General features: G+C 43.0%; 2 protein-coding genes and 1 long non-coding RNA gene across 8 annotated transcripts; 1 reads left to right on the plus strand and 2 right to left on the minus strand.

Moving 5' to 3' along the window:
- Positions 1-25,514: 25,514 nt before the first annotated feature.
- LOC144680539 (grainyhead-like protein 1 homolog) lies at positions 25,515-130,004 on the minus strand. Of its 4 annotated transcripts, none has more exons than XM_078541623.1 (17): positions 129,579-130,002; positions 111,530-111,716; positions 109,883-109,950; positions 107,608-107,730; positions 95,793-96,171; positions 88,809-88,888; positions 87,090-87,246; positions 86,530-86,641; positions 84,022-84,116; positions 50,353-50,511; positions 48,759-48,846; positions 46,229-46,356; positions 44,748-44,785; positions 39,237-39,322; positions 35,745-35,830; positions 32,131-32,195; positions 25,515-29,299 (listed from the first exon to the last, which is right to left on the minus strand). In XM_078541623.1, the coding sequence occupies exons 1-17, from the start codon at positions 129,596-129,598 to the stop codon at positions 29,185-29,187; spliced, it is 1,986 nt and encodes a 661-aa protein (XP_078397749.1). In that variant the 5' UTR covers positions 129,599-130,002; the 3' UTR covers positions 25,515-29,184. The 4 variants fall into 4 exon arrangements, with proteins under 4 accessions (XP_078397749.1, XP_078397750.1, XP_078397752.1 ...); XM_078541624.1 differs by having other exon boundaries at positions 88,809-88,885; positions 129,579-130,001; XM_078541626.1 differs by lacking the exon at positions 50,353-50,511 and having other exon boundaries at positions 129,579-130,004.
- Positions 130,005-157,004: 27,000 nt separating this feature from the next.
- Positions 157,005-254,161, minus strand: taf1b (TATA box binding protein (Tbp)-associated factor, RNA polymerase I, B). 3 transcript variants are annotated; one of them, XM_078541627.1, is made up of 15 exons: positions 254,078-254,161; positions 253,012-253,110; positions 246,587-246,674; positions 234,002-234,099; positions 213,851-213,946; positions 206,189-206,330; positions 204,947-205,109; positions 193,810-193,909; positions 184,398-184,545; positions 180,579-180,756; positions 180,442-180,488; positions 180,186-180,276; positions 179,095-179,165; positions 174,254-174,479; positions 157,005-157,392 (listed from the first exon to the last, which is right to left on the minus strand). In XM_078541627.1, exons 1-15 carry the CDS (start codon positions 254,093-254,095, stop codon positions 157,200-157,202), a joined length of 1,758 nt encoding a protein of 585 aa, XP_078397753.1. In that variant the 5' UTR covers positions 254,096-254,161; the 3' UTR covers positions 157,005-157,199. The 3 variants fall into 3 exon arrangements, with proteins under 3 accessions (XP_078397753.1, XP_078397754.1, XP_078397756.1); XM_078541630.1 differs by lacking the exon at positions 174,254-174,479 and having other exon boundaries at positions 157,008-157,392; XM_078541628.1 differs by lacking the exons at positions 234,002-234,099; positions 246,587-246,674; positions 253,012-253,110; positions 254,078-254,161 and adding an exon at positions 216,454-216,562.
- On the plus strand, positions 254,096-254,670 carry LOC144680542 (uncharacterized). The gene is made up of 2 exons (XR_013576578.1): positions 254,096-254,176; positions 254,475-254,670. It is a non-coding gene; the product is annotated as an uncharacterized LOC144680542 (long non-coding RNA).
- Positions 254,671-288,358: the final 33,688 nt, after the last annotated feature.

Raw genomic sequence — 288,358 nt, forward strand, 5'->3', positions numbered from 1 at the left:
ATTACCCGCGCTTAGGCCTGATTCGTCTGTACAGTCATATGATTCACAAAACAATATGAAAGGTTTTACTTACAATCACTACAGAGCCCTAGCAAAATTAAAGTAAATGGGAATGAGGGGATTAACTCTCCACTGGTTGGAGACATACCCAGCACAAAGGAACATGGCTGTGGTTGTTGGAGGCCAATCATCTCAGTCCCAGGACATCACTGCAGGAGTTCCTCAGGGCAGTATCCTTCTCCCAACCATCTTCGGCTGCTTCATCAATGACCTTCCTTCCATCATAAGGTCAGAAGCGGGGATGTTCGCTGATGTTTGTACAATGACTCGCGACTCCTTAGATATTGAAGCAGTCCATGTCCAAATGCAGCAAGACCTGAACGATATCCAGGCTTGGGCTGACAAGTGACAAGTAACATTTGCTTCACACAAGTGTCAGACAATGACCATCTCCAACAAGAGAGAATCTAACCATCTTCCCTTGACATTCAGTGGCATTACCATAGCTGAATCCCCCACTATCAACATCCTGGGGCTTACCATTGACTAGAAACTGAACTGGACCAGCTATATAAATACTCTGACTACACGAGCAGGTCAGAGGCTAGGAATCTGGTGGCGAGTAACTCACCTCCTGACTCCCCAAAAGCCTGTCCACCATCTACAAGGCGCAAGTCAGTACTCACCACTTGTCTGGATGAGTGCAGCTCCAACTACACTCAAGAAGCTTAATATCATCCAGGACAAAGCAGTCCCACCACCATCTTAAACATTCATTCCCTCCACCACCAATGCACTGGCAGAAATGTGTAGCATCTACAAAATGCATTGCAGCAACTCACCAAGGATCCTTCAACAGCACCTTCCAAACTTGTGACCCCTACCACCTCGAAGGACAAGAGCAGCAGACACATGGGAACACCACCACCTGGAAGTTCCCCTCCAAGTCACTCAGCATCCTGACTTGGAAATATATCGCCGTTCCTTCACTGTCGCTGGATCAAAATCCTGAAACTCCCTCCCTAACAGCACTGTGGGTGTACCTAGAGCACATGGACTGTAGTGATTCAAGAAGGCAGCTCACCACCACCTGCTCAAGGGCAACTAGGAATGGTCAATCGATGCTGACCATGTCAGCAACGCTCACATTCCATGAAAGAAAGAAAACGATGATTGGGGAATCAAACATGTTAACAGTTCTGGGTCTGAATTATCAGCCACCCCCGCCGAAGTCAGGAACAGAGTAGGGTGGGAGGGGGTCAAAAATATCAGCGCTGGGCAGTGTGTTAGTTAGTTTCAAGACGCTGTTCCCAGTGCCGGCAATAATCACCGAGACATGTGGAGGAAGGCACAGGAATTCCATCCTCCTCCCAACTGAGGCCAATTAAAGATATTTAAAAGCTCTTTATGAGCATGTCAAGGTTTGAGTTTGAATTTTTAAGGGGACAGACAAATTACTCTTACCTTTAGAGTGGCGTGTTCCTATGCGAAAATCTAAACTTTAATCAGTTTCCCTCCAAAGGCGGTCTCTGACTCGAGAACAAACCCGAGTCCTATTTCACATCTCCGTGTCAAAAATTCAGCCCCCTGACCTCAGTCTCCGGATTAGTTAATCCTCCCAAACCCCATTCCAATACCTACTTGATATACCTAAATTGCTTCAGAGTTTCTTATCAAAATGTTCTCATATGTCATACTCAGCATGACCTGACCGCATCAACTTTACGTTTCTGAGCTACAGTAGAATGATGAGTTTCTGGTTTACAATGATCACATTGAGATAAATGGAAATGATGCAACCTTGATTTCAGATTCCTCAATATGACGAAAGCACAAGGTTTTCCTTATCTTTCCTTTTGAAGTCACCAGACCATTCTCCGATTAAGTTTTAACAAGGTTAGTAACAGGAAGAATGAATGCCAGGTAGGAATCTGCTGTCCTCAGAATCGTCATAAGTGAGATTTAGCAGAGACCGAAGTCCTCTGTTTGCTGGTTTTTACTGAAGTCAGCATTCTGAATTTTAACCCTCTTTATTCATGTCTCCTTACACAGGGTAAAGAGAAAGCCAGCGCTGGTGCAGTGGGCAGGGCTGGAGGAAGCATGCTGCTAGGCGCTTGACCCGACCACCATCCATTTCTTTTATCATTAACTATCCTCTTCACTCAGCTGACATCAGCTTGCACCTTCACTGAGAATCCACTGTTTGCAATGATATACCATTGCCTCTAGCTGCTGACCATTTTGTCCACCCCCTCTTTCTAGGTCCCGATGAAACCACAGGCCCATTGGCAATAGAAAAGGAGGAAAAATCTGTATCTAAAGGTGAACCATCACCCTCTCTTATATTTGTATGCCTCTGCTGAGAAATTGCATCGTTCCCCCTGCCCTCATTCACCCCCCCTACCCCAGCTTTTAGAAAGTGACTGGGAGGAGTCAGCCCTGGAGGATGCAGTGCATGTACCTTGCAATACATTGGAGGAGTCTAGTTTCAACTTATGTATGGTAGTCACCTAAGAACAAATGAAACATTAGAGGTAGGGGCAGGACTAGACCATGGGACCCTTTCAAACCTGCTCCAGCCTTCAGTATGATCATGGCAGATTTTGTACTTCAGCTCCACTTCCCCAACTGCTTCCCAAAAGCCTTGATTCCTTGAGAGCCAAGGCTAGGATTGGAAGCAAGGCGCGCACGCTAAAAATTGTGCCACCAGCCAGCATTCCAATTTCCCGGCTTCATCCTGCCCTGTAGCTATTTTTCACGGAGACAGCTTGAGGGGCAGCAGGACTTCCTGCCTGCATGTGATTGATAGCCAACCTGGCTGGTTAAGGGCTTACTAAGGCCAATTAAAGCAGGCCAACTTGCATTTTCCAGTTGGCCTCCAGATCCCCACAGGTGGTGGAGGCCAGTTTAACTGTTTGGAGGTGGCCTCCGAGCAGCAGATCAGGGGACCAGTGCTCCAAGTGGGCCTAGAGGCCCTCCCTGTCTGCCTGGGTGCTGCAGCAGGTGCAGGCTCTCATGTATAGGGGCTCATTCCCCTCCCTCATAGTAGTGGCTTGGCTGCAAAAAACATTAATTAAATTTAGTTGCAGAGAGTGCCTCCTATGTGAAGCACCCTCTCCCTTTCTTACCTTGCATTACAGCCTGCTACTGCTTTCAAGTTGGAAGACCTCTGATTGGCCTTCCAGCTTCGAAAGCATGCCCACAGCAAGCCCACATTAATTGACTGGCCCGGGGAAAATCACAGTGAGTGACTGTTTCCTACACAGTCCAGGTTTCTGACCTAGATTTCAACCTGACGGCTGGGCTCAGAAACCTACAGGGAAAATACAGCTGCAAAAATCTGTCCATCCCAGCGCTGAATATATTCAATGATGGAGCATTCACAACCCACTGTGGTAGAATGTTCCAAAGATTCACAATGCTCTAAATGATGAAATTTCTCATCATCTCGGTCCTAAATGATTGACACCTTATACTGAAACTGTGCTCCTTATTTTAGATTCCCCAACCAAGGGAAACACCTTCTATTCTCAGTTCTACCCCGTCAAGCCCTTTTAGATTATTTCATGTTTCAATGAGATCACCTCTCATTCTTCTAAACTCCAGACAGTTTAGGCCCAGTTTACTCAGCCTCTCATCGTCGGACAACACTCTCACCCCAGGAACCAATCGAATTAATCCTTGCTGTACTGCCTCCAAGTCAAGTCTATCTTTCCTTAGATTTGGAGACCAGAACTGTACACAGTACTGCAGCTGTGGTCTCAACAAAGCCCAGTAGAATTGTAGCAAGACTTCCTTATTCTTGTACTCCAATCCACTTGCAATAAAGGCCAACATACCATTTGCCTTCTTAATTGTTTGGTGTACTGGTGTGCTAACTATCTGTACTCCTTGTAACGAGTACACCCAAGTCTCTCTGAACATCAACATTTACAAGTCATACTTTTAAAAACATATTCTAATTTTCAATTCTTACTACCAAAGTGAATAATCTCACATGTCCCTCATTATATTCCATCTGCTACCCCTTTTCCCACTCACTTAACCTGTCTATATTTCTTTACAGCCTCTTGGTATCCTCCCCACATGATGTTGAGTCACTGTAATCTGCCATGGAGCATATGGTAATCTCTCATTGCTGACTACAGTTGGGCTGTTATCCCAGAGTCTCTGGCAGCAGTGGTAATGTTTCTCAGGGACGCACATAATGAGCCCTGCAGGCTCTCAGCCTCCACCTTTTCCTCCAGCTCACCAAGCTTGAAACAAAGCCAAGGTGTCAACTCGCTCCTCCAGTCTTCTCTTCCACGGAAAGTGCAGGTGCTGAGGTACCACCCCATATGGCTGGTAGTGGCACCATAGAAACCGTATGTAGACCTCTCTCAGGGTGGCAGCGTATCTGCTCTCCCATCAATGTCATAGTCTTGGTGCTGTAAAACCAGCTGGATCAGGCTGTTGCAACAGCAGCCAAGCAGCCTGAGGCCGCTGGCCATGGTGATCTCAGGTTCCTTCATTGGAACCCTGGCAGCTTTCCACATGGCTAGCATAAGAGCATGAGAGTAAATGGAAGAGCCCTTAAGACAGGCATTAGAAGTTTCCACTAAGAGTGAAGAGTCATTAATGACGAGTGTAAAGATCACTTAAAATTGCTTCATATTTTTCAAATTCTTGTTGTGGAGACTGTGTTTGGTGATTATTTGGTGACAGCTCAAAATGTGTTTTCTGAAAACCCAGGCTTACACGTATGTTCACTGCTGTCCTAAGGATGGTGGAAGCACTGTGACCAAGATTGGGAGGGGTGGCTGCTGGAGGAGAATTGTAATTTTTCAGCCAAAGCTAGAAAAACCCTTGCAGCTGGCAGGATAGGTAGCCCTTTCTCTTTCTCATCATCTTCAGTATCAACAACAGCAACAATAATTTATATTTACATGGCACCTTTAACATCATGAATCATTCCAAAGTGTCTCACCGGAGTATTATAAAACAAAATATGACACAGGGCCACATAAGGAGATATTAGGTCAGATGATCAAAAGCTTGATCAAAAAAGGCGGGATTTAAGGAGTGTCTTAAAGGAGGAAAGCGAGGTAGAAAGGCAGGGAAGTTTAGGGAAGGAATTCCAGAGCTTAGGGGCAGCGCTTTCCCTCTGTCAGGGGGGTTGTGCAGGAGCGGGCGTGAGCGCACGAGTTCCCGATTGGCGCCCCCATTTGGGGGCGTGGCACCATTTTACATGGGCCGGCCAATTAAGGCCCGTCCAGTGTGACATTCACTAGGAAGTGCTACGCGTTCCCTGTGCGGGCGGAGGGGTGGGGGGGATTCCCTAAGCTGGGAGTGCACTCTTTCACGCACGCGCACGAAAGAGTGCACAGATCTCCCTGAGGCAAAGTGCCACCTCAGGGAGATCGGCTCAACATTCAAACTTTCATTAAAGACGTAAAAAATATTCCTGACATGTCCCCTTATGTGCCATTGTCACATGAGCTGGGACATATCAATTTCTTTTATTTAAACATTTTTTACAAATTTCAATACCCTCATGAAACCTCATCCCGCCCGTGGATGAGGTTTCATGTTTTTTCAGAAGCCCGCCAGGGCTCTTCGCCTGCCCACCAACCTTAAGGTTGGATGGGCAGGTCCATTAGTCATATTAATTACTTTTTCAATGGCCTCAATGGGCCTTTGACAGTTCGGCGGGCGCACAGCTGAATTGGCTGCACGCCCACCGAACTGAAGATCTAAATGACACAGGGTGACATTAGGACGCTGACTGGAAGATGCAACCCTAGGGCCCAGGCAGCTGAAGGCACGGCCAATGGTGGAGTGATTAAAATCGGGGATGCACAAGAGACCAGGGTTAGGTAAGTGCAGACATCTTGGAGGATTTGTGGAGGCTGGAGGAGATTACAGAGTTAGGGACAGGTGAGGCCATGGAAGAATTTGAAAACAAGGATGAGAATTTAAAGTCAAGATGTTGCTTGACCGGAAGCCACTTTAGGTCAGGGAGCACAGGGGTGATGGGTGAACAGGATTTGGTGCGAGTTAGGACTTGGGCAGCAGAGTTTTGGATGACCTCCAGTTTAAGAGGGATAGAGTGTGGGAGGCCAGTCGGGAGTGTGTTGGAATAGTCAAGTCTAGCAGTAACAAAGACACAAGTGAGGGTTTCAGCAGCAGATCAGCTGAATCAGCCGCAGAGTATTGCGGCGTTACAAAAGTCAAAATAGACAGACTTAGTGATGCTACAGATACATGATCAGGCGCCGTCATCTCCGAGTCAAACATGACACCAAGGTTGCAAACAATCTGGCTCGGTTGCCAGCTGGGTGGGATGGAGCTGATTGTTAGGGAACAAAGTTTTTAGTGGGGATCAAAGGCTTCGCTCTTTGCAATATTTAATTGGAGAAAATTTCTGCTCATCCTGTATCTTCCTGTGGCTCATGCACCTTCAGCTCCACAGCTTCCTTTGCTGTTGGCTTGAAGATTTGGCACCTCCAGGTGGCAAAAGTTGCACAGCATACAGCAAGCAATGACAATCCTGGAGTCACTCAGGTGGCTATCCTGCAGGGACCTCCAGATCTATCTAGGCAGCTTTAGGAGGCCCATGGTCTGCTCTTTCAGGGCTTGAACAGAGGCCTGGTATTGATTGTATCTCATCTCTGCGTCTGTGCTCGGGTTCCTGAGAGGTGCCATCAGCCAGACCTGGACAGAGTAGCCTTTGCCCTCAATCAGGATCTGTCTCAATTCTTGGGGTCCAGGTGGGGGGAGAGGGGGGGGAGGCTTTGAGGGCTGGCACAGGATTGAGGCATCATTGTGGCTACGAGGGAACCTAGCACGGACCTGAACAATGTACTGCATGTTATTGCAGACCAGCTAGGTTTTCAGTGAGACTCCAGGCTCTCCTAATGCAATACATAAGATATATGTGTGCGGCTAATTTTGCCCTGCAGCTAGAAAAATGTATGTGATCCTGTCAAAGGCTGATCTCCTGCTTTGTGGGATACACTGGGGAGGATTTGGCAAAGAGTGCACTCATCACCCAGAGAATGCAGAGCTGTCCAACTGATTAGCTGATGTCGCAAATGTCACCTGAATGATCCTGAGGCATAAAAGTTCAGAATCATGGTGAGTTTGACAGCTACTGGTAAGGATATACAGAATTTTGTGCTGGGATCCGGGGTGACACAGTTCCGTAATAACCCCTCTGGTAAAGTGAAGCCTTCTCACACACTGCTCCTTGGTGAACTGTGGGTAAGATGTAGTGAGCCTATCCTCTTGTAAGTGTCAAAGCTTCTTACGAGCTCCCCTCTTTCTATCTCCTCTCTCTGCTGCTGCAGTTCCCCAGATTCTAGCCTGCTCTTCCTCCTCCTTCATGGCAATGCAAGCGCTAAAACCCATCAGAAATTTCCCAGAAGTCTTTAGTACCTGGTAGCTGGTAAAGTTTCCCTCCATAGTCTTCCTCCAGGGAACTTTCACAGGAGGTGCACAATGAGTGCAGTCAATGGTCACATTAATTTAAAATGTTAAACAGATTTTCCTTAAGCGAATCCTTGGAAGGTACGAAGATTAAGGTTTCACAGAATCATAACGGCACAGAAGGAGGCCATTCAGTCCATCATGTTTCCTTACCCTTGCACATTGTTTCTATTCAAATAATCATCTAATGTCCTCTTGAATGCCTCAATTGAGCCTGCCTCCACCACACTTCCGGGCAGTGCATTCCAGACCTGAACCACTCGCTGTGTGAAAAAGTTTGCAGAAGGTTGTTCCAGTCCTTTGGTGAGAAATATTCTTATCAATTGCTTAGTTTTTCTTCAGACTCCACAATGATCCAGTTTGTCCAGTGGCTTTGCATGTGGTACATGGTTGGAAACCTTGGAAAAATTTAAAATAGCTAGATCCGTAATGATGCGATTATCAAGGTTATAGGTCACTCATTGTGGATAAGTTGTGATTCTGTTGATCTGGCTTTACGAATGAGGGTGTTCTGCCCTTCAAGATGTCTCATTAGCTAATGATGTGTTCTAGTAACTTAAAGCAAACATTAATAAACAAAATAGGCCGATAGTTTGCTGGATCAGTTGGGAGTCCTTTCTTGTAAATTGGAGCGATGTTAGCTCGTAGCCAGTCAATGGGTAGTTCTCCTGTGTTTACGGATTGTTGAATGATATATTATAACATTGCTGCAAACTCACTTGCTGCAGTTTTAAGTGCATGGTTTGGGCTGTCATCAGGACCACAAACTTTAGATGGATCAATGTTACGGAGGAGGTTCTCAACAACATTTGTTGTAATTATAACATCAGGCATGTTCTGGCAAGGTTGCCCTTGTACTCAAGATTCGTACTCAGGTTGATTCCTTCGTGAAGACATGCTGAAACTGCAAGATCTGAGCTTCAGCTTTTTCCTTGTCACCCAGTAGTAACTTATCCCCTTCATGTGAAATTGGCATTCCAACATTATCCTTTCTTCTTGACTTAATATACCTCCAAAATTTCCTGGGGTTTTCTGTCCTGGCCAATTCCATTTTGTATTTACATTTGGCAGGCTGAATCTCCCTGTTGCCCACAGTGCCACTTTCTTTGAAGGTTCGTCATTACACCAAGATTGTTTAGCGCGGGTATGTCATTTCTCCTTCTTGCAGACATCTGAAAACAATCATTCACCACTACTCTCTGCTTACTGCCCCTTAGCCAATTTTGTATCCATGCTACTGCTGTCCCTTTGATTGCATGCGGCCTTTCATTTTGCAAATCTATTGTGTGATACTTTGTCAAATGCCTTTTTCAAGACCATATGTGCAATTTCAATCACACTACCTCTTCTATTACTTACTCAAAGTGCTCGAGCGAGTTAATCAAGTAGAATTTACCTTTAACAACTCCATGGTAAATTTCATTTATGGTTGTATATTTTCAGTTAGCAAACAATCTTACAGAGAAACAGTTGTAATTAAAAGCCATTTACTCCACTCAGATCCACTTTGTTTCCAATTCTTAAATAAAATAATAAACACACCACACTATTCCCCGTTATTGCACTCCCATTTTCATATTCTCAGAACCATATTACTTTCTGTAGAACTGCTGGCTATAAAAAATGGAACCACTAAATCTGGCCATCAGCCCAGAGCAGAGCTCTCTTTCGATGCTCAGTGACCTACGTTGGCACCGAATCTGCCACTGCCTCAATCTTTAAATGAGCATCCTTGTTTTCAAATTCCTCTATGGCCTCATCCCACTCTATCTCTATAACCTTCTCCATTCCGACAGTCCTCTGAGATCTCTCCACTCCCCCAATTCTGGTCTCTTGTGCACCTCCAATTTTCCTTGCTCCACCAAGGCTGTGCTTTCAGCAGCTAACGATGTTTTTCATACATTAAATGCAAGTTATGTTGTTGATGCAGTTTCTTGTCTTCTCCTTTCATGATCAGCCTGACTACCCTTACCCCTAAGAATGGGATCAACCTGGTTCGTAACTTGGCAAAGTTACCTGCCCGAGTTTATTTTTCCCTTTTACTTCTGTGTGTAATGTTGTGGGTGCCATTAATCTTACCAAGCTAGGCAACAGATTTTCATAATCAACTAAGTAAACCCCAGTTTGTGATTACCTCCTCGACTTTGTACTTGGTACAAAAAACAGCAATTTTAGCAGCTGGTACCCTAACTTTAGAACTCAGTATCATTCAGAGAAACAGGAAGAAAACTAGGGTGAAAACATGTGAAAAATGTAAAAAGTGTATCATTTACATGAATCCTTTTGGTGGGATTAAAACATTACAGGAGGAATGAAAAAGAAAGGAGATTAAATGAACCGAAACTTTCCTGACTGGAGGGTTTGTAGCAATTAATTTTAAATGCACTATTAATGGCACCACACAGGGCCTAACCAATTGATTGCAGGTCAATTAAACAGTTTTGCAGATCTATGTTGCAGACATGAGGGGCAGTCACAGTCCACTACACTCCACATTTGTTTCATGTCAGCAAATATATTGTTTGTGGATCCTGCACTTAGATAGGCAACAGTCCAAGTATTAATTTGTTCTCGGGCCTCCTGACTAATTGGCTTGCCTTCATGCAGATTGAAGGCATTACTCCAGATCAGCAGGAATGCAGAAGTGGCTTTGGCTGTGTTCAATTCACTGAAAATTGTGTGACCTTGAAAGTTAGGCTGCCCCTGAGCCAAAGAAAAGTTCAGTTAACACCAGCACTTACATACTACAGATTTAAGGTTGGATTTTGAAGCTCCCTTCCTTTATATGGACCTGACCCATCCTAAAACTGGCAGAAAGATCCCCTCTGCTACTGTCAGTGAATTTTCTCAAAGTAAGACACGAGCAGTGCACCATGCAATCTATTCCTTTGACAAATAATGTAAGATGCTTTTATTTTTCTCCCTTGACTCCCATTAAGAGGACTTGTTTGTTCTGGATAATAATTTTCTAGTATGCTTATCTGCAGTAGCCTATTGCCAGTTAAAGTTATTGTCAAGTTAACAGGGAGAAGTGAAACAGGTAAATTGCAGTGAGTTAGAACTCTCCAGGATAGGCTTTTTTAGTTAGTGTTAATAATGGTTTTTGTGATGCTGGGTGAAGTCAGAAAACTCCATAGCTTTTGTGTACTACTTTTTGCTTAAGAAGAAAAATTAAAAATAAACACTTTATGGGTTGCATTTATACTGCAAATGTAAAATCGGGGTGAAGCAGCTTTGATTCACACCAATGCTGCAGTTTAGTGTAAATGTAGCAGGAATCCTGAGTTACTAGAGCATAACTGAGTGAAACTCCCTGGATGAGATGGACTTACTCTGCTTCACTTCACACTTAGTTCGGGCCTTAATGCTCAATTTGCACTATATAAGTTTAACACCACACCACTTCATACTAACGTTAAAGATATGATGTAAATGCATCCAAAGGTGATTCCACAATAAATGTCATTCTCGATAAATGCACCTGTTCCATTTTTATTTCCCTACTTAAATAAAAAAGGGCTTCAAAAATCACCAACCAATCACCAACCATATTAGAATTTTTGTGGCATATTCTTACCACTAAGTGACAAAGGGCTAGAAACTGGTTGATGGCTTGTCTATTTTACAGGCGTAAAATGGGCATACTCGCATACCACATGGCTAGTGGCATGTGCACATTCTATATCAGAAGTACGCTGCCCACAAAATCAGTAAAGGCAGGAAAAGAGACATCCAGTGCCTGCACCTAAAACAGGCATACGTCCTATGTGTATTGTCACGACGACGGTAAATTTTGACTGAGTGCAATCTACCTATAACTTCACCAGCTAACCAAAACATATTGAAATGTTTAAAGAGGACCAGTTTCTTTCAAAAAATACAAGGCACTGACCAAAGATAGCTTCCACCAATCACCTGATGTGTGGTATCCTAAGTTGACCACTTTTCTGCAAAGTTCCTGTATGGATTGCACTGCAGACCTGCCCTGACATGTTGCATGGAATTTCACACCACATGGGTGTCAAGGTCCAATTCAAAAAAGGGACTCTTGAAAGGAAGGCATTAAAAATGCAAAGTGCTGGAGTTTAGTCAACAGTAATTCTGTCAATACAATGGGAATAGTTCACCAGCCAGATACACCCAACAGACACTCAAACCCCCCTATGGAGAAGAGAATGAAATAACCCCATTCCTGTTGGTTTCTATTGTCTTTCAATGTGTCAAAGGTTTCTGAGATAAAAGATCAAAAATGTGATTTCTTGTTCTACAACAATGACTGCAAGATATGTTAATTGAATTACTTTCTTGGAAAAAACAGACAGGAGGTTTAAGGACTAGTTTTGCCAAGCCAGACACAAAGGGAAGTTATCAAAGTCATCAGGAAAACTGCTGAAGGAATCAGTAAGGAATCGCTCTTTCTCTTTGAAGCTAAGATTGTCTCCAGCAAAGTGCAGCTACCTGAATTTCAATTCAACTCAAACCAGCTAACTTCAAACAGCTGCAATGTTCAACAATCTACACCTCAAGGACAAGCAAAGGACTTAATTGTATATTCTTTTAACTTTTATTTAGAATCTAACTCTTCTGCCTTACGAGATGTGTGTGTGTGTTTTGTTGTGTCTTTTATTATTTTTTTCTTGGGCTTAGTAACTAATAAACTTGCTCTTTCATTGACTCAAGAAAACCAGGTTTGATTGGCTCCTTATTAAAAAGTAAATACATTGCGATTGGAAAAGTCATTTACGGGGAAAATAAATTTTTTAAAAATCCTTTGTTGCGACTAACCGAGGGGGGAGTCTGTCTAAGTGATCCATACTGGTTATAGGATCCCAATCATGGTTTTCAGGTACATATAGTTTTCTATTTTTTAACTTTGTGGGCCCACAAAAAATCTTCATCTTGCAGCTGCCCCATAAGCCCTACCCCCAGGGTTGTCTCTTCGCTGCCATCCCCCACCAGGCACAACCTACCAGTCAGTTCAGAGTAGGGTCATGGGCAGAGTTCATGTGTTTTATTGTTGTACATGATCAAAGTGTTTAATGTGTGAGGTTAACTGTGAGAACTGTGTTTTCTTACCCTCAGAGTGATTTGTCCCAATTCAAATGATTTCCAGCAGCCAGCCTTTGTGAATTTAAAAATAAAGAAGATTATTTGTTATCACACACTTGCCCTGGAGGTTTGAAATGCGGCAACACACACACTACCTTAAACACAAAGATTAAATACAGATGAAGGAAAAAAGCAACACTATTACAATCTGATTATTTCAGTCTCTTTTGTAGCAGGTCTGTGGTTTCTTGGATGAATTGATGCTTTAACTGGAGTGGAGGCCTTGTAAGGAAGAGGATTCTCAGTAAGCTTCTGGGTTTCTTATCGTTGAATTCCCAGGAGGTTGGCATTCAGGTGAACTTGAAGGTGGAACAGATTGAGAGAGAATCTTTTCTCCGGTTTCAAGTTTTAGTTGTTTACCTTGGCTGCGTAGTTGTCTTGCAGCTGGTTCAATAGTTTTTCAGAGGGTGTTTCAGATGGTATCTATCATGGTGCTTCTGATCAGAAAGGCTTCTGCCGTAACATGGCTGTCTTAACCATGTGACCTGTGACAAATCCAAAGCCCTTCTGCCAAAAAAAGGCGGTGGGTTGGGCTGATTCTCATCTTGTATTGTAGCCTTTCACACTTTGAAAATTTTGAAACAGCCAGGGTTTTTGTAATTGAATGACCCATTCCACTTAAATTACCAAATTGAATGCCTTTCGGGAAAGGACATTGGCTGGAATTTTCTGGCCCTGTTGGTGTTGGGCGTCATGGCGGGTGAGAGGTGTGGGGGGGAAATGACAATATGGCGAGAAGGCCAAGAATCGGTTTCATGCCATCATGGAACCGGTTTGCAATCGTCCACTCCACCCATCAATGGTGGGCCGTGTTTCCCGCCGCCTCACATCGAGAACCTAATTTCAATACTTTAGCATCTCATTATCTGTCCTGCTCACTGGAATCATCCCCCCATGTCAAATTTACCACCCATGTCGGTGTGACTTCAGAACAGCGTACCCATAGGGTGGGGGTAGGGGGCGGTGAAGGGAGTGGCCAGGCACTTAGACAAGCTTGTGAAAAGTGAGCTTTCTTCCACAGCTGAGACCATGCAGCTGCAGCTCCATTGACATGCTTGGAGTCGGGCCTCTGAAGCTTTTCTGCCCACTCAAGTAACACAAAAACATGAAAGTGCCACCAAATGCTCTGGGGAGTCCCGGACGTCCCCCCCTGGACGCAAACTACAAATTAATGTGTGTTTTAGGGGGCAGCAGGGCAATTGGCCGATTGGGCAAGTTGTAGAATCCCCTTGGGAAACGTGGCCATGGCGCAGTCACTAGTGGAGGTGCTCACAGCCCCTTGCAATGTCTTTATTCAGGTTTAGATCAGTATCCATCATGGTTCAAGCTAACAGTGCAGCTTTGCAGTGCAGGTTAGGAGAATGCCTGTACCTGAGCTGAGAGCACAGCATGTAGTCCAGTGGGCAAAGCTGCCACTAATCGGTCAGGTGGAGTGGGGCAGAGGTGGGCGGGGTTTCAGACAGCCGTGCAGCACACTAAACTCTGGCCATCCAAGTGGTGGCCAGCACTCTCCGGGATGTGTGAAAGGGCCTTCAGACTTAACCAAGAGAGGTTCTTAGGACACATATGCTAACTCATGTGTCTCTCTCTTTGATCTGGCAGAAGGAGAACATCAGGATCATGGAGCCTGGTGATTTAGCGGTATGCCTCATGGCTTACAGTGAGCAGAGAAGAAGAAGAAGAGAGTGGCAGAGGCATCTGGCTCGGCAAAGGGAGGAGTACCTCCCGCAAGATGAAGGAGTGGCAGGGCCTAATGCACATGCAGCTGAAGATCCACAGAGAGCCATCACTGGTAGGCGCCTTGCTAGACCCAGGGTCTATAGATGACACTTGTCATTCCTGCAGATGATCGAGAACCAGTGTCGCTGAAGTCTGCACATGTCTAGGAAACTGGTCAGTGACATATGCCACCTGCTGCAGGATTTGGTGCCATGGGGACCTGCAGGGCATCCACTGCCAGTGGCTGTGAAAGTGACCGTGGCTCAATTTTTACGACAGTGGCTCCTTTCAGGGCTCCACAGGTGGCTTGTACAGGATCTCGCAAGCCTCCACACACAAGTGTATCCAGGAGGTCACGGACATCATTTTCGCAAAGGCACAGAACTTCATGAGTTTCACCCAAGATCAGGAAAACCAGGAAGCGAGAGCGCTGGGATTTGTGCAGATCTCAGGTTTGCCCCAGGTGCAGGTTGCCAGTGACTACACTTTCTTGGCGCTTAGATCTCCGTGGCAACAAGCAGTCAACTACGTCAACCACAAGGGCTTCCACTCACTGAATGTTCAGCTGGTGTGCAACCTCCGCAAATGCTTCCTGCAGATCTGTGCATGATTCCCAGGGAGTGCCCATGACTCCTACATCCTTAACAGGTCTCAGATCCCTAACATCTTCCAGGGTCGAGAGAGGCTACATTGTTGGCTCCTCGGGGACAAGGGCCACTCACTGAGGATGTGGCTGATGATGTCCGTTTGGCAGCCTCAGACTGAAGCAGAGCGACGGTACAACAAGGGTCATGCCGTGACCCAAACTTTGGTGGAATAAACGATAGGCATTTTGAAAATGAGGTTCCGGTACCTCAACAGGCCTGGTGGAGCACTGCAATACTGAGGGAGTCGTGCCTCATCGTCACTTGCTGCAGGCGCTGCAACGGGGGGAGGACCTAGCTGAGGAGGAGCTGCACATTTCCTCTGATGAGGAGGACGTCGAAGGGGATGATGGTGATGAGGTCCTCAAAGGTGAGGACACTGGTGATGAGGCCTTCACACTGGCCAGACAAGGCCGGTGCACTCATTGAGGTAAGTGATGAGATGCAGTGAGGACAGTCCAGACATCCTCACCTTGTATCTATGAACATTTAACTCCTGTGTGGCTGATGGCAGCGCACATACCCTCAGTGCTCAGGCCCATGTCATAGAGACGCAGCGGATGCCATAATAGTCGCTAGATTCCAGGAGGATGATGATGACATGCAGTGAGGACACTCCATAGATCTTCACATAGTCTCTGTGAATGTCTGACTCCTGCCTGGTTAAGGGCAGCTCACTGCGCTGTGTGATCAGGGTCATAACATAGAGATGCAGCTGTGAAACTTGAAATGCACCTGATCTTTTGTCAGCCTTCAGCACCTGACCCCTTCAGGAGCAGAGACACTGGTCACAGATGCTGAAGAGATGGCGGGGGGGGGGGGGGGGGGGCATCAGCCCCACCCCAAAGGTATTGGGAGCACACATAGAGAATGACTGAACCCTGTGATGTCTGCCCACTACATCCTGGCAGCAATGACCAGCACCAGCGAGCTGCAGGTATCACTAGTGTGTCCAGGGAGTGTGAGGCTGGACCATCACTTTGGTCTGAAGGTTACACACTGCACAAGGCATAGGCCCTGGACTGAGGCAACTGCCTTTATCTTGTAAAGGAAACAAGGTATCACATCTGAGTGACACGAACACTGCTCATCAGAACAAGGAGCCAAAGGCAGGGAGACATTCTTGGGAGTTTATTTACAATAGTGAATAGTATATACAAGTGATTAACACCCGTGCCCAGGCTGTGCAACTTTTTGTGACTCAGTTCATAGCACCCTCGCCTTTGAATCAGAAGGTTGTGGGTTCATGTCCCACTCCCGGAAACCAAGAACTGTGAATGTACTCGAGTTACAATCTGTGACTGTTGATAACTCAAAAGAGTTACATCTTCTTAACCTTCCTAACCCTGCCACTACGTTTTGGTGTTCCCCCCCGACTTCCACAGTGGAGGTGGAGGCAGCCTGCTGACTGCTGCGCCCTGTCTGTGATGACCTTGGCTGACGTCCTTTGGAGGGCTGAGACCTGTAGGGCCCCGGCCTGCTTTCAGGATCCTGCTGTGTGGCAGTGGCACCCTCCTTGGCCTGCACAGCTGGAGCTGTTGGAGTCACAGGAAGAGGGGATTCAGATGAGTCAGGCACTCCCGGAGTCACCTGGGTGGATGGCCCCGGGGTGTGCACCTGTGTGTCCTCTTTTCTGTGGATGCCCGAGGGGCCCTGGCTGACTCCTCTAGGAGCAAGGGAGGCTGGAGTGAGATCGAGCTGCTCTGTGCCCCTCTTGTGTTGACACTGCTGGAGGTCAACTATGGCGTTAGCGTTAGCGATGGATTTCAGCCCGCGCAGCTGTGCAGGGCCGATGTCCTGGACCAAGGTCTCTATGGCGGCCACCATCCTACCAATGTTGATCTTGGTGCATTGGCATGCCGCCGCCATCGCTTCAGATTGAAGGCAGACAGACTCCTCCATCGTGACTTTGCAATCTGAGGAGTGCAGTGGACATCCCTTCCTGATGTTCCTGAGCTTGCTTTTGCTGAGACATGACCGAGTCCAGAATCTCATCATCTGATTCGGACTCAACAAGTTTCCAGCCTCCAGGCCTCCGAATGCCAGACTCCTGGGAAGTCCTGCCTGCGTCTGCTGTGGATCAGACAGTGTGATGTGCTTATCAGATTGTGACCCCGAACTAGATCCCACCGAAATGTGTATCTCTGCGCTGGTGGAGGATGTGGGTAAGCGCTGTGACAGGTCTTCAATTAGGTTGTCATCAGATTCCTGAGTGAGATCCCTGTGGATGTGTGATGGGTTTGTGAGTATGTGAGTTGAGAGTGATGAGAAGAGTGACTTAGCCTGGCGGAACAGAGATCATTCATCCTCTTTCAGCACTGGGTGACTGTCCTCTTTTGCTGTGTGTTGGTGCTGGACACCGCTGCAACTGCCTCCCATGCTGGATTAGTGACCATGCCTGCTGGTCTTCACCCCAAGCGGGGGGTAGAGGACTTCACTTGGGCCTCCACTGCATCCAGTAGGTGCCCGAGGGAGGCGTCGCTAAATTTGGGCAACCTGTTTCCTCCCTTTGGCAGCCATGACTTTCCAGCAGCTTCCGATCCCTTAGAGAGTGCTCGCTCTGTGCAGGGGCACCCTTTAAATATGGCACCCGGATTACTATAGGCCTGATGTGATGGCGGAGCAGGCGAATCAAAGGCCACCCCGCCAGCGATCAGGCGTGTTTGCCAGGAAATGCAGTATTAATGAGGTGGGACGCACCGGGAATGGGACAATCTGGCACAAAAACCCACCATTGCGGCTGGTGGGTAAATGACTTTTTTCATGCCCATTACCGCACTTAGTGCAAATCTGGGATGATTCCACCCACTGAGTTTCAATGTCTCTTATGGCCCAGGATAAAGTAAAAAGGTGAATCAGCTGATATGTGATAGTCCTGTTCTGATGACAGTCATCCTAAACCTAGGGACTTGTGAATTTCACAAGTGGCTGTGATTGTCCATATATTAATTAGGTATTTGCTTGATTTTCAGATCCGCTGGAACCTATATTGCCAAAGTCATATGATATGTTGCCAGTCATCTTAGAAGCTGCTGAGTCCATTTTAAAATGTGTCATATCTTCATGCCTATACTGGCATGACAGTAGGAATTGACCACTTGCCTGCCCTTTCCTGAGTAAAGTCAACTTGGGAGACATTCCTCCTGTGTACCTGCTGTGGATATGGCCTCCAACAGAGTTCCTTCCTCCATCTTCTGGCAACTGCTCCTGTTCTGTGTGGTCTCCCTTGCCTGTTTACCTGAGCCTTTGAGACCCCTATTGGCGAATTTGAGACCCGTATTGACAGTCAAACTATCTCTGAGGCAGATAACAGTAAATACCAACAAGGACTTGCTCCGTTTAGACAAAGTGAACATTTCAGAGTGCTCAAACATAGCAAAAAAGTTCAGGTGTCAACAAACAGCCTGAAATGTAAAACCAGTGATTAACCTGCAGGTGTCACATGATCCCTTTAAACGCCACCATGAGGGGGCCTTCCTAATAATTAGCAGCATGTTATGCTGTATGAGGTCAGTATGTGGCCAAAGCATTCTAAAATGGAAAATGATCACTGCAAGAAGAGCAGGACTCCAAATTGAATAATTTCCCTTTAAATGTTCCTGCCATGAACTCCTAAATTCAATGCAAACACACTCACCATCATAATGGGAGGTGCTCATCCATTTTGTCATGAAGCTGTTAATGTATATAATGTATTGGAAAATATTTTTATTTTAAAATAGAGGTTTAGTCTGTGGGTGTGTCTTAATTGGATTAAAGCCAGCTAGTCTGGGTGCTTTGATATGTAAGAGAGATAGCGTGCTTTTGCATTTTTTGAATAGAACATTCAAGAATTGGGGTGAAAACTGACACCTATGTAGCAGATACCAAGCCAAATGTTTATATTACTGACAAAATTGGTACTATGAAAGGGGTTTTATTGTTAGAAGAGATTGATGATACAATGAGAATTTACATTCAATGAGCAGTGCTAGTTAACTTCAGCAGTTTTTGTGTCTGTAGGGCAGAGGCAATGTGAGATCAAAAGCAGCTGTAAGCCTCCAACTGTCTCCACAGGAATCAAAGTGAAAAGAACCTCATTTTAATTCATAAGGTGAAAATGCTTTGCCTGGTGTTTGGTTAAGTCTATGGGTTGTTGTTGCCTTAATGGAGATTAGTTTGGGAATTTGTTAAAAGTTATGATAGTCGTAATTTGTAGCCATGTGTATATATATTTTAACCTCTGTAAATTAATAAAATGTTTCATTTAGTTTAATAAAGAACCTTGAGAACTGGTGGTCTGATTCCTGAACTTAGAGTCGCATCTCAAACATACCACTTAAAATTATAGGTTTGAAGCTTTGCTCTGGGATTTTTAAATAACTCAGCTTTATCAACTGCATCGGTCATAACAATATTGAGACACTATCAACATCCTGGGGTTTACCATTGACTAGAAACTGAACTGGACTACCCATATAAATACTGTGGCTACAAGAGCAGGTCAGGGGCTAGGAATCCTATGACGAGTAACTCACCTCCTGACTCCCCAAAGCTTGTCCACCATCCACAAGGCTCAAGTCAGGAGTGTGATGGAATACTCCCCACTTGCCTGGATGAGTGCAGCTTCAACAACCCTCAAGAAGCTCAACACCATCCAGGACAAAGCAGCCCGCTTGATTTGGCAACACATCCACAAACATTCACTCCCTCCACCACCGGCGCACAGTAGCAGCAGTGTACACTATCTATAAGATGCACTAAAGGAATTTTTCAAGGCTCTTTAGACAGCACTTTCCAGACCCACGGCCACTACCATCTAGAAGGACAAGGGCAGCAGACACATGGGAACACCATCACCTGGAAGTTCTCCTACAAGCCACTCACTATCCTGGCTTGAAAATATATCGCTGTTCCTTCACTGGCTCTGGGTCAAAATCCTGGAACTCCCTCTCTAGCACACAGTAGGTGTGCCTACAACATATGAACTGCAGTAGTTCAAGAAGACAGCTCACCACCATCTTCTCAAAGGCATTTAGGGATGGGCAATAAATGCTGGCCTAGCTAGTGACACCCACATCCTGTAAATTAATTTTTTTATAAGGCTATTTTGTGCCCAATATGCACTGCATGGCTAAATCTCTAGGCCCTTGTTTTCTCACTACCTGGTTTAAAGGCCGTCAGCTACTGGCACAGACAATTTTAGATAGCTAAACACACTTCAGAAAATTATGGACTCCAAGGCAATCTGAATGAGGTCTGAAAGGATTTCGTATGATTGAAATGGATAAGCTATTTGACCAAAGTAGCGTGAGGAGGACAAGCAGTCTGCATTATAAGTTACAGAAGTCTAGAACTAGGTTAGATGTTAGGAGGCACTTCTCTGCAGAGAATTATTAAACTTAGGAACAATTTTCTGGTGTGGCTGTGGATTTAAGAATTCAAAAAGAATTGGGATCAGTTCCTGAGAGTGACATGCAAGCCGACATAAGGTAGCCACTGGCGATTGTTTCACCAATTAACCATGGGCCTCTGGAGCTTGGTTAATTGCTTTTGTGAGTTGGTGAGGAATTTCCCAGTCTTTCTATTCTAAATTGTTTTTCTTTCTCTCCTAGGAGATTGTGTGGCTGTGCGAAAGTAGAGCTGGGGGGGATGGATCATGGTGTGTGGAATTTATACCATTGTCAGGGGCAGGGTCAATAGGCCAGCTAATCTATATATTTGTACATTTGAGGCAGATAACTTTGGGGAAAATTGTTTGCTGTCAATCACTTATCAGATATCACAAAGAAGATGTCATGCCTGGAAGGATGGGTTTCACCCGTAGTACAAAAAGTGGCATAAAGCCCCACATAAATGAAAGCTTTATGTTGCATCTCAGACAGCCACTATGGCACAACGGGCCAAATAGTCTCCTCCTATTCTGTATCATTCTATGGTTCTCACTTCACATTAAGAAGTGCAAGCATTCTTTAAACAGGCTCTAGACCTACCTGAAATTTTCCTTTCCAATTTGGTGAGTTACCCAGCATCATGGGAAAATGCTTGGGTAACTCGCCAATAAGATTCAGATGCAGTCTGACTATAAAAATGGATTCATGTCTCACACTAACGACATAACACTAACTTATCAGTTAACTTAGTTTCTCTCTCCAAAGATGCTGCAGGACCTGCTGAGGAGTTCCAGCATCCAGTGTTTTGCTTTTGTGATAGGTGAACATTTTGGCTCTATCAAGAACTGCATATTATATGAATGATATATTGATAATATGTGCTCAGCATTTTTATTGCATCAGATACACAATGACTTAGAAGTAACATTAATCAATGTAGCTTATGTTGTAAGTTTGCTGCATCATTACAGTAACAGCTTTGAAAGCACCATAGTGTCAATAGATAAAAGAAATTCATAGGCTAGAGTTAATGTAATATCAAGAGGTGGTTCATTAGTTGACTCCATTTTTACTAGATCGTTTTGACAAATTGCTGCTAGTATTGTAGACAGGTCACGCTGTCTTTGATAGACACCGACCTTTGACTATCGTTAAAAACACATAGAACAGCCAGCACTGACTCATCAAATGGAAAAATTGCCAGGAAAACACAAACACGAGATTCAAATTTGGGGATTTGTAAACAGAATGATTCAACAGTTCCAGTAAAGGCACAAAACTTATCTCGGAAGGAGGACAAACATGGCCCACGTTTTTAAACTGAAGTATCGAGGTGAGGGTCAAAACCCACAGTGCTGGTAACCATCATAAATGGGACAGAAGCTAGGGTGATAACCATAATTCTCTTAGAACCAAAGGTTTACAGCACAGGTCATTCAGCCCATCATATCTGTAACCTCTTTGGTCAAACAATCCAAATTTAACCCCATTACCTCATGCTCTCTTTACAGCCCTCTATCTTCCTCTGCTTCAAATATTTATCCAATTTCCCCTAAAACCTCAGCCTCAAGTATTCCCCTTGGCAATGTAGTCCAGTCTATAACAGCCCTCTGCATGAAGAAATTTTTCCTATTTTCCCTCCCCAAGTGACTTTTTTTATTGACTCCCCAATCAGTGGTGGCTCGATGGCACCACTACTGACCGAACTGACCGAGTCCTAAAGGACATAGCAGCTAGACTGCATCTGCAGCAGGTGGCGAGGGAACCAACAAGAGGGAAAAACATACTTGTCCTAATCCTCACCAACCTGCCTGCTGCAGATGCACTTGTCCACGACAGTATTGGTAGTAGTGAACACCGCACAGAGACGAAGTCCCACCTTCACATTGAAGATATCCTCCATCATGTTGTGTGGCACTACCACTATGCTAAATGGGATAGATTTCGAACAGATCAAACAACTCAAGACCGGGCAACCATGAGGCACTGTGGGCCATCAGCAGCAGCAGAATTGAATTCGAACACAATCTGTGACCTCATAGCCCAGCATATCCCCCACTCTACCATTAACATCAAGCCAGGGGATTAGCCTTGGTTCAATGAAGAGTGCAGGAGAGCATGCCAGGAGCAGCACCAGGCATATCTAAAAATTATATATTAACCTAGTGAAACAATAACACAGGACTACTTGCGTGCCAAACAGCATAAGCAGCAAGTGATAGACAGAGCTAAGCGATCCCACAACCAACAGATCGGATCTAAGCTCTGCAGTCCCGCCACATCCAGTTGTGAATGGTGGTGGACAATTAAACAACTCACTGAAAGAGGAGGCTTCACAAATATCCCCATCCTCAATGATGGGGGAGCCCAGCACATCAGTGCAAAAAATAAGGCTGAAGCATTTGCTACAATCTTCAGCCAGAAGTGCTGAGCGGATGATCCATCTTGGTCTCCTCCAGAGGTCCCCAGCATCACAGATGCCAGCCTCCAGCCAATTTGATTCACTCCACGTGATATCAAGAAATGGCTGAAGGCACTGGATACTGCAAAGGCTTTGGGCCCTGATAATATTCCGGCAATAGTACTGAAGACTTGTGCTTCAGAACATACCATGCCCCTAGCCAACCTGTTTTAGTACAACTACAACACCGGCATCTACCTGGCAACTATGTGTAAAATTGCCCAGGTGTGTCCTGCACACAAAAAGCAGGACAAACCCAACCCGGTCAATTACTGCCCCATCAGTCTCCTCTCGAACATCAGTAAAGTAACGGAAGGGGTCATCAACAGAGCTATCAAGCGGCACTTGCTTAGCAATAACCTGTTCACTGATGCCCAGTTTGGCTTCCGCCAGGGCCACTCTGCTCCTGATTTCATTACAGCCTTGGTTCAAACATGGATAAAAGAGCTGAACTCCCGGGGTGAGGCGAGAGTGACTGCCCTTGATATCAAGGCTGCATTTGACCGAGTGTAGCATCAAGGAGCTCTAGCAAACTGGAGTCAATGGGAAACAGGGGGAAAACTCTCCATTGGCTAGTCATACCTAGCACAAAGGAAAATGGTTGTGGTTGTTGGAGGTCAGTCATCTCAGCTCCAGGACATCACTGCAGGAATTCCTCAGGGTAGTGTTCTAGGCCCAAGCATCTTCAGCTGCTTTATCAATGACCTTCTATCATAAGGTCAGAGTGGGGATGTTCACTGATGATTGCACAATGTTCAGCATCATTCATGACTCCTCAGATACTGAAGCAGTCCACATCCAAATGCAGCAAGACCTGGACAATATTCAGGCTTGGGCTGACAAGTGGCAAATAACATTCAGGCCACACAAATGCCAAGCAATGACAAGCTCCAACAAGAGAGAATCCAACCATTGCCCTTTGATGTTCAATGGCATTACCATCACTGAATCCCCACAATCATCATCCTGGGAGTTACCATTGACCAGAAACTGAACTGGACTAGCCATATAAACACTGTGGCTACAAGAGTAGGTCAGAGGCTAGGAATCCTGTGACAAGTAACTCACCTCCTGACTCCCCAAAGCCTGTCCACTGTCTACAAGGCACTGGTCAGGAGTGTGATGTAATACTCCCCACTTGCCTGGATTAGTGCAGCTCCTGCAACACTCAAGAAATTTGACACCATCCAGGACAAAGCAGCCCACTTGATTAGCGCCCCCTCCACAAACATTCACTCCCTCCACCACCGACGTACAGTAGCAGCAGTGTACACCATCTACAAGATGCACTAAAGGAATTTTCCAAGGCTCCTCAGGCAGCACTTTCCAAACCCACGACCACTACCATCTGGAAGGACAAGGGCAGCAGATAGATGGGCACACTAACACCTGGAAGTTCCCCTCCAAGTCACTCACCATCCTGACTTGGAAATATATCACTGCTCCTTCACTATTGCTGGATCAAAATCCTGGAACTCCCTCCCTAACAGCACGGTGGGTGTACCTAAACCACATGGACTCCAGTGGTTCAACAAGGCAGCTTGTTACCATTAACCTTCTCAAGGGCAACTAGGGATGGGCAATATATGCTGGCCCAGCCAGTGAAGCCCACATCCCGTAAATGAATGGAAAAAAAATCAGGGGATATAATCTTTCCCTATTCACCCCATCAGAATCCCAAATAATTTTTAAAACCTAAAAGATTTCCTTTTAACCTTCTCTAGTGGAATTAGTCCCAATGTCTCAAATTTCTCCTCGTAACTATAATTAGCATTATCCTGATGAAGCTACACTTTACACTTCCTATGATTTCAATGTCTTTTCTATAATGGAGTTCCCCAAACTGCACACTGTACTCAAGCTAGGGCCTGGCTATTAATGCGTATAAATTTATCACTTCTTTGCTCTTGTATTCTATGATCCTCTCTTATAAAGCCCAAAGTATTATAAACCTTAATTTACTGGCATTTTCAGGGCATTTCGCATTTGAAACGCTATGGCCAGGCATTTCTTCAGAGTTGCTTGTGCTTTGCTGCTATGACTTCACCAAAGTGTGTTGTGAACTCTATATCAGAAATAAAGATTTAAATTTATATAGTGCCTTTGACAACCTCAGGTCATCCAAAGAACTTTAATGTCAATGAGGCACTTTTGAAGTGGAGTCACTTGATAAAATGTAGGAAGCACAGCAGCCAATTTGCACCCAGCAAGATCTCTCAGGCATAGAACCATAGAAAAGTTACAGCACAGGAGGCCATTTGGCCCATCTTGTGCATGCCAGCCCAAGGACACCTAGGTGCCCTTTCTAATCCCACTTTAATTAGCAATTAAAAACAGCGATGTGATAATGACCAGATCATCTGTTCTGATAAGTTTGCTTATTTATCTACCGTGGGTGCTATTACGTTGTGGGATCCTTCCTAGTACACATTCTTCACAGGATTACTTATGGTCAAAAGAGGAAAAGCTGCCCCAAAATGTCTTATGGCTTTAGGTCTCTTTGAAGACAATGTTTTAAGGATGGATTGTAAATGGTTTCCATTTCATTTCCTGTAGGTTGCTCCCAAGATGTTATGTGCAAGGATGATACAAAGGTGATTTGCAGTATGTCAGCACAAAACTGGCATAATTATGTTGATGATCAGGGACCTATTTCGTTTGACATCACAGAATCATCCACTGTTCACTAGTTTGTATTTAAACCATGTAAAAATCTATCATTAACTGCGTGACTCAGTGTAGAAATGTCCATATAAAATTTATTCCCTTTGGTATACAATAAAGTTTGAATACATATTTTCAAATTCATATCACAAAAAATCAAAAACACTTCAATAATATAATAAAAAGTTGTGAATAAGCCCATTTCCATTTTCTTCTTAAAAAAATTTGGAAAACTATAGGATATTCAGGTGTTAATGATATTCAATTGTAACATGACCTCTTACCAAAAATATACATATAGAGAAGTGTCATTCTTTTTTACATAATTGAATAAAACTGCAATAATTCTTTTCCTTAGCAATTAAAGGCCAGGCCCTTATTTGCCAGACATTGCTCTTCAGTTTTAATTTACTTGTTTCCTTTCGTTTGATTCACACTTTGATGAATGTCAAAGAATGTCTTTTTTGTTAATTCTCTACAACAGAGTGCTAACAAAAACATTTGGTAGTAGGGGAATTCTTTTGCCAAAATATTTCAGTATCCTTCTGCTGTGATCACCAAGATGAGGTTTGATTAGGAATAAATTGTTGCTATAATAATAGTATAGTTTTAAAATAAATCATTTTTATAGGCAGCACAATCATATCTCTACCCATCCAAATTTGTTTTGCCAAAGGGTTTGTCAAAATGTTACGCAATCATAAAAAGAAAAAGCTAAAAGCTACCGCGGATGCTGGAAATCCAAAACAAAAACAGAATTACCTGGAAAAACTCAGCAGGTCTGGCAGCATCGGTGGAGAAGAAATCAGTTAACGTTTCGAGTCTTCATGACCCTTCGGCAGAACTGAGTATAGTTAGGAGAAAGGTGAAATATAAGCTGGTATATAGCTTATATTTCACCTTTCTCCTAACTATACTCAGTTCTGCCGAAGGGTCATGAAGACTCGAAACGTTAACTGATTTCTTCTCCACCGATGTTGCCAGACCTGCAGAGTTTTTCCAGGTAATTCTGTTTTTGTTACGCAATCATGCCTGGCATAGCAATTATTTTTTTCCGTCCAATGTTTTCCTCTTCTAAAAATCAAATATTGGATCTAGGCCAATGAGTAAAGATTGCTACTTTAGCCACGTGGTCACTCTTCCAGGCAATGGAATATCAGCATGACATTTGACCATGGGGACAGTCACAGTTGAACCCATCTCCCCCTACCTAATGCCCATACATGTCCAGCAGGCAGTGCTTTAGCACAATTTCAAATGACAGCTCTGGCTGATTTCTTTCCCTTCTTGAACTATGGGGGCTGCATCCATGTGTCATATCCCTCAATTGTGACTGAAATCAGCTAACTTGGCCCAGACCAGGGATAAAACTTGGGACCATAAGCTGCACCCATTTTTACTATGACTATAACAAGAGTGTGTTGAAAGGGCCACAAATTGGGCCAGGACCTAGAGCCGCTGGAACCTGGTTTTACATCAGGGATTTTCTGTCCAGCCTTTGCAAGATCAGTGAGTGCAGGAATGGAAAAGCCAAGGACCCCCAGTGACGGGAGTTCCGGCATGCCTATCTTTTCAGTCAGCATGAGTATCATCAATGGCAGTGTCAGCCACCAAATATCAGTTGCGGATTCCTTTGGGCGTTTCTGGATGCGTGAAAATACAAGATAATTTGGCCCCAATCCACTAGGGCCAATAGGAGTAATTCTTCTGCTTATTCATGGGGCAGGTGAGATGCAGTAACCAGTGTGACCCTGCCACAGTATGTGGTTTCTTCAGTAAGCAGTCACCCAAAACGTGCCCCTAGGGGCACTGAAATTTTAAAAGCACTAATTATTTATTTAAAATGCGGATTGAGATAAAAGCCATTCAGCGGTGTCCTATAAACAGACTGCGGCAGATGTTTGGATATCTCAGCCATCATGTACAGTTGTGCAACTCTGCCTGTAACATGAGCACAACAAATTTACAATGTGGCGAGAAAAAGATGTGCCATAAAACTGTATTAGCAAGTTTTGAAATTGTTGATAGTTATTGAAATCTTTGGTTCTAGGATTCCAAATCAAATCATCTGCCACAGGCTATTGACATACTGTAACCCTTCAATGCATGCATGCTTCAATTTAGAAGAACAATACAGTTCTTCATATGGCAAGGATGCCGTAAAATATAGTTTATACTTAACTTCTAGTATATTGTGCAAAACTAGTGTTAACAAATTAATGTTAACAGTTCTATAATTACTCCATTATGGGCTAACTTAATTTATGATAAAAGCAAAATGCTGCGGATGCTGGAAATCTGAAATAAAAACAGAAAATGCTGGAAAAACTCATCAGGTCTGGCAACAACTGTAGAGTGAGAAACAGAGTTAACGTTTTGAGTCTGAAGTAGTCATTCAGACTTGAAACGTTAACTCCGTTTCTCTCTCTACACAGGGGCTGCTAGACCTGCTTAGTTTTTCCAGCATTTTCTGTCTTTATTATATTATAACTTTATTTATGATAGCAGTGACCTATTATATTGCTAATCGCTGTCAGAGGGTGAATAGTCAGAGCAGACTACTCGTTTGAAACAAACACTAACCTGACCTCAAATTGGAAGATTACTGGAAAAGAAAACTGCAGGCTTAATGACGATTTACATTTGCCCAGGAAACCCAAAAAAATTAAAATTGGCCTTAACTGTTTTTCTAAAAAAAAATTCCATCGTAAACATTTAGAAACACAGTTGAGGTTTTTCATTAAATAAAATTAAACAATACAGTTTATTTGTAAAACTTAAAGACCCAGACCCTCATCCTTAGTAAACCTTTTTTTTTTGTAAATGACAATGATAAAAGGTAGTACAAAGTTATATATTTCTGTGATAATATATTGCACTTAATATACACAAAAACATGGCTTGAATTCTATGGCTTTTTTTTTTAAGCCATTCACTGCATTTTCCTGTAGTCAAGGCAGTCCAACACCTATGGAAAGGAGTCTTACCACCATTTGTGTGAAAGTGAAACAAAGAACATTCTTCAAGTGCTCTGTCTCAAATGTTAACTCCTGCAGCTGATTAAGTTATAAAATGTAACATTTAAATTTCTAAAATCTGAACTTAAGACATGAATTGAGACAAAACAGTATTTACCTTCCATAATAAAAATATAAGATACTCAATTACTGAGGCATCTTTTACAAGGCGGTAACACACCAAGGCGTTCAATTGTCATCATCTGAACCGCAAGATGCGCTCCATCTTTGAAAGACACTGCTATGCACTTTTTATTCTATATATAATATATACAAATCTAACAAGGGCACTGGTTTTTATTGCAAATGTTCTTTGGTTAACATATATCGAGATACTTTATGCATTTTGTTTTAGGTTTTGTTTACATCAATGTATCATTCACCACATCAGTGGTGAAGAATTTAATTGAGGAATAGAGAATGAATAGAAAAAGGACTGGAGGAAATATGGTGGAAGCCCAAGGGTCATTGTACGGGGGCAATTAGCTGTTACTTTATTGTGATGGCTTACCTTAAGGTGATTATGATTACAAATAACGCTTGCTGGGGTATTACACACTTTCACTTTGGAGGTTGGTATCGACTTACATGGTATGTCTGGTATATATCACATTTTCACGTTGCACATTTTCCCTCTATTCCTCTGTTCTCACATTGTACATGTGGCATTAGCCTGACCAATAAATGCATAAGACAGAATGAGCTATAAAATAACTACTAGTCAATTCTCTTCATATTTCAGCAAGAGTGAGCTTGTAGGATCCTGCAATTTCGTCGATGCTTAGTTGGAATGTGTCTTCATTAGAATAGTGCTTCACTATATTATCGTCCATATTCACCAAGATGCTAGCAACAGAATGAGAGCATGTCAATATATGCCTTTTCATGTTTAAAAAAGCTGATACATTCTTATGCTACTTTAACACTTTCAGATTTTAAATGGCAATATGATCAGAAAGGTCCCAGATGCTTTACTGCAGGACCACTAAGGTGGAAAAGAGAGCTAGATGAATTCATTTGTATCAAGTGACACCAAGCATGGGCTTTGAAAGCTAGAAGAATGTTAGAAGGAGGAAGGACTAAAAGGAGGCAAAACATTCCACACTTGAGGAAGAATGAATTACTATGTGATGAATCTTCATTTAAACACAGCAGGTATGCATAAAGGAGGAAGTAGGGTCAGACAGTGTAATCACAAAAATTTGTAGAGGCAACTTAAGAAGTGCATTGACCAAAGTGACATCAACAAAATATGCAGAGGATGCACCAAGTATACAAAATAGATTTTTAAAGAACCAGATTCGATCCCTGGGGAGGTTAAAAGCAGATTGACATTGTTGGTCTAGGACTGCGGAAATAAAGCAAAGCAGTTTTATTGATAAGGCAGAAAACATCTTAAAATCCTCCATGCACATTAAAGGGAAGGCAAGCGAAAAGTAATGGAACAATAAAAACTAAACAATTAAAGTTTTCAAGACTGAGATCAGCAAATTTTTGTTAGGTGAGGGTATTAAAGGACCCTTCATCAAAGGCGAGGAGGTGTCAGCTGTGGCTCAGTTCATAGCACCCTCGCCTTTGAATCAGAGGGTTGTGGGTTCATGGCCCACTCCTGAAACCTAGAACTGTGATTGTACTCGAAAGAGTTGCAATCTGTTACTGTTGATAACTCGAAAGAGTTTCATCAAAGGCGAGTAAATGGAGTTGAGGCACAAATCAACCTAATTAAATGGGTGAAGAAGTTTGAGGGGCTGAATGACCTACACCTGTGCCTAAATTGGATGTAAATAAAAGTCATCACCAATAACTTGCATTCAGAACATCTTTAAAGCAGAAAACCCCCAAAGGTCCATTAGAAGAGGTGGAAAAAAAGAATGGCTGTTAAGCTATGGTGGGTCAGAGTAGGAAGTGACTGAAAGCTTTAAAGACATAATTTAAGATTTAAAGACATAGATTTTAGGCTATTAAAGGTGGGAAAAAAAGGCTGGCGGGATTATGGGTGTGAATTTGGGACAGAACAGCCCTGGTAGCTGAAGCCTTTGGCCTTGATGGCATGAAGGGAAGAGGGCAGTATAAAATAGGATTCAACTGGAGGACTGAAGGATGCAAATATTTTAAAGGCAATGCTTTAAGCCATTGTGACACATCAGCAAAGTCAGGGAGGATGGATGAGTGGAATTTAAAGCAGGACAGGTGAGTTTTTAAGAGCTTATGTAAAGTGAAGGATGAGGGGACAGCAAGAACGGTATTTCAGAAATTGAGTTTATAGATGAAAAAAATGTGGTTAAGAGTTTCAGTGTGGTGAGGGTGAAGCCAGGTAGTGTTGCAGAGATGGAAGTCAGTAGTCATGATCATGAATTAGGGCTTGTAACTCAAGTGTGATTGAAACAGGATGTTAAGGTTTCATACAGCATGAGTGAGTGACTGGGGAGGGGAATGGAGTCAATGGAATGGAATTAATGGAAGAAGTGCAGAGTTGATGGTGGGGGCTAAAAACAATGGTTTTGCTCTTGGTGTTCAGTTGGAAGAAGTTTTGACTCATCAGACAACACAGATATGTTTTGAGGTGAAGGAAATCAGTGGTGAGGAAGAGCTGAGCGTCAACAACATAATCTCTGTTCACGGATATCACCAAGAACCACCACATGGATGAAAAAAAGGGTCAGATACTTGGGGGGATCTTCAAAAGGTGGCTATGCAGAGGCTGAAATAAATTCCATTACTGGAGATTCCCCAGCTTCATTGAGACAGGAGGAGCAAAACTACATGGGAAACCTCATGGACCAGGATAACAGGAGAAGTAATGGAATAGAACATTGTGGGCATCCACAACACATACAGCGGATTCCAGTTGTAACTTCGACCAGAGTTGTCCTAGGGCTATGAGCACAGGCAAAAACTGAATTAGAAGAATTTGTACAAGAATTTGAGAGAGAGGTGGGGATGGAACTGGAAAGTGTTGAAATGTTCAAGGACCTTATGGATGTGAGGGAAGTTAGGGATTGAACTGTTGTTGAGGAGCACAGATGATTCACAGAGGGCTTCTAAAGAGAGGGAAGGGACAGAGTTAACACCTGAGAAAAAGGGTGCTATTAATAATGTCAGCAGAGATGGGAGCCATTAAAGCTAAATTGATTGATCAGGAGTTGGGGTGAGGAGAGAATCCAGGAAAGAAGCATGCATTTCATAGAAGAGGTGACTTGGAGAACATAGACAGAGGGAGATTGGCTCAACAACAGGGCAGGAACAAGAGAAGCTAAGCAATGTTAGGAGTGGTGAGGCAGGAGGATAGAAGAATTTGAGACAATCTGCAGTGTTGCCTTTATGTTAGAAAGATCCACAAGCATTTCATATTTGGAGGTGAAGGTAAAAGTAGTGGGGTTTGGTGAGGCAGTTCATCATGGAGAAAAGGAGCACTAGGTTGTCTCCTCCCCTCCAGGACAACCCTGGAGTAACAGCATTTGGTGATAAGGGAGGAATTGTAGTTTTTAACATGGTCAAGCCTAAGAATGAAGGTCTAGGCAAACTTGTATTAGGTGCAATCAAGTGTGCAGCTCTCTGATTCAACAGATTGAGAATGGAAGCTGTAATAGGGAAAAGCAGATATATTTGTTATTAACTTATTACAGGATGACTTTCGCCATATCATCAATGCCAACTGCAAGTTAGTATTTACTCACCCCTTCTTGCATTTCTTGTAGACTTTTACAATTTTCTCAAGGGGTACTTCATATTTTTCTGAAATCTAGAATAACAGACCAAAAAATCAAGGCGTTCGTTCTTTTTAAAACAAATTGTGATTTCATAGAATTATATCTATCCAATCCAATGTGTCTGTACTCACTCTCTGAAAGAACTAATTAGTTTGACTCCAGTGTTCCGTCTAAGCTGCGTGCCTGCGCAGAATTCCGTCAAGTCCACGCACCTAATTATTACAACCGTGCACATCCTGATGGTTAAATGAGGTTTACTACCACCCTAGCCCATGAGCAAAGAACTGGTAGACTCCCCCGACAGGAAATTAACAGACGAGAGCCAAGCCTAACATGATTAATCAGGTGGAATTAACAGCTGAAATTCACTTGTGTCAGCTTCGGGCTTCACTCACCACTTGTCTTTCCTGTGGCCCCTTCCGCTCACGGTCTCTCCTGCTCACTGCTTCTCTCCCCGACCCCACCTCTTGCATCCTCATTCACTTACTCCATCTCTCCATCACTCTCCTGAGCCCTCGCTTACAGCAAGGGTTCAGGCGAGGGAGGGGTGGTGGTGAGCGGGTGGGGCAGCAGGAGGACTGGCGAGCAGTAGCGTTGAGGAGGGTGACAGCGAGCATGAGAGTCGGCAGCAAGTGTAAGGATCGGGGAGGGCAGCGGCAGAGGCAAGCAGGAAGATCAGGAAGGGAAGCGGCGAGCAGGAGGGTCAGGGACGGAAGTAACGAGTGGGAGGAAGGTGGCGAACGGGAGATCGGGGAAAGAAGTGGCGAGTGGCGGCTAGCCGGGAGAGGCAGGAAACAGCGAGCAGCAAGTAAGCTGAAAGAGTTATTAAGAGATAGTAAGAGGATTTTTGGGCCAGGTGATACCACTGATCTGGTCATTCTGCTGCAGCTGCTTTGATAGAATCATTAAAGATAAATTCCAAAGACATTTGACATTTTAAAACCACAAGGGCATTTCTAGGGAGCGTGTGAAAAGTTTTGGATTCCCAGCCCAGATACCCAAATAATAATGCAAAGGTTCTTGTGACATTATCTCATGGGACATGTTAAATTGTGTATACTTCCAAATGCCACCTCTCCCCAGTTCAATTCACTTCTGTATACATTGAGAGAGACAATTTACTTTAAAAATGGTGAATCAGTTTATTACTCCACAATTCACAGATTTTTAAATCTAAAAAATTCTGTTGGTGGAATAAATGGTACCACTTCCCCAAAGACTCTCTCAACAATCATTCTCCCTCCTGAAATTCCATTCTCTCTTCAGCACAACACTCTATTCCCCAGTTCCCAGCTGTAGTTTCCCCCTTTCAATTTACAGGGACACCGTCTCTCTGACCTTCACCTTCCAGTTCATAAGAGCCGACCTCCCTCCAAATTCAGGCAAACACTTTACCTCTGCCCAATTATGTTTGTTGACGTGAAGAAATCACCGAGCTATTTTCCTTACTATTCATAGCAGTTTTAAGTAAAGAAAACACTCAATAAGCTGAAAAAATAAAAGTTGCATTATCCACATTTTCTATCAATTCAAAAGGCACACCCTCCTCAGCTCTCCCCATTTTGGGCTTGCCAAATTGAAACAAAAGATCCATGTCTTGAGCCATCGCTACCAAATTCAACTTTTTGTCTGTTAAATGACTAAAATGCAAGTTACAATATAAAACTCATGTATGGTGGTGGTATTATGGTACCGAAACTAAAACTGAGAGGCCTTGAGTTCAAATGCCACCGTGGTATCTTTAAAATTGAATTCAGTAAATCTGGTCATTTGTGGACTAGCATGTAACTATGTCAACGGCTGGGGTGGCTTTCTTTCTTCTTCCATACCTATGGTAACTTCTTAAAAATATATATTAGATATGGGTTTTTTCGTTTCTACTGGTGGCACACATCACCTTGATACTGGTGCACATAATAAAATTCATTCCATGTATGGATGGAAAAAAAAATTAGAGGGAACATTGCTCACTCCCCTGCTCTTTCCTCATAGCCCTGCAAAATTTTCCTTTCCAAGTATCTATACAACTGCGTTATACTACAGATTGCTCCCCTTTTATGCAGCACATCCTGGGTCATAACAACCCACTATGTAAAGATTATGCTCATCATCTCCACCTGGCTCTTTTGCCAATTATCTTAAATTCGTGCACTCTGGTTACTGACCCTCCTGCAAGTAGAAACTGTTTCTCCTTCTCTACTCTATCAAAATTCCTCATAATTTTGAACACCTTTATTAAATCTCTCAATTTTCTCTGCGCTAAGCAGAATAATCTCAATTGCTCCAGTCTTTCCATATAACCGAAGTCCCTCATCCCTGGCGCCATCATCTCTTGCACTCTCTTCAAGATCCTTCCTGCCACCTTACAAGATTTCTGTCTGTGAACTCCCAGATAACTGCACTTGCACCCTTTTAAAACTGTACCGTTTAACTTCGCCTCCCTCCATTCTTCCTACAAAATGTATCAGTTCATACTTCTCTGCATTAAATTTCATCTGCCATGCATCTGCCCATTTCTCCAATCTGTTCTCCTAAAGTCTGCTACTTTCATTTTCACTGTTTACTACATTTCCAAGGTTTGTTCATTGGCAAATGTTGAAATAATGCTCCCTGTACTCATGCCTCGGTCTTTAGTATATACACAGATAAATATTTATAGTCATGTGGTAGTACAGAACTTGAGTATTGCTGTAAAGAGAGACATGGTGAAGCTTTTCATCTTGCACTCATCAGGACACTTCGCAAATCTACCAATATAAGGGGGGGGAAACAATAATTTATGCTATATGTGAAGAGTGCCGATTAGTTGGCAAGTGGACTCTGATGGGTAGCGGCGTCGCCATGGAGAATGCACCAATGTTGGTGACTGACAGTTAACTGCCAAACATTGTTTGAAATTTAAACCAGGCAGCTTGATCCTGATTGATGAAGGCATTACACTGAGAAATGCGTCAGCGAATGGCTGTCACTTATTTCATTTAGCTGAAATAGGCACAATGTGTGTACTTGTTCCTTCTGTGTCCAAAGGGCAGGGCCCTTTGTATTAATAGATGTAGCATCCAGTACACGGAACTGCGAACACGACTGACAATCTTAAATTGGTTGTCAGCATAATTCTTAGCACACTGAGGATTATTTAGCAAATATTGTCCAATCGCAGAATCACATCTAACGTTAGACGCTGTGTTTTGAGTTTTGCAAGCATGGGCTGGTTGGGTACGGTCTGAACCTTCCCTGTTGTGAACAGCAGCTGGGACATGCTGTTTGCTATGAATCGCCAGTCTTTGGGACCTAAATATTTAGAGAGAGGAATTCCCATAGCATTCCCCCGCCCACCCCCAACATCTCCATGTGGTTAGTTCAGAAGTAGAAGGAGGACCTGAACTTAGCCAGGATGGGAATAAGTGCGTTGTACTATTTATGTTTTTAAAAAACTTTTCTGTGGACACTGCAAGCAATGCAGCATCACCTGGTACCAAAGAGCTGCAAAGCATTCCTCTAGGAGAAACATTCACATTCAGACCTGTATTTACTGTAAGTGAAGTAAATCAGGAGAAATAAGAGGAAGTTCCTTTACTTACCGCCTCCATTAGGCCTTTCAGAGAAGGAGCTTTCAACATTAGTGCATCAAAGACTTCTTCACATTCCTTCCTGACGTAAAGCAAAACTGAAAACAGACAGTAAGAGTATGAATATAAAATTAAAACATATAGAACTTCCAGACATTTGTGATGCCTTCTCTGGCACTGTTAACTAAAGCTCGATAGCTAGATGCAACATAGTCTTTATTTTATTTTTTTTTGAAGAGTTTGGGATTGAAGAGGGCTCACGCTTGCTAAAAGTACCAGGATTTTATGATATCCTTAACGTAAGATGCAAGCAGCGAGTAACTTGTTACCACTGATGTCACAGGTGGGACTTTGACAGAGCCCGAGTAGATGTTCTACATCAATAGGAAACTAGTGTTAACCTGACTGACTAAATATTTGAAAATCAGCATTCAAACTGAAGGAAGGTCACACAGTTTGGAACTTGCCGCTATCCAATTTTCTGGGCCAGTGCTGGATCTAGTCTGCATACCAGTGGTTGTAAATATAATGCTTGTGAACAAAGTTTGGGTTTAGATACATAGTTAGAAAAGTACGCCGCACCCAGTGCCAAATGCTCTTTGCTTACCATTGTGCTGCCAGCTAATATCCAACAAATAACAGTCATTATATGGAGGGAGCTTGGTTCTACTTCCACATGGTGCATGAACTTTTTCAAGTCCAGAACTGCTCCATGTGACAGGCTGGAAAGCACTTATGGGATAATGTGTCATTTAAACACTCATCACTCATCTGTGGTATAATACTGAACAAACTACCCTGTACAAAATGTACAACCTCCCAGGTAAAAGCAAAGTTGCTCCCAAAATATTTTACAAAATCTGGGCCCAGCTTTCTGACAGATTCTCTTAAATTTTTCTGAACATCTACTTCAAAGTAATTTAAAAAAATAAAATAAAATAAAATGAAAAGGTGGATCATTTTTCAAGGTTAAATAGAAAATCCAATAATAATGTCGCTTGATCTAGTCTTCCATTTCTCAAATTTTTGTATGCTTTATATTTTAGATAGGTAGCCTGGCTGGACATGGTACTCATGGGGTGACCTCTTATTTCACATCATTATCACTTCGGCAACACTGGACACCATGAATAGAAACTTTCTGAACAGGTGCCCAACTTTGGAAGGTGGGACATGTTGTAAAGGTTGTTTGACGTTTCACAGAGAGGTTTGGAGGCTTGTATGGTTAAAACGTAAACAGTTTGTTAACCCATAACTATATACATATCCAAGTTTTTGCCATGCATGAGTGCTGCCTCCACGCAAACTCCTTCCAGACTCTCCTCTGCAGTCTATTATATTATCATGTGACTCTCTACATCATTGTGTAGGTGGTACTGTTCTTCAGTCCCATATTAACCCTTACTCTGCCGAACACCCTTATATTACAGGACAGCGCAGAGATTTAATTGAGCCAACACAATGACATTAATCAATATCAACACCATGGAATGGTTGTTTCACCATGGAATTACAGGTTTTGCCATTTTCTTAACTTCCGGAATATCTAAAAATAATCTTCAAGATTGCTTACTGTTTCAAGCATTTGTCTCTTGCAGCAGAAAGCATTCCATTCTCACCACCCCCTACCCAAACAACACCTTCCCCCACTCACCTGAAACAGCAAGCTCTCAAGTGCAGGTGTGAATACCTCCAGGAGCCTGCAAATGGATCTGGCCCAGGAAATTCACCAGTCTATCTCATCAGACTTCCAGCACTGAGCCTCCATAAAGTAATTGTCTAGCCATCAAGTTTTAGGTGCCTAAAAGTTGCTGTTAGTGTCCAGATATTTTAATTTAACGGTGCAAGGAATTCAGGAGTGCCACATTTCCCCAAGGATTTAAGCTGCGTACAAAATGTGTACAAACATGTATAACTTTAACCAAATTCTTGCTTAGGCAGAGTTGATATTAACTGCATTGTTCTGACCACCCATATTTAAGCTCCTAGGATAAAAAGGGGGGGGGGGGGGCTCAAAAAGCCAAATAAAATGAAGAGAACTAAGCTGAAATAAAAGGGAGATTGGACTATATGAAAGTAATGCAAGCAAATAAAACTTAAATGTGAGGAAAAGCTGTAGAGGTTTTGCAAAATGAAGTGAAGGATTAAGGGATATCTTAATCGCCAGTGCTAGTCACTCATTAATGTGTTAATGGGATTGTCCATACTCAGATCAAGTTGTACTGCCACGGGTGGTACTGCCATTAGACAATAGCCATTATGGATGATATTCACAAAATTACTTTTGTTCTTTATCTGGGAATCCAAGAACAAGCAACAATCATCTACTCAATAGAACAAATAGTATTTTAAGTAATTAAGACAGTAAGAAATCCTGACTGAATACGACCACATGCATTCCTACACAGAAGAGACTCTTTGATGTTACTACTTTTTCCTCTTATCTAAATCTTCTCCCCCTTCACCACATTGGATCTGAATCCTCTCCCTGTCACTAAACTGGGCTTCTTGTAGCATAATAATGTAACAGCCATTCTGCATGCAATTTATTTCAATCAAATGATCTATCTCCTTCATTGAAGGAAATTTAATGTAAGTGCTGCTTACTTCAGCCAATTGAATTTCCTCACCCATGGGAAATTATCTAATAGATTTCAACTCTTTCACTTCACAAATCAATTAAATCATATTCTATCCACCTATTTGTGGCACCCTTGAATAATTTATTAATATGAATAGAAAGCTTCTGGAAAGAGATATCAGAAAAGGATTGGTGCTATAAGCCTTGTGGCAATGGTTAGAGTGCCAGTGAGGAAACACTCAACCCCCCCTCCCCCACCCCCCCCACCCCACCCTCAACCTGGATTGCAACCCCAGGAATCTCAGCAAGGCTCTCGTAGCAGCTTGATTGCGTCATTATCCCTTGTTTCTACTGCATTTGGAGTTAAAAGTGTGTCTAGACTTTGCCCGCCTACAATAGGTGAGAAAGGTGTACAACGTGTTCCAACAAGACAAATCCTCCCGTTGCATTTCAAAGTAAACAACATAATAAAATGTGAAACATGCAGCTGCCGATTTTGGCGTGAAGAGAAAGGGGGATTTCGCAAAAGGTAAAAATCAGAAGAATGGTGTGTTTAGGAAGTGGGTGTCAGGCAGGAGGGAGTTACAGTCATAAGTAGTAGTAATGTTATGAAGGGATTTCAACATGTGGATAATGATTTTAAATCTGAAGCACTAGGGGACCAGGAGACACTGCTATCACACAGTATCACGTCAAGCCTATACAAGGTTTTCTTTAAAAAGCATGAAATAGAACAACTTACATCCCTAACCAAAATAGATCACTTATTGGTGGAAGCCACTCTCATCTTCCCAAAAACCATTTTTAGTTCACAAAGTTGGTATAGTTTTCACTTCCACTACATCCCAATAATATTTTTGATGGAATAATGGAGCTAGTCTCTCAATAGTGCTCCATATCTCCAGGCTACCAGAAATATTTACCTTTATTTGGTTCTTCTATCCTGAGGATCTTATTGGGCGAACCAAAATCTTCATCAGGCAGGTATGGCACCCTTTTCAGCCCTGACCTGAAACATTAATTGCATGTACTGTTCAGAAGTCCAGTGGTAAATTGTTACTCATCAGGAATTCAATTTTCCAAAAATGGTTTTTCCTACATTTTTCCCGTATGGGTAGTCCAAGTTGCAATTTTCATAGTTCACAATGTATAAAAAGATTGTTGAAATAAGTGAAATTTGCAGATTTGCTGAAAATTGATTACAAACAGGATATGTATATGCACAGGCATAAGGGGCACTCAAAAAGATTGAGACCGATATTACTTGGTACAGTAAACAGTAACGTATGGCGATAGCTCAAGGGGATACATGTTTGGTAGACTAGCCTTTCAAATGCTAACAAAAGTCCAAGTTGGCCTGGACCAACCTGAGACTTTAATTCAAAATGCATGTCTTTTTGATGCTCTGACTCATCTTGTACCCTCAGTTCAGCTTTACTTCTGAATTGAGGACTTAAAATACAATCAAAACTACCTTGCTCCTTCATAAACTGTTCTTTCCTGTTCACCTTTAGCCATTACATGAGGACCCAGCTAACAATGAGAAGCAAAAAGAGGATAAACTGCTCGGCAGAGGTAGGTGTTGGCAACATTGGTGGAGAAGACATGACAAACTATGAGGTGCTAGGTACACCTAGTGGGTAGAAAACTACCATTACTCCAAGAATAACAGCTGCTTTCGTCTGGCCACCTCTGGTCACCAGTAATAGTACCGTATAGAGAGACAATGGGTTTGGGCAGATAGGATAGCCCCTCCTGTCTAAGTGATAACTCCTTATTTATAGAGCTAGAAAGTGGTGAAAAGTTATAAACTTGGCAATTTTAATGTTAAAGCCTAGTGGAAAAATGTTTGTGCCAGTTACTATCAGCAGCTATATCTAGCCCATTGTATAGTGAAGTAAGTGTGTATCTACTGCAGAGTGAGCGCATGTCCACTAAAGACTGAGGTTAGTCCTCATGATGGTAGGGAAATATTAATGAGAAACATGTTATGTGCTTTATCTTTTCAAATGGTATCCTATAAAAGCAACTCGAATTTAAAATGACAGCATCACAAAGTATTTGAGATAAAGGCTGAAAGAAGGAAACAAGAGACTATAGTTTAAATATTCGAATCAACGAGGATTATAGTCAATGTAAGGTTTCTGTACAACTACATTTATGGAAATACCTATTGAATATTTTGTTTTAACAAGGTTCCTTCTCCCAACTAGTCTTCCCCAATCTACTGTCTCTATCATTCAGAGCAAGAAAAAGTCAAACAAATAATTAATCTTCCTTTCCTGTTTCTCAATTCTTTTCTCTTCTCAGTTTATCAGTGAATAAAAAAGTTTTAAGAGGAGTTTACAGCCCTACAGATCTGCTGTATTGCATACTTTGTTGGTAACTTTCAAAAATAAAGTCTAACCAGTTTCTCTAGCTCCAGATGCATGATCAGAGTGAAACATGCAGAAGATCTTAGGATAAATGTTTAACTCATTGCAATGCATATTTATAGGTAAAATATTCCTACATCTTTAAATCAGCATCAAGAAAAATATACCTATATAAATAAGCAAATATATAACAAAAGGGTTACATATATAATTGTTACTAAAATTTGTGCAGGAAGAAATCATTAAAGGGATACAGTACTTATAAAACTGTTTGGCAAATCTGGTCCAGGTGCTTGTACACTGCTCCTGTTCCATCTGAGCTGCAATATAACTACAGACAGTGCTCATTCTATTTTAATTTTGTCCTCTCAACTTTCCTCATTATTATTTCTCTTCTCCACTGCTGGAAGTACTAACTTGTGCTGGACAAGTGCCTGTTGTAGCCCCTTTGGTACCATGGCCAAAAGTGACCAATCCACAAGCATGATCCAAGACACTGAATATTGACAGGCTTCATACCTAGGTGGCATTGCAGCCATGCCCAGTCTATCCTCATCTAACGTTCACACAAATATGCTTTCCAATAGGGGATCATTGACCAACAAACAAGATCTGGCATCTTAGTTGTTTTTGCTTTCTAGCTCAGGGGCTTCAGGGCCAATTAACGTACTCCCACTGCTACCCTGGCTAAGATCAGTTAAACAAGGACAGACTGACCATGGGACCTACCTGATTTGTCTGACCCAGAACTGCAATAGAAGATTAAAAACAACACTGGTGGATTGTGCACTATCATTCAACATCACCGGCTTTCTTCAAATTAATGGAAAGTTCACTGCCAATCAGAAGTTGGGAGTCAGTGTACTACATATGTATCAGACATGCTTGTACAGGCTCCTTTCTATCTCCCGCTCTCCCCACCTCACTGTGGCCCAGCAAGCATAGACAACACCAACCATATTATGAGGGAATTGGGGGTAAATAATCAGCCTCTACCTCCCCTGATGGCTACCTAACCAATGACACTGGGTGAGTACAGGACCAGCCTTGTGATGCACACCGAAGCTAAATTGCCTGCTGACACACATTGCATGGGGAAACTCTACAAAGTGATCGCTTTGAGCTAGAACCGTTCTCTATTTAATACAGTCATCACTTCTAGAGAAGGAGGAAAACTGGTTTTAAAGAAACCTCTGCTTTCCCTCACTCAGAGCTGCTGTATAGCACACAGCATCAAACATGCTGTTGGTACTGGCAACTTTATTGTATTGCAGTCTACCTAGGACAAAAAACACATTCAAAGACAAAAGTGAACAAAGCAAACCAAGAGTGAACTATATGTTACAATTCAAGACTTTATAAGATAGTTATGTTTTAAAACTGTATTCTTTCATTTGAAGTGAAATAGAGTATCCTGAATAGCTGGATGGTGATCATATTAAACTCAGCCTGGAGGCAGGCCCCTGTGACTTGTAAACAAAACCTACTGAAAATCAAGTGACAGTTCGCAGACCCTTATCATGAAGAGGAGCAGCTGTTTTTCTGGAGGTGGGGGGAGGAGGAGGAGGGAGAGAGACGGGGGGGAGGAGGAGGAGGAGGGAGAGAGAGACGGGGGAGGAGGAGGAGGAGGAGGGGGGGAGGAGGAGGAGGCAGAGAGACGGGGGGAGGTGGAGGATGGGGGAGAGAGACGGGGGGGGGAGGAGGAGGATGGGGAGAGACGGTGGGGAGGAGGAGGAGGAGGGAGAGAGACGGGGGGGAGGAGGAGGAGGAGGGAGAGAGACAGGGGGAGGAGGAGGGAGAGAGACGGGGGGGAGGAGGAGGAGGGAGGGGCGGGGGGGAGGAGGAGGAGGGAGAGAGACGGGGGGAGGAGGAGGAGGGAGAGAGACGGGGGGGAGGAGGAGGAGGGAGAGAGACGGGGGGGAGGAGGAGGGAGAGAGACGGGGGGTGGAGGAGGAGAGAGACGGGGGGGGAGGAGGAGGATGGGGAGAGACGGGGGGAGGAGGAGGAGGAGGGAGAGAGGCGGGGGGGAGGAGGAGGAGGAGGGAGAGCGACGGGGGAGGAGGAGGGAGAGAGACGGGGGGAGGAGGAGGAGGAGGAGGGAGAGGCGCGGGGGAGGAGGAGGAGGGAGAGAGACGGGGGGGGAGGAGGAGGAGGGCGAGAGACGGGGGGGAGGAGGAGGAGGGAGAGAGACGGGGGGGAGGAGGAGGGAGAGAGATGGGGGGAGGAGGAGGAGGGGGGAGAGAGACAGGGGGAGGAGGAGGAGGGAGAGAGATGGGGGGGAGGAGGAGGAGGGAGAGAGACGGGGGGGAGGAGGGAGAGAGACGAGGGGGGAGGAGGGAGAGAGACGGGGGAGGAGGGAGAGAGACGGGGGGGGAGGAGGGAGAGACGGGCGGGAGGAGGAGGAGGGAGAGAGACGGGGGGAGGAGGAGGAGGGAGAGAGACGGGGAGGAGGAGGAGGGAGAGAGACGGGGAGGAGGAGGGAGAGAGACGGGGGGAGGAGGAGGGAGCGAGACGGGGGAGGTGGAGGAGGGAGAGAGACGGGGGGGAGGAGGAGGAGGGAGAGAGACGGGGTGGGGGGGAGGAGGTGGGGGGGAGAGACGGGGGGGAGGAGGAGGGAGAGAGACAGGGAGGAGGAGGAGGGAGAGAGACGGGGGGAGGAGGAGGGAGAGAGACGGGGGGGAGGAGGAGGGAGAGAGACTGGGGGGGAGGAGGAGGGGGGAGAGAGACTGGGGGGGGGAGGAGTAGGAGGGAGAGAGACGGGGGGAGGAGGAGGAGGGAGAGAGACGGTGGGGAGGAGGAGGGAGAGAGCCGGGGGGGAGGAGGACGGAGAGAGACGGGGGGGAGGAAGAGGGAGAGAGACTGGGGGGGAGGAGGAGGGGGGAGAGAGACTGGGGGGGGAGGAGGAGGAGAGAGAGAGACGGGGAGGAGGAGGAGGGAGAGAGACGGGGGGAGGAGGAGGGAGAGAGACGGGGGGGAGGAAGAGGGAGAGAGACTGGGGGGGGAGGAGGAGGGGGGAGAGAGACTGGGGGGGGAGGAGGAGGAGGGAGAGAGACTGGGGGGGGAGGAGGAGGAGGGAGAGAGACGGGGGAGGAGGAGGAGGAAGAGAGACGGGGGAGGAGGAGGAGGAGGAAGAGAGACGGGGGGAGGAGGAGGAGGGAGAGAGACGGGGGGAGGAGGAGGAGGGAGAGAGACGGGGGGAGGAGGAGGAGGGGAGAGACATGGGGGGAGAGGAGGGGGAGAGACAGGGGGGAGAGGAGGGAGAGAGACAGGGGGGAGAGGAGGGAGAGAGACAGGGGGAGAGGAGGGAGACAGACCGGTGGGGGGGCGGGGGGAGGGGAGGAGAGAGAGATAGAGAGAGGAGACTGGGAGAGAAAGACAAACAAAGAGAGATGGGGGCAAAGAGAGAGAGAGGGAGGGAGAGAGAGAAAGAAAGAAAGACAAAGAAAGAAAGGGGGAAATAGAGAGGGGAAGAGAGATAGAGAGGGAGAGAGAACTCAAAGTTGTGTGGAGCAAGGAGCAGACTGCTGTGAAGAGCCATGCAGAAGTCAATTTTTCTGTTACCCACCAAGTAGGATGCTGGTGAGAACTGTTTCGCTATTTGAAGAGATGGGACTTGTGGAAATTTAAGGGACAAGGAGTCACCAGAGGGGGCCCTATAGATGGAAGTTGGTTCAGAGATACTCAGTGACTGAATGGAACAATTTTCAAAGAACATTAGAAGACTTGTCCTGGCATGGCAGGGTGAAGAGAGCTTGCTGCAAAGCCAGGAGGAGCATGGAACCTAATTTTTAAGGCTCCATGTCTGCTGGTAGCTTGGCATAAAGTAAAAACATCTCAAAGAATATTTTGGTTATGTTAGTTAATAGGGAAGTACCTTCCCTTAAGTAATGTTTGATTTTAATTTAGTTTACTGTAAAGATCTTAAAAATGTTAAATCTGGTCATTCAATCATTTCCATTGGTCGCTGGAGAATTCATCTCTTCTTAAAATTTGTTGGTCCCTTCGGGGATCATAACAATATTGGCACGAACTTTGAAATTAATTGAAGAACAAACTTACCCTTCACCTTCTAGATCGTCTGATCCAACAGGGAATCCCTGTGAAAAGGCACAGGATACCATTACTAAAATTACCATCATCATAAAGTTTATTAACTTCAATATCCCTGCTTCTACCAACCAATCCACAAGTTTGGAATTAACTAACCAAAAGTCTTGATGAGCTTGCAACAACAGCTTACATTTATATGACACCTTTAATGCAATAAAATGTCCCAAGGCATTTCACAGCAGCATTATAAATTTAACACCAAGTCACATAAAAAGATATTAGGGCAGACGACCAAAAACTTGGTCAAATCGAAGGTTTTAAGAAGCGTAATAGAGAAAAGAGAGAAGGAGAGGTTTAGAGGGGGAATTTGAGAGCTTAGGCTAGGCAGCTGAAGGTACAACCATCAATGGTGCAGCAATTAAAATCAGGGATGCTCATGAGGTTGGAATTAGAGGAGCAAGGAGGTCTCAGAGGGCTGGAGAAAATAACAGAGATAGGGAGGACTAACGCCATGGAGGGATTTGGACACAAAACTGTGAATTCTAAAATTGAGGCATTACTTAACTGGGACCCAAAGTAGGTCAGCAATCACTGGATTGATGGGTGAATTTGAGGTGACCTCAAAGTTATAGAGGTTAGAATGTGGGAGGCTGGCCCAGAGAGTGTTGGAATGGTCAAGTTTAGAGGGAACAAAGGTATGAATGAGGGTGTAAGCAGCAGAAGAGTGGAGGCAAAGACAGAGTAGGGCGGAGTCACGTAGGTGAAAATTAGCAGTTTTCGTGATGGCACGATGTGTGGTTGAAACTCATCTCAGGGTCAAATGTGACACCAAGGCTTTAAACAATGTGATTCAACTTCTAACGGTTGTCAGAGAGATGGATGGAATTGATGGCTAGAGAACGGAGTTTGTGGCGGGGATCAAAGATAGCGACTTCAGTCTTCCCAATATTTAGGTGGAGGACATTTCTACTCATCCAGTACTGGATACCTGTTAAGCAATGTGACAATTGGGAGACAGAAAGGGTCGAGAAAGATGGTGGTGAGGCAGAGCCAGGCATTGTCAGTGTACATGTGGAAACTGATGCTCTGTTTTCAGATGATATTGCTGAGGGGCAGCATTTAGATGATTGATGTAGATGAGCTTAAGTTGATTTGAGAAGCAAAACTCATCTGCTTATAAGCTCCTATAATAAAGTATAAATAATTTCTGTAATCCTAGAGGAGGCAGATTTTTTAATGCGTTTGATAAAATAGAATGCATAATCTATTAAAATCACAAATCCAACAATAGCAATTAAGTATTAATTGTAAACAATTTTTAAATACAAAATATACAATGTCACGGGCCACTCATGTTCAACTCTTATTTCATCAGAAAAACATTGTTTATACTGCAACTAAAGAGGGAAATGTCAGACGCCTATCTAGAAAATGCAGCAGTGTTGTCAGGTAATGCATTATGCTACTGTCAAACAAAAGGAGAGACATACATGCACAGTGCGTTGCTGCACATCAGGAATGAAAAGAACTGGCTGAGTGACAAAGTCAGGAATGGATTTGAAGATAGTGGCCTCCGTCTGCTTGAAGTTGGGGATCAGCTGCAACTTTTGGTCCTGGACTGAAAACAGAAATCACAAGAAGAGAGTAATAAAAAAGGATTATGCAACGACCAGTGATGAATTGCAGTGGTTGGGATTTGAACCATTACAATTTGAAGTGACATGGTTGAGGATTTCTTCTAAATTACATATTTTTGAAAGAAAAATCAACCAGAAAACTTGAAATCCGTGGATGATTAAATGTTAAGATGCCTTCCATTCAATGATCATAACTGGTCACTGTTCAGAAGTTGGTTGGTATAAGATTGTGTCTGTAACAGTACTTGTTAAAAATAATAGAGCAATGTCCATATGCTTGGACCATCACACTTCTGAAATCTACAGTATAACTACTCCTCACTATTTATACAATCCAATAACTTCCACAAGTGAAATACTAATATTACCAATTATTCCATTAGTCCACATGGCAGAGAAACCAAAAGTATCGGGGAAATTTTGACAGGCAAAGGGAGGTGGGTTTGGGTGTGTGTAGGGAGTTAACTCCTCTAAAAATGATCTTGGGTCGGGATCCTGACATTATCCTGCCCACTTCCAGATTTCATCCAAATGGGTTTGAAGGTGAGTGGGGAACGTCTGTGCAATTTTTGGGTCAGTCAGTTAAATATTTTAATAATTAATTAAGTGCTATTTTAACCACAACCTGTGGACCTGTTCCTCAAGCTGTCAGCAACTTGCCAGGGTCACCAAGACAACTGCACAGAGGGAAGAGTTTCCTGTAGTGAAACTGACAAGCTGGGAAGCCTCTGATCAGTGAAACTGAAGAGCTCCAGCCATGGCCAGGTGAGAGGCTGCTGTTCACAGCACCCACTCCTCAGAGTGCTTTCAGTGCTCGACTAGCAATTGCCAACTTCTTGGAAGGTTCTTCGCCTCTCCAGTACTTCGCTCACCTTCAGCTGCGTTTCCCTACTGCCAGCCTTCACTACGGCATGGGAGCAATTTATGCAGCTCTAACTTGCACTTCTGTTGGAAGAGCAAGAGGAGCAGCAAAAGCAGCAGCAATGGGGGACCAGCACCAGCATGCACAGCCTCAGCCACATGCTGCTCTACAGGACAGAGGGAATAGATATAGAGATCCAACTGAAAGGAGGTGAAACTCCCAACACAGGGTCTACAGGCAGAGGATCAGTTTTCATGACCTGTCATAAAGCACCAATGCCTCAGGAGGGTCAGGTTTTCACAGCAGCTGCTGACATCTGCAGCCTCCTGGAACAAGATCTGCTTCCCCAGTTGTCAAGTAGACACGTACTGCCTGAGGCTGTCAAGGTGCTTATCACAGCAGGGCAACCACCAGCCCAAAACCATCCTCCAACACCACCCCTATCCCTAAAGTCTCTGCCTTTCGCCAAATTGGAGTCCTTCCTTCTCCTGCAAGGAAAGCAGGGAGGTACAAGTGCTTGTAATGGCTTGTGTGGATTGGAGGGAAGAACAACATTTGTGCAGGGTATCTGCGAGGCCTGGGTGCGAGTGGACAATAGGATGAGAGTAAGTACGAGCGTTGGCTGCTCAGATAGGGATGGGAAATGTCTGGAGAGAGGGGAATGAATGCAACTGCAAGTGTGTTGTACTGAGGTCTGCTGTGCAGGAGAATGTGGAGCAAGTCAATGTTGGGGGGCTTGGCATCTGAACATCTTATGCTACTCACCTTTCCTGCCCCCCTGAGGTTTTGGTTCCTCTTGGTGCACCATCTCCTGGCTGGAGGGACAACAGTCTTGCTGCCGACTTCTGTGGTCACTTCCACACGTGCCAGCTTAGTTGGAGAGGTTAGCCTCTTCCATCCACCCTTGTGGAAGATCACCTTGTTGTATTCCCTCGGATCTTACAGCAGAACCTCCAGGTATGAATGAGATCTTCAGTGGAGGTAGTGGTGAGGTGGTGGGGGGCGGGGGGACAGCTTTCCCAGGTCTCCTCTCCACTCTCGTAGCCCTTATAACCCATACGGGTCCCTATAATTAGAAACCTCTCCTTTTGACAAATCTGGCATGTTATCATGCCCACCCTCTTAGATTGACCGGGAACTTGGAGACATGATGCTTATGCCTCGGTTCAGCTAAAAAGCCTTGGCAAAGCCCGCTGAAGCTGTAATGGGTTCCCAACCCACTACAGTTCCCACCATTTTGGCAGGGACCATCTTTTGAAAATTTTACCCTAAGTTTCAATGATTTGAAAAATGCAGCAAATCTCGTGTATAGGTCAATTTGAAAAAATAAGATATTTGCAAAATTCATAGGTTGTTCTGATTTGAAAAACTGATTGTCACTTCTTTACAAAAAATCAAAATTAATCAAGATTAATCTGGAACCCAAAAAGTCTGTGCACAAACCAACAGGGAGCTTTTACTCTTTACAATGTCCACATGTATTCGTCTGGTTTTGTAACCTTTATATCCTTCAGTACTCACAGGTGTTTAGATGGGAACTGCCATCATTGGGTTTGGTCTTTTTACGAGATTGTTTACGCTCCTCGTCCCGTATCTTTCGTTCAGCACCCTGTAAAGTCAATGTCAGGTGGAAAAAAAAACATGTATTAACTTACTACAGTTTCGAAGATTATTTACACTGTGTTAAAGCAAAAGGTATTTTCAGCAGATCATCTCAATAACATGGCCACCAACATAACTCCTCGCACATAGTTATATCGCAGCACATGCCCCTGCATACGTGAGTTCAGTCTGCAACACCAGTTACTTAGCACTAAGAAATGGCTTTCCTTCCTCCACCTGAATTATTTGTAACTAAGTATTGGTCAGGTGTTCACTGGAAAGAATCCCTGGTATTGTATTGGTTTGTAAAATAGTAAGCAAATAAAAGACAATATACCCATAGCATACACTGTAAATAGCATCCAATTTTTGCATTGCGATATCTATCTCTGGCCTATTGAAATTGTGCAAAGAACCACAAGGAGAAGAATGTGACCTATTTTTGTGGTATGTCTCAAAAACAAAACAGAGGAACTAGTTGGTGAATAGGTAGTTTGGGGGTAAGTTTAACTTTGGTAAACAGTATTAAATGGGCACACATTTTACACTTCTCCCAATTTTTATTTCTATTGACCTTAATTGATGTATAACAGATGGCCAGTCTGATATAATCATTTTACACTATCAAACGTCAAAATTACCTGCATTATCTTTTAAATAATTCTAAATTTGCCTTTGAGGCTGCTACCCAAACAAGGCTGGCATTTAGAAAGTGGTGCTGTTATTTTCTTCACATTCGTGTGCATTTATCATCTATTTTGCAATTGTATAGGAATGTAAATATCGCAAAAGGCCACTTTGATCATCACACCTCTTCTCTTTGTAGACAATGTACTATTTGCTCTGTTACACATTGTGGGTAATGTGCACAACAAAGTTGTAACTTTATATAAGCTTGCAATAAGATGTCAATCCTTATACTGTTGCTCAGCTGCCATGATATTTTGCAATCTACCAAACTTATTTTGTGCTAAACATTATTTAATGTAAAGAAAGACTTGCATTTATATCGCACTTTTGACAATCTCAGGTCATCCCAGATTGCTTTACAGCCAATGAAGCACTTTTTAGAAGTGTAGTCACAGTTGTACATATACTTGTGATGATTCAGCCACCATAAGGGAGGAATTTGCAAGGTGCCACTCCTGATGGGACAAGTTGTTCCATTAAAAGCTACGGAAGAGTAAATGCTCCTTCATTGGCCCATGCAATCCCAGGTGCAAGGAGGGCTGGGAACTAAAACTCTTGGCTGAACATCACAGCCAATACTTCCAATCACAAAGTATAAAATGGTGGAGGAAGTAATGCTGCTGCTGCTCAATAAACAAGGTACTCAATCATTTCCTTATTGCTTATATATAAGGAAACATCACAAATGTATGCCTCCAGCATTTGGTTTTACAGCAATTTAGTACTTGGTGCAAACTCGCCACATTGTCAGAATTGGTGATCTTTGTTTGTCAAAAATAGCACCATAAAGGATAAAATTAGGCCCCTTAGTCCACCAGCATACCTTGTCACAGAAGACTTTAATCTGACAATAGGCCCTGTGGATGGGTTTGTTGCTTCGGGTGTTGTAACTGTACGTGTCGATCTGGATGTTCAATGGTAGCCCTTTGACTCCTTTTTGAGATGAGAAGTCTGTGCTGAGACAGTTGACCGAGATGAAAATCTGTGATAGGAAGCAGTCAGGAACCTCACTAAGTTAGTGATAAAGTAGTAAAGCAGAAAAATACTTTTAGCTTGTCATGTGACCCCAGTAAATTATGGCACTTATTATAGTTTCAATACTATACTGTGAAAGTGGGAAATGGAGTGGTTAATTTTGCAAGGTTCCATTTCCAACATAGAGCTTCACTGGAAGAGATTGCACTGATGAAGTTTATAGCTCTAATTTTGCAGTCCATGCTCATCGCCAGTGTGGCCCTTGATCACGAGCTGTGTGCTGCATAATTAGCCCTCAATCTCTAGATCAGATGTGCAAATCACTTTTCAGCAGACTTTAACTTATGAACTGTGTCTCCTTTGGAATTTTAAAAATGTATTATTTTATGGGATGTGGGCATCACTTGCAAGGCCAGCATTTGTTGCCCATCCCTAATTGACCTTGAACTGAGTGGCTTGCCAGGCCATTGCAGAGAGCAGTTAAAAGTCAACCACAATGCTGTGGACCTGGAGTCACATGTAGGCCATATGATGGCATATTTCCTTCCCTAAAGGACATTAGTGAACCAGATGGGTTTTTACAACAATCGATGATAGTTGTCATGGTCACCATTACTGAGACTAGCTTTCAATTCCAAATATTGATTTTAAATTCCAGCTGCCATGGTGGTATTTGAACCCTTATGCCCATAGTGTTAGCCTGGGCCTCTGGATTACTAGCCCAGTGACATTACCACTACCCCACCATCTTCCCCTTAATTAATGATGATGAATTAATCTCATTCGGCATTTACACCATTTACACATTTAGAGCCATGCCACCCACATAATTGAGGAATATAGCGTATGAATTTCAGTGCTGGTGTGTTACCAGGTATGTAGGCCATACGTCCCAACGATTGGTTGATCAAATTAAACAGCATGATCTTTTGGTTGCTCGTAATAGACAGAGTACAGATTATACTCAACCAGTCTGCACTTGCAAAACCCAACAAAACATCTACTATTAGATATAATTCTGTGATTGGGCAGCACCTGCTGAACAATCCTGAGTGCGCTCACACCCAATTTAATATAATCAGTTGATCTTGTAACGTAGCTCATCTACGCTTGTTAGAAGTGATATACTTCATACACAGGGATCAGTTTTCTGCAAACAAAAGGGATATGTTCAAGCCTTGAGCCTTCTTTGAATGAGGAGGGAACCTGTTGCTTTTGCTGCGACAATACCTCGGACAATCAGAGTTGACTTGCCAACCAATCAGCACCCTGTTCTCCTGCAGTATAAATTGTTGTGATCTTTTGAAATAGCATTCTTACATTTGTCCTGATAATTGCATGACAAAAAAGCCTTGGCAACAGGTCTCTCTTTTCAGCAATAACTAAATGCATCCACATAGCTTCTTCTCCTATTCTTAGGATGAACCAAGGCAAGTCACATTCAAGGAATTACTTTTGAAATGCAGTCACCGTGATTAGTTAAGCAGACAGATCAATTTGTACACAAGGTCTCTCAAATAGTAAATAAAATAAATGACCAGTTAAGAGTTGGTTGAGGGAGGAATGTTGGCCAAGACACAGGATGACCTCCTTACTCTTCTTCCAATTGTGTCATAAAATCTTTTATCTCAGCTTCAATAGATAGAGTTTCTATTTAGACTTTTTCTCCCCACTGACCCCCCGTTTAGCATTTCAAATGAAGAGATCACGTCCAAGAATGCAGCGCTTCCTCAATGCGCTGCAATGACAGGCCCCATCCCGTTCTCAAAACCTAAATTGGGGCTTGAACCTGCAATCTTCTGACCATGAAAATAACAAAATAGGGCACCTTTAGAAAGTTGCAACAACTTATTTTCTCCTTACATGACAGCATAATAGCAGTCTCCCAAAATTGATGCTGGGACTTCAGGGATCCTCAGAGAAATTGTACCTACCCAATTTAGTAACTGTAGGGTTGGGCCAGCCTCTATTCGGTCCCATGTCCTCTGGTACACCCTGGCTCACATGGGGCTGCCTAGCTTCTCCTGCTCTGCCATGTGGCTCTTTGACTGTAAACGTACTCCAACCCACAGACTTGCATTTCTTCTCGGAGTCCCTTTCTGCTCTACCCTCTCATAGCCACTGTGGCACTTGCTGCTGATCTGCTCAAAAGAATCAACTCAATTGCCTCATTCCCCTCTTTCCAGTGACCATTCTAACCAGCACATTCAGAGCTTCACTTCTTCTCATCATCAATCCTTTCACCTGATCCCCCACCCCGAGCAACTAGCTGACAATGTGGAAGGTTACCCAGATATACCTGAGCTACAAAAAGGTAGGATAAATCTAACTTGGCCAATTAGTGAATCATTGCCGAGAAGTTAATGAGACGTCAACAAATGCAAGAGCTGAATGTCGCAGTGAGAGTAGCTTCCTGCAACATCTAGACAGCAATTAAGCTAGTATGGCACAAAAGAGCCCTAGCAAAGTTGGTATCAATGGAAATTAAAGGTTAAAACCAGTGGCTACAATCATATCTGGTGCAAAGAAAAGTGGTTTTGTGTGTAAGCCAGCCAATCCAGTCCAAGGTCATCACTGTAGGAGTTCCACAGGAAACCATCCAGAGTCCTAATATTTTAAAGGTGCTCACCTACCTAACATCATTGAGGGACCACCATCAAAACAAAGGCTCCAGCAGTTCAAGGAGAAGGCCCAGTAACATCACCTCAGAGCAACCCAGGCTATAAATGGGGACTTGCCAGTAATACCAACATCCCAAGAACCAATAATAATTTAAAAATTCCAAGGGTGGAGAGCCCAAATAATCCTGATGTGGCAGCTGCGATCACAGCCTGCAGGTTTTTCAATGCCCGTATCCCCAACTTAATGAGAGACGTGGTACAAAATGGGCTATAAAGTAACATAAATCTTAAAGGACGAACATTCAAACCAACTCCTTCAAACAATTATTGCTGTCAGAGTTACTGACAGACAAACTGAATGCAAATAGTATAAGGTAGAAAAAATCCTTAGATATAAAGAGATGACACCCATAGATAAAATTAGCACAACTGTCATTTCACAACTTTGCACTCCTAACTGCTCCCATTATGCATGGAATACTGCTTCAGATAGTTAAAACCATTAAGTATGTTTGAACATATCTTTCAAAGAATGGAAATCTCCAGCTTGTATTTTCTCTTGCAGTATGTAGTGCCCTCTGCTGAATGCTGTGCAGCAATAACTTCTTTTCTCCTTATCTGCCAGCATAATAGCAGTCTCCCAAAATTGATGCTGGGACCTCAGGGATCCTCAGAGAAATTGTACTTCCCCAGTGTAGTTACTGTAGGGGTGGGCCAATCCCTGTCTGGTCCCATGTCCTCTGGGACACCCTGGCTCACATGGGACTGCCTAGCTTCTACTGCTCTGCCACGTGGCTCTTTCTGACTGTGTGAGGCAGCTCCCTCACTATCAGTTTTGCTGCCTGGGAATGACCCCGTTCCCTGTTAAATTTAGCAAAGGTGGCGTTGGCCAATTCCACATCTGGCTCACTCCCTTCATCCCTTTTGAAATCCATTTTCCCCAACCCTTTTGAATTTTACTGGCCTAATCTCAGCCTTTTTAAATCCAGGTAGTGAGCCACCTTATCCCTAATGGGTTCTTTCGCATCCCATGCAGGGCCTCTGAACTTTTATCAGCCTCCTGCCTCTCAGCACAGCTTTGCTGAAATCAGTTTGCCCAGTCTCTCTGGACTGTTCTGGCTTCTCGGGGCACAGCGCTTGGGACCTCACCAAGTCATTTCCCTGTAATATAGCTAATTCCCTCGGTCTCCTTTCCAACTCCTTCTGGAATTCCCTCTGTTTCTTGAGCTTTTGTTATCTCCAGCATCTTTTGCTGGTGAGCCCACTCTCTCACTTGTTCCATCTCCTGGAACTCCTCTTTTAGTCGTCTCCTTTCCAGCTCCATTTTGTGGCTAGGCATTTTGTGCCTAGGGCAATTATCCTGAATAGAGGTCTCCAAGCAGTTGTTGGTTTTGATTCTTCTATCTGTTCTGGATAGGGACTGGGGTCTAAATTCTCTAAAAGAATCTGGAGTACCTTGGGCTTCTTGACCTTAGGAGAAACTTTTACCTGCATTTTCCAGGCTACAATTCTCAATAGTCTGCGTCTTAGGGAGGCTAAGGTTTCACTAGTTAGTGCTCCCTTGTCCATGCCCGTCTTTGTAGTATAATTTACCATGTTACTCTAATGTGAGATTTGTTGCACTATGCTGATAGCGCTGATATCCCACCGCTGCCAACCATATTATATTATGGTGCACGATGGTGTCTCAAGCTACTATGTTATAATATTGGTTCTTTAGATATCTCAAAGATGAGATCTTGAGACTTGTACATTTAAATATGAACCCTTTATTGTTAACCTTTAACTATTTGCAGATCCTAAGGTACAGTCATGAATGGTGCTGTTACCTCCATACAGGCTAGCTGCAAAGTGCATAGGAGAGCATGCAGAAGATCTCAGAGATGCCGTAACCACGACCATCTTCAAAAAAGGTAACAAGTTTGACTGCAATAACTATGGGGGAACCTTCCTGCTGTCGGCCACAGGGAAGGTCATCGCAAGAATCCTCCTTAATCGCCTTCTTTGTGACTGAAGAGCTCCTCCCAGAGTCGCAATGTGGATTTCGCACACTAAGGGGCGCAACAGACATGATCTTCACCATGCAGCAACAGCAAGAGAAATGCAGGGAACAGCACCAACTCTTATACACGGCCTCCCTTGACCTCACAAAAGCCTTAGTCAACCGCGAAGGATTATGGAGCATCCTCCTCCATTTCGGCTGCCCCCAAAAGTTTGTCACCATCTTTCGCCTGCTCCATGATGACATGCAAGCCGTGATCCTGACTAATGGATCCAATCCACGGTCGGACTGCTATCAAGTAAGGTTGTGTCTTCACACCGACACTCTTCTCGATCTCCCATGCCACAATGCTCCATCTTTGTGTGCTTTTTTCACTAATTGATGGGATGTGGGCTTCACTGGCTGCACCAGCATTTATTGCCTAGCCCTTTTCCTATTGTCTTTGAGAAGGTGGTGGTGAGCTGCCTTCTTGAAGCGCTATAGTCTATCTGGTGTAGGTACACCCACAGTGCTGTTAGGGAAGGAGTTCCAGGATTTTGACCCAGCGACAGTGAAGGAATGGCAATATATTTCCTAGCCAAGATGGTGAGTGACTTGGAGGGGAAATTCCAGGTGGTGGCGTTCCCCTCTATCTGCCACCCTTCTAGATGGTAGTGGTCGTGGGTTTGGAAGGTGCTATCGAAGGAGCCTTGGTGAATTTCTGCAGTGCATCTTGTAGATGGTACACACTGCTGCAACTGTGCGTTGGTGGTGGAGGGAGTGAATGTTTGTGGATGTGGTGCTAATCAAGCGAGATACTTTGTTCTGGACAGTGTCAAGCTTCTTGAGTGTTGTTGGAGCTGCACTCATCCAGGCAAGTGGGGAGTATTCCATCACACTCCTAACTTGTGCCTTGTTGATGGTGGACAGGCTTTGGGGAGTCAGGAGGTGGGTTACTCGTCGCAGGATTCCTAGACTATGACCTGCTCTTGTAGCCACAGTATTTATATAGCTAGTCCAGTTCAGTTTCTGGTCAATGGTAACCCCCAGGATGTTGATAGTGGGGGATTCAGTGATGGTAATGTCATTGAACATCAAGGGGTGATGATTGGATTCTCTCTTGTTGGAGATGGTCATTGCCTGACACTTGTGTGGCACAAATGTTACTTGCCACTTGTCAGCCCAAACCTGGATATTGTCCAGGTCTTGCCACATTTGGACATGGACTGCTTCAGCATCTGAGGAGCCGCAAAAGATGCTGAGCATTCTGCAATCATCAGTGAACATCCCCACTTCTGACCTTATGATGGGAGGAAGGTCATTGATGAAGCAGCTGAAGGTGGTGGGGCCTAGGGTACTACCCTGAGGAACTCGTGCGGTGAAGTCCTGGAAATGAAATGACTGACCTCCAACAACCACAACTGCCTTCCTTTGTGCTAGATATGACTCCAAACAGCAGAGAGTTTTCCCCGATTCCCATTGGCTCCAGTTTTGCTAGGGCTCCTTGATGCCACACTGCCAAATGCAGCCTTGATGTCAAGGGCAGTCACTCTCACCTCACCTCAGGAGTTCAGCTCTTTTGTCCATGTTTGAACCAAGTCTGTAATGAGGTCAGGAGCTGAGTGGCCCTAGCAAAACCCAAACTGGGTGTCAGTGAGCGGGTTATTGCTAAGCAAGTGTCGCTTGATAGCACTGTTGATGACTCCTTCCATTACTTCACTGATGGAGAGTAGACTGATGGGGTGGAAATTGGCCAGGTTGGATTTGTCCTTTTTGTTTACAGGACATACTTGGGCAATTTTACACATAGTCAGGTAGATGCCAGTGTTGTCGCTGTACTGGAACAGCTTGGCTATGGGCGCAGCAAGTTCTGGAGCACAAGTTTTCAGTACTATTGCTGGAATATTGTCAGGGCCCATAGCCTTTACAGTATCCAACGCCTTCAGCCGTTTCTTGATATCATGTGAAGTGAATCGAATTGGCTGAAGTCTGGCATCTGTGATGCTGGGGACCTCTGGAGGAGGCCGAGATGGGTCACTTACTCGGCACTTCTGGCTGAAGATTGTAACAAATGTTTCAGCCTTATCTTTTGCACTGATGTGCTGGGCTCCACCATCATTGAGGTTGGGGATATTTGTGAAGCCTCCTCCTCTAGTGAGTTGTTTAATTGTCCACCACCATTCAAAACTATATGTGGCAGGACAGCAGAGCTTAGATCTGATCTGTTGGTTATGGGATCACTTAGCTCTGACTATCACTTGCTGCTTATGCTGTTTGGCATGTAAGTAGTCCTGTGTTATAGCTTCACCAGGTTGACACCTCATTTTTAGGTATACCTGGTGCTGCTCCTGGCATGGCCGTCTGCACTCTTCATTGAACCAGGGTTGATCCCCTGGCTTGATGGCAATAGTAGAGTGGGGGATATGCCGGACCATGAGGTTACAGATTGTGTTCGAGTACACATCTGTTGCTGATGGCCCACAGCGCCTCAGGGATGCCCAGTCTTGAGTTGCTAGATATGTTCGAATCTATCCCATTTAGCATGGTGGTAGTGCCACACAACACGATGAGGGTATCTTCAATGTGAAGGCGGGACTTCGTCTCCACAGTGATTGTGCAGTGGTCACTCCTACCAATACTGTCATGGATAAGTGCATCTGCGGCAGGCAGGTTGGTGAGGGTGAGGTCAAGTATGTTTTTCCCTCTTGTTGGGTTCCCTCATCACCCTGTCTAGCAGCCATGTCATTTTAGGGCTCGGCGAGCTCGGTCAGTAGTAGTGCTACTGAGCCACTCTTGGTGATGGACATTGAAGTCCGCCACCCAGAGTACATTCTGTGCCCTTGCCATTCCACAACATGGAGGAGCACTGATTCATCAGCTGAGGGTGGGCGGTACATGGTAATCAGCCGATGTTTGGCCTGATGCCGTGAGACTTCATGGGTTCGGGGTCGATGTTGAGGACTCACAGGGCACCTCCCTCTCGACTGTATACCACTGTGCTGCCACCTGTCTGGGACTTTATCTGTAAGGTATGATTCCATGAGGATAACAATGTCTGACTGTTGCTCGACTAGTCTGCGAGACAGTTCCCAGTACCACACTAGCCCCAACATGTTAGTAAGGAGGACTTTTCAGGATCGACAGGGCTGCGATGTCCATTGTCATTTCTGGTGCCTAGGTCGATGCTCGATGGTCTGTCCAGTTTCATTGTAACAGTTTTTTTTACAACTGGCCATTTCAGAGGGCATTAAAAAACCAGATTTTTATTACAATCGATAATGGTTCTATGGTCATCGTCAGACTTTTAATTCCAGATTTTTATTGAATTCAAATTCCACCATCTGCTGTGGTGGGATTCGAACCCCAGTCCCCTGAGCATTACCTTGGGTCTCTGGGTTACTAGTCCAGCAACAATACCACTATGCCATAGCCACACCCTCAGCAAGCTCCCCGCTGGAGTCGAGCTAAACTACAGAACAAACGGGAACCTGTTCAACCTCCACTGCCTGCAGGCCAGATCCAAGGTCATCCCATCCTCTGTCATTGGACTAAGTATGCCTTCACCAAGGTGTACAAGAGCATGGGCCTTACACTAAACATCTGTAAGGCAAAGGTCCTCTGCCAACTTTTCCCCTTCACACAGCACTACCCCCCGGTTATCCAAGTCCACGACAAGGCCTTGAGCAATGTGGACCACTTTCCACACCTAGGAAGCCTACTGTCATCGATTATGAGGTTCAACGCTGCCTTTATTGTGCCAGCGTAGCTCTCGGCCGCTTGATAAAGAGTGTGTTTGAAGGCCAGACCTCAAACCCGGAACCAAGCTCATGGTCTACAGAGCAGTTGTGATACCCGCCTCTTATATGGCTCAGAGACATGGACTATGTACAGCAGGCACCTCAAAACTCTGGAGAAGTGCCACCAGCATTCCCTCTGCAAGATCCTGTGAATCCATTGGCAGGATAGGTGCACCAACATCAGTACTCTCGCTCAGGCCAACACCCCAGCATTGAAGCACTGACCATGCTCGATCAGCTCTGCTGGGCGGGCCACATCATCCGTACGCCTGACATTAGACTCCAGAAACAAGCGTTCTACTCGGAGCTTCGACACGGCAAGCAAGCCCCAGGATGACAGAGGAAATGCTTCAAAGATACCCTCATAGCTTCCTTGAAAAAATGCAATATCCCCACCTACATCTGGGAATCCCTGGCCCAAGACCACGCAAAGTGGAGTGAACGCATCAGGCAACGAGTTGAACACCTTGAGTCTCATCGCCAAGGGCTAGCTGAAGCCAAGCATCAACTGCCAAAGGGGCGCGTGGTAACCAGGGCACCCCACCCACCCCTTCCCCTTACCACCGTCTGCCCCACCTGTGACAGAGACTGTAGGTCGTGCATTGGACTCTTCAGTCATCTGAGAGCTCATTTTTAGTATGGAAGCAAGTCACCCTCGACCCCAAGGGATAGCCTAAGAAGAGAGAAGAAATTCTTTCTAGTCTGTTTCTAGACTGTTCTCTCAGTCTACTACCATGTGACTCTATACATACCATGGGAGGGGCTAATCTCCAGTCCCACGTTAACCCTTATCTGCTGAGCACCTTTACATTACAGTGGCATGCAGGCACATACAACACCATACAACAAGATTAAAAGAATTTGTTGCGGTTAAGTTACTTGCATTTTAAAATTTGTTCCAGTCACCGACTTTTTCCTCTTTGGTTTCCAATTGGTTTCTTTCAGTAACCAATTCAGGCATGTTTTAAATCGGATTTGGCTCATCTCTTAACTTGGACTCTGGTCAAATTCAAATTGGGTTCCTCCAGGACTTAAGCTCCCAATTTCTGTTACTGGCAGAAGTGGGGGGTTTAATTTAAAACAGCTCGATTTTTCCTCTCACCACCTATCCATAAACAGAAAGGTGTTTTTCATTTTCCCCAACCCCACAGCAAATTCAAGATTTAGGGTAAAATCAGGGGGTTAGTTTATTTTACACACTCAAAAATGAGTGGAAGGGGATGTCGGTATGTAACCCTGGTACATCACACAATTAAAAACAGGTAAGGAAAGAAAGAAGTGCAGGGCAAAGACCACAGACAAAATGAGAATTAATGTTTCACCTGAGTCCAGAGTCCAGAATCAAAAGTCCAATGGTGTATTCCTTCAAAGAGGTTAGCCAACTGAAACTGGTGTGGGGTAATCCATATAAATACTCTGGCTACGAGAGGTCAGAGATTAGAAATCCTGCAGCAAGTAACTCATCTCCTGACTCCCCAAAGGCTGTCCACCATCTACAAGGCACAAGTCAGGAGTGTAATGGATACTCTCCACTTGCCTGGATGAGTGCAGCCTCAACAACACTCAAGAAGCTTGACACCATCCAGGACAAGGCAGCCCATTTGATTGGTACCTCACCCTCAAACATTCACCCCATCCACCACCAAAGCACAGTGGGAGCAGTGTATACCATCTACAAGATTCACTGCAGGAACTCACTGATGCTCCTTGGATAGCACCTTCCAAACTCATGACCACAACCATCTAGAAGGACAAGGGTAGCAGACAGATGAGAACACCACCACCTAGAAGTTCCCCTCCAAGCCACTCACCATCCTGGCTAGGAAATATATCACCGTTCCTTCAATGTCGCTGGGTCAAATCCTGGAACTCCCTCCCTGACAGCACTGTGGGTGCACCTACACACATGAACTGCAGAGGTTCCAGGAGGCAGCTTACCACCACCTTCTCAAGGGCAATTAGGGATGGGCAATAAATGCTGGCCTAGCCAGTAAGACCCACATCCCATGAACGGATAAAAAAAAAAAAATCCACTTTTCCAGTGGCGCTGACTTCCACAATGGGATGAGCACGTAGAGATGAAGTAGTCTTGTAGTAGGCACAGTAGCTGGCTTGTAGTGTAGTAGCTGGCTGGGCTAGTAGATGAGACGTCTGCGCCTTTGGCTGGAATGTTCATACAATAAAAGTCACATTCCAGGTAGGTTGATGGGTTTGCCTTTGTCCTTTTGAACAGTTTAGAATCATCCACAATTATCAACATGCGACTAGCTGTGCTCATTTTATCAGCCCAGCAATTGTCCATTTAAAAAAAAAGAATTTAAACAAGAGAATATGGGAGAGTAACAAATTTCTTTTAGATTTTCTTTTCTTCATGTCTTCTTGGCATGACAACCCACTCTTCTCACATTTTGATGACAATGTTGAACAAACCATCTTCTGCTATTAATCAAACCTCAGCCATAAAGCCCAGCAAATTTGTCACCAACATACAACTAAACTGTGTGAATAGGATCATTGTTGCTACCTAGAACAAGATAACATCAGGACTTTGTCATGGATATTGTGCTGTGTCCATATTTCCATCAATAGCTTCATTATCATAAGGTTGGAAATGTCCCAAAAACAAACAATTCCTGTGGAATTTTTATTCTCTAGTGTTATAAAGTCGTGCATTGTACAATTTGGTACCTTAAGAGTTCTGTTCTGGTTTTTATGCCAACTGGCTGACTAGCAAAAAAAAAAAAATTGTGCAAACATATATGTTGAACTCAATATCTTTCAGTCCATTAATGCCTACTTTTTAAGGGCATGATTCAATATTAACATTACTTGGTCAACAGGCAAATCACAAATATTGTTTTTGCGCTCTCTAAATGTTTAAGTGCTTAAAGCAGAAATCTCATAGGAAACCAGAAGCAGGTTATGTAGACTTTCACCAAACCCAAAATAATATGCATAATCAACATCTAAATGGCAAGTTTTTTTTTAATAGAAACAATGTGTTATATTCCAGAAAGCCACTTGGTGAAGGATGATACTGGAGCCAATGTTTACTCGGTCTTACATTTATTTAACAGAGCCTCCTAATTCCATTATTACTTCCTAACTCAACCACGCCACAGTTTAAGTTAGTGTTTATGTGTCCTCAAGTAAACCCCAGTTGATGCCCTCTACCTACCTATAATTAAATAGAATTGATATACAATTAACAGAATGCAGTGAATATTTTACATTACCCTTTTAATATTTGTCTTTGTCAGAGGACATACCTATTTGTGTAATTTTTAAAAAAAATCCACAGCAACAGTTTACTTGTATATAGCCCCTTCAACACAATATGACACAAGGTGCTTCACAGAGACAAGGATGGGCAAATAATGATAGTAAGAGGACAGCTAGAGGAGGAGAATGATAGCATGGACACCTGGTCAAAAGGTAGGTTTTGAGGAAGCATTTGAAAATAAGAAAGAGGTACCAAGGAGAATGATTTAAGGAAACAGTTGCAGGTGTGAGGCCAAGGTGGTTGAAGGATCTGCCACTGAAATTGGAGTTTAGTGAGCATAGAGGCTAGAGAAGGTTGCTGAGGTAGTAAGGGTGATTTTATGAAGGGAGCTGTAAATAAGGACAAGCGTTTGGAATTCATGTTTGGAGGTGCGAAGCAAATGGAAGTTGCCAGAGAGAAGGGGAGCAGGGCATTATGTGGGCTCCACAGGACAGAAGTGGAGAAGTGAAGTCCAGAAATGACAAATGGATGAAGACTGCAGTGGTACTAGTGAGAAGAAGAACAGAGAATGGCAATAGTGTGAAGGAGAAAATAAGTGCCTTGATAATGGAGAAGATGTGTGATGGGGGTTTTTTTTAGGGGGAATCTCCTGATTGGCTATTGTATCTTCAGCAGAAGACCAATGGAAACCTGGATGCACTGTGGAATGAGGCTACCACTGATCTTCCAAAGTTGCAGTGACCAAGAACTCACTGAATTTTTAGTTGGGCTAACCCACTCCCTCTGATATGCAGCAAAAATTGAAAAGCTAGGACATGTGCTGGAAACTGGCCTGGACAACTGGATCTTATTTTCCCAAAATATTTCCTTTAATGGGAAAAAATAAAATACAGACAAAAGTATGTATTGCAGCATTACAATTGTGGTATTACTTTGCTAAATAACAAGTTAATAAAAGAAAACTCTGTTCTCTAGTTCCAAGAAAACAACATCCTCTGGATCATGCATAGCCCATTATTAACTAATTGGAAACTCACAACCACTGAACTATAACTGGCCTGGGTCAGCAAAACAAAGTAAAGGGAGTTAATCACCAAGTGGAACTGCTTTTCAGTGCAGTTTCACATTGGGCACAGGCTAAGACCCCTGGTACCAAGAACCAAAGTGCAACTTCCTTGGGTTGCTGCCCATCTGCGAAAGCATAAAGTACTTGCAAAAAAGTGCCCGGATCATGTTATGTAGGCGATAACACCTCTCTTGCCTCCTGTATGCAACATCTGGGCGAGAATATTACTAGATGCTTAAGCCACTTATCCTCTGAAGATCTACAACTTAGGACTGATATTTTACTGAACAGCTGCATTACATCAACTAGAATTATTATTTTGAGTATTGTATTTCCATAACATTTCAAAGTACACAACAAAGTAGGACATGAATGGAATTTAGTGACAAGTGAATAAAGAACAGACACCAGGAAAAAAAACACTAATCAGTTTTGGAATTATCTAACAAAAAACATTAAAGGCAAAAACATTAGGTTCATTCAAAATATGGTTACATGCAATAGAAGAAACTATAAAGAGGTGAAATTCATTCAAACCAAATGTCCTTCCTCTTATTGCATATAATTGGCCAGTAGAGGGCACTCACGAACTATTACAGAGGAATAAGTCAGATTGCCATCGGCACAAACTCAGAGACAGTGTCATTGGGCAACCTGGCAATTAGTTCAGTGTTACTTACGCAACCAGGAGACTAATTCACTGCATTTTGAAGGAGGAAAAAAACACTTGGAAAGACCGGCTTGTCTGCTAGTTGGAAGGAAATAAAATACTACAAATGTTGCCTCAGTTTCTCCCTCCTTTAAAGTTATTCCTTTAGTGACTCATTGAATATTAAATTAGATGTCACATTTATTAGATAAATCAGACACTGGTGTTGATTTACAATTGGATCAGTTTTGTAAGCCACCAGAAAGTAACACTCCTGCACCTAACTCTTCCCACTCTTCCATAACCAGTTTGCCTTCCATGCTGTCAATTCCCCCTAATTATTTTGACCACAGCACAGGGCTAACTTAAAAAACAAGAAATACGATTTGATTTCTGAAACAGATAGACGAATCGGACAAGTTAACCCTACAAATACAAATTTATTTTCTATGTAAGCAGGATGTATTTTGCTGCTCCTCACGGAATTTTTTTTAAAAAAACACATTCTTTGGATGTGGGTGACACAGACCAGACCAGCATTTATTGATCATCCTTCATTCCCCTGAGAAGGTGGGCCACCTTCTGAAAATGCTGCAGTCTGTGAGATTAAGGTACTCCTCCACACCCAAAGTTGTTATTCTTGGTAGCAATTTGAAAGAATGGAGTGGTTTGCTAGGTCACTTCAGAGGGCAATTCAAAGTCAATCGCAGGACACCCTACACACTGGGCTGTAACTTTGACCCATCTGTTGCCACAGGAGCATAAACTGAACGGCTCTTCAGTACTGCACAGAGTCTCAGTTGCCCGTCACAGCTTGGCCCAGATTCTTCGAACCTCTGGGCATATTTGCTTTTTGGGAAGAACTGTATGCAAATGACTCCAATTTGCATCAAAATGAACTCCAATGTGATTTTATCAGCGGGCCCGGAGAACCCAGAACTGAATATCATGGTTTACTTCAAATTAGGATAGAACGAAATTATGGACTCACAAAGGTTATTTTAAATTACACATTGTGACAAACCCCGGTTATTATTATTATTAGTGTGTTCCAAGCAGGTTTTGCTTGTCCATTGTGATGAACCCCAGGAAACTTACCTTAACTAGAAGTTCGAGTTCGGGAGTTCGGAGGCCAGGAATGACAGTTCCTGACTGCCTTCGAGACTTTCATGCACGCACCAACTTGGAAATAGCAGCACATGCGCAGTTGGTGTCTTTCACGTCTTCAGGCCGGGAACCAGCCCTTGCGTGCCTGCAAAGAAGTGAAAAAGCAGGTCAGGTGACCTGAAGAGGAGTGCCATTGCAGAGGTGGTGTCCCCCAGGGAGCAGGGCACAGGGAGGAGGTCCCAAACAAAGCAAAAGATCCCAAACCAGGGAGTGTGGCAGAAACAGGTCCCAGAAGGTGGTCCCACATAAGGGACAAGGACAGAAATCAGAAACAGGTCTTGTTAAGTAAAATTGAGAGAAAGGAGCAGAGCAGCTGCCTCTGAATTAAAGGAAGCGCACTGCAGGGAGCAGACTTGAAGCAAAGTAGGCTCGAGAGAAGCCCTGAAGATCCGAGAGGGCAGCCAAAGGTCGGTGACTCTATTGCTGTGTGCCGTTGGGGCAAAGGTACCCTTTTGGAGCAGTGGTATCCTGCTTGACACAGCTGAAGATCTGAAAGCTTGCTTAGGAGGTGAAGCTTGTATGTACATGGAGATTCAGGGGAAAAGAATCTCAGACAGTGAGATGGAAACCTGGAGGTAGTAGATCCTGTCTGAGTGGGAGCAACTTTTGGAGAGAATTCCAAGGGGAGTTCTTCAAAAGTGGAGACTGAAAACCCTCATGAGAAAGACAGGGTTTCAGTGAGATCAGTTGGATCACGGTGTGACAAGCATCTGGGTGGGTTGCTGAGAAATCCACAGAATCTGCTTTGGTCGCACCTGTCACTTACTTTGGAGTGCGGTGCATCTGTCCACAGTTTACCAATTGGTTCACATGTACAGCACACTCATCCTGAATATTAGAATATAAAATAGATATGGTAAACTGTTTTATCTTTCTGAATTTGTGTGTGTCTGTAAAGTTATAGCTGGGGTGAAGGAAGTGCGAATATTTGAATCATTTTCTTGTGTTTGTATTGAGATCATTCCAACCTTTTTGTCTGGTATAATTTAGTTTATTTTTCTTGTTTAAATAAATGTTTTATACTGTGTGCTAAAATTTCATCAGCAGGCTCCTGTGAATTTCTTCAGTAACTTACCTCCGTGGTTTCTTAAAAACAAACCAGGAGTTAAGAACTATCGAGTCAGGTTTCACGCTGGGATCTGACTTGTCCAGTATTATCAGCTGGAATCGTGACAATATAGGAAAACAAAACAAAGGGTTTTCCACCATTCCGCCCTCACTGAATCATGATAGTTTTCTTCTTACATTTAAAATGCCTCCCATATTTTCTGGAATCCAGTTTTACCATTTTTAGAACTGATTGCTATATGCAGCAGGGATACATAAAAACATGGCATTGAGATACATGTTAGCAACAGAGGGTGGAAAGAACTGCCTGCCTTTGAATGTTAAAAATGTTGCCAGTAGACGGAAACCACCTTTCATAACCTCAGGTCATCCCAAAGCACTTTGCAGCCAAAGAAGCATTTTGGAAGTGTAGCCAATGTTGTAATGGAGGAAATGCAGCAGTTAAATTTAAACACAGCATGCTCCTATACACATTGTGGTAATGGCCAGACAATCTATTTTAGTGATGTTGATTGAAGGATAAATATTGACCTAGAAATTAAGGAGATCTAAAAGCAGAATACTGCGGATTCTGGAAATCGGAAATAAAAACAGAAAATGCTGTAAAAACTCAGCTGTTCTGGCATCATCTGTGGAGAGAGAAAGAGAGTTAGCATTTCCAGTCCAATATAACTTCTTCAGAACCCAGGTCAAGGTGAACTCCCCTGCTTTTCTTTTTATAGAGCCATGGGATCTTTTGCATCTGAATGGGAAGACGGGGCACGGTTTAATATCCCATTTGAACGGTGGCATCTCCTACAGTACAGCGCTTCCTTAGTACTGCACTAAGGTGTCAGCTGGCTGATCAACTGCTAATGACAGAGCTTTTAGACAGATGATGTCCAAGATGAAGTTAGAACTGCAGCACAGTCTGAGTACAGGATGTGAAAGACTAGTGTAACATAATATAACCATCAACTTTGAAATCCTGGGTGTGAAGCAGAGGGTTTTATATAGGAAAGTCACGTTGCTTGCGATTTATATTCATGTCATGGATTATTAGATACTTCTGATTAAAGGAATTGGTGCATGTGAGAAGGAATATTTTAGTTGTTGAACTTAAATAAAGCAGGACGGACATAACAAATATTTCCTTAGATGATGTCATGCTTTCAGAACAGAAGAACACAAGTAGTAGGAGCAGGAGAAGACCATATGGCCTGTTAACTCTGCTCCACTATTCAATCTGATCACAGCTGATCTTGGGCTTCAACTCCACTTTCCTGCCTGCTCCCCATATCCCTTGATTCACCGGGAAACCAAAAACCTGCCCATCTCAGCTTTAAATATGTTCAACGAAGGCACAGCCACTGGGGGAGAGAATTCCAATCTTCCACAATCGTTTGAGCAAAGAAATTTCCCATCTCAGTCCTAAATGATCGGCCCCTTATCCTGAAACTGTGCTCTCTCGCTCTAGATTCTTCAGCCGGAGAAACAACATTTCAGTACCTACCTCATTTAAACCTCATCACAATCTTGAACGTTTCAATGAGGTCACCTCTCGTTCTTCTAAATTCCAGAGAACATAGACCCAATTTACTCAGCCTTTTATCATAGCAGAACCTCCTCATCCCAGGGAGCCTTCACTGTACTGCCTCCAATGCAAGTATATCATGGAATCACAGAATTGTTACAGCACAAGAGGCTGCCATTCGGTCCTTCACATCTGTACTGGCTCTCCGTTGGAGCAATTTACCCAGTACCTCGCTTTCTCCCTGTAACCCTGCACATTCTTCCTTTTTAGATAACAATCCAATTCCTTCATGAATGCCTCAATTGATCCTGCCTCCACCACACTCAGGCAGTGCATTCCAGGTCCTAACCGCTCTCTCATGTCACCTTCGCTTCCTTTGCCAATTACTTTAATCTGTGCCCTTTCATTTTCAACCCTCCCACCAGTGGGAACAGTTTTTCCCTAGCTGCTCTGTTTGGACACCTCGTTTTTGAATACATTGATCAAATATCCTCTCATCCTTCTCTTCTCCAAGAGAAACAGTTCCAACTTCACCAATCTATCAATGTAACTGTAGTTCCTCACCCCTGGGACCATTCGAGTGAATCATATTTAGCCCCCTAACTTTACTGTCCCCTTCTACAACAATGTCCCTTTTTACTTCCTCCACTTTAATGGTTTACTGCACCACGGTGCCATAGTCAGTCTGCTCATCCTCTCTGCAGTCCCTGCTCTCGTCCACACAAGCTGTAAGAACCGTGAACCTGTTGGACAACTGCAGGGGCTGAGGCTCCTCCACTGCTCACTTCGGGGTCCCCATATGTACTTCACTTACACTCTCCTGTCCCTGACCAAGAATTAAATCAGATGTACCTAATTTAAGGGGTGTGACTGCCTCCTGGATCAAAGTGTCCGGGTAACGTTTCCCCCTCCGATGCATCATATTGCAGTGTCCAAAGCTCAGACTCTAGCTCATCAACTCTGAGCTGAAGTTCCTCGAGCTGCAGACACTTACTGCAGATGTGATCGCCATGGATCACACTAGTGTTCACCAGCCCCCACATGCTACAGCTGCAACACCATCATTATTGTGTCTTATTTAACTAATTAGGTTTCAAGTTTAAAAATATCACTCAATTGTTATATGTATTATATCAAGTAGTTTAACTAGTTAAGCTATAAATTTAATGCAATATTATATCTTCCCAGAACCAGTTTAAACTACAGCTGCCATTTAGAGGGGTAAAATCTTAAAACTCACCAACCAATCACCTCCCTGCTCACCTAATTAATACCTTTGAATGCTCACTGGAGGCTGAAAAAAAGGTACAAAAAACAGCACCTCCTGTCCCCTTGCACTCAGTCCTCATTGTTGCCATTCTGTATTCCATTCAGTTATCAGTTATATGCTACTGCACCAAGTAGGCAAGGGTACTATTTGAGTTTTCAAGTTTAATATAAAAACACCATTCAATAGGATCACATACCTTAAAATTACAAGTTCTGTACTTAAAAAAAAATTAGAATTCAAGGTTATTGTGGGCTTCATAAATTAAGCTTGCTTTCCCCTCACATGCTATTAGTTAATAGCCTGACTAAAATTGCATAATGTTAGACTAATTTGCAGAAATGGACCATAGGCAGCTCTGCACGTTTAATCCTGTTATTAATTTTACTTCACTGCATCAATATCCTTACTAAACACTTCCCATTAAAATTAATTGCCTGGAATTTCCACAGGGATTTTCTGATGGACGACAGGTGGAAACCTTAGAGAAAGTGTGGCGAAAAGGGATAAAACAACTGCTTGCCATCTCCCCAGGGTTTATGCTGATCCTCTGTTGAAGTTACAGCAGGTGATCAGGAAAATTCCAGGGAAATTTTCATCTGATAGAAGCAAACTATGCTTCGTACAACAGCTGCGTATGATATAAAAGTAAATGTGCCAATATCCAAGCCGAATGTTCAGTTCTCATGTGCACCCCACTGAGTAGAACACTAAACACTTCATCAGTGAATAGTGACTAGCAAGTGCAATAGAAGCAAGCCAAAACGTTGATTGGAAAAATAATAAAATAGCTTTGATATAAATCTTGTTTCATTACCCATAAATGAATCTAGTTGTGGAACAGCTCCATAATGCAAGCGTGCATCCATACTAAAAGGCTCTATGCATTTAGCAAACCTGTACAAGAGGTGCTAATCAATGCTACAAAATGACCCTTTTGCACCTCAAAGTGAATGGAATAAAATGACGTGCCACCCAACGCAAAGAACTACTGCCTGTCTCAGGGTTTAAATTGCGCCCATGGTTTAAGGGTATAAACAATGGAGTTATGGTGCCATTGGCAATGCACTTACTCTAACTGAAATTAAACAATAGGATGGGCCAACTACTGTGCAGAACTCTAATTTATCAAAACAATCACAAAACTGAAATAGTTTCTGTTACAGTGAAATAAAAATGTAGGTGTTTAGCAGAGGCCAGAAGAAATGTTAGCATTTCAAGTATGACTTTTCATTAGAAATGGCTACTTTCCATTTTTTATTTTAGAATGTTACTATCTCTGTAAAATCTCTCCAATAAAGTGAAAAGCAGGGCTGGATTCGCCACCGCTACATTGCCCACAATGGGATGATGAAAAATGAAGGAAAATCAAACTACAACTACTGCATACTACGTGCCCCGAATTCAAAGTCCCTCTTTCCCCCTCTACAGGAAGGTTAGGCTTTCCTGATCCCAAACCACTACACAGCATGGGCAATGCCTAGCCAGCAACGTCCACATACCATGAATAAGAAAAATACTGTAAATAGCAACAGGAAATAAGGCCTAGTAACTCAACTGATCTCCCTCCATTCTACTTCTCCTGCTAACCACAGTGACCAGAGAGGGTGGTGGTGCACCCTCGGTTAATGGGGAAAGGCCTACCATTTCATTGCTTGGAAGAAATGGGCCTGATAGGGGAGGAACCATGATCATAAAGGTGGTTCTCCAAGACGAGTGCAAGTTTGTGAATTTTTGGGTTTCATTTATTACTGAGATGGATGGGGTGGTTTCAGCCTTTTGCCCTTTGGTTTTGGAAGTTCAACTGCAGTTGTTTGTTTTCCTTCTAGTGGGATTTTAGTGTCTACCCAGGGAAACTTAAGAGGTGATGGCTGCAACCAGCACCCGAGCCCTAAGCCAGGGAATTCCTAACACTGTTAGGGTAGCGGTGAAAGAAAGTGAAGGAAGTACATCCAGCAACTGTGCCTTCTTCATTAAGAGAATCCTTTTGGAACGCTGCAGACATCTATTCCCCCAGCATTGGATAGTTCAACGTGACCTTCAAGAACATCGCTGCATAATGAAATTCCTCGAGGTGTTTGAGGAGAAAGGAAACCTCACACAGCTGAGAATCCTCATGACCGAGCCTCTGTTTACTTTGCCGTTGCAACGGAACCAGGCTGTGAATGTGCATCTTTACAACCTCCATGTTCCTGTTGTGGATGTGCTTACCTTCCTCGCCAAGTACATCGGCGTGGTTGGCAACAGCACAGAAATCAAGGACCCCTTCGGGATTTGGACCAGCAAATGGCAGGTTAAGAACTTTGAAGGTGGACTGCTCCAATGTCAACTTTGAATGGTCATGTAATGTACTTTTATAAACTTAATATTTTTGGGGAAAAAAAATCTCTTCCACCTAAATGGTCCCAAAACATTTCAGTAGCCTTCACGAGAAGTCATCAAGCTAACCACCTTAAACAACAATTTCTTTTGCTGCAGAGGTAGGTTCTGTATTAGTGGTGGGGTTCCTACCAGAATTCTGCTCTGCATAACTAATACCACCCAGCCCAGGAAATGGGTCAGGGTCACAGCGGGATCAAGAGACAAGTCATATGCACTGTGACACCTTGAACTGGTGGCAAATCCACCCCAGAGCACAATCTGGCCCAGTATCTCCCAGAGTTAAAGGGATTGTTGTTTGAAATTAGGGGGCTGAATCCCCACAGTTTCTCCCACTCTACCTCTAACTTCAGTGGCAGTTTGTCAGAAACCCATTTACGTGCACAAACAGAGATGCTATGAAATTTACGGCACTGGAGCAGGAGCAGCTCTGTGCAAATTTACCTCCTAGGAGTTAAAAGTATTTCTTATTCTGACTGAATAACTTGGGTGTGGCTTGTCTATAATAGACATTCAATCAGGTTGCACAAGTTTTTGCATCCAGCCAGCATAAATTAGTTGTAGAACAGGTCAGTCATCAGCCAAGCATCCATCGGTACTTTATCCTCCAAGTTTCTGGTATTTTCATTGTTTAGGAAATTATTATCCTCCGATTGGCAACAGGTAACACTAGGGTGAGGTATAGATGAACTGGATTCATAACTTGGGACAAGCTCAAAAGTAGCTTTGAAACACAACAGAAAATAATTACAATGATACAGATTACAGATTATCCCAATTTCATCCAGCTAGGGATATGGATGCCACCAGCCCCTGTCTGAAGAGAGTGGTTTCAATTCAAAACTCCACAAAATTCACCAATGAAACTATAATGGAGTCAATTTTTCTCACTTGAGATCCAATGTCAGATTCAAAGTCGCCTATAATTTAAAGCCTGAATCACTCAAGATGAACAGTTAATCCCAAAATATTTTTCTGCTTGCTAGCTGAGTGGAAGTATCTGCAAGCCAAGTATAGTATGCAGTTTGCTGCTAATCTTTTTCAGGTTTTTGTTTTATTCACTTTGCAGAATGCATTGGGTAGATACTGTAATCTGAAAATGGCATGAATATCCTTGGTTTTACTAACAAGCTGTCCAACTAGTAAGGTTTGTGCCTGGGATTCTCTGCAAATTAACTAAAAACTGATGATTGACGGCATGAGGTCCTAGTCTACCTGGGTGGAGGGCTCAGCCGGTTTTCCCAGCTGGGGAGTGGTGCACTTGGGGAGAGAGAGAAAATAAAACACAAAAATAGTTGACATTTCCTGATCCAACAAAATGTCCATCATGTCTTTGTTTCACAAATCTCACTTGTGTAGCAAGATTCCTTTTCAGATAAGAAACCTGTCTTTGTGCACGGTTCCTCATACCTTGCAAATGATGGAGTCAACATTAATCATGTGGCAATGTTCTTTTTTATTCTAAAAATCTAAGTAGGAAAGGGTCTTCTAATTTTAACTGATGCCCTTTAAATTAGGAGGGCAGATCACAGAATTGCTCAAATAAAGCACGATTAGATGTCTTCCACTACACCTCAGGGGTGTTCTGTTGCCAGGCAACACTCAGGTCTTTCACAACCATGGCTAAAGCCTAAAGAAATAAAACTTTGCTCTTCAGAATAGAGATTCTTCCTGCATTCACTGGCTAGAGATAGCATTAAAGCAAGAGCCATTGCAGTTCTCACTTAACTCAGAAGTTGTGGAACGAGTTCTTAAGTGAGATACTATCTCAGAGCAGCACCAGTTCAGGGCCGGACATAACAGAGGAGGGAAACACAAGAGGGCATCACAGTTCAAAGCATCCCACCCTTCCACGCAAAAAAAAATGTGGAGAGGAGGAGGAAGAGAGAAAGGTGCATCGCTGAAACAAAAATAGAAAATGCTGGAAATACTCAGGTCAGTCAGCATCTATGAAAAGGAGTTAGTGTCTCAGGTATGGATCCTTCATCAGAATTCACTTACTCTGATGACCAAGCCACATCTGCAATGTTAACTTTTCTGTATGCTCCACAGATGCTACCTGACCTACTGAGCGTTTCTCAACATTTTCTGTTTTTGTTTCAGGTTTCCTGCCTCTGCAGTGGTTTTTTTCTGCATTTTGTTTGAAGATGAACCTCTGCTTGCTGAGAGCTGGATGAATAAATGTTTAGTGATGTGGTTGAAATTTGTAAAGGACCAGTGGAGACAGAAACAATCAAATAGCCCATAAAATACAGTAATTGGCAAACTGCAATGGCCATATAAAGGTCATCTCATGTAAAGCAACCAGAAAAGAATCACGTAAATTGTAAAGCAGATAAATATCTTTGAGTTTCACTCAAGACATTGGGTAAGGAATGAGGAGAAACTGCACAGAACATTAGGGTACAGTCCATGGAGGCCCTGGAGAGGACAGGCTTGATGGGATCCTTGACTTTTGCTTGTCACTTTATTTTCTATCTCCTTCTGCAAGATGAAGAAGTGTGGAGAGAGAATATAAATGAACTGCATCCGTGATATTTGAACCAGCTCTCCACTTTTCTACTGTAGTCAATAGGGTATGTCAAGTCATGCAAAGTTCATCTGCATCATGACTACAATAGGTCTTCTGAAAAAAACCCACAAAGTTGCTTAACATTCTGTTTCTCTAATTTATTCTGATGTATCAGCATTCGCTGCTGTTTTCTCAAAATAATGATGACTTGTATTAGAAGGAAACTCACTTATTAATTAATTTTAGGAAGTACTGTAAATACTAACATGGGTATTATGCAGGTTTGATTTTTATTGGAGTTTTTTCAAACCATGACAAACCATACAAAAACGCACAAGCTGAGAAACGGGGTTTGTCTACCAATGCCATTAGGGCTCCGAAATGCATCTGTGGCACAAACACACAAGGGGCAAATTTAATCAGACACTGTATGGATAAGAGCATTAGCCTGCTCCCAGTGAACATTTGCCAGATGTAGAGCAGGCAAATCATGTCAATCAGCATGCAATACTAAACTGATGCTAGCAGTGCTATTTGAGAGTTAAACGCTCCAGCTAACACACACACACACACACACACACACAATCTCACAAAGGTGAACACGTGTTCAACAGCAGGATGGGCCCCCATTAGCACTACGAAAAGGGATCATCAACTACTTACAGGTTAGTTGCTGGTTGATTTCTTCTGGCTGTTATTTTGATTATACAACTATAGAAAACAACAAACACTTGTACAAAGTTGCTAAAGTCAACAGGGGCATTTGGCTTTTTTAAATACTTCTGCACCAACCAAGACATGAGTGCCTTAATAGGCATTTACCTTAGAATACAGCATTACTTGCTGAATGAGCAGAGGTCTTGCAGACCAGGACAAGCTGCTGGAAGATGGAGAAGCAGGGAGGAGTACAGTAAGGAGGAAGCGATATCCATTCAGGGAGCAGCTCTCCTACCTGAACCTTAACAAGGAAAAGTATAACAGACATCTGCACTTCAATCCTCACTGAAATCTTCCATCTACTGCAGTCACAACTACAACCTCAGGGTCAACCACATGTCAATGATTGTGGTCATGAACATTTTTGCATCTGGTTCCTTCCAGGCTTAAGCTGGAAATATTTGCAACATTGTGCAGTTCGTCATCCACTGTTGCATTGGGCAAGTCACTGAGACTCTATTCAAAGAGAGCTGACTGCATTTCATTCTCTGGCCAAAGCCAAGCATATGACTTTGCTTGGATTGCTGGTTTCTCCATGGTAACACTGACTACACACACATCACTTTGCAGGCACCACGTCAACTTTACCCTATACTAGGACCAAAAAGGATCCCATACTCTCAACATCAAATTGGTGTGTGACCATAGGCAGTGAATCATGCAGATTAGTACAATGTATCCTAGCAGCAGTCAAGATGCCTTCTCTCTATAGCAATCCAGTGTGCCATCTGCATTTGAATCAGCATGGCAAACCAAGAAGTGGCTGCTGGGCGACAAGATTTATTTGCAGTCAAAATGGCTGATGACTCCGGGGTACAAGCAATGCATATGTACGCAGCGCACACCCAGTGAAAGCCACACTGCCACACAAAATGTGATACAGTAGATCATTGGCACGTTGAAAGGATGCTTCCGCTACCTTAATTGCTCCAGAGGATCCCTACAATATTAGGCAGAGTGGTTGTCAAAATTCGTGGCAGTCTGCTGCATAACTTCACCATGAGACGACAGGCCTTCCTGCCAGCTATACAGTAAGCAGCTGTGCAGCAGGAAGAAGAGGAGCAAGAAGAGGAAAGAAAGAAGAGGTTTACATATACATAGCACTTTTCACAACCTCAGTATATCCATAGTACTTTACAGTCAATTAAGCACTTTAAGTGTAGCCACAATGCACCTCCCCTTTAAGAGGTGCAGGCCAGCTTTAACTGTTCCTAACATGTTATTATTTTGGGCTGCTGCTGAGGCTTTCAGCCATGGAACAGCACAGTTAATGCTGGCTGCATGCAACAAATATTCAAATGAATAAGCAACACTAAGTTGACATGCTGCCTGCATTACATTGAACAGGAGTGGGTTCATCACACATTGTGATGCCTGCACCTGTTTTTTGGGGACTATCCAATTTAGTCCTCATTTAATTAATTTGAAAGTCACTGCAACTGCCTCCTTTGAGTGGGAAGAAAACATCATTGTGCAGTCAAACATAAAACATAATGTCCAATTAAGTTTCTGATCAATGGTGACCTTCCTCCCACCGCCCCCGAGGTGTCAGCTGTGGCTCAGTTCATAGCACCCTCGCCTTTGAATCAGAAGGTTGTGGGTTCATGTCCCACTCCCGGAAACCAAGAACTGTGAATGTACTCAAAAGAGTTGAAAAAGACCCTCCCACCACCCCCCTCCACCCCAGAATGTTGATGGGGGGGTTGGGGGGTTTGGGGGGGGCACAGATTCAGCAATGGTAGTGAAGTTGAATGTCATGTGCAGCCGGATAGATTCTCCTTTGATGCAGATGGCCATTGCCTGGCACTTGTGTGGTGCGAAAGTTACTTGCACATATATTGTAAAGTAGCCTGCTTTGGAGTGAATTTTGGCAAGAATATTTAAACAATCTAGTGTGTGGTCACTGCATTCATTATTATAGGGGTATCTTGTCCTCTTGTTATTAATATGAGAAAAAATGTTGGTCCTAAATAAAACTAGATGACCCATTTTATACTCATATTGGGATGTCAAGAAATTGTGTTATTTATTGCATTCATGGCTTTAATTTTTTTAAACTTTCAACATGATACAATTGCCACTGAAAAGCTGCATCCAGGCTTTCTCACTAAGTTGTAAATCAGCAAAAATTATTTTTAAAAATCATACTCTAATAGTATGAATTTCATAGTACTATATTCTGTGATGCTCTCCTGACAACTGTCTGTACATCTCAAATGTGTGTGTGTATCTCCTGTTTAAAGCTGGGAAGATGTCTCCAGAAATTCAGGTAAATCACAATTTCAGAGTCATTCAATAAGATCATAGCTGATCTGATTGTGGCCTCAATTTCACTTTCCTGCCTGCCCCCATAACCCTCGACTCCCTTGTCTATCAAAAGTCTGTCTAACTCTGCCTTGAATAAATTCAATGACCCAGCCTCCACTGCTTTCTGGGGAAGGGAAGTCCTCAGACGAACCAGACTAACAACCCGGAGAAAAAAAATTCTCATCTCCGTCTTAAACAGATGACGCCTTATTCTTAACCTGTGCCCTAGCTCCAGTCTCCCCAAGAGGAAACATCCTCCTAGTATCCACCCTATCAAGTCTCCTCAGGATCTGATGTTCACCTCTCATTCTTCTAAACTCCAATGGGTATGGGCCCAACCTATTCAACAGTTCTTCACAGGATAGGCCCTTCATCCCAGGAATGAGTTGAGTAAACCTGCTCTGAACTGCTTCTAACACAATTATATATTTTTTCAAATAAGGAGACCAAAACTGTACACTAAGATAAAAGCAAAATACTGCAGATGCTGGAAATCTAGAACAAAAACAAAAATACCTGGAAAAACTCAGCAGGTCTGACAGCATCTGTGGAGAGGGATACAGTTAACGTTTCAAATCCGAATGACTCTTCATCAGAACTGATGAGTCATTCGGACTCGAAACGTTAACTGTATCCCTCTCACAGGTGCTGTCAGACCTGCTGAGTTTTTCCAGGTATTTTTGTTTTTGTCCAAAACTGTACACAGTGCTTCAGATGTGGTCTCACCAAGGCCCTGTACAGCTGCAGCCACTTCCCTACTTTTAAATTGCATTTCCCTTGCAATAAATGACAACATTCCATTGCCTTCCTAATCATTTGTTGTACCTGCATATTAACTTTGTGCGATTCAGGTACCAGGGCACCCAGATCATTCTGTACCACCAAGTTCTGCAATCTCTCTCTCTTTAAATAGTATGCTGCTTTTCTAACCCCCTTTTTAAAACCAATTTTAATTTCTTTATTTTTTTATTATTATTTTATTCTTTTATTTAGTTGTTCATTTTTTAAATCCTTTTTCCCTAACACTGCCACCCAAATCCCCCCCCCCCCCCCCCCCCCCCCGCAAAACAGGGCCATCTGTCACTTCTTTCTATATTGTGTTTTCACAGAGCACTGCCCCTTGTTCTGCTATTAACACCTTCTGCTACCTTTATGCCACTACCAGCACCTTCTTTACCACAACCATTAACACTCCCTTTGTCTTGTGTCCATGACATCTTTGTCAATCTCTCCTTAGCTGTCACCTACCACCCCCCCCCACCTTATATCTTGCTTCACCCCCTCTTAACCAGTGTAAAATCCAACACATTTCCACCTCCCTTCAGCTCTGAAGAGTGATTTGGACTCGAAACTTTAACTCTGTTTCTCTCTCCACAGATGCTGCCAGACCTGCTGAGTTTTGCCAGCATTTTCTATTTTTATTTGTTATATATGATACTGCTTTTCTATTCTTCCTGACAAGTTCACACTTTCCTATATTACATTCTGCCATTTTTTTTCCTCACTCACTTAACCTATCTATATCCTTTTGCAGGCTCTTTACCTCCTCTTGACAACTTACTTTCCTACCTATCATTGACAAATTTAGTAACCATACATTCAGTCCCTCCACCCAAGTCATTGATGTAGATTGTAAATAGTTGAGGCCCCAACACTACAGGTTCCCCTTTATCCACCTTGCTTGTTACTTCCTCAAAAAACTTCAATAAATTCAGTAAACACGATTTCCCTTTCACAAAGTCATGCTGAATCTGATAATGTGTGATAACATTATGATTTTCTAAGTAGCCTGCTATAATCCCCTTAATAATGGATTCTAGAAATTTCCCTATCAAAGATGTTAGCCTAACTGGCCTCTAGTTAACTGGCCTCTAGTTTCCTGCTTTCTGTCTAACTCCTTTCTTGAATAAAAGTGCTACATTAGCTATTTTATAATCCTCTGGGGCCCTTCTAGAATCTAAGGAATCTTGGAAGATTACAACCAATACATCTACTATCACTGCAATGATAATACCATAATAATCAACAATGACAGTCTTTAAAAATAGTATAGATTATTCTCAAGTTACACAGATAAAATGATAAAAAGAATTACAAATAATTTGTAACTCTCATTTTCTTCTAATATATTTTCCTCACCCACTGCCCCCCACGCTCATTCATTAAAACAGGGACCCTAACAGTGAAGAATGTTGGCCATGGACAACTCCCTGACCTTGATGGCTGGCTCCCAAATAGTGATATTCAATATTTCTTTTATTCCCCTTCCAAATGCTGCAGCCTCCATTACGACTTCTGCTGTTCAAACTTTTCCACCCCTCTCTTTGACAGTTATAGCTAGCTTACGCTGTTATTTTAATAGATCTCTTGGCTCAGAGATGTGATGGTCTATTTGCACATTTACATCACGTACACCCATGTTTGCAGATAGAGCGTTTTTTTGCAAGGCATTAGACTCCCTTTAAATACCACAATCCTCATTTTATTATTTACTGTTCTCCAATTACCTTCCAATGTACCAAAGTGTCCTTCATTTCTTTAAAACCACAAACACACACCCACTTTAATTTGGTAATTTCTAACTAGTTCGAGTAACAAGAGACTTTGAGACCTCTTTTTAAAAATAGAGTTTTAATTGCACTTATTTCGGTAAAAACTGCGAACCAAAATCAAAGGTGCTCACAATTATGTTGCAGGTGACTTTGTGCAATGTGAATCTGCTATGGGAATGGCAAAACAAAGGCTAGTCAAGCAGAGCATACTATGACAGCATTCCTTTCACCACCTTCAAGCAGCTAAACAGCAATTTAACCAGCCACGGAGTACACAGGAGTTTTGAAAAAGGGCAAAATGAGAACGAAGGAAAGTGCAGTTCACGGATTAGGTTGTGGCGGTATTTTCAGCAATGCAAAGAACTACTTGGCAAGGTGGCTAACCAACTCGAACCAGGCTTGAGCAGAACAGTACAACATAGATTGGGTTTGTTAGCTAGCTAGCTTTAGGGGACATCATCCACCAATATGCACAAGAGTAAAATTTTGCTCAAAATTTAATCCAATATCAAAGTAAAATACTTACCAAACCAAGTAAAATTTATTCTGGGGAAACTAGGTGTGAATACAGTGCCTTGAGCTCAAATTTCGCAGGCTGAATCCAAAGCCCCACAGCAATTTGCCACTTCCTATATCTTCCTGAGCTGCAAAGTGCTAAACTACAAATGTCCTTAAAAATGCAGCTATCCCCCAAAATACAACATGATATATACAAATACAGGTACCTCCCACTTAGAGCACTTTCTAATAATAGAAGGGAACTTGTTCGAATAAAGCTGCCAGCCACAGACCTGAAGTTTTCCATTTAGCATAATAGGTAAGTTATGTCTAGTCAATGTTTTTAAAGCTATTTCTCACCATAGTGTGCATTTTTCATACAAATTCTCTATCAAAGTGTATACTGTGCAATACAGGTATTTATGATTAAAATATAACTTAGTAGTATTGTACGCACAGTATTGTATATACTACTGTATGCCGTTACAACAAATGAAGTGTTTCTAAAGTAGTTTCACACAGTATGTTGTAAATATAAATTTGTCAAACTATATTTCAAAAATAGATAAAATAAAACACAGAATTACAGAATTGTTATGGTGCAGGAGGCCATTGGATCCATTGCATCTGCCCTGGCTCTCTGAATGAGCAACTTACCTAGTTCCATTCTCCTGCCTTCTCCCCGTAACCCTGCACATTCTTCCTTTCCAGAAAACAATCTAATTCCCTTCTGAAAACTTCAACTGAACCTCAAAGGTCATCGGGTGTAGGCGGAACGTGGAGTTGAGGCCATAATCAGATCAACCACGATCTTATTGAATGGAGGAGCAGGCTCGAGGGGCCAATTGGCCTACTCCTGCTCCTAGTTCATACGCTCGTAAACTGCCTCCACCATACTCTCAGGCAATCCATTCCAAATCCTAACCACTTGCTGCTTGACAAAGTTTCTCCTCATATCGCTTTTGCTTTTTTACTAATTACTTTAAACCTGTGCCCTCTCGTTCTTGATTCCATCACATTACATTTGGTATAAGATGCAGAATTCACTCTCATTCTCCTTCAACTGCAAGTTGTGAAGGCTAACTTTTCTCACTCCTCTTAAGCTCAAACTACTCCCTTCCAAATGCTTTGCATCTTTACATTTTGAAAGCAAGACTCATCTTCTGCTGTGATTCATTATTTTCAGGGAATCTTCTATCCTTCGGCCTTCTTGTTCTTATATATTCTATCCATATAAACATTTCTCGATAGTATCCACTGCATTTCAGACATCACATTTAAGTGTCTCATAGGCCTTTTCTCTAACTCAAGATGGAATGGTGAGAATGTTCCAATCTGCAAACTTCACTCACCAACAGAAAATAAATACCCATCAATCACAAACTACATTTACTTGCAACAAGATGACTTTTTTGGACTTTAAGGAATAGTGCAACTTAAACATCGTTCTACCATAGCAGCAGAGTGTGTGCATTACACAGTAAAACAGTTCTGCGATTATGAAGCATCCTAACATATAGCAACATGAGCAATGTCATAAGCGATCTTCTTGCAGCAGTCATCTAATCATGACTTTCGACTTGCCCATTTTCAAGTTTGGCATCAGTTGTTTCACTTGGTAATACTCTCACCTCAAGGTTAAAAAGTTCAAAGTTCATGCCTCATGCATGGATGTTGAGCACGTAATCCAGACTGACACCCGAGGTGTAACTGAAGAAATTCTGTATCGTCAAAGGTGGTTTCCTTCAGACACCAAGGGCTGAATTTTACCATCGGTGAGCAGGGGGCAGGGCCCACTCGCCGACGCGTAAAATGACGCGGGATGACGACGGGGGATTCCCCAATGTCATCCCGCCCCATTTAAATTTTCAGGAAGGCGGGGGCGCAGCAAAATCAGCTGCGGGCCCACCAACCTGTCAATGGCCAATTGAGGCCATTGACAGGATCATTGAAACAATTAAAGGACCTGCCCATCCAACCTTAAAGGTTGGCGGGCAGGCCAGGAGCCCCAGCGGGAATTAGAAAAAACATGAAACCTTATCCACCAGCGGGATGAGGTTTCATGTAGGCATTTAAAAAGTTTAATAAAGTTTTAGTGTAATTTATGAACATGTCCCATCTCATGTGACATTGTCACATGAGGGGGACATGTTAAGGATTTTTTTTCTCTATTTTTAACGTTTTTAAAATTGTCAGCGATCTCCCTGAGGCAGCACTTAGCCTCAAGGAGGTGTGCGCTCTTTCGTGCGCATGTGCGAAAGAGCACACTCTCGCTTTTGGGGAATCCCCCATGCCTGCACAGAAAGCGCATAGGCACTTCCCGGCAGACGTCACGCTGGGCGGGCCTTAATTGGCCCGCCCAAGTAACACGGCGGTGGGGCCTGCTTCTCTGGCGGGGATCAGCTCCCCACCCGCTGGGGATTGGGCTGGGCCTGCCCGCCCAGCAGGCAGAAAATTCTGCCCCAAGACTCTGTCCACCTTCTCAGATGGGCATTCAAGATTGCATGGCATTAAATGAAGAACGACAGGAAATTGTTCGAATCAACATTCCTTCCTCAACCAATGCCATGAAAAACAGATAAATTGGTCTTTCATCTGTTTTTGGGATCTTGCTTTGCACCAAACAGCTGCTGTAAGTGTCTAAATAACAAAAATCACTACTTTGGAGTGCAAAGAGCAGTATTTGCCTTGTGGAGGCCCAATATGAAAGGTTCAGTTTGGTGCCCCTACATTTTACAAGACAATGGTACTAAATACTACCTTCTTAATCTAGTGTCAAATCCACGTCAGCATGTGAGAAGAGTAAAGAACTCTCTGGAGGAGTCCCAGCCCAAAAAATTGATCTGTCCCTTCAAACAGTGACTAAACCAATGCATAAATTCCAGCACTTGTCTTAACTGCAAAGAGCACTGTCTAATCGGTTTATGCCTTTTTGATGATGTGAGAAATGATCAGGTGGGAGAGGAGAGAACAGAAGGGAGGGAGGGAAATGGAGAAAAGGTGGAAGGAAGAAAGTCGCCCAGCAGCCAGGGGGCCATTACCTACCCTCAATTCTCCTCATGCTTGCAGAAGATTAATCTTATTCCATGTTATGGGTTATAAATTATAAATGAATGGAAGGGAGAGGGGCAGGGATGCAGTGCACTGACAATACTCAGCCCCAGCATCCTTCTAACATGTAGCTAGGATGTGAGCAATAGGTTCCACTTGGAATGCTTTACATTTAGATTTTGGACACTTGGATAATGGTGGCTTTTACATGTAGGCAAGTCCATTAATGATATCGTGAGGCACACAACTAGTGCCTCCACTAATCAAGAAGCCACAGATCGGATCAAGATCCCATGCAATTCCTTAACATCACCCCATTCCCCCAACCCAAACTCATTCAAATTAATTCCTTACGCGTGAAACATTTCAAGATGTTTTTGAGATACATAAAAAAGTGCTATATAAATGCAGTGTCTCTGTTCATTCTTTTGGCTGTGCCCTGCATTATAAACTTTGACCCTTCACCTAGGCTTCCTCATAAAAAAAACAGGACTCATAAAACAGTTGCATACTCAAGGCACACAGACATTAAAAAGTCACAGTTGTCTTAAAGTCTCCTGAACAACATTAATCAATCTCGTAAAGAGATCCATATACACTGCTGCAACTGGTCATGTAACAGCATCCCAACTTCAGATCCTCCTGCAAATTTGCAAATCATGACCTAATTGGCGCAAGAGCTCAGTTTGCCAGAGATGACAGCACTTATTTTTTAACCACCACAAACATTTCAATTGAAGGTTTTTAAATATTTTTGGCAAATTGCTGTGTGCGTCATGCTCCTAGTTAGTGAAGGATCACAAGTCAGCAGTAGGCATTTCCAGGCTGGATATCACACAAGAGTGAACATCTCTCTCTCTCTCAATGATGTTTGCTAAATTACATTGCAATTAATATGGAATTGCACCCACCAAGAATCAAGTTGAAATGACTAAATTAAAATGGACCCTGAGAGGCAATAGAGAATGAAGATCTTCATCCCATTAGTTCAGGCAGGACTTGAACCCAAGGTGAAGGTTGAAATTGCAGAAGCACTGATAAAGGTAAAGACAAGTCTGAATATTCACAATTGTGCCTTCTTGTCAGGTGAAAACCCAATCATGTTAAAACAAATTGAAATAAGCCGCAGTGCAGGGAACACAGTCCTACCTTAGCTTCATCATTGATATCCCACGTAAAGGAGATGGCATTGTAAGCAATTTCTTCAATGTTACTGATTGTGTTGAAACTTTCTTTGTAATCAGCTGCAGGAAAACAGCAATAAGGGAGTGATTATTTTTTTCAAAAAAGTTTTAATAAGCCTGTCTAAACTTGTACTGCATAAAGGTTGCTTGTGTACACACACACACACGCTTCCCCCCTATGCCCAATAAGACACAAAGAAACTCGCAATATTTTTCCATTGCCAAAACCCCCATCTGTACATTGAATCACCATTTTGCCAATGGCCGCACCACATCAGAAATGATTCATTTAAGGGTAGATTTTCTGAAGTGACATGGATCTTCACATGCTGAAATTACACATTAGGAGTTTCAGGTGTCAGGCTCAATGGCCCTGCAGGGTTTTTGATCCGACATGTTTATTGGCCAAAAAATCCTGTGGAGCTTGCTGCCCTTAATGTCCCTATTCTCAATATGCACTCTTGATATGTGAACATTGGAAGCACAAATTCATAAAATAAATCCTTACATTTACTTGACTTCAGAGGGTGTACATAGAGAAATACAATTTCCAAAATTGATTTTGAAGAAATTATATTTTGTATTCAGCTTCAAGGGGAACAGAGTCGATAATTAAAATGCCTCTACCCAGCTCTGAATGTACACAAATATAAACATTCCTTACTATTTACCCGAGCTTTGAGAATGAAGTTAGGGTATATGAAGTATTAATCTGTCCAGTTCATCCCTTGTATAACATTTCACATTGCATTGGACCCATCTGATTTTCATAATGATTTTATTGTTTCACCTCGTACCCAAGAATTGGCATTCTCTGGTAGTCTGGTCGCTAGGAGCCTTTTGTCTGGATTACCCATCCAAAAGGTCTCAAGTAAAATTTCAAAGTTGAGGGCTTAACTGCCCAAAGCATTCATTCCCCTAGTGATCTGGAAGACCTGGAGGGCAAGGAGGAGTTAAGTGTCTAAAGTAGACAATTGCCTGGTGCCAATAAAGGAAAGCTACTCCTCTGAGGTGCTCATTTTGCTGGCACTCTAGAGAGGCACTCCCCTCACACACCAGCAATTTGTATTTAAGAAGTCTAGATTCATTTAGTCTTAATATTGGTGTTCAAGCCCCATGCTAATCTGAATCCCCTCTCTTTATCCCTTACACTATGGCTCCTTGACCAAAGCTCTCAAAAAAGGTTAAAGCAAAGTTCTACTGTGTTTACTTTTACCTTCAACCTTCAACTGTAAACTTCTGTTGAGAAATCAATCCAAGATTTCTCATGAAAAACTACTAAAAAATCCATTCCAAACAGATGAGTCTGGCCTGAAACCTAACAATAGTCACTGACGTCTTGCATGACAACCAGCAGTGTCTATCCTATAATTATTAAAGCTTTGCAATCGGTGTTAGATTGCAAGATAAAACTCCATATGTCAACAGTTCAAGTGGAGGAAAGAAAGGAATTTGCATATATGTCTGCTTACATCAATCTACTCCTGAATTCAAAGGCAGTTTTGCCTCTCCCCACCACACCAAAGGTGGACAGGTACAGGCACCGGAGAACAATTGCGAAAGAAATTCTCAGCTGTAACGTACAATGGCTGAGACATCTTAAGTGTGGAGGTGATTCCTGCCCATTTGAGTGCAAAACAAAAACACAAAGTGAAGGTAATTAGCAAAATAGACCCTCTAGCTGGCTGAGGTTCCCACTACAGGCAAATCAGGGGCTCATGGATCTCATGCATCTTCTGAAAAAAATCAAGATCCCCAATACAATTTAAACTGGAAAGAAAATTAAAATCCTGCTGATCGAGTGCATCTTATTCTGATCTCAGAGTTAAGAGTGAGTTGTAACTTTGAAAACTGCTTGTTTGCAATTTTTCCTTGTGGTTACTTAGCTCAATAAACAGTGCAACCTTATGGTGGGTAATGCTCTAGCTGCACTGTTCCGAGTGGAGGGGAAAGAAGAAGAGCAACAGCAGCAAAAGAGTAAGCAACAATTAGTAGGAGCTGCAGAAGACAGCAGTTTAGGGGACTGTTTGCAGAAGGACTCGTCCATCCAACAGGACCTACAGGATAAAGGTGGCCTTTCTAGAAATGTCTGAGGAGGTTACATTTCTCAAGACAGGTTGTCTTTGACCTTTTGCAACCTCCTGGAGGAAGACCTGCTGCACCAAAGGGTCATGCCTTGCCAGTGGCTGGAAAGGTGACAATTACCCTGAAGTTCTTTGCCTCAGGATCATTCCAGGGTTCTGCCATGGACATCGAATGCATCCTGCAGTCAGGCACAGCAAGTACAACAAGGTGGTGACCAACACCTTATTTTCCAGGGTGGATCAATACAAATCATTTCCCATTGGTGACCACAGTCAAAATGAGAGGTGCAGTCCACAAGGACACACTGCACCACACCATCCCACTAAGCGCTTACTTTTTTTAAACAAACTGCTTTTTATTTAATAGCAAGAAGTTGCTGGTTCCATACCAATGTCAATGCAGCGTTGTTTCGCAGTGTGCTGCCGGGAGTGCCAATATTTCCAGTGCCTAAGTTGCTCATCACGGATTTTATCATCACCAAAAACAACCATTATTACACTCTGAAAACAGAAGGAAATTCAGAATGTTACGTTATAATAAGGAAATGGAAACTTTAACCATGACCAAAAATCATGGAAAGAAAATAATATGCGATGTCCCATTTACTGCACGGAATCCTTTCTTTTAAAACAAAAAGCGGGCTAGATTTGAAGTTTGTGCAAGAGTGTAAAGCAGGTCTCAGAGAATCAGCAATCTGTCTTACATCAATTCTGAAGATAATGGAAAGTTAGAATCTACCCCACTTAACAGGAGCTTGGGTGGTTCAGTTAAGTAGTGAAAGTTTTTCACAACGTGGATGCTTCTTTCAAGGAGTATACCAAGCATTTTTTTTTAAAAAAACATTTATTTTTTAAATAAATGAAAATGGTTACAGTACTTGTACAGTTAACAGTTAGATCTTATCACAATAAAATATAGCTGACATTCATACAAAACATGAATACTTACTCTGACTTTGCTGACTGGGTGATGGATTTCTTCATTGGAACCTGCTTCTTTGAGTGTGATGGGATAAAACTGCCCCTTGTTCAAGTACGTCATGGTTCCATCACCTGCCTTCTGTTTAAGTGACTTGGAAGCTTCCAACACATATTCAAACGTACTTCTGACAAATGGTAAATAAAAACATTGAACCGTATGTCCAATGCTCAGTTAGAAAGCTTTGCATTGTTCTACTCAGCTTACATACTTATACATCAAAACATGTATTTCCTGAACAATTAACATGGATCAATAATTTTGAGAGCATAAGAGTTGGTTTCTGCCCTGATTGATGCACTTCATCAGTTCACAACACAGACCTAGAGGATTCCTGGTTCAGTCACCTGGTTAGAAAGATATGCTGCTGGCGTCAGATGAAGAGGATTGGGAGGAGGCCTGTGTGGGGCACAACTGCTAGCACAGACCAGTTGGGCTGAATAGCCTGCTTCATGAGTGTAGGCTCTAATTCTATGCAGTAATTTGTGCCATGTCAGCTGATCGCAACAGATGTAGTAGGAGCCAGAGCACTATATTTAGCACCAGCAGGCCTGGGCCAGATAGGGATCAGTTGGCCAGGATTCCCACTCCCAATTGCTGGTCAGCAACCTCTGCCTAAAGTTCACGTGGATATCAAGCGAGGGCAGATTCAGGCTTAGCCCTAATACATGCAACTGTTGACACTCAATATTTGGGCTCATATACAAGGAATGGTCAACTGAGTGAGGCACCAGAGGGAAACCAGCACCTGTGAAATTGTTTCCCAGGAAGAAGTTGATGCTTTTCGGAAGGGAGGGGGAGAAGATGGCAGAGTGGGAGGGAAAATTGGTGGGAGGGAAAATTGGTGGGAAAAAATTAATTCATAAACACTTATTTTTCAAGAGACCTGCAGGAAGTAAAACACTAAGGTAGAGAATTGCTTCACAGAATAGATCACGGTGATTCTTGCACCATCCATGGAAGATAGAGGGCAGTAAGATGTGGGGTTGGATAGATATTCTGATATTTTCTTTGATTACCACTGGGGATCAAGGTGCATTTTTGTATAACTTTCCTCCCGCAAATTAAATTGATGGGGTGAAGTCTGTTGTAGAAAATGATGGGCTGAATGGCCTTTCCCAATTCCTTGCTGTCCTAAGCACCTACCTCTCACAGAAAAACAAACATTCTGCTAAATATCATTCAGTTCAGTATTGCCCTAACATTTGAAGAGCCCTGAAAACAGCTATCAAACATCTAATAATTCTGCTAGTGCCACAAAAGAAGTGGCACTCTGCTCACTATGTGAATTACTGGTCTTTATTTACTACAAAGATCAAGTTAAGTGTTAGCCATTGCAATAAAGAGGATACAAGCTAGAATAAGGGGTTTCTGATAATTGCCAGTACATTGCATGAGTTATGCAGCAACAATACACCTTCTGGTCCCAGACCACCGAACAATCAACTAATTAATATGCTTGAGTTAATATGGTTATGGCCAATACTGTCTGCTGTTGAGTACTATTTTAAAGCATTAACTCCTTCCTGGGATAGGGTTTCATGGGTGCTGGTTTCCCTCTGGTACTTCACTCAGTTGACCATCCCTTGTATATGAGCCCAAATATTGAGTGTCAACAGGCTGGTCAACAGTCAGGTGTATTAGGGCTAAGTCCCACAAAAAGTTGATAGGAGTATTTAAAATATTTACCTCATTCTATCGAAGGCATACTCCTCTGAACTCATAGTGGGCATTCGAATGTGGAGATCGGTAGGAAAGCCAAATACCTGTTGATGAAACAAAACATAAGAAATATAGAATGAAAAAAGGCCACTCAGCCCACGACTGCACTCAGAGACTTGTACTATGTATCCTATCATGGACTTTAATTTGGTTAATCTTCTGAGGGAAAGTCCTAAAAAAAAAATTTAGCCAGGCCCCAAAGGTAAATGATAAACATACAACCTGTACTATTGAAACATAAGCAATTGTATGCCATAAGTATTATTCTCCTGGTCCCAGCAATTTTAACTAGATCTTCATCAGTAAGAACGTATGGACTGAATTTATATTTGCAGCAGTTTTCAATTTCAATGTTCGGTATGCAATAAAATAGTTTCTTTTTCAGGAGCCTTCTAACACATTCATTATTACATTTGGCACTGAGCAACTTGTCCTTTTCAATCACACCTTAACCAGCATCAGCCCGATTTTTGATCCAGAGATAAGCTAATTATGGTGGATGAACTTAAGAACTATTTTTCCTTTAAATTGTCAAAGCTCACGACTAAGGCAGGGGTATAAAATTCAATTTCTGTTTGTGCATGTGCTACTTGTTCACCCAGGATGAACACCAAAACATGTTCGTATTTGCGCTGTTAGAAGTTTTGCTGAGTAAGGCTGTGCACCGCTGGTACTGTGTCAGCCTGGTTCTGCTGGTAATAATCTTCTCTGAGTGGGGTTGAAGCCCTACTCCAGAACTTCAGTGCACGCTCTAGGCAGACATGTCATTGCAGCACAGAAGAATGGTGCACTGCCAAAGGTACAATATTTCAGGTAAAATTACAAAATTAGGTTCCCGTTTGCAGACTTTACTTCTGGGCATTAAAGGATTTGTGACACCGTTTGAAGAAAAGCAAGTAGTTCTCTGGATATTCTGGCCGATGTTCTTCCCATCACGGAAAGTTATTTATCTCACTGACATTTTTGGAGACTACTTTGAGCAAAATGGTTGCTGCATTTTGCTGTCATGGCAACAGTGACTGCACTTCAAAGCAACTCAGTGTATGTGAAATGACTTGTGATGTCCTGGGAGAAAGAATAAATGCAAGCTTTTTCCTGCTCTAAGCAGTGTAGAATTACAGTGTGGGCTATAATTTTCCCTCTCCATTAACTTCAACAAAAAGCAGATGGAATTATAAACCAGAAAACAGCACCTTATACTCATGACTACTTTTCCACTTAAAATCAGCAAATTAAGGTAAATATACACCCACACTGTTGTAATTCCTCTTCCCATTAGTTGAGCAGCATCTTATGGACCAGCTAAAGTATTCCACTTGTATGCTTGCCAGCCTACAATTATTCTCCCACACGTTTTATTAGATTGGAAAATCCAGAGGTTGGCGAGAACTGGAGCAGAAAGTCCAATTTGTTTATCAATTCATTTTTTAAACTGAAGTCCTGTTTGGGTCTTAGGGAGACTCTGACATCAATGTGCTGTCACCGCATTTATCCTGGTCTCTATCGCAGTTCTGTAACAGCGCAGAGGTTAAATCACCAGCTTGAGTCTCGCATGGGGGAAAAAAATCTTAGGCTTTGGGATGCCCTGAGGCGGTGAAAGGCACATTATAAATGCAAATATTTCTTTATTGCTGATGGAAGCCATTTCAGAATTTTTGAAATTAAAAAAACATGGACAAAGAGGCAAAGCCTGTAGCACAAGCTATAAGGAAGATTGAAAATAAGAGGGAAGAAGCAATGACTTGGTGACATCAAGCATGGCTGTTAAAGGCCTATATATAATGTGGAAGGAATAATAACACTAGAACATTTACTACTTAATCTTTCCATAGATTCAACTATGCTCATAGATGAGCACACAATGTTACAAGATGTTAACTTTAGCTATATTTGAAGTTCAAGTGTATCTATTACAAAGTTTTCCATTTTAAATACAAAGGGATAGAAATTCACCTTGGACAGTAATGTAAAATGGGTAGTATCACATCAGCCACCTGTTGTACACCCTGCCCAATATTCTGTTCCATTGACTTTAAGAAAGGTTTGTATCTCTACAGCATCATTCCCGGCTTCAGAACACCCCAAAGCGCTTTATAGCCAGTGAAGAACTGAGGCAACCAACTTGGTGGCAGCAAACTCCCACAAAGAGCAATGGGATAACAAATAGATAATCTGCTTTTGTGAAATCAAAACAAAAATGCTGAACATACTCAGCAGGTCAGGTAGCATCTTTAGAGAGCAAAAGAATTAACGTTTCAGGTCAATGAACCTTCAGAACTGTTCTGATGTAAGGTCATCACCGACCTGAAACATTAATTTGGTTTCTCTCCACAGATGCTACCTGACCTGCTGAGTATTTCCAGCATTTTCTGTTTTTAATTTAAGATTTCCATCATCTGCAGCATTTTGCTTTCGTATAGGTTTCAGTGATATTGGTTGAGAAATAAATGTCAGCAAGGACTCCAGAAAGAACACCCCTGTTCTTCTAAACAGTGCAATGGAATCTTTTACCGCTCGAGGGAAAAATAGGGCACCATTATTTAACATATCATCTGAAAGATGGCACCTCAGACTGTGAAAAACTCTCAGCGCTGCACTGGCATGTCAGCCCAGGTTTTGCACTCCAGGGCTTGAGTGTTATTTGAATCCACAAACTCTTGACTCAGAGGTGAGACTGCTACCAACTGAGCTCTTGTGGCTTTGAAGGTTGAAGACTTCAGCTGGGATTTTCCGGCCCCGCAGTGGCAGGGCCTGCTGCGAGGGATCCAGTAGGCCAGCCAGAAGTCCACTGACTTTCGGCGGGGCTGGAAGATCCTGGCAATGAGAGAGGCCAGAAAACCCCGGCCTTTATTATTGTTAAACACATTAGCTGAAGTGCAAATTAATTATAAATTAATTTGTCAGAAACCCAAACACATCAGTTCACCAACATGCCCTAATTTATTACAAATTTACTTAAATAGAAGTTTTGGAGAGGTATAAAATTGGACGAAGATAACATTTCTCCGGATTATCAGTAATGTACAATGGCGTGTACAAATGAGAAGGGATAAGATCTATGTTTGGTCATCTGAACTAATATCTCCTTATGTGGTTTGGTGTCATACTTTGTTTTATGATGCTTACCGCCTTCAGACATTTCATTATATTAAAAGGTGCTATATAAACACAAGTTGTTGCTATAGACTTGGGAGTTTTTTATATTCGGTATACTGCATTCATATGCAGTGTGTTATTTATCTGTAACTGTGGTAAACAGGAACAGCTGTAATGGTTAAAGCTGTTTAGTTGTTATATAATGTATTAGATTACTGTAAATAGTTGTGGTAAAGGCTGTAATTGAAGTTACTAATCAGGCTAGGAAAGTTCTAGTTAATTACAGGCCTAGTATGTTCTTGTTCCATGTGATGGTATAATTGTTCTATATTACGAAATAGAACAAGAGAGTATTTAATAGCTGAGAAATGCTAGGCAGGCACAATAACAAATTGCATTTATATTACATCTTTAACCTAATAAAATGCCCCAAGGCACTTCATCAAAAAAAAATTGACATCAAGCCACATAATGAGATGTTAGAACAGATAATCAAAAGCTCGGTTAAAGACATAGGCTTTAAGGAGCATCTTGAAGTAGGAGAGAGTGCTGGAATGGCAGAGGAGTTTAGGGGAGGAATTACAGGGCTTAAATCCTAGGATGACATGGCTGTCAATGTTGGGGTGATTAAAATTAATGAGCAACATGCCAGAATTTGAGCACGCAGATGTTGCAGAGGGTTGTTGGGCTGGAGGAGGCTACAGAAATGGAGAGGGGAGAGGACAAGGAGGGAACTGTAAACATGGATGAGAATTTTAAAACTGAGGCATTGTCAGACCGAAAGCCAACATAGGATGGTAAACACAGGGTTAATGGGTGAACAGAATGGTGCAAGTTAGGATACAGGCAGCAGACTTTTGGATGAGCTCATGTTTACGTAGAATGAAAGGTGACAAACTGGCCAGAACCATCCCAATTCTTTTGTAATGTCTCAAACATGTCCACCTACAATCTTGCCAAACCTTGCAATCCCTTTGATCTTTCTTTCTCTCTAATTACACAAGTAGTTGCCCTGGAACCCATTTAACACAATGTTTCTTTCCATTTTCTGTCTTCCAATTTGCCTTGTGATCAGACCTAGTAACCCTAGCTGATACTTTTCCTTTACAGCCAATGGTAGCGACGCTACTATTCAAACTAGACTTAAACTTGATCAACAGAAAACTTCTTTTAAAAAACAGAACAGGGGCACTACATTGGTAAAATAACTATACAATAGGAATGAACTCACAGGTAGAATTGGTTTCCTTGGGTTCCAGCTAATTAGAGTTTTATATTTTAACATTTAAAGTATGGAGAGAGAAACCCAACCCAATGCAGTCAAAGAGTAATTAGATAATAGCATGTAAAAACAGGAAATGCTGGAAAAACTCAGCAGGTCTGGCAGCTGCTGTGGAGAGAGAAACAAGAGTTAACGCTTCAAGTCCGTACGTTTCTCTCTCCACAGATGCTGCCAGACCTGCTGAGTTTTTCCAGCATTTCCTGTTTTAATTTCAGCCTTCCAGCATCTGCAGTATTTTGCTTTTAAATAACAGCATACTTTGCTACATAACAGTTACCACACTTGTTAAAATAATTCGCCACTTATGGAAACAGGCATTTTTTTCCTGAGAGAGTCTCTCATTTTGTTTAGTGATTTTTACTCTACTAGTTCTTTCATATCATGCATCATTTTAAGGGCATGACTTTCGCTCAGGTTTCTTGACACCTTGGCCAGAATTTTGACTTTGACGGGCCCCACTGGCTCGGCGGCGGGCGGGTAGCCAAACTCCGCCGCCAAAACGGGCCCCACCGCCATTTTGAGTGGGCAGGCCAATTAAGGCCTGCCTGACAGGAAGCACTATGCGCTTCCTGTGCAGGGGGTGGAGGGATTCCCTGTCTGTCAAAGTCTCAGGGAGAGCGCTGAATGTTTAAAAATTCTTTAAAAATAGAGAAAGAAAAACATTAACATGTCCGCCTCATGTGACACTGTCACACGAGATGGGACATGTTAATAAATATGAGTGAAACTGTAATAAACTTTTTAAGAACTGAGATGAAATTTCATCCCGCCAGTGGATGAGGTTTTATCTTTTATCAGAAGCCCGCTGGGACTCCTGGCCTGCCCGCCAGCCTTAAGATTGGACGGGCAGGTCTTTCAACGAGCTTAATGATCCTGTCAATGGCCTCAATTGACCATTGACAGGTTAGCGGGCGAACAGCTGATTTCCCTGTCTGCCCACCTTCCTAAAAATTTAAACGGACCGGGATGACGTTGGGGCTTCCTCCTGACGTCATCCCGCATCATTTTCCCGTCGGCAAGCGGGCCCCGCCCCCAAATCGCCGACGGGAAAATTCTGGCCCTTATTTGAGTGAGTGTGGACTATGTTAACTCAATCCTAGATTTGCACTTTTCCTGCCCCACTACGCAGGAAGAAACTTTGGACTAGAAGGTGGGCCTTTTAGATGTGCCTTTTTACAGGCTTAAAATGGACACCACAAAGCTTGATTTTTGTGGATTAATATTCTATGTCCCTGCTGAAATTGGTACCGGCCATTTTTCAGGCATCCCTGGCAGCCACCTAAAACTGGTTCCAGACCCTGTAAACATGTAAATGAGGAGCCTCATGCCTGTGTTTGGTCCCCTCAGAAATTGGGCTATGAGTGTGGTATACCAGCTCAGGATTCTTCAGCAGACATCAAATTAAGGTTCTGAGATGGTTAATAAAAACCTTCCTGTAGAGACAATCATAATCACCACTGACCACCCACACCTCCCCACCCCACCACCATCGTCAACTCCAACCCACACTCCCAGGACTTATCTTTAGGCTGCCGAACACAGTATATGTGCGAGCTGCTTGCGCACACAATAGGCGCAAGCAGCTCCCACACTTTTTTTTTTAAATTTTAAAAGCATCCCAAGGCCCAATTTTCGGCAAGCTTTCTCTTAGATCTGAAAACAGGCCCGGCCAAATTTCTAACCCCTTGTTTCAAACCTCCCCACAGACACACAGAACTTAAGGATAACTGCAGGAACAAATATGCATACATGTCCTTGAATTCTGCATCTCCGCTACACTTAAGTCACAAATGGTGTATTTTCTCAAAACTTTGATGAAATTCAACAATGTTGTAAGACAAGGAACTTTCCTGTTCTCAGTTGCTCCCACTGTGGCAGTTTGCATTTCATCATCTTTTGTGCAATTATTCAAGCGAATACCTGCCATTCACAGAAAGGCAAAGCAAAAGGATCTGAAGGCATTGGGTAAAGGGCAGTTTACAATGAAGAGGAGTCAGAATAGTCCCCCAATTTTATTGGGGTGAAATTCATCAGGTGGCAGCGAATCAGCAGCTGGTTTTACTCTGCCAGATTTTCTTTTCAGGCAGGTTGTTAGATAGGCTGCAATTCATTATTGCCATTTTTACACAACCACCCAATGTGAATTTCACCTCCAGTGATTTACCAATCACTGAGCAAACTCAGTAAATTGATGACATGGTGCATTTAGATTCAGCTTCAGCTAACAATGCTGCAAGGAGTGGTGTGTGTCATGGTCCACTGGAACACCACTTCATGGCATAATGGAACATTGGTTCAATTCCTCCCATCCAATTCTGCCGAGTTCTCAATCTCCGTCATGCTGTTGTGGGGTAGCATCAGTGAGGATAGAAATCAAGTCATCCAAGACCTGCTTCTACTCACCTCATAGCACAGGCTCAGGGTGGTATTAACAGACGACTGAGAGCTGATCATCTCTCGCCTGTCCTCAGGACAGCCAAAGTTAAAATACAGGAACGAAATTCCATCATAAAGGAGGACAAGAAATAAAGTTATGCCATGCCATGCAATAAACAAGTAAACGTCTGGCTTACCTCTTGAGAGCCTTCCTTGAAGGACTCTGTGAAGGTGGTGTCCGGAGTTCTTCTTTGTGACTGTGCAGTTGAGGCAAAGTGGTCACCGTGAGGATTTCGGTCATAGATGACCGAGCGTTCAGGAGGCTCGCTGCAGTACGATGCTGGTGGCATTCCCACTGAAAAGTTATTAGGGTTCATTTCGGTTTTAATGGAATGGGTCGGTACTGTTGTGACTGAGACAGTGACGGTAGTGTCTGGGCTTGTAAACTGATTTACTTTGTCGTGACCCATGGCATGGCCGGGCAACACCAAATTGACCGGCAAAACTCTCAGTTGCTGCACTCGGCTGTCTGCCGTGGAAATGACTGGGTGATCCGTTGCAGGTGGCACACAATTCCTTGAAAAGACAAGACGGTGGTTTCATATACACAGTAATACAACAGCGACATGGAAAACCACTCAAACATCTAAGCTGACTTCGCAACTTGACCATTACTTCTCTCAAAATGTGGAGCTCTATTTGAACATCAGGGTAGATTTTGACTGGGAGAACATGCTGGTCAGCTGCACATTCTGGCAGAGAAGGCTCTCCCTCACTCATATATGATCTTGGGCATCCGTCAATGCGATTGCAGTTTCCGTATTAAAATGAATCTCTCAACTGAATCAGGTAGGTGTTTTAGAAGTCCGGCTGTAGGCCACTTTTAAAAAATGGCGGCAACTGCATCGCTGGTGGTAGGGGGCAGCATTGGTACTGACCTATTGTGAGGAAGTTGCCTGTCAATGTCGGACAAGGCCACGCAAAATCAACCCCAAAGTTCTTATTAAATGCTAGCGTTTCCACTAAAGTAATTAAAGGGTCATGGAAAGTAAAGTTTCATCAATCGGAAGTTCGTATGTAGCAAAGTTACTCTTTTTGTTTTACAAGTCCAGCATTTTCCAAAGATTTATGGAGAAATTAGGTCATTCATAGGCTGGCGAGAGAAGCAGGGCAAATCGATGATGCCATGCAAATGAATGAAAGTATCAAATCTGACAGCAGGGGAGACAACAAGCTGGATTTTCATCTTCAAGTCGGGTAGCGAGAGTCAGGAAATTTCCCGGCTTGGCATGCCTGCCTCAGGAGAAAATGCCTGCAAAGAGGGTATTTTCTTTCTGGTGGTGGTGGTGGCTGGGGGGGGGGGGGGGGGGGGGGGGGGGGATGTATTCTTGACTTAGAGCTCAGGCATGCATTGGAATGCTGGAACAGCTATGCCCCAGGTGAAAATATTGCATGATTACCACCCTCTTACTATCTGATCTATGGTGCGTAAATAAAGATTGTGAAATTGACAAGATAGAGGTTTCAAGTGCATGCAGTTTTTGTTATTGATACTGTAAAGGGTCTGGATGATTGACACTTTTATTGGGCTGTAGTAAAAGCCTTTTTAATGAATGAATGAATGAATGACTTTTTTTTCAAACACACCCGATTGTCACTATAGGTTCAATGGCTCAATGGGCATGCAAGTGCCATAGCTTGGCATGGAGTGTGAGGGCCCATGTGGGTGGGTGAAGGGCATAGCTTGGCATGGGGGGGCATGGGTAAGGTTTTTTGAACTTAGCATTTAAAAGGTTCCCTTATCCAGACGATGGTTCATGACACCTCGAAGTGCTGTAAACCACAAGTCCTTTAGAAGCTGGCCAAACTCTCATGAAAATTGCAGAGGACTAGTACGTGCTTATCCTTGCAGTGGAACCAGCCAGGTCAGGAATGCAGGGTGCGGGCTTGCAACCCAAACCAGCCTGCACCCTTAAAACGGCACAGGTGAAAGTCAGAAAGCCCGGGGATGGGGCTGGAAATCCAGGAATTAGGTCCCAGCCACCACTTCCACACCTCCACGGAGTTTCCCCAACTCCATTAAAATCCAGCCCGACAGTGGTACCCCACATGGTTGGGGGGTGGGGGGACACCAGACGGTGACACTGAGAAACCCAAACCTGGTGGGGAGGAAGAGACAGTGACACTGAGTTACCCCACCCCAGGGGTGAAGACAGTGACACAGATACACCACACCCCAGGAAGGGAGGGCAACTCTGGGGTTAAGCAGTGGGTTCTCAGGTATTCTGCATAAAACAGCAATTATAATAAAATAGGTTCATTTATACGGGCAAAAATAGAAATTGCACAAGGAATTTATTTTTGTTTCCACTAAAAACATGCAGGAAATGTAATATATCAACAGTCCCAGAGAATACCAACACAATAAATATTAAATGGAGTGAGCATTTGTTTGATTCATCATACAAAAATGACAAGCAGGAAAAAGCCCAGCTGGTCCATCAGGCTCACCTAATACCACAATGGGTAGACTATCAAACATTTTTTTCCTTCCTAACATCCTGCACCCCTTCTCTTTCGCCATTCCTGACCCCAAGCCCCCCAACTACCATAAAACCACTCTAGCAGCCATGTAACCTCCAAGGAGAGGCAAAAAGACAGAAGAAAAATTCTGGAAAATTCCTCTCTGATCCTCTGAGAAATTAAACCCAGGATTTCACATGGGCCAAGTGTTACCAATAAAAACACTGGGCTTCTACATTATGAGATCTGTGCCCCTGTTAGGAACTGGTCCAGCTCCCTCTCAAAGGTATGCCAAGAGTCATACTGTGCCATCAGTCATTACTGCCGCCCATTACTGACAGCCATTTTAGCAACACTATTTTATGCTGGATTATTCAGTTACCAACCTACAGTGAATTGTTTGACAAACCTGTATTGTTCCAGTGAAGCCCAACGCAAACTGGAGGAACAGCACCTCATCTTCCGACTAGGCACTTTACAGCCTTCCGGGCTGAATATTGAATTCAACAACTTTAGATCTTAAACTCCCCCTCCCCCCATCCCCACCCTGTTTCTTCCCCCTCCCTTTTGTTTTTTTTTCAATAATTTATATAGATTCTTCTTTTCCCACCTATTTCCATTATTTTTAAATGTGCAACTAATACCTTGTTAGTCTTTCCACCCCACCCCCACTAGAGCTGTACCTTGAGTATCCTGCCATCCATTTTTAATTAGCACTTTTCTTAGATAATATCACCACCTTCAACACCTCTTTGATCCTTTTGTCTGTGACATCTTTTGATTATCTGCTCCTATCACTGCTTGCTTGTCCCCACAACCACCCCACCCTCAACTTCTCTCTCCCCCCGTCCCCCACCTTATATTCCACCTCTCTCCTAACTATACTTCAGTTCTGTTGAAGGGTCATGTGGACCCGAAACGTCAGCTCTTTTCTTCTCCACCAATGCTGCCAGACCTACTGAGTTTTTCCAGGTAATTCTGTTTTTGTTTTGGATTTCCAGCATCTGCAGTAGCTTTTTGTTTTTATCTCTGTATTTCTAGCTTTCCTTGTTCTTATTTCCCACATTATTTATTTATTTATTTATTTATTTAAATGTCAAATCACCATACTTTACCTCCCAGCCCTCTATTTTCCACAGCCTAGCCTTTAAACACTGGATGATGGCAATGGTGGAGGTTCTTAAACTATACCTTCTTACTCTGAAGAAAGTTTTTAAACAGAGAATGCATTTTCGGAGCAGGCTCTCGACAAATCATATTGTTGTGATGAGCTTTCTGGAGTATTCCTTTAAAAAAACAAAGCTAGCGATTCTCACCAATATTAATGTAAATGTTTATTGCTTCAGTGGGCTAAGACACTTCTTTGCTTTTATCAAAAGTTATCTTTGCCCTTCAATCACAAAGAGACTCATGCTGAGGTTCAAACCCCAGATGGCAGCAAATGTGAGTGAACCAAGAAAGTGTACTTCAGTAGAACTGTGGAGGTCAGAGTCCAACCCAATCTTGCTCTCACCTGATGCCCTTGCACATGCACTTTCCAGCTAGGTAAGAGATAATATTCAGGAGCAGGAAGGCTAGTAGGTTTCCAAACTCCCCCCACCACCTTCCCCCATCCATCACCAGCCCTTCTGTTATCAAGGGTTTGTCTAGGGACTCATTGCTTCTTATTCTAGAAGAGATCTCACTGGAGGCAATGGTCTTTGTTCAGAAAACATTTATTTACATGCTAAATGAGACTAACATAGCTAAAGCTGTCCTCTGAGATGCTACTCAGACATCCTCTCTCAGTGAGAGACATCACTGTGACATAGTTTCTTTTGCACGTGCAAAGCCTCTTTGGCACTTTCACCAGCCTCCCTGAAAGATTGTGGAGCTCCTACTGGGGTAGATGAGAATCCTGCTGCTCTGAGGTCAGTTCAGCAGGGCTGCTATTCTCGGTTTCCTTAGTTTTTGGCAAAAGAGGTGTGACACTCTTCTGGTTCAGGGAACTCTGTCCATGCTGTTGATGGTTTTCTGTCCATCGAGATTAGGGCAGATCTGTTTCACCAATGATGCTTGTGTCCTGACCAGGTGCGATCTTCGTTGCAGTAGTTTTTCATTAGCATACCTGCAGAGTTCTGGTCTCTGATCCATACCTTCTCTCCTCTTCCCAGGATCGTAAGGTCTTGAGTTCTATGCTGCTGGTTGAACATACAAGCCTGACTTGCTCAGTAGGCTTCTTCCTACCTCAATCATGGTCTTTCCCCATGACATTCAGTAGCAAAGTGTGGGGCAGAAAGGAAATTGAGTCTCAAGCCTGCAGCCCAAGAGGAGTTCATAAGGGGGAAAACCCATTATGTAATGGGATTGAACAATAACTAAGCAGAGCCAGCCCAAAGTCATCATTCTTCTTCAGGAGGTCTTTGACAGTGTGTACTCCTTGCTCAGCTTCTCTGTTAGCCTGGAAGTATTTTGGGGAATTCATGGCATGTACAAATCAGTATGACTTTGTGAATGATTGAAAGCACTCATTGGCAAACTGTAGTCCATTATCGGAGACGACTACATCTGAAATGCCATGCATGGAGAACATTTTCTCAAGGCGGTAATAACGGCTTCAGAGCTGAGGCCATGTTGCTTTCACACCTCTATCCAGTGGGAATAATAGTCAACCACTAGAAGAAAGGTTTTCCCTTTACAGTCAAATAAACCCATGCCAAGGTGTTCCCAAGAGCTTGATGGGAAGGGGGAGGGCAGAAGTGGCTCTTTCTGCACCTGCCTGTGGATGGCACAGGTGACACAGCTGGAAACCATATGTTCATAGAGCATGAAGTCCCTGGCCACTATACAGATTGTTGTGCCCTGGCTCAACACTTGGTTATGCCAAAATGTCCTTGGTGGATCTTCTGGATGACTTCCAGGCAGAGAGCACATGGTAGCACCACTCTTGTATCAGAGGCCAGGAGGTCGTCTATGATGCTGAAGTGGTGCCCCTGTTCAAAGTATTGTCTCAGGACAGGGTGCCTGGGATGTACTGTGACCATCTGTCCAGGCAGTACATGAAACTGGATGCACTCTTCAGCTGGTCTTTGGGCCATACAAAATTCACACAACTTCTGGTCTGTTGCTGGCAAGTATCTGGTAGTCAAGGCTGTAAAGGTTTCAACTTCCATTAAGGTTTTGTCTTCCTGAACTGGGTAAATGGTTGGCATCCTGGACAGTGTATCAACCGTAGTCTGATATTTACCCTGTATGTACTCCACAGTATCATCGTAACGCATGAAGCAAAGTCTGAAATCACTGATTCCTGGGTGGTATCTTTGCGATTTCCTTTGCATTCAACATTACTAATGGCTTGTGATCAGTCTCAATCTTAAAGTGGAGGCCCAGTTCATAGTCAGAGAATTACTCACATGCCCAAGTTGCTGTGAGGGTTTCCTTTTCAATCACAGTATAGCACTGTTCAGTCTTGGTTAATGACCTGGATGTGTATTAAACAGGTCTTCTTTTGCCATCACTTTAGACCCAGAATAGTATTGCTCCCAGTTCCATTGCAGATGCATCGGCTGCCACATTCATGATAAGTTCTGGGTCATAGTGGGCTCGGACCTCGGAGGATGTTAGCATCCTCTTAATTTGTACGATCGATCACTGTTGATGCTCTGTCCATCATCACACCTGGTCCTGTCATAAAACTTGTCTGAAGGGTTCATTTGTCTGGCCTAAGTGAGGCAGGAATTTGTCTAGTTGGTTGACCATGCCCAAAAAACCTTTGGAGCTCTGTTACATTTCTAGGTGACAGAAATTCCCTTATTATCTTCAGTTTCTGTGAGTCTGCTATGATCCCAGTTACTTGGATAATGTGCCTTAGGAACTTAATCGTGGACCTAGAAAACTCACATTTGTCATAAGTGCCAGTCTCTTGCAGTGAGTAAGACTTCCCTGACCCGTTTGTCACGTTCCTGCTTCGATGACCCATTGGTCAAAATGTCATCCATGTGGCAAATAACATCAATACCCTACAATACATTGGACATTGCCCTTTGGAATATTTAAGGGGCTGACATGATGCTGAATGGCAGATGGTTAAACAGTACTGTCCAAAGACCATAATAAAAGCAGTTAAGGGTTTGGACTCTTAGTCCAATGGCAGCTGCCAAAACCCACTGTTGGTGTCAAGTTTGGTGAAGGTGGTGCTCTTGACAAGTTTTCATCCACCGATGCCATAGAATGTATTTCTCTTTCAACTGCCTTGTTGAGATGTGCTACATCAACACAGATACGAATGGAGTTATTAGGCTTAAGGACTAAGCAGAACCATAGCAGAGCACCACCTGGTTGGTTCAGTGACTGATAACCTTGTTGCAGCATCGCCTCAACTTCATTCCTGACTCTTTTCAGAAGTGGGTGTGGGACCTTCTTTGGCAGAATATACAAAATGGCTTAGCATCTGTTTTGAGTGTAATGTGATACAGAGGCCATATGGGTGGAGCTGAGGAACGGGAAGGGTGTGACCACACTAATAGGGTTGTATTATAGACCGCCCAATAGTCAGAGAGAATTGGAGGAGCAAATCTGTAGAGAGATAGCAGACCGATGTAAGAAACAGAAAGTTGTGATAGTAGGAGATTTTAACTTTCCACATATTGACTGGGACTCCCATACTGTAAAAGGGCTGGATGGCTTGGAGTTTGTCAAATGTGTTCAGGAAAGTTTTCTAAATCAATATATAGAGGTACCAACGAGAGAGGATGCAATACTTGATCTCCTATTAGGGAACCAGACAGGTCAGGTGACAGAAGTATGTGTAGGCGAACATTTTGGGTCCAGTGACCACAATGTCATTAGTTTTAAGTTAATTATGGATTAGGTCTGGTCCTCGAGTTGAGATTCTAAATTGGAGAAAGGCCAATTTTGTGGAAATGAGAAAGGATCTAGGAAGAGTGGATTGGGATAAGTTGTTTTCTGGCAAGGATGTGTTCAGTAAGTGGAGTGCAGAGTTTGCATGTTCCTGTCAGGATTAAAGGCAAAGTTAACAGGCATAGGGAACCTTGGTTTTCAAGGGGTATTGGCGATCTGGTTAAGAAGAAGAGAGAGGTGTATAACAGGTATAGGCAACAAGGAGCAAATGAGGTACTTGTAGAGTATAGAAAATGTAAGAAAATACTAAAGAAGGAAATCAGGAAGGCAAAAAGAAGACATGAGGTTGCCTTGGCAGATAATGTGAAGGTAAACCCGAAGGGTTTCTACAAGTATATTAAGAGTAAAAGGATAGTAAGGGACACAATTGGTCCCCTTGAAGATCAGAGTGGTCGTCTATGTGTGGAGCCTCACGAGATGGGGGAGATCTTAAACAGTTTTTTTGCATCACTATTTACTCAGGAAACTGGCATAGTGTATAAGGAAGGAAGGGAAACAAGCAGTAGTGTCATGGAACATATATAGATTAAAGAGGAGGAGGTGCTTGCTGCCTTACAGCGAATAAAGGTAGATAAATCCCCCAGGCCTGACATGATATTCCCTCAGACCTTGAGGGAGACTATTGTAGAAATTGCAGAGGCCCTGGCAGAAATATTTAAAATGTCCTTAGCCACGGGTGAGGTGCCGGAGGATTGGAGGGTAGCTCATGTTGTTCCGTTGTTTAAAAAAGGCTCCAAAAGTAAACCAGGTAATTACAGGCCAGTGAGCCTGACGTCAGTAGTAGGTAAATTATTGGAAGGTGTTCTGAGAGATCGGATATACAATTATTTGGACAGCCAAGGACTGATTAAGGATAGTCAGCATGGCTTTGTGCGTGGTAGGTCATGTTTAACGAACCTTGTAGAGTTTTTCAAGGAGGTTACCAAGAAAGTAGATGAAGGAAAGGCTGTGGATGTTGTCTACATGGACTTTAGTAAGGCCTTTGACAAGGTCCCACATGGGAGGTTAGTTCAGAAGGTTCAGACACTTGGTATCCATGGAGAGGTTGTAAACTGGATTCGAAATTGGCTGTGTGGGAGAAGACAGAGAGTGGTAGTGGATGATTGCTTCTCAGACTGGAGGGCTGTGACTAGTGGTGTGCCTCAGGGATCTGTGCTGGGACCATTGTTGTTTGTTGTTTATATCAATGATCTGGATGATAATGTGATAAATTGGATCAGCAAGTTTGCTGATGACACTAAGATTGGAGGCGTTGTGGACAGCGAGGAAGGCTTTCAAAGCTTGCAGAGGGATCTGGACCAACTGGAAAAATGGGCCAGAAAATGGCAGATGAAATTTAATGCAGAAAAGTGTGAGGTGTTGCATTTTGGAAGGACAAACCAAGGTAGAACATACACAATAAATGGTAGGGCACTGAGGAGTGCAGAGGAACAAAGGGATCTGGGAGTTCAGATACATAATTCCCTGAAAGTGGCGTCACAGGTAGACAGGGTTGTAAAAAAAGCTTTTGGCATACTGGCCTTCATAAATCAAAGCATTGAGTATAGGAGTTGGGATGTTATGGTGAGGTTGTATAAGACATTGGTGAGGCCAACTTTGGAGTACTGTGTGCAGTTCTGGTCGCCTAACTACAGGAAGGATATCAGTAAGATTGAGAGAGTGCAGAGAAGATTTACTAGGATGTTGCCGGGTCTTCAGGAGTTGAGTTACAGAGAAAGATTAAACAGGTTAGGACTTTATTCCTTGGAGCATAGAAGAATGAGGGGAGATTTGATAGAAGTTTACAAAATTGAGGGGTATAGACAGAGTAAATGCGAATAGGCTCTTTCCACTTAGATTAGGAGAGATAAACACGAGAGGACATGGCTTTAGGGTGAAAGGGGAAAGGTTTAGGGGAACATTAGGGGGAACTTCTTCACTCAGAGAGTGGTGGGAGTGTGGAACGAGCTGCCATCTGACGTGGTAAATGCAGGCTCACTCTTAAGTTTTAAGAATAAATTGGATAGATACATGGATGGGAGAGGTCTGGAGGGTTATGGACTGGGTGCAGGTCAATGGGACTAGCGGAATAATATTTCGGCACAGACTCGAAGGGCCGAATGGCCTGTTTTTCTGTGCTGTAGTATTCTATGGTTCTATGATAGGTGATCTTCAGCTTACCCAAGCCTGTAAAAGAAAATGTGGGGAATGCTCTCCTAAATTCATTATCATGAGTTTTTACATTGACCTTACCAATGTTTTGATTCTTGATGACGTACAATGTTTCAGGAATTACTCTATATTTCAGTGTCGTCTCTAGTTGGCACTGAACATTTAACTTGGTTCCCTCCAGAACTTGGAGTTGAATAGAGGAAGTTGCAGTGTCACTTTATTCAGCCAGGAAACTGTCAGATAACACTGAGACACAGCCCGTGTCAAGCTTGAGTTCAGTCAGATGCCCATTTACATCAATGTCAGCACTCCAAAACTGGTTTTAATCTTAATTACTCCTTCCAGTAAGGTGCTTCCCTGGTTGTCAAGGTCTGGAATCGCTTGAATGGAGGTTCTTTTAACAGAGTCCTCCTTCTATCTTGTAAACAGAGATTTCCTGGAACGACAAACCACTTTAAAATGGCCCAACTGGCCACACGCATGGCAACACGCAATTCAGGCAAGGAATTTTTCCTGCCTGTGGACCTCTTTCCTGCCACAGCAATGACATTGGAAAATGGTGTTTGGTACTTTTTCAGGGTGTCTCTCTGGTTGCTGCCTTGCTATACTTTTGATTTTAGAGTCACAAATTGAACGACTTCATTGGGCTGTTCTTGGGAAATTCCCCTCGCATCTCGAACAAAAGCCTTATTCTGCCTCTGCTTTTCAACCTATCTGCCCAGTTGTACAGTTTTGATTAAATTTAAATGTTCCCGAGATTGTAAGGAGTCAGAAATTCTCATCTAAAACACCAATTCCATCTCTGACCAGGTCATCTTTTAGTGTTCCAAAATCACAATTTGTGACTAGGCAGTACAATTCATCGATGAATGGGTCAATCTCTTCACCCAGTTTCTGACCTGATTTTTGTTCTCTTTAGTTGCGAGGCCAGAGGCACTGCAGTATCAGATAAAGCGCTTTCACCAATTTTGCCATTGCTCAGCCTATCTGGGGTCCTCAAAATTTTGAAAAGATTCTGGTAAGGGCAAAGTAGTAGCCATTGCTCACCCAGATCTGAGGTTGTCGTTTTACATGCTGCTCATCCTGCCGATCTCTGGGCTGACGCAATTATTCGGTGGTCTCCAGTGTGGCTGCTGGGTTGGTATCTGAGTTGCACTGCTGCTGCTGGGCTTCACTTGAGGTTTTTCCTGCTGTTTTCTACCATTTTACTGTGGATGTAGTCGCCACTGCCACCACCATCTGTTATTAAGGGCTTCTCTCGGGACTCATTAGCTTCTTATTCCAGAAGAGATCTCACTGGAGGCAATGGTCTTCATTCAAAAAACATTTATTTACATGCTAACTATTTACAAAGGTTAAATAAGGCAAATTAATAGCTACAGCTATCCTCCAAGGTGTTACTCAGACATCCTCTCTCAGTCAAGGACATCACTGACATAGCTTCTTTTGCACGTGTTCTTACTGGAGTTAACTCTTATTAGAGTCAACCCTTTACTCTACAGTCCTCGGGCTCTGAATCAAATTCCGGTGCCCCTACCAATCAAACAAATTAACACAGACCAACAGTCAACCTCAGACCTCTTTTGTATTTCCCCGTTCTCACAATTCTTCTCCCTCTATAATTAGTCTCAGCACCTACTACGCATATTTCACAGTACAGCAAGGCATTTAGATTTCTAGTGTGGCTAGCTTATGCATCATCGTAGAATGTATACATTTGTATATGCATTTCTAATGTGATAGAATTGTCTTCCAATTTATTTCCCTTGTAAAGAGAACTCAGTAGAATTAAAACAATCAGGGCAGGAAATCCAATCTTTTACTGAGAAGTGCCTGGAAATTTTTGATGATACAGTTACAATTCTTATTTCCCGATCCCTAAAAAGTGAAATACTTGCAACACAGTTACACAAAATAAATTTTAGAAACTGTCCCCTCAATCCCTTATTTACATCATTTATGCATAGTACCAAGCAGTATTAAAGGCACCCTGACAAGTCAGCTGGCCTAAAAATTGATTCCAAAACAGGGAATCAAGCAAGAAACACTGAATATAGTGATAAATGTAATAAAAAATTTGTCATTCACGCATAATTTTCTTTAAGTGCCATAAGCATTAGTAAAACATCTTACAATTTAATTTAGCATTTTTTTTAATAGATCAAATGCTGTTACTGTCAGAGGTGGACCATGTTGAAACTTGAGCTTTAACAGATAAAGTGTGTTTCAGTAACACAAGAAGCAGTGCACTTGCCTCCTGTCCGGTAAGTTGATGGTTCAAGTCTTAGGGCCAATAGGTACTCAAGTCTGCCTAGGTCATTTTTCTGAAGTTTGTTAATTCTCAACTAAGGCTCCTTGATGAAATACCATCAGCCACATAACAACAGTCATTATGTATCAGAAGGAGGAAAATTTTAAAAACTGATATGGCCATCTTACCCGGTTTGAATTGTGCCTCCTTCTGGACGGTCATAAAGCAGCATTGATGTTGGCTGTGCAGAAGGCAACATGCCAGATCTCACTCCCCTTCTAGGGCGAAGGGGATGCATGGGGGTTAGAAATCTTCAATGAGTAAAAGAAAATGGAAAGAAATTAAAAACCTTTTACCATAAAAAACACAATAGAAAAAAAACATGTTCATCAGAACTGGGTCAGTTTGGGTAATTATTCATTACCTGCATTCATCATTTTGTAGCAGAAGCTCCTGGGAATTACTGGTCATTCTTTCAGATTTGTCCAAAGAACAGCATGAAAGCCACATGTCAACAATTTCCAATTCTTAAGGAATAACAAAGCAGCCAGGATTCAGCCCTTCACACTTGTTGACTCAACAGACTGTATGTAATTTACCTTTAAGTGGGTTCCTCCCCACCATTCAAACTTTTGAGGACTGCAACTGTTAAAACCTTTGAGAAGGCAAAACTCTTGTGAAACTTATGATCTCTGAATTGACAGAATAAAACTCCAGGACATCAATCCAACATGCTGTTTAACCTCGAGCAGCCTCAGTGCTCAGATGGTAATACTTCCATCACCCCAGGAACCATTGTGTTACCTGGAAACTGTTCTCAGCCAAGCACACAAAGAACAAGAAATTTACATCTCTACTTTTAATGGAAGGATATTTCTGAACCTCAAAAGCCAAAACTGGAACAAATCTACAATTACTAATTTTCAGTCATACCTCTATTTCCAGAGCTAATAGTTGCAAACAAGCGCTGACCCATGTGGGGATGTGTGCATTTAACAGACCAAAACCAATCCAGGCTCACCCAGCTAACGTTACATGGATAACTGCGGTAACCCCTGCGCTTTAGGTCCAAATGACTCACACTGGGGAGGTCACTTACTATAAGCGGTAGTGTATAAAAGGTTGACAGGTCAGTTGTCGTTATACACCTCTGATGTTGGAAGTCAATGCAAATGAAAATTTGCAGGGGTGAGTGACAGGCAGCCAAATCAATATCAATATCTTACACTAATGGCAAAAAGTAATATTACCCCCAATGTGAATCATTGTAATATTGGCAAACACACTAAAATAAAGAATCTGCCATCCTCCATTATCTGCAGAATTAGCACAATATTTAACAATGAAGGCATCAGATCCAGGTTTCTGTTTGTGTTGGACATCCAATTGCACTGCTCCTGGAAACTCTGGGATTTAGAACATCCATCTGAACCTTTATTTACTGAATGGACCAGTCCCTTTAATGTCACTGATCTAAATTAATAAATCTAGTTTATTGTAGCTGGTTACAAATTTCAGATCCCATGTCAATGACTGGGTTTCCTTCTTTCCTTAAAATAAAAGATTGACTTGAATCTGTGACAATCTGTAAGGTCTGGTGTGGAACATTTGGAATAAGAATGATTTGTTCTCACAAGACTTTTACATAAACAGAAGATATATCAGGTCCAAAAATCTGAGGCTGTTACAGCAGAAGTCCACACGAATGGCTAGGACCAGGTGAGACCAGGTTTCAGCCTATCAAAGTTTGCAGGTTGAGCTTATGGGACCAGAATCCCCACCCATCAACATAAGGGGCGAAGTTCCTGTACTCCAGGCTTACTCAAGAATACAGTGCGTTGCAAGCCCTGATATTAGGGCTGACCCATTTGGAGAGCAGGTGGGTGGCCGGTTGAGGCTACAAGTATGGTTCTCTGGAAAGGGAAAAAGAAAATGGGATGGGAGTCTCATTCTTGATCACCATTCAGTGGTAAAAATCCAGGGTATTAAACTTGATTCTGATAGATCCAACGGTTAAACAGGCAACCAACACTTGTCTGAGCTCAGACAAAAAGAACAACTACTTGTGATTTAATAGGGGTATTGAAAATTATGTAAGGTTTTGATAGACTAAATAGGGAGAAACTGTTTTCAATAGACAGGAGGGTCAGTAACCAAAGGGCATAAGTTTAAGCTAATTGACAAAAGAACCAGGGGAAGATCAGGATTTTCCATTTTATTAACGCAGCAAGTTAGGATGATTTGGAGTGCATTGCCTGGAAAAGTGGCGCAAGCAGATTCAACAGCAACTTTCAAAAAGAAATTGGATGTGTCCTTGATAAAGGAAAATTTGTAGGGCTATAAGGAAAAAGCAGGGGAATAAGACTATTGGATAACTCTTCCAAGGGGAAAACAGGCATGATGGTATGAATGGCCTTCTATAATTTTAAACATATCAATTGCTATAATATTCTGCACCTCTACCTTTTATTGTGCTCGGAGTCAGTACTGGAAGTTTTTTCTGGTGGTATAGTCCTCTTCTCTCTGGGAACCTAAAAAAAATATTTAGATGCTTCTGTATCAATTGATTATGAGCAGCATTTTATTGGCAGGAGTCAAAACATGTATTATCTATGAGTCGTTGCAACACGTCCAGCAAATACCTAATGCACAGTGCCAGCCTTTCAAGTCACACAATGTTGGCCAGATAGTAAAAGGGGTTCAACTGTCAACCAGTGTCATCTGCCACCCTTAAAATGCAAGTTGAATAAAAATTCCCTTCACTATGTTAGTCTCGGTTTAAAATCAAATTCATGTTTGTCCCATCATTTCTGTAAAAAGACGAAGAATTTCAGTCAAATGTGTTCATATTCACTCAGTAGTATCTGCAGCATAACTTCAGAGCCTACCATTTCTGAGACATGGTTAATATTGTACATAAACAGAACAGTAACTCACAAGGTATGCAAAATTCTTTAAACATAAGTTGAATTACAACCTGGCACTGCTGGTTTCATTTACATTTCACGTCAGCTTCGTGAATAAGCTAACCATTCAATGGCTAAAATCTGATTCAAAAGGGGTCATATGCTTTATTTGATATACCCTATGTGAATGCATACAATTTTCAGTGACTACAATTTCAATTTCTTAATTTCAGTCAGAATTATTTTTGTCTTTTCCTTTTCAAACTGATTTTCTCCCTCTCCTCCCCTCAAGGTACGACCCGCTCCTTGATGGTTTTGCGGCCAATCACTCTCCAAACTAGCCCAAACATTATTCATGGTGAGTATTCAAAATATTCGATACATTACAGAAATGCCTGATCCGGTCCACAATTTCACTCAGGGTGATTGGCAAGTGATCTAGACATGAGAACCTTGGCCGATTTCCTTTTTTTGGCCACCCTCCTAGCTTACAGAACGCCGAAGACAGGATCAGCTAATTCAGCCCAGGAGGAGATCAAACTTGAATCTTTGTAATTCTGCATGGCTTTAGCTATTCATTAGACAAACCCATTGGTCTATCGGCTGACGTTCTGGAAACCCACTCCCGCCTGCCAAAAAACGTTCCGACGGGGAGTCCAACTTCTTACATGGAAATGAGGCCCAGCAGTTAAAATCTCAGGGCTCACATGCCGCAGTGACTTTTATTTTCCACACCCCCAACCCCCTGGCACCACTCTTCCATTTAGAGTTAAGATCAGAGTTCAAAAGTTTAAAAATTTAAATCAAAAATAGAAACTTTTGCATGTTGAGTCAGTATCAGTGCCTGAAATTCTAGTAATGCTAGATTTTTGATAAAGCAAATAAACTGGTTAGTTGGTCCAACGAGACAGTTGCCTCCTGGAGCCTGCCAAGTTTAAGAGTTAAAGATCAAAATTTTTCACAGGCCAATCCTTCAATATTTGTTAATCAATTTAATTTGGAAAACCTCAATTTATAAATGTTCACAAAGGCAGCAGCTGCATTTGGGAGTCAGTTGTGCTGGACAGTTTTGTTAAAAATGGCAATTAACAGGGTCAAATCAAACAAACAGCAATTATGCTGGCGCTGGGTGCTTTGAGCATGACTAAGGATTCAGGCACATTATCTGCATCACTCCCTGGATGGATCTGCTGGAATCACATACCTTGTAATAATCATAAAGTAAACCCAAAGCAGCAGCGCTATCATCATCACCATTGATGCTCATCATGGCCTTGGTGGCAGCTGTCAGGGGATTTTCCAGGAAGGATTTCCATGCTTCGTCTTCATTGGTATAGGAGCGCCTTTGGGGATAAAGTTGCTCATTCTGTAGCACCAAAACTGCTCTCTTACTGCAAAGAAATGGGAAGAAAACACGTGAAAGACTGCTTAGCCCCTTGGAGAAGCAAGAAAAATTTTTAAAAAAAATAAAATTCCATACTTGGGCCATAAAAGTTTAGAAATATATAAATGTGTTCGTTCACCAGTAGTCAAGTAAACAAATTAGCCAAACTTGTTTAAAAAAAAATTGCAAGATCTGTAGTCTTGGAGTTGGTTCCAAACAGCTCTTTGTACTTGATAAACAGGTTTAGCAACAGTAGCTTATGATATTCTTTCAGCTTTCATTGTGATTCTTTACTTCTGGCCTCGGGTGCACAGGATCACTCCAAATCAGTCAGAAGAAATGAAAGATACACCAAATTCTGCACGTAGTGCCTTTCATGTATATAAAGCTGCATGCAACTTGGACGCGTCTACACAGCAAATATTTCTTAGTGGGTGTTTGCCCTCCCTTTCCTTAGTCTTAATCTGGAGTACCCTTAAAATGGTAGATTTATTACTTAATCTATGCATCTAATAATAAATGCAAACAATAACACACCTCACTAACATTATCTCTTAATTACTTACTCATCCTAAATCATTCAGTTCAGTGTATGTATGTATGTATGTATGTATGTTAAGAGGGTGTGTCAGGTAGTCCCTGAAGAAACTGTTGACTGAAACTACTCAAAAAGCTTCTCAGCCTTGACATCTAAATATTATTCTTGCAGGTTGACTGTCCCCATTGCATGTTTGGCCGATCCTATTTTAACTAGGAAACCAACGCCTCCTTGCTATTGTCCCATTGTTGACAATGGGGATATCAATAAAAACATCCAACATAGACTGGGCGGGGGAAGGCAGGGGTGGGGGGGAAGTTGTCCCAGAATTGCATCAAGTGCAGTAGTGGGTGAGTGAAACGTTTTTCCCGCCGACCGCAATGACGGCTTCCCATGCTGCATTGTATCAAACCCGCCGCATTAATTATGCATTCCCAGGAAACACACCATTTCGATGGCAGGTGGACTCTCATTCACTAGCCACACCATCACTCACTGCTTCATCACGCTGGGCGCCATATTTAAAAGTCCAGCCTCGCACACCTCTCAGTGCTTCCAGCCCAGGACTGCTGCACCAAAGACATGGCCCTGAAAGGCAAAAAGACTGCAGTCCCCAGGATTAATGACGCATCCCTCGGAGTGCTTTTTGGATGCCGTGGAGGCCCACCATGATATCATCTATCTGCAATCTGGTCGCAGGAGGGGCAGCAACATCACCAATCCGGCTTGGGAGGCGTTGGCAGTGGTGGTCAGCACCAACACCCTGAAAAAGAGCACAGCCACCCAGTGCCATAAGAGGATGAATGATCTCCCTCAACAAAAACACCTGGGAAAAGTCAGCAGGTCTGACAGCATCTGTGGAGAGGGATACAGTTGATGTTTCGAGTCGGTATGACCTTTCACCATCAGATCTCCCCCGTTCCGCCAGGTTAAGTCATTCTTGTCATCACTCTCAACTCATACACTCAAAGCCATCACACTGGGCCCTCATTCAATGCCAGTTCAAGGGACATCACCATTCACTCTCCCTCACACATCTTAATTGTCCTCATTCCGTCCATGGGACCACCCACACAGGCCAGGCAGACTTATCATCTGACCTGGCAAGCGTCCTGCTTACACTCTCCATCTCTATTCATGCAGGACAAGCTGGCACACAGCAAGGGGGAGAGGACACTTACCATGGACGAATGCCTGACATCAAGGTCCTCATGAACTTTGAAAACAGAGCTACCCAACTGCCCGGCAAGGATCTGCACTGTTCTTGTGCTGACAGCAGGGTCTCTACCAAGTGAGGATCCAGCAATGCAACATCCATCAGACAACCATGCTGTGAGCGATGTGTCTTCTTTCACAGGCCACTGCTATGCACTAATTATCTCTCATTGCTTTCACAGGCACATCTGGGAAACAGCTGACAAGAGTCCACAACCCAGGGCCTCCAATCAAGCCTTGAAGAAACCTCTGAAGAGGAATCCGAAGGCACCCTCCTTGAGGACCCATCACAGCGCTCACTCACACCCTCCACTAGCGGAGAGACACATACCTCAGTGGGACCTAGCTTTAGAGTAGTCCCAGGATCATAATCTGGTGAACACATTGCACTTTATGATCCAGAGCAAGCAGTAGCAGGGACTTCCCAGGTTCCCAGCATTCGGAGGACTCCTGGAGGCAAGAAATTTGCTGAGTCCGAGTCAGATGGCAAGCCTATGGATTCGGTGGTCATATCACAGTTGCTGGAGCTGCAAAAGGCAAGTTTGGAAACATCAGGAAGGGATGTCCACTGCACTCCTCAGATTGCAAGACACAATGGAGGAATCCATCCGCCTTCAGTCTGAGGTGATAGCACCAGCAGGCCAACACACTGACAAAACAATGGTAGGATGGCGGCCGCCATGGAGACCTTGGTCCAGGGCATCGCTGCTGCGTGGGCTGAACTCCTTTGCTGACACCATAGTTGGCCTCCAACAATGTGCATGCGAGAGGGGTGTGGGGCAGTTTGATCTCACTCCAGCTTCCCCTTCTCCTCAGGGAGTCAGCCAGGGGCCCTTGGCCACCCATGGGAAGGAGGATCAGCAGGTGCACACCCCAGGGCCAACCACCCAGGTGACTCCGGGACTGTCCAGCCCATCCGAATCCCCTCCTCCAGTGACCCCAGCCGCTCCAGCACCGCAGCTCGAGGAGGGTGCCACTGCCACATAGGAGACCCTAAAAGCAGGCCCGGGCCCTCCAGGTCTCGGTCCTCCAGAGGATGCCCTTCAAGTTCATCACAGACAGGGCATAAGTCAGCAGGCTGCCTCTATCTCTGTTGTGGATATCCAGGGAGCACCAAGACGTAGAGGCAGGGTTAGGAAGGTTAAGAAGATTGAGTTGCACAGCCTGGGCACATGTGTTAACCACTTGTACATAATGTCCACTGTTGTAAATAAACTCCCAACAATGTCTCCCTGCCTGTGGCTCCTTGTTCTGATGAACAGTGTTCATGTCATTCAGATGTGAAACCTTTCTGCACAAGATAAAGACAGGTGTCTCAGTCCAGGCCTCTTCTTTGCATTTTATGCAGCCTTCAGACCAAAGTGATGATGCGGTCTCACGCTCCCTGGACACATTATTGATGCCTGCACCTTGATGGTGCTGGTCATTGCTGCCAGAATGTCATGCATCAATTCACTGGAACTCACCGACCCTTTTGCAGACCATGTTGCCAGGCCACAAATCCCCCATTGCAATTCCACCACTATTGCACCCCTGGGTTAGCCAACACTCATTTGGATCATTTGATCAAAATCACTTCCTGGTCAGGCCACCTTCATCCCAGTTTTCCCTTCCTTGCATATACAGCATGGACAATTTTAATAAGTTACTTTAATGGCCCTTCTCCTGAACCCACCAATGTTTTATCACAGTATAACATGTGTGAATTTCTGTTAGACTTTGACAAGGAAAATAACAACAACCCAAAAGCACGGTGAGGTAGATCATCAGTCCAAAAATTTTAGCAGTTTAAGTCATGGCCTTCAGGTCCAGTTCCATTTTGAAGTATCAATGACAATAATCAACCTTTGACAGTTTATTACAAAGATCAAATTTTGGCAGCCATGGATGATTGGTAACCATAAAGTTTTTTCTCCATCTCACCAGAGCAGCAATATTTGGAATAAGTGAACTTTGCTAACTTTCAGAACCTCACCTCAATGTGTAACAACACCCTCCAGAAGTGGGTGGCCCATTGCACTAAATTAAGTAATTGCTTCTGCAGGAAGGCAGATAAAAACAGGCATAACAGAGATGAACCATGAGGAGTCTGGATAGCTTGGGGATAGAACGAGGATACAGACCAAGAAATTTATAGCATGAGTGTAAAAAGGATTGAAAAACTGAAATACAATAATATGAACCATGAAAACCATTTAGCCCATCATACTCATTCCTTCCACAGTCCATGATGGACTTAACCCACTTAACCCGAGAGAAGCAAATAACCACAGATCAGCCTCCAAGATAAAGCTCTGTTCAACTCCTGACCACACTCCACAGACCTGAAAACAAGAAGTGCAGAATTCTGGTACAACTTAATGGCCTACAGCTGCAGCACTGACCACTGATGGCCCCTGTATGTTCTGTAGAACATTTGATCATCGATGGTGGTATTTCTTTTAATCTTCAATCATGACCCATACCAGATACTTGATAAGATCATCATAAATGAGTTAATACTGGGAGTCTATTTCACATTTCCATTTCTATCTGGGGTGGGGTGGAGCCTCTTTTAGATTCTAGTTTTGCTTCAAACTTGTAGTATTACTACTCAAACTCTCCAGTTCTGTAAACTCAGAGCAAGTAAAATAATCTGTGTGCCCACCATAGCCATAACCCTCATCATTCCAAAGACCTGAATCATGTTATTTATTGTAATCTCAAATGAGAACAAGTGTAGTTTTAAGTCTTCCTTCAATATTTGCATTTCCAAGATCATCTTCTGTACCAAGGTTACACTGTCTCATGCATAACCACACATTTACCCACAATAAAATCCATCTACCATTCCTGATTTCATCCACTTAACTTGATTTATTTGAATGGCTTCAATCTCCTTTATATTAATTGCTCAGTCATATACGATTGATTTCATCAACAAATACTGAAACAAGAATTACTCTCCTTCATGTTATCTGTAATGGTGAAAAATAGAGGTATAAAATTCTACACCTGGCCTGCTTCTCAATCCTAGTCAGCCCACTTAGTTTCACCTTTTCATCCCTATCACTGGTTTAAAATAGTTCACGTGCCAGCAGGGCTTTTGCAACCATCAAGCAAGTGTCATGAAGATATGCTCTATGCCAAATAATGATTTTTAATCCATGGGTGGAAACCTGAATTGAACTTTTAAAAACAGACTTTTTAAAAAGACAGAGACTAAAATGACTTGAATTCACAGCCCAAGATGGCTAACCCCAATATGCATTACTATACATCCCACATTCCAATTCATTGGAGTCTGTCTGCAAAACCCATCAAAGATGATGACTTCAGGAAAGTGTAAAGGACTCGCATCTCATGTCTCATTTAGCTTAGTTAGCTTCTAGAGCTAATCAATTAACCTTTGGAATACATGGGCAATATCATTTTTTGAATCCCCTGGCAGTTGGAGAAGGAAGGTCACATGATGAGCCAACTTTTTGTATGTTTTAAGCATATGCTGTCTCAGCAGAACGGAGGACAAGCAGCTTATGGAGAAAACCTAAGTGGGGTCCTTCCTGCCTCCTTTTTTTCTCTAACCCACCTGGTAAGCTTCAAGCTCTGCTTGCTGACAGTACTCAGGGGTGTCCTGCTGCAGACACAGAGATTTCTTACAAGAATCCAACCCAGCACTACCATTGCCCAGAGAACAACCAACACAGTCATCTACATCTTTAAATTGGAAGCATCAAGACTATCAAAATTAGCCCATAGCCAGCTGAGTTACCAAACTATAAACTGTACACTGACTTTTTTTTTAAAATTGACCCTAATTTGGCCAACCTATCCTTCCCCACTCTGTAATCTGTATTTGTGCATGTGTGCGCGTGTGCATGCATGCTCGCGCATGTGCACGAGAGAGAGAACTTTGAGTGCGAGAGCGTATGCACAAAAGTCGGTGCGCATTTATTACTTTACTCACTTAAAGTATAATAAAGCTAACCTCTCTCTTTGTTAAACTCAAAATAACCAATAGGACACTTTTTTTATGATCACAGTGTGTCATGGTTAAGTACTCACTGAATTGACAAATGTATCCTTTTCAAACATAAAAAACCCGTTGCAGTCAAACGAGGAGATGGCAAAGAGGGGAGATACTTGACCCCCTCCTCACCTGGTCAGAACACAAGGGAGGCACAAACCCCCTTCCCAGCATCCAGTGGTGTCATGAGCATTTCTTCCCACTGTGTCTCAGATATGGTGGTCTCCTTAACCAGTGCACTACCTGATCCTAATGTTGCTGCAATTCATCACCCGAGTCCCCACCTCCTGGTGCGTCTGTAATTCGGCCACTAATGCCACTATCTCTCAAAAAGAAAATATGCAAACCTTTATTCAACAAGGAGAAAAGGGATACTATCTGGCACAAAGGTAGACAAAAATTCTAATCTCTGGGTCCTGTCCACAGACATATTAGACAGTTTAATTAGGTCTTTTGTCGTTTCGATCTTCCTATGTCATATTTCAGAGATACATTCAAGAAAGGAGAGAGGAAAGACCAGAAAATAATACGATGCAATGAAACAAAGTAATAGACTGCATGTAGCTGAAAGGAGAGAAAAGAAAGCTAACATTGGCCAGTACAAGTTTGGCAATGTTTTGAGCAATTAGTCACTGGATTTAAGAGCTTTCTTTTGACAAGTTCTGGAAAATGCTTTTGAAATTACCAAAAGGGATTGTTTTTAAAATTTGCGTTATTTTAATAGGCCTGCCAGGTTCCTGCCTATCTATTTCTTTCTCACAATGACAGAATGAAGCTTACAGTTCAGTTTTTACTTTCAAAAGGAATCATTTTAAGTGGCTTCTTTATCAACATTTTACACAATCACCATTCTCCTTTTTAAATCCCAAGTGCAACTGAAACATTTCAAAAGACTGATTCCTTTTAACAGATGTGAAAAATGGCTTTACAGATAGGATCATAAAACTGCTAAGAGTATAATTGTTTACAGGAATACATTCTTTGACCACACCTCATTTTAGATGTTCACCCCTAAGCTGTATCTGATTAAGTCTCACACACCTAATAATTTTCTAGCACAGCCCTCTTAGTCTCAGTAAGCTCAGCACAGCTCTGCACCGCTGTCAACTGTGAGTGAACAAAACAATATCAACATTTCATTTTTAACCACTGGGGCATTTGTGCTATGATTATAATTTTATTTTCAAACATTCCACTCCCTACACTTTTGGACAAGTGCACATTATCTATTCATTGGCACTGTGTTCTACTGCGCCCTACTCCAGATCAATACCTGAAACATTAACATAATTATGGATGCCACCACAATAAAATATCTCTCAGATCTTGAAAAGTGTTTTCATATTGGTTAAAGTGGCTTGCAAGGCACTTTACCACATTGACAAAAGGTGGAGGCGGAATACTGTGATACAATCGAAATGCTGGCATCACTGATCATGTCTGACACTACAAATAGTTTATTATCCAACAGTGATTGAAATAAGATATAAGAAAGCCCAAGTAGATCCCACAGGTTCCACACTTAATTCTCGTGCTTATGGAGTTAGCCTGTTTGTGGGCAAACGTGAAAGTTAAACTTTGCACCGAAAAAAGTTCAATTTAAATAATTTGAATTAAGCAGTGTAGATAACACCAAGCGGGAACTTACATTAACAACTTCATGTATTTAAATAGCACCTTTAACATAGAAAAAAGTCTCATAGCACTTCAGAGTTGCAAGCAGAAAGCAGATAGAAAGCATAAGACAATAACATGAGTGGCGGTGTCAAGAGACAAGTTAGAAGGGCTTAGGGCGCAAATTTCTAAGTATAGGATCCTTCAGCCACTAACAGCAGGGAAAAGATGCACAAGGGGCCAAAGGAATGGAGAAAGAGCAGCGCTCCTCCAGGCTGTACAAAATCCTTAGGCCTATCTTGTCACAGGCCTCCCACTTCCCCTGATTGCAACCCGAGCCACCATTTATTTGACTGCCGGGAACCAATCATACACACCCTCAGCAACAGCCACCCATCACCAAATTCCCACCCCACTTCTGCTCACCAGTTGGGCAGTGGATCTCGCCAGATTCAGATGTGTCACTAAAAATTGTGGAAATCTGGGATAGCCATTAGACCTATCCAGGCCAACACATTTCCAGGCTCCATGGGTCTACCGCCTGCTATAGGCTTCTCACTCAGCATATCTGTCCCTTTAAAATTAGGCTGATGGCTTTGGGTTTTCCCAAAGTTAAGCCAAAGGAGATTGCAACTAATCCAAGACTAGATTTTGAACAAGCAGTCTGATAATACATGGGTAGTAATAGAGTTGAATGGAGCCAGGATTGTCCGACTGAGCGTGACAATTCTGGAGAGGCAATGGCAAGGAGGGGTGGTAGATTGGTGGAGATGAGTGTCAAAGGCTGAGGTGGGTGAAGGAGCACAAGGAAGGATAATGCACCATAATCATAGTCAGTCATGGAGGATGTCATTTATGACTTTGGTTACGGAGGTTTTGGTATTGTGTTAGGTGGGGGGAGGGTGTGGCGTTGGCAAATGGAGTGAAGCAAACAGGCAGTTGTGGGAAAAATGAGCACAGATTTGAGAGGAGGAACAGTACATTCAGGACTTGAGAAGAAAGGGAGGTCGGAGCTTGGACAGTAGTTTGCAAGGTGATAGGAGTTGAAGGTACATTTTCTGAGGAGGTAGTGATGATTGTGGTTTAGAGTTAGGGCGGTTGGAGAAAGATGGGTGGCAGCCCTCTAGCTGCTTCTGGTCCCATTTCCTCTTCATCTGGTATAACCAGAAAAAAAGTGTGCACAACGCATATTCTGCCATTTGCAACTATTCACCCATGAACAAGTCGGCATTTTTTTTTGGGTAAAAGATCCAAAGGCAGAATTTGAAGAAGGAGAATTCCCTTGACCATTATTTATCCCACAACTAAAACCACTAAACTGATAATCTGAGGTTTGTGGAATCTTGTTCCACAGAAATCAGCAAGGGTTGGAAACCAGATGGCATTGGATTGGCAACCTATTATGCACCCTGTCCGATTTTCATTTCCATTGTCTTGAGTACAATAGCAGCCAATCCACCAAGGCCAGTTTTCCACCCTTGCTGAAGATGAAATGGTTCCCAGTCACTTTTTGGACTCTTACACTCCAGAAACTACAACATTTCTGTTCAAGCATGTGCACAAGCATTAAAATCTTACATGTGCAAATGAAAGACAAATAACATCCTCAAGTCAATATGCGAATAGGCTTTTCGTCCTCTGGATTTATAGATTCTGTAGGTTTCTCCGTCAAAGCAAAAATGCACTGCGTCACTAGTTCAGTTTGTGTTAACATTTCACACAGGAGATTGGCTTGAAACTTGTACCTTCTCCCAGCCCAATTGTCTCCACCCAATACAGGCTAGATCCTGAGACCTTTAGAACTGCTTCTTGAAATATGCTCATGGGGTTACCTGTCAGTATGACCAGTGATATTCTTCTTGAGGAGGAACTGGGAGCTTCCCAATGGCTCAAGCTCAGTTCAAAAATCACTGCCTGGTACAGAAGAGAGTTATTAAGATGAGGGAGATTTCAAGTTTGATCCCTGGTCTGCGAGAGTTAAGTGATCTGTAGTGGCCATTAAGAGGGGTGTTACAATTGTTCTTCTTCAACAGTGCCCCTAGAGGTGTCAGCGGTGGCTCAGTTCATAGCACCCTCGCCTTTGAATCAGAGGGTTGTGGGTTCATGTCCCACTCCCGGAAACCAAGAACTGTGATTGTACTCGAAAGAGTTGCAATCTGTGACTGTTGATAACTCGAAAGAGTTTCAACAGTGCCCCTAGAGGTGTCAGCTGTGGCTCAGTTCATAGCACCCTCACCTTTGAATCAGAGGGTTGTGGGCTCATGTCCCACTCCCGGAAAAACCAAGAACTGTGATTGTACTCGAAAGAGTTGCAATCTGTGACTGTTGATAACTCGAAAGTGTTTCAACAGTGCCCCTGAGGTGTCAGCTGTGGCTCAGTTCATAGCACCCTCGACTTTGAATCAGAGAGTTGTCGGTTCACGTCCCACTCCCGGAAACCAAGAACTGTGATTGTACTCGAAAGAATTGCAATCTGTGACTGTTGATAACTCGAAAGAGTTTCAACAGTGCCCCTGAGAATGGGGAATATCACCTAGGTGCTTGTTCCTTTCAGTAACCAATCACTTTCGTTATAAAGTGTCTATGTGGAAGGTTGGATTGGGCTCAGCTGGAATGCCTCAAAGGAATCAGAAATCTGCAGCACAGAACAGGTCATTCAACACAACTGAACTACGCCAGTCTTTATGCTCTACACTGGTCTCCTGCATTTTCTTTAGTGTTTCAATGTCCTTTTTACAGAATTGAGACCAGAACTGCAGGCAGTGGTCCTAGCAAGGTTCCGCATAAATTTAAAACTATTCTTGTTTTTGTATTCTATTCCTCTACAATCATTCCCGTCACTCACAGCTATGGGTGAGCAACAACGCTGGGCAATTAACGACAATCATTTTCCATCACCATAGTAATCAATTATAAGGTGGCATTTACAAAGTATGAGGCACACCAAGTATTTCATAACATTCAGTAAGTTCTTTGCACCGTTAAGGTGTGATTGGTTTAAATATTTACCCCTCTGTACCTACTGTTTAAAGCTATGGATTAAGAGGAATAAATTAACTGTGAAAACAGATTTCCTCGTCATTTGAAATTTACTCAATCTTCACAAATCATGCTAAGAAGTCAAACCTGCCAATGCAATGCCACGGGGCAAAGCAGCCAATAATACAGGACAACAGGCGAACAGAAGCAGCAGTTGCTGCATCCAATTTGCGAGCTGGTCAATTTCAGAGATACTAAACCTGCTGCTGTCTTTAACACATGGTGGTTTCACGACTCATTTCATCAAGCAGTGAGGTATGTACATTAAAAGCTCCAAATGTAACCACTGCAATTTGTTTCAGTCTCCGGTATCTGTTATACGCTACTCCTTTTAGTACACTTAGTTTTATTTTGCAACTTATAAAGATATGTCTTCCAGAGTGTTTGCTTGTAGTAGGCCAATAGCATTAATACCAACCTGCCCACTATAAGCAGTACAGACCATTTTATTTGCACTCTTGATGGTCTTATCAATTTGTGTTGTTACTTGGTGATTTATGTGGCCATCTTTCAATCCATTCTATTAACTGGTGTCTGACTCCACTCCTTGAGACTTTTACATAGCACCTTATCAAAGGCTTTCTGAAAGTTCATCCACTGCAATAATCTTATGTACTCTATTAGATTTTCAAAGCATTCAATAAGGTTTTTGCTTTATTTATTTGTTCATGGGATGCAGGTGTCGCTGGCTAAACCAACATTTATTGCCCATCCCTAATTACCCTTGAGAAGGTAGTGGGGAGTAACTTTCTTAAACTACTGCAGCACATGTGGTGTAGGAATACCCACTGTGCTGTTAGGGCGTTCCAGGATTTTTGCACAGCGTCAGTGAAGGAACAGTGATATAGTTCCAAGTCCGGATGATGTGTGACTTGAAGGGGAACTTGCAGGCGGTGACGTTCCCATGCACCTGCTGCCCTTGTCCTTCTAGGTAGTAGAGGTCACAGGTTTGAAAGGTGTTGTTGAAGAAGCCTTGGTGAGTTGCTGCAGCACAGCTTGCAGATGGTACACTGCTGTCACTGTGTGACAGTGGTGGATGAGGTGCCAATCAAATGGGCTGCTTTGTTTTGGATGCTGTTGACCTCAAGGGTTGTTGGAGCCGCACTCATCCAAACAAGTGGAGAGTATTCTATCAGCCTCCTGACTTGTGGATGATGGAGTGGCTTTGGGGAGTCAGGAGATGAGTTACTCACCACAGAATACTCAGCCTCTGACCTACTCTTGTAGCCAGTGTTTATATGGCTAGTCCAGTTCAGGTTCAGATTAATGGTAACCCTCAGGATGTTAATAGTGGGGAATTCAGCAACAGTAATGCACTGAATGTCAAGGGGAGATGGTTAAATTCTCCCCTTTTGGAGATGGTCATTGCCTGGCACTTGTGTGGCATGAACGTTACTTGCTACTTATCAGCCCAAGCCTGAATATTATCCAGGTCTTGCTGCATTTGGACATGGACTGCTTCAGTATCTGAGGAGTCGCGAATGGTGCTGATCACTGTGCAATCATCAGCGAACATCCCCACTTCTAACCTTATGATGGAAGGAAGGTCATTGATAAGGCAGCTGAAGATGGTCGGGCCTAGGGCACCATCCTGAGGAGTGCTTGAAGCAATGGCCAGGACTGAGATGATTGACCTTCAACAACCACAACCATCTTCCTTTGTGCTAGGTATAATTCCAACCAGCGGAGAGTTCCCACCATCACCCGCACACCACCCACCCCAATTCCCATTGACTTCAGTTTTGCTAGGGCTCCTTGACGCCACACTCAGTCAAATGCTGCCTTAATATCAAGGGCAGTCACTGTCACCTCACGTCTGGAGTTCAGTTCCTTTGCCCATGTTTGGACCAAGGCTCTAATGAGGTCAGAAGTTGAGTAGTCCTGGCAGAACCAAAACTAAATGTCAATGAGCAGATTTTGCTGAATAAGTGCTTCTTGACAGCACCTTCCATCACTTTGTTGATGATCAAGAGCAGACTGATGGGCTGGCAAATGGCCAAGCTGGTTTTGTCCTTCATTTTGTGGACACAACATACCTGGATAATTTTCCACATTGCCAGGTAGATGCCAGTGTTGTAGCTATACTGGAACAGGTTGGCTAGGGGCGCAGATAGTTCTGAGGCAGAAGTCTTCAGTACTATTGCCAGAATGTGGTCAGGGCCCATAACTTAAGGTACACGATCTTCCTTTTAACATTCCTTTAATTCTTAGGTTTTCCATTTTTTGATGTTTTAGCTAATCTTTCAGCAAAAATTCTAGTGTCATTCCTACTGCTGACATTAAACTAGTTGATCATGAGGTCCCTTTTTGAAGACAGAAATTACATATGTTGTACGCCGGTCCTCTGGCACTGTTCCTTTTCCATTGAACCTTTATGCACTGCAAATATATGTGCCTCTGCTATCTCCTTCCCAGAATCCGAGAGTGTCTCCAGGTGCAATCCATCTGAACCTGATCATTTCCCCTTTGATCGCGTCTTCAGTGAAAACTGAGAAAAAGTTTCCGTTCTGTACCTTTGTCGTTTCAGTATAATTTTAGTTTATCTTCCTTTTTGCAATCCTATTCATATCTTAATTCTCCTATGTCACCTATGTGCTTATAGAATAGTTTATTGCTTATTATCATTTCATATTTCCCCTTGACCTTCCTATTTACCTTTTGCATCTCCTCCCCCAAGATCACATTCCCTTCTCATCCTCTCCTTTATTATTTGCTTTGCATAGGCTTTTTTCTTTAAGTTCAAATGTATTTTATTTATCCATGATGTTCCTTTCTTGACTAGATCCTTAGTTTATACTGGAATATATAGTGGAACTCTACCTACGTCTCTTTTAAATTTGCCAACTGTTGATCTAAGTCTGTCAATATTTTCTCCAATTCATTCCAACCTAATCCTAGATGCTCTCCCATACTTAGTCCTCCCTATCTCTTTGGGTCATTTCCCATTACTTGATCTAGCAGCAGATCCTCCCTTATTGAGCATCTTACATACTGGGCCAGAAGGGAGCCCTTTAGACATTCAAAACTCCATCGCTATCTTTCCTTCTTACTCCCTCTCCCTGCCACTTTACTTGGGGATAGTTGAAATCTCCTTGATTATGATTTTTGTTTACTAATTTCATAGCTTTGCCAACATATTTTTCTATTGACTTCCTTTCCATTATTCAGTGGTCTGTAGTCTCTAACACTATGGCTGATCCCTTCCTAATCTTTATCTCAATTCATATCCATACAGGTTCTGTTTCTAAATAGTTTTGTCCTTTCTCGCAACTGACATCATGCCATTTCTAATTAACACAGCACACACATTAATCCCACCATCCCTTCTTCATCAGCTATTTTTTTCTAAGTACATTATAGCCTCCAATACTTAACTGTCCTGTTTGCAGCCATGTCTCTGTTATCCCCATTGCATTTGTTGCCTCACTCCAAGCAAATTACCTTGCCAAACTCAGTGCATGGACACACACATGAAGAACAATGTTATGGTTGAGAAACCAGATGGCTGAAGGTATGAATCAACACGTTCAGAAGGGAAGGAAGGAAACAGATGAAGGAAAAAAGTCTGTTTAAAAAAGGCATTGACTTGGGGTCATTTTTGATTTGCAAGTTAGAAAACTGATCTAAATAACTCACATAATGACAGAATGCACATCCCAAAGCTATTTTTCCAATAGTACGCATGAAAAGTACAAACAGTATTTTTTTCTCCAGCCAGAAATATTTTGTGCTTCACTCTTTTGAGACCAGTGCTAGAGTACTAAAATATCTCAGCAAACTTACTATCAACCAAATCAACCATTGTACTATTACTGATCAGTTAAATTATGGAGACTCTCATTTTCCAATAGCACAGTGATGCCCCTTTATAGGTCGTTTCACTGTTTTCATTCCAGTCCTGTCAAGTACATTGAACAGTACAGTCTGAGCACTGCATTATGTGGGTGAAATTATGGAAAGAACAACCTTTGCATAAAATACCACGTGCAAATTAAATGATAGTGGCAGTGACTGAAGTAATCAGGTAACCTACAGTCATACCTGTGTCTGTTCAACCTCTAGTTTCAATTCGCATTGAATCTGACTGCAACTTTACACAGTTTCAGAAATTTAGCAGAAGGAAAATAATTAGAAGGTAGTTTTGGATAATTTCAGAGGAGAGAAAACAAACAGTACTGATTACAGCCAAGTTTTTGAGATCCACAGGTCAGAGTTCTTAAAAAAAAATAATTTAAATGCTGCTTATGACTAGCCAGGTATAAAATTACATGAAGATATTTTCCAGACATTTTTAATAATTAAATGAGTTATTTATTTAGAATGTATTTCTTCGTTTAGAGTTTAGCAATTTAGAAGTACTGCATTTAGACTGAAAGAGGGCATCTGATTAAACTTTTTTGATGTATGTTCTTCTGGCCAAATACTGTTAACCAAAATCTCAGTGCGAGTGATGCACCAAAAATGGAAAATATAGAATAATGGTTATCTGTACTGCTTTACTTGGGTTCGCAGTAGGAATTAAGGCATTGGAAACCCATGATATTTGCAGGGGTTTTCTGCACAGAAAAGTTGCACTAAATCAGAGATTCAATTTAGAAAGCACCCTCCACATAAACGTTAACCCTGGACTTCAGGATATATATCCTTCACTTATATTTGCACAGTTCCCCTAGTTCTTAAAGTCCAAAGCATTGCCTACATTAAAAAATAATTAGAAATTTAACAAGGGTTTCATATCAGGTTCTCAGTCCGGGGTCCCAAACATGAATAACCTGAAGAGATGTGCACTCAGTATAATCTTTTGCAAAAGCTAATTATGTGTCTAACTCGAAGAAAGGAGGGAGGGTGGGAGACTCCGAGAGAAAAAAAACGCATGAAAACATTTTCAAGTATTAACTAAGAATTAGGATATCAGAGGGAATGAATAATAAGTGTGAATAAGACAGTCCTTACTGTCAGATGCCAGAACTGAAAGCATAATGGTCTTTTTGCCTGACATGTAAAGCATCTTGCTGTTGATCTGATTAATGGCAGTGAAACGTTGCCTGGCTTGACATTCTTCAGGGGAGTGCATAAAACAAACTTGTCTCACAGGGTCATCAGATGAGTGATCAAAACGATCAACCCAATGCAAGTTGAAGAATACTCAGCCCCCTCTCCCTTTTACATTTGAGAAAGGTGTTTATTGCTGAGCACCTGCCAGCCCGATTGTTCGCCTGACTCAGGGATTTTTTAAAGAGATGACGGCCAACGCCTAGCAGGTGTAGAGTTTCATCGCTGCCAAGTGTCTTCACGCCATTTTTCCTTCAAGCCTCCCTGCCGAAACTAGACGCGAAAGCCGTGGCCAAAAGTTAAGAAATCCCATTGTGCCTCGGGGGGGGGGGGGGGGGGGAAATGTTGCTCTGATTTAGAAATGTCACATTACTTGCAAGGAGAATAAATTGAAATCAGGGATGCGGGAAGCAGTGGGACAACTTCCCTCAACATCAAACGAACCACCTCCCTGACCAAAGGCGAGAGAGCGGGTCTGTGCTGTCGCCTAACCCAACAACAGATAGTCATCTCCCCTGCTGCCTCCTCCTCGCTCTCTAACACAGCGAGCTCTTGCTGAGCTCTGACCGCCTGCTAAACTCTCTCTTCAGCCTTTTCGCTAAATCGAATTGAATTTCAGGCTTTCTCACTGTTGCTGACTCCGGCTCTCAGAGAACGGACAAAATAAATAAATAAATAAAATAAACAAACGCTGCCACTGGTCACAGAAAAAGACCCCCTGGGAAATCAAAGACTTCTCGCCCCCCGGACTATCAAGTATGCTCATCGAAGTTTCCTCAGTATGGGAGTTTCTCAACCGACCGTCGGAACTTCGGCGGTAAATCAGCAGAAATCCACCCCACCCCCTTTTCCCGCCCGTTAAAACGGGCGATGGGGATGAAAACCGGGCCAGGAAATTCCCGGTCTGATCGGGAGTAACCCTGCGCAAACTTGCCACACAACTTCAATTATCAAAACACGATCGACAACGTGGGGTTTTCTTTTGAAAAGTCGACGAATGCAACCATTCCTCCCACCCCCGCCACCCCCCCCCCCCCACCCAATCGCCCCGTTAAAAAAAAACTCCTGGTGGAGCAGGTGTTGCTGCCTGAGTTTTACTTTGACAGGTGCACTGCATTCCCACGCATCCACTATTACCTGAGCCGCACCAGCTCCGCCGAAAAATCACAGCAGCAAAATCAGCTCCGTGCGAGCCACCCCCCCCGCCTCAGGCGCCGCGAGCCCCCCCCCCCCTCCCTCTCAGGCGCCGCGAGCACCCCCCCCCCTCTCCCTCACAGGCGCCGCGAGCGCCCGCCCCCCCAGGCGCCGCGAGCCCCCCCCCCTCACAGGCGCCGCGAGCCCCCCCCCCTCACAGGCGCCGCGAGCCCCCTCACAGGCGCCGCGATCTCCCCCCCCTCACAGGCGCCGCGAGCCCCCTCACAGGCGCCGCGATCTCCCCCCCCTCACAGGCGCCGCGAGCCCCCCCCCCTCACAGGCGCCGCGAGCCCCCCCCCACCCCACAGGCGCCGCGAGCCCCCCGCCTCACAGGCGCCGCGATCCCCCCCCCTCTCCCTCACAGGCATCGCGAGCCCCCCCCCCACCCTCACAGGCGCCGCGAGCCCCCCCTCACACAAACACCGCGAGCCCACCCCCCACTCCCTCACACAAACACCGCGAGCCCACCCCCCACCCCCTCACACAAACACCGCGAGCCCACCTCACACAAACACCGCGAGCCCACCTCACACAACCGGGAGCCCCCTCCCCCCCCACAAACGCCGCGAGCCCCCTCCCCCCCCCCCACAAACGCCGCGACCCCCCTCCCCCCCCACAAACGCCGCGACCCCCCTCCCCCCCACAAACGCCGCGACCCCCCTCCCCCCACAAACGCCGCGAGCCCTCTCCCCCCCCCACAAACGCCGCGAGCCCTCTCCCCCCCCACAAACGCCGCGAGCCCCCTCCCCCCCACAAACGCCGCGAGCCCCCTCCCCCCCCACAAACGCCGCGAGCTCCCTCCCCCCCAACAGAATCCGCGAGCCCCCTCCCCCTACACACCATCCCCCCACAAACGCCGCGAGCCCCTCTTACCCCTCCCCCCCACAAACCGCGAGCCCCCCTTACACCCTCCCCCTCACACAAACACCGCGAGCGAGCCCCCCTTACACCCTCCCCCCCACACAAACACCGCGAGCGAGCCCCCTTTACACCCTCCCCCCAACACAAACACCGCGAGCGAGCCCCCCTTACACCCTCCCCCCCACACAAACACCGCGAGCGAGCCCCCCTGACACCCTCCCCCTCACACAAACACCGCGAGCGAGCCCCCCGCCCCCCAACACCGAGAGACAGAAGGGCGCCGGTCTCTTAAGGAGTTTCCTGAGCTGGGCTGGGCGGAAAGCCCCAGGAGAGCGAGTCTGTTCACTTACTTGTCGTGTTCTTGTGTCATCTTCTTCTCCCCACACACACTTGGTCGGTCGGTCCAACTGGACTTTCTAGTTGGGCCAATGTGCGGCTAAACCCGAACCGCCAGCGTCTAAACTCAGCGCGGGAGCAAAACGGGTTTTTCTGAAATGTTATTTGTTTTTTTAACTCACTCGCCCAGTCGTGGTGTAGCTGATTCAGCCGTGAACCGAATTGCAGGTTTCAATACGATTGGGCTGTCGGACTGTTTTTGTTATTTTCTCTCTCTTCCCCCTTTACCTCTCGTCCTGATCTGATGGCTGATGTGATTGGACATGCTAATGATTCCAGGTAAATTGGGTGTGCTCTCAGTTCTGTTCTGCAACCTGTTTCCGCTGAGAGGGTGTGTTGGATGTTAGATTTACTGGTAGCCAGAGCTGCATTCAGAGTTGACGGGGTACGTCTGGGCCCCTCCAACCATCAAAAGCATTTCTATAGCGCCTTTCACCATTTCAGCCGATCCCAAATCGCCTTCCAACCAATGAAGTACTTTTGAAATGTAAGTCGCTGTAGTAAAGTAGGAAATCCTGCGGCGGAATTTTCACATAGCAAGGTGATAATGACTAGATACACAATTTTAGTGATGTTGCTTGAGCAATAAACATTGGCCAGAAGAATCCCCCTCCTCTTCTTGGATATTTTACCTCTTCCTGAGGGACTGGGACACTATCGTTTTATCAGAAAGGTTGGTACCACTCCCTCAGCACTACCAGAAATGGATGAAACACAGCTCAGGAAAACGTTCACACACCGCATTAAAAATCTCAAATAGCAAATCATAGCACAATAAACCATGCTTAATTTAAACACCCCATAAGGACTGTGCGTTAATCCACCCCTGCACATAATGATGGTTTTAGGCTTAAATTTCACCTTGGGTTCATAGCCAAAGTGATGTGGAAGTTGAAGGAAATTCTTGGAACATTGAGCTAAAGATCAGTAATCTATAGCACTAAAAGTAAAGCAAAATGAATGACTAGCGGAATGTCAGAACTCAACAAATGTCTCCTTTCTGAAGATGTTTTCTGGAGGGAGGGGTAAACACATCTAATCCTGATGTTCTAGATTTTTAAAATATTTTTATATATGTTTAAGTGCAAAATGAGCTTAAATTAGAAAGTAATTATTATCAAAAATAATGAAGTTCAAAATAATAATGAGGCGCAATGGGTGAAAATAGGGGATACTACAATTTGCTACACATGAATGATCTATGAGGCTTTGAAGTGCCGTTGGACTTTCTTAAAGTAACATTTACTGCCCGGTTTAGTACACTGTAAGGAAGACTCAATGATGAAAACATAATAGCTGACACAAATAAGGAAATTTAAGAACTATAATTGCAAAATAAGATGTTACTTTTAACATCAATGCTCCTAGTTAATTGTTCATTTACTGTAAATAAAAGCTATTTTAAATCAAGAAGCTCTTCTAACATTCAAATATAACAACCACCAAACCAATATAAATGCAATAATTTCATAAATGCATGCTTTCAGTGATGTTTTCTGCAGGCAACACTTTTTGTGAAATCTACCCAAAAGTGACTGTTAACCCAAAATATAATAATGAATAGTCAGCATGAATTTCAAAAGGGAGCCTTGCTTGATCAAACTCATGTTCTTTGAAGAGGTAACAGAGAGGACAATGGTAACGTGGATATAATTTAATGATTTCCAAAAGCCCTTCGATAAGGTGCCACATAATAAAACTTCCAATTGCTATTGCATTATGAGTTACAGCTAACAGAGTTCTGAAGCTGGACATCCTTTTGAATAGCTCTCCTGTATGAATTAGATGAGGATGACAGTTTCATGAAGGGACAAAATCCTCAGGTGCAAAAGCACGTGTGTCCTTCACCTGCATATAAAAACAAACAACTCCTACCTGGGTATGTCAGAAGAAACCTGCCTTCACCACCCACACTTCACTGAAGCGGCAGTGACTGAATTATGGCTTCTGCTGCAGGCTGACTTGCAGATAATATAAAATATTGAGATAACTCTTAATTATGGCTGTGAAAGTCACAGTAGTACTAAGTTTCTATGTTACCAGATTCTAGCAGGCCACCTGAAGAGACATCTGCCAGAATATCAAGTTTCCAGCCAGTGATTGCACCATTTTCATAAGAGAGAAATACCTTAATAGCTGTTCCAGTGAAATGACAACACAAACTGAAGATGCCCACAATACAGGGAGCATCTGCAATGCTTTTATAATGTAGTAGTTCACATCTTGAAATTTGAAGTGCCTGAGTGTATGAACTAATGACTATTGGGGTCAAGGACTACTGATTGTATCAATGGCTAATAATTCCAATTTGAAATCTCCACCCATGCATAACAGCTAGGTTTGAGTGCAATGAGGTGTAAATACAATGCAGTCCATGCCACCACTGAAATTACTATACAAAAGCAACAACTTCATACTTTGAACTACTCAGATGAGTGTTGCTCATCAATCCAGCGAAGGTTTCCAAAATCATCACCATCTCCTGAATGGTGCACAATATTTCCACAAAAGAGAAGTGAATACAGCAGGATGAACAGCCAGCTACAACATCACGGGATCGAGGAAGAGGATGTTATCAACACTAGGTGGTAGAGATAAAGGCAGATGCAGAATTCTGATTGAGATCCATGTCCAGCAATGGATACATTCTACCACTGAGCATCCATGCCACTGCTACAAAAACCCACACATTGTATAAATCACAGAAGCACAGTGCAGTAGAGGCCATTCGGCCGATCGAGTCTGCACCGACACGTGAGAAACACCTGACCTACCTACCTAATCCCATTTACCTGCACTAAGCCCATAGCCTTGAATGTTATGACATGCCAAGTGTTCATCCAGGTACTTTTTAAAGGATGTGAGGCAACCCGCCTCCACCACCCTCCCAGGCAGTGCATTCCAGACCGTCACCACCCTCTAGGTAAAAAAGTTTTTCCTCACATCCCCCTAAACCTCCTGCCCCTCACCTTGAACTTATGTCCCCTTGTGACTGACCCTTCAACTAAGGGGAACAGCTGCTCCCTATCTACCCTGTCCATGCCCCTCATAATCTTGTACACCTCAGTCAGGTCGCCCCTCAGTCTTCTCTGCTCCTACTAAAACAACCCAAGTCTATCCAACCTCTATTCATAACTTAAATGTTTCATCCCAGGCAACATCCTGGTGAATCTCCTCTGCACCCCCTCCAGTGCAATCACATCCTTCTTATAATGTGGCGACCAGAACTGCACACAGTACTCCAGCTGTGGCCTCACCAGCGTTCTATACAACTCCAACATGACCTCCCTACTTTTGTAATCGATGCCTCGATTGATAAAGGCAAGTGTTCCATATGCCTTTTTCTCCACCCCATTAACATGCCCCTTCCAAAGAACATGCTGCAAATTACCTGAAGATGAACTGCCACCTTCATGCCTTCTACCATCACTTGTTATCATTCCATGGCCTTTCCTAATCATCTTTTTCATCAAGGAGTAACAAAAGATCATCATTTAGTTTGCGATATTTACATAATTTAAATCCTCTAAGTTCTACCATCCTTCCTCCTGGTGCTGCTATAAAAGGCTTGAGCTGATAAATGGCAAGTAACATTCGCACTGCACAAGTGCCAAGCAATGACCATCTCCAACAAGAGAGAATCTAACTATCTCCCCTTAACATTCAATGGCATTACTATTGCTAAATACTCCACTATCAACATCCTGGGGGTACTGTGGTTACAAAAGCTGGTCAGAGACTGGGAATCCTGTGGAAAACTCACCTCCTGACTCCCCAAAGCCTGTCCGTAATCTACAAGGCACAAGTCAGGAGTGTGATGGAAGGCTGTCCACTTGCTTGGAGGAGTACAGCTCCAACAACACTCAAGAAGCTTGACAACATCTGGGACATGCGGCCCGCCCGACTGGCACCCCATCCACCACTTTAAACATTCAATTCCTCCACCACCAACGTACAGTGGGACCAGTGTATACCATCTACAAGATGCACTGCAACAACTCACCAAGATTCCTTGGACAGCACCTACCAAATCTGTGAGCTCCACCACCAGAAGGAAAAGGGCACAGGTACATGAAAACCTGCAAGTTCCCCTCGAAGCCACATACCATCCTGACTTAGAACAAGTGAACTATTCCTTCACTGTCATTGGGTTAAAATCCTGGAACTCCCTCCCTAACAGCACAATGAGTGTACCTGCACCACATGGACTTCAGTGGTTCAAGAAGGTGGCTCACCACCATCTTCTCAAGGGCAGTTAGGAGTGGGCAACAAATGCTGGCCTAGCCAGCGATGCCCACATCCTGTGAAAGAATAAAAAAGTGCGCTTTCCCTATTCCACAATTTATGTCTAAGCAGTCCTTGAAATGTAGGAGCAACTCTGATGATAAGACACTGTTGGTTATTGCAGTTCTGTAGGGATAAAGATAGCTTTGAACCTCTGGCCACTGGGTCAGGGGCTAGTCTTTCAATGGCTAGAGCCATGATAATATCACACAGTGCCTGCAGTCTCTGCCTGCTTTCTGACAATTTACCAAACTTATGAGGAAGTGGATTATGATGGTGTGGATGAGCAGGAGGACACATCTACTGGAAGCTATTGCATCTACATGGTGGCATTATCACCGGACTAGTATTCCAGAGACCCAGGGTAATGCTCTGGGGACCTGGCTTCAAATCCCACCACGGCAGATGGTGAAATTTGAATTCAATAAAAATCTGGAATTAAAAAAGCCTGATGATGATGACAAAACCATTGCCGATTGTCAGAAAAACTCATCTAGTTCACTAATGTCCTTTAGGGAAGGAAATCTGCCATCCTTACCTGGCCTGGCCTACATGTGACTCCAGACCCACAGGAGTGTGGTTGACTCTTAAATGCCCCCTGGACAAGGGCAATTAGGGATGGGCAATAAAAATGCTGATTTGACTAGTGATGCCCACAGCCCATGAATGAGTAAAAAAAAGTATGGTGCACCTCAGCTGGCTGCTCAGGGACAAGAGCAGTCTTTGTGGTGTCTCTGCTACAGGTGAAGTTCATTGTCATAGCGCTTTCCAGCTATTCTCCCACTCTGTCAAATCCAGCAGCAATAGACTTTACAATCACAGCATTTGCATGGGAAGTTGGTCTGCACTTGCTTCCTCTGTGCTTCAGGGCTTCCCTACAGATGAACATAAAGCTGCCACTCACACCGCAGCAATCTAAAAAGTCCCTTTTGTGTAACTTTGGAATTGCACAACTGGTGCAGGCTACTGATGAGAAACTCAAAAAGACAGACAGGTCTTTTACTCTTGTACTAATGCCTATTGGAAGGTATTCCCAGTAGGGTACCAATTCCTTCCCTATAGAGCAGAGAAATGCCTGTAATGCTCTTTCCTATTCTTCTCCTGACATCTGTACCTGTTCACCTGTTCCTCCACACTTGTGAGGAGTGAATTTTGGTGCATCTGCAGTCCTTGATGCAAGCTGCTCTGATGTGCCAGGGTAGATGTTACCATTTGTTCTGCCATCATCTTGGGAAGAATCTTTAAGGGAAAAAGATTGACAACAGATGCTGGCAGAGATGACCCATTGCAATTTTTACGGGGCGCTGCCTGATGTATTTACCTGCTTCTGCTCTCAGGCTCAATTTGGCCTACAAGACTGCAATAACATGTTGAGGAAACATGCATCTTGGACCTGTGATTTAACAGAGGGGTGGTCCCCTGCCCCTTTACTGAAAGTTGTACTGCAGCCCTTTGGGGGGCTGCAGTACAACTTTCTTCAGTGACTCCTCTGAAAAGGAAGGACCCTTTTCCACAGATTAAAATGCTTATATATTCTTCCTTTCAAGATGTCAGTGGTTTCTGCCTCAACCACCCTACCGTGGGAAAGCACCACAAGATCTAACAACCTCCAATTTCTAACTTTTCTCCTCACTCTCTTAAATACCTATTTTCAATTGATGATCTCATAATATTGACCATCTTACCAGGAACAATAGTCTTTCTCTAGTCATCCTTCATAATTTTAATGCCTCAAATTAAACCTCCCCAACTTTCTCTGTTCCAATGGTAATAGTCCAAGTATCTCATTTTGGGGCTGCAGATTGACAAGTCCCCAGGTCCTGATGGACTTCATCCTAGGGTCTTAAAAGAAGTGGCCAGTGATGCGTTGGTTTTAATTTTCCAAAATTCCCTAGGTTCAGGGAAGGTTCCATTAGATCGGAAAATAGCGAATGTAACTCCTTTTTCAAAAAGTGAAGGAGACAAAGCAGGAAACTACAAGGGAAGTGAATACAAAAGTAAGGAGGTTATGCTTCAGTTATACAGGGCATTGTTGAGACCACATCTGGAGTACTCTGTACAATATTGGTCTCCTTATTTAAAGAAGTTGTAAATGCATTGGAAGCTGTTCAGAGAAGGTTTGCTAGACTAATATCTTGAATGGGTGGGTTACCTTATAAGGAAAGGTTGGATAGGCTAGGCTAGTATCTGAAGTTTAAAAGAGTAAGAGGCAACTTGACTGAAACATATAAGATCCTGAGGGGACTTGACAAGGTGGATGTGGAGAGGATGTTTCCTCTTGTGGGAGAATCTAGAATTAGGGGTCACTGTTTAAAAATAAGGGGTTGCCCATTTAAGACAGAGATGAGGAGACATGTTTTTCTCTTAGAGGGTTGAGAGTCTTCGGAACTCTTTTCCCCAAAACACGTTGGGAGCAGAATCTTTGAATATTTTTAAGGCAGAGGTAGATAGATTCTTGATAAGCAAAGGGGTGAAAGGTTATTGGGGGTAGGTAGGAACTTGGAGTTGAGGTTACAATCAGATCAGCCAGGATCTCATTGAATGACAGAGCAGACTCGAAGGGCTGAGTGGCCTACTCCTGCTCCTAATTCATATGTTTTTATGTATGTTGGTATGTGAGTTTCATATAACTTGATTCCTATCCCTGGCTTCATCCTGGTGAATCTAGACTTTCATTTTCTATGGTTTTAATATCCTTTATACATTGGGACACCCATAACTGTATTCTTACTGGGACATGATCATTTCCTTGGACTTCATAATCTCTTTGCCTGTTGTTCTATATCCCTAATTCTAAAACCCAAAATGCCACTGGCCTTTTTATGGCTTCATCTATCTGCACTTCCAAGGAATTATGTATTTGAACCCTTAAGTGTCTCTGAACCACACCCTTCATCATCTTTGCTGAATTTATATTCCCACTTCTTTTTATACCACCCTTCCCCAAAAACACCAACTCACATTTCTCTGCATTAAGGTTAGAGTGTCAATCTTGGCTCAGTGGCAGTATTCATACATCTGAGTCCGAAGGTTGTGGATTCAAGTCCTAGTCCACAAATTTGAACATAAAATCTTGAAATGGCACTTCAGTCCTCATATAATCTAAGACGGACTGCACTGAGGGAGTGCTGCACTGTCAGAAATGATATTTTGCAGATGAAATATTAAACCGATGCCCACATCTGCCCTCGTGAATCATAAAAGCCCTATTCAAAAAAGAGCAGGGGAGTTCTCAATGGTGTGCTTGCCAACATTTATCTTTCACTCAATATCACTAAAGCAGAATATCAGGTCATTTATCTCCGTAGTTTGTGGTACCTTGCTGATGGCAAATTGCCAACCATGTTTCCCTACAACAAAACAACAATTAAAAAGTACTTCATTTTCTGTGAGGTTCTAAAGTCATGAAAGGCTCTATATAAATGTAAGTTATTTCCCGAAGTTGAATCTGTCATCCATCAGTACATTTGTTTCTGCCCTCTTAAATGCTAACAACCCTCCAAGTGTTTGTCAAACCCCCTGCTTTTAGGACCCCAGCAAATTTCAATATTGTGTTTTCAAATTAACGGTATGTATGAATAACACAATCCACTGTCCAATCCTTCTCCAGTCCAAGTATTACCCATTAATCCTGATCATTGTTTCCTGTCCATCAGGAAACTTTCTATCCATCTAGCTACATTTCCACATTCCAAAACAATTTGTAACAATCCTCCTATGGCACACCTTCTCAAGCACCTTCTGAAAATTCACATCCTCTGTGTCTACTCCTTTCCTGGGCATACGAATTCAAATAGCAATGTTTTCAGCCCCCTTTTTTAGTGCAATGTTCTCAGTGAGACCTTTTTCTGAAATTTCTAAGAAAATAATTTTATAGACAAAAAATTGGTGACCAGTTTTGATTATCTCTTGAGCTCGATAATGAAAATAACTGAATCACTTTTTAAGAAAAAATAATTACAATATCATTTAGCATCGAAATTACAACGTATTTTTATTACAAGTTGGTTAAGTTCACAAATACAGCAAAGCTGTACAAGGTGTGCTAATTCTACTGTTTAGTTGTTCTATTATGGCTTAAGATCTTTGGTAGTGAAGTCTATAAGCAAGGTCTAGTATATTGTTGTTCTGCTATTATCTCATGGCAAGTAGACACCTGAGAGCACAGGACAAAAGCAGAAGCTGCAAGAACCTAAGAAGTGTTATCTATGTGTGTCTTGCGCTTACTCTGAATTTACCTAGTTATTTGGACAGGTGAAAACCCTAGAGGATATTCAAGAGTAGTCCAAACCACAAAAGCCAAAGCTATTTAGAGTAACAATCCCATAACAACCAAAAATGTAACAACCATACCTTGTTACATACACCAGATCACAAATGTGACTTCTGCAAATATATATTAATAAGCCTATATAAGAAAATGGTAAACAATGGTAAACTAGGAAAATTTTGAGTAAAAACAATTGACTGCGGGAACCGGAGAAGATATAAAAGAAACAATTCAGATTTAGAAAGTAATATGCAAGGGTCTGAACAAGTACACACACATAACAATTTATTGAGATAACATGAATCATGCAATTTAAAATTCAGATTTCCATCTAACAGCCTTAAAGAAACAAGGATAATCAACAATTAGCAAATTGAAGTAAAATGAATAATCACAGATGTATTAACAAGCGTGAGACCCCAAGAAATCAACTCCCTTTTTACTTTTCTTTATTTATCACTTTGTTTATTCAACATTCTGTATTTAATATGTAATTGGTTGCAAATATACCTTCTGTTAGCTTTTTCCCTTAAAAATCAAATCACAACCAACACCCCCATAGAGACAATGAACCAGTCTGCTCAGGAGCGGGGGATACTGTGATCTGAAGTTACCGTCTTGCCACACCTTTAAGTTACTTCAGCTTATACACATGTGTCTCCTGTTCTTTCTTTTGCTTCAGGTAAAATAATATATTCTACACCTCCATCCCCCACCAGGATGGTCTGAGGGCCCTTAGCTTCTTCCTTGAACAGAGGCCCGAACAATCCCCATCCACCACTACTCTCCTCCGTCTGGCTGAACTTGTTCTCACACTGAACAATTTCTCCTTTAACTCCTCTCACTTCCTCCAAATAAAAGGTGTGGCTATGGGTACCCGCATGGGCCCCAGCTATGCCTGTCTCTTTATGGGATATGTGGAACATTCCTTGTTCCAGTCCTACTCCGGCCCCCTCCCACAACTCTTTCTCCGGTACATCGATGATTACTTCGGTGCGGCTTCATGCTCTCGTCTGGACCTGGAAAAATTTATTAATTTTGCTTCCAATCTCCACCCCTCCATCATTTTCACATGGTCCATCTCTGACACTTCCCTTCCCTTCCTCGACCTCTCAGTCTCAATTTCTGATGATAGACTGTCCACCAATATCCATTACAAGCCTACCGACTCCCACAGCTACCTCGACTACAGCTCCTCACACCCCGCTTCCTGTAAGGACTCCATCCCATTCTCTCAGTTCCTTCACCTCCGTCACATCTGTTCTGATGACGCTACCTTCAAAAACAGTTCCTCTGACATGTCCTCCTTCTTCCTTAACTGAGGTTTTCCAGCCACGGTCGTTGACAGGGCCCTCAACCGTGTCCGGCCCATCTCCCGCGCATCCGCCCTCACACCTTCTCCTCCCTCCCAGAAACATGATAGGGTCCCCCTTGTCCTCACTTAACACCCCACCAGCCTCCGCATTCAAAGGATCATCCTCCGCCATTTCCGCCAATTCCAGCATGATGCCACCACCAAACACATCTTCCCTTCAACCCCCCTGGCGGCATTCCGTAGGGATTGTTCCCTCTGGGACACCCTGGTCCACTCCTCCATCACCACCTACTCCTCAACCCCCACCTATGGCACCTCCCCATGCCCACGCAGAAGATGCAACACCTGCCCCTTCACTTCCTCTCTCCTCACCGTCCAAGGGCCCAAACACTCCTTTCAAGTGAAGCAGCATTTCACTTGCATTTCCCCTAACTTAGTCTACTGCATTCGTTGCTCCCAATGTGGTCTCCTCTACATTGGAGAGACCAAATGCAAACTGGGCGACCGCTTTGCAGAACACCTGCGATCTGTCCGCAAGAAAGACCCAAACCTCCCTGTCGCTTGCCATTTTAACCCTCCACCCTGCTCTCTTGCCCACATGTCCGTCCTTGGCTTGCTGCATTGTTCCAATGAAGCCCAACGCAAACTGGAGGAACAGCACCTCATCTTCCGACTAGGCACTTTACAGCCTTCCGGGCTGAATATTGAATTCAACAACTTTAGATCTTAAACTCCCTCCCCCCATCTCCACCCCGTTTCTTCCCCCTCCCTTTTGTTTTTTCAATAATTTATATAGATTTTTCTTTTCCCACCTATTTCCATTATTTTTAAATCTACAACTAATACCTTGTCAGTCTTTCCACCCCACCCCCACTAGAGCTGTACCTTGAGTGTCCTGCCATCCATTCTTAATTTGCACATTTTCTTAGATAATAGCACCACCTTCAACAACTCTTTGATCCTTTTGTCTGTGACATCTTTTGATTATCTGCTCCTATCACTGCTTGCTTGTCCCTACAACCACACCCCCCTCAACTTCTCTCCCCCCACCCCCCCCCCCGACCCCCGACCTTAAACCAGCTTATATTTCACCCCTCTCCTAACTATACTCAGTTCTGTTGAAGGGTCATGAGGACTCGAAACGTCGACTCTTTTCTTCTCCACCGATGCTGCCAGAACTGCTGAGTTTTTCCAGGCAATTCTGTTTTTGTTTTGGATTTCCAGCATCCGTAGTAGTTTTTTTTAATAAAATAATATATTTCTGTTTATAAATTGTTGTATAGCATAACCAAGCAATGGCAGATGCTTATTCAAGATAAAAGTTTGACTATGTTTAAGATGCTCTGGATAATTGTTAACTTATGGTTCCCATTGACTTTATTTGGAAAAGCTGGTATTATTCCATGCATTGAACCAGGTTATGATTTTATTATTTCCAACGACTATGATAGCCATAACACATGTAGTAAGGTCAAGTTCAATACTAGAATACTTGTTTAGTACTTTGTTTACTAGAGCTTAATCTTTCTGATCTGTTGGATGTAGTATTAAAAGTTGACTAAGTTAAGTATATAATTATTTTGATATCAACAGAAGTTTATAATCATTAGATTATGTGAAGCTATACTTACCATTGGAGCTTGACTTAACTGGCTTGTTAGAGAGAAGTTTACAATTGTAACACTGCAATGAGTTTTCATTCTTGTACCTGATTAGTTGTTTAACGCAATTACATATTGTGCATTAAATCAAATGCCACTCCTTTTGCTACTTCAACCTATACACACATGTCTCCTTTTCTCTCTTCTTTAGGCAAATAGGAAACCTGGGCCGTGTGCAACACAAGTAATTTGTACAGGTAGTTTGAAATAACGGAAGGATTTATTAAAACCATCGAGATATATCATGCTCATGTCATGCAAATACTCCATAACAAGGTTTGGATTACTTGCCATGGTCCGTTTAGCGTAACCCCAAGAAAAAGCTGGGTCAGCCTCATAGTTCAGCAATTTAGATGCTCATGATAAGTCCAGAACTTGAATATTGCTGAAAAAAGAGACATGTTGCTGAAACGTTTCATCTCGCACTCATCAGGACAAATGCAAGAATGCCAAATTTCAAATTATCACAACAATTTATACAACAGGAGAAAAGGGTGCTGATTGGTTGACAAGATGTTTCTGATTGGCCGAGGTGTTGTCATGGAGAAATGACAAATGTTCATACACAGGGGCCCGTTCTCTGCAAACAAAAAGAATATGTTCTAGCCTGCAGCTTTTTTGAATTACCTGGGAGCTTGGGGAGCCTATAGATCCACGTTGCTTTCTCTATGGCAATGCCTTGGCTAATCAGAGTTGATTTTGCAAACCAATCAGCACCCTTTTCTGTAGTATAAATTGTCGTGATCGTTTGAAATTTGGCATTCTTGCATTTGTCCTGATGAGTGCAAGATGAAAAGTTTTGGTAACACGTTTCTCTTTTCAACAATGTTCATTCTAAGTTGTTATTACAGATTTGAGACTGTAACCGACAATGGACTGGACAAGTCCCTGCATGTTCAGTTTCATCAGTTCTCAATAATAAGGAACTCCCCTTTTATAAGTATGTAATATTGCCTTAGGGTTAAAAGCATGGGAAAAAATGTACTATCATTCTGTACTTATTGGATCTCAAATTTGAAATAAACCTTAAAGCACATCTGTGGAATATGTGGCTGGGCTTTTCTGCTTCTGCCCTTATCTAACTATGGTTTTCGGTTTTTAAAAGGAATGGGTGCAAAACTGTGGGCTAGGGGTCAGAGAAGTGGAAAACCCTATAGGGGAATTTTAATTCCTAGGTGGGCATTCAGCCTGCTTGGGAGTCACAGCACAAAGTAAATTAGTGGCTAGTCCTTGTTAACAGGCTGTAAGCCAGCATCCCGCCAAAAAAGCCAGGAAGTTGGCGTAAAGCAACTGCTCAGATATTAAAGTTGGGTGTCTTGGAGGCTGCTGTGCAGGTTCATGGTAAATGTAGGGATAGGAGGTGGGTGGAGGGAAACGGTAGTTTGGGAAAGGAGATTCTGCATGGGTGAGGGGCTGGAGCGTGCAAACAGGGGAGGCCTCGACTTCCTTCTTGGGGCCTGGAGGAGCACTCCTCCTATTGGTCCAAATTCCGCTGATTTCAGCCTGTCAGGAAAGCAGCCGCAGGTTTCCTGCTCAGGCATAATGTTAAATTAGCAATCCAACTCTGATAGTACCATTGAGACCTGATCTAAAGAAAGATGCACACTTTAGGAAGGTATTTGTGATGCCAGTAATTTAAAATTGCAGTTAGAAGTATCGGGGCAGGAGGGCAGTGAGCAAGCCTTCTGCTCCATTAGAACTTCCCCCAACCCAGTTTCCACAGGGCAGAGGAAGTTAAAATTGCCTTCATATGCCTGCAGTTCCTTTCTTACCAATATTAAGAAGTACAATGAACAAGGGGCTCCAACACATTTTTTTATTTTGGATTTCCATTATTTTTACTTTCTTTTCTCTTTATTTGCAAATGATGCTTTTAACATAGAAAATATGTCAAGGTACTTTGTAAAGGAAGGATTGCTAAGCGTTGTTAAGAGGAATGGCCAAAAACAAATTGACATTTGGCCGCTCTCCAAATTTTCCCGTCCTGCCTGTGACAATACCTGTTGCTGGCGGGGCCAGAAAATCCCAGCCTGGGCTTTAATGAGACTTTTGAAGATGGGAAGAATTTAGTACAAGATGTGGAATTTTACGGCCCAGTTTCGGCCGGGCCAGGGCCTTAAAATGCGAATGGGACAGAAAACCCCACCGGTGGTAGGGGCTGTAAAATTCCACCCAAGGGTATTTAATCAGGGAGTTCCAGAAAGTTAAACCTCGACAGCTGAAGGTTCTGCCACCAGTGCTGGAATGGAAGGAGGAGTTGCAAGTGATGCTAGCTAGGAGGAAAGGGCTGGAGAGGTTGCAGATATGTGCTGTAGGTGAAACTTGAAAATGATTTGAAGACAAGAATGTTGAATTCAACAGAGCAGAATTTTCCATCAGTCATACCCAATGTTCAAGCATAAAGTAGGCATTCCAATTAGAAAATTGGGTAGAGATCTTTCTTATTTGCCCAATTTTGTATGGGGAATTTAAATGGTCTCCAAATGCACTTGGCACTTTGTGGCCAGTTGCATATAAGTAAAGCCAAAATTATGTCATAATCATGCACACAGTTTTCTGGCAATTCTTTCAGTATAATTTTGTATAATTACACACCCATTTAACTCAGTGACTGCCGCATCAATTTTCTAGTTTGAACTTTTTATGTGCTCCATTTCCTTTCCCTCCACCTCATCCTCTGCCTATACTGCAACATAGGTTCCCATTTCTTATTAGAAAGTATCATACCACGTTTATCTTGGAGACCTTAACTGAGCAAATGAGACACCTCAGTAGTACCCAGCTAAAACTTTGCTTCTTTGCTGCATAGAATCAAAACCTTGAACAGCTTGTGCTCCACCAGTAAAAATTTCAAACCATAAAAGCTTTTATGCTATTGGGTTCTTCTAAATCAGGAAACATTGCCAAATTAGGCAATTGTTCCATGTATCAAGTAAATACCAATCCAGTGCTCGCAAGGGCCAGCACCTTTGTGACATTTTCTGCAGCGAGACATCAACTCAGGAAGGACACATAAATTCCATCAGGCAGCAGGTTTCAAGACTCCTGGGTCTCATAAATAGAACTAACATGGATGTTGTCACTGATCCAGATGCCACAATACAATTTTTTAAGTGAAGAGAGGTAATTGCTAAGATCCAAATATTGTAAAGAAAATAAATTTGGGAAATGAAGTGTGGCGAAGCCCGATGTTTTCTCTTGTTTTTTAAAGTTATCCTTTTGTGGACTCTTGCCTTGGGGATCTGATGGAATGAAAACAGTGAGGTGATACAGATAGAAGAAGATATTGAAACAAAATTTTACACACTGTAGCTCTTGGCTTGAGGAGTGTTTGTGCGTAAGTATAGTTTAGGAGAAAACCAAAAGAGTATGAATAGAAATTTCATATCCTTCTCATGCATTTGCATCCTGGTCCCTTATCCTGGGAAGACAAGGAGGTCTTGTGGCGCAGTGGCAGTGTCCGTGCCTCATGGCTAGAAGCTCTGGGTTTAAGTTCCACTGGTGGCCATGGGAGGTACATTTATAACATGGCCACACAGGTTGATTATCAGCCTACAAATCCTTCCAATATGCCTGATGGCAGATGATAGGAGCAGGAGAATTTCCTGGTCAGCCATACTGCAGAAATCAATAGCAACCACTGCAGTACTTTATCAAGTGTAATCATGGACTGATCCAATGGAAGTCCATGGTCGCCAGCACTCTCTTAGGGCATGGTACCTGAAAGAGGAGGATGCTGGGAAGGGGCTTCATAAATATTGCTATGGATAGTCACCGCTACCTAAAGTGATAATTACATTGATTAGATGCAGAGGTATATACTTCAAGTTTTCAAAATAAGTTAAACCGATTTTAAGATAATCTTATTTATATAAGGAACAATAACAAATTTGTTAAATTTCTCTAGGTATAGAAGAGTATGTGATATGAGACTGTTTGGGTTCCTTTCATTAAGAATTTTATCTCTGCCCATTTATTGTATATTTATTGCAATCATTACTCCTATGAGTGACTGTATAATCAGAGCTTGTCATTTTGTCCATTATCTTACTCTATTAATTTATCCTTTAATCTTAGTACTGCAATTTTACGCAATTATTTGTTACAGACTTTATCCCCTAATCCTACCTGTCTACTACATTAAAATTAAGGCTTTAATTGCGCACATTTAAGGTGGCTGGGGGCGGTGTTGTAGGTGGGCGGAATCTATCCCACTATACAGTAGGCTCTATTCCACAGGAGATGCATGATGCAAAAATCATCACACTATACAAAAATAAAGGCTACAGAGGAGACTGCAACAAGTACAGGGGCATCTCATTCCTTCTGATCACTAGGAAGGCCTTTGCTTGGATCATACTTAAAAGACTCCATCTACTTGTGGATCGAGTGTACCTGGAAGTACAGTGCAGTTTCTTAGCCAGCAGATCTACTGTGAACATGGTCTTCTCCATATGCCAGCTACAAGAGAAGTATAGGGAACCGGTAAACACCTTTACCTTACTTTCACAAATCTCACCTAGGCATTCAACACCATCAGCCGAGCAGGACTCTGCAAGATTTTGGGGCAAACTGGCTGTCCACCAAAGCTCCTCAGTCTCATCAACTCCTTTCATAACTATGTGCATTGCATTGTACAGTTTGATGGCTCCACTTCCGACAGTTTCAGAGTGAACCAGGGCTGTGTCCTAGCCCCCACTCTGTTTTGGCATCATCTTCTCCATTCTCCTGACCTTTGCCCTCCCTGCAGATATGGAAGGAGTCTATTTGCAGCGTTTCAAGAAGGCAGCTCACTGCCACCTTCTCAAGGGCCATTAGGGATAGGCAATAAGTGCTCACCTAGCCAGTGATGCTCACATCCCATGAATGAATTAAAAAAATTGCATATTAGGTCAGATGACATGCTCTACAATCTATCAAGACCCAAAGCGAATTCAAAAACACATCTTGTCCTGATTAGAGAACTCCTCTCCGCTGATGATGCAGCACTAGTCTCCCACATGGAAACTCAGCTACAAAGACTCATGGGCTGTCTCATGGACTGCCTGCACCTTATTATCCCTGACTAATAGCATCAAGAAAATCGTGGTTGTGGGACAAGGTGTTGCACCTCTGCCCCTGATCACACTGAAAAAACACCCTGTTGGAAGTGGTTAGCAAATTCTGCTACCTCGGGTTCACAGTGACAGACAATCTGTCCCTTGATGCAGAACTTGATAACTGCATAGGGAAAGCAGCTACCACCTTTGGCCGAGTCATGAAACGCACGTGGAATAACGTCAACCCTTGTGACCAAGCTGATGGTTTATGAGGCCTGTGTTCTCTCAACTTGCTGTATGGCTGTGAAACATAGATGGCTTACAGCTATCAAGAAAGGAATCTCAACAATTTCCATCCTCGCTGTCTGTGGCATATTATAAGTATATCCTGGCAAGACAAAATCACGGATGCAGCAGTCTCTCTCACAGGCAGAGCTCCCAGGTTTGTTGGCAATCATCAAACAGATGTGCGTTCGTTGGCTTGGGCATGTCTGCAGGGTGGAAGATGGTCGTGTAGCCAAGGACTTTCTATATGGTGAGGTAGCCAAAGCCAGATGATCAAAAAGAGGCCTAAAGCTCTGCTTCAAGGATGCTTGTAAGTATGATATGAAGGCCCTAAACATTGATTATTGCATCTGGAAGTCACAAGCTGATGACAGAGGAAAATAGTGACACCTCCAGTGGGCTGGCATGTACCACCATGATGACAAGTGGCTAAAGCGGCTTGGCAACAGATACCAATGCCAAGAACAACAACAACCCAGAACGACATCTGGTAGCTTCATGTGCAACACTTATGGCAGAACCTGCCTCTCAAGGATTGGTCTCATCAGCCATCAGTAAAGGTGCGCCTTTTGAAGACATCCTATCTGAAATGGATTATTTGCTGCACGTCCGTCATCTTTCATAGATGGAAGGGTGCTGACGTGACTGATGGGAAGTAGTAGTGATTTGGCAATTGGACAGAACTTGCAGAGCAATCCCCAGTGTGCTAAGAATTACACTAACAACCAATTTAAGATTATCAGCTTGGCTTGCTATGTGGCTCCTTGCGCTTGCTAGAAGCTATATATATTTATATGCAGGGCTATGTCCTCTGCAGGCAAAAGGAACATGTCCAGGCATTGCGCCTTCTTTGAATTAAACAAAAGCCTGATGGACAAGAATTCCCTAGTGTATTCTCCATGGCAACACATCGATCAACCAGAGTTGACTTACCAATCAATCAGCTCCCTTTTCTCATGCAGTGTAAATTGTTGGTCCTTTTGAAATTTGGCATTCCTGCATCTGTCCTGACGAAAGTGCAAGACGCAAAGTTTCAACAGCATATCTCTTTTTTTTAAGCAATACTCAAGTTCTGTACTACCAAGTGACTGTTTACATACAATATTGCTAAATCTTTAGACAGTTAACCTTAGAAAAGATTATTGATCTTGGATGGAACTTCATGCTAATTCGTAATGATGATACATAGAATGAAGGGACTTTATTATGATGAAAGACCATGTAAACTTGAGCTATGAAAAAAGGTGCCTCAATTCAGGCGTTTAATGTACTGAAGAAAACTGACAAGATAGATAAAAATGTCAGAGGCTAGGAATCCTGCGGCTAGTAACTCACTTTTTGACTTCCCTAAGCCTGTCCATCATCTCCAAGGCACAAGTCAGGGGTGTGATGGAATACTCTCCACTTGCCTGCAGCTCCAACAACCTCAAGAAGCTTGACACCATCAGGGCAAAGCAGCCTGTTTGATTGGCACCACATCCACAAACATTCACTCCCTCCACCACCGACGCACAGTGGCAACAGCATGTACCATCTACAAGATCCATGCAGGAACTCACCAAGCCTCCTGAGGCAACACCTTCCAAACCCATGACCACTGGCATCTAGAAGGGCAAGGGCCGCAGATACATGGGAACACCACCACCTGGAAGTTCCCTTCCAAACCACTCACTACCCCTTATATTGCTGTTCCTTCACTGTCACTGGGTCAAAATCCTGGAACTCCCTCCCTAACAGCACTGTGGGTGTACCTACACTACATGGACTGCAACAGTTCAAGAAGGCAGCTCACCACCACCTTCTCAAGAGCAATTAGGGGTGATCCCATGATGAATAAAAAAACATGAACCTTCTGTTAGGGAATCTGGATCAAATGGACAAAATTAGAAATAAGTCAGGTCAAAGTGAGTCCAGGTAAAATGTCTACAAATCATTGAGATTGCACTGCTGCAGATGAACAGATACATAATCAAGTCAGTGTTAAGAAGGGAGACTAAGGGAGTAAGGTATTAAGAAATAGAGGCATGCTTACAAGCAGGAAGTAGCACTTCTGGCATAGAGTGCCAGATCACTGAATCAGCCTTGTAGAGAAATGAATTAAGATCAAAAAGATATAGTGAGATTTTTGCATATTCATAGTCAACACTAGAAAATCTAAACCTTTAGACAACTATCATGGTATGCAAAGTGGCAGAGCAAATTTAGAGGGTCAATTGGCCAACTCCTATCTATATTTTTATACTTAATAAATCATTTAAATATTTGTATGGACTGACCACAAGTGGTAGTGGAAGACCAGGAATCACCGAATCGTTATAGAACAGGAGGCAATTCGGCTCGAAGTGTCTGCACTGGCTCTCAGAAGGAGTAATTTACTCATGCCACTCCCCAGCCTTCTCTCCATAGTCCCGCACAGGCTTCCTTTCCCTCTTAAATGCCTCAATTGAACCTGCCTCCACCCCACCCTCAGATAGTGCATTTCAGATCCCAACCACTCGCGGCGTGAAAAAGATTTTCCTCATGTTGCCATTGCTTCTCTTGCCAATTACCTTAAATCTGTGCCCTCTTGTTCTCGATCCTTTCACCAATGGGAACAGTTTTTCCCCATCTATTCTGTCCAGATCCCTCATGATTTTGAATAGCTCGGTCAAATTTCCTCTCAGCTTTCTTTTCTCCAAGGAAAATAGTCCCAACTTCTCCGATTTATCTACATAGCTGAAGATCTTCATCCCTGGAATTTTCATGATTCTTTCTGCACTCAGTTTCTGATGCCTTCGCATCTTTCCCAAAGTGTGGTGCCCAGGACTGGACACAATACTCCAGTTGAGGCTGAACCAGTGTTTTATTTAAGTTTAACATAACCTCCTTGTTTTTGTACTCTATGCCCCTATTAGTAAAGTGTAAGATGCTGAATGTTTTATTAATCGTACTTTAAACTGTCCTGCCACTTTCAATGCCTTATGCACACACACATCAAGATCCCTCTGTTCCTTCACTCACTTTAGGATTGTATCCTTTATTTTATATTGTCTCTCCATGTTCTTCCTACCAAAAGGAATCACTTCTCACTTCTCTGCATTAAATTTCATCTGCCACTTGTTTGCCCATTCCACCAATATATGAGCAGGATTTTCCTCTCATCGGGCGGGCAGAACCGGGAGCGACCACAAAACGGTCCGCTGCCCGCAGTCGGGCCCCAACCACGATTTCACGCGGGGTGGCCAATTAACGGCCAGCCACTGTGAAACTCGTGCTGCGAGTCTCAGCGCTGCCGGGGTGGGGGGCGGGAGGAGCGCGAGCGCTGAAACTTGCGCATGTGCCAGAGTGCGCTCACTGAAAGCTCCCTGAACGCACAAAGCTGCCTCAGGGAGCTGCAGGTCTTTAAAATGAAAAATAAATATGTTAGAAATGATATAAACATGTCCCCACATGTGACTCGGTCACATGAAGAGGGACATGTTAAAAATGATTAAAAAAAAATGTTTTTTTTAAAATTTACTGTTGGAAACTTTGTCCTGCCCGTGGATGAGGTTTCACAAAAAATGCAAAGGCTGCCTGGCCTATACGCCAGCCCGCCAACCGTAACATTGGACGGGCAGGGGAAAACATGGGTTAATTAATTGATTAATGGCCTTAATAAGCTTCTTAATTATTGGCCGGCACGCTGCTGAGTATCGCGCGCACCTGCCAACCGAAATATCGCGCAAGTGCGTGATGACGTCAGGACGCTTGCCCGACGTCATCACGTCCTATTCCGTGCTTGGGCGTGTCGGGCGTGTCGGGCCCGTGCCCGCACACCGAGATGAAAATCCTGGCCTATGTCCTTCTTGAAGTTCTACGTGTTCTTCCTCACTGTTCACAATGCTCCCAAGTTTCATATCACCCGGTAATTTTGAAATTGTGCACTGTATACCAAGGTTTAAGTCATTAATATATATCAGGAAAATCAAAGGCCCCAACACCGACCCTTAGAAAAATCCACTCCAAACATTCCTCCAGTTTGAAAAACATCCATTAATCACTGTTCTCTGTTTCTTGTCACTCAGCCAATTTCATATCCATGTTGCTACTGCCCCTTTTATTCACAGAATCACAGAATTTCGACAACATAGGAGACGGCCATTTGTCCCATCGTGTCTGCACCAGCTCTCCAAATGAGCATTATGACCTAGTGCCATTGCCCTACCTTTTCCCCGTACCCTGCACATTGTTTCTATTCAAATAATCATCTGGTGCCCTCTTGAATGCCTAGATTGAACCCGCCTCCACCACACTTCCAGACACTGCATTCCAGACCCGAACCACTCGTTGTGTGAAAAAGGTTTTTCTTACGTCACATTTGTTTCTTTTGCAAATCACTTTAAATCTGTCCGCTCATTCTTGATCATTTTACAAGTGGGAACAGCTTCTCCTGATCTACTCTGTCCAGCCCTCTCATCATTTTGAACATCTCTAACAAATCTCCTCTTAGCCTTCTTCTCTTCAAGGAGAACAGTCCTAACCTCTTCGTAAATGAAGTTTCTCACCCCTGGAACAATTCTTGTAAACCTCTTCTGCAGTCTTTCCAATTTTAAAAAAAAATTCGCTCATGGGATGTGGGCTTCGCTGGCTGGGCCAGCATTTATTGCCCATCCCTAGTTGCCCTTGAGAAGGTAGTAGTGAGCTACCTTCTTGAACCGTTGCAGTCCATGTGGTGTAGGTACACCCATAGTGCTGTTAGGAAGGGTGTTCCAGGATTTTGACCCAGCGACAGTGAAGTAACAGCGATATATTTCCAAGTCAGGATGGTGGGTGGCTTGGAGGGGAACTTCCAGGTGGTGGTGTTCCCATCTATCTGCTGCCCTTGTCCTTCTAGATGGTAGCGGTCATGAGTTCGGAAGGTGCTGTCTAAGAAGCCTTGGTGAATTCCTGCAGTGCATCTTGTAGATGGTACACACACATTGCTGCCACTGTGCATTGGTGTTGGAGGGAGTGAATGTTTGTAGATGTGGTGCCAACCAAGTGGGCTGCTTTGTCCTGGATGGTGTCAAGCTTCTTGAGTGTTGTGGGAGCTGCACTCATCTAGGCAAGCGGGGACTATTCCATCACACTCCTGACTTGTGCCTTGTAGATGGTGGACAGCCTTTGGAGAGTGAAGAGATGAGTTGCTCATCGCAGGATTAATAGCCTCTGACCTGCTTTTGTAGCCACAGTATTTATATGGCTAGCCCAGTTCAGTTTCTGGTCAATGGTAACCCCCAAGATGTTGATAGTGGGGCATTCAGTGATGGTAATACCATTGAACGTCAACAGGTGATGGTTAGATCCTCTCTTATTGGAGATGGTCATTGTCTGACACTTGTTTGGCATGAATGTTACTTGCCAATTGTCAGCCCAAGCCTGGAAATTGTCCAGGTCTTGCTGCATTTGGACATAGACTGATTCAGTATCTGAGTCGTCACAAATGGTGAACATCTCCATTTCTGACCTCATGATGGAAGGAAGGTCTTTGATGAAGCAGCTGAAGATGGTTGAGCCAAGGACACTTCCCTGAGGAACTCCTACAGTAATGTCCTGGAGCTGAGATGACTGACCTCCAACAACCACAACCATCTTCCTTTGTGCTAAGTATGACTCCAACCAGTGGAGAGTTTTCCCCGATTCCCATTGACTCCAGTTTTGCTAGGGGTCCTTGATCCCACACTCGGACAAATGCGACCTTGATGTCAAGGGCAGTCACTCTCACCTCACATTGAAGGATGTGTTCACATCCTTCCTCTAATGTGGCGACCAGAACTGTACACAATATTCCAGCTGACGTCTAACTAGTGTCTTATATAAATTCAGCATAACCTCCTTGCTCTTGTACTCTATATGCCCCTATTAATAAAACCCAGGTTTTTATATACTTTGTTAACTGCTCTCCCCGCTTGTCCTACCACCTTCAATGATCTATGGACATATACACCCAGGTCTTTGTGCTCCTGCACGCCCTTCAAAATTTCACTGCTTATTTTATAATGTCTGTCCATCTTCTTCCTACCAAAATGCATCACCTCACGCTTCTCTGCATTGAACTTCATCTGCCACCTATCTGTCCACTCCACCAACTTGTCTATGTCCTTTTGAAGTTCTTCACTGTCTTCCTCGCAGTTTACAACACTCCCAAGGTTAGTATCACCATCAAACTTCGAAATTGTCCCCTGCACACCTAGATCTAGACCATTAATATATATCAGGAAAAGCAAAGGTCCCAATACCAATCCCTGGGGATCTCCACTACAAACCTTCCTCCAGCCCAAAAAATATCCATTGACCATTACTCTCGGCTTCCTATTTTTTAGACAATTTTGTATCCACTTTGCTACTGTCCCTTTTATTCCATGAACAACAACTTTTCTCACAAGTCTGTTGTATGGCACTGTATCAAATGCCTTCTGAAAGTCCATGTACACCACATCAACAGTAGTACCCTCATCAACCCTCCCTGTTACCTCTTCAAATAACTCCAGTAAGTTAGTTAAACACGATTTCCCCTTTATCAACCCATACTTTTCCATGTGACTACTAATTCAATTCCAAATAATTGTTTCTAGAATCTTGCCCACCACTGAAGTTAAACTGACTGGTCTGTAATTGCTGGGCTGATCCTTAGAGCCTTTTTTGAACAAGGGTGTAATATTTGCAATTCTCTAGTCCTCTGGCACCTCCCCTGAGTGTAGGGAAGACTGAAAAATAATGGCCAGTGCCCCTGCAATTTCTACTCTCATTTCCTTCAATATCCTTCGATGCATCTCATCCGGTTCCGGTGCCTTGTCAACTTTAAGTGCAGACAGTCTATTCAACACTTCCTCCTTATCAATTTTGAACTTTTCTAATGACAGTTTCCTCCTCTGTCACCACGGCCTGGGTAGCATCTACCTCCTTGCTAAAGACGGATGCAAAGTATTCATTTAATACTTCAGCCATGGCACCTTCGTCCTTCCCTTTTAGTTCCCTAATTGGCCCTACTCCTCCTTTTACTGCCCTTTTACTAGATCTATGGCTATAGAAGACTTTGAGATTCCCCTTTATGTTGGCTGCCAGTCTTCTCTCATAATCCCTCTTTGCTTCTCTAATATGCTTTTTCACCTCCCCTCTGAACGTTCTGTATTCCTCTTGCTTCTCATTTGTATTTTCTGCCTGACACCTGTCATAAGCACACTTTTTCTTCTTTATCTTAATTTCTATCTCCTTTTCCATGAGCTTTAATTTTGCTCATATCTGTTTTGCGATGATTTATCAAATGCCTTTTGGAAATCCATGTGCACCACATCAACAGCATTACCCTCATCAACCCTCTCTGTTACCTCATCAAAAAACTCCAGCAAGTGGATTAAACATGACTTTCCCTTAACAAGTCCAGGCTGGCTTTCCTTAACTGAACTGCATTCGCCCAAGTGACTATTAATTTTATCCTGAATTACCGTTTCTAGAAGCTTCCCCATCACTGAAGTTATACTGATTGGCCTGTAGTTGCTGGGTTTATCTTTATGCTCCTTTTTGAAGAAGTGTGTAACATTTTCAATTCGCCAGTCTAAAAGAACGGAAAAAAAAAGCTCCACTACACTTCAAATTAAACCAAAGCCTACCATTTTAGTGACAGCAGGTAAGAGCATGTCTTTAAAAGCAAACTAGACTTGTCATTAGCTAATCCAGCAACTACAGGATAATCAGTTTAGAAAAGATGGCAGGCTTGAGGAATTAGAATTGAAAACACATCAAAACAGCAATTGAAACCAACATTAAAAAGAGCTTTGTTTCAGATTTCCAGCATCCACAGTATTTTGCTTTTGTCTTAGTGTTTAATTGACTGCCACTTCTCTTCCAGGAATGCCTACCTTGAAGAAGTACTGCTCTTCTCTCCGACAGGATTTCCGCTTGTCTCTTTTGCCCTGTTCACCTTCATTGCTTTCCATTTCTCTTCTGGTGTTTGACAAGGTGTTTACTAAAACTCGCTTTCACAGCCATATTTCCTTTCTCAGTGACTGTCTCCATCTCCGACTTACCCCATGTGGATTCCAACTGAAGTTCCATCCCTCATGTTTCAAACCCACCCAGGATTACAGGTACCTCCGGGACATACAACGCTCCTGCTGTTCTCGTCGCATCCTGAGATCCACACTCAGTGCCATATGAACACACTCAACCTCTCCCTCCAGCAGCACCGACTCACCCTATCTCTAAGCTGTCCTTGCCCCCAGTTTCATTTTATTCTTCGTCTCATCCAATGCCTCAACAAGAAACTTTTTCTCTTTCTTTCAGGTGCAAAGGAATGCAAGCTCCAACAACTCATCGACACCAATGCCCATCCAGGACCCTCCACCCCTGCCCGTCCCTCTGACCCCATCCCGTCTTCCAATCCCAGCCCCAGCCATGTATTCACCATACCCCCTGACCTTCCCCTCTCTGATGCTGAACATTCAGTGCTCAGCAAAGGACTCAGTTTCATACCCTTATGCCCTCACCTATGAATTTCAGGCTCGGCATGATGCTGAACTGTTCTTCCGCCACCTTCGTCTCCGTGCTCACTTCTTTGGGCAAGAGTCCTCTCCCCATTCAACAGTTCCTTTTACCTGCCTCCAATATTCTCCCTCCACCTGGACCCCTCCCTCTGGATTTTTACCTGTTCTTGATCTTTTCATTGAGAACTGTCGGCGTGACATCAGTCGTCTCAATTTCTCTGCTCCTCTCACCCACTCCACCCTGTCTCTTTCTGAACTTGCCGCACTCCGTTCTCTCAGGTCCAACCTTGACTTTGTCATCAAACCTGCTGACAAGGGTGGTGCTGTTGTTGTCTGGCGCACCAACCTCTACTTGGCAGAGGCTGAGCGTCAACTGGCAGACACTTCCTCCTACCTCCCCCTAGACCATGACCCCACCACTGAACATCAAGCCATTGTTTCCAGGACTGTCAGACCTCATCTCCTCTGGAGATCTTCCCTCTACAGTTTCCAACTTCATAGTCTCCCAAACTCAGACGGCCCGCTTCTACCTCCCACCCAAAATCCACAAATAGGACTGTCCCGGCAGACCGATCGTGTCAGCCTGTTCCTGCCCCACGGAACTCATTTCTTGCCATCTTGACTCAATTCTTTCTCCCCTTATCCAGTCTCTTCCCACCTTCATCCATGATTCCTCTCACGCCCTACATCAACAATTTCCAGTTCCCTGGCCTCCTCTTCATCATGGACGTCCAATCCCTCTACACCTCCATCCCCCACCGGGATGGTCTGAGGGCTCTCCGCTTCTTCCTCGAACAGAGGCCTGAACAATCCCCATCCACCACTACTCTTCCCTGTCTGGCTCAGCTTGTTCTCTCACTGAACAATTTCTCCTTAAACTCCTCTCACTTCCTCCAAATAAAAGGTGTGGCTATGGGTACCGACATGGGCCCCAGTTATGCCTGTCTCTTTATGGGATATGTGGAACATTCCTTGTTCCAGTCCTACTCAGGGCCCCTCCCACAACTCTTTCTCCAGTACATCGATGACTGCTTAGGTGCCGCTTCATGCTCTCGTCTGGACCTGGAAAAATTTATTAATGTTGCTTACAATTTCCACCCCTCCATCATTTTCACATGGTCCATCACTGACAATTCCCTTCCCTTCCTTGACCTCTCTGTCTCAATTTCTGGTGATAGACTGTCCACCAATATTCATCACAAGCCTACCGACTCCCACAGATACCTCGACTACAGCTCCTCACACCCCGCTTCCTGTAAGGACTCCATCCCATTCTCTCAGTTCCTTCACCTCTGTCGCACCTGTTCTGATGATGCCGCTTTCCAAAACAGTTCCTCTGACATGTCTGCCTTCTTCCTTAACCAAGGTTTTCCACCCACCCTCAACCATGTCCAGCCCATCTCCCGCGCATCCGCCCTCACACTTTCCTCTCCCTCCCTGAACCATGATAGGGTCCCCCTTGTCTTCACTTATCAGCCCACCAGCCTCCACATTCAAAGGATCATCCTCCGCCATTTCCGCCAACTCCAGCATGATGCCACCACCAAACACATCTTCCCTTCACCCCTTGGCGGCATTCCGCAGGGATCGTTCACTCCGGGACACCCTGTTCCACTCTTCCATCACCCCCTACACCTCAACCCCCTCCCACGACACCTTCCCATGCAATCGGCCCTTTACTTCCCCCGTCCTCACCGTCCAAGGGCCCAAACACTCCTTTCAAGTGAAGCAGCACTTCACTTGCACTTCCCTCAATTTAGTCTACTGCATTTGCTGTTCCCAATGCGGTCTCCTCTACATTGGAGAGACCAAACGCAGACTGGGTGACCGCTTTGCGGAACACCTTCAGTCTGTTCGCAAGCATGACCCAGACCTCCCTGTTGCTTGCCATTTCAACACACCACCCTGCTCTCATGCCCACATGTCCATCCTTGGCCTGCTGCAATTTTCCAGTGAAGCTCAATGCAAACTGGAGGAACAGCACCTCATCTGGATTTGGAAATGTCAAAATAAACAAGTAAAAGAAATTTCACTCAGGCTATTATTGCTTGTACTTTTTTCCTCCCAGAGTACCAGTTTATTATTTGAAGTGGAACAGAGTTTTTACATCAACTTGTTAAAAATAATTTTGCTACAATCCTAGCAACCTACAATAAAACAGCTCAACATTCAAAGGTTGTCAATTTCAGTTTCAAGAGTTGCTTGTGCCAAGTTGTCTTCTCTCTTCAGAGAACCCAGTTATTTTGTTTTCTTGCACTTTCTTTTAAGCTTCAATCCTTCGGGTATATCAAACAGTCTCTGTTCCAACTGACAAACTTCCTGATGTAGTATAGAGAACTCTACTCCAAGCAGGAAGGAGAACAAATTTAGAACAAACAGATAACTTCCAGGAATTTTTTTTTCTTCAGACTTAGTTAAGTGTCCACAGTTCCTAGCAAGGGGAAAAGAATAGTAATCAGAAGAGTTTCAAAATACTCCTTAAATACAGCCTTTTAACATGGAATCAAATTTATAGAAGGTAAAAGACAGGCCTTAACTTCAATATCGGAATGGCCTTTATTCCATTCACCAACAAGCACCCATACTATACCATAGCATCCTTAAGATCTTTGAGTAAGACTGCCACTTAAATGCACTGGGAGCTGATTTCAAACAGGCAAAGTTATTTCTCTTGGGATTCTTCCAATGAACAAAGAATGAAGACTTTTATCCCGTTAATCTGATCCCAGCAGTAAAAGGAAGCTTTCCAAACTTATTTTAAGAGTATTTATTACACTGGCCTATTTCAGCCAAATAAATTGGGAAGATTCAAGTCCCAATATTTGTCCACATATGCTGTCATTTCCAAGATTTTGGTAAATTACCATTCCTAAAGACATTTGTGTTATAAATTTAGATCTGCTCCAGATAGTCCCTCAGGTTCAATGTCACTTGTTCTCCTGTAAATGAATTCTTATGATCAAGTGTTTACTTATATTGCCCATATCTAATCAAACAATAGTGTAACCCAAAGCAACGACAGATGCAGAATTTTTCCCTTGGCGTGCGGGCTCGGCGGGGGCGGGTGGGTGGGATGCCAACCGCTGCCCACGATCGGACCTGGAAGGCAATTGGTTGGTAAGAAACTGCTGTTAGGGAGTGTTGTTAAATAGCTATAAATCAGAAAAGCGTGTTATTTTTAAAGCAGTAGCTACTTGGATTTGAGTAAGAAACACTAGGAATAAGGGTAAGTCAGGGCCAGTAATGTAAAGTAATATAAATAAAGCAAAGTAAAATAAAGTTAACATAAAGGAAGTAAAGTTAAGATATGACAGGGCAACTTGGTCATATGGAGTGTGTGTCCTGTAATATGTGGGAAGTCATGGACAATACTGGTGACCTAGATGACCACATGTGCAGGAAGTACTGCCAGCTGCAGAAGCTTGAGCTCCAGGTTTCAGAGTTCGAGTGGCAGCTGGAGTCACTGTGGCACATCTGCAAGGCTGGGAGCTACATAGATAGCATGTTCAGAGAGGTGGTCACACTGTAGGTTAGGAGCATGGAGGTAGAAAGGGAATGGGTGACCGCCAGGCAATCCAAGAGAACCAGGCTGGTAATGCAGGAGTCTCCTGGGGTCCCGCTTGCTAATCAGTTCTCCATTTTGGATACTGGTGAGGGCGTTAGTTCCTCAGAGGAGTACAACAGACCCAAGTTTGTGGCACCGCAAGCGGCTCGGCTGTACAGAGCGGAGGAAGAAGAAAGGAAGAGCAATAGTGATAGGGGATTTGTTAGTAAGGGGAACAGATAGGCAATTGTTGTACCATTATTTAAAAAGGGTGTGAGGGATAGGCCAGAAAATTATAGGCTGGTCAGCCTGACTTCGGTGGTGGGCACATTATTGGAAACAATTCTGAGAGACAGGATAAACTGTCACTTAGAAAGGCACAGATTGATCAGGGGTGGTCAGCATGGTTTTGTTAGGGGAAGATTATGTCTTACTAACTTAATAGAATTTATTGAGGAAGGAGCAAAGAGGATTGATGAGGGTAGTGCAGTGGATGTTGTCTACATGGATTTCAGTAAGGCATTTGGCAAGGTCCCACATGGCAGACTGATCAGAAAAATGAGATCTCATGGGTTACAAGGGAAGATGGCAGGTTGGATCCAAAATTGGCTCAGTGACAGGAAACAATGGGTAATGGTTGATGGATGTTTTTGCGAATGGAAAATGGTTTCCAGTGGTGTCCCACAGGGCTCATTGTTGGGGCCCATGTTGTTTGTTGTACGCAATGATTTAAACTTAAATGTGGGAGGCATGATTGGGAAATTTGCAGATGACACAAAAATTGGCTGTGTAGTTAATAGTGAAGAGGATAGCTGTCAACTCCAGAATGATATCATTGGTTTGGTTGAACGGGCGGAGAAGTGGCAAATGGAATTCAATTCGGAAAAGTGAGGGGTAATGCATTTGGGGAGGGCAAACAAAGCAAGGGAATACTCAATAATTGGGAAGTTATTGAGAGGGGTTGAGGAAGTGAGGGACATTGGAGTGCATGTCCATAGGTCCTTGAAGGTGGCAGGACAGATGGATAAGGTGGTCAAGAAAGCACATGGAATGCTTTCCATTATTGGGCAAGGTATTGAATACAAAAGCAGGGATGTAATGATGGAACTGTATAAAACGCTGGTTAGGCCACAGCTGGAATTTTGGGTACAGTTCTGGTCACCACATTACAGGAAGGACATAATTGATCTGGAGAGAGTGCAGAGGAGATTTACAAGAATGTTGCCAGGGCTTGAAAATTGCAGTTATGAGGAGAGATTGGATTAGCTAGGGTTGTTTTCCTTAGACGGAGGAGGCCAAGAGGTAACCAAATTGAGGTGTACAAAATTATGAGGGGCCTTGTTTCCCCTGGCTGAGGGGTCAATTACCAGGGGCATAGATTTAAGTTGACTGGTAGGTGGATTAGAGGGGGCATAAGGAAAAACATTTTCACCCAGAGGGTGGTGGCCATCTGGAATTCACTGCCTAAGTTGGTGGTTGAGGCTAAAACGCTCAACTCATTTGAAAGGTACCTGGATCTGCACCTGAAGTGCTGTAACCTGCAGGGCTACGAACCCAGATGCTGGAAAGTGGGATTAAAACGAGTGGCTAGTTTCTTTTTTCTCTTTTTGGCCGGTGCAGGCGTGATGGGCTGAATAACCTCTTTCTGCACCATAACTGATCTATGGTTCTATTTCTGTGACCGTAGACATGGCTCCAGCATGGTATGTTGCCAGAGTTAAGGGTGTCACCGAGAGGCTGCTGGACATTCTTCTAGGGGAGGGTGAACAGCCAGAGATCGTGGTCCACGTTAGCACAAATGACTTAGGTAGGAAGAGGCATGTGGTCCTGCAGACAGAATTTAGGGAGCTAGGTAGAAAATTTGCAAGTAGGACCTCAAAAGTAGTCATCTCCGAATTACTCCCAATGCCATATGCAAGTGAATACAGAAATAGAAATAGGAGGATAAGACAGATGAATGTGTGGCTGGAAAGATGGTGCAGGAGGGAGGGCTTTAGATTCCTGGGACTGACTCTGGGAGAGGTGGCATCTGTACAAGCCAGGCGGGTTGCACCTGAACAGAGCCGGGGCTGAGGTCTTTGCGAGGAATTTTTCTGTTGTGGGGTGGCGAGGTTTAAACTAACTCGGCAGGGATGTAGGAACCAGGAGATAATATTAGAAAGTAATACCAAAGTGCACAAAATACTGGGAGAGACAGACAGTACTAGAATAGAGAATAGTAAGTTAATAGGCAGAGTAAGGAAGAAAATAATGAAGTCTGAATCAGGGTTATACTGCATGTATGTGAATGCACAGAGTAGAGTAAATAAGATTGGTGAGTTACAGGGACTGCCATGTGGAATTACAATCTTGTGGTGATAACAGAGACCTGGCTCAAGGAAGGACAGGACTGGGTGTTAAATCTTCCTGGGTACAATATTTTCAGGAAAGATAGGGCAGGAAGAAAAGGAGGGGGCTGTATTGGTTAAGGGGAGCATTGCAGTGCTGGAGAAAGAGGATGTCCCAGAGCGTTCAAGAATAGAATCGATATGGCTAGAGCTAAGGAGCAAAAAGGGTGCAATTACATTGCTAGGCCACCAACTAGTGGGAAGGATGTAGGGGAACAAATCTGCAGGGAAATTACAGAGAGGTGCGAACATTATAAGAGTAGGGGGACTTCAATTACCCAAATATAGGCTTGGATAGTGGTAGTGCAAAGGGCAGAGAGTGGAAAGAGTTCTTAGAGTGTGTTCAGGAGAATTTCCTACAGCAGTCTTTGCCCAGTCCAACAAGAAAGTAGGCATTGCTAAACCTGGTTCTTGGAAATGAGGTGGGCCAAGTAGATCAAATGCAGTGGGGAACATTTAGGAAGGTTTAGGATGAGAGTAGAAAAAGACAATGGGCAATCCAGAGTAAGAATAATTAACTGGGGGAGAGCCAACTTCAATGGGACAAGAATGGAGCTGGGCTGGATAGACTGGAACCAAAGTTGACGGATAAAACTGTAGCTCAACAATGGGCTCCCTTCAAAGAAGAAATGCTTCGGGCACAGTCAAGGTATATTCCCTCAAAAGGGAAACGGAGGGCCAACAAGAGACGGAGAGCTCCCTGGATGAAAAAGGAGATACAAATTAAGATAAAGAAGAAAAAGTGTGCTTATGACAGGTGTCAGGTAGAAAATACAATTGAGAACCAATCTGAATACAGAAGGTTCAGAGGAGAGGTGAAGCAGCAAATAAGAGAAGCAAAGAGGAGTTATGAGAAAAGACTAGCAGCCAACATAAAGAGGAATCGCCAAGTCTTCTATAGGCACATAAATAGTACAAGAGTGGTAAAAGGAGAAGTAAAGCTGATTAAGGACCAAAAAGGTGATCTACACATGGAGGCAGGGGGCATGGCTGAGGTGTTAAATGAATACTTTGCATCTGTCTTTACCAAGGAAATAGATGCTATCCAGGTCATGGTGACAGAGGAGGAAACTCTTGTCACCAGAAGGGTTCAAAATTGATACGGAGGTGGTATTGGATAAACTGCTTATATTTAAAGTTGACAAGGCACCGGGACCGGATGAGATGCATCCAAAGATATTGAAGGGAGTGAGTGGAAATTGCAGGGACACTGGCCATAATGTTTCAGTCTTCCTTAGACTCAGGGGAGGTGCCAGGGGACTGGAGAATTGCAAACATTACGTCCTTGCTCAAAAAAGGTTGTAAGGGAAAGCGCAGCAATTACAGACCAGTCAGTTTAATTTCGGTGGTGAGGAACCTTCTAGAAACAATTATTCGGGATAGAATATAGTCACTAATAGAATTAATGTGGGTTGATTAGGAAGAGCCAGAATAGATTTCTTAAGGGAAAATCATGTTTGACTAATTTGTTGGAATTTTTTGAAGAGGTAACAGAGATGGTTGATGTGGTGTACATGGACTTCCAAAAGGCATTCGATACAGGGCTGCACAACAGATGTGTGAGAAAAGTTATAGCTCATGGAATAGAAGGGACAGTAGCAACATGAATACAAAATTGGCTGAGATTTAGGAAACAGTGGGTAATGATTAATGGATATTTTCGTGCTGGGCAAGGTTTGTAGTGGAGTTCCCCAGGGGTCAGTATTGGGACCCTTGCTTTTCCTATATATATTAATGATCTAGTTCCTGGTGTGGAGGGGACAATTTCAAAGTTTGTGGATGATATAAAACTGGGAAGCATTGTGAACTGTGAGGAGGACTGTGAAGAACTTCAAAAGGACATAGACAAGTTGGTGGAGTGCGCACATAGTTGGCAGATGAAGTTCAATGCAGAGAAATGAGAGATGATTCATTTTGGTAGGAAGAACATGGAGAGACAATATAAAATAAGGGGTACAACTCTAAAGGAGCAGAGGGATCTGGGTGTATATGTACATAAGACATTAAAGGTGGCAGGACAGGTGGAGAGAGCAGTTAATAAAGCATACAGTATCCCAGGCTTTATTAATAGGGGGATAGAGTACAGGAGCAAGGGGGTTATGCTGAACTTGTTATGGGCACTAGTTAGACTTCAGCTGGAGTATTGTGTACAGTTCTGGGTGCCACACTTTAGGAAGGATGTGAACGCATTGGAGAGAGTGCAGAAGGGGTTTATAAAAATAATTCCAGGGATGAGACACTTAAGTTATGAATGACAATGTTAGAAATGCAGGTCTCTTTAAGAGTAAACCAGGACATGTTTCAGAGTGAATTGAGACTAGGTGATGCTCGTTGAAGCCTGTACTTAAGAGCTAGGTTTTTCCCTCGTAAAGGGGTTTTTGCTTCTGGACAGGGAAAGGATCCAGAAGGGAAGAGTGGAACTAGTGAACTGAACTATAGTTTAACAATAAAACAGTTGTGATTCGCAGAATGTCTTCTGCTGCCTGATTTGGTAAATGGATAACTACCTATTAAACAATGAAGATAGATTGGAGAAGTTGGGACTGTCTCCTTGGAGAGGAGAACGCTGAGAGGAGATTTGATAGAGGTGTCCCAAATCATGAGGGGGCTGGACAGAGTAGATAGGGAGAAAGTGTTCCTGATTGTAAAAGGATCGAGAACAAGAGGGCACAGATTTAAAGTGATTTGCAAAAGAAGCAAATGTGATGTGAGAAAAAACTTTTCAGACTGCAAGTGGTCTGGATGCAATGCCTGGAAGTGTAGTGGAGGCAGGTTCAATCGAGGCATTCACGAGGGCATTAGATTATTATTTAAAGAGAAACAATATGCAGGGTTATGGGGAAAGGGTAGGAGAATGGCACTGAGTCATAATGCTCATTCAGAGAGCCAGTGCAGACACATTGGGCCAAATGGCTTTCTCCTGCACCGTAACAATTCTGTGATTCTGAAAAGCTTGTTTTGCCACTCAATTTGATCATGGTCAATTTGCACCTCAAATCCATTTAACCACCTTTGTCCCATATCCCTTGACTTTCAACATTGCAGGGCAGCTATTTAGGTATTGATACCCAGAGTGTGACAGGAAGGGACAGAGTGCACAAACATAAAAAAAACTGCAAATAAGGTCAAAGGGGCAAAAATGGTCAAAAGGCAAAATTAATGGCTCTTTACTTAAATGCACATAGTATTCAGAACAAAATAAATGAATTAACAGCACAAATAGACGTTAATGGGTATGATCTTATAGCCGTTACGGAGACGTGGTTACAAGGAGATCAAAGCCGGGAACTAAATAATCAGGGGACAGTATGTATTCGGGACAGTTTCCCAGAACAATATGTAATGGATCCAACCAGGGATCAGGCTTTTTTGGATCTGGTAACGTGTAATGAGGTAGGTTTAATAAATGATCTCAGAGTAAAAGATCTCCTTGGAAACAGTGACCATAACATGGTAGAATTTAGCATTCAGTTTGAGAGTAAGAAACTTGGGTCGGAAACAACTGAGCTAAGCTTAAATAAGGGTAATTACAAAGGAATGAGGGCAGAGTTGGATTGGGTGGACTGGGAATGGAGTTTAGCAGAAAAGACAGTTGATGAACAATGGCAGACCTCTAAGAAAATAGTTCATGACTCACAACAAAGATATATCCCAGTGAGAAAGGAGGATTCTAGGAAGGGGATAAACCAAACATGATTGACCAAGGAAGGTAAGGATAGTATCAAATTAAAAGAAAAGACATAGAACGTGGCAAAGATTATTGGGAAGCCAGAGGATTGGGAAAGTTTTAAAAACCAACAAAAGATGACCAAAAATAATAAAGAGGGAGAAAATAAACTTTGAGGGTAAATTAGCAAATAATATAAAGAAGGACAGTAAGAGCTTCTTTAAATGTATAAAAAGGAAGAGAGAGGCCAAAGTGAACATAAGCCCCTTAGAGAATGAGGCTGGGGAAATAATAATGGGGAGCCAGGATACAGCAGAGGAGTTGAATAAATACGTTGCATCAGCCTTCATGGTAGAAGACCCTAGCATTCCAAAAATACTAAATAATCAAGGGGCAAAAAGGGGAAGGAAATAAATACAATAACAGTCACTAGAGAAAAAGCACTCGGATAACTAATGGAGCTAAAGGCCATTGGACCTGATGGGTTGCATCCTAGGATATTAAAGGAAGTAGCTACACAAATAGTGAATGGACTAGTAGTAATCTTGCAAGAATCCTTAGATTTTGGAAAATTCCCAGAAGGTTGGAAAACAGCCAATGTAACAACCTTACTCAAAAAAAGGGGGCGGGGGGGGGGGGGGGGGGGCGTGGAAGACAAAAAAAAAATACAGGTAACTATTGGCCAGTTAGCTTAACATCTGTCATTGGGAAAATATTAGAGTCTATTATAAAGGATGTAATAGCAGAGCATTTAGAAATGCATAATATAATCAAGCAGAGTCAGCATGGCTTCACGAAGGGGAAATCATGCCTGACAAATTTATTAGAATTCTTTGAGGAGGTAAAAAGCAGGGTAGATAGGGGAACCAGTAGATGGAATATATTTGGATTTCCAAAAGGTGTTTGATGAGCACATGAGGCAACTTAATAAGATAAGAGCCCATGTTGTTGGGGGTGGTATATTAGTATGCATAGAGGATTGGCTAACTAATAGAAGACAGAGGGTTGGGATCACAGAATTGTTACGGTGTAGAAGGAAGCCATTCAGTCCATCATGTCTGCACCAGCTCTCTGAGCATTTTAACTTAGTGCCAATCTCCTGCCTTTTCCCCGTAACCCTGCACATTGTTTCTATTTAGATAATCATTGAATTCCCTCTTGAATGTGGCAATTGAACTTACTTCCAGGTAGTGCATTCCAAACCCTTAACTACTTGCTGTGTGAAAAAGTTTTTTTCTCATCTGCCATTTGCTCCTTTTGCAAAACACTTTAAAACTGTGCTCTCTGGTTCTCGATCCGTTTACAAACAGGAACAATTTCTCCAAATCTACTCTGTCCAGCCTCCTCATTATTTTGAAAACTTCTATCAAGTCTCCTCTCAGTCTTCTCCTCTCCAAGGAAAACAGTCCCAACTTCTCCAATCTTTCCTCATAACTGAAGTATCTCATCCCTGGAACGATTCTTGTAAACTTCTTCTGCACTCTCTCTAATGCGTTCATATCCTTCCTATAGTGTGGCGCCCAGAAATGTACACAATACTCCAGCTCTGAGGTCTAACCAGTGTCTTATATAAGTTCATCATAACCTCCTGCTCTTGTACTCTATGCCCCTATTAATGAATACTGTATGCTTTAGAAACAGTTCTCTCTCCCTGTTCTGTCACTTTTAATGACTTATGTACATATACACCCAGGTCCCTCTGCTTCTGCACACCCTTTAGAATAGTATCCTTTATTTTATATTGTCTCTCCATGTTCTTTGTACCAAAATGTATCACCTCACACTTCGCCACATTGAACTTCATCTGCTACCTATGTGCCTACTCCGCCAATGTGTCAATGCCCCTTTGAAGTTCTACACTGTCCTCACAGTTTACAATTCTCCCAAGTTTTGTGTTGTCCGCAAACTTTTGAAATTGTCCTCTGCAGACCAAGATCTAGATCATTTAAATATACCTGAAAGAGCAAGGGTCCCAATACCGACCCCTGCGGAACTCCACTATAAACCTTCCAGCCCGAAAAATATCTATTACTGTCTGTTCCCTATTCCTCAGCCAATTTTGTATCCATGTTGCTACTGTCCCTTTTATTCCATGACCTATAACTTTCCTCCCAAGTCTGTTGTGTAGCACTGTATCAAACGCCTTTTAGAAGTCCATATACACCACATCAACGGCCTTGGCCTCATCAACCATCTCTGTTACCTCTTCAAAAAACTCCAGCAAATTAGTTAGACACGATTTTCCTTTAACAAATCCATGCTGACCCTTCCAAATCAATCCAAATTTTTCCATGTGACTATTAATTCTATCTGAATAATTGTTTCTAGAAGTTTCCCCACCACTGAAGTTAAATTGACTGGTCTGTAATTGCAGGGCAGATCTTTACAACCTTTTTTGAACAAGGGCGTAATGTTTGCAATTCTCCAGTCCTCCAGCACCTCCCTCAAATCCAGGGATAAGGCAGGTATTTTCGGGATGGCAAGCTGTAACTAGTGGCGTGCCACAGAGATCAGTGCTGGGGCCACAATTATTTACTATATATATTAATGATTTAGATGAGGGAAGTGAATGTACTCTCACCAAGTTTGCAGATAACACAAAAATAGGTGGGAAGGCAAGTGGTGAGGATGACACAAAGAGTTTACAGAGGGATATGGACAGGTTAAGTGAGTGGGCAAAAACTTGGCAGATGGAATATAACGTGGGAAAATCTGAGGTTATGCATTTTGGCAGGAAGAATAGAGGAGCTGGATATTATTTAAATGGGGAAAGACTGCAGAAAACTACAGCACAGAGGGATTTGGGAGTCCTTGTGCATGAATCCCAAAAAGCTAACATACAAGCTTTATTTCAAAGGGAATGGAGTATAAAAATAGGGAAGTCTTGCTAAAACTATACAAGGCACTAGTTAGACCACACCTAGAATACTGTGAACAATTTTGGTCCCCTTATCTAAGGGAAGATATACTGGCATTGGAGGCAGTCCAGAGAAGGTTCACTAGGTTGATCCCGGGTATAGAAGGATTTTCTTATGAGGAGAGGTTCAGTAGGTTGGGCCTGTGCTCATTGGAGTTTAGAAGAATGAGAGGCGACCTTATTGAAACTTATAAAATTCTTAGGGGGCTTGACAGGGTAGATGCTGAGAGGTTGTTTCCCCTTGTGGGAGAATCTAGTACCAGAGAGCATAATCTCAGAGTAAAGGGTCACCCACTTAAGACAGAGATGAGGAGGAATTTCTTCTCTTAGAGGAATTCTTTATCGCAGACAGCTGTAGAGATTGGGTTGTTAAGTATATTCAAGGCTGAGATAGACAGACTTTTAATTAGTAAGGGAATCAAAGGTAATGGGGGAAAAGCAAGAAAGTGGAGTTGAGGATTATCAGATCAGCCATGATCTCATTGATGGAGATGGAGCAGACTCGATGGGCCGAATGGCCTACTTCTGCTCTTACGTCTTATGGTCAAATATCCATCAACCTCAGCCTTAAAAATTTGGATTGACCTAGCACCTACAGTTTTTTGAGGTAGCAAGTTCTAGATTTCCATTAACCATTGTATGAAAATATGACTCCTGATTTCGTGGCTAAATGGGCCAGCTCCAATTTTAAGATTATGCCCCCTTATTTCTGGGTTCTCCACCAGAGAAAATAGCTTCTCTATATCAATTCAATCAAATTCCTTCAGAATTTTAAGTACTTCAATCAGATCATCTTCCTATCTTCAAAACTTCAGGGACACCAAGTCAAGTTACCTCATCAGTCCAACACAAAAGCAAAATATAGTAGATGACAGAAAGCTGAAATCAAAACAAAATAATGCTGGGACTGCTCAGCAGGTCTGGCAGCATCTGTGAGTCAACGATTCAGGTCCATTTCTCTCTCCACAAATGGTACCCGATCTGCTGAGTATTTCCAGCATTTTCTGTTTTTATTTTTGATAACATATCTCATCAGTCCATGCTCCTTTGTAACTTCCTAGTCCCATCCACACAATTTACTGTAAATCTGATGTACAACTCTCTATTCCTTCAACAAAACTTCCTCATTGTATAGAACACACAAAAATATGGGATAAGTATTCATATAAGTTTTTCTGGTCATCTCTTTCCCTAACTTTCTTTAACCAGCTCCATGTTAAACAAGGTGATTTATCAAACTCTCATCTCCCTTATCAGGTCTCCCACAAAACTGACCCAGATCTTTTATGTTTGTCCAGCTTCTGACCCAATCCCTGTTCAGGAGCTGGCCAGCAAGGCTGGTTAACTGGTTATCTCCACACCTCCTCTACTCACTACATATGTATAAGAGTCCCCTGGTAACTATCTTCTGCTGTCTCCTAAATAAGCAGGACCAAGTTTGCAATGTGCTTAGGATGAATACATTTACTCCTATTGCCTCAGCTGAAGGTGCAAATAGCTACAATCCAAACTGGTCTGTCTAGCTTTAATATATATCCTCCCTCCTCATCCTCTGGCTGCTGTGGCAATTGTAACCCTTTGTGCAATAGATTTAACTTAAAAGGGGACAATTTTCATATAAATCATATCAAGATCCTGCAGTGCCAAAATAGTCAAGAATGTTACAAATATGTCTAAGCATTATACTGTCCAAAATATTCTGTGGAGCTAAAACTAGAATACAGAAATATTTACACATAATTGGTTAGAACGCATTTCAATGGAATAGAAATTTAAATAAATGTTAAAGTAGAAAATGAGGAATAAAAAACACTCAGGTGGGGTTTGAAAAGGGAAGCATATATAAATTGAGTGTTAAAGAAAAGAATATTTTAAAAAAAAGAACAAGACCGGAGCTGCCATTGATATTTGGGCTAAAGAAGGAATGTACTTCAATTAAAGTCACTAAAATACTTAAGTTTATTCAGGTGGGATCTCAAAAATGTATGTTAAAAAGTATTTGCTTCTTTGAACTTACATATAAAAATATATATTTTTATGAGCTCTCGAGCATTGCTAAGACTACCATTTTGGAATTAGGTCTAGAAACTGGTAGACTCCTCCAGGAGACTGTATTGTAATCAATCAGGCATCATATCAGGATATAAATTAAATATGTAATTTCTTCTAAGCAAATGTCTTAGTTTTGAAAAATATGTAACAATTGAATTTATATTATGTAACTACTTTTACTGGAAGTGATATTGTTTTGCTGGAGTTTCTGATGCTGTAGAATTTGCTTCATTTACATTCAGGGCAGACTTCTCAGCCCAGCAGGGACACAAAAGCATCTGAAATTTATGGGGGTTGTAGGACAGAGGAGCAGAAGGAGCCCATTCAGCCCATCGAGTCTGCTCCGCCATTCAAAGAGATCATGGCTGATCTGATAATCCTCAACTCCACTTTCTTGCCTTTTCTCGATAACTCTCGATTCCCATGCTGATTAAAAAATCTGTTGTCTATCTCAGTCTTGACCCAGCCTCTACAACCCTCTGAAGGGTCTTGATCTGAAGAAGGGTCATACGGACTCGAAATGTTAACTCTGTTTCTCTCTCCACAGATGCTGCCAGACCTGCTGAGTTTTTCCAGCATTTTCCATTTTTGTTTGAAATTTATAACATTCATTTCTAACTCCATTTGCCCCACTGCCCCTATCAGACATAGGAGAAGATTCAAAACAAAAACAAAAATACCTGGAAAAACTCAGCAGGTCTGGCAGCATCTGCGGAGAGGAACACAGTTAACGTTTCGAGTCCGAATGACCCTTCAACAGAACTAAATAAAAATAGAAGAGGTGAAGTAAAAGCTGGTTTAAGGGGAGTTGGGGGGTGGGACAAGTAGAGCTGGATAGAGGGCCAGTAATAGGTGGAGATAACCAAAAGATGTCACAGACAAAAGGACAAAAAGGTGTTGAAGGTGGTGATATTATCTAAGGAATGTGCTAATTAAGGGTAGAAAGCAGGACAAGTAAGGTACAGATAGCCCTAGTGGGGTGGGGTGGAGTGAAGGAATCGAAAAAGGCTAAAAGGTAGAGATAAAACAATGGATGGAAATACATTTAAAAATAATGGAAATAGGTGGGAAAAGAAAAATCTATATAAATTATTGGGAAATAAAGGGGGGGGTCGGAAAGGGGGTGGGGATGGAGGAGAGAGTTCATGATCTAAAATTGTTGAACTCAATATTCAGTCCGGAAGGCTGTAAAGTGCCTAGTCAGAAGATGAGGTGCTGTTCCTCCAGTTTGCGTTGAACTTCACTGGAACATTGCAGCAGGCCAAGGACGGACATGTGGGCATGAGAGCAGGGTGGTGTGTTGAACTGGCAAGCGACAGGGAGGCCTGGGTCATGCTTGCGGACAGACCGAAGGTGTTCTGCAAAGTGGTCACCCAGTCTGGGTTTGGTCTCTCCAAAGTAGAGAAAACCACATTGGGAGCAACGAATGCAGTAGACTAAATTGAGGGAAGTGCAAGTGAAATGCTGCTTCACTTGAAAGGAGTGTTTCGGCCCTTGGACGGTGAGGAGAGGGGAAGTAAAGGGGCAGGTGTTGCACCTTCTGCGGTTGCATGGGAAGGTGCCGTGGGTGGGGGTTGAGGTGTAGGGGGTGATGGAGGAGTGGACCAGGGTGTCCCGGAGGGAACGATCCCTGCAGAATGCCGCCGGGGGGGTGAAGGGAAGATGTGTTTGGTGGTGGGATCATGCTGGAGTTGGCGGAAATGGCAGAGGATGATACTTTGAATGCGGAGGCTGGTGAGGTGATAAGTGAGGAGAAGGAGGACCCTGTCATGTTTCTGGGTTGGAGAGGAAGGTGTGAGAGAGATGGGCCGGACACGGTTCAGGGCCATGAGGTTTTCCACCCACGGTGGTTGACAGGGCCCTCAACCGTGTCCGGCCCATCTCCTGCGCATCCGCCCTCACACCTTCCTCTCTCTCCCAGAAACATGGGTCCCCCTTGTCCTCACTTATCAGCCCACCAGCCTCCGCATTCAAAGGATCATCCTCCGCCATTTCCGCCAACTCCAGCATGATGCCACCACCAAACACATCTTCCCTTCAACCCCCTGGCGGCATTCCGCAGGGGTCGTTCCCTTCGGGACACTATGGTCCACTCCTCCATCACCCCCTACACCTCAACCCCCTCCCAGGGCACCTTCCCATGCAACCGCAGAAGGTGCAACACCTGCCCCTTTACTTCCCCTCTCCTCACCGTCCAAGCGTCCAAACACTCCTTTCAAGTGAAGCAGCACTTCACTTGCACTTCCCTCAATTTAGTCTACTGCATTCGCTGCTCCCAATGAGGTCTCCTCTAGATTGGAGAGACCAAACGCAGACTGGGTGACCACTTTGCGGAACACCTTCGGTCTGTCCGCAAGCATTACCCAGACCTCCCTGTCGCTTGCCATTTCAACACTCCACCCTGCTCTCATGCCCACATGTCCGTCCTTGGCCTGCTGCATTGTTCCAGTGAAGCTCAATGCAAACTGGAGGAACAGCACCTCATCTTCCGACTAGGCACTTTACAGCCTTCCAGACTGAATATTGAGCTCAACAATTTCGGATCATGAACTCTCTCCTCCATCCCCACCCCCTTTCCGATCCCCCCCTTTTTTCCCAATAATTTATATAGATTTTTCTTTTCCCACCTATTTCTATTATTTTTAAATGTATTTCCATCCATTGTTTTATCTCTACCTTTTAGCCTTTTTCGATTCCTTCACCCCACCCCACTAGGGCTATCTGTACCTTGCTTGTCCTGCTTTCCACCCTTAATTAGCACATTCCTTAGATAATATCACCACCTTTTTGTCCTTTTGTCTGTGACATCTTTTGGTTATCTCCACCTATCGCTGGCCTCTATCCAGCTCTACTTGTCTCACCCCCCCCCCTTAAACCAACTTATATTTCACCTCTTCTATTTTTTACTTAGTTCTGTTGAAGGGTTATTCGGACTTGAAATGTTAACTGTGTCCCTCTCCGCAGATGCTGCCAGACCTGCTGAGTTTTTCCAGGTATTTTTGTTTTTGTTTTGGATTTCCAGCATTTGCAGTTTTTTGCTTTTATTTATATGGGAGAAGATTTATTCAGCCAAGCAAATGGTAAGCCACAATGCTGGCCATTAACAGTAAGGTGATGCCCAGACTGCCTGTGATGAAAAGAAATGCTGGGCAACAACACACATTTGGAGTTTAGCACCTTTTTAAAATAAATAAATGTCTTTGACATTAAAGCGATGGCCCTGCCAGGTAGACATAATAGATCCCATGGCACTATTTTAAAGAGCAGGGTAGTTAGTCATAGTGTCTTTTCCAATATTTTCCCGCAATAATATCACCAAAACAGATCGTTATCTCACTGCTGTTTCTAGGACCTCACTGTGTACAAATTAGTTACCAGATTTCCTGCACAACGATAGTGAATACACCTGAAACGCATTTGATTGGCTGTAAATTGGTCTAGGACATGCTGTGGTTGTGACAGGTGCTATATAAACATATTTTCTTTATTTTTTTTCAAATTTCTTTAGTTAACCTTGCCATAAGGATTTGGAACACTAAAACTAATCCAACTGTGAAAAGCAGGACAGTCACGAGGAGCTGAATTTACAATGTAAACAGGGTAGCTCCATTGAGCTTGGCACTGGAATTGCAAATATCGGGCAAAGGTTAAGGCACCAGGATTCAGTGCAAACAGAACACCGGTTCAAAAGAGGAAATGAATCTGAAAGCTTAAATTTTATATTCATTCCATTCTAATAGGTGTCACATGATATACTGTATGGTATTTATTATCCATTTAATGTGTAGCCAAATCTATTCATTTTATTCCTTAATAATACACCTAGAAAAATACTTTTAATGCAGAAAAAGATAGTTTTAAATTTACTCAGCTTGGCCTCTGTGCAAAACTTTTGTTGTATGAAAGAACATACGAGCGCTTGGGAAGTGTGTTTATTCTAAGATGTGCATGATTACGCATTTCTTGCACTATTGGCTAGAAATTTCTAGTTCATTCAGAAGAATGTACCTATACAACAAAAACTCATGTAACATAACACTATGTTTACTTTTCATTTGCCATACAATCAAGACACAGTCAAGAAGTTCAATAATTGACATTACAATCAAGCATGGGCAAGTACTATGAAATGCAAAAATATGGGTCACTGCTACCGACATGCATTGCAGAATGTTTTGCCAAGTGTAAAAGAAAAATAGACTTGCATCTATATAGTACCTCTCATGACCACAAGACATCTCAAAGTGCTTTACAGCCAATTAAGTGCTTTTGAAGTGTAGTCACTGATTATAATGTAGAAAACATGGCAATCAATTTGCACACAGCAAGTTCCCACAAACAATTATGATAACGATCAGATAATCTGTTTTTGTGAATAGACCAAATAATAACTTAAACAATTTTTGCATTATGATGTTATACAATTTTAATGCACAAAAATGTGTTTTAGCTTTTCATCTTTTGAATTATATTTTAGCTTATTTCTAATATGTATTGAATATTTTTAGTAAATAGGTAAATAAAATTTTGTTACGGCTTTGGGCAGCTTTTTAACCTCTGAAGTGGAGGCAGTTTGGTAAAAATAAATTGTATACGGTGTTGCTTATTAATTCACGCGTCAGAAATTTGATGGCAATTTCTTCAAACTGCAAAGTGCAACAAATTCAGGAGAACAGGAATTCTTAAATACAAGTAAGCTTTCTTGAAATAAAAACAAATACATACTTATCTTTGCAAATTTTTAGACAACTGATCCAGTAGCACTCATTGACAGTTGTGATCTTTTTACTTTTCTCATCACCATATGCTTCTAAACTGTCTCCATGAAAACAAGGTCTCTCTAAGTTGCCTTCACTCCAAATGAACCTGAAACTTGAAGGTCCTCTCTTTTCCATTGTTTGATGGGAACTAGCGAGTCTGACAAATTGCTTCTTAAGACTGTGGATCATACCTAAAACAAATTTTAAAAATTAAATAATCTCCATTTTAAACCATTAGAAGGCAAGACTCTTAGTTAAAGTGGTAACCTCTGCCTACCAACTCATTTCAAAATTTTACAATGGATTTTTTGCGCACAAGTCACAGGATATCAATAATAAAAGTAAAATACTGTGGATGCTGGAAATCTGAAATAAAAACAGAAAATGCTGGAAAAACTCAGCAGGTCTGGCAGTATCTGTGGAGAGAGAAACAAAGTTAATGTTTCAAGTCCGTATGATTCTTCTTCAGCGCGAATGAGGGGTGCAAATGTGATGGATTTTATACTGTTTGGAAGGGGGTGGAGCAAAATAGAAGGTCAGGGATAGGTGGGAGCTGAGGGGAGACTGACAAAGATGTCATGGACACAGGACAAAGGGTGTGTTAATGGTAAGTGTCAATGACTAAAGAAGATACTGATAGTGGCATAAAGGTAAGATAGCAGAATGTGTTAATAGTTGAAAGAGGGTCAGCGTTCTGTGAAAGCAAAACATAAGAACAAGTGACAGATGGCCCTGTGTCCGACTCATGTCACCCCACTCCGAGGTGGGGAGGAAGGGGGGAATTGGATTAAAAAACGAGGTCAAGATGGAGGACAAGTTGTTGAACTCAATATTCAGTCCGGAAGGCTGTAAAGTGCCTAATGGGAAAATGAGGCACTGTTCCTCCAGTTTGCATTGGGCTTCACTGGAACACTGCAGCAGGCCAAGGACAGACATGTGGGCATGAGAGCAGGATGGTGTGTTGAAATGGCAAGTGACAGGAAGGTCTAGGTCATGCTTGTGGAATGAGTGAAGGTGTTCCACAAAGCGGTCACCCAGTCTGAATTTAGTCTCCCCGACGTAGAGGAGACCACATTGGGAGCAGCGAAGGCAGTAGACCAAATTGAAGGACGTGCAAGTGAAGTGCTGCTTCACCTGAAAGGAGTGTTTAGGATCTTGAACGATGACGAGGGAAGAGGTAAAGGTGCAGGTATTGCATCTTCTGCGGTTGGATGGGGAGGTGCTGTGGGAAGGGGATGAGGAGTTGTGGGTGATGGAGGAGTGGACTAGAGTGTCATGGATGGAATGGTCCCGATGGAATGCTGACAGGGGGAGTGAGGAGAAATGTGTTTGGTGGTGGCATCATGATAGATTTGGCGGAAATGGCGGATGATCCGTTGAATGCGGAGGATGGTGGGCTGGAAAGTGAGGACACAGTGGGCCCTATCACTGTTCTGGGAGGGCGGAGAAGGGAAAGAGATGAGAGCAGAAGTGCGGGAGATGAGTTGGACACGGTTGAGGACCCTCTCAACCTACCTCTCCTTGGACCATGACCCCGCTACAGAACATCAATTCATTGTTTCCAGAACTGTCACTGACCTCATCTCCTCTAGAGATCTTCCTGCCACAGCTTCCAACCTCAGTCTCCCAAAACCACACAGCCCGCTTTGACCTCCTTCCCAAAATCCACAAACAGGACTGTTCTGATAGATCCATCGTGTCAGCCTGTTCCTGCCTCACAGAACTCATTTCTTCCTATCTTGACTCCATTCTCTCTTCCCTTGTCCAGTCTCTTCCCACCTACATTCGCGACTCCTCTGATGCCCTACGTCATATCAACAGTTTCCCTATCTCCCTGACCACCTATTTTGCGCCACCTCCTCTTAAACAGTATAAAACCCAGCAAATTTTTACCTCCCTTTAGTTCTGAAGAACAGTCACACAGACTCGAAACGTTAATTCTGTTTTTCGCTCCATAGATGCTGCCAGACCTGTTGAGTTTTTCGAGCATTTTTTGTTTTTATTTCATGGGATATCAATCCTCACTTCAGGCATCATGGCCTGGATTTTAGCCTGGAGGCAAGTTCTGCGTTAGGGTTGGGGGTGGTAGGGATGGGATGTGGCTGCTGTGAGGTTGGGAAGCCTGGAAAAATATGTGTTTCCTGAATGTCCCAAGGCTTTGGCTCCTTTTTTCGTTCTAGGGTTCCTGCCCACGGGCAGCCTAATTGATAGGCTAGAAGCCACTCAGGCAGGAAGCCTGCTTCACAAGCCTGCAGCCTTTGAGAGCAGGCAGGTGTAGTGAGAGGTGAAAGCGATTGTGGAGGGTTGAGGTCTGAATCACGGGGTGGGGGAGAACCCGAATGTGGATGGAGGAGAAGCAGACAGGTTGCGGAGGTTGGGTGTGGATGAGGTTGAGATGTATACTGGTGGCTTGTTGGGCTGGAGGAAGCACTCCTGTTCCTCCTGGCCCACAAGCAATGCTGCAATGGTATTCAGCTTGTGAATTCAACCCCTCACCTCTTTTAAGTGTCTGCGTTTCCTAAAGTCTGTCCATCTGTGGTTAAAAATAGAATGACTCAAAAATAAGGCACACAGCCTCTTTATGCTTAAATTACCAATCCGCTTCCTGCGAGTAGATTGGTCAGCACCTCTTGGCCAACCTCTGTTTAAACCAAAAATGGACAAGTTTGAGGTGGGTTCGGTTCCTGTTCCAGACTCTTTTGCATTTTAACCTCTGACATGACCGCAACTCACCTGCTTTTGGGAGTTAAGATTCAGCCCTTGTGTTAGTTTCAAACACATGCAGGTCAACAGTTCCCTCCAATGACTAACGAGTAAATGTAGTGCACAACATAGCACCAAGCCATGTACAACAAAAGGCTTGATCTCCAGTCTATGCTGAGCTCAGCCAGGGCAAAAGTAGGATCACTTCAGTTGTCCTTAATTTTTCTGGCTTAGGGAAGGGTTTGGTGCGTGAGGGCAGAAATCAGCTATGGTGCTGGCCAATGAACCCTGCTAAAACGTATACACATGGATGTCAGCTATGGGCAATAGGCTGAACTAAACAGCCCTCCTCAGTCCAATATTACACAATGCTCTCTATCCAGTCTCTCACAAGTCATTATCACCGGGCAAGATATCAAATAGATGTCTGTGTCTGGTAAATTAAAGCAACGGATGAGCTAGTGCCTTCACAATGGAAGAGGAGAAAACTAGGGGTAAAACAAAGCTGCAAGTCTGTTATGGCACAACAGCCCTTAACTTGGCCCCAACTTCATTAAAAATTTCCACCCACGGTGGTTGACAGGGCCCTCAACCGTGTCCGGCCCATATCCCGCGCATCCGCCCTCACACCTTCCTCTCCCTCCCAGAAACATGATAGGGTCCCCCGTGTGCTCATTTATCACCTCACCAGCCTCTGGGTTCAAAGGATCATCCTCCGCCATTTCAGCCAACTCCAGCATGATGCCACCACCAAACACATCTTCCCTTCACCCCCCCTTGGCGGCTTTCCGCAGGGATCATTCCCTCTGGGACACCATGGTCCACACCTCCATCACCCCCTACACCTCAACCTCCTCCCACGGCACCTTCCCATGCAACCGCAGGTGCAACACCTGCCCCTTTACTTCCCCCCTCCTCATCGTCCAAGGGCCCAAATACTCCTTTCAAGTGAAGCAGCACTTCACTTGCACTTCCCTCAATTTAGTCTACTGCATTCGCTGCTCCCAATGAGGTCTCCTCTAGATTGGAGAGACTAAACTCAGACTGGGTGACCGCTTTGTGGAACACCTTCGGTCTGTCTGCAAGCATGACCCAGGCCTCCCTGTCGCATGCTATTTCAACACACCACCCTGCTCTCAAGCCCACATGTCCGTCCTTGGCCTGCTGCAATGTTCCAGTGAAGCTCAACGCAAACTGGAGGAACAGCACCTCATCTTCCGACTAGGCACTTTACAGCCTTTTGGACTTAATATTGAGTTCAACAATTTCAGATCATGAACTCTCTTCTCCATCCCCACCCCCTTTCCGGTCCCCCTTTTTCCAATAATTTATAATTTTTTAACAAATATATTTTTCTTTTCCCTTCTATTTTTAAATTTATTTCGATCTATTGTTTCATCTCCACCTTTTAGTCCATTTCGATCCCTACCCCCCACCCCCACTAGGGCCATCTGCCACTTGCTCATCCTGCTTTCTACCCTTAATGTCCCCATTAGCACATCCTTTAGATAATATCACCACCGTCAACACCCCCTTATCCTTTTGTCTATGACATCTTTGGCAGTCTCTTCTTGGCCTCCACCTATCACTGGCCCCCTATCGAGCTCCACCTGTCCTACCCACCCCCTTCTACCAGCTTATATTTCATCTCATTTCTATATGTCTTAGTTCTGATGAAGGGTCATACTGACTCGAAACGTCAACTGTGTCCCTCTCCGCAGATGCTGTCAGACCTGAGTTTTTCCAGGTATTTTTGTTTTTGTTCTAGATTTCCAGCATCCGCAGTATTTTGCTTTTATCTCATTAAAATATCCCCTACTAGAATAGTATGTATTTAACTACTTTCCCAAGCAGCCACTGTTGGGGCTGAATGGAAGTATTAATTTGTGGCAGAGAGTTAGTTTTGTACTATGGGTTGAGTCTTCCCCCAATCTTTAGAAGCTAATAAAGTCCTATCCCTATATTCTCCTCTAGCCACAGAATCCTCCAAGATCCTGAACTTATCTAATTTATGTAACTCACCTAGAGTTACACAAGAAATGCTTTCACATTTCAAAAACATTTAATCAAAAACAAATACACAAATAAAATAAATCTACTTACGTTTCCTTTTATAGATTACAGACTTGTCTTTTACAGAAAAGAATAGTGGCTTTTCACATTTCCACAAGTGCCTGCGAAATCCAATGCATATCTTAGCAGTATTTTTAGACACGTGTTATAATTTATTTATTTCATAATTTCCCATTAGAAAATCTACTATTGTCATGTTGTCATGTGTGACCATATTGTTTCTGTCATCTGCAAGTAATCAATAATAAATGCATTTCTATTGGACAGAGATAACAATACTCATTCCATTTTGCAGCATGCAATGAAGCACTCTGCAGGTCAGATGCGTTCAATCTACACATAAATAAAAATCTAGCAAAAAATAATTCAACAAGACACTACAACTACATGCTTTTAAAGCTTCCCTTATTCCTCTAGGAGAGTTACTTGATAACTCAATTATCAGTCAAAACTGATACATAACTCTCTGTTCTCTGTTGAGATAGTTTGAAATTAATGACTTCCACCACCAAAATTGGCAGATATGGTTCATCATCAATTAAGTGGAATTTTATAAAGTTTATCTTTTCCTGGGGCAAAAATGACTCTTAAAGCAGACTCAACAACTTGAGTTGCAACCTGAAATTTCCCAATCGGAAAACGGATCAATATTACTCTAAAAGCCAAGATTAGGCTCTGTTGAATCAACGGATTCAACACGGAGTTTAACAATTGCAGATCATATCGTCCGCGCCCATTTTTTCAGCCAGGAACTATTAGTAATAATTATACTATTGCCATTTACACCTCCTCTCATCCCACCTTTTGGAAGACTCAGTCATTTTAACCTTACCCTCTGGAACACTCTTCCAACTCTTTTCTTGCCTCTCCAATTTCCTCCCAGCCTTTTAAATAAGTTGCAAACCCATGTCTTCTGTGAAGTTTTGGGTGACCTCCCTTCATTTGTCTCAGAGCAGCTAGTTTGAGATATTTTCAATTTTATGCAGCAAACCTACTTTTCTGGTTAATCTTTGAGTTTACCCTCTGTATGGGTACCATAATCCAACTGTATGACATTTATATATGAGGGTTAATAACTAGAATGCTAATAATTCATTTTATAAAATTAATGAACACTTTACCTGGCTGCCTGCTCTTCCACTTCCTTCTCACTTTCATCCAAACTGAGTCTCATTACCTTGTACCATTTTCTGAACTGAAAGAGTTTAACACCTAACAAAAACACAAACCATCAAAGAAAAAGAAAAGTTTTAATGAAGGTGGATACCTGAAGCATTAACCTGTCTTTTTTCTTAACACAATCTGCCAGGATTGGCTGGAATGGAATGGAAAACTGGATGTAGATTCACATATTCTACAACAACGATAATTAAATACCTTCACTATTTTGTTTGTTTCTCTCATCTGCGCTGTTAGATAGCAACCTGTTAAATGATACAAAATTACAGAACAATTTTTAAAATCAAAGCTCAGCACCTTCTGCAATATTTTACTAAATACATCAAGTGACTTACCACTCATGTTTGTCATTAAGCACAAACAGCAGTTTCAGGGCAACCACAATTACTGCTGCAGCCTGAACTTCATACTTGACCGTCTTTGCTTCTCTAGACAATGGGTGAAAGGTCAGAAAGTCCATCTCTCCGATACCCATTTTCTTCACCAATCTTCGTGTCCAAATATGCATGCTCTCTGGTTTTGGATAACCAAAATTAAGATAGAAATAAAACACAATTTACTCAATGGGAACTGCCATTCAAAATATTGTTTCAACCTAGAAGTGACCCTTAAAGCTACAATTAAAAAGTCTTAATATAGATGTATTTGTGATTTTTTTTGGGAGGGAGGATGGCAGGGGTTGGGGGTGAGGGATTACCCATCTTCTCCTTATGCTTTCTTCCCAGTGAAACTGTTATGTGTACCAATGTAATTATGTCTCACCTGTATCATCAATTCATGTAACTTGAATTGTTTATAAATAACCATGAAAAAGACAGCAAGATCGGTTTTCATCTTCAGGCTATACAGGAGCAGATCAGCTAGATTAGTTTGCATGGACCCTGTGATAGCCAGCCTTTTAGCATTAATGACTGTAAACAGAAATTAATGTAAATGAAGATTGGCTGGTGCCAACTAGTCTTTACAACTGTAATGGAAAGCAAGATAAAGAATCTGCTGGAGTATATGGAGCTCGCAGTAAAGCTGTATTGCTGACTATTATGGAGCTAACATCTTTAATCATTCAAAACCTTTCAAGACTGAACAAGTTTATCCTCTTACATAACAAATGCTTGGTAAGCGTTTTATCATGTGTGCTGCAATGCACTAATATATACTTTTGTAAAAGATTACATTGATGGAGAAGTATTTTGCAGTGGTTCTTCTTGGCAAACTGTCAGTATTTGTGGTCATTATCCCTCTGAAGCTGACCACAACTTCAGGATTTAGCACATGGGCAGATTAATGGAGAAAACTTGCAGTTGTGATCTGTCACTCATTGCTCCACCATAAGCTCTGCCCTGACCCTCCTCCACCAAACCAGCAACCAGTGAAATCAAGTGATTTGGTGAGAATTTTCCCTTTTCTGTTCTCACATCACTATTAGAAATCCCATAAATTAATTTTACCTTATTCAGTCAGGTAGAAGTGTTTTTGTTTCATGGCGATCTGATCTGACTAATACCAATTGCTGAACAACAGATCTGGCCCTGAAAAAGTAATTTTATATTTGTGGAGTGTTGTTAAATGTCTCCATTATAATTAATTATTAGATTTTTTAAACTAAATTTTTATATTTTTGTTTTAAAAGCTTTTTAATGATATTTCAGCCCCATGTGTATATCCAAATCTTTATTTTGCTAACGTAAAATATTTTAAAAAGTGATTTGATTTTAGTGTTTTTCATTTCCTCGTTGGCCATCTTTGAGAATTATTTAATGTGATTGGCTGCTTGGGCAGCATGAAGACATCACTGCAGTTCCATGCTGGCACTGCCATTTGACTATGCTGCAATCCACTGCATGGAGATAGAGGTAAAGTTCTCGCCACAGGCTTTTTCTGAGGTCAGCAGCAAGCACCCTTGCTTTGCCGCTGACAGCACACTCTGGGCCAATGCATTTATCTGTTTCATACAAAACCTAATGGGAAGTAAACAACATTTAGGCTATGTTGGTATAACTATTAGCCCATCTACATGACTGAAATTACATCTATTTGTATTTATGAACTGGATATCAGATAACAGTACTAAGAATAGCATTTCTTAAAGAGACTAGGTTTCATCTCATTTGTAAAATAATAAACGTAGGTAAAGAGAAGTTAATATAATGCTAAGTACTATGTTTGAAAGTACTACAATGTCTCTTCCCCACCCACTTAACTATCCGGAATTAATTATTTTACACAGAAAGTAATCCCGCCAAGGTAAATAAGGTTAAATAAAATTATTACCACCTCCTCCCTCCCACTGTGAGATTTACATCTTAAGGATCCAGACTCAGCAGAAAAATGTAGAACTAACTTTGAGTATCAGCTCTGTCACTAGCCAGACAGAACAATAATGTTCTTTACTTTCTAAACATCTTCCCTTCTCCTCCACTATCAGTATTCCAAATGGATCGTTCTCTCTATGTACACTGGCCCACTCTTCAACCACCCTAGCAGACCCTATCCTTCTCAGGGACATCTTCCCATGAAGGGCAAGAGATGCAACACCTGCCCTTTTACCTCCTCCCTTCCCACCATCTAGGAAGCCAAGCACAGTTTCCAAGTGAAACAGAAATTACCCACGTTCCTTTCAATTTAATATACTGTATTCTCTGCTCACTATGCAGTCTCTTCTCTACATTGGGGAGACCAAACGCTCACTGGATGACCAATTTGTGGAACATTTCTGATCAAGCTTCCAGTTACCTGTCATCTTAACTCTCTGCCCCATTCTTACTCTGACCTCACTGTTCATACTCGTGCAATGTTCCAGTGAAGTTCAATGTAAATTCGAAGAATAGCATCTCATCTCTGATTTGGTATTTTTCAGCCTTCTGACTCAAAACTGGGTTCAACAATTTCAGATAGTTTAAAAAATCTAATAATTAATCATAATGGAGACATTTAACAACACTCCATAAATATAAAATTACTTTTTCAGGGCCAGATCTGTTGTTCAGCAATTGGTATTAGTCAGATCAGGTCACCATTAAACAAAAACACTTCTAACTGATTGATCTTAACTACAGCCCCCTGTTGGTAATGATTCTGCTGTCGCCATTTACACTGCTTCTAGACTAACTTTTTGTTGCTTTATTTGCCCCATTACCATCCTCTTTTGCTTTGCACCACCAGCCCTTTGATCATTTAATCTCTCCTACCATCCACCTATCCTAGATCTTCTCTTTTGTTCTTTCCTCCCCGCCCCACTTTCCCTGCTTCTATGCTTAAAACCTGTTACATTGTTCATGTTTTCCAGTTCTCTTGAAAGGTCATCGACTTAAAACTGTAACTTTGTTTCTCACTCCACAGATACTGCCTGACCTGCTGAGTACTTACAGCTATTTTTGGTTTTAATGTGATTTGAAATTTCCATTATTTTGTTCCTGTATTTTCTATGGAGATGCTGCTCAACAGGTCTTGAACCTGGCATTTGAGCAACTACTTCCCAAATAGCAGTCTTCATGGGAAGAAAGAAGAAACTTTGGAAAACTCTTCCTTTGCAGGAGATCCTACATTAAAAGAAGACAACAGGCCGTAACTTCCAACTAGTGTCGGAAAGTGCTAGTCCGCAGGAATTAAATGAAATAAATACCTACTTACCTGGTCTTGAAAATTACGCTGCCACTTCCGTTCACTGGAGCTGCCTGGGGGCCTGCATCAAAAGTTCGGGGGGTGGGGAGAGTTCCGAAGTCAGAGGGGTGGCGGTTGTGGGGGGGGGGTTGTTGGAGGTCAGGTGGGGGGGGTGTCAGGGGGGGTCCTGTGGGGGTGGTGGGTGGGGGCGGGGGTTTGGGGGGAGTCCCGTGGGGTGGGTCTAGGTCTTTACAATTGTTACTCAGAAGTTAGAAGAGGTTTTAATTCTTCTAACCTTTTTTGAGTAACTATTGGTATAACCCCGGCGGCATTTTTGGATGGTTCCCAGCGCAGCACAATTGTCCAGAGGAAATGGGCACTTCTGAGCAATTGCTGTGCAACCCCTTACCTGGGAACTTCCCAGAGAGGTTCCCCAGCGTATCTTTGGGGTACCACGGTAGGCAAGAGAAGTACTTTGCATTAATAATCTTTCCCCAGCCCCACAAACTTGTTTCTGAACTGTATTGTTTGGAGATGCATTTCTATTAGTCTACCTGGCAAGTTAGCTTCCATCAAATACTTGATACAAAGTATATCTGGATGGAGAAAACACTTCTCAGTTATTTCAGGAAAACGAGGCATGTCCAGAAACTTGGCAAGTTGATGCATCTTCCTTTGGATTTCTTCATAGGATGGAATGGACTACAACAGATCAGCACAGGAGGAAATATGGTTAAATTAGTGAAACAACCAGCATTTAACATAGCAAAACATCCCTAAGCACTAAGCAGAGGTGTAATCAAAATTAATTTGTGCGTATTAACAATAATTGCAATCACTACTTAATGCACACAAAACCATACACACAAAGGAACATAGGATGCAAAACAGTGATGGAGCCCACACTCGTCATTTAGATATTCAAAATTAGCAAATAATTTTGCTCATATAGTTGAATTTATTTCCTAGAGCAAATAAAATTTTAATTTTCCTTTCACATCAGCAACTTGGGATTAAGTCCACCCAGGACAGATAAGATGAGAGGAATACAAGAATGACTATTGTGAAATGGAAAGCTCACAATATGTGAACAGTTCCTGTGAAAAGGGTTAAGAGCATTGTAAAGGCAGATGTGGAAGCCTGATCAGCACTCTGGAAGCAGGAAATAGAAGTGTATTTCTGTTTATGACACAGCAGATGATGTGTGCCAGGTGGATCAAATCCACGAGGGAAACTTGATCACACTAATCCCAACGATTTTGCCATTTGTATTTATTTTGCGATGCGTGCACGGAATTCAGAAGTAATAAGTTCATCAAGACTTTGAGATTTTAAAAAAAAACTACATTAATATATTTATTAACAAAAGAAAAGAGTTCAAGCACATCTATAGGACTACGAATTACTACTATAATAACTCCCAAAATTCCTAATTAACCTGACTCCCAGTTCCACTCCCTTTAAGGCATCGGTCCAAACAGATTTTAATTTTAAACAGATCCAGCAAATCAACACAATACCCTGCACAGCGGAATTCCAAATGACTTTTTCCCAGCTCCAGTTTTGGTAGACAGCAGACTTCTGCACAAATACTGGAGGCTTCATTAAGGCTACTTCACACACATCGGTTAGATCTCACAATGCCTTCGCCTGACACATAGCCTCATTCTCCCTTATATTTGTTTCTCTCTTTTTTAAATATGTAATTCTATTGTTTAAGTGTCTTGGAAACTGTATCTTCCCACGATATAAAAACTTTCATGTTGCTACAACTTATTGTCAGTAACCTTTGGGAAAGATAAACACATTCTTTAGCCTTGCTTATCTGGCTATTTGTAAACAGACTGAGATCCCTTTGAAATCCAAATCTCCCTTCATCTATCTAAAAATGCAAATTCTCTTCACACTTTACATGCTAAGCCAACATCCATGCTCACCCATTAGCATGTCAAGCACCTAGCTTCTTTTGATGAGTCAATGCCTGCAGTCTACTTGACTCCAAATATAATTACATCACACACAGACAGACTTAACTATACTTACCCCAATAAGCCTACTTTACACTAAACCAGGAAAATATTATGAAAATTATTAAACCTTCATGACAGTTTCATTACCCGGCACAGACATACATCAACTATTCCTTCCCCAAAAAGGTTAAGTCCCCAAAAAGGTTAAAATTGAAGAATCAATCTGGGAGAAGAGACATGAGGCCAGAAAGCAAACACAGGATGATGACAAGCGGGACACTGACCTGTAGCTTTCATGCCTATCGTGCAGCAGAATATTTATAGATGACTGCCAGGCAGAACAATAGTTCCTGCGTACATAGTACTTGCAAAGCAAACTACTGCCCTTGTTTAAATGTAAAAAAATAAGATGTCCCCTCTTTGCTTATGCCCAGAATTTCACCATCATGGAGTGAATTGAGTCAGCAGTTGACTAAACCAAATGTAGTTCACCATCCTTTTCATAACCATATATGTCAAGACACGGCAGAGGTGGGTTCCATAAACCAGAACAAGACCAACATGGAATCAATCCGATCTCTGAATCAGCATTTGCATTTTCAACCCTTGCATCAATAGATCAGTGTGAAAAATCCTTTCTTTTCCTAATTATATGATACGCCCACAATCCTTATAGAAATAACATTTCTATTGTTCAATGTTTTATTCACCCTAGGCTGGCTTAATAAACAGAACTTACGGCAAGCACAACAGCAGTTGTGACAGTTACTGTAAGGGTTAATCAGTCTGGCTGCACTAAGTCTGAAAAACTTGGCATTGGTACAAAAGATTAACTCACACCCACACAAACACTAAGTGAGACTAGAACTCATCACCTCAATAGATTAACTTTTGATTAGGTATCCTTTTTGTGATGAGTACTGTTCTTCTGTTCTTGTCATTTTCCTTAACAACTTCCATACACCTCACTTATTATCCAAACAAAAAAAAATGACCATGTTTCCTTCGCATGAACTTTGGATAGGGTGACAAATAGGTTCAAACACCATCGAAAAACGAGGCATGCTGATCCTCTTAGCAGATGCCAGTGCAACAAATGGGACAATCTTTAAGGTGAGGGATTTAAAGTTACAGGAAGATATTAACTCAGAGGACCAGACTACAAACAAGTAATTAATTCAGGGTAAGAAGGATTTCTAGGCCAGAATTTTTACCTTGATGGGCGGGTGGGCCTCACTGGCTCGGCGGCGGGTGGGCAGCCGAACTCCACCGCCGAAATGGGGCCCGCCGCCATTTTGAGTGGGTGGGCCAATTAAGGCCCGCCCAGCGGCCTGCCTGACAGGAAGCGCTATGCGCTCCCTGTGTGGGGGGTGGAGGGATTCCCCATCTGTCATAGTGCGCTCTTTCGCGCATGCGTGCGAAACAGCGCACTGCTCCCTGAGACTAAGTGCTGTCTCAGGGAGATTACTGACAGTGTCAAAAACATTAAACATAGAAAAATATAAAAATTATTAACATGTCCTCCTCATGTGACAATGTCACACGAGATAGGAAATGTTAATAAAAAGGACATAAACTTTATTAAAGTTTTTAAAAACGGACATGAAACCTCAACCTGACAGTGGATGAGGTTTCATGTATTATCAGAAGCCCGCTGGGGCTCCTGGCCTGCCTGCCAGCTTTAAGGTTGGACGGGCAGGTCTTTAATTATCTTAATGATCCTGTCAATGGTCTTAATTGGCCATTGACAGGTCAGCGGGCGGACAGCTGATTTCGCTGTCCGCTTGCCTTCCTCAATATTTAAGTGGGCCGGGATGAAGTCGGGGGTTCCTCCCGACGTCATCCCGCGTCATTTTCCCATCGGCGAGCGGGACCCACCCCCGCCCCCAAATTGCCGGTGGGAAAATTCTGCCCCTAGACTTCAGTCTGTATGCAAAGTACAAAGTCCCCTGGTTGGCTGTCTCCCACGGAGACTAGGTGACTAGGATGAGCTATATGCATCCAAGTTACACTCCTCACTAAACATGAGGTACCAAAGGGATTGCACATTGTCACATTTGACTGAGCAGCACCAAATGCTGCAATGCAATAGTTCTAATTCAGAGTATCAATAAATCCTTTCTTCATCATCTCAGCTCATTAGGAAATTCCACCTGATTTATTTCATCTATGGGAATAATCCACCTTTCATTATTGTGAACCACTGCAAGTTTCACACTTGTGCTATTTCTCAACAATTAAAAAGCTACAGAACACGATTAACTTATGCCATAAAATATTAGAAATTATATTATTACTGTGCTTGATTAACGTAATCAGATACTATCCTATCTTTTAGGAGTCAACCCAATCCTGATTCCTCCTCTAATGCATCCCCACCCCTTCCCCATAAAAGTAAGGATAACGATGCACACAGTCTGTTTGACAATAGGATAGAAATTACTAACAAAGTAACTTTTTTGATGTTTCCCTTTGCTCAAAACACTATGATATTCCCGGATATTCAGAGAAACAGCCAGGAGTAAAAAAACTTAACCAAAATACTACTTCTCATTCCAAAACCACAAAAATCGATTGAGTAAAAACAAGACTCATATACATACACCCATAAGATTACACATCGCCTTAGTGTACTCATACAAAACAAGTTAATTTTTCTTCCAAACTAATTTCTTCCCCTCCCTATCTAAAGTATTGACTCCTTGCTGAGACTGGGATATAGACTTTCAGGTGGCAAATGCCCTGCAATTTCTTGCAAGGAGCCATTATTTGTCCAAGAAATACTGGCTACTTTATTGTAGGGGAAAAAGGAAGGTAAATACATTGTATTGGAGCCCAAACCTGTTCTAAGTCAAAAGTTACACATATGCAATTGCAACAGGGGTCACTGAACTGAAATCAGGAGCAGGAACGATGACAAATATCTTGCTCTCTAACCTAAGGGACATCAAGTTCAACTGCACCATTTTTAATGATGCTCCAGTTGAGATCAGCTCAGTTAGTATAGACATGGACTGAGACTTTCCTGTTTATCTGATCACTGGATGAACTGAACAGAAGAGCCCAAAAGAAAATAACAGCTCTTACAAAAGTATTGTGCACTGTTCTGACTGCAATCAAATCAGCAATTCCATATTTACAGAATTTTAGATTTTTTCAAATGCCTCAGAGCAATGTCTGAAAAAGCTTATCAACTGTGTGTAATAAAAATACTCTTCAGGTATCAAGAAGATTCTTTAGGATGATAACGTGCCAAATTCTGCGATTCTTTTCAGAGAAAAATCTCTATGTAAAAAAATCAAGTGAAGAGATGACCTGTTGTAATGATCTCTCGAGCCATTTAAGAATATGATAGCTGGTGTTTGATCTTTCTATTGTTAATATTCTGTGGCGTTTTCTGATTTTAAACTGTGGTTCAAAAATAATAAAAATCTTGGGATTTTCCAAAAAACCTTTAGTTGATAATGAATTAAGCCATTGAATAAAAGATGTAACTGTGCTCATTGAATCATCTCAAGTTTGGCACATATGATCTGGAGGGAAAGAATGCCCAGGAATAGGGGGAAAAAAACAGCAAGTGGAATTTATCTGTCACGTGCGACATCGATTGCCAAAACATAGACGATTGTACTGGTCTTTTTTAAAGAATATATTTCAAACCATCCAAATAAACGACCACTCTAACTACTAGGTCATAAAGTACTGTATATCCTTGAGTATTAGTGGATTTCGTGTAAAAGTCGACTCCCCCCAACTTCTGGCCCAAAAACCCTAACTCCATCTACTTAACACCCCCTCGCCACCTCTCCCACGGGCCGACTCTCCCTCTCTTGCTTGTGTCCATCACATCTTTGTCAATCTCTCCTGAGTTCCCCCTTATCCCTGACTATTTTGCTCCACCTGCTCCATCCTCTCTTAAACAGTATAATATCCATCACATTTCTACCTCTCTTTGGCACTGCAGAAGGGTCATACGGTCTCGAAACATTAACTCTGTTTCTCTGTCCACAGATGCTGCCGGACCTGCTGAGATTTTCCAGTATTTTCTGTTTTTATTTCAGATATCGAGCATCTGCAGTAATTTGCTTCTCTCTCTCTCTTCCTGCTTCCCTGCCCAGTTCTTCAGCTCGCTGCTTCCCTGCCCTACTCCCTCCACTTCCCTGCCCGACTCTCCTGCTCACCACAGTGCCACTTACCTCCCTGACTCTTCCCGTTTGCCGTCTTATCTCTCAAATCCTGACTGTGAGCAAGGGTCAGGAGCAAACGGAGCAGTGAGTCGGGCGGGGGAGCGGCGAGAGGAGAGGCAGGTGGGGGAGCGGCGAGAGGAGAGGGGCATCAATATGTAGAGGGTCCAACAAGGGACGGCGCAGTGCTGGACCTAATTCCGGGGAATGAAGCCGGACAGGTGGCTGAGGTGGTGGTGGGGGAGCATTTTAGTGATAGCGACCACAACATGGTACAATTTAAAAGCAAAATACTGTGGATGCTGGAAATCTGAAACAAAAACAAAAATAGCTGGAAAAACTCAGCAGGTCTGACAGCATTTGCGGAGAGGAATACAGTTAACATTTTGAGTCCGTATGACTCTTCTTCAGAACTAAGGAAATATAGAAATGAGGTGAAATATAAGCTGGTTGAGGGGGGTACAATTTAAGCTTGTTATGGACAAAGAAATAGACAAGTTGCAAAAAAATATTTTGGATTGGGGGAGAGTGGATTTTAGTAAAATAAAGTAGGATCTGGCCAAGGTAGACTGGAAACAGCTACCTGTGGGAAAATCTACAGAGGAGCAGTGGGGGGCATTCAAAAAGGAAATGGGGAGGGTACAGGCTCAACACGTTCCCTCTAGGGTGATAGGAAGGAGTAACAAGCCCAGGGAACCACGGATGACCAGAAATATTCAGGATACGATTAGAAGGAAAAGAGGCTTTTAGCAGGTACAAGGGAAGCAAATCAGTGGAGGCATTAGTGGAGTACAGAAAGTGCAGGGTGGAGCTTAAGAAAGCAATTAGGAGAGCAAAGAGGGGATATGAGAAAGCTCTGGCTGGTAAAAGTAGGGAAAATCCCAAGATATTCTATGAGTATATCAATGGGAGGAGGATAACCAGGTAGGTCAGGTGTTTCTCACGTGTCGGTGCAGACTCGATGGGCCGAAGGGCCTCTTCTGCACTGTGATTCTGAAGTTCAAAGTATCTCGAAGTTGAATGCATGTCATACCTTCATCTAGATATGTGACCCTATGCATTTCTTTTCCTTAAACTGGTGCAAGTCATAAAAGCAGCTTTAACACACGAGACAAATCCAACAGATATTATGATATCGAAATATCATTTTTGTAAAACACATTTTTGTGCAAAAGTTCAACTTTAAATTCTTCAAGTTCTTAACAGAACAATTGCTATTCATGAAGGTCTATGACGTTTGATTTTCATTTTTGTATTTGATGGATTTTCAGTGTACAAACATTACACTATACATTCACCATTATCTTTGTCTGTGTATAACTGTCGTACTGCTTAGACTGGTTGGAACCAATCTTCTACTTAATCACATGCAAAAACAGAACAAGGAAGATGATGAAACCCTACACTTTCCTGTGGTGAGAATACTAGGCACGAGATCATAAGACGGTGCAGTAAGCTGCTAAGAGATATATTTTAAACAAGGTACTATTTTGACAATATCACCCTCGTATTATAGAATCACAGAATGGTGTCAGCACAGGTGGCCTTTCGACCCATCATGTCCATGCCAGTTTTCTGCAAGAGCAACACACCTAGCCCCACTATCCAGCTTTTCCCTGTCGCCCTGCAATTTTTTTTCTCTTCAGACAATTATCCAATTCTCTTTTGAAGGCCTCAATTCAGAATCACAGAATTGCTACAGCATAGTTGGCGGTCATTTGGCCCATCATGTCTATGCCAGCTTTCCGTAGGAGCAGTTTAACTAGTGGTGCTCCCCACCATTTCCGCATAGCCCTACAGATTCTTCCTTTTCAGGTAACAATCTCATTCTCTCTCGAATGCCTTGATTGAACCTGCCTCCACCATGCTCTCAGACAATACATTCCAGGTTGCACTCGCTGCATAAAAAAAGATTCTCCTCACATCACCATTGTTTTTTTTGTTTTGCCAATCACCTTAAACTGGTTTCTCAAGTTTTTGATCCTTCCACCAATAAAAACAGATTCTCCCAGCCTACTCTGTCCAGGTCCCTCATTGCTGCCATCTATTCTGAATTCCTGAAGGACTTGGGACCTAATGGACATGACTGTCGGGCTTCTTTCTTTAAAAACACCCAATCACAGATGCAACTGATGTCATTCCATCAGCCTGGAGAGATGCTAAAGTCATCCTCAAGTCAGGGAAACCTGCTGCTGACCCAGCTAGTTATCAGTCCATATCTCTGCTATGTAGCTCTTACAAACTGTTTGAGCATCTACTCCTGGCCAGGCTCTCAGTACTGATGGAGCCAAACCTCACCAAGGAGCAAGCTGGTTTCAGACCTTGCAGGAACTGTGTTGACCAAGTATTCATACACACACACCAACATTGAAACTGGCTGCCAATGCATGTTCAGGACAGGTGTTCCACTCATATACCATTCCTCAGCACACAACACCGTGTGGTGACATGGCCTTCTGTTGAAAGCTGCCAGACTTTTCCAGTGCCAGGCTATAATGTGTGTCCTTTCTTCAATGCTTAGCAATCAAAGGTGCAGGGCTTCACTCGGAGACCAAACAAGCTCCACAAGGATCCTGAATGCTGCACTTCTCCAAGGCTCTGTTTTAGCTTCAATCTTCTTCGACATCTATGTGAGCGACATGCTTCTCTCTACCTCTAGAAAGTTTGCCCATGCAGATAATCTGACCCAGGGAACCAAACTTGATGGTTTCTACAGCACCTTGTCCCAGAAATTAGAAGAGATGGAGCAATATTTCAAATACTGGCATCTCTGCCCAACCCCAACTAAGATCACAGTCACTGCTTTCCACCTCAGCAACCGACTGGCTAACAGTGAACTCCAGGTCTCCTTTTGCAGGAAACAGGTCAAGAACCATACCCCAAGTGCTTTTGATTCACCCTCTACCTCAGACTCATGCACCCCGAACAACCGGAAAAGGTCATAGAAAAGACCAAGACCAGACTAAGCATTGTTTGGATACCAGCAGACGCCAGCTGGGAATCCAGGGTACGCAGCATGTGTACTGCTAACTTTGCTCTTCTATACTCTTCAGCAGAATACTGCTCCCCTGGATGGGTAGGATATACCACATTAAATGCTTGCTGTCCTCAACACATTGATGTAGAATATCAGTGGTGCACTTAAATCAATACCTGTAGAATAATTCCCAGTCCTGTTTAATATCCCACATCCTGACATGCAACGGAAGGCAAACATGCTGAGAGTTTGACTCACAAACCTTTCTCAAGCTCTGCAAATGTTCTGAGCAATGCAGGTTTTGACAAAAAGTAGAAACGATACAACCTCTGGGATGCCAGAAATATCGCCAATAAAGATCCATTGAGCGATCTGACAGTAGAATCTTCAGGGTTCAACCTCCCTCGAAAATAGTGGTCTACTTTCAACAGGATCCACCCTCTCCAGGCAAGAACATCACAACTCCTCCACAAATGGAATTTCAAGGTGAGTCCGTCATGCAACTGTGCTCACCAAGGTTTGACTACACCACATTGTGAATGAATGTGCCCTACAAAAATTTGCCACTGGATTCAAGGCAAACCACTTAACAATACACAGTGCTGTGACTTGGCCATCCAACTTGGACTTAGACTTGTAAAGCTGCAAGATGTCATCTGCAAGAACAAGACGATCGCTCATGGTTTTAAACACCTCCATTGAATCTCCTCTCAATCTGCTCTTCTCCAAGGAGGGCAATTGTATTGCATTTTTTGTCATTAATATTAATTGTTTTGCCAGCACAATTTTTTTCAGTTAGGAAGAGTAAAGGTTTAGTCCAAATATAAGTGTTTACCTGTACTTGAAAGATACGGATATCGGGTCCATATAGTTTCATCTCTTCAGGAAAATACTGGAAGGTGTTTAAATATGGTACATGATGTTCTGAAACAAACCTATTTCAAACAAATTAGATATGCATTTAAGAAAAGTTGATGAAATTAGACTACAGAATACAGTAAAAGCTTCATTACCCAACAAATTATTTATTTAAAAAATGGTAGAATTTAAAAAGGTACCAATTAATTCAAGTAACGCCTGTCAGCCTAGAGCTGGAAAGTGTTATGACTTGAATGGTTAAAGCATAGTAATTATCTCAGAACAATAATTTACCATCAAGAATGAAGTATGTGCAGTTGAATATAAACCAATAGAGATATAAAAGGGAGAGGGAGAGAATAAAAGCAGCACAGCTACAAGGCTCCAAGCTAGTACAAATGCAGTAGGAACTTTCCCAAACCTTCCTTTCAAAAGGAGAAGATTTTTGTCTCAATTAACAAAAGACACCATAATTGGTGAGCTGAGATCAGCCAGCCAGCCAGCCAGCCAAATTACTGGTGAGCTCGCAAACCAGGAAGCAAAGAGAGTAGAGGGTCAAAGCTGGTAAGCCCATTCTCAAAATCCAAGACAAAGCACAGAATCATCCTAGATTTGCACTAAGTGCAGTAGTGGGCAGGTAAAACCGCAAACTCGCCACAATTTTTTAATATTAACTCATGGAATGTCGGCTTCGCTGGCTGGGCCAGCATTTATTGCCCATCCATAGCTGTCCTTAAGAAGCTGATGGTGACCTGCCTTCTTGAACCGCTGTAGTCCATGTGGTATAGGTACACCCACAGTGCTGTTAGGGAGGAAGTTCCAGGTTTTTGACCCAGCGACAGTGAAGGAATGGCGATATATTTCCAAGTCAGGATGGTGAGTGACTTGGAGGGGAACTTGCAAGGTGGTGTTGTTCCCATGTATCTGCAGCCCTTGTCCTTCTAGATGGTAGTGGTCGTGGGTTTGGAAGGTGCTGTCTAAGGAGCCTTGGTGAATTTCTGCAGTGCATCTTGTAGATGGTGCACACTGCTGCTACTGTGCGTTGGTGGTGGAGGGAGTGAATGTTTGTTGATGTGGTGCCAATCAAGTGGACCGCTTTGTCCTAGATGGTGTCGAGCTTCTTGAGTGTTGTGGAAGCTGCACTCACCCAGGCAAGTGGGGAGTATTCCATCATACTTCTGACCTGTGCCTTGTAGATGGTGGACAAGCTTTGGGGAGTCAGGAGGGGAGTTACTTGTCACAGGATTCCCAGCTTCTGACCTGCTCTTGTAGCCACAGTATTTATATGGTTAGTCCAGTTCAGTTTCTGATCAATGGTAACACCCAGGATGTTGATAGTGGGGGATTCAGTGATGGTAATGCCGTTGAACGTCAAGGGGCAATGGTTGGATTCTTTCTTGTTGGAGATGGCCAGATTCTCTCTTGTTGGAGATGGTCAATGCCTGGTACTTGTGTGGCATGAATGTTACTTGCCACTTGTCAGCCCAAGCCTGGATATTGTCCAGGTCTGGCTGCATTTGGACATGAACTGCTTCAGTACCTCAGGAGTCGCAAATGGTGCTGAACACTGTGCAATCATCAGCAAACATCCCTACTTCTGAATTTATGGTGGAAGGTCGGTCATTGATGAAGCAGCTGAAAAGGTTGGGCCAAGGACACTACTCTGAGGAACTCCTGCAGTGAGCTAAGATCAGCCAGCCAGTCAAATTAATTATGCATTCCTGGGAAACACGCCGTTTCCATGGCGGGCGGGCTCTCATTCGCCCACCATGCCATCACCTCACCACGCCAGGCGCCACAATTAAAGTGCAGCCGTGTCCACACCTCTCTGTTCTTCCAGCTCATGACTACTGCACGGAAAACAGGATGGCCCCGAAAGGCAAAAAGACTGCAGCCCCCCACTTCAGTGATGTGTCCCTCAAGCACCTGTTGAACACCGTGGAGGCCTGCCGTGATGTTCTCTACCCCGCTCTAGCTGCTGGATGGGCAGATGGATCACTAATCCAGCATGGGAGGTGGTGGCAGTAGTGGTCAGCACCAATGCCCTGCAAAAGCAGACAGCCACCCAGTGCCGCTCCAGAATGAATGGTCTCATCCTTTCTGCCAGGATAACTCATTCTTTCAATCACTCAACTCTCACTCGCACAACTCCATCACACATCCACAGGGATCTCACACCACAAGGGACAATGCCACTAACTCTCACACACACCCTCACATCTCCATCAGGCTCATACCCTCTCGAGCTCATGTCCTCATCCTACCCATGGCTCTGCTCACCACACAAACATTCCATGCAGTGCCATGTGTCCTCGTCACACTCTCTCCATCTGTTTTCATGCAGGAGAAGCCTGCTCACATCAGCAGGAAGAGGTCCCAAAATGGGGGTTGTGTGGCCTACATTAGGCCCCTCACTCACTTTGAGGAACATGCCATAGCGCTGACTGGTAAGGACGTGGACCATGCCAGTGGTGACAGTGAGGTAGGTGGCGAACACCCACCTGAGGATCCTGCACCACATTATCCCTCTCTCAATGCAAATGAGTGCTCTCTTTCTTGCTTTGACTGTGCTGCCATGCGCTACTTATCTCTACTTTGGTTCACAGGGAGCTCTGTGAAACAATCGACACCCAATCGCCAGCCAGTCCCTCAGCTCCATCCAGGTCCTCACCTCCAGCCAAGAGGACACCCCCTCCATTGAAGAGCTGGAAATAAGGCGCCTGCAAGACCCATTACAGCGTTTACCCACACCCTGCACCAGCGCAGAGACACGCATGTCAGTGGGACCTAGATCTAGAGCAGGCTTGGGTTCACAATCTGGTAGTCACTGTACGAACACATCCGCAGCAGCAGGAGACAGGTTCATGCGAGCTCCCTGGCACTCGGAGGGCTGCTTAGGATCAAGCATCTGTGAGGTCCGAGTCAGATGACAAGCCTCTGAATTTGGCCTTCCAAATCATCGTGCAGAGTCAGCAGAAGGCGTGGGAACATCACGCAGAGCTGTTGGAAGCCCAAAACAGACTGGCATGCAAGTCGGAGGAGTGCATCCGCCTGCTCTCTGATGAAGTGGTGCCCACATGCGTGTGTGTGTGGTGGTCTCCATGAGGACGATGGCGGACACCATGGAGGCCCTGATCCAGCAGAATGCAGAGATGTGTGCAGACCTCCACTCCATCGCGGGAGCCATGGGTGAGTTCCTGCAGTGGCAACGCGAGAGGAAAACGGGGCACCTCGACGTCACTCCAGCTACTCCTGCCCCTCAAGGAGTCAGGTCGGGGCTCCTAGGAACCCGAAGGGAGGAGGAGTGGCAGCTGGGCACTCCTGGGTCATCCACTCAGGAATCTCAGAGGCTGTCCTCTCCCTCCAAGTCCCCTTTGCCTGTGAGCCCCGCAACCTCGTCCTCTGTCACTGCAGAGGGAGCAGCTGGCCAATGAGTGATTCTGGAGGGAGAGGTGTGTCTGTGGCAGGGCCTTTTGGAGCCTTGTGCAAGCACTCTCCCATGCACATAGATCCTTCACGTATCATACTCACCCTCAATGTCCTTTTGAATGCTGCCTGCTGGGGTTTGCTTTCAGTTGTCCATCTGAGCTGACCTGCATCTCCACCCACCCAATAATCACACTCCCATGTAGCACCTTATCTCGCCCACCACGACTCTCGTTTCACTTTCAATTTAGACAGCATAGACTGGATTAATTATTTTGTCAGCTCTCCTGCCTTTTCCCCTCCCCCATCACCCATTTCCTTCCCCCCATCACTGTTGACACCCCTGGCATCACCTTCCACCTACCAGTGACAACCCTTTTCTTTCAGGGATATCCAGCTGAACATGCATGTTTCCCTTCCTTCTCAAAAATCCCACTCCCATCCACATTCACCTCCCCGACCTCCTCCTTCCCACCCCCAGGATCCATGTCGGCCTCCAGGTCCCCGCCAACCACCCACGCCATACCTTCTACCGCAACTGTTGAACCCTCACCCTCCCACTCTACCACTTCATTCTGTCCTCGATCATTCATTCTCACCATTCCCTCGTACCATGCCCGCCCTCAGTTTGCTCCCCAGGAGGCAGTCATAGACTCATCAGAGTCCTCCCTTGCTCATTCACCTGGACGTCCCCCCGGGAACCCCTTGCAACCCCTTCATCCCTCCCCTTGGTCCTTCCCCCCCACCCCAGACTCCATCACCGCTTACTCCTTCCCTCTTCTTGACTTGTTCAGACACCCTTACTTTCTCCTCCAGCCTTACTCCTTCCTCCCTACAGACTCCCTCCCCACGGACTCCCTCCCCTCTCTGCACTCCTTCCTCCCCATGGACTCCTTCCCTTACATCTTTTACTCTCCTTACACCTGACTCCCCAGTTGTCATCTTCTCCCGTTACCCAACCTCTGCCTCGTACTCCGCACCCCCTAACCTCCCCCCGCTGACACCTTCATTCCCCTCAACCTCCCCCTATCCTGACATTTTCATTCCCTCACCAACCTCACCCTATCCTGACACCTCTTCCTCTTCCAATCAATCCTAGACCTTCCTCTCCCACCCCTGATACATCTTACTCTCCCAAACACAGCCGGACCTTCCTCTACACCCCCTCGACCATAATCCATTGTGAGCAGACCCTCAATGGTGACTTTCCAACTTCCGTGCACTGCTTCACAGCAGAGCCATGTCCATGCGAACCCAACCAGCATGCCATGGATGTTCCTCCAGTGTGCTGTTGGTGTCGGGCTCCAGCATCTTCTGTTCCTTGGATGTCCGCGATATGAGCAAGGCCCTGGCGGTAAGTCCCGACTTCTGCATGTCACACTTGTCAAGACGTGTTCTGCACCGGCAGCAATCACGCCAACGTGGATGGACGATCCGGGGTGGCGGGGGTGGTGGGAAATGAGTCTGACGGGCTGGCCTTATAGTAATATGCAGATTTATTACAATGAGGTTCCCGACGTCTCATGGCGGGGAGTGTGGCCCGCCATCAACGGGCTGAGTGGACGCTCACAAACTGGTTTCACGATGTCACGAAACCAATTTTTGGCCTTCTCACCATATTGTCTGCTCACGCCACCGACAACATCTGAAGCCAGCGGGCACAGACGATTCCACCCAAAGAGTGAAAATCTGAACTTGTTCAAATACAATTCTTGACGATGTGAATTGAGGACAGCAATACCCAAAAGGTTAACTGGGTAGAACACCAAGATATAAATCAAGTGTTTACCACAGGGAAGAAGAATCAGGTAATCAAGGGAACGCTACAGTAAAGATGATAAACAATTATAGCTTGCATTTACATAGCATTTTTAACATTTTAACACATTTCTGAGGTGCTTCATAGGAATGTTACCAGACAAAATATGATACAAAGCTACATGAGATATTAGGACAAGTAACCAAATGCTACATCAGTTTTAGGGAGCATCTTCAAGGAGAGAAGGAGAGATTTAGAGAAGGAATACCAGAACTTAGGACCTAGACAACTTAAGGCACCATTGGAAATAGTAGGCCAAAGAAAATTGGGGGTACTCAAGCGGCAATAATTGGAGGAAGGCAGAGTTCTCAGAGGGTTGTCGAGCTGTCCGAGAGGATCAGGTTGCAGGGAGTGTGCTTTGGAATGTAGGGTAGGATTTAAAATATTAACATAAAAGCAAAAAACTGCAGATGCTGGAAATCCAAAACAAAAACAAAAATAGCTGGAAAAACTCAGCAGGTCTGACAGCATCTGCGGAGAGGAATACAGTTAATGTTTCAAATCTGTATGACACTTCAACAGAACTAAGGAAAAATAGAAAAGAGGTGAAATATAAGCTGGTTTAAGTGGGATTGGGACACGTAGAGCTGCAGAGAGGGCCAGTGATAGGTGGAGATTGCCAAAAGATGTCATAGACAAAAGGCAAAGAGGTGTTGACGGCGGTGATATTATCTAAGAAATGTGCTAATGGTGACATTAAGGGTGGAAAGCAGGACGAGCAAGGTACAGATAGCCCTAGTGGGGGTGGGGGGGAAGGGATTGAAATAGGCTAAAAGGTAGAGATAAAACAATGGATGGAAATACATTTAAAAATAATGGAAATAGGTGGGAAAAGAAAAATCTATATAAATTATTGCAAAAGGGGGGATTGGAAAGGGGGTGGGGATGGAGGAGAGAGTTCATGATCTAAAGTTGTTGAACTCAATATTCAGTCTGGAAGGCTGTAAAGTGCCTAGTCAGAAGATGATGTGCTGTTCCCCTCCAGTTTGCGTTGAGCTTCACAGGAACATTGCAGCAGGCCAAGGACGGACATGTGGGCATGAGAGCAGGGTGGTGTGTTGAAATGGCAAGCGACAGGGAGGTCTGGGTCATGCTTGCGGACAGACTGAAGGTGTTCTGCAAAGTGGTCACCCAGTCTGCTTTTGGTCTCTCCAATGTAGAGGAAGCCGCATTGGGAGCAGCGAATGCAGTAGACTAAATTGAGGGAAGTGCAAGTGAAATGCTGCTTCACTTGAAAGAAGTGTTTGGGCCCTTGGACGGTGAGGAGGGGAAAGTAAAAGGGCAGGTGTTGCACCTTCTGTGGTTGCATGGGAAGGTGCCATGGGAGGGGGCAGAGGTGTAGGGAGTGATGGAGGGAATGTTCCCTGCGGAATGCCGCTGGGGGGGTGAAAGGAAGATGTGTTTGGTGGTGGCATCATGCTGGAGTTGGCGGAAATGGCGGAGGATGATCCTTTGAATGCGGAGGCTGGTGGGGTGATAAGTGAGGACAAGGGGGACCCTATCATGGTTCTGGGACCATGGACCTACGGTGGTTGACAGGGCCCTCAACCGTGTCCGGCCTATCTCCCGCGCATCCACCCTCACACCTTCCTCTCCCTCCCAGAAATATGATAGGGTCCCCCTTGTCCTCACTTACCACCCCACCAGCCTCCGCATTCAAAGGATCATCCTCCGTCATTTTCTCCAACTCCAGCATGATGCCATCACCAAACACATCTTCCCTTCACCCGCCCTGGCGGCATTCTGCAGGGATCGTTCCCTCCGGGACACCATGGTCCACTCCTCCATCACCCCCTACACCTCTACCCCCTCCCAAGGCACCTTCCCATGCAACCACAGGAGGTGCAACACCTGCCTCTTTACTTCCCCCCCTCCTCACCGTCCAAGGGCCCCAAACACTCCTTTCAAGTGAAGCAGCATTTCACTTGCACTTCCCTCAATTTAGTCTACTGCATTCGTTGCCCCCAATGCGGTTTCCTCTACATTGGAGAGACCAAACGCAGACTGGGTGACCGCTTTGTAGAACACCTTCGGTCTGTCCGCAAGCAAGACCCAGGCCTCCCTGTCGCTTGCCAGTTCAACACACCCTGCTCTCATGCCCACATGTCCGTCCTTGGCCTGCTGCAACGTTCCTGTGAAGCTCAACGCAAACTGGAGGAACAGCACCTCATCTTCCGACTAGGTACTTTACAGCCTTCCGGACTGAATATTGAGTTCTACAACTTTAGATCATGAACTCTCTCCTCCATCCCCACCCACTTTCCAATTCCCCTTTTCCCAATAACTTATATTGGTTTTTTTTTTCCCACCTATTTCCCTTATTTTTAAATGTATTTCCATCCATTGTTTCATCTCTACCTTTTAGCCTATTTCAGTCCCTCCCCCACCCCACCCCACCCCCACTAGGGCTATTTGTACCTTGCTCATCCTGTTTTCCACCCATAATGTCACCATTAGCACATTTCTTAGATAATATCACTACCGTCACCATCTCTTTGTCCTTTTGTCTATGACATCTTTTGGCAATCTCCACCTATCCAGCTCTACCTGTCTCATCCCCCCTTAAACCAGCTTATATTTCACCTCTTTTCTATTTTCCTTAGTTCTGTTGAAGAGTCATGCGGACTCGAAACATTAACTGTATTCCTCTCCGCAGATGCTGTCAGACCTGCTGAGTTTTTCCAGGTATTTTTGTTTCAAAATATTAAGTTTGTGGAAGACTAAAGCAAAGTTTAAAATACAGAATGATGAAAATAGGAAAATACAAAAGCCAGATGTCACAGAATAAAGGAGGGCATGAGAAGAGATGGCAAAAGTATAATGAAATATAGATTGAGAGGTCCATGTCTGCAAGGAGGACAATGATATCATAGATACCAGGGAAGTATGGCTAAAAATAATGCAGATTGTCAACTAAACTTACATGATATAGGCTGAAATACAGGGACAGAGATGATAAAACTGCAAGGGGGTGTCTTTTTGCCTAAAGGACATAACTGAAATGACATCAGAACATGTTTGAGAAACACTGCAGACCATAAGCTACCAATAAGGAAAAATGATAGCCCAATGTTTTGGCGTAAAACCTTAATCACAACCCAATCTGAACGGAGATAGGTGAATTTGAATCGGGTGCAGACTAAGTGGAAACAATGCAGAACAAGGTAAGAGAAAGAAAACAGAATCTGTTACAGAATTTCAAGAACAGATAAAATCTGGAATTTTATACTGAAACAATAAATGCACAAGATATCAAACATAATGGTTATGAGTGACTCCAATTTACCAGTAATAGGATGAGACACTAGAACTGGAGAAAAACAGTCAACATACACTCGGGAAGTGATGATAGATGATTTGAATGGTTCGAGGAATTTACAGGTAAGGAGTGGTTTTAGACCTCATAATACGTAGCACCAAGAGGTTGGTAAAGGAAATTATGGTTTGAAAGTATCTTGAAAATAGTGACCACAACATGGTTGAGTATATAGTCAGCCTAACAGTGAAGAGGACAAATGAATAGAACATTGGGAAGATGAATTTTGAGGAAACAAGAGAACAGCAGGACAGGATTATAATACATTTTTAGGAGATGAGTATGAAAAGAAATGGAATACTATAGCTCTTTGAACTAATCATGATAGCTAAAAATGTTCATACTGAGTATTAATTTAGTGGTCCTCCTATGAAGCTTTTTTACAGTCTTTATATCCCTTGCCACGTAACAGACCAGAAATGGACAGTCTTCTAGATGCTTAACCAAGGATACAAGATGGATATTGGAAAAGGAAACTAATTGAAAGGAATGATTGAGAAAGTGGTGCATGATGGTTAATAAGCTTTGGAACCAACTTGACGAACCGAGATGTTCCTGTACAGTGCATCTCTGATATAACCTGTGTGGATATGGAGAGGTGGAGTTTGGGCAGCGGTGGAAGGACTGCAGGTGTGGAATCCTATTTAATTGGAATTCACCTTTTTATCAGCTTGGGCATTTTCAAGCCTTTAAAGGAATACAGGGAACATTCATAAGCAAAGTTTTCATGAATGCAATCCTTATAGTAATGAAATGCAAATACTTAAGTTTAAACTGGTATTTGTAAGATTAGTTTTTGTTGCAGTGATGTAGCATGACATATGTGGCGTCATCCAACTCTTCCTGTAATCACTTTCAGTATACTGTGGCATTCAAAAGTAATTATCCATAGCCAAACAATAAGGGAGTAAAATCCATCCTACCAATAGCTTTAATTCAAAAATGTTGGCTTGAGTAGAAAATGACTAGATTTTAGTCATATGACTTTAGTATGGCAGTGCTGAATTAAAAACTGTTTTACATTAATGCATTGGCCTCAGAGATTTTAATGATAACTATCAGAAAATATTATGCTACTGTAAAAAGAATAACCTCACACAAGGCAGTCCTCTTAAAATTCAAGGACAACACACAACTTTGAAACTTTGTTTCAAAAAAACTGTATTTAAATAATTTACAAAAGATGTACTAGAATTTCAACACGAGCTATTAAAATGTTCTTAATATCTATGTTTTCTTCAAGACGATGACTAGAGAAATAATCTAATCATTTATAGGTACCATTATAAGGTGGAAAAAGTACATTGTTTGAGGCTGAAAATTACAGAATCTAGATTTGATCTATAATGCTGCTGAGAACATCTGTACCATCTTACTACAAAAGGCAGGGTGGATCAGCTACTTCAGCATTGACTAATCTAGTCAAGACCAATGATAACAGTAAAACAGCTTTCTGTTATGTCATATTGAAAGTGGCCTTGGAGACACTTTGTTAAATCAGGATATTTAGGTCATTTTCAGCCACAGTGATCTCTCCACCAACTCAATGGAAGACAAAATAGCCACTGCATACACCTCAATGGACTTCTATAGGTCTTAGAAATAATACAGTTTCTGAACCCCACATAATCTGCAAGAAATCTGCCTCTTACTTTGTGTGACCTTTTCCAGTTGCAATTAAATAATTTTGTGATTGCAGGGTAATAATTTAAATAATACATTAAGGTAGTTCTGATTGAATTTTTTTGTATTCAGCTAGCTATATCATAAAACATTCTCTATTTAGTGAGACAGTCCACTGTAGATACTGGATGACAATTCAGTTGGAGACTCCAGGAGAACAGACATTCTGGAAAACATGTTTAATAAAAACAACTTGCACTTATATAGTACATGTAAAGTAATAAACAAAATTTAACACTGAGCCATGGAGATATTAAGACTGGTGATCAAAAGCTTGGTTAAAGAGGTAGGAGGGGAAGAGAGATGGAGAGGTTTCGAAAGGGGATTTCAGAGTTTAGGGCCTGGGCAGCTGAAGGTGTGCTGCTAATGTTGGAGCAATGAACATTAGGGTGGCTTAAGAGGCGAATCGAAGGTGCGCAGAGATCTTGGAGGCTTGTAAGTGGCTAGAGGGATCAGGAGAAACAAAACCATGGAAGGATTTGAAAACAAGGATCAGGAGCAATTTTAGATCAGTGCACACAATGGATTGGGGGGTGGGTGGGGGCGGTGGTGAATGAAATTTGGTGCGAGTTAGGATGAAGTAAACAGATTTTTGGATGAGCTCAAGTTTAAGGAGGGTGCAAGGTCAGCTAAGACACAACTGAATTTCAGTAGCAGAATTATACATTGTGCACTGCATGGTGAAACATCTCTGTCCTGAGAAAAGTTTACCATCTGATTTACAGTGAATAATGCTACAAGACATCTATTAATTTACTAAAAAAGAAAAATCACCCTGAACATTTTACTTTTAATATGGAACAGTTAATGTATCAATACGCTAAATATAATACAATATAAAAAGTTGAAAAGTGAATGCCACTGTCTTACCGTAGCAAGTCAGCAAGAGTAATTGATTCTCGAAGCCACAGCAGTGCCAGATAACAAAATGCCAGTGTCAAAGGCATAGACATTAGTAATCTTTCACGGCAAGCAGCACGACGATATAGACGGCCATCAATAGATCCTGATCGTATAGATGTTGCTTCATCATCTTAATAAAAGAAATGTATCACCAATATTAAATATTATCCTTCTATTTTCTCACTAGTCCATGAGACACTTGCTAGCAATTCTTTCACCACCTTCTTGGATAAACTCCTGGCTTGCTTCAACACCTTACTACTGCCATACAGCTGAAGTTAGGAATAGCACAGTTCAAGAAACAAACCATCACCATCATCTATCATACTATGCTTCAACATTCCGCACCATCACCCTGTCTCATATTTAAAATAACATTATACTGTAATGCATACAAAAAATGCTTTTTCCATTTCCAATTCAAATAAACATTATAGTCCCACTATGATAGGAAATAGCCGGCCTGTTTCCAGGCTTCGGCCCATTACACAAAATAACCAACCATGAAGAGGAAGTCTTCCTGTAGTAAAAATTCCTTTTCCATGTGGCTTAATATCCAGATTAAATTAGAAATTGACAGTGCGGAAGATTATGGATGTAAAATAGTTTGCATCAATCTGACGCAGGTGTGGTTGGTACACCAATCTGCATCTCTCTTGGACTGCCCTGCAAAGAGGTCTCTCTTTTAAAATAATTTATGACTGAACAATACACCTATGTTTATGTATAACTCAAGACTGACTTCAGAACCCTCCTGCTATTTGCTTTAACTACAAAAGTGAATATTGAATTGGGTTGCATGAGTATACTAGGGTGATGTCCCAGTATCAACTTATCATTAGTCATTAATTTATTACTAAGAGCACTATCAATCACAACTGCACTTGGGGTTCTTGTCATCAGCCATTGCCAAACAAAAGTCTGTTAACACTGATCCATCCACGTGTACTACAGAACATAACATGTTATTAAAAATGAAGAAAACAAACCTATACAGCAATTACTGCAAGAAAGTGATCTCAAGATATGTGGTTGGGGCAAGGATGGGAATAGAGAGATAAGAGATTAAGTAATATGAGAAAGAGTTTGTGATCTTATGGCAGGAGATCAGGAGAAATAACAAAAGACTCTCACCTCAAGTGAATGGTTAGTCTAGCTCAGAAACAGTAAAATATTATGAAAACATTAAATCTGGGCAGAGTGTCATACCTGATACAACTGCATCGTTGGATAATTGAATACTATTGTCTTGACTTTCAGGATCACTTTCAGAAAATGACGACCATTCACGTAAAAGTGACAAATCTGAGTTGGTCTCCAATCCTGATGAACCAGAACTGTTCTCTGAAATCTGTATTAATGTAAGTGTTTATTAAACTCCAGCATTTGGAAAGTGGTGAGGAGGGGATAAAAGAAAATTAAATATTTGAAAAGCACTTCATTTTGGGAGCTTACTTTGTACAATTAATAAGCCTATGATTACTGACTTGTTTTTAAAAAAATGAAAGCACATAACTATATTTGCTTCGTAAGAAACTTTCTTGGTTGTGTCTGCTTAATTTCATTCCATTTGTTCAAATTCACCTTTGTTTAATGTAACAAAGGTATTAAGCTAGATTTTGCAATCAGCAGTGAAACAACAGCACTCGCCACTGAACTCTAACAAAGCTTTGATCTCTGTGGCGCACTGCAACTAAAGGAGGTAGCCAAAGCCACCTATCTGCAATATGAACTTCCTCTTGCCATAGCAGAGTCACATTTCTATTGCCTTGCTCAGTGTCAAAGGCAGAGCTGCAGGCAGTGGTCTGCACGTAGAGTCCTAGAGCCCCTGAGGGAAAAGGAGATGGTGGATCCTGTCGGATGGTTTCCCGAGCAGACTGTCAAAGCCATTTGGCAGAATGCCTCATCGCCAGAACTTTCCAACAAGCACCAAGATATAGCTTGGCTGGTGGTGAGAAAGGTCCTCCCAGTTAGATCCTTCCTACACGCAGGAGTCTCTCCCCCTCAGTACGTTGCCCGAGGTGGCTGCGGTGGGGAAGAGACCGTTGTTCACCTCCTTGTGGAATATGCCTTTGCAAAGAAAGTCTGGAGAGAGATGCAGCGGTTTTTGTCAAGGTTCATCCCAAGCAGTGCTGTGACACAGGGCTCTGTGCTCTGCAGGCTGTTCCCAGGAACACACACTGAGACAAACATCAACTGCAGCTAGAGGATCATCAGGTCGGTGAAAGATGCTTTTTGGTCTGCCCGAAACTTGTTGGTCTTTCAGTGCAAAGAGTTGTCCCCGACCGAGTGTTGCAGACTGGCACATTCCAAGGTCCAGGACTACATACTGAGGGATGCAATGGGAAAGGGTTGCTGTCTAAGACCTTTCTGCCATAGTGCACCGAGTGGCTGGGAATTATATAGACCCCTCGGGCTGCATGACTCACAAGGAATGTATACAGTGAATACTAAAAGTATCATAATTGTACTGAAGCATCTCAAGAGTGCAACGTGATCTATGTCAATAACCTGAATACCCTTGCACTGTCTGACTGCATGTAAGGACCACATTGAAATGTCTGTAATGTTCATTGGTTGTATTGAAGCGCCTCATAAACTATATGCAAAAGTTGAACATGATTGCACTTTTTGTGATGGCCATTTGAAATGTTTTGTAATGTTCTTTCAGGTATTTTATGAATAAAGTATACTTTTCCAAAAAAAAGGCAATGGCAGAACTGCTGTTGATGCCAAATTAGCAATATAAATGCATCACAAGTCTTTGGAGAAGAAACAAGCATTATGTACCATTAAAACTTCAGATGTTTGTCATTTTCATAAATAATGCAGTACTAACATATTGTAAACTTGGGGAATGAAAATACTGGGAACGATCAATTATCTTGACAACAGCAAGGTGACACACAGATATGCCATTGTGTTACTAACATGCAACAAGACTGCCTCAATTTACATTCAATTCGAAACAAAAATCAGGTTTTAAAAAGTTTAATCCACACCCAGTGTTCAATTGCAGACTTCCTGATGTCTAAAGGGCAATTAAAATAACCACAAACATCCAAATATATTGAACCTATTTGACTTCTATTCAAGAAATGCATATTCATTGGCACCATAATATTTTTAACATGCAGGAAGCATATTTCAGTAGGTCAGTTTTTGGATCACCTTCATTAAATTTTGTGCACTCAACAAATTCCTATGTATATAATATATATAAATTTAAATTAAACCACTAATTATATACAACTGCTGTTAATTACTACTGTATTCAATCGTTACTTTTTGGCAATTTTCTACACTTAACAATGGGTGCAGTCAACAAAACAAAATTGCAACTTGACAACTGAAGAACATGATTTTGTACTGCACCTATTCATCACTGCTGAAAAGAAATTTCTAGTCTCATTTTGTTATACATTGCTGCCCGTAAATTAACAGAGTAAAGTGTTAAAGCTCCAAGGCTGCTAAGTGGTGACACTGCTCAGTTGCTAATGAACAGGTAGTAAATCCTCACACAAGAGAAAGAAAAGAATGAAGGGACAGCGAGCTTCAAAATACTCTTGTGCATATAGCTGTTGGCTCAAGAACAGTTGTTGCAGAGGCAAAACATGGGCATATTAGGTACAAAGCTGTCCACTCATTAAATGATACTCTGATGAGAAATGAAAGCCAAAAGCTGAGGTACAGACTTTTTGATGCAGATTTTCTTATAACAACTGGGTTTAAAAAGAGTTGTTTCAGCTCAGCACACAAAGAAAAATCAGACACAAAGGATTGTAAACCTGCAATGGAGCCTGCCTGATTAGCAGAAAGTCAAGCAGGGTTAGTCAGGATGCCTGAATGTTCCTCCATGCACAGCAAACAGGTGATTTTTTTTTTACATTATGCATGAAGGAAAATTTGCCCACTTGTCTTTTGATATTTTTGAGTGACTTGATTAATGCATAAAGTTAATTTACTGCTCGAGCTTTATCAAAATCAGCACTCACCAAATAAATATATAATTAAAAGAAATTAAGTACAAGCACACCAGAAGAGGAATGTACTGTTTTAAAAATAGAAATACAGCAAATATGTTACTTCAACATTTAAGGCAAGTCTGGGAAACCTCTTAGATTTTAAATTTAAATGTTCCATTAACTCAATCTAATCAATTAACTCTATCGTGGCCCTTATGGAAAAAAAACACAAAACGTAAAGCAGATTATATTCAAGAGTCTAAGTACTTAAAAGAGAAATTGTCCTGTTGGTATCATCAGTTTCTATAGCCACAGCTTTCTTTTTAAATGGCTATATTATACCCCTATACAGTTCATTGTAGGTACTTTGTTTCAGAGGGGAAAAAGCACACTTAGTGGAATCAACCTCCTGCAAGGTTTCTGAATGGTAGGGATTTTATTTGATTCACGTTCAAACATGTAAAGACATGCATGTAACCAAAACAAGAAATAGATACACATATTAGAGTATAATGTGTTCTACCAGATATTTTACTCAGCTTCATTGGTATTCCTAAATGTGCTCAAAAGCAGTGCACATAATAATCCCTTTTGAGTTTTTTTCTAATATCGAATGACTTGTCATACAAGGGATTATTTTAGTTCCTTACTAAAGGAAGAATCCATTTAGTGCATTATCTTATATTACAGGAAACTTTCAAAAACTGCACAAAGAGGGGTAATAGCAATAAACGCCTCCAGCTAATTTGAAGGTAGAGTCGGGTGCTCGTAGCAAGTCTGTGATAAATACAATGGATTAGTCTTCCTCTTCAAAACTTTTTTAAAAAGGGTATTGCTTTTTTCTTGTATTGTTTTCAGGTATAAGGAACACAGCAAAAATACCTGAATTAAACTTTTGAAATACTTGAAGGTGAAGATTGCTAAATATCTAAGTAAAGAAAAAACAATTAGAAAGAGGGATGATTGTGTTTGACAGACCAAATAGAGTCTTTGTGGAGTAGACAGATATGGTGGATATCTGAGAAATATAATGAATTTACGGAAAGCCTTTGGCAAGATGTCATATAGAGACTAGAGGAAATATAAAGGTAGTGAGGTTAAGGAAGAAATTAGAAGACAGCACACAGGGAGTGGAAGTTAAGAGCAGATCCTTAGTGTGTTTAAAAGTGGATAGTACTGTCCCACAGGGTTTTGTTCATTGTGTGCATGAATGATGTGGATATAGGGCTTGAATGTCATACTAATTACAGTGTAGTGCCTATAGTAAATAATTCTGCATCCAAAATGAAGCTGCAAGGGGATATTCACAAGATTAGGGAAAACAATGGACGATGAAATTTAATGTCAGTAAATATGATTTGGTGCATTTGATTCAAGAAAAAAAATTATACTTCTAATGGGAGTCTACAAGATGCACTGCAGCAACTCACCAAGATTTCTTTGACAGCATCTCCCAAACCCAAGACCTCCATCATCTAGAAGGCCAAGAGCAGCAGGAGCATTGTAACACCTCCAAGTTGCCCTCCAGGTCACACACACCATCCTGACTTGGAAAAATATTAGCCTTCCTTCATTGTCGCTGTGTCAAAATCCAGGAATACCCCATCTAACAGGACTGTGTGAATATCTTCAACACATAGACTGCAGCATTTCAAGAAGGTGGTCCACCTTCTCATAGATAATTAGGGATGGGCATTCAATCCTGTCTCTGCCAGTTTTGCACACATCCCATAAATGAATAAAAACAAATCTAATAGAATATTCTGATTTATAGCAAAAGATGCAGAGTACAAAAGTCAAAATGTAATGGTGAATCTATATCAAACTTAGTAAGATACTATATGCAGTTTTGGACTCCTTATTGTTATGGGCACGTTGAGAGAGAACTACGGAAATCCCTGTTCCCTTCCCAACTGTCCATCATCAGTATTTGCGTTTTTTTTAACCCGAGTGTGTGAACAATTGAATAAGCAGCAGCAAACTTTTTGTGGGTTTAAGTTAAGAAAGATGATTGTTTTTTTAAGCACTCATCCTGAAATCGAATGCTGTGGCACCCACTCACACTAACACACACACAAACACACTCAAGGAAGGTTCAGTTGAAGAGAATTGTGCACTTCTACAACTTAAAGGGGAAAAAAAAAGGAAATGTTCACATATCACTTGTTTGATGTAACTTGAAGATCAAGGTTGCAGGTCTAGTAACAGGTCTTCTTCAGACCTGGAGTGCAGTTTCAGTGAGTTCAACAAAGTCATATGCTGAAGCTGTTTGCAGGTTTTTTTTGAACTGATGGGCTTTCTGCAGGTCATAAAGTCAGTTTCTTATAGTCTCGTTACCAGATCAGTTTGCTGTTTTCGTGGAGCTGAAAAGGAACAGGCTTGGAGATCTTACGAACATGCAACACCAACACCTGGGTGGTGTCCAAGTCTCTCACCATCCTGACTTGGAAATATATCGCCGTTCCTTCACTGTCACTGGGTCAAAATCCTGGAACTCCCTTCCTAACAGCACTGTGGGTGTACCTAAACCACATGGACTGCAGTGGTTCAAGAAGGCAGCTCACCACCACCTTCTCAAGGGCAACTAGGGATAGGCAATAAATGCTGGCCCAGCCAGCGAAGCCCATATCCTGTGAATGAATCAAAGAAAAACATATGAACATATGAATTAGGTGCAGGAGTAGGCCACTCAGCCCTTTGAGCCTGCATTGCCATTCAATAAGACCATGGCTGATCTGATTGTAACCTGAACTCCACATTCCTGCCTATTCCGATAACCTTTCACACCCTTGCTTATCAAGAATCTATCGATTTTTGTGTTAAAAATATTCAAAGACTCTGCTTCCCTGGCCTTTTGAGGAAGAGAATTCCAAAGACTCAAAACCCTCTGAGAAAATATTTCTCCTCATCTCTGTCCTAAATAGGCAACCACCTATTTTTAAACATTATTTTTAGTACTAGATTCTTCCACAAGAGGAAACATTCTCTCTAAATCCACCTGTCAAGTCCCCTCAGGATCTTATATGTTTTAATCAAGTTGCCTCTTACTCTTCTAAACTCCAGCAGATACAAGCCTAGCCTGTCAAACCTTTCCTCATAAGACAACATGCTCATTCCAGGTATTAGTCTAGTAAATCTTCTCTGAGCTGCTTCCAACGCATTTACATCCTTAAATAAGGAGACCAATACTGTACACAGTACACCAGATGTGGTCTCATCAATACCCTATATAACTGAAGTGCAACCTCCCTATTTTTGTATTCAATTTCCCTCGCAATAAGTGATAGCATTGTGTTAGCTTTCCTAATTACTTGCTGTACCTGCATACTAGCCATTTGCGATGCATGTGCTAGGACTCCTAGATCTCTCTGCATACCTCTTACGATGTTACAGCCTTCAGATCTTTCTCAGACACAAATGTTACTGCCTTTCCTGTGTCTCTCTTACTCTGAAGGCAGCATTTCTTATTTCAAGAGTCAAAGGGACAAAAATGGTTGTTCCACAATATGACTCCTCACAACTGTGGTTTCTTTACCAAATACATGGTGTTTATAGATTGATGAGCCACATCCTACTTTATTGTTTCTGGGATACTGTTCCATTGATTTGAGACATTCATCTTGACAGGTTAAGACAATTACTTTCTTTCTTTCAAGAGATCCATTCAATTCAAGAATACCTACTGATGGTCTTTAGGATATGTGCAACTAACATCTTTTAGTCTGGAATGCCAAGCTGCTTTCAGCATGAGACCAACAGGTTGTCCAGGTCTGTGATACAAGGATGTCTGCAAGCAAGACCTCAAGTTGATTGGGATTGGAGTCAATGCATGGGAAGTCCTTGCTGCTGACCAGAGTGCTTGGGGAAAATCAGTTAGGAAGGGTGTGGAAAAAGCAGAGGACAAAAGAAATAACCATTTGGCGGAGGAGAGAGCCCACCGGAAGGAAAAAAAAATGCTAGTTGACTTCGGTCCAACGTTATTCATCTGTGCCAGCGGTGGAAGGGACTGCCGCTCACAAATTGGTCTCTACAGCCACAACAGATGATGGTCAATCCAAAACAGACAAACACCCTGGCGTACAGGGCGCAGTCCATCTCCCTAGATGGATGGATGCTATCAGTCCAGAATGTGCTTTTTTGTTCTCGTCAGATTGCGAATCAGTTCTTGAATACACAGACGTGGTCCATCTGACCTCTGGCAGTCAGCCTTGGCGATTTTATGTCTATTCAAAGAAGCCCGATTGAATAAAGTTTGGACATGCCTTTAATGGGCATGACAATATAGGAAGGATGGTGGAGCTATAGAGGGGATTCAGTGAAGACTTACTAGGATGCTGCCTCCAATATGGGAATGCAAATTCAAAGCTAATTTGAAACGGTTTCATTAGAAGAGGGAAAATTAAGGGGTGATTCAATACTGGCGTTTAAAATTATGAAAGGATGGGGTATGTTAGATCGAAACAGACTGTTTCCAGTGATTGAGGTGTCTAGAATAAGAAAATATAAAGATACCATTATATGCAAGAGATTTAGGACAGACACTAGAACAAACCTTTTTACATAGAGGGTTGTGAGACTGTGGAATGCACTACTGGAATTAGTGATAGAAGCTGAGGCCACGTCAAGATTTTAAGAACAGATTAGATAAATGGGTGTGGGAAAGGAAACAAAGGTTTATGGGAACAAGCCAGTCATAGGGGAAGAGGACAACTGCTTGTGTGGAACATGAATTAATAGGGTCAACCAGCCGTTTGCACGTTTATATATCTAATATCTATGTACAACAGAGGTCAAATATTTCCGAATGAATTTGGGATTAAGAAGCTCCTACTCAATGCAAAAATATAGAAACGGTTTTCTTACGCAACTTTGGAACTACTGATATTTCTTGTTTAATCAGACCTACCGTTCTTTTTCTGCTGAAGACATCAACTGGTTTGTTTGTGTAGGCATTTTGGTTTTTTTGCAAGTAACGTCGCCAAATATTGCACAGAATTTCATCCTGGGAAAAGAAAAATACATAATCTATTATGCTGCAATTTAGGGAGTGGCTGAGTGACAGTGTACTGGTATTCAATTGCACTGCTCTGTGAAGGATAGAATGCATGTTCCCATAACATTTGAGATCACAATCTCACTATAATTGGGAAAGATTCACAGCAGAAACTCAGGAAGGAAGGAAGCCACAAAAATCAGAGGCAACTCACCCTGAACCAGTCTAGAAAACTTATGAGCAATGTTTTACAGAGCTGCACTGCAAACAAAGAATTGGTACGTATTGACCCCTGCTAGGACGCAGGAACTAGTCAAATTTTAGCAGCTCACCCTAATGGCCTTTCTTCACACACAAATTTAGACAGGTTATTTAACTGTGGGCAACATGACATCTCAGCCCAATCTGCACACGGACACTTTCCAGCAGGGACCTCTGAATTCCAATCAAGAGTGGGAACCCTTGCTTTATTTCCTTGCCTAACTTAGGGACATACAAACATATGAAAGAGAAGTAGGCCATTCGACCCCTTGAGCCTGCTCCGCCATTCAATAATATCATGGCTGATCTATATGTTTTGAGTTCTACATTTCTATCTACCCCCGATAACCTTTGATTACCTTGCCTAACAAGAATCTTATAGACCTCTGCCTTAAAAATATTCAGTGACCCCACTTCCTTCTGAGGCAGAGAGTTCCAAAGTTGCACAACCCTCAGAGAAATAAATTCTCCTCATCTCTGCCCTAAAAGGGCGACAAGATGTTCAATGGACTTTCCATATCTACTGAGGTATCACAGAACAGACACCGCCTGCAACAAGTGGAACAAGGCGAAAGTAAGAAACTAGCACATGTCCACAATGCCACTTTTAAGGTAAGGAGCTTCATTAATTGATCAACTATGCTGATTATATATCATGTCTTTTGTGTCCTAACAGTCAAAGCTAGCTACTGAATACTTAAAGATTCCAAAAGTTTATTGCAATTGAAGTACAGCCCACAACCTATTTACTGCCCCTCCCCAAACAATTTGCTGCCCCTCCCAAACAATGGTACTCTGGTGGAGTACTAATTTACTTCTTATTTTACATCAGCCAGAGAGAATATTGCTGTTCACTCAAGGTCAATCGACACCTCAAATCAAGCATACTCAGCAGTATCTATACTGGGAATCAATTGAACAAGTTAATAAAGTACACTTCACAGTAGCATTCTATTTTCCTCATTTGAAACTAGCACCATTGCATGAATCTCATTTATCTATTCAGCACTTTATTTCACTGTTTCTTACTTGTTAAAAGTTAAGTGCAGCCTACAAGCCTGATATGTTTCTGAATTTTGTGTTATGTGGATCAGAAAACCATTAATAATTACACCTGGCCAATTACTGACCAATCAGTCTACTCTCGATCATCAGTAAAGTGATGGGAGGAGTCATTGACAGTGCTATCAAGCAGCATTTACTTAGCAGTAACTTACTGACACTCAGTTTGGGTTCCGCCTGGGTCACTCAGCTCCTGGTTCAAACGTAGGCGAAAGGACTGAACTCCAGAGGTGAAGTGAGGTAAAAGGGTGGCTGCCCTTGACATCCAGGCCGCATTTGACCGAGTGTGGTATCAAGGAGCCATAGCAAAACTAGAGTCAATGGAAATCGGGGGGAAAACTCTCTACTGGTTGGAGTCAGGCCTCGCACAAAGGCAGATGGTTGTGATTGTTGGAGGTCAGTCATCTCAGCTCCAGGGCATCACTGCAGGAGTTCCACAGGGTGGTGTCCTAGGCTCAACCATCTTCAGCTGCTTCATCAATAACTTTCCTTCCACCATAAGGTCAGAAGTGGGGATGTTCGCTAATGATTGCACAATGTTCAGCACCATTTACGACTTCTCAGGTACTGAAGCAGTCCATGTTCAAATGCAGCAAGACCTGGGCAATATCCAGGTTTGGGCTGACGAGTGACCAGTAACATTCGAACCACAGAAGTACCAGGCAATGACCATTTCCAACAAGGGAGAATCTAACCATCACCCCTTGACATTCAATGATATTATCATCACTGAATCCCCCACTATCAACATCCTGGAGGTTACCATTGACCAGAAACTGAACTGGACTAACCATATAAATACTGTGGCTACAAGAGCAGGTCAGAGGCTAGGAATCCTGCAGCAAGTAACTCACCTCCGGAATCCCCAAAGCCTGTCCACCATCTACAAGGCACAAATCAGGAGTGTGATGAAATACTCTCCACTTGCCTGGATGAGTGCAGTTCCGACAACACTCAAGAGGCTAGATAACATCCAGGCCAAAACAGCCCACTTGGTTGACATCCCATCCACAAACATTCACTCCCTCCACCGCTAGCGCACAGTGGCAGCAGCATATAAGATGCACTGCAGGAACTCAATAAGCCTCCTTAGACAGCACCTTCCAAACCCATGACCACTACCACCTAGAAGGACAAGGGCAGCAGATGAATGGCAACACCACCATCTGGAAGTTTTCCTCCAAGCCACTTACCATCCTGCCTTGGAAATATATCGTTATTCCTTCACTGCCATTGGGTCAAAATCCTGGAACTCCCTCCCTAGCAGCACTGTGGGTGTATCTGCACCACATGGACTTGTAGCAGTTCAAGGCGGCAGCTCACCACCACTACCTCAAAGGCAATTAGGGATGGGCAATAAATACTGGCCTAGCCAGCAACACCCACATCTCATGATGAATAAAAAAGTAACTTAAAGAGATATGACACATCAGAACTCCTAGGTACAATCACTCCCTATGATAATTCCAACAAAGTAACATAGCAATTATATACCTTGCTTTATAGCATTATTGGAAAGGATTTAAGCTGTACCTTAAGGAGTACCTATTTTACAACCACTATCTTTAGCATTAAAGTATGATTTCCTATTAGCAATCTGTTTACCTGTTCAATTATACATTTGGTGTTATTAGTGTAAATGCCATTTAAAATTTTGGCATTAACAAAAATAAACAATCAGAAATTTGTCAATATGTTTTAAAAAGAGTTAATTAGTTAAGAAAATATTAAGCCTATGCAGGTACAGATTTCCAATTAAATAAAAATGTGTAATATACAATAACCTGTTCTTGTTAAAGTCAAAGATTGCCCCCTGCTGGATGTTTAAATACTTTCAAGGAGGCAACGTACCTTTCATTTTTTTCCCCCAGTCATAAAACTTTGCACAATGTAACACATTTTAGAAATCTCCTACAATTTCAAGCACTCTTATTCAAAACAATAAGGGTCACACAATATATTGTGGATATCACAAAACAGGCAATTGGGAAATATCAAAGCATAATCAGTGGAGGTAGCTCTTGGAAGGAGAAAGGCAATTTTAAATGATCTGAGTGTGCCATAATAGGCTTTAAAGAACCCCACATAATTTTCTTCTTTGAAATAAATGTCAATAAGCAATTAAATGTTAACATTGCGCATTATAAAGCTTTTGGCTTCATGAATAGCTTACATACAATGGAGCCCTGAGAGCCAAATAAATTAAGGTTACCCATAATGTGCAACTATTTCAACCTGCAGATATTCTAATTTAGGAGTTATCCATCAGTGAGACAAAACACTAAGACACCACAAAATTCAGACAGCAAACCAGGGAGCAAGAAACTAAACCAAAAATCAAACTGTAGTTGCCTGTGCATTATGGACTTTATATGGCACTTGGAAAACCAGCTATAAAGCAATTTTGGAGCATATTTTAGGATGCAAGCTTTAGGAATGTGTGTTATTTGGGCAATACTTTTGTCATAAAAAGTAAAAAAGCAATTTGAAAGTAGTTCAAATCTTGCAAGTCTTTTATTTCATTAGAACAGCATTGTGAATATTATGACAGCCTTGTGACAGCACAGCACACAATTAAATACTGGGAATGCTTGTTAAACAGATATAGTTCAACGCATTCTGATGAAGTCACGAAGCAGGGCAAACTATTCTTTACCACAATATCAAACAAAATGAGAAAAGATAAATCCTGGTTCGCCTGGGTTTTAAAGTTCAACTACTTACTGTGCTATTAGCTGAGCCACACTAGGAACTAGGGACAAGCTAAACTTTACTACATATACAAAGGATGACAGTGATTCTACACTGAATGGTGGTGAGCAGTGGGCATCCACTGCAATTCATACTTAAATATCAGCTCTCTTGTCCCAGCAGTGTCACCAAGAGCAGCAGCCACTACTGGGACTACAGCAAGTCCCCTGAGCAGGTCACGGAACAAGAGGAGTCTGGGATCTCAGCAGGGTCTGGCTGCCCCTCATCCCCAGGGGCCAAAAAATTTAGCACCTAGACTTGGCTCAAAACAGGGGAAGACAGGATGCTTAATATTCCTGGGTTGAAGGTGTTCAGGAAAAAAAAACTGACGGGAAACAAAAAGGAGTCGAGCAGTTTCGACTAAGGAAAATATTACAGTACTAGAGAGAATATCCTCGAGTGGGTCAAAGACAGAATCTATTTGGTTGGAGTTAAGAAACAATAAAGGAGCTTACAGTACTTGCTGCACATTTTCAGGCACCAAATTGTTGGGTGGAGAAAGAGATGCATATTTGCTGGGAAATTACTGAGAGATGCAAGAACAATAGAATAGTGATAATAGAAGACTTTAGCTATCCAAACATTGAATAGAGCAGTGATTTTGTTAAGGGTAGGGAAGGAGAAGAATTTCTGAGTTGTGTTCAGGAGAATTTCTTGATCAGTATGTTTCCTATCCAACGAGGAAGGTGGCTTGCTGGATCTAGTCCTGGGAATTATGCAAATCAAGTGGAGAATGTCACAGTGGGGGAGCATCTCGGGAATAGTGATCAGAACATCATAATATCATATGTTACAAACCCTGTAAAGACTGATAACTTTTAAAAGAAAGGAATCTCCATGAAGCCAAACCCATGGACAAGATTTCACTTCTTAAAACTTTTACTGTTACAAACCAACTAAAATCAACATAATTCAAACATTAACAGGTAAAGGTTATTTCAAACAAAGGTTAATTTCACCATAAATAGTCGATACAACAAAGATACACCTCACAAACACTCACGTTACTTACTGCACAAATGTGGCACCACATGCAATCTCACAGTCTTTCCAACTTGGCCTCCACTATGTAAAATCTCTCACTTTCCACTCAATCGTTTTGGCCCTTGAGTTGCATTCACCAGCAGCTGTAACCCATCCGACATCCCTGGACACAGTTAACATCAACAAGGCCCACATCTACGACCCCTCTCTCACTCGGGTCATGACGGACCTGATGGCGCAGAATGCCCAAAAACTCCCTTCTCTGGCCCCTTTAAACTGTTTAAATGGCTCTGGCAACACAAACAGCAGCAATGGGTCTTGTACAATCCACAATCCCTTGCCCTTCCTGCGTTCAACTCTCTGCCTTTTCCAACTGTATATTACACAGTAACACAGTTACTGCTTAATTTTCAGAAAAGCCAGCAGGATCTGTTCGAAAACTGTCAAACTGAAAACGGCTCCAATCCGAGAAAACCTTGTTTGTTTCCCTCCACACAAATTCTCAGTGGGTTCTAAACTATCGGGCACAAAGACAGGCTAAAAAACCCAACACCACTGCAATTAACTTTCAATTTACTGCTTGCTTCTTATCTGTTCATCCCTCATAGCGACTTTAGGTCGCATGGACTTTTCTTAGAGTCTAATAATGTCATAATCAGAAAACCAATTAATCCTCCTTCAGAGTACTTCCCAGTTGACTCCTGTCTTAAAGGGACATCACACAAAAGGAAATACAGCTTTTCCCAATAAAAACATTTCCAAAAGCACATCGATAATCACACAGAAAATTCAGGCTTTTCCCAGTACATGCGCCATCACACTTATCTTCAGATTATTTAACGAGAAAGACAAGGAACAGTATAGAATAAAAGTGCTTAACTGAAGGGTGGCTAATTTCAACGAATTGAATAGGGGTCTGCTTAAATAGATAACTGCCTACCAAATTTTGACTCTTAAGTAATGGTGCAGTGAGAAACCTTTAAAGCGATTATTCAGTAAAGTCTGGTATATCCCCAAAAGATGGAAAAAATAGGGAAACCAAAGCCAGAGTTTCCTGGATGACAAAGAAGTTGGAGAATAGATGAAACAGAAAAAGTGTTTATATCACCATTGTCAGTTTGATATTAAAAGAGTGCATCAGACTGCATATAAAAAGTACAAAGAAGAAATGAATAAAGAAATAAGATGGGAAAAGACAGCACAAGAATAGATTGGTGGCTCACATAAAAGGGAATCCTCAGGTATTCTTAGGCATATTAGCAGTAAAAGGGTTCCCAGAGGAGCAATGAAGCTGATTGGGGAGGCAGCGGCGCCGCTGTAGTGGCAATGATGCTGGACTAGTAATCTGGTAGCCCAGACGAATGTTCTGGGGATAAAAGCAAAATATTGTAGATGCTGGAAATCTGAAATAAAAACAGAAAATGCTGGAAAAACTCAGCAGGTCTGACAGCATCTTCTTCACATGGACTCGAAACGTTAACTCTGTTTCTCTCTCCACAGATGCTGTCAGACCGGCTGAGTTTTTCCAGCATTTTCTGTTTTTATTTTATAATGTTCTGGGGACATGGGTTCAAATCCTAAAATGGCAGCTGGTGGAATTTGAATTCAGTTAATAAATCTGGAATATAAAGCTAGCCTCAGTGATGGTGACCATGAGACTATCATCGATTATACCAAATGTCCTTTAGGGAAGGAAATCTGCCATCCTTACCGGGTCTGGCCTACATGCAAGTCCAGGCCCACAGCAAAGTGACTGACCCTTAAAGTGCCCTCTGAAATGGCCTAGCAAGCCACTCAGTTCAAGGGTAATTTGGGATGGGCAACAAATGTCTTGTTAGCAATGCCCACATCCCATCAAAGAATAAAAAAAAAGGAGATCTCTTGCAGGAGACATTAGGCATGGCTGAGGTACTAAATGACTACTTTGTATTCATGTTTCCCAAGGAAGAAGACTTCTCCAAAGCTTCGATAAACGAAGAGGTTGGTGGGATACTGTAAGAGATAAAAATAGATAAAAAGGAGGTACGAGAAAGCCTGGCAGCACTCAAAATATATAAGTCATCCTATCCTGGATCGTTGAAAGAAGTAAAGGTAGAAAGAACGAAGGGACTGGCCACAATCGTCCAATCCTCCTTAGATATAACAGTGGTGCCAGAGGATTAGTGGATTGTAAATGTTACACCCTTATTCAAAGAAGGGAAGGACAAACCTGGCAATTACAGGATCAGTTCAACGCTGGTGATGGGGATGCTTTTAGAAACGATAATCTGGAGACATATGGACTAATAAGAGAGCCAGCATGGATTTGTTAATAGTAAATCATATTGAACTAACTTAACAGAGTTCTTTTGGTGAGATAGCAGGGAGGGTTGATGTGGGCAGTGCAGTTGATGTTGTGTGTATGGACTTTAAAGATGCCATATATTAGGCTTGTTAGCAAAATTGAAGCCCATGGTTTAAAAAGGGCAGTAAAAGCACAGTTAAAAATTAGCTGAGTGATAGAAAATGGAGGTGTAGTGAATGATTGTTTCACGGTGGGAGGGAGGTATACAGTGGTGCTCCCCATGGCTCAGTACTAAGACCACTACTCTTTTTGATGTACATTAATTTCTTTGGGGACACAGGACATAATTTTTAAATTTGCAGATGATATGAAACTTGGAAGTAAAGTAAACAGTGAGGAAGCTACTACAATAGTAAACTTCAAGAGGACAGGCAGGTTGGTGCAATGAAAAGAAACATGGAAGATGAAAGTCAATGGAAATAAGTGTGAGATGACACATTTTGGAAAGAGGAATGAGGAAGCATAATACATGCTAAATAGTATAATTGTAAAGGGAATGCAAGGGCAGGGAGACCGGGGGTGGGGGGGGGGGCGTTTGTGCATACATTTTTGAAGGTGGCAGGTCAGGTTAATAAAGCAGTTAATAAAGCAAATGGGATTCTGGGAATTATAAATCTGGCATAGACTACAATAGCAAGGAAATTATCGTGAACCTATATAAAATAGTGGTTCAGCACTAGATGGAGTACAGTATGCAATACTGGGTACCGCACTTTCAGAAGAATGTGAAGATTTTGGAGAGGGAACAGAAAATAATTACTAAAATGGTTCCAGAGATGAGGGATTACAGTTATATAGATAGACTGGTGAAGCTGAGGTTGCTTTCCTTAGTGTAGTGAGAGTATAAGGAAATTTGACAGAGGTAGTTAAAATCATGATGGGGCTAGACTGAGTAAATAAAGAGAAACTGTTTCCAATGGTTGAAGCATGGCACAGATTTAAGGTGACTGGCAAACCACCTGGAGGCAACAAGGAGGAAAACTTGTGTGCACAACGAGTGGTTAGGGTTTGAAATGCTTTGCATGAGAGGGCGGTGGAAACAGATTCAATAGTAGCCTTCAGAAGAGAATTGGATAAATACTTGAAGAAGAAAAATTGAAGAGATATGAGGAAAGTGAGGGAAAGTGCTCTAATTGGATTGCTCATCAAAAGAGCCTGCACAGGCTCAATGGGCCAAATGGCCTACTTCGGTGCTGCACTATTCTATGATTCCAATTTTTTTTTTCATCCATTCATGGGATATGGGCATCACTGGCTAGGTCAGCATTTATTGCCCCTCCCTAAATGCCCTTGAGAAGGTGGTGGTGAGCTGACTTCTTGAACCACTGCAGTCCACGTGCTGTAGGTATATTGACTTTCTAGCGGTTTGATAAAACTGAGTGGCTTGCTAGGCCTTTTCAGAGGGCATTTAAAAGTCAACCACATTGCTGTGGGTCTGGAGTCATGCGTAGGCCAGACCAGGTGAGGACGGAAGATTTTCTTCCCTAAAGGACATTAGTGAACCAGATGGTTTTTTACAACAATGGTTTCATGGCTATCGTGAGGCATTTAATTCCAGATTTTTATTTCTTGAATTCAAATTCCACTACCTACCATGGTGAGATTTGAACCAGGGTCCCCAGAGCAGTACCCTGGGTCTCTGGATTACTAGTTCAGTGACAATACCAAGTACACCACCGCCTGTATGCCAGCACAGACTGAGCAATCCCAGTTCATCTTCGAACAATATTGTGCATCCTTAACACTCATGAACAGCAAACAGGGCCTCAGTTTAATTTCACGCCCAAAGCACAGCATCTTAGATAGTGCGGCATATCCCCAATGAGGATTCAGCCCAGGTTGGGGCTTAAATGCACAGCCTTCTAACTGAGAGGCAAAACTACTGTCAAGTAGTTCTTCCTTATGCCAACACAAAACCAATGATCTTATTCAATTGTCACAGAAGTATATTTAAGCGTGAAATGTTTGCAGGCTGTGCCACATTCTTTTCTTGATAGAGGAGGCAATTTGGAATGGAGGAAAAAAATAAAAAAGTTAAAATACATTTAGGAAAAAATACCAGACAATATGAAGTGCAACTATAGAATTAAATATAGATTAGTGTCCAAAACTAATTTGGTGGTTCTAAATTTTCAATGCAGACAACTGAAAATGATTGCTGAAATGTAACTTAGGGCATGAATAGCATGATGTATTTTAAATATTTTGGGATGGTTGAAGTCTGCAATAATGAATGATCAGTGATCCATGTACAATTATATTTAACAATTTTCCACATAATAGGATTGAAACAATAACATGCAGAAACAGGTAATATGTAGATTAAAAACACAATCCAATACAGATAAGTTTGACAAACTGTGCCAAACTTAGTGCATAGGGACAAAAACAGAAATGCTGGAAAAACTCAGCAGGTCTAGCAACATCTGTGGAGAGAGAAACAGAGTTAATGTTTTTCCAGAATTTTCTGTTTTTGTTTCAGCATCTGCAGTATTTTGTTTTTATGGCTGGGACATTTAACCATCTCGGGAACCCAGGCGAGGAACACGTGTCCTTTTTCAAAGATGGTGTGGGGAAATGGGAGTCACGTGGCATGAACCTCTAGTTGGTGGAATCAGTAATATTGCCTTGTGGAGCTGCAAAGCTCAGTCTACCATTAACATCATCTACAAGCTGCAGCACAGAAAAAGGAGTTCGGTCTACGTTTGAATGCCTGGCCCCATCTACACTGTTTCTACTGAAACTTCTGTACCATTGCCTACAAGACTGATTCGTCTCTGCATGCTTACTTCATCGTGGAAGTCAGCTCTACTGGAAAATTGAACTATACAGCATCAGTTTTCAACCTGCCGATCTCTGTGAAGGGATATTTCATTAGAATTTGATTCTGGATTCATATGAAACAATAATTCTTTTCTCTGTGCTCGTTACCCTGTAAATCTTTCTTTTCTCTATCCCTCTTTTACTGTATGAGTGCACAGGGGGCTTCGTGGTGACCACTACCACTCCCCCCCCACCAACCCGCCCCTGCACTTTGAGGTTGTGCAAGTAAACTAACCCTTTGATTTCATCCTATCACGAGTTTGCTGTGGGGTTATTAATAGAAATTGGATCACACCAAAACTAAGGGGTGGGAAGTACACCACCACTTACATAAAAGGGGAAGCAAATCAAACACCTTTCTGTTGATGGACGGGCGGTGAGAGGAGAAATCGGGGCTGTTTAAATTAAACCCCCTCCTGTCTGTAACACACTGCAAATTGTTGTTGGCTTGTGCGGAAGATTGATAGCAGTGTATCTGTAATAATGCTGCCTACAAACAGATCTTTAGAGATAGCTTGTACTGGCCAGACTAGTTTTTGTGAAATTGCCTCCAGATACAAAACGAAATACAAACTGGGAGGCAAAATGAAAGGGTAAGTGCAAGCTTTGAGTCAGTAACATTAAGGCAAATGATTAGAACAGGGAGAATATTAATCAGAAAAAAGACACGGTAAAGAGAATAAAGAGAGAAAAGAAGGACAAAAGTGTCACAGGATAAGTGGAAGCAAAGATTATAAAAATGTTATCGCAAATCTTTTTTTATTGCTTCATTTAAAATCATTACAATATTAAGGATATAGTTTAAGTGGCTTTAATACTCTAATTGTGGTTTTAATCCCAATATCATGAAGTGCAACCTGAAAATAAACAAACTTCCTCAGTTTATTTGAAGTTGCTGGTATTCAGAAATGTTAAACAGATAGTGCTGATGACATCAATGAGAACACTTGTTTAGAGAAATTGCTTAGCCAGGCATAGCAAGATTTGAATTATCATGCACTGTTGAAGATGAACAATCCTAATTATTGTATCTCTTAATACATTGTTGTGTCATGCATATCTTTCAGCTTCATCAGGACTCTCACTGATAAACAAAAAAAATTTATTCTTAAAACAATATGTCTCATGGGATTTGTATATTAACTTTCAACATACTGTGCTCCTCATTTTATACATATCAATGTTATGATCCCAGCTGATGTTGCTACTGGACAAGCCTGATCCCAGGGTTGAACCCGGCTTGATAGATCCTAACTTTTATTTTTTGTTTAGATATGTGGGGAGTAGCTACTGAACACATTCACAGGAGTCAGCTGATAAACTTTTAACAAAATAATATAACATTTATTAAACCAGAAAAGATGAACTATATTACATTACTCCTTCACCCACTCCAATACCTTAACAGGTAAATACAGATTTGTAAGGATAACACAAGTTACAAAAGCTATCTTATACTCTACTGTTCACAGTAAGTACACAGTCCATGTAAACCAATAGATGACTTGTGGTCAGATACACCATGCTCTGGAACCAAGTAACAAATGCCACTCCAAGCAAATGCTCTGGATCTCTCAACTCCCCCCAGGCCTTGTTATACCGTGAGCCAACCATTCCCACTGAACTCCGTCTGTCACATGAGGGTTTCCAATCTCCAGACTCGAAGAACTCGCTCTGGAATCTTCTCCCAAATGACGCTTTCTCTCAGACGCCTTCCACAAGGGTCCACCTCCAGGGTTTTGAACTCTCCCCCCCGGTGTTCCTCTCCCCTGGATCACCACATGCATCTAAGCTTTCTTCCACACACACTCTCTCACTGACTCAGCCGTGTCAACAGAACACCGCTGCTTCACATGCCCATAGTAGAGTTACAGACCTTCAGCTGTCTCTTTGGACCTTCTGGCTTCTTGCTTTAAATCTGCTTCCTGCCGCTTTCTTCTATTCAAGCCTGAAGCTTGGAGCCCTCCCCTCTGCTCCCTACTTTCACGTCCACGGAACAGGACCTTTTCCAGATTCCTGTCCTTCCTTTGACTAGACAGTCCTCTTGGGACATTTCCTGTTCCACACCCCTGGATTTTGGGACTTTCTTTTTTAGTTTCTGGAACATGCTTCTGCAGTTTTCTCTCATGTCTAGCCTCTCTTGGCAGCTGGCCTCAACTTTAGTTTGGGACTTGCTATCTGTCCTTCTGCTGTCCAGTCTCTCTGGAATCCTGGCTTTAACTGAACTGAAGCTGCTTTCAACTGAACTAAAATTACTTTTCTGTCTCTGTGGGTCCCTCTCTCTGGACCCTTGTTGCTAGCCAACAGCACAGTTTTTTTTACTTTGTTTTAACTTTCCTAAACTACTATCCCCCTTGATAACACAGCTCTCCACTTTTCTTTTTATCCGTTCATGGAATGTGGGCGTTGCTGGCTAGACCAGCATTTATTGCCCATCCCTAATTGCCCTTGTTTAGGGGGCATTTAAGAGTTAACCACATTGCAGTGGTTCTGGAGTCACATGTAGGCCAGGTCAGGTAAGGACAGCAGATTTCCTTCCCTAAAGGACATTAGTAAACCAGATGGGTTTTTACGACAATCGACAATGGTTTCATGGTCATCATCAGACTTTTAACTCCAGATTTTTGTTAGATTCAAATTTCACCATCTGCTGTGGGATTCAAACCTGGGACCCAATAGGATGACCCTGGGACTCTGGAATACTAGTTCAGTGACAATACCACTATTCCACCACCTCCCCCAAGGTCTGTAACTTCGAGGGTCATAAAACTCATTAAAAATGCAGGTATACAAACAGAGCGTTAGACCTGCTGACTTCACTCAAAAATGAAACTAGATCCCAGGTTTCACCTTTTAACCAACAAATGGAAAAAAGTATAAATTGAATTTAAAGATATACCTTATTCCTAACACACCCAAATACACATTTAACTTACTTAAACTATCTCTATTTCCTAACATCAAAAGCACTGTAAAGTATCCTATCAACAGCTATTGAAAGAGCACAGAAACCATAAGCAGGAATTTGGTGCAAAGACATTTGCTCATGCCTCAGTAATTCACTAGAATTCTGTGAGGTGGTAACTAAACCAATGGATGAAAGGTAGTCAGAAGGCATAGGGCAACGGGGGTCCAGGCTGGCGGCTAGAAAGCATTAATTGCCCACTTAAGGGCCTCAATTGGCAACAGGGCTGGAAGGCCATCCATGGGCCTTCCTGCCATGGATTTAATCGGTGCGGAGGCAGAAAGGTGGTGCGGTCCCCAACCTGCCATCCTTCCACCTGATTAAATGCACCCGCCCCCAGCCTCCCCCCCCCGCCACCCCCCAACCAAACTTGCACACAGGGTAGGGCATAAGACTCTGCCTATAACTTAGCTGCAAAAAAGTTTACATATAACAATTTTCAAGAAGGTTAAATCTCACTGAATTAAATGGTAAGTTAATTTAATGGGTTGAATACTGACAATAAGCAGATGATAAATAGAAAAATCACTAGCTATAGGGTAGCAATTAATGGTGTTCCACAGGGTTCTGGTGTGGGTTCCCTGCTGTTCACACAAACGTTGTATATAATAATTATAAGGTTTGCTGAAAATACAAAGCTATGTGCCAAGTAATTAGCACAAGAGACATTGACAAGATTCAAAAGCATCTGTTTTAATTAATTGGATGGGCTACAAAAGAGCCAACAGGTTTTACATTGGATGAATCGAGTTGGAATTGGGTGAATGAAATGTGCATACAGAATGATCAGTTTTTAGGGGCAGATATTCAGTTTACTCTAAGTTACTGTAAGAGAAAGCAACAATATTGTAGGCAAATGACTGTTCCAAAGTTGATCTTGGGGCAGTATCACATGCCAACAATACAGTCATTTTCTTTGTAGTAACTTGCAGAACATAAACCAGAAATTAAAAAGCAGCATAAGGAACTTAAAAAGAAGCAAATGTCGGTCACAGACTCACATGGGAAATAGAGAAATGATTGACAATCACTGAAAGCTTCTAGTCATTATAAAGCCATTATCAAAGGTTAATCAAGAACTAGGATACCTCTCAAAGGCATTTGAAGTGGGAACAAATTATTCAAACCTTGTGTAGATCATGGGTGAGGCAACATTTGGAACAGTATGTACAATTTATGACACATTGTCTTTAAAATAACACTGATTATTGGGAATGCTCAGAGGAATGCAAGCATAATTCTTTAATCTAGGAATTTTAAGTAATGAAGACAGACAACATTAAACTGAAATATAAATGACAATAAGGTTTAGTTAATGTAGGTAAGCAGGTTATTTTACACGGACTGTCAGCTAAGAACTAAAGGACTAAAAATTCAACCAGTTTCAGGCAAAACTAAAGGTCAAAAGCATCACCACCACCCCCTCCAACCCACCCAACCCCCAGAATACTGGATATATGGAACAGATGGCAAAAGCAGTTAACACTGTGTCACAACTGCTTCAGAAAGAACTAGACAAATATTGTATCTAGTTAATAGCACTAAAAGTTAAGATAAGTGGACAGATAATATCAAATAACCCATGAAAAATTAGTTTCAGAGCTGCTAGGTTTGAATAGTTGGAATGTGGCGTGAATTTTAGAGATTCATTAGATCACCTTCAGGGTTCTGGCAGAAATTATGCAGAACCTTTGCTCAAGAGATTAAATATGTGGAACAAAGTCCAAAAAGTGGAATAGAATCCTATCCTTTAGTTTTAGAAGCGGTCGATCTGTTGTGTATTTCTAGTATTTTCCAATTTTATTACCAGATAAATTGTACCAGTCTGTGGAAGAAGCCAGATTTTTGGACCAAATGTCCTTTCCTCATTCTATAATTATACAAATTGAATTTGATATAATTTGTCATAATTTGGTATTAGCTGTTAGTATATTAATGTCCGTACAGTCAGTTGAAAACTACCACATTGAACTCATCACCAGAAAGAGAAGCTTGAGGACCCATTGTGGATCCCATAATAATTCTTCCCAGACAATCTGCAAGACAGCTTAAACAAGGTACAGCAGCACTCTAGAATACCTACACAAGTTGGAAATAAGGCACAATAACTTCACTTCCAAGCTAAAGTAGGGATCTAGAGTACGTAAACTATTTTCTAGCAATGGACAGGTCTCCAACCTCATATCCTAGCACCAATGCTCCACCTATAAAAACACTGAGGTTTGTGTGCCCTTCTCAAAAGCTCACCTCCAGTCACCAAACAGAGGAATTCTCGTCAACTGGCCTGCCAGCACTCATTCTTGTCCCAGGGTCCCTTTCCAGTACTCCAACTGATCCAAGATGATGAATATGTTACCAGCTGTGAACTGTCACAGAGGAATATACATGCACCATGCAGTCCTCAAACTTACAGCAATACCGTTCGCTTCTCTAGTAAGGATTTGTCAGGTGTAGCTAAATTTGCAGATGACACAAAGATAGGTAGGAAAGTATGTTGTGAAGAGGGCATGAAGAGGGTGCAGATGGATATAGATAGGTTGACCGAGTGGGCAAAGATCTGGCAAATGGAGTTTAATTTGGGAAAATGTGAAGTTGTTCACTTTGGCAGGAAGAACAAAAAAGCAGCATATTACTTAAATGGAGAACGGCTGCATAATTCTGAGGTGCAGCGGGATCTAGGTGTTCTAGTACATGAGTCACAAAAAGTTAGTATGCAGGTACAGCAAGTAATTAAGAAGGCTAATGGATGCTTTTTTCCTTTATTACGAGAGGGATTGAACATAAAAGTAAGGATGTTATGCTTCAGTTACAGACTCAGACGTCTACAGCACAGAAGGAGGCCATTCGGCCCACCGTGTCCATGCCAGTCAACAAAGATCTGACTACGCTAATCCCATTTTCCAGCGCTTGGCCCATAGCCCTGGAGGTAGTGGCAACACAAGTGAATATCTAAATACTTCTTAAATGTTACGAGAGTTTCTGACTCAACCACCCTTTCAGGCAGTGAATTCCAGACTCCCATCACCCTCTGGGTGAAGAAATTTCTCCTCAACTCCCCTCTTAGCCTTCTACCTCTTACCTTAAATCTATGCTCCCTGCTTATTGACCCCTCTACTAATGGAAAAAGTGCTTTCCTATCAACCCTATCTATGCCCCACGTGATCTTATATACCTCCATCAGGCTCCCTCTCAACCATCGTTGCTTCAAGGAAAACAACTCCAGCCTATCTAATCTTTCCGCATAGCTCAGACCCTCCAGCCCAGGCAGCATCCTGGTAAATCTCCTCTGCACCCTCTCCAGTGCAATCACATCCTTCCTATAATGTGGTGACCAGAACTGCACGCAATACTCCAGTTGTGGCCTGGCCAGCATTTTATACAGTTCCAGGGCATCGGTGAGACCGCATCTTGAATACTGTGTGCAGTTTTGGTCTCCTTATTTAAGGAAGGATGTAAATGCATTGGAGGTGGTTCAGAGCAGGTTTACTAGATTGATAACTGGAATGAGCGGGTTGTCTTATGAGGAAAGATTGGACAGACTGGGCTTGTTTCAATTGGGGTTTAGAAGAGTGCGGGTTGATTTGATTGAAATGTACAAGATCCTGAACGGCCTTGACAAGATGGGCATAGAAAGGATGTTTCCTCTTGTGGGTGAGTCCAGAGCTAGGGGGCACTGTTTTAAAATTAGGGGTCGCCCTTTTAGGGTAGAGATGAGGAGAAATTTTTTCTTTCAGAGGGTTCTGAGACTTTGTAACTCTGCCTCAGGAGGCAGTGGAGATGGAGTCATTGAATAAGGCAGGCGATGGAGACGAAGTCATTGAATAAGGCAGAGGTAGATAGATTCTTGTTAGGCAAGGGAATCAAAGGTTATTGGGTTTGATGGGAATGTGGAAATCGAAACACAAGATGATCAGCCATGATCTTATTGAATGGCGGAGCAGGCTCGAGGGGCCGAATGGTCTACTCCTGCTCCTATTTCTTATGTTATGTTCTTATGAAACCACAGTACTGATGAATCTGGCCTTGGGCAGTAAATGAAATGAAAGCAGCTGCTAAAAACCCATCTAGGGTTCTTGAATCTTGTCAAGGAAGATGGTCAAACAGGGGGCTTTCTGATGCATTCTCAAACATAATCAACATAAGAAAAACCTTGAAAAGGAAATAATACACCCTCCTCCCAACAGCTTAACCTTGTGAGATAGCTCCAAGTCAGAAGCAACCAGACATGATCATAGCTGTAAATCCTAGGGATCCCATAATTAAATTGCCCATGGGACCAAGAAATTGTACTTCAAACTCACACCCCCTCACAATCAATCAATGGCTAAGCCAACATCCAAGCAAACCTCCCAGAGAAAATGAAGTCAAAGGATCTTACCTCACACATATAGTACAGATTTGTACCTTTTTAAAAATAAAATTTACAAAATTCTGGTCAGATTGGAATAGTTGATGACTACTGTGTCCAATCAGTTACCAACTGGCCTTTGAGAGAACAGGAGAGGGCAGAGAAGAGGGGAAAGAAGAGGGGAACATAAGGAGTCTATTTAATATCGTTTGCCAGCATAATAGCACGAATAAACCGTCCAACAGATCCACTGCTGTTATCTTTAAAATATGCAATCTTTAAAATATACTAAAATTAATCATTGTGGGGAGATGGCAATGTGCTGGTAATGGCACTGATTAGTAATCCAGAGGCCCAGGCTAATGCTCTAAGGGCATGGGTCTAAATCCCACCACAGCAACTTGTGGAATTTAAATTCAAGTAATAAATCTGGAATTAGAAGCTAGGAAAATCACGGAGCCATTGTCAATTGTCATAAAAACCCATCAGATTCACGAGGGAAGGAAACCTACCATCCTTACCTGGTCTGGCCTATATGTGACTCCAGTCCTACAGCAACGTGCGTTTTAACTGTAACTCTGAAATGAACTAGTAAGCCACTCGGTTTAAGGGCAATTAGGGATGGACAACAAATGCTGGCCTTGCCAATGACACCCACACCCCATGAAAGAATGAAGAAAAAAAATCAAGAGCAAGTTGGATAAAATGATAAATTTGAGCTATCAATACATTTGAATACATGTACATAGTTCCTGTTTACAAACCTTATTTCCACCTATGTTAATATTTATAATAGAAATTTTATATCATTTTACTTCTAATTTACTTCTAACCACCTTCGCGCAAACCCATCAAAGAAGCAAGTTTGTGCATTCCACCTCAGAAACCGTGAAGCCAAACGCCAGCTTAAAGTAACCTGGTGTGGAGCAACACTGACGCATTGTGAGCACCCTATCTACTTAGGAGTCACCCTTGACAGATGCCTCACCTTCAAGAACCACATCGAAAAGACAAAGGCAAAAGTGAGCACACGAAACAACATCCTGAATAAGCTCACTAACACAAAATGGGGAGCAAGCTCAAAAACATTGCGAACCAGTGCACTTGCTCTTTGCTATTCCACTGCCGAATTCGCCTGCCCTGCATGGGAAAGATCTACTCATGCTAAGAAGATGGATGCCGTTCTGAATGCAAGCTGCCGACTTATCACAGGTTGTTTAAAACCAACAAACACAAACAGCCTATATATCCTGGCGGGTATCGCTCCCCCTGATATAAGAAGAACAGTAGCCAGCAAGAAAGAGCGACTCCATCAAACATCATACACCTACACCCAGCGGTCTAAAGTCAAGGAAGAGCTTCATGAAAAGAGTTGTTCCATTACAATCAACCCCATCTGAAGCCCGCATTGCCTTGTGGAAAGACCGGCTCGCCAGTTTTGAACAACCCCCAGTGATGGAAATTCTACAGGATGAAAGCCAGGAGCTAACTGCAACTGGGCAACCTGGAAGTGCCTTAACAGACTTAGGACTGGTGTAGGTCGTTCAAAGATGTCACTAAGCAAACAGGAATATACAACCAGCTTGTGAATGTGGAACTGAGCCACAGACTATGCAACATCTCCTGCAATGCCTATCACTAGAGGAACCCTTCACTGTTGCAGATCTTGCCGAATTCAACAACAAGGCACAAAAACGTGTCCAGTTCTGGCTGGGCCATGTATAGACTGTCCGTGGACACGATAAGAAGACGACTTCTAATTATTTTGAACTGGTTAATATTTGGCACCATTTCACAATTAAATTTCAACTAACCAGTGAACATCTCCTGGCATTTCTCACAGCAAGTGGAAGGATATAATATTTTAATGATATAAGTGTTATGCTTTTAGGGGGTTTAATTATCATAGTAGACCAATGGTGAGAATGGAATTTACAGACTTTTGATTGGGTAATCTATTAAATGAAGAGAAGCAGTGAAATGCACTGTACCGGCATTTCTTTACGCATAGTATTGATGGCACTGAGTATTTATTTATTACATTCCCTTCCTCTTCCTTTACCATTGGACGAAGTGTGTATTGCAGAACTCACTTGACAGTGTGGCCATGCAATGTAAAGAGTGTAGCAAAAGTAAAGTTGCAATAGAAGTCTTATATAGATTGGGAAGATCAGAGTAGCTCAAGTCAGAAAGGTCATGAATTTTTTTTGAGTGCATTCAAGACAGTTTTCTAGAACAATAAGTCCTAGAACCAACAAGATGGCAGGCCACGTTAGATTTGGTAATGAGTAATGAGCCAGACATAATTACTAATCTAATAGTAAGAGACAATTTATCTAATAGGGATCATAATCTGATCAAATTCAATGTTAGGTGTGAAAAGGAGAAATTTAACTAACATCTGTCCACTCAGAAATAAATGTCAACATGCATTGCATTAGCAAAAAGATAATTCATTTTCAATCTCAACAAATTAAAATCATTAGTTTAGGTAGTATGGAAGTGTTAAATCTAGAAAACACTTACTTTGATCAGTGGAGAAGTCCCCAAAGCTACTAAGGCCTTAGCTTGCTGGTTCAAGATGTACTGAAAGCCTTCACAAATGTACCATTCACAGCCTCGATCTAAGACACAACATGGGTACTTGATCAATGTAGCAATGATGCATCACAGGTTAGGTTCTGATTGAAAATTAATCATTTACAAGCACAACTGGCCCTACTGACATTAAACCAACAAGACCTGTTAGATGAAGAGGTATAGCACGCTGTAATTCTATGTATGTGACAAGATTTCTTCCTTTTCTTGCAGTAAGAGGAATAAGATCATACAATTGCAAAAAACTAGCATATATTGCAGCAACAAAGGTAATTCTAATTTAGTTTGCATTTGAACTTTGCAATTAAGTGAAATATAGCAATTATATGATAGCAATATGTCTTGCAACTAGTACACCTATTTATCATTCTGAAGGTAAGTTAAAACCTAAATTCACTCGAAACCTATGAGCCTCAATATGTTAACTTTCTACACAATGCTTTTAATGAGACAATGATAGAGAGAGAGAGAGAGAGAAAGAGCGTGAGAAATTCTAAATCCATGAAAAATGCAGGTGAGATTATAATCAGCAGCAAGGAAATAACAGATCTGTTAAATGAGTACTTTGCATCTATTTTAACAATGGAGAAACAGTTCAAAATACCAGCAATACAAGGAGCCTAAAAAAAAAGTCAAGGAGAGAAACAGTGGATTTAACATAATTAAAAATGGTAAAGGGGAAAATAATGGGATAAATCTCCAGGACCTGGTGGATTCCACCCTAGGGTATTAAAATAAATTGCAGATGTGCTAGTCATAATTTCTAAAGCACTCTAGATTCAGGACGGGTGTCTATGGATTTGAAATTTAAATTATTTAAGATGATGGAAGGGAGAAGGCACCAATTATTCGAGTCATACGTAGCACAAAGGAAGATGGTTGCGGTTGTTGGAGGTCAATCATCTCAGTGCCAGGACATCACAGCAGGAGTTCCTCAGGGTAGTGTCCTAGGCCCGAACATCTACAGCTGCTCCATCAATGACCTTCCTTCCATCATAAGATTAGAAGTGGGGATGTTCGCTGCTGATTGCACAATGTTCAGTGCCATTTGCAACTCCTCAGGTACTGACATAATTCGTGTCCATACGCAGCAAGACCTGAACATTCAGGCTTGGGCTAATAAGTGGCAAGCAACATTCACACCACACAATTACCAGGCAATGATCATCTCCAACAAGAGAGAATCTAGCCATCTCCAATTGACATTCAATGGAATTACCATCACTGAATCCCCAACTATCAGCGTCCTGGGAGTTATCATTGACCAGAAACTGAACTGAGCCAGCCATATAAATACTATGGCTACAAGAGCAGGTCAGAGGCTGGGAATTCTACAACGAGTAACTTTTGCCTCCTGACTCCCCAAACCCTGTCCACCATCTACAAGGCGCAAGTGAGGAATGTGATGGAATACTCTCCACTTGCCTAGATGAGTGCAATTCCAACAACACTCAAGGAGCTCAACACCATCCAGGAAAAAGCAGCTCATTTGATCAGTGCCCTATTCACCACCTTAATTATTCACTCCCTCCACCACCAGCGCACAGTAGTAGCAGTATGTACTATATATGAGATGCACTGCAGCAACCCAGTAAGGCTCCTGCGACAACACCTTTCAAACCTGCAACTTCTACCACCTAGAAGGACAAGGGCAGAAGATCATTCAACAAGATCATGGCTGATCTGATTGTAACCTCAACTCCACATTCCTGCCTGCCCCCAATAACCTTTCACACCCTTGGTTATCAACGATCTATCTACCTTTGCCTGAAAAATATTCAAAGATTCTGCCTCCACCGCCTTTTGAGGAAAGGAGTTCCAAAGATTCATGACACTCACAGGAAAAAATTTTCATCGCTGTCTTAAAGGGGCAATCCCTTATTTTTAAACAGTGACCCCTAGTTCTAGATTCTTCGAGAGGAAACATCCTTTCCACATCCACCTTGTCAAGTCTCCTCAGGATTTTGTGTGTTTCAGTCAGGTCGGCCTTTACTCTTCTAAACTCCAGCAGATATAAGCCAAGCCTGTCCAACCTTTCCTCATGATACAACCCACCCATTCCAGGTATTAGTCCAGTAAGCCTTCTCTGAACTGCTTCTAACGCATTTATATCCTTCTTTATATATGGCGATCAATACTCTTCACAGCACTCCAGATGCGGTCTCACCAATGCCTATATAATTGAAGCAAAACCTCCCTACTCTTGCATTCAATTCCCCTCACAATAAACGATAACATTCTATTAATTCTGTCATTTGGTAGTACAGAATTTGAGTATTGTTGAAAAAAGAGGCACGTCAGAGCTTTTTGTTTTGCACTCATCAGGACACTTCGCAAGAACACCAATATAAGGGGAAAACAACAATTTATGCTGTACGAGGAGAGAGTGCTGATTGGTTGGCAAGTGGGCTCTGATTGGTAGAGGTGTTGCCATGGAGAATGCACCAGTGATGGTGACTGACAGTTAACTGCCAAGCATTGTATGAAATTTAAACCAGGCAGCCTGAACCAGATTGGTCAAGGTATTGCCCTGAGGAGTGAGTCAGCGAATGGCTGTCACTTATTTTGTTTAGCTGAAACACACACAATGGGTACGAGTCGGCGAGTGGGGGCAGGGCTCACTCGCCGACGCGTAAAATGACGCACGGTGATGTCGGGGGGGAACTCCCGACGTCACCGCGCCCAATTTAAATTTTCAGGAAGGTGGGAGCACAGCTAAATCAGCTGTGTGTAAGCCGACCTGTCAATGGCCAATTGAGACCATTGACAGGGTCAATGAAGTAATTAAAGGACCTGCCTGTCCAACCTTAAGGTTGGTGGGCAGGCCAGGAGCCCCGGCGGGAACTAGAAAAAACATGAAACCTCATTCACGGGCGGGATGAGGTTTCATGTAGGCTTTAAAAAATTTTAATAAAGATTTTGTAAAAATTATGGACATGTCACATGAGGGGACATGTCAGGGAATTTTTATTTTTCTATTTCTGTCTTCTTTACATTTACAGACAATCTCCCTGAGGCTGCACTTAGCCTCAGGGAGATGAATGTGCTCTTTCGTGCGCATGCGTGAAAGAGCGCACTCTCAATTTTGGGATTCCCCCCCCGCCCGCACAGGAAGCGCATTATGCTTCCGTGCACACGTCACGCTGGGCAGGCCTTAATTGGCCCGCCCACATAAAATGGCGCCACGCCTCTGATCAGGGACACCGATCGGAAGCGAGCCCATACGCGCCCGCCCATCAACTTCTCCCCCGAAGGGGGGAAAATTCAGCCCAATGTGTGTACATGTTCTTACTGTCTGCAAAGACAGGAGGCCTTGTATATTATGTAGCTTCCAGTACATGCAAATGCACCACACTGTGAGCCTGACTGACAACCTTAAATTGGTTATCAGTGTAATTCTTAGTACACTGAGGATTATTTAGCAAATGTTGTCCAATCGCAGAATCACATCTAATGTTGGACACTGTTTTGGTATGGTTTGTACCTTAGCCATTGCGAACAGTGGCTGGGACATATCACTGTTGGATATGATCCACCAGTCTTTAGGACGCACAGCCTGCATACCTAGTGTCACACCGGCACTGAAATTTATATACCACATTACTCATTTGTACAAGAGGTCTTTTTGGCTTGATGGCAACATCCTGTTAGTGGCGAATACTACTAGCATTGCTGCTGCATAGCAGCAGCGTGAAACTGCTAGCTTCACCTGTTGCTCAAATTTTTGAGATACCTTGCCCTTCAAGGATAATCTGAGGTAGAATAGGCACCTTTCAGGGCCAAAAGTGACAGCTTTAGGGCTGTTCGTGACTTTGCATGATATACAGTTCAAAATGATCAGATCAGGGTAGCCATTACCAGGAAGCCTTTGAGGCGCCCTATTTCAGCATCAAGATTGCATGGTGAACAGATGGGCCCTACTTGGGATTAATTGGGATAGATATAGTGTTAAGGGCTTGGATGGAATGGATTTCTTGAAATGTGCACACGAGAACTTTTTAGGTCAATATGTAGAGGGTCCAACAAGGGACGGCGCAGTGCTGGATCTAATTCTGGGGAATGCAGCCGGACAGTTGGTTGAGGTGGTGGTGGGCGAGCATTTCAGTGATAGCAACCACAACATAAGACCATAAGATGTAGGAGCAGAAATTAGGCCATTCGGCCCATCGAGTCTGCATCATGGTACAGTTTAAGTTTGTTATGGGCAAAGAAATAGACAAGTTGCAAAAAAATGTTTTGGATTGGGGGAGAGTGGATTTTAGTAAAATAAGGCAGGATCTGGCCAAGGTAGACTGGGAACAGCTACTTGTGGGGAAATCTACAGAGGAGCAGTGGGGCGGGGGGGGGGGCGTTCAAAAAGGAAACAGGGAGGGTACAGGCTCAACATGTTCCCTCTAAGGCGATAGGAAGGAGTAACAAGCCCAGATGGATGACCAGAGTTACTCATGTTACGATGAGAAGGAAAAGAGAAGCTTTTAGCAGGTACAAGGGAAGCAAATCAGCGGAGGCATTAGTGGACTACAGAAAGTGCAGGGTGGAGCTTAAGAAAGCAATAAGGAGAGCAAAGAGGGGATATGAGAAAGCTCTGGCTGGTAAAAGTAGGGAAAATCCCAAGATATTCTATATGTATATCAATGGGAAGAGGATAACCAGGGAAAGAGTAGGGCCCATAAGGGACCAAGGGGGCAGCTAATGTGGCTCCGCTATTTAAGAAGAGTTGTAGAGATAAGCCAGGGAACTATAGGCCAGTGAGTCTCACGTCAGTGGTAGGGAAACTATTGGAGAAAATTCTGAAGGAGAGAATCAATCTCCACTTGGAGAGGCAAGGTTTGATCAGGGATAGTCAGCATGGCTTTGTCAGAGGGAGGTCATGCCTAAAAAATTTGGTTTAATTTTTTGAGGAAGTGACCAGGTGTGTAGATGAGGGTAGTGCAGTTGATGTAGTTTATATGGATTTCAGCAAAGCCTTTGACATGGTCCCACATGGGAGACTTATAAAGAAGGCAAATGCACATGGGATACAGGGTAAGTTGATGAGGTGGATTCTGAATTGGATTAGTTGTAGGAGACAGAGGGTGATGACAGAAGGATGCATTAGTGACTGGAAGCCAGTGTCCAGTGGCGAACCACAGGGACCTGTGCTCGGTCACCTATTATTTGTTATTTATATAAACGACATAGATGACTATATGGGGGGTAGGATTAGTAAGTTTGCGGATGACACAAAGATTGGCCGGGTGGTTAATAGTGAGGTTGAGTGTCTTGGGCTACAGGAAGATATAGATGGGGTGGTCAAATGGGCAAATAAGTGGCAGATGGAATTTAACCCTGAAAAGTGTGAGGTGTACACTTTGGAAGGAGTAATTTGACAAGGAAGTATTCAATGAACGGCATGACACTAGGAAGTTCTGAGGAACAAAGGGACCTTGGCTTGGGTGTTCCATAGGTCTCTGAAGGTGGAGGGGCATGTTAGTGGGGTGGTGAAAAAGGAATACGGGACACTTGCCTTTATCAATCGAGGCATAGATTACAAAAGTAGGGAGGTCATGCTGGAGTTGTATAGAACGCTGGTGAGGCCACAGCTAGAGTACTGTGTGCAGTTCTGATCGCCACATTATAGGAGGGATGTGATTGCACTGGAGGGGGTGCAGAGGAGATTCACCAGGATGTTGCCTGGGATGAAACATTTAAGTTATGAAGAGAGGTTGGATAGACTTGGGTTGTTTTAGTTGGAGCAGAGAAGACTGAGGGGCGACCTGATCGAGGTGTACAAGATTATGAGGAGCATAGACAGGGTGGATAGGGAGCAGCTGTTCCCCTTAGTGGAAGGGTCAGTCACAAGGGGACGTAAGTTCAAGGTGAGGGGCAGGAGGTTTAAGGGGATGTGAGGAAAAACTTTTTTACCCAGAGGGTGGTGACAGTCTGGAATGCACTGCCTGGGAGGGTGGTGGAGGCGGGTTGCCTCACATCCTTTAAAAAGTACAAGGATGAGCACTTGGCATGTCATAACATTCAAGGCTATGGGCCAAGTGCTGGTAAATGGGATTAGGTAGGTAGGTCAGGTGTTTCTCAGGTGTCGGTGCAGACTCGATGGGCCGAAGGGCCTCGTCTGCACTGAGAGATTCTGTGATTTACAAGGTTGCTGATAAGGCCAATCTTATAGTGTGTAGAACTGTAAGAATCCCAATGCCTATATTGACAAGTGAAGGTAGGCTTGCGGTAGACCGTAGTAGGCCCTTTCCTTGGCATACTGGTTGAGAAATCTTCCAGGGCGTTCTCTACCTGTAAGCAAGCCAATCTTCTTTCCATGCCAATATGTTACCCCCTACACCATGAGCTTTTATTTTCCGTAATAGCCTTTGACATGACAACTTATCAAATGCCTTCTGGAAATCTAAGTACAGTACATCCACTGGTTCCCCTTTATCCACAGCACGTTACTTCTTCAAAGAGCTCCAATAAATTGGTTAAACATGACTTCCCTTTCACAAAACTATGTTGACTCTGCCTGATTACCTTGAATTTATCTAAGTGTCCTGTTGTAACCTCTTTAATAATAGCTCCTAACTTTCTCCCTATGACAGATGTTAAGCTAACTGGCCTGTTGTTTTCTGCTTTCTATCCCCTCTTTTTTGAATAAAAGTGTTACATTAGCTATTTTCCAATCAAATGGAGGCTCCCCGAATTCTAGGGAATTTTGGAAAATTAAAACCAACACATGAACTATCTCACTAGTCACTTCTTTTAAGGCCCTAGGATGAAATCCATCAGGACCCGGGGACTTAGCAAATTGTTTGAACTGCGGATTGACAAATTTCACTTCCCTGGTAATTGTAATTTTCTCGAGTTCCTCCCTCCCTTCCATTTCCTGATTTACAGTTATTTCTGGGATGTTTCTTGTATCCTTGGCAGTGAAGACCAACGCAAAATACAGGTTGAATTAATCTGCCATCTCCTTATTTTCATTATTAATTCCCCGGGTTCTCTTTCTATAGGACCGACGCTCACTTTGTTAACTCTTTTGCTGTTTTAAATATCTGTAGAAACACTTACTCTGTCTTTATATTTCTAGCTAGATTACTCTTGTACTCTAATTTTTCACTTCTTATTAATCTTTTAGTCTTACTTTGCTGTTTCTTTTATAGTCTGTCCAATCTTCCAACCATCCTTGCGCAATTATATGCTTTTTCTTTAAGTCTGATACTTTCTTTAACTTTTTAGCTAACCACAGATGGTAGGTCCTCCCCTTAGAATTTTTCTTTTCTCATTGGAATGCATCTATTCTGTGTAATCTGAAATATCCCCTAATTGTCTGCCACTGCATCTCTATTGACTATTCTTAACCTAAATTGCTAGTCCACTTTCACTAGCTCTGCTTTCATTACCTCATAATTGCCCTTATTTAAGTTTAAAATATTAGTCTTAGACCCACTCTTTTCTCCCTCAAACTGAATGTAAAATTCAGTCATATTATAATCACTGCGACCTAGGGGTGCCTTCCCTATGAGATCATTAATGAATCCTATCTCAATACCAGGTCTAGTATAGCCTGCTTTTGGCTAGTGCCAGAACATGCTGTTCCAGAAACTATCCTGAAAACGTTCTATGAATTCCTCATCTAGGTTACCTTTGTCCATCTGATTTTTCTAGTCTATATGTACATTAAAATCCCCCATGATAATCGCCATACCTTCTGACAAGCTCCCATTATTTCTTCTTTGATAGCCCGTTCTACCGTGTGGTTACTGTTAGGTGGCCTGTACATCTTGTGGGAAGTCACTCCCACAAGTGACTTCTTGCCTTTATCATTCCTCATCTCTACCCAAACCGCTTCTACATTCTGGTTTCTTGAACTTAGGTCGTCCCTCTCTATTGTGCTAATGCCATCATTAATTAACAGAGCCACCCCTCCACCTTTTCTGGTCCTTCCGAAATGTCACATACCCCTCAATATTCAGGTCCCAATTTATGTCATCCTGTAATGGCTATTAGTGCAAATTGCGAGAAACAAGTATAATCTATCAGTTCATCTGTTTTGTTTCGAATGCTACATGCATTCGGATAGAGTCTTTAGTTTTCTCCTTTCATTATTTTGTAACCTCTTGCCTTATCTGCTGATTTACTCTCAGATTTGTACTCTCTATACATTCCCATCATGGTCTGTTTATCATTTCCCACATTAATACCTTCCTCTCTTGCCTTGTCTCTACTCTAATTTACCATATCTTCCCAAATTTGATCCCTTGCCCCTACTAATTAGTTTAGAACCCTTTTTACTTCCCTAGTTATGCACTCACAAGAACACTAGTCTCAGCATGGTTCAGGTGTAAACGGTCCCAACGGTACAGCCCCCACTTTCTCCTCTCCTCCCGCTCCAAGTTCCTCTCTTGCCCTGAGCAGTTGCCTCAAACCCTGGCACCAGGCAGGTAACACAGCATTCTGGACTCGTGCTCTTTGCTGTAGAGAAGAGTGTCAATCCCCCTCATTATACTGCCACCTACAACCACCACATTCCCTGTTTCCTCGTCCATCTTGAACAGTTTCCTGTACCATGGTGCCATGGGCAGTCTGTTCATCCACCTTGCAGACCTCACTTTTGTCCACACAGGTTGTGAGCACCTCAAACTTGTTTGACAATTTCAAAGTCTGAGGCTCCTCCACTACTGTCTGCTCAGTCTCTTTACTTGCCTCACTTAGTCACAACCTCCTGTGCCTCTCTGCTGACCAAAACAGACGCTATATTCTGAGAGTGACTGTCTTCTGAAATAAGAGTGTCCAGGTATTTCTCCCCCTTCCTTATGCTGCGCAATGTCTGCAGTTCGGCTTCCAGATCAATAATCCTGATCCCGAATTCCTCTAACTTTTTGCAGATGTGTTTGCCCTGGTGTCCAAAGTACCCACATTCCACAGCTGTAACACAGCTGCCATTCTTACTTGTTATTTAGTTAAATTAATTTAATTACTTAATTGACTTAGAATAATTCCTATGTATTCTAGAATTTACTGTGCTTATTCAATGCTAGTACCACCTACAACTAAAAGTTATACTTTTCTTAATTACACAAGTATGTATTTTAGATATTTATCTTAATTATTTTATTTCATTTTTAATTTATTTTAAAGTTTTGTTCTTTTATTTATAGATCTACCTTAATTCTGGTGTCCTAAGCTAGCTATTAACACACTGTCCATTACACCAAGTACTTACCGGCCCATCAACTTACTTGTTTCCTGTGATGTCAGCTGCCTTTTTCATTCAGTTTCTTCAGCGGCTGAAATGGTCCTGACTGTCAATTGTCTCCACTCTGCTCCTTCACTGTTTTTGGGTCAAAATCCTGGAGCTCCCTCCCTAACAGCACCGTGGGTGTACCTATACCACATGGACTGCAGTAGTTCAAGAAGGCAGCTCACCACCACCTTCTCAATGGCAATTAAGGATGGGCAATAAATGCCTGCCTAGCCAGCAACACCCACATCCCATGAACGAATAAAAGAAAAGATAGGAAAGGCTGCGCTCCAATCCTCGGGCTGTATTTATGGCATTCCCAACTGTCTCTGCTCCGCCCAGGTAAGAAAGGCATGGATTTCTGATGGGTAGGTGATATCTGACTAATATGATCGATCTTTTTGAAGAGATCACTAATGTGGTGAATATGGAGGTGTCTGTGGGTGTTGTCTATGTGGCTTTTTAGAAGGTTACACAAAAGACTATTAGCAAAAATGAAGGCTCACAGAATTTGAAGTAACCTTGTTATATGAGTTGGTAATTGCTTAGGATTTTGGAAATGTAAATGGATGGATAAAGAGGACGCTCTCTGATTGGCAAGACGCAGCAAATTGTGTTCTCTGGGGATCTGCACTGCGGCCTCACCTTATATATGAATCATGTGGATGAAGGAATAGATGGCTGCATATTAAAATTTGTAGATGGCACTAAGTTATGAGGCATAGTAAATTGTGTGGATTGGAGGAGAAGGTCACAAAGGATCATAGACTAAGTGAGTGGGCAAAACGATATCAGATGGAATGCAATGGGGAGAAGTGTGAGATCATTCACTTTGGATCCGAAAAAACGAATACTTTCTTCACGGTGAAAGCCTAGGAGCCACGAAGAAGCAATCTGATTAGGTACCCAAGTACATAAATCATTAGAAGCTCAGCACTGGTAGAAAAAACAATATAAAAAGCTAATGGAATGGTGGCCTGTACCTCAAGAGGGATGCAATACAAAAGAGAGGAAGTGATACTTCAGTTCTGCAGAACTTTGGAAGACTCCATCTAAAGTAGTGCATTCAGTTTTGGGCACTACGCCTCCAGAAAGATGTATTGCCCTAGTCAGGGATGCAGCACAGATTTACCAGAATTAACTGGGGCTGAAAGGTTTAAATTATGACAGCAGCTTGTAAAAACTTTGTACTCCTTAGAGTTCAGATGGCTGAAGATGATCTAATCAAAATGTCAAAAATGATAAATAAACTCGATAGGATGGCTACAGAGAAACTACTTCTTCTGGTGGGAGAATTCAGAAAAAAATGGAGCATAATATTAAGATTAGTGATAGGTCAGTAAGCAGTGAAATTAGGAGGCACTTTTTCTACACAAAGGATAATGGAAATCCGGAACTTCTGTCCCCTTAAGGCTCTGGAGGCTGGATCAATTGGAATTTTCAAAACTGAAATCAACAGATATTTGTTAAACAAGGGTAACAACTTGTACTTAAATAAATACTTCCACGGCCTCAAGACACCACAAAGTGCTTCATAACCAATGAAGTACTTTTCAAATATTGTCACTGTTGTAAGGAAACGCCATAGCTAATTTGCACAAAGGTAGTTTCCACAAACAGCAATGACCAAATAATGTGTTTTAATGATTTTGGTTCTAGGTTAAATATTTACCCAAACACTAGGAGAACTGCCTTGCTGTTATTTAAATAATGCCACAAGATCATTTGAATCCAATTATTTAGGACTGAGATGAGAGAAATTTCTTCATTCAGGGTTATGAATCTTTGGAATCTGTTACCTTGAAAGGGCGTGGATGCTTCATTGTTGAGTATATTCAAGATTGGGATTGATAAATTATTGATCTCTCAGGGAATTAAGGGATATATGGAGCAGGCAGCAAAGTGGAGTTGAAACAGATTAACCATGATCATATCGAGTGGTGGAGCAGGCTAGAAGGACTGTATGGTATACTTTTGTTTCTATTTCTTATGTTCTCATGTTTCTAGTGCCTGTAAAAATTTGTGTTATGCTGTAACTTATGCATAGTAACAGTTGAGAGGAGTCATTCATTTCAATCAACAAGGAGAAATGTTCATCCAGATTGCATAGTCCAATATATTAATTATTCTTCACTAGGAAACACATGAGTTCATGTCAATTTCAGTAAGCAAACTGAAGCTGTTTAATCCTAAAACAATTTTGGATGAGCAGTTAATTTGACTCTACTGTCATACTTGGTCCTAGAGAACAAGAGCTTGCTTATGGGCTTTTAAAAAAAATTCCATCAAGATTTTTTTCTGGTTATTGCAAATCAGGGAGTAACAGTGCAGAGGCACTTTCAATAGGGGCATTTCACAGATAGCCTGCAAGGATCATGAACCAGGTGGGGGTGGGGAGGATGGAAGGAGTGGAAGAAGAAAGTAAAGATTGATCTGATAACTCACCAGTGAGTATGCCCAGCAGGATATAATGTAACTGATAGCTCATTAGCATTCTGTTTATAGTACTTAATCAAGTAATTTAAATTTCAAGCCTGGAGGTAAATGTAAATTTTCACTGGAAGAATTAATCTGATGCAATGATTTCAGTAAAGTCACTGTGAAATAAAAATACAATTCCTGAAAATACTCAGCAGGTCAGGCATCATCTTAATTCTGATGAAAGGTCAGTTTGACCTGGATGGTTAATTATGTTTTGAACCACAGATGCTGCCTGACCTACTGAGTATTTCCAGCATTTTTTATGTTTCTTTCAGACTTCCAGCATTGGCAGTAATTTACTTTTGTATTAAAGTCACTGTGAAATCTCATTCAACTTTACAGAGTTATTTATTCTCGGTTCTGATATCACTGTTATGAAGAAAAACGAATTTCGTGGTAATGAAATCATGTGCATTATATTATATTGTGTAATTTTTGAACAGATTCAGTCATAAACAAGTTTATTTACAGATTTATTTTTAAGAGGTTATGGATAAGCAGTAAAGGACTATTTGGGCTAAAGGACTATTTCCCATTAGATCATATGAGCCTCCTCTTTCCTTGAGTAAGTGGCCTCAAAATTGAAAAAACTCTTCCTATGGATGTATAATTCATAAAGTATCTCCGTTCAGACTAGAATGGTGCAAGTGCAGAGTTAGAAGCATTCCCAGTCTTTTTATTTTATACTTTCAACACTCTTTGGAGAACTCGACCATAAAATGTTATAATTATTCAAAAATCAAAAGCAAGTTGTCAATTAAAATAACACAAATTATAATACAGCAGGATCAATAATCTACACCTACCAAGTTTGTTTCTTTTCTTTAGTCCTTTGGAGACAGTGTTCACTCTTGCATTTTGCATAAAAACCTCAGAAGCAACATCTGCCGTTTTCTGTCAGAAAAAGAAAAAATGCATTTTTAAAAGGCATTGCCAAGTTTGTTTTACAACACTGCTGGAATAGCATAATGTATGCTCCAACAATGTCGAAAATTTCATATAATTATTATACTGTTCATTCACACAGAGGGAAATTGAGGTAAACCAAAAATGAGAGCAAACTAGTACCCTCTGCTTCCAATAGCTCCATAGAAGAAAAGAGTATTTAGGACACAGCCAAAAATCAAGTTTATTTGTACAGCTGTTTGCAGAAAGTGGATGGAGAGAGGGGTTGGTGGAACTGATATCCTCAGTTTCACAACTGCACAGAGACTGAAATCAAAATCCTCTGCCGACTTCCCATGCAGCCATATGTCATATGATTTGGCAAATACCCGAGGTTTGCATTTGGTCATGGCCAATTCAAGAATTTCAAGGACAAACAAATTATTCTTAGTGTCTAACTTGCAAAAACAAAGTAGAAAAGGGGATTTTCCCATAAAAGCATTCTTGTAAAATCTCTTCTGAAATTTTTGAGCAGCAGGATACTTCTGATTCTTCCACCAAGCTTTTAGAAAAATGAACTGGTAATAGGAATATTTATCCCTATCTTAATGATGTTCAGAGAGATAACAGGTAGGAGAAATATATGAAAACTGGCAAAGTATAAATGCTTATAAATTTAGCTAAACCTGTCCTCCTGCCCGAAACGAGACATTGCTGATTGAGTTTTTCCTCTATTATTGTAACCCCAGGTTTCAAATGTGGCTTTGTGGTACATCATAACAAATGCATTACACAACATAGACCTACAGGTGGCACAAAGGAATACAACTGATCAGGAGAAATGAAACCAGTGCTGGCTGACTTTCTCTCTCCTACCACTTTTTGCTTGATTGCCCTCTTTCCTTCCACATCAGATTTGACTTTAATTTAGCACTAAATTAGCAGCCTCATTCAAAGAGGCATTAAGTATACACACCGTTGGAATTCGAAATGACGCAGTGTAGTGCAATAATCAAGGGTGTTTTTCTGAGGCTGGCAGTGTAGAGACAGATTTCACTTAACTTGCTGCTTCCACATTTCATCCTCTTCCCCCTTGCTGTGCTTGATGTCCAACACCTACCATCATACACCTGCTACCCAATGTTTCACATGCCTGTGACACCCATCTGTCTGATGCATAGTGTGCAACACCCCCACACATGCCCTTGATGAGGCTCTGAATTATCTTTCCTCCCATCCTCTCAAGAGTTTCTTTCTAATTTGCCTGTCTCTATCTTGCCTCACCCTTTCCCCCTCATCCAAATACTGCAATGTCCTATACTCACACGTGTTTGGGGGTGAAGGGGGGGTTGAGGGGCAAGGGGAATGGTGGTGGTGGTGTCGGCAGCATAATGGTATTGTCACTGGACTAGCAATCAAGAGGCCCAACTAATGCTCCAGGGACAGGGGTTCAAATCCCAACATAGCTGCTGGTGGAATTTAAATTCAATTAATAAATCTGGAATTAAAAGCTAGTCTGCTACACCATTAAAAGCGAGACCATGGTCAATTGTTGTAAAAATCCATTTGGTTCACAAACGTCCTTCAGGGAAGTTCCTTACCTCGTTTAGCCTACATGTGACTCCAGACCCACAGCAACGTGGTTGACTATGAAATGGCCAAGCAAGCCATTCAGTTGTATCAAACTGCTACAGAAAAATCAATAAAGAATAAAACCGTACAGACCACCTGGCAACGATCTAGGCACCGGAAACAAAGGCACACCTGCAAAGTCCTTCTTGCTAACATCTGGGAGCTTGTGCCAAAATTGGGAGAGCTGTTCCACAGACTAGTCCAGCAACAGCCTGACATAGTCATACTCACCAAACTGTACCTTACAGACAATTTCCCAGACACCACAATCACCAGAGGTGGCAGCACAGTGGTATACAGTGGGCAGGGAGTTGCCCTGGAAGCCCTCAACATTGACTGTGGACTCCATGAAATCCCATAATATCAGGTCAAACATGGGCAAGGAAACTTCCAGCTGATTACCAGTTCTGAAGAGGAGTCATATTGGACTCAAAATGTCAACCCAGTTTCTCTCTCCGCAGATGCTGCCGGACCTGCTGAGTTTTTCCAGCACTTACTGTTTTTATTTCAGATCTCCGGCATCCACAGTATTTTGCTTTTAGTTGATCCTGCTGATTACCACCAATCACTCCCTCAGGTGATGAATCAGTACTTCCCCACGTTGAACACAACTGGAGTCAATGAGAGTCAAGTGGAAAGCTCTCCGCTGGTTGGAGTCATACCTAGCACAAAGGAAAATGGTTGTGTATGCTGGAGGTCAATCATTTCAGTCCCAGGGCATGATGTCCTCGGCCCAACCATCTTCAGCAGCTTCATCAATGATCTCCCTTCTTTCTGAAGGTCAGAAGTGGGGATGTTCGTTGATTGCACAATGTTCAACACCATTCATGACTCCTCAGATACTGAAGTAGTCCATATCCAAATACAGCAAGACCTGGACAATATCCACGTTTAGGCTGACAAGGGGCAAGTAACATTCGCGCCGCTCAAGTGCCAAGCAATGACCATCTCCAACAAGAGAGAATCTAGCCATCGCCCCTTGACATTCTATGGTATCACTATCACTGAATCCTCCACTATCAACATCCTAGGGATTACCATTGACCAGAAACTGAACTGGATTAGGCAGATAAATACTGTTTACTTCTGACAGATTCAATTGTGAGGGTGGTTGGGTGAAGGAGGGAGGGAGGGAGAGAGAGTGGGGGTGGGCAGATGAGTGAAGGTGGCTGATGGGGTGTATGAGAGAAGGGGAGTGGTGAGAGGGAGGGGTGTGTGTGTCTGGCTCAGTCCCAGTCTCAGGGTTCTCATTCAGCTTCACCCCCATACACCAACAGGCACTCTTGCCCACTCTCACAGTGGGTGAATGAGCAGCACCCCAAGACTGGGATTGAGCTGGACACATACACTTTCACCCTTTCACACTCTAATGGTCATCTTAATGTTGTGTCAAACTTTATCTTTCTGAAATTTGCTCATTAGCAAAATTTGAAATGTGCCCCCACGCCGCCCACCCCAAAGCAGAAAGGTTGGACAAGCCTGATCTGAACTTAGTGGAGTTCTATGCAGAAGTGGGGTACCCTTCTGGAGGTAAGGTGACCTTTTGGATATAGTCCTAGGACACCTTTGGGAAAGGTCAAGTGCTCTTTGGGATTGTTAAAATTAGACATGAATGTGAGTAAAATGTGGACAAACTTATTGCAACTGTCAAGCTCATTGGACCTGCCAAGGGAGCTGTCATGCTATCAAAGGAATTAAATCTCCTACCCTTTAAATATTAGAAAAGAAATTGTCTGTGTTGAAAAAAATCAGTGAGAAAAAACGAATAATTTCAAATGACCTAATCGATTAATTTAAAATGCTGCAATAAAATGATCACAACCACAATCCTGCTGGACTGTAAGATTCAAAATTCTCAAATCTTTCCTTGAACAGTCTTTTTACTTTTGGGGCAACTGATGTTGGTCACTTCTGTACCCTTTCTATTTGTTCTTATCTTCAATTTTCTTCTTTCTCCTTTTCTAAAAGGTGTTAACTCTTTTGGTCCTTTTATGTATCAGCCGTGGCTCAGTTGGTAGTACTCTCATCTTAGAATCAGAAGTTATGCGTTCAAGACGCCCTCCAGGACATGAACATAAAAGTCTAAGTTGACCCAGCGCAGAACTGCAGATGTGCCATCTTTCAGATAAGATGTTAGACCGACATCCCGTCTGTCCTCTCAGGTGGATGTAAAAGATCTCATGACACTATTTCGAAGTACCTCACCCAAGTCGTTACTATTCATGTACGTACCTCAAGACTAGGTTGTGGTAGGAGAACATAATGCCCTCCTTAAATGCACAATTCTTGAATGGTAGATTATTTTACCTTCCCTTGCTCCTGGAGCAATGCCCAACTGTGGCACCGCCTCGGTCCTTGCTGAGATCAGCAAATTCACCAAAGTCAATTGTGTGACCTGTAAGATTCGGCTATGGCAACTTTAGCTCTGAGACCTTTCGTGTTCTTTCTAACGCAACTATATTTTGGTGGAATAATGACCAAAACCGACCACAGTATTCTAAGTGAGGGATGGCCAATGTATTCTAAGACTTTAGGATGACCAATGTAGAATTGCATCCTAATGTGATTATATACTTCAACATCCTATTAGCTCTTTTTAATTGATTCAACACATTATCTGGAAATTGAAAGTGACATGATTGCTATTACTGCCAAGTTCCTTTTCAGGTCCCCTGTCCTAATTCAATTTGATTCATTATGCCCCAGATTTTCAATCTGTGAAATAATTTACATTTATCAGAGTCAAATTTCATTTGCTATGCATCTGTCCAGTTGTATAACTGAATCTTTTTTTTTTGCAATTCTATATCTCTGCTGCTCTCCCTGTTTTTGTTATCAGCTTACAATAAAAACAGAAACTGCTGGAAATACTCAGTACTGATGAAAGGTCATTGACCCAAAACATCAACTCTGTTCCTCTCTCCACAGATGCTGCCAGCCCTGCTGAGTGTTTTCAGCACTTTGTGTTTTAGATTTCCAGCATCCACAGTATTTAGCTTTTGACCAGTTCATCATTGGTTTCACCAGCCACGTTGTGTGTGTATTAGAAACAAATGAAGTGCCTATACTGATCCTAGAGGACACCATTTAATTTTCCAATTTGGCATTGAATCTCTCATGAGTACTCTCTCTCCTATGTTTTTAAAGCAATTTCTATTGTTTTACCCTGGGTTCTTGTAGCTATTAATTGAATGTATTTCACATGGAATTTTAGTTAAAAGTTTTCTGAAAGTCTAAATAAACATGTTGTGTGCAATTATATACTTTATCTGTAAATGGCTCAAAGGAAATTTCCCAGTGTCTTCTCCTTCAAAGTCAATGCTGGCTGCTTTGATTACACTACTATACAGGCAACATGCCCCTTAGCATCCGTCCAGTATTTCATCCTTTACTAATAGATTATGAATTGACAGTTGCCTAGGTCATATGTCAGCACAGTGATTTCCTGCAGAACTTATCCAATTTTTACAAGTTTATCATGGCAAGAGAGAATGAAAGTTGCGATTGAATCTGCTTTTACCATCCTTTCAGGCAGTGCATTCCAAATCATAAAAAAAATGTTTTTTATTTCACCCCTGGTTCTATTGCCAATTCCTTCAAATCTATGAACTGAAGTTGCAGACCATTCTGCCACTGAAACTTATTTACTCACCATTCATGATTTTGGACACCTCAACTAAATACTCCCTTAACATCACTGTTCCAAGAACAACAACCCCAGCTTCTCTGGACTCTCAAGGTAACTGAGTCTCTCATCTCTGGTATCATTCTAGTAAATAACCTCTGCATCCTCTCTAAGGCCTTAACATCCTTCCTAAGTGTGTTTCTTAAATGTATCCAGGGATTTTGTTTCCACCACTCTTTCTGAAAAGAGTTGATGTTGATCAGAGTCTGCTTGAAGAACTTTCTGACAGAGTCCTTAAGTTGCCTTCTACTAGCTTAAACCTATGTCCTATGACTGCAATTTAATTTTAACTAACACTGACTTACACAGTGCCAGGAACAATGGTCGGATAAAAATAGTGTTAATGCTAACTATTAAAAGTATCAGAAGCAGACATTGCTGTTACCCACTTTAAGCATGACCAAAAATCATTAAAAACATTAATAAATTGCAAAATAAATAGGCAGTAGGCACATCAAATGGAAAGTCAAGAATTTTAAGACATTATAGTTACGGTGAGATATTGTAGGTAGCCTAGGAAGAACTTTAGTATTGAAATATTATGCTCTACACCTTCAGAGTCCCATTTGCTTGGCTATTGGTGCTTGAGACTGTTTAGGGTAATTCCTGCTCCGAGAGCTCTCTCTATTTACCTAAAGTTTTATTCAGTTTGTTTTCCTCCTTCCCATTTTAGTTGGCATGTGCATGTATTTTGAAGGAATTAATCAATATATATTTATTTTTCTTATTAATATATGCCCATATTTATCATTCCTAGTCAACACCTTTGGTTTGAAGTGTTCTGTTTTGTTCAGATATATTTTACCAATATATTTCAAACTAATTTATTCTAGTTTCATCCAGATTACTGTCTAATTTGCCTTTTTAAAATCACATGATCTTCTTTTGTCCTAGCTTTTACTGTGCAGGTTGCCAGATAATCTTAAATGTAATTACTCAAGCTATTGTTTTCAGTACCCTGATCTGTGCCCTGAGGAGGAAACATAATTTAAACTACCGAGCATTTAACCTTCACATAATAGTACTCACCTCAATAACATTATGGCAGGACTTGCAAAAGAACTTGCCTTCATCTGAGATCCCCCAGTTAATCACAGAACATTGTTTGCACGCTTGTCTGAAATCTCTCTGAAAAAGATATAAATATATACCTTAGCAAATCCTTTCCTATTGAAACAAAAGGCATAAATACAAAAATTAAAACGTTCTTTCAGAGAGGGGTTTAAAGAAGCCAAGATGAGAAAATGGTAACAGTTATACCACCCCTCACATACAAGCTAAAATTCCACAGTGGTTGCAGTCTTGGTGCTCCAGAGTGTCATGATGTGTTCATGCACATGACAAGCTCCCAATATATTCTATGTTCATTTCTTTTTCTTCCAAATCTGCAGGAAGTTAACTGTCACATCTAGCTAACACCAAAAAACTAGCAATACAGCAGCCCATTGGGGATCAGATTGAAAATGTATTGTAATGCATGTGCATGAAGCACCTGTGGTAGAGGGAGGATGAGACGCTGATGTGTGATATGGAAGATGGGGATGGCAGGTGCGGAGGAATCATTGGAACACGACAGGCATTGTTGTGTGTCGGGGAGGGGAGCAGGGCGGCAGGGGGCCAATGTTCCAGGTACGTACAGGGATGGGGGGAGTGGGGCAGAGATCCATGCCTTAGGGTAGGGGAGAAAACTGTGGGGGGGGGACAAAAGGAGGCATCGCTCCCTGACACGTGGCAGTGATGTTGGGTGGGACACCACTCCATGTCACAGGGTGGAAGTGATGGGGATGCACTGCTCCGGGTCATGCATTGGTGGGGGGGGGGGGGGGGGGGTGGTCACAGGGTGGTGTAGGGGCACCAGTCCAATGTCATGCAGTGGGGGAGGGTCGGATGGCGGTGTTGGTGGGGGCACCACTCCAGGGCCGAAGTGATGGGGGGGGGGCATTGCTCCAGGTCATGCATTAGGTGGGGGAGGGGGGGCACCGGTCCACGTCACGCATTGGGGTTTTGATTTGAAATATCCCGCGCGCCACCTGCAGGAGTGGAGGGCGGGGCTACGCCAACCGCCGGATAAACAGCCAGAGGTCACTCCACTCACCGTGTCCTCCTCATCCATCCTCAACCCAGATCGACCGGCTCACTCAGGCCGGACCACTTTCTCCGCGTACACTTCCGGTCCGCCGCTCAAACCCCGCCGGTACACGCAATGTATAATTTTCAGCTTAATTTTAAAACATATTCCAGGGTAGCATAGAAATCGTATCCATTTGCCACCCCCCCTCTTTTTTTTTAAAGCTTAAAAAATGTCATTTATTTTAATATATTTAACTCCTTTAAATCATAAGATTTATAAGATTGTGTATTTGTGGTATGTGTTGTGTAGTTGCTGAGCTTCGACTCACCAGCCAATAATGTGAATGTGTTTCCTGTGAGAATTCTTGAGTTTTGTTTAAGCCCGACGATTAATGAACAGACGTAAATGTTCCTATTTGCAGAAGGATTTAGATTCTTTGAGTAGAGAAGTTGAAACTGAAATTTTAACATCGATGATAAATAGTGGCTGTTGAAAACTTAATACAAATGAAAATGAATTAACACAAGGACGCTGAAAAGGTGACTTGGAGGAGTAGTAACCATGTCACATTCAATATCAAGAAAACATGAAGAAGAAATTAAAAACTAATAAAAGTACTGGAGCACAATGTTTGTTCAAGGCTATAGTGAACATGCCGAGGCTTTGCAACACACCGGTCACATTGATTAATAATATCATCAATTCTGGTCTAACAAAGATGAATGTGCATTGTGGAGGATGCTGGGGTGGGGTGACATCAAGACTGATCATGTGTAAATAGGATGTACAAGGAATGTTGAGAAATTCAACCTCTAAATTGAAGAAAAATGGATAAATAGGACCTAACTGAGACTTATAAAATATTTAACTTTAGATGTGACAAACCTGGGAAACCCTGGAAGTAAGTGGTTCAAATTCAAAAACCAATGGTGCAAAGCCCCCTCAAAAAAGGTCAATTTATAAAGTTAAAGCATGTTCTGGTGGCCTTCTGTATCACCATTACTATTTGATTGAAAATAACTATTTACAGCTGTTTAAAATGCTTGTTACACTAGCAGTGTGACACCAATCAGCAGTACTTTATTTGTGCCTTCCTTAACGAGAAGAAGGTGTACTGACCTCAGCAGTAAGAAGTTCAGTAATACTTTTGGGATTTTAAAAATTAAAAGTAAAAGTTTTATTAACAAGAATAAAAGAAAACTTAAGCACACAAGATTAGTTACACAGTTAAACTTAGTCTTACAAAACATTCCCCAAGAAGACACTCTACTTGGTCAGACCCACAAGTAAACACCTTCCAGGCACCACTCCCTTATAGATGTTTAACTATAAAAATCCTGTAATATTACCCAAGGCAAACTGCTGTAGCATTAATAAAGGTATACCACATGACCTATAACTCTCTTCCACGCTGCTGTGGAAACCCAAACTTCAGAATAAAACTGCTTTTTACAGCCCAAGACTTTTTTGGCTTGACTGGGTGGCTGATTCAAACCTGCATCTTCTCCTAGCCCAGAGCCTCAGCTCCCAACTCAGGTCCAGCTCAACAGCCTAGTTCCAGCCACTGCAACTCAAACAGCCACCTTACATTCTCCATGGTAACTCTAAAATACATTTTTTTCCCCTTTCATCTCAGGTTCCATTGTTCTCACACCTCTTTGAAACTCAAATCCTTCCAAATATAAGATCTTTCATGTTTCCATTTTGTCTTTGCTTTCAGGTCAGTAAAACATAATATGCCCATTTCTGTTTACCTATGGAACTCCTGCAAGATGCAAACATGTTTCTTGATACCCCGACTTCCCTTTGATATTCAAACAAACTCTCAACTTATCTAAAAATGCAAATGTTAGATTCAACTTATTTACTTGTACCTCAAACCTAACACCTCTATCCTTTTTATGTTTTAAACCCCCCAGACAACTTGTCTCCTGTTAATCTCTGCCCAGCTTAATTAAATCATACAGACACACACCATCTTCTTCACAGAATTAAACAATATTCTCCAAAAATATTTTTTAAAATAACCTCCATTTCTCACAATATGGCTGGTCCAGTTCCATTTATGGTCAATGGTAACCCTTAGGATGTTGATAGTGAGGGATTCAGCAATGGTAATGCCATGGAATGTCAAGGGGAGATGGTTAGATTTCCTCTTGTTGGAGATGGTCACTTTCTGGCACTTGTTTCACGCAAATGTTACTTGCCACTTATCAGCCCAAGCCTGAATTTTGTTCAGATCTTGCTGCACATGGACATGGATTAATTCAGTATCTGAGGAGTCGCAAATGGTGCTGAGCATTGTTCAATCATCAGTGAACATCCCCACTTCTGACTTTATGATTAAGGGATGGTCATTGAAGAAGCAGCTGAAGATGGTTGGACCTAGGACACTACCCTGAGGAATACCTGCAGTGATGTCCTGGTGCTAAGATGTTTGGCCTCCAACAATCATAACCATCTTCCTTTGTGCTATATTTGACTCCAACCAGTGCAGAGTTTTCCCCCTGATTCCTATTGACTTCCATTTTTAAACATTGGAATAGGGATTAGGCAGAGTAGAATGTTTCCCTTTGGTGCATTCGGTATTTGAAGATTTTGATAAATTGTGAATTTATATGTAACCACACAAGTAACGGGTCTATACATTTTTCCACAAGCAACAGGCAAACTAAATTTCAGAATTGTACTTAAAATGTGAGCTTAAAATAAAGGCTTTGACCCCAAATTCCTGGGTCTGATAGTGCACCATAGCAGTAAGCCAGGAGGGCAGACCAAAATTTGGGACAGGGGCCTCTCTTTCCCCTGACCCTGGCACCTCAAGTTCCATACGGTGACTTATTGCATTTACTGCCCTTTGTGCTAATGTCAATAGAAGAGAGAGGACTGATAAGATCTGGTAGTATAATTACACAAATCTTTGAAGATGGCAGGATAAGGTGAGAAAACTGTTAAGACAACATGGTATCCTCAATTTTATTAATATACTAACATTTATAAAGTATTGATTCGGCCTCAGTTGGAGTATTTGTTTAATTCTGGCATAGCATTTTAGGAAGGATGCCAAGGGGCCTTGGAGATGGAGCAGAAGAGCTTTTGTAGGCTGGTACCAGTGTGTCAGCTTTGGCTTAATTAGTAGAGCACTTGCCTCTGACTCTCAAGATTCTGAGTTATGTCCTACTCCAGGCTTTGAGCACAAAAATCAAGGCTGATATTCCAGATGCAGTACTGAGGGAGCTCCACTGTTGGAGGTGCAGTCTTTTGGGTGAGACATTAAACCAAGGCCCCATCTGCCTGCTCAGGTGGATATAAGGTATCCCATTGCACTAATTTGAAGAAGGGGTTTAATCCCTGGTGTCTTGGCCAATATTTGTGCCTCAAAGAACATAAAACAGATTATTTCGTCATTATCACATCACAATTTGTGGGAGTTTCCTGATTGCAAATTGGCTGCCATGTTTCCTACATTACAGCAATGGCTACACTTTAAAATTTACTCCAGTGGTTGTAAAGTGCTTTGTGCTAAACAGTAGTAATGAAAAGCGCAAAATAAATGTAAGTCTTTCTTTTCAGGGATGAGGAACTTCCGTTACGATTATAGACTAGTGAAGCTGGGATTGTTCTTATAGCATAGAAGGTTAAGTAGAAATTTGAGTGGTATTCAAAATCATGAAGGGTTTTGAAAGGGTAAATAGAGAGAAACTGTTTCCAATGCCAGAAAGGCCAGTAACCAGAGGACATAGTCTTAAGGTGTCTGGCAAAAGAACCAGAAGTTACATGAGAATGAATTTTTTACATTGTGACTTATTGCACTGCCTGAAAAGGTGGTGGAAGCAGATTCAGAAATAACTTTCAAAAGGAAATTGGATAAACACTTGGGAAGAGCAGGGTAGTGAGATTAATGGCATATAGCTCTACCAAAGATCCAGTACAGGTGTGATGGGCTGAATGGTATTCTCTGTTGTATCATTGTCTGATATCCTTCTATTTCTTTCCCCTCATGTGCTTATCTAGCTTCAGCTTAAATGCATTTTGATTTGCTTGTTTCCTCTATGAAAGTTTAAGCAAATAGTAACCAAATGCTTTTTGAATAGAGAAATGTCCTAGGCCAGAAACTTACCTATGTCGGGCAGGCTGGGCGGGAGTGGGCGGGGGCGGGCGTGGAGCCAACCGCAATCAGCTGCGCACCGCCATTTTATTTGGGCGGGCCAATTGAGGCCTGTTCAGCGTGATGCACGGCCAGTAGCGCTCAGCGCACATTGACGGCAATATTCTGGTCCTAGGCTTCAAAATTCCTGGACTAGTCTACGCCACCATAAGTAAGGTGGAGCAGGACTCCATTAATGTCTCCATTAATCTGCCCTGCCCTGGCCCAGTCTCAAATTCCAGGGTTAGGGCACTTGTCTAATGGCATTTCTGTCATTCCTTGTTTTTCACTCTACAATCAATTGTTACTAGGAAATCAGCATATTCGATTTATCGGAGTCCCATTTCTGCCAGGATTTTGCTTTGTGTTGAGGAGTCGGGAGTATTTATGACTGATGAAATCGTTCCCCTCCCTACAAACATTCAAATAGATGGGCAATACAAAAAGCGCATGATTCACTTCCACTGGAAATTCACAGCAAGGAAAAAAAGGGGAAGAGTCTCCTTGAACTCTGTCCCACATAAACCCATGTACATCTGCTGTATCACCCGCCCAAGAATTTCAAGGCCGGAGTACTTAAAACATTTTATTGGTGCCACTATGACTTTTAATGTCTTCATCCTCAGCAAGATAGGATAACAATACTCCACAAAGAATAACTGCAGTAAAGAATCAACTCAAGTAAAATAAACAAAAGAGGATGAAGAAAAGTTGCTTCGTAAGCAAGCTGGTTTGCTCTTTGACTCAACAAAGGTGGCTAGTTTCTAGCACCTGGCAATACAGTGAGTGGAATTTTCCAGCTTTGGTACAGATACACAAATAGAGTGAGGTCATTTATTTTAACTGCTTAAAGCACACATCACATTACAGTTAAAAAGTTGAACATCTTAATTGTACTGTCATCTTTATGCATTTGTTTCACATGCATAATTTAGTGCTGATCAGAGTCTAGAATGCCTTAATTATACTGATCATTTTCCTGTACAGCTGTGTAGAATTTCCATATTAAACAGTGTCTCTACTTGCCTTAAGAGGATCACTCATTAATTTGTGTGACATACAGGACAGGTTCATGCATGCGTTCGCATACTACTTGATCATATTATATCTGTTCTGCCAGGAATTGACTGCAATCCTTCCTGACAATTAGTGCATCCTGTTACCCAAAAGCAATCGTATGAGCAAAGATAGAGAACTGAATTTTCGGGGCCTGCCAGGGGTGGAAATTGATAGTGGCAGGGACCAAAAATATCGACATGCCGGCCAGCATGTCAGTTCGGGGACACTGTCCCGGGCGCTGGCACTGTTCAACAGGGTTTTGGAAGGGCAGGACAATGATCCCATTTGCCTCTCAATTAAGGCCAATTAAAGTTATTAAAGAGCTCATTATTAGTTTGTTAAAGGGGAAGTTGAGATTCTCATGGGGCACACAGGTTACACGCTGACCAGCTAAAGGGAAGCAGGTACAGAATGGGGAGCCAGCCATGGCTGCCCCAGGGAATTACCCCGGCCCCACCAGAGAGTCAGCAGGGCCAAGGGGTCTTGGCCTTTGGAAAGGAGGAGTCCTTGGTGCTGTGCAGGTGGCAGGGAGACTTGATTCAGCGTTCAGGCACTGAACAAGTTCCTCACACCCTGGCCTGCTGGGGGCAGAAGAACAGGGACCAAGGCTGCCAAAGACAATTGAGTGGTGACCTGCCCAGAAGGAAGACTCCAGTTAGCAATGGGGACACAACTGTCAGATTTTGGCCCCAATTGCAATGAGGGGCAACACCATCTGCAGGAAAGGCAGGGCATCAAGCAGCAGGCGGGCACGGGAGAGGAAAGCGAAGCATGAAGGACAGAAAGGCCACACCCTCAAGTCAGGATCTACTGCTGAAGATGGAGCTAGCTGGAGATGACAGAGACCCAGTACTGCAGGAAATTGTAACTCACCAGGTAGGTGATCACAGAAATCTGTGCCCTTGTTGTCGAAGACCTTGCACCTCACAGCACTAGTTGCCATGACTTATCAATAGCCTTCAAAGTCACTGTAGCCTTGAGCTTCTTCGCTTCCTGCTCCTTTCAAGGATCAGCTGTGGACATTAGTGCATCTTACAAATCATTGTACACCATTGCATCTGATAGGTTACTGATGCCCTGTTTGCCAGAGCTGGATAGTACATTCATTTCACGACACATGGGGCCTCGCAGAGATAGAGTGCAGTAGGTTTCACCACCATCACTCAATTTCCTGAGGTGCAAGGTATCATTGATTGGTCCCACATGGCCATTAATGCACCCAATCAGATTCATCAACAAGAAAGGCTTCCATTCCCTCAGTGTTCAGCTGGTCTGCGACTGCAACAAGAGCTTCAACCATGTGTGCACTCACTTTTTGGCAGCTGCGATGGCTTCTTCATCTTCCACCAGTCCAAGCTGCCTCAGATCTTCACCCCAGCTCCCAAGGTCCATTGATGGATCCTAGCCGACAAGAGATATCCCTTGAAGAGATGGTTACTGACCTCTCTGTGGGAGCCCAAGACTGAGGCACAGGGGCGATACAACCAATGCCACCTGCCGATTGTGCGTGCCCGCCAAAGGCAAGATTCAGGCCCTAGAGTTCCAGATCATAAACGGTAAGCAAAAGCCACTCATCGCAGCTGGAGCAAGTCTAAAACTTGAACTGGTAACCCTAAATATGATGGTGAAACCAATAGAGATTTACAACCTGTCGCAGCGCATTAAACCATTGACCGCTGGACAGATTCTAGAAGAGTACAAAGATGTGTTTACAGGGTTTGGATGTCTTCCTGGAGAATATCAAAGTAGATGAGAGTGTAAGACCAATTCTGCATCTGCCAAGAAGAGTTCCAGCTGCCCTCAAGTCAAGCCTAATAAACAAGATTGAAGAGCTGGAAAAGAAGAGAGCAATCAACAAAGTGATAACTCCTACAGAAATGGATTAGCAGCATGGTGGCAGAAACAATCTGGAAAGCTGAGAGCATGCATGGACACAAAGGATATAAATAATGCATTGAAGAGATCTCACTACACCATGCCAATCATCAAAGCAATTTTACCACAGCTTGCCAAGGCAAAGATATTTACTATCCTAGATGTGAAGGATGGGTACTGGCAAGTGAAACTGGATGAAGGCAGCAGTTTTCTAACTACATTCTGGATGCCATTTGGGAGATACAGATGATTGCGCGTGCCGTTTGGCATTTCCATGGGTCCAGAAGAGTATCATTGTAGACCGCATGAGATAGTGATCTTCCTGGAGTGGAAGCTATAGTGGATGATCTGCTAGTCTATGAATGTGGAGACACAATGGAAGAAGCCATTGCTGACCATGATTAGAATCTAGTGCGACTGCCAGACAGTTCGCCAGGTGAACCTGAAGCTGAACAAGAACTGATTGCAATTGAAGATACCTGAAGTCAAGTAAATAGGTCATGCACTGATAGCAAAAGGTCTCTACCCAGATTCTGACAAGCTGAGAGCTTCAGCAGCAATGCAGTGTCCAACAGGTGTGAAAGCTGAAAAAAAAGAGACATTTTTGTCGACGCTTTTTGTCCTACACTCATCAGGGCAATTTGCAAGAAAATACCAATGTAAGGGGAAACGCATATTAAGACTATTCGAGAAGAGAGTGCTGATTGGTTGGCAAGTGAACTCCAATTGGTAGAGGTGTTGCCATTGAGAATGCACCGGTGGATGGTGACTGACAATTAACTGCCAAGCATTGTTTGAAAATTAAACCAGGCAAATTGACTCTGATTGGCCAAGACATTGGCCTAGGGAACGAACCAGTGAATGGCTGTCATCTATTTTGTTTAGTTGAAACAGGCGAAATGTGTGTACATGTTCTTTCTGGCTGCAAAGAACAGGGCCCTGTGTATTAATATATGTAGCTTCCAGTACATGCAAATGCATCACACTGTGAGTCCGACTGACAATCTTAAATTGGTTGTCAGCGTAATTCTTAGCACACTGAGGATTATTTAGTAAATGTTGTCCAGTTGTGGAATCACATCTAATATTAGACACTGAGTTTTGAGTTTTGCAAGCACCAGTTGGTTGGGAACGGTCTGTACCTTACCCATTGCGAGCAGTGGAATGGACATGCTGTTTCCTACAATCCACCAGTCTTTGGAACGTGTGGCCTACATACCTAGCCTCACACTGGCACTGAAATTCACATACCACATTACTCATTTGTGTGATAGGCAGAACATCTTTTTGGCTTGACAGCAGCATCCTGTTGCTACTGCAATTGGAGTCCTCTTGCCAACCAATCAGCATTCTCTTCTCGTACAGTATAATTATGTTGTTTCCCCTCACATTTGTATTTTCTTGCGAATTGTTCTGATGAGTGCAAGATGAAAAGCTTTGACAAAAAATGTCTCTTTTTCAACCATACTCAAGATGTGAAAGCAGTGCAATAATTTGTTGGATTTGTAAAATATTGAGCAAAATTTTTTGCTTAATTTGTCATCAGAGTGTGAACCATTATGTTGGCTCACTGCCAAGGACGTGCAGTGGTATTGGGGCACAGAACAAGAAGCAGCATTCACTAAAATCAAACAACTTGTGTTTGACAAGTTGACTAGTGCTGAAATACGACGACGTCAATGGTGAAGTCACCTTCAGTGTGGTGCAAGTGAGACAGGTCTTGGAGCAACCCTAATGCAGCAAGGATAATGAGTTGAATTTGCATCTAGGATATTAACGCAAACTGAACGATGCTACTCTCAGATCGAGAAAGAGTGCCTGGCTATTGTCTTTGCTCGTGAGCATTTTCATCAACACCTGCTTGGGAGAGACCAAGTGACAGTGGCGTCTGACCACAAGCCATTTCAAAGCATATTCATCAACCACTACTAACTGCTCCAAAGCGTCTGCAAAGAATGTTACTTTGTTTACAGAGATATCATCTGGATGTGACATACAAGCTAGACATGCTTGTACATCACAGACATGCTGTCAAGAACAGCACTCCCTATGAAGAAAGTTGGGGATGTTGAAACAGAATGTGAAATCTTCCAGATTCAATGTGAGGCAGCAACTTGACATGCTCTCGAAGTCATCAACCCAGCAGAGACATTGAATCTGACAGACAAGCATTTGCTCAAATCAAGCAAACTACCCAATAGGATGCAATTCTTCAAGTGTTGCAAGAAGTAGTGATGAAAGGATGGCCTGAGAGCATCAAGGACATACCTGTGGTCATAAAAGCATAATGGGCTAACAGAGATGAATTGACAGCCCAAGATGGCATCTTGTACAAAGTAAATAGAGTCATTATCCTTAAGGAGATGAGAGGAGTCTGAGGAAGGCAAGAGAAATGCTCTACTGGCCAAATATGAGCTATGAAATCAAGGATCACATCAGCTAGTACAGTGCTTGTAATGAGTACCAAGCTAGAGAGCTGAGAATGACGCATGACATCCCAGACAGACAATAGATGAAGCTGGGAGTAGACCTCTTCACTTGAGCAAGAACTGACTATCTTGTCACTATAGACTATTATTCTGACTACTGGGAGTTAGACCAGCTGACTTCAACGACTACCGATGAGATTGTAGAATGTCTGAAAGCACACTTCAGTCGTTACGGCATTCCAGACATTGTAATGAGCAACAACAGCCCTCACTTCATGAGTGAAGAGTTTAGCCTCTTCATAAAGGATTGGGAAATTCAACACACTACATCATCTCTGCAATATCCCCAGACAATGGAAAGGTTGATGCGGCAGTGAAAATTACCAAAGGAGCCATCAAGAAATCAGGCAAACCTAGTACAGGTGTATACAAGGCAATCCTCAAGTGGAAAAGCACACCAACTAAAGGCATGGAATATAGTCCAGTCCAAAGCCTAATGTCACGCTGCATGCAAGCTGCTCTTCCAGTATCAAAAAAGCTACGTAAGCCAGAAGTAGTGACAGGCGAGAGTGAAAAAAATCAAGGTAAAATGGCAGAAAGTCAAATTTCTTTTTGACAAAACTGCCAAACCATTAGCAGAGTTGAGCATTGGGGAGCCAGTCAGGGGACAAACTTTAAATGCTCTCAACAGGAATCAGCTCACATGGAAAGTTGGGACACGTGTAGAGAGCAATTGTCACCTCGGTCATAGACGGTGGATGCGAACGACCAAATATACTGGTGCAACCACAAGCATATACGAACAACTAGAGAAGCTGTTCCTTCACTGTAGGCGGCCGATTAGGAAGACGGGATCTCACCAGCTGCACAGAGTACAAAACGACCATCATGCCCAAAGGTCCACCAATTCCCAACAATGGAAATGGAACAACAACAGGTTACAAAGGCAACAACAAGTGCCATTGGAATAACACTCCCTGGAGAGGGAACATCACCCAGACGAACAGCCAATGACAACGTGCATGGGTACCATTAAGAGACCTGTACAATTTAATGACTATGTATGCAATACATGTGCAGAGACTGACAAGAATAATGAACAGTTTGTTAATGCACGAGAACAGTGGGTGTATAGTGGGTAACTTGGGTAACTCACAGTTACACATGATACTGCATGCAAATTTGCCTTTTGTTTGTTATAAGAAGAGGGATGTTTGGGATTGAAATGCAACCTTTTACTAAAGGTCCTACCTGCTTTGTAGTCATGCGACCTCTGCCATGAGACACAGGCCGGGGCAGCCATGTTACATTCAGTTCTAATAAAGATATTATACTAAAAGCACTGTATTCTTTGAGCTCATAACAATGTGCCACCCTCCATGGGGAAAATTCAGCCTAGAGATTCTTCTGTTTGTAAGATCTGAGACCAAAGACAATCCATCTTCAGTTGCCCTGATGCCCCTTTTAATATTAAAGGACATTATTCAACTCTTGATCTCTTTGTCTAAGAATATAGATTGTATATAGTTAAGGCCCCAGCACTGATGTTTACGGAATTCTACTAGTTACAATACCCCATTTATCCCTACTCTCTGCCTCTTGTCCATTAACCAATCCTCCATCCATGCTATTATATTACCCCAACTCCATAAGCGCTTATCTTGTGTATTAACCTTTTGTGCGACACCCTATCACATGCCTTTTGGAAATCAGAATATACTAAATCTACTGGCTCCCCTTTATCTATGCTATTAGTTACATTCTCAAAAATCTCTAATCTGTCAAACATGATTTCCCTTTCTGAAAGCCATATTGAGCCTGTCTGAAAATGCTCATGATTTTCTAAGTGCAATGTTAAGGCATCAAGATCAGGAACCAAAGCCAGGTTTCCCGTCCATAACCTTTGCATGTTGAGGCCAACTGTAGCGCCCTCTTCTGGCAATTTGATCAAATCGGGGTATGTTAGCACAGATCAGGCAGGAATCCAGACAAAAGCAAAAAACTGAGGATGCTGGAAATCCAAAACAAAAATAAAAATACTTGGAAAAACTCAGCAGGTCTGACAGCATCTGCGGAGAGGAACACAGTTAACGTTTCGAGTCCGTCTGACTCTTCAACGGACTCGAAACGTTAACTGTGTTCCTCTCCGCAGATGCTGTCAGACCTGCTGAGTTTTTCCAGGCATTTTTATTTTTGTTTTGGAATCCAGACCTTCCTGTTTTATGTGGCTTGGCTACTCATTAGATAAGCTCGCTGAGGGGAGCGTTTGTGCCATTTTAGCTGAAAATTCTACATTTTCTCAGCTTCAAAAAGTAATCAGCCTTACGAGAAGCCGCTTCTACAGTCAGAACAGTCACTCGGCAAGTAAGGAATGTGCAAATAAATAAAGAGGATTTTCTGCCTCTCAGACTGCATCTATGGAAAGAAGCTTGATTCCGATTGAAAGAAGTTATCTTGGGAGGAGTTGCAGGCCTTTGTAAGCCAATTAAATAATGGAAGTCAATTGTCCATAAGAGTTCACAAATATATTTTACTGTGAAGATTCAAGTTTTAATAACTGCTTCTTGGGCATAATGTCAATAGCTACAATTTCAGTGGCAACCAAAAGCTTCACTTGCAAGGATAACACTTTACATGAACAACATAGTTGAATGGTCTCTGAAAAAAACATAGTTCCACAAATACTGGCATTGGAATACTAATACTAAGCGTAAAAATTTGGTAGATAAGACAGGATATCAAAATCCAAAATTTGATTAAATGACTGAAAAATAAGTATCATGGGGAACTAGGTAATTAAGTAGGCTTCGACAACTGGAATCCAATCCAGAGTGCAGGGTATACTGTTGTGTTTAAATGTCCCAAGTGGAATATTTTTGGACAGTTTCCCAAGGGCATACATCTACGGTGCAAAACAGTACACATTCGGAGGCATATTGAATGCTGTACTGGTTGCTTTTTTGGCTCTTAAGTTAAGCTACACCCACTGAGCAACATAAAGCTGGTCGTACTGACCTATAAGTTTCTGATGCTGACGTGGATGCACATGTGAAAAATGTTCATTGCACAAAACTTATCGAGAGCTTGATGTCTTGATACCAATGTTGAAAGCTATTATAGGCAAGGAAGTAAAGTGGATTGAGCACTTTTAGAGAACAGAACTCAGAAGTGACAGTATGAACTTTTTAGTTGCTTATGTGATTCCTGGCGCAGACTTAACACCAACAGATTTTGATAGAAATTTGACATTTCATTACTTAAACTGATGAATAAATGCATTCTAGAAATCATGTAAATAAAATAGAGTAGCTGATGCCACAATAATAATAGAATGAAGTTAGCCCTGGGGTTTTCAGATTATGATAAATTGATAATATTTTTGAAAGCCTCATGAATGGAAGTAAAATATTCAGCAAAGTGCACTTTTAGCAAATAGGAATTTAAATTTATCGTGACAGAAATAATTTTTAAAAATCAATGGCGCAAACAAAGAACATAAAATTAATTTAATTGTATAGTTTGGAGTTAAATATTCAATAGGCTGAAAAACATGTTATTGGTGAAACAAGGGGAAAAGGCATCATAACTTAATGGAACAACCTGAAAGACATTCAAGAGGAAAGATTTTCCACATTGAGATGGAGTTGGATTGATCTGAAAACTATACGTCCATCTAATGAATCCTGAGGGAGGTACAGGAAGGTCTATATGTGCCTTTGTGCAAAAGCAAATAGGTCTGTTTATTTTTTAGAACCAGTGTTATTGGGCTAACCCTGTGACCTTCTATTCCAATGATGTTCCAGCTAGTCAGCTAATAAGCAACGTACACATAGTAAGCAAAACCACAGCTTCCATGATCAAGATTACCAGAGGAATGCACATTTTTGGGTTTTGCACTCAGATTTAGCATCACAGATCACTTCCACAAATGACCTCACTTCCAATGAACTGGAATTATTTAACTTCGGTAACTGGGGCCCATAAAGGGGTCCCACAAAAAGCTCATGTTCACTGTTTTTCAGTCTACTGGGATATATCACATGACTTTGGAAAGCATATTAACATTCTATCAGAGCAACCTTTTGAACAATAAATAGGTGAATGGCAACAATAATAAACTATATATTTTACAATAGCTATACATTTAAGGCCTCCTCCTCAGGAAATAGAAAATAACAAAGTTGCTTTTCCGGCGCTAAAACTTAATGAAACAGAATCCCTGATTAATCTTACATGCTTGCTCACTGCTAACCTGCCACAGAGAGTGTCTGCTCTTCCTTTCTATCTGATGGCTTAAGAATGATTGCAAGATTGGAGCCAGTTAATCTGAGATATAGGACCAAAATCCTTTGGAGTTAAATTGGAACAAAGAAAATCCAAAGTCTCTTACTCATAACTATATTAGAGGGTCAAATATTTGTATGATTCAAATACAGACAATGCTTGTTGGTCAGAGACATTTCTGCTGTATCAGTAGATTCAAATTCAATAACTTGTTGCCATGCCAGGGTTGTATCAAACTTCATTTCACACCTGGGTGGCCTATGAGATATTCTTACTGGCTGCTTTTACAACAAAACCAACAGCTATTCCTTCAAATTCATTTTTTTCTTTTTTTCTTCCCCAGAAATACCATAAGAAAAAGAAGTCAATAGTATAGAGCTAGATGTCTTGCTCTGTTGACCAATACATTCTATTATTACTGTGGCATCAGCAACTTTATTTTATTTATATGATTTCTAGAATGCACTTATTCATCAGTTTAAGTAATGGAATGTCAAATTTCCACCAAAATTTGTTGGTGTTAAGTCTGTGTCAGGAATCAAATAAGCAACTAAAAAGTTCATACTGTCACCTCTGAGTTCTGTTCTATAAAAGTGCGCAAGCCAAGCTCTACTTCTATCACACATCCATTCATACACCCAAATATTTCTTGTTTAATAATTTAGTTTTCCATCATAATCCATACTTCATTAGTCATAGTCCAATAACTTTTTGCCCTCTAATCTATAGGATCCCAAGCACAGCTTTATACATAAAACAGTAACCATCCAGCAATCATTCTTCCTCCACAAAGCTCCTACCTACTCCCTAATTGACAGAGATAAATGTGTGCCAATTTCCTTGGCAGCCTCCACAACACATGTTGTGATGATATGCCTCTACTGGCTGAACATTAATAGAATCGGATTTTCCTGTTACAATGTGTTCCTGTTACAGAATGTGTGAGTCAGGAGGTCATGAGCTCAGCACCCCCTCCAGAGTCTTGAGCACAAACTCTAGGCTGGCACTTAGGAGGTGCTGGACAGTCGGACGTGTCCTAGGCCCAACCATCTTCTGCTTCATCAATGACCTTCCTTCCATCATAAGGCCAGAAGTGGGGAGGTTCATTGATGATTACACAATGTTCAGCACTATTTGTGACTCCTCAGATACTGAAGAAGTCCATGTCCAAATTCAGCTGGACAATATCCACGCTTAGGCTGACAAGTGGAAAGTAATATTTGCGCCACACAAGTATCAGGCAATGACCATCTCCAACAAGAGAGAAACTAATCATCGCCCCTTGACATTCAATGGCATTACTATCACTGAATTCCCCACTGTCAACATCCTGGGGGTTACCATTGACCAGAAACTGAACTGGACTAGCCACATAAATACAGTGGCTTCAAGAGCAGGTCAGAGGCTAGGACTCCTGCAAAGAGTAACTCACTTCCTGACTCCCCAAAGCCTGTCCACCATCTACAAATGTGGCACAAGTGTGATGGAATACTCTCCACTTGCCTGGATGAGTGCAGCTCCAGCAACACTCAAGAAGCTTGTCACCATCCAGGACAGAGCAGCCTGCCTGATTGGCACCACATCCACAGACATTCACTCCCTCCACCATTGACGCACAAAGGCAGCAGTGTGTACCATCTACAAGATGCACTGCAGAAACTAGGCAAGGCTCCTTAGGCAGCACCTTCAAAACACACCACTGCTACCATCTAGAAGGACAAGGGCAATACATACATGGAAACACCACCACCTGGAAGCTCCCCTCCAAGCCATTCACCATCCTGGCTTGGAACCACATCGCTGTTCCCTCACTGTCACTGGGTCAAAATCCTGGAACTCCCTAACAGCACTGTGGGTGTACCTACCCCACATAGGCTGCAGAGGTTCAAGAAAGCAGCTCACCACCACCTTCTCAAGGGCAATTAGGATGAACAATAAATGCTGGCCCAGCCAGCAATGCCCACATCTTGTAACTTAATTAAAGAAAAGGTGCCATCTTTCAGATGAGACATTAAACCAAGGTCCTGATTGCCCTCCCAGATGGACATAAATGATTTCACGACAGTATTTCAAAGAAGAGCAGGTGATTCACCCCAGTGATCTGGCCAATATTTATCCCTCAGCCATCACGACAATATATTGGGCTGCATTTTACATACCCCGGCCGGGCATGTTTTCAGCGGGGGGCTAATTGAAATAGGGTGGGTGCCAACCTGACCACTTTCCTGTCTACCCCCAAACTCACCCCCATAATACGGTTGGTGTGTAGGCACTGAAATAGGCAGTCTGCCTGCCATACTTAAATAAATAATTTGGGGTCAATTGAGCTTGTTAACAAGCCAATTGACACCGATAATATGCTGCCCACACCATAAAATGGTTGGCGTAGGCAGTCGGGTGCGAGTGGGCAACCTGGCTTTTTAAAAAGCTTTTTCAAAGGGTGACAAGGAAGGGGAGCACGACCTTTGCACTTCGGGGGTATCTCCCTAAGAAAGTGCCCATCTTTTCTTCCTACCCAACTGGTCTTTAAAACGCACCACCCCTACTCCTCAGCCCCTCCCTAAACTGCCCAAATGCTCCCCACTCAAGACTCTGGACTCGCCTGGTTCCAGGATCCATGGGCCCTCTTATTTTTCCTACTTGCAGTCCCAGTAATGCCCACTAATGCGCACTTGGCACTGTCAAGACTATAGGATCTCCCGGGCAATTGAATTGGCCAGCAGCTCCTGAGGGCAGGACTTCCTCCCCAGTGAGGGGTAGAAGTCCACACTGCCCCGATTTAGCCCACCCGCAGCGCATTATGGATGCAGAGTGAGCTGGCTCCACAGTGACTTCAGCGACTTTGCTTATGTGGGTAGGGGCAAGATGTCTGCCCACCCTCCCCCCTGTAATATACTGCCCATTGTCTGGTCGTCATCATATTTTTTTTTGTGGGACCATGCAGTATGTAAATTGGCTGCTGCATTTTCTACATTATGAAAGTGACCACATTCAAAATGACTTCATTGGTGTTACAAACAGGGAGGGATGTTTGGATGGTTCCCCTTTTCCCACCTCTCAACTAGCCAGATACAAATGTGTTTTAAAGAGAAAAAAAGTTTTTTAGCCCCCTGAGTGTTGTAGCTCAAGAACAGGCAAAATACATGTTTTCTCATAAGTTAGAAAAGAAAAGGAGGATAAATGTTTATTTCTGAACACCCGAATGTATTGCAACAGCACCGACTCACACATGCACACGTGAAAAGGTGATTACAAGAGAGGGAGCATGCACTTAGGTCTTAAAAGTCTAAAAAATTCACTGTTGTACTTGATACTCTTGAGATAGAAGCTTGAAACATTGCAGGCCTGATGATTTCCATTTGGTTCACTGAAGACATGGAGGTTGGAAATTTCCGACAATGGACTTGCAGTGGCTTATTGCTTGCAGCACTTCAGCCGAGGTGCGGTCGAACCCCTTTAGCGAAAATCTAGTTTGGTTCTTCAAATTGGTAGGTAAAGGCTAGCCCCAATTCTCTGCATGCTGGTGGATTTTAGGCAGCATCATGTAGGAAACACCTTCACCTGGAAGTTCCCCCCCAAGCCACTCATGATCCTGACTTGGAAATATATCACCGTTCCTTCACCGTCGTTGGGTTAAAATCCTGGAACTCCCTTCCGAACAGCACTGTGAGCGTACCTACCCCACATGGACTGCAGCGGTTCATGAAGGCAGCTCACCACCACCTTCCCAAGGGCAATTAGGGATGGGCAATAAATGCTGGCCTAGCCAGCAATGGCCACATCCCATGAATGAATAAAAATAAATTCTTCCTTTGCTGGCCTGGATCTATTCCCTCTGTGTCTCCTTGTCTGACTTACTGAGGCTGCTTCCCAAAATGTGTATTAATAAATGTTTCTTATCACAACCTGGTTTCTGTCAGATGACCATAATATCTGTTTTTGTCCACAGAATTGGTTTCTGATAACTTGGGCATTGAGACACAATGGTGTTTGAGTTTCATCCATTTGCATCTCCTTGCAACAGAACATGTTTCTCCTCGCATCCATTCTGGCTCCCCACAGCCATTAATCCATCAGGAAAGAATTGTTGCATTTTAATGTCTTCTCAATGAAATTTCCTGAAAGGTTGTTGGCATTTTAATGTCCTGTTCAGACAAGCAGACTAGCTTCCAGCCTTATGTGGTTCCATATATACTGGTAGATTGGCAGAACAGAAAATAGGGACCTGACCTCTCCACCATATTGTTTCATAGCAGATTGTCTATTCTCCATTTTGTTTTAAAAATAAGTATCCATTTTCCACAAGTCCATGAGTATAATTGTGTGAATGTGACATTGGCCATACACTGTTTGGAGATGTCCTGAGGTTGTGAAAGGCACTATGTAAATATAAGTTCTTCCCAGTAGGTACTCACATGGATATGTGTGTACATTTGTAGAAGCCAAAATATTTAATGGTATTTCACATCAGTCTTTACTAATGAGGAGGCTTTCACGTGTTAGTTGTGGCTTAGTTAATAGCACTCTCATCTCTGAGACAGAAGGTTATGGGTTCTAGTTCCACTCCAACTCCAGAGACATGAGCATAAAATTTAGGCTCACACTTCAGTGTGGTGCTGAAGAAGTGCTGCAGTGTTGGAGTTCCTGCCTTTTAGGTGAGATATCAAAGCAGATGGATGTAAAAGATCCCTTGGCACTATCTTGAAGAAGAACAGGTGAATTCTCTCTGATGTTCCAGTTAATATTTATTCCTCAAGCACCATCCACTAAAATGGGTCACAATTTTCTGTCAAAATAACAGTAAGATTAATGGAACTTGTCAGGTGAGACCGGAAATTCCCGCCCAAAGTCAATGGACCTTTGGCTGGTCTGTCAAATTTTCCATCCCACCCACGACGATTCCCACCGCAGGCATGACCGGAAAATCCTGGCCATTATTTATGAGTAAATGGTGCAACAACTTCAGATGATGAGCAGATGTTCAGTTAAATGTGGATATCCAAAAGTTGCTATCTGAGTTGTTCCACTGTCAGCTTTTTGAAAATAGACTCTTGCCTTTAGCCTCACCAATTTTTTTAAACTTGAAGCATTTACCCATCAATTTCCCATTATGCTCACCACAGAAAGTTAGGTCATGTCATTACAAGTGTAATTACTATTTTAATGTGTGATATGTGTTATTGGCTGCCAAATGAAAGTAAATTAACTTTTTTGGCACCTAAAATTAACTATTGCAATTGTGGAGTCACATTCCTTCTTGGATTTTTCTGAAGATTTAAAAAATGGCAAATTTTATTTATTTTTTACTTGTATGTCTTTTTCTCCCTCTCTTAATCTAATTGTTCTTTGCCTCTATTTTTCTTTCTGTCCCTGATTTGACATTGAGTTCATCCCACTTTAACAACGTCACATCAACAATTTCCAGTTCCCTGGCCCCAACCGCTTCCTCTTCACCATGGATGTCCAATCCCTCTACACCTCCATCCCCCACCAGGATGGTCTGAGGGCCCTTAGCTTCTTCCTTGAACAGAGGCCCCAACAATCCCCATCCACCACTACTCTCCTCCGTCTGGCTGAACTTGTTCTCACACTGAACAATTTCTCCTTTAACTCCTCTCACTTCCTCCAAATAAAAGATGTGGCTATGGGTACCCGCATGGGCCCCAGCTATGCCTGTCTCTTTATGGGGTATGTGGAACATTCCTTGTTCCAGTCCTACTCCGGCCCCCTCCCACAACTCTTTCTCCGGTACATCGATGATTACTTCGGTGCTGCTTCATGCTCTCGTCGGGACCTGGAAAAATTTATTAATTTTGCTTCCAATCTCCACCCCTCCATCATCTTCACATGGTCCATCTCTGACACTTCTCTTCCCTTCCTTGACCTCTCTGTCTCAATTTCTGATGATAGACTGTCCACCAATATCCATTACAAGCCTACCGACTCCCACAGCTACCTCGACTACAGCTCCTCACACCCTGCTTCTTGTAAAGACTCCATCCCATTCTCTCAGTTCCTTCGCCTCCGTCGCATCTGTTCTGATGACGCTACCTTCAAAAACAGCTCCTCTGACATGTCCTCCTTCTTCCTTAACCCAGGTTTTCCATCCACGGTCGTTGACAGGGCCCTCAACCGTGTCCGGCCCATATCCCGCGCATCCTCCCTCATGCCTTCTCCTTCTTCCCAGAAACATGATAAGGTCCCCCTTGTCCTCACTTATCACCCCACCAGCCTCCGCATTCAAAGGATCATCCTCCGCCATTTCCGCCAACTCCAGCATGATGCCACCACCAAACACATCTTCCCTTCACCCCCCCTGACGGCATTCCGTAGGGATCGTTCCCTCCGGGACACCCTGGTCCACTCCGCCATCACCCCCTACTCCTCAACCCCCACTTATGGCACCTCCCCATGCCCACGCAGAAGATGCAACACCTGCCCCTTCACTTCCTCTCTCCTCACCGTCCAAGGGCCCAAACACTCCTTTCAAGTGAAGCAGCATTTCACTTGCATTTCCCCTAACTTAGTCTACTGCATTCGTTGCTCCCAATGCGGTCTCCTCTACATTGGAGAGACCAAACGCAAACTGGGTGACCGTTTTGCGGAACACCTGCGGTCTGTCCGCAAGAAAGACCCAAACCTCCCTGTCGCTTGCCATTTTAACACTCCACCCTGTTCTCTTGCCCACATGTCTGTCCTTGGCTTGCTGCATTGTTCCAGTGAAGCCCAACGCAAACTGGAGGAACAGCACCTCATCTTCCGACTAGGCACTTTACAGCCTTCTGGGCTGAATATTGAATTCAACAACTTTAGATCTTAAACTCCCCCTCCCCCCATCCCCACCCCGTATCTCCCCCCCCCCCCTTTTTTTTCAATATTTTATATAGATTCTTCTTTCCCCACCTATTTCCATTATTTTTAAATCTAAACTAAAACCTTGTTAGTCTTTCCACCCCACCCCCACTAGAGCTGTACTTTGAATATCCTGTCTTCCATTCTTAATTAGCACTTTTCTCAGACAAATGTCACCACCTTCGACACCTCTTTGACCCTTTTGTCTGTGACATCTTTTGATTATCTGCTCATCTCCACAATCACCACACCCTCAATGTGTCTCTCCCCCCCCCCCCCCCCCCCCCCCACCCACCCACCCACCTTAAACCAATTTATATTTCTCCCTTCTTCTAACTATGCTTCAGTTCTGCCGAAGGGCCATGAAGGCTCGAAACGTTAACTGATTTCTTCTCCGCCGATGCTGCCAGACCTGCTGAGTTTTTCCAGGTAATTCTGTTTTTGTTTTGGATTTCCAGCATCCGCAGTAGCTTTTAGCTTTTTAATTCATCCTCCTTGCCAGTCCTTCCTGTGTTTATTTCCCAATCCTTAAATCTCATTGGTTAAGGGGATACATAGATTCCTGTCTTGTTCACTAAGGTCCGAGATGCCCTGTTTCCCTTGCTATACTGTTAGCTAACACTTTCAGCAATTTTGTGGGCCAAAGATTTTTCAGCTGAAGTATACAGGAGCTAATCTAACTAAAGGCAGACACAATAGCTACCCTGCTACAGCGAATTTTGGCCTATTAACTGGTCATTATCCCATTGCTGTTTTCAGGACCTTGCTGTGTACAAATTGACTTGACTTTCCTACATTAAAGCAATAATTACATTAGAAAAGTACTTCATGTTCTGTAAAGTGCGTTGGAATATTCTGAGATCATGAAAGCCCCTATATGAATGTATATTTCTGTCATTCATTATACCAGAGAGGACGTGAATCCTGAAGTGATTCAGATCAAGAAAAGCAAATTCTCATGGATAAAATAATTTTTTTAAGGTAAATTAGTTAGACTGAAGGAGGATAAACTGCTAGTGCTCGATAGGATACCTCCTAGGATCCTAGGAGGGATGAGTAAGGAAATTGCCGAGGTCCTAAAAACTGTATTTCAGGGCTCTATTGGGTGTGGATATGTGTGCAAGAACTGAAGAATGATTAATAAAGGACCAAGTTTGTAAAAGAGAGTCAGAGCTATCTATGTAATTACAAGTCAGTTAGCTTAGCATCTATGCTAGGAAAGATTTTAGAGTCTAATTCAAATGAAAATACCACATATTTAGATAGAGAAAATAGTTAAAAGTAGCCAACATGGATCTAAACCATGGATCTTAAAAGAGATGATTAAGGGACAATTTCATGGAATACATACTACGCAATGACTTTAGGAAAGCCTTTGACAAGATAACACGTGGGAAAAGGTGTGGAATTAGGATCAGGATAACAATTGGAGCACAAGTTGTTTAGAAAAGAAAGACAGAGTAGGCTTTCTTGGCAGTATTTTATATTAGTCAGAATTGGTTAATGGTGTCCCATAGGGTTCTGTTTTTGGAACATTTCTGTTCACTATATATGAATAATTTGGATTTAGTCTTAGGGTGAGTGTTGTCAAAATTGCACGTTACCAAAACAGGAGGTATATTAATTCTTTATAAGGGTATGTCCTGTACACAAAAAGCAGGACAAATCCAACCCTGCCAACTACAGTCCTATCAGTCTACTCTAGATCATCAGTAAAGTGATGGAAGGGGTCATCAACAGCGCTAACAAGCGGCACTTGCTTCGCAATAACCTGCTCACTGACACTCAGTCTGGGTTCTGTCAGGGTCACTCAGCTCCTGACCTCATTACAGCCTTGGTTCAAACATGAACGAAAGAGCTGAACTCCAGAGGTGAGGTGAGAGTGACTGCCCTTGACATCAAGGCCGCATTTGACCGTGTGTACCATCAAGGAGCCCTAGAAAAACTGGAGTCAATGGGAATCAGGGGGGAAACTCTCCGCTGGTTGGAGTCATATATAGCACAAAAGAAGATGGTTCTGATTGTTGGGGGTCAATCATCTCAGTTCCAGGACATCACTGTAGCAGTTCCTCAGGATAGTGTCCTAGGCCCAATCATCTTCAGCTGCTTCATCAATGTCATCAATGCTTCTGTCATAAGGTCAGAAATGGGAATGTTCGCTGATGATTGCACAATATTCAGCGCCATTTGCGACTCCTCAGATACTGAAGCAGTCCATGTCCAAATGCAGCAAGACCTGGACAATATCCAGGCTTGAGCTGACAGGTGGCAAGTAACATTCGCGCCACACAATGCCAGGCAATGACCATCTCCAACAAGAGAGAATTTAACCATCACCCCTTGACATTCAATGGCATTACTGTCACTGAATCCCCCACAATCAACATCCTGGGGTTACCATTGACCAGAAACTGAACTGAACTGGCCATATAAATACTATGGCTACAGGAGTAGGTCAGAGGATGGGAATCCTGTGGTGAGTAACTCACTTCCTGACTCCCCAAAGACTGTCCACCATCTACGTGGCAGAAGTCAGGAGTGTGATGGAATACTCTGCACTTGCCTGGATAAGTGCAACTCCAACAGCAGTGTGTATCATCTACAAGATGCAATGCAGGAATTCACCAAGGCTCCTTAGACAGCACCTTCAAAACCCATGACTGCTGCATCTAGAAGGACAGGGGCAGCAGATACATGGGAACACCACCACCTGGAAGTTCCCCTCCAAGCCACTCACCATTCTGACTTCGAAATATATCGCCGTTCCTTCACTGTTACTGGGTCAAAATCCTGGAATTTCCTCCCTAACAGCACTGTGGGTGTACCTACACCACATGGACTACAGTGGTTCAAGAAAGCAGCTCACCACCACCTTATCAAGGGCAATCAAGGATGGGCAATAAATGCTGGCCCAGCCAGCGATATCCACATCCCATGAATGAATTTAAAAAAAGGAAGATTTAGGAATTGGCTAAAAAGTAGTAGTAGTAAAGGGTCTGATGGTTAAAGATTAATTTTAAGAGATTCGGAACTGAGACCAAGAGAATTGTGAGGTTATGGTGTTCACTTTCAGATCTAGCGATTAAGGCAGAAACAATGTTAACATTCAAGATTAGACTGGACAGGTGGATATAGATAGAGCAGAAATGTGAATAGAATGGGTAAATGTGATTAGGAGTGTTTGTTCACCCAGAAGGTAAATGCCTACACCACCTGCTTCTGTGTAACTTTTCTGTCTTTCTCTACCTGTTAATTAGTATTAATCTACCAGGGTTTTGAAAGGTGGCAATAATGTAGGAGGTGTCACCAGCAACGTACAATTCCCCTTATAAAAGTTTAAAAAGCCCATCTCAATTAAATCTAAATCTATGGAAACAATGCATGTGAGACCACTAAGTAAACCAAAATATTGTCTGTAAATAATGCGAGATGTCTTTCTCTTTCTATTGTTCAGGAGAAGCAGCATCACCACTAGCCATCTGCCATCTGTACTCAGCGCCATAATTATTTCAATGTAGAGTGAAATAAATAATTATAAAATGATCAAAAATTCTCTATATGGAATTCCATTTGTGTGAAATGAAACAAGTTACCTCATCTACATAGATGCAAACAAAATGCAATCACGGACCAAAATGTAGCATACTAACTAGACCAATATATGATTTGTTAAGTAGAGGATAAGGCATGTTAATTTCTTTTTTTGTGCTTATTCAGACAAGAAAATTCAGCTCTGGGGAATGGAGGCCTTTCCAACTTTTAGCACCGTACATCAGCATCAGGTAAATTTATGTATAGCATTGGCCAGATGCAAAGATAAAGTCCTTTTATTCCAGTACTCAACATTGTGGCCCACTCACATTGTCTGTAGATTACCCTTGCTGCACCAGTGTAAAATTTTCCCACATCTATCACAGTCACGGTTTCTTTCAGTAATATTGGCAATTGTTGTTAAATTATGGATTTTTTTTCTTGTTTTGGGCGGAATTTCCCAAATTTGCAGTAAGTGCAGTAGCGGGCGGGTAAAACATCGTTTTACCCACTGGCCGCGATGGCAGGTTTTCACGCCATACCATCCCAAACCCACCACATTATTTATGCACTCCCAGGAAACACGCCGTTTCCATGGCAGGCAGGCTCTCATTCGCCCGCCCACCATCAACCTACCGCTGCATCACGCCAGGCAGCATGTTTAAAGTTCAGCAGCAAGCACACGTCTCAGTGCTTCCAGACCACCTTTGCTACACGGAAGACATGGCCCTGAAATGGAAGAAAACTGCAGCCCTCCCGGTTTAATGACGGATCTCTTGAGTGACTTTTGGATGCCGTGGAGGACCACCGGCATATCCTGTACCCCCACTCTGGCCGCGGGATGGGCAGCAATGTGACCAATTCGGCTTGGGAGGTGGTGGTCAGCGCCAACGCCCTTCAGAAGAGGACAGCCACCCAGTGCCACAAGAGGATGAATGATCTCCTCCGCTCCGCCAGGGTAAGTCACTCTTTTCATCACTCTTAAAGCACACACTCACAAGCCCAGCACACATCCACAGGGCCCTCACTCACTGCCAGTTCAAGGGACATCACCATCCACTCTTTCAAACTCACCGACATTGTCTTCATACCGTCCATGGGATCACTCAACACCCACACAAGCCAGGCATACTTGTCATCCTGCTTACCTTTTCTCTATCTCTATCCATGCAGGACAAGCTGGCACACAAGAGAGAGAGAGGTCGCAGACCTGTAGTGGAATGCCTGAAATCAAGGTCCTCACAGACTTTGAAAACAGAGCCATCCAGATGGCCGGTGAGGATCTGGACTGGTTCGGGGCTGAAGGTGAGGTCGGCGGTGCTCTACCAAGTGAGGATCCAGCAGTGCAACATCCATCAGCCAACCATGTCGTGAGTGATATATCCTCTTTCACAGGCCGCTGCCACGCATTAATTATCTCCCCTTGATTTCACAGGCATATCTGCCAAACAGCCGACAGAGTCCATGACCCAGGGCCTCCGATCAAGGCCCAAAGAAACCTCTTAAGAGGGACCAGCAGGCACCCTCCCTGAAGTCCCGTCACAGCGCTCGCCCACACCCTCCACCAGCGCAGAGACACACACTTCGGTGGGACCTAGCTTTAGAGTAGCCTCAGGATCACAATCTGGTGAGTACATCACACTTTCTGATCCACAGCAGGCGGCGACAGGGACTTCCCAGATGTCCAGAACTCGGAACTGCTGGAGGCCAGAATGTTGCTGAGTCCCAGTCAGATGACGAGTTTCTGGAATTGCTCATGTCACAGTTGCTGGAGCTGCAAAGGCAAGCTCGGGAAGAACAGGAAGGGATTTCTGCTGCACCCTTCGGATTGCAAGGCATGATGGAGGAGTCGTCTGCCTTCAGGTTGAGGTGATGATGCTGGCATGCCAACGCATCGAGGTCAACACTGGTAGGATGGTGGCCACCATGGAGACCTTGGTCCAGGACGTCACTCCTATTTTGCTGCACGAGTTCAACTCCATCGCTGATGCCATAGTTGGCCTCCAACAGCGTGTACGCGAGAGGGGTGCAGGGCAGCTTGATCTCACTTCAGCTACTCCTGCTCCTCAAGGAGTCAGCCTGGGGCCCCTGGACACACAGAGGGAGGAAGATCCGCAGGTGCACACTCTGGGCCCATCCATCCAGGTGACTCCAAGAGTGTCCGGCCCATCTGACTCCCCTCTTGCTTTGACCTCAGCAGCTCTAGCTCCACAGGCCGAGGAGGGTGCCACTGTCACACAGCAGGACCCTGAAAGCAGGCTCGGGCCTTCCAAGTCTCAGCCCTCCAGAGGACGCCCGCCAAAGTCATTGCAGACAGGACGTCACAGTCTGCAAGCTGCCTCCACTCCACTGTGGATGTCTGGAGAGCACCAAGACAGGGTTGGGACAGTTGAGGAGAATTAGTTGCACAGCCTGGGCTGTGCAATAAGCTCCCAAGAATGTCTCCCTGCCTATGGTTCCTTGTTCTGATGAGCAGTGTTCTTGTCACTCAGACGTGGAACCTTTCTGCACAGATGTAAAGGTGATGGGGAAGATCCACTGTGTATTTCAGTCCCCAAATCATCCTGTGTTTTACACAGAATTTAGCCCATACTCCTTCTACTATTTTATCTGAATTCAATCGTTAAAAGCCATTTTCAAATAGCCTAGAGATGATAGGAGAATTCGACATGGGCCTGAATTTCACACTTGGCGTGTGCACCAAATCAGCGGAAGTAGATGTGAAATCCGCTTCTGGCCGTGGTCACGTTGAAAAGCGATTTCATGTTGGATGGCAAATCAAGGTCCACCCAGCATGAACCATGTCTTCTGAATGGTCAGGAAGTGCTAGGCGGGGCCCTTTCGGGCGCTTGGTCCAATGGCGACCTGGGAGGTGCATTAAAACCAGCAAAGGCAGCTCCCTGAAGGCTGCCAGGGGAGAATCTTTAGCATCAGTCCGGAGACTGGAGCAATAGCTTCACCAGCAGCAGGAAACCTCAGGCGGGGGGGGCAGGTCAGGTGGGCACTCAGCCCCTTGTTTCTCGGACGAGTGCCTCGCGGACCTTGTGGAGGAGGACGGTGTCAGGCAGGACACTCTCGTACTCAGGGATGGCAGGAGGAGGCCACCGCATCAGACCAAAAAAGCCTGGGAGGAAATGGCAGCTGAGGTCAGCAACATGACGTTGTGCGGCGCACATGGGTGCTGTGCCGCAAAAGGTTCAATGACCTGCTGCGCTGATCAAGGGTGAGTACCGTGTTGGCATGGATCAATGTGGAGAAGTGTTAAGGGCTGGCCGTCCCCCGGTGGAGTTCAGGAGTGTTAGAGTCTGAGTGCCAACCGTCAATGACACCGGAGCTGGTCAAGGGGGTGAGCCCTGGCTGCTTGGACTGAGTGCCTTGCGGCTCGAGGGCCACAACTCGGATGTGCCCTGCAAGGTGTTCCTCGGGTTGGATTGGCCAGTCTGCAATGGCGCTGCAGGTAGAGAGGGGACTAATCAATGATCCTGTGTCCTTTCAGGAGAAAAGGAGCCATAACAACATCGAGAGGTCAAGGACAAGCACAGACCTCCCAAACCTCCTAATCTTGACGAGGTTTGAAATGGATGCATTGGAGCTTGAGAGCTGCCACCCACCTCGGTCAGCCAGTTGTGGAGAGGTAGGGGTCCCTGACAAAGGTAAGACCGCAGTGCACAGAGGTGAGAGTGTCAGATTGTGCAAATATTCTTGTGTAGTCTCTTTGTTGATGGGAGCCTCAAACCTGGAGTCCCCATTGATCATTGAAAGACGAGGGCACCATGATGCAGATCTCCACTGTGTCACCAAGGTGCCTGGCATGCACAGTGACAGTGTGATGACTTAAACTAATGACATTTCGTTGTTCTCCCTTAGATTCACCAGCACGTATTTGAACGCAGGACCCCGAAGAGCCACCCTTGACACCAGAGGAACAAGGGTCCTCTGGTCACATCTGCGTCACATCCCCTCTCTGAACCAGACACCAGCGCAGATACCAGTACCTCGGTGCGCATTAGATCGTCGGCTAGAATGTCAGTGCACAGCGGTGAGGGCACTTCACACTCGCTTGAGGAGCAGGTGGAGGCAGAGAGTGCCTAGGGCACTGGCAGTCAGAGGACTGCTGGGGACCAGGACGATGTTCAGTCGAAGGCAGATGATGAACCTCTGGAGTCGTCCATTAGGCAGCAGGTGCTGGATGCCCAGAGGGGTGTGCGAGAGGATCTGGCAGAGATCCATGAGGGTATGCTTGCCATGGTCTCTGTTATGAAGGAGTCCATGTGGAGCATGAGCGCTGCATTGACCCTCATAGCCGAGGGCACTGCCTCCTTCATTGAGAGAGTGGTGATTCTCATGGAGAGGCAACTCCAGGAACAGAATCAGGGCTTCCTGGGGTTGCGCTCGGACTTCAAACCTCATTTAGGCGATGATCTCAGGTGTTCAGTGCCAGTGTGGATGAGGTGCCCAGTATCCTAGCCAGGTGCCTTCCATCAATGGCAAGCAGAGGTCCCATGCGACCTCACCTTGGCGCACGAGCTGCTTGTCGTCTCTGTGGGCTCCTCCCAGAGTTCTCTGGATGACAGTAGCAGCTCCTTGGTCCCTCTGCCAGTGACCATGGCATCTGATGAGGCTGTGATGACTGGGGAGATGCCATCTGTGGCACCGGCCGCTCCCTCCCAGGCGGGCCAGCACGGGCTCCACTGGCCAGAGGACGACCGCCAAGGTCATCAAGGCCAACAGGACAGCACAGTCAGCAGGCTGTCTCCAACGCTGCTGCCAGCGAGGTAATGTGGGGGCACAAGACACAGCACTTGCAAACGTAAGTTTATGGCACCATGAGCAAAAGAGGGACTGTTCACGGGTGATCTTCTGTTCTGCCATGTTTTGTTGATATGTTTACTGGTGTGGCCATTAACACCATATATAGTTCTGTTCATTTAATATGAGTGTTAAAATTATATAAATTTTGCTTTTGTCTTAATGGGCTGAGTATGTTTCACTTGTTTTGTAGGTGCAGGGCATACCAGTATCTAATGCTGGACATGAGTGGTCCTAAACTTTATTGCACAGCCACTGAGTGGACTTTGGGTTCAAAGGAAAGGGTCATTTCAGACATCTTGGATGGAGACAGCAGCCCTGGCATGAGGTGGAAGCAGATCTTTGGCAGCCTAGCTAAAGGAGCATTGGATCAAGGCGTCCCTGGTGCCCTGCCTCCCTGAGGGATCCAGAGGTCTGCCTCCACACCCTCAGCATTCTCCTCATTGTGTTCCTCTTCCGACTCACTACTGGATTCATCCTCTGTGGCCTGTGGAGCTGCCTCAAGATCCTCTTCCTCCAGTGGGTCCCCCCTTTCCACAGCCAGATTGTGGAGAGCGCAGCATGCAACCACTATCAGTGACACCCATTCTGGGGGGTATTGTAATGCACCCCTTGAACAATCCAGGCATCGGAAGCGCATCTTCAGAAGACCTATGGTCCTCTCTATCATCGCCCTTGTGGAGGCATGACTCCTATTACAACGCTGCTGTGCCTCTGTTCTTGGGTGGCGGCGAGGCGTGCCACCTTTCAATGGATAGCCCTTGTCACCCAGCAGCCATCCATCCAGTCGAGCTGAAGAAGTGAATAGCCTTGGCGCCTGGGAGTGTCTGAGAATGTAAGCATCATAGGAGCTGCCAGGGTACCTTACAGAGACTTGCAGAATCTACATCTTGTATGCACAAACTATTTGGACACTCATCAAGTGGAAACCCTTGCTGTTGACAAAGGCACCTAGCTGACCCGCTGGCACCTTGATGGCCACATATGTGCAATCGATTGCACCCTGGATGTGAGGGAATCCCGCAATTGCTGCAAATCCTCTGGCTAGCTCAGCCTCACTGGCCTCGTCCGTTCAGAAATGAATAAATATCATTACCCGCCTGAACAGAGCATCAGTCACCAGCTTGACGAAACTGTGGACAGCTGATTGGTACGCTCCACAAAGATCCCCCACTGACCCCTGGAAAAACCTGGAGGCATAGAAGTTGAGAGCCACTGTGATCTTAAGAGCCACTGGCATGGGGTGTCTACCGACACAGCTGAGGTAATCTCAGGCCCAATCGTCTGACAGATGGAGGTCACGGTCTCCCTGGAGAGGCAGAGCCTCTTTCGGCATTGCGCCTTGGACATGTTGAGGTAGCTGCATTGCTGCCTGGCAGCAGGATAGTGGCATCTTCTGCAGCCCCTTACGCCTTGGACTACCTGCTGGCCCTGCGCCCCTTGTGCTTGCACCTCTCCTACTACAGGTGGCTCCCCGGAAGCTGTATAGGGACACCTGACCTCCTCTCCCTTCTGCCCCTCTTTTCCTCCTCAGAGGAGGTGCCACCAGCAGACAGCACAATCCCCATTACCAGGGTAACAGAAAGGCTGTCTGGTACCTGGAAGGGTCCATACGATCAAAATTCTCCGGGGGCCTTAGAAACACCAATGAGTCCTGAAATGAAGCCTGGAAATGCTAAGATTGAAGCTCAGAACAGAGATGGAGTTGTCAAGGTCAAATAAGCAACCAGCAGCAAACTATCTCCAAAACTCCTCACTACACACAATGGCAATGCTGCTGTTTATCCCACCCTTGGATGAGGTTGCGTTAAAAGTGGGCTTCCCACCTGCCCGTTTTGCCCGTGCAATGAGCGTGAAATCGTGTGGGCAACGTAAAATCGAGTCCAGTTGGCTTTTTAATGGCCTTTTAATTGTTGGCGGGCGGGCTCCGACACCCATGTGTGCCTGCCAACCTGAAGATTGCCCGTGTGAGGGATGACACTTGCCCGATGACTGGCGAGAGTCCCGACGTCATCTCGCGCTATTTCACGCCTGTTCGGGTCAGGTGTGCACCCGCCCACAAGGCAATAAAATTTTACCCACAGAGTCTGATTCTTATACCCACTTTGTATTTCCCTTTTTTTTAATTTTAAGATTTTCATATGGTTTTTGCATTTGTGCTAGTTTGATCTGGTCAGAATCAGCGTAAGGAAACTAAGGTGTAAGAGCACCCTGCTGGCTCATCATGTTTCTGGTGGGCATGGAAACCTGTTTAGTGAAATGAAAAATTGCTCCACGTCAGTCATTCTCTAATTGATGGCTTTAGAAATCATTTACCCTGTGGCAGAACATATCTTACCTTCCAATAACCCTCCCTTTCACATTGTGGTTTTGCCCCTGCCTGAAGGAGGGCTTAGTTTTTTTTTAAGGTTTCCTAGGTTACTCAACATTTCAAGCACACTTTGCGAACACACCCTTCCAATTTGTGCTGACTCGCACTCCACAGAATGCTAAAACAAGTGCTGTTAAAGTGCTCTCCTGCTACATTTTAATCAGTTCTGGGTATTTTTCAATTTCATGGTACTGGGACTAGTTTTTGAAATTTAATTTTAGTTTCGCAAAAATAGAATAAAACCCAGACATGTCGGGTGCAATTTTCCGGTCCTGCCAGTGGTGGGTTTCGTGGCGGGCAGGAGCGGAAAATTCGGAGAGAGATTAAAAATTGCATTTCCGCCAGCAGAAAATCAGTTCGGGATTTTCCCCTCAACACTTTCACGTCGGGCTGATGGTGGGTCAGTTTTCCCGCTGATCCATGTCAGGAACGCCACTTGCATGCATTACCATGTCACGAACGCTCATTAAAAACGCTACTTGCCGGAATCACATTTCCCCCTGCCCCAATCTAGCGCCACACCAGCAGGGAATTAGACCGATCTAAATCACGCTCGGAAATAAGTGGTGTGCAGCTGTCACCTCAAGACTTCGAGGTGTGTGCAACATTCAAAGCCTACCTGCAATAGCGCTGCTCCAGGTTCTCACCAATCCCAGTGTTACGTCACACTAGTGGAGATGTAGGGTAGGTCTGCTCATGGTGGGTGCCTCTGTATTCCAGGAGGACAGCAGTCATTGTGTGCAGCAGCTCTCAGGCAGGGCTGCACTCTGAAACAAAGACCAGCATTGCAACCAGGGTTGGGGGGGTGGGACAAGGATGACGGAAACGTGAGGGTCAGTGGGGTGTGGTGGGGTTGGTGGGGGGGATGGGGTTGGCCAGAGGTGGGAAGCTGGAGCCCGCCATGGAAGACTAGAACGCAGACACAGAAGGGTGTGGATGAGAATCAAACTGTATGAATGGGAGGGGATTCATGCAGACTCCGGAATAGGAGCTGAGAGAGGTTGTGTTAGTGTGAAACAAGAGGGATGGGTTGCACAGAGACTCATGGAGGTGGTTGGGGGAAGCGAGACTGTATTGTGATAAGTTATGAAGGAACGGGAGAGCTCTTTGAAAGACAGTCATAGTCCCTCGTCTGGGGCCAAGAGGTCGGAGTGAAAGATTAAAGGCAGTCTTGGAGCTTTGTGGACCTCATAGTTAGAGCAAGGGATTAAAGGCAGTCCTGGGGCTTTGGGATCTCATAATTCGGGTAAGAGATTAAGGGTAGTCCTGGGGCTTTGCAGGCCTTGTTACAGGGTTTATGCATGGCACACATATCGTAGTCCTGCTCCAGGAAGGGACAAGGCCTGTGCGCTCAATTGGGATAAGGCACAGCTTGGTGTGCAGGGCAAGTTCATAGTTAGTGACAATGGGGTGAGGGGGTGAGGTCCACATGCAGCACGGAGACATCAACAGTGATGGGTTCAGGGGGGAAGGCTGGAATGTCCACCACAATGACAATGGGATCCAGAGTTACTGTGTAAGGCTGGAGAATAACAAGAGGGAGGTTTACCTGCACGTTGTGAGGATCCAGGAAAATTGGAGGGGCCTGGACACTGAAAGGGGGTTTGTTGAAGCAGGTCTCAAAATAAAAATGCAGCACCATCATCTTGAAAGCCCCAGGTTATTGCACAATTTAAAATCGAAACTGGAAGAAGAATCTGCATGGGAGATACCTGATGCAATGTGGGAGGAGCCCACGGTTGGATTAAAGGGAGCACCCTCAAACTGCCTCGAGTCACAACATTGAAAGAGAGTCAGAGCTGAGAGAAAAGAGGAAGACTTCATTGAGATGGTGCCATTAGAGCTGCTGCATTTTGGTGCACTTTAACGAGAGACTGCAAGAGCCATTGGCTTCACAATACAGTTGCTCCATTTGAGCTTTAACAGAGAGGTATGTGAGAATGGAAAATGCAGGCAACTGTTAAGGAGGCATAGCTGCTGCATATCTATCAGATCATCAATGGAAGCCTCGAATGTGCTTTCTCCAATTGGCATGGATAATGGGCCAAAGGGCACCCAGTCATTGCTGAAGTGCAAGTTGAGCTTAGTCAGTATACCAGATCAGAGATTGCAGGAGTGCTTTTGGTAAGGTGGCACATTTCATGAATGTGTCTAAACCTCTTCCAACCTTTGTGGGATTGAGATGTCAAGTATCAGGGTTGGTGACCTAGATCTGTGAGTTTGCACCTCAGCTATAAGGCTATATCAGCGAAAAGCTAATAGCGCAGGTGCAGCTCTAAGGCAGGACAACAGATTTCTATTTGTGAGTGGAAGGTACACTATATTTGCCCAGTATTCCTTAATCTGTTGCATCTATCAATCCACAGAGAGAAAGAGAATTGAATAATGGAGCCTGCGCTCAATGCTGCCTTCTTGATGGCAGTGATCTGATTGAGGAGGAGAGGAAGGGTCCGGAACCGCCTCGCGCAGCTTCGAGGGGAGGCCTAGCCTGAGGTCCATGGTCTAGGGGAGCCCAGCAAAAACCAGAGGATAAGGAGGTTAGACCCATCCCACAGAGGCAACTCTCACAACCCAGAGTCTACCGGAGAAGACTTTCCTATCTGGAGATGAGCAAAAGACAATGCTGTGCATGTCTGCACTTGTCAAGAGATGTGGTGGATCATATCTGCAACATTCTGCGGGAGGATCTAATGCCTGTGGACTGGGAGGACACCCCCCCACCAGTGTCCCTGAAGGTCATCGCTGTGCTCAATTTTTTTTGCCTGCAGATCGAGCCAGGGGACTTACACAGCTTCTCACAGTCCTCAACATTTAAATGTGACAGGAGGTGACAAATGCCCTCTACAGTAAGGCTCATCATTATGTGAAGTTCACACTCGAAGAAGCTCGCTAGGTTGTTAGATATCTGGGGTCTGCAGCTATCTCAGGCTTCCCCAGAGTACAGGGTG

Source organism: Cetorhinus maximus, chromosome 5, assembly GCF_964194155.1.
Source record: "Cetorhinus maximus chromosome 5, sCetMax3.hap1.1, whole genome shotgun sequence".
Lineage (NCBI taxonomy): Eukaryota > Metazoa > Chordata > Chondrichthyes > Lamniformes > Cetorhinidae > Cetorhinus > Cetorhinus maximus.

What these genes read in the sequence shown, in the direction of transcription:
- taf1b (XM_078541627.1), bottom strand. An exon ending in GGACTTCTCCACTGATCAAA is followed by an intron (nt 213,947 to 234,001) that starts GTAAGTGTTTTC and finishes TTCTTTTCCCAG; the next exon opens with GATGAAATTCTGTGCAATAT. An exon ending in TGTAATCTATAAAAGGAAAC is followed by an intron (nt 174,480 to 179,094) that starts GTAAGTAGATTT and finishes AATTTGTTTTAG; the next exon opens with GTATGATCCACAGTCTTAAG.
- LOC144680539 (XM_078541623.1), bottom strand. Translation starts at nt 129,598, where the DNA reads ATGACACAAGAACACGACAA. An exon ending in ACCCAGTCAGCAAAGTCAGA is followed by an intron (nt 86,642 to 87,089) that starts GTAAGTATTCAT and finishes TTCTGTTTTCAG; the next exon opens with AGTGTAATAATGGTTGTTTT. An exon ending in TACAAGAAATGCAAGAAGGG is followed by an intron (nt 29,300 to 32,130) that starts GTGAGTAAATAC and finishes TTCTGTTGCTAG; the next exon opens with CATCTTGGTGAATATGGACG.